The 288,358-nt window shown below is 46.1% G+C and overlaps 14 protein-coding genes and 1 pseudogene across 20 annotated transcripts; 7 read left to right on the top strand and 8 right to left on the bottom strand.

The window, feature by feature from the left end:
* Window positions 1–67,942: 67,942 nt before the first annotated feature.
* On the bottom strand, window positions 67,943–68,746 carry LOC128298337 (outer dense fiber protein 3-like protein 2). The gene is made up of 2 exons (XM_053034087.1): window positions 68,274–68,746; window positions 67,943–68,211 (listed from the first exon to the last, which is right to left on the bottom strand). Exons 1-2 carry the CDS (start codon window positions 68,696–68,698, stop codon window positions 67,944–67,946), a joined length of 693 nt encoding a protein of 230 aa, XP_052890047.1. The 5' UTR covers window positions 68,699–68,746; the 3' UTR covers window position 67,943.
* A 418-nt stretch (window positions 68,747–69,164) lies between these two features.
* Window positions 69,165–71,597, top strand: LOC128297562 (pyridoxal phosphate homeostasis protein). Its single transcript, XM_053033230.1, has 6 exons — window positions 69,165–69,207; window positions 69,278–69,410; window positions 70,341–70,553; window positions 70,633–70,789; window positions 70,869–71,110; window positions 71,223–71,597. Exons 2-6 carry the CDS (start codon window positions 69,318–69,320, stop codon window positions 71,298–71,300), a joined length of 783 nt encoding a protein of 260 aa, XP_052889190.1. The 5' UTR covers window positions 69,165–69,207; window positions 69,278–69,317; the 3' UTR covers window positions 71,301–71,597.
* A 4,535-nt stretch (window positions 71,598–76,132) lies between these two features.
* LOC128303983 (myosin regulatory light chain 2) lies at window positions 76,133–77,845 on the top strand. Its single transcript, XM_053041095.1, has 3 exons — window positions 76,133–76,254; window positions 76,984–77,190; window positions 77,300–77,845. Exons 1-3 carry the CDS (start codon window positions 76,252–76,254, stop codon window positions 77,711–77,713), a joined length of 624 nt encoding a protein of 207 aa, XP_052897055.1. The 5' UTR covers window positions 76,133–76,251; the 3' UTR covers window positions 77,714–77,845.
* Window positions 77,846–78,875: 1,030 nt separating this feature from the next.
* On the bottom strand, window positions 78,876–82,701 carry LOC128299323 (uncharacterized). The gene is made up of 5 exons (XM_053035245.1): window positions 82,617–82,701; window positions 80,528–82,472; window positions 80,278–80,449; window positions 79,604–80,209; window positions 78,876–79,541 (listed from the first exon to the last, which is right to left on the bottom strand). Exons 1-5 carry the CDS (start codon window positions 82,699–82,701, stop codon window positions 78,876–78,878), a joined length of 3,474 nt encoding a protein of 1,157 aa, XP_052891205.1.
* A 1,068-nt stretch (window positions 82,702–83,769) lies between these two features.
* Window positions 83,770–88,151, top strand: LOC128310082 (uncharacterized). The gene is made up of 4 exons (XM_053046628.1): window positions 83,770–84,210; window positions 84,357–84,767; window positions 84,836–85,060; window positions 86,508–88,151. The coding sequence occupies exons 1-4, from the start codon at window positions 83,887–83,889 to the stop codon at window positions 86,715–86,717; spliced, it is 1,170 nt and encodes a 389-aa protein (XP_052902588.1). The 5' UTR covers window positions 83,770–83,886; the 3' UTR covers window positions 86,718–88,151.
* Window positions 88,152–137,840: 49,689 nt separating this feature from the next.
* Window positions 137,841–138,542, bottom strand: LOC128299318 (putative eggshell protein). Its single transcript, XM_053035240.1, has one exon. It carries the CDS (start codon window positions 138,540–138,542, stop codon window positions 137,841–137,843), a length of 702 nt encoding a protein of 233 aa, XP_052891200.1.
* Window positions 138,543–146,044: 7,502 nt separating this feature from the next.
* LOC128298262 (uncharacterized) lies at window positions 146,045–149,849 on the top strand. Its single transcript, XM_053034007.1, has 5 exons — window positions 146,045–146,289; window positions 148,299–149,039; window positions 149,125–149,257; window positions 149,330–149,651; window positions 149,719–149,849. The coding sequence occupies exons 1-5, from the start codon at window positions 146,045–146,047 to the stop codon at window positions 149,847–149,849; spliced, it is 1,572 nt and encodes a 523-aa protein (XP_052889967.1).
* A 73-nt stretch (window positions 149,850–149,922) lies between these two features.
* Window positions 149,923–150,667, bottom strand: LOC128298363 (uncharacterized). Its single transcript, XM_053034113.1, has 2 exons — window positions 150,288–150,667; window positions 149,923–150,213 (listed from the first exon to the last, which is right to left on the bottom strand). The coding sequence occupies exons 1-2, from the start codon at window positions 150,636–150,638 to the stop codon at window positions 149,944–149,946; spliced, it is 621 nt and encodes a 206-aa protein (XP_052890073.1). The 5' UTR covers window positions 150,639–150,667; the 3' UTR covers window positions 149,923–149,943.
* Window positions 150,668–157,871: 7,204 nt separating this feature from the next.
* LOC128303913 (Y+L amino acid transporter 2) lies at window positions 157,872–165,867 on the top strand. 3 transcript variants are annotated; one of them, XM_053041012.1, is made up of 10 exons: window positions 157,872–158,091; window positions 159,566–159,857; window positions 160,191–160,437; window positions 160,855–160,980; window positions 162,149–162,242; window positions 162,511–162,725; window positions 162,887–163,116; window positions 163,205–163,457; window positions 163,770–163,838; window positions 164,317–165,867. In XM_053041012.1, the coding sequence occupies exons 2-9, from the start codon at window positions 159,591–159,593 to the stop codon at window positions 163,826–163,828; spliced, it is 1,491 nt and encodes a 496-aa protein (XP_052896972.1). In that variant the 5' UTR covers window positions 157,872–158,091; window positions 159,566–159,590; the 3' UTR covers window positions 163,829–163,838; window positions 164,317–165,867. The 3 variants fall into 3 exon arrangements, with proteins under 3 accessions (XP_052896972.1, XP_052896963.1, XP_052896980.1); XM_053041003.1 differs by lacking the exon at window positions 157,872–158,091 and adding an exon at window positions 159,194–159,351; XM_053041020.1 differs by lacking the exons at window positions 157,872–158,091; window positions 163,770–163,838 and adding an exon at window positions 159,194–159,351.
* Window positions 165,868–166,132: 265 nt separating this feature from the next.
* Window positions 166,133–169,676, bottom strand: LOC128299311 (cystinosin homolog). The gene is made up of 8 exons (XM_053035232.1): window positions 169,510–169,676; window positions 169,026–169,452; window positions 168,867–168,977; window positions 168,028–168,325; window positions 167,932–167,960; window positions 166,417–166,825; window positions 166,248–166,350; window positions 166,133–166,187 (listed from the first exon to the last, which is right to left on the bottom strand). The coding sequence occupies exons 1-8, from the start codon at window positions 169,674–169,676 to the stop codon at window positions 166,133–166,135; spliced, it is 1,599 nt and encodes a 532-aa protein (XP_052891192.1).
* Window positions 169,677–171,760: 2,084 nt separating this feature from the next.
* On the top strand, window positions 171,761–172,917 carry LOC128303076 (probable transcriptional regulatory protein Teth514_1449). Its single transcript, XM_053039968.1, has 4 exons — window positions 171,761–172,027; window positions 172,088–172,331; window positions 172,394–172,562; window positions 172,628–172,917. The coding sequence occupies exons 1-4, from the start codon at window positions 171,820–171,822 to the stop codon at window positions 172,835–172,837; spliced, it is 831 nt and encodes a 276-aa protein (XP_052895928.1). The 5' UTR covers window positions 171,761–171,819; the 3' UTR covers window positions 172,838–172,917.
* LOC128303179 (triosephosphate isomerase) lies at window positions 172,842–174,010 on the bottom strand. Its single transcript, XM_053040083.1, has one exon. The coding sequence runs from the start codon at window positions 173,799–173,801 to the stop codon at window positions 173,058–173,060; it is 744 nt and encodes a 247-aa protein (XP_052896043.1). The 5' UTR covers window positions 173,802–174,010; the 3' UTR covers window positions 172,842–173,057.
* Window positions 174,011–179,912: 5,902 nt separating this feature from the next.
* On the top strand, window positions 179,913–180,873 carry LOC128299307 (prolyl 4-hydroxylase subunit alpha-1-like). The gene is made up of 2 exons (XM_053035225.1): window positions 179,913–180,551; window positions 180,622–180,873. Exons 1-2 carry the CDS (start codon window positions 179,913–179,915, stop codon window positions 180,871–180,873), a joined length of 891 nt encoding a protein of 296 aa, XP_052891185.1.
* Window positions 180,874–181,540: 667 nt separating this feature from the next.
* On the bottom strand, window positions 181,541–186,871 carry LOC128298228 (pickpocket protein 28-like; annotated as a pseudogene).
* Window positions 186,872–188,712: 1,841 nt separating this feature from the next.
* On the bottom strand, window positions 188,713–280,624 carry LOC128310013 (homeobox protein 5). Of its 5 annotated transcripts, none has more exons than XM_053046541.1 (15): window positions 280,391–280,624; window positions 276,753–277,007; window positions 261,969–262,874; window positions 202,272–202,376; window positions 202,036–202,160; window positions 201,850–201,947; window positions 201,561–201,769; window positions 201,300–201,452; window positions 201,076–201,221; window positions 200,791–200,985; window positions 199,604–200,608; window positions 199,394–199,540; window positions 198,145–199,303; window positions 195,402–195,682; window positions 188,713–190,269 (listed from the first exon to the last, which is right to left on the bottom strand). In XM_053046541.1, the coding sequence occupies exons 3-15, from the start codon at window positions 262,050–262,052 to the stop codon at window positions 190,260–190,262; spliced, it is 3,717 nt and encodes a 1,238-aa protein (XP_052902501.1). In that variant the 5' UTR covers window positions 262,053–262,874; window positions 276,753–277,007; window positions 280,391–280,624; the 3' UTR covers window positions 188,713–190,259. The 5 variants fall into 5 exon arrangements, with proteins under 5 accessions (XP_052902501.1, XP_052902500.1, XP_052902503.1 ...); XM_053046540.1 differs by having other exon boundaries at window positions 280,406–280,624; XM_053046543.1 differs by having other exon boundaries at window positions 195,469–195,682; window positions 280,406–280,624.
* Between the last annotated feature and the right edge of the window lie 7,734 nt (window positions 280,625–288,358).

Genomic DNA, 288,358 nt, shown 5'->3' with positions numbered 1-288,358 from the left:
GCGTTAAGCACGGGTTTTTTTTTTTGGCAAACCAAAGGAGCAGATCGAGATCAGGATTAGGGTCGGAATGTGTGGTTTGTTTATTTGCTTTTTGGTAGCTTATGGTTCGTGCGTGGACGTAGGAAAAAGAGGAGCTTTGCTGATTTCTTCGGATTGTTGTTGAATGCCATTCCGAACGAATGATACTTTTGATTGATCGTGAAAATAAAGCTCCATTATAGTGTGTGCTGCGTGATATGGGAGCTTGAATGAAATTATGAAAGCACGCTTAATCCGCTGTACAAACGGCACTACAATAACGTTTGTATTGCGTATTAACGTTGATGTTTTTGTAAAGGAAGCAAAGAAAATTTAATCATAATTCGGAGAAATTTCATGATTGCAACAGTAAGCCGGTGCGGGAAATATTTTCACCATATTGTAATTAGCTAAACGGGTCTGATTGCTGCATTCAAAGGTGATTTGGCAGCCTGTTTTTTTTTTACGTGAATTTTCTGCTCATTTGCATTGTTTTTTTTTCATTGCTGATCCTGCATCACCACCAGTAAACGGCTTCAGCATAATGAATTCAAATGGATCATTAGCCTGATTTTACCATGACTGGGAAATTCCATCCAACCTTTAAATCGCATTCACAATCGTTTCGATTGTTTCTTTTTATTAGTCTTTTCCCCACTATTCCCAAACCCCCTTGGCCGTGGTTGGCCATCGAACGTGTAACAACTTCATTTTCACTCCGAATTATACCACCTCGCGGGAGTACGCGCCCGATGGTTTGGTGGGGTTTGGTTTGTTGTTTTATTTGGCCGTCTGCGTCTCGTTCAGCTCGTGTTAAATCTCGGCCAGCGCATCGGCCGACCGTGCAAATCTTTCCCGCAGGGTTAAAACGTGCTGAGCCGGTGAAACAAATTCAACACCACGAGCACACAGCCCCCAACGGCATACGTCTAACGAATGCGCAATGCGTACCATTTCAGTCGCGAGAGGGAAATTAATAAAAATGTTGGAAGATTAGTTCAGCGCCATTCAGGAATTAATAAAAATTAATGATCGTGGTGGATCGATGAAGCTTTGCAAAAACCGTGTTCGAGCTGAGAATGGGGTGCTCTCCAAAGCTGGCTGGAATTCCGGTGAAGGAAATGGGGTTGAAAAACAAAAATCCCTCCCGCCTGTTTTGGTCTATGAGCCCGGGTATGGGTTTGGCCTTAACCAAACAAACGGCTATTCCGTTCGTTTCCTTTTGCGCTCAATTAAATCGAGTTTAACGCGATCAGCGGGCGTAAAATCGATAGGAAATTAATAACAATAAATAAATAAACGATCATCAATCAAACGATCATTAGGGTGAGAAAACATTGAGCAAAATGAGTGTAGTATGGCACTGGGTACCCGGGGTGGGGGACAGGAGGGGAACGGGGGATGGGGAAAAGTGACCAACGAGCAAAGACGTTTCAACCTCCGGGCGATCTAAGGTTCAGACAAAAGAAAGAAATAAAATAAACGGCTAGAAAGCACTATTTCGGAGCAGTGATTTGGGCGATCGAACAGACAACGAACCCGGGGCGCGAGCGATCATTAATCTCCTGCCTAGTTTTCCGAAACCCCGAACACGGTGGTGCTATTTTTTCCTAGAGTGTTGAGATCACCTTACGACGGTAAAGGGTTGGCGGTGGCTGCCCTACACCAGCTTTGTTTTAACCATTTTGTTTCGGTCCTGATGGTCTGCGGGCCAAACAGTGTAGCGAGTGGATTTGGGTGGTTTTTGGGAAGGTATTTTTTATTTTTTCTTCAAGGAGAGTATCTTCATTACCGATTCTTTCCCCGTGCTGCCGATCCTTCACTGGATCCCCGTTTCCCCCCGTTGCTTGCGTTACACCCCGTGAAAGGAAATTATGTTGTTAAATGTTGCGTTGCACCCCCTTCCCCAGCGGACCGTCCGTCACGTGCGTTTCACGTCCCGATCATATGGCTCCGGCCATGGGCTTTACCTAAGTCTCACGTTCAATATTAATGATTGTTCAATTTTTCTCCCGCACTGTGGGCTGACACTGCGGCCTGCGGATCTGGTGTGGAGTGGACCACGTTCGCGTTGATGCGGCTCGGTATTTAAGCTAATTTTTATGCCTTCATCCAACGTGCGCCTCAGTTTGATGGTGCTGCCGCTGCCGCTAAATGGTCGAAAAAAGGTAAGGGCATCGGTCGAACAGTTACCGTGGTTCGTGTGTTTGTTTCTCCGTTCAATCAGCTCTTCGTGCACCCGTGCCAGTCCAGCGTCTTCCCTCGCCATCCGGGGTTGATCATTTGCCGAGTTCGGGCTCTGTCGGTTCTGTCTAGATTTCGATACAGCGTGCTAGAACCTTTAGCAGCAAGCGACGAACCTTTTTTCCCTGCTTTTCAGCTGGCCCGTAGGCCGTCTACCGGTAATTAATTATGCTCGGGTCAAATTAGCCACGGTCTCGATTATGACCGTAAGGCAGCCAATGGAGCACCACGAGCAAATACCGCAATTGAGCTGTTTGGGGAAGAATGTTAGGCCCCGGGTAGATGTGGATTTTTCTCTCTCCATTTCAAGTGCTTAATTTGCACTTTCATCTCCTCTTTCACCAGACAGCCAGGGGTCCTAATTGCGTAATCAACGTAAGCAGTGGGCTGAGTTTGTTTTGAACGGGCTGTGCAGGCATGTGCAAAGACATGCCCGGGTAACACATGTGCAGTTGACCCCGGGTGAGCTCAGTCACTGATCGGAATCGAAACACTACCGATGATCGATTGCTGGTTTGTCCGTTTGATTTCTGTATGCTCTTTTTTTTAGTTGTTTCGTTCACATTAACGCATCAATCGATCGTTCTGAATCGTATGCGTGCAAACGTGGAGCGTGAGTTTTGGAGGGATAAAGGCGCACATTTCGATCGTTACCACCGTACCGAGCGAGATAACGTGCTCGAGGGGACGAATCGACGTTCGACAAGGCTTTGACACGGCTCCGAGCGAAGAGTTTGTGATATTTGGATTCCAAAATATTTTGATTAACTGGCGCACGTTGCGGAAACGTTTCGCCTGGTACATGGGTGTTTGTGTATAATAAAGATCGAAAGCGATAGATAAGACGTTAAACGAAATTGATGAACAAATACAAACACACACTAAACCTCCCATCCGGTAAAAAGGGATGATCAGCAATGGGTACCGGGAGCGATCGGCGGATGGTGTCGCGGTGTAGTTTCGACACTATCAAACGGGCAGCATCAGCAGCAAAACAAACGGACGCACAATGGTGATCCGCGGTCTAGGTTTGGAAGGAAAAGTTATGAGGTGCCCGAAATGGTACACCGGAAATTACACGCTCGATTACATCTGTTTCAGAGGTTCGTAAGCGGAGCGGAGGCCTGCTTTTAATGGCGAACGATCGCTGGGTATGTTCCCTGTGAAGCAGCGCGATCGTAAGAGGTGAGAAAGAGCAGCAATTCAGGTGATTGGGAAGTGACCGTGTGAGCTGCCGTGAGCGGATGGATGGAATATGCTAATGAATCGATGCGATCGGACAGATTGATTGTGAGCACGACACGTTCATTCATTCGTTCGCTCATGCTGCTGTTAGCGTTAGGTAAAAGGGCAGAGGAAGTGAATAAATGTTACAGTAAACTTTATGATCCCTGTTCCGGAGGATAGGGTAGTTACGGTGTGATGCATCTGGAGGTTGATATTAAGATATTACTATGAGCGAGCGAGTGATGTTTTTTATGTTGCCTTTTCGTGTATTTTGGGAGCCTTCTTTAAATGTTGGTACATGTTTTCTTTAATTTGTTTTATTAACTTTTTCAATATCAGAAAAACCAGAGCCACTGCCATAGGACGGGACAATAAGTCTTGTCGAGTTTAGCACGGGATAATTCGAATTCCGCTGTACCTAAAGTCCTTAAATTCCTAAATAAGTCATATGAACTTTTTAAGTCTTTCTAGTGTTAATTGAAAGTTTATTTATCACGTTTTATTTTTTTTCGGTCTATATTTGATAGAAATACTGTTTTCGTTTGCGTAAACGATAGAGATTTATTTATTTGTAGAACAAATATCATTTAACACATGGCAGCTTGAGGGAGAATTTAATGGATTTCGCTTAAATTGAAGTTCTTCTTTGCGAAGTAATTTATCTGATACTCATAGCTTTGTTATTACAAGGTACTCAGCAGTTGTAACTAAATAATAATTTTGACTAAATCCTCCTGATGTCGATATAGTTATCAAAAATATTGATTACTTCATTCCGAATGTTACATCAGCACTCTGATTCGCTAAAAAAATCGGAACTATTTAACACCATAAGTTATATCTGACCTGCAGTAATAAATCAACGGAAACTCAATTATATCCATCGATTGTGCAAAACATGGATTAACACAGCAAAGGCTCTCAATAAATTACTGTGTTGGTTTATAAAAAAGATACTGCACTGTCACAAATCGATCTCCTGAGATCAATTCCAAAACCATCAGATAGTTTAAAATAGACTTCGGGTCGTACGGCAGCCACGAAGCAAAAATTCAATCTAAAGCCCGCTATAAAAATCCTATAATGTTGTACCCGAGTAACGATTTCATAATAACAGTAGAACGCTCCATCCTAGCCAATAGGGAAAACGACCGACCACCGTATCGAGGGTAAAGCTGGAGAACGACCTCGAAACAAATGTGGTGCGTACCGTAGGCAATTGATAAACCGCATGTAATCACGGCGAAGGTTGCTTCTCGGTCGAAATTGCGACAGAAATTTGAGTCAAATGTTCGAAATGGTAGGTCCGGGAAGTTTTTTTTGTTGGTCGTATGGGTCTCATCGGAATACAAGCCGTGAACGGTTACACTATAAATTGAACAAATCCAATTCGGTTTTGTGTTTCGTTCCCTGTGGGCTCCCAGCTCTGTTTTGGGGGGGGGGGGGGGGGGGGGGGTAAGTTGAATTGCAGCAAAAAACAAAGCATATTGAAATCCTCGCAAAACGGGTTGGATTCGGGTTGTTTGTTCCATTTGAAGGATAATGCACACATTTCGGATTCATGAGCTCATGTGCGGAATGGGACGGTTTGTAGAAAGCCGTCTAATCGATAGAATCTATTTACATTTTGTGTTGAAAATTTGATCACCAGTCTTGTGAGCTGTGTGTTGTAAGGACAGTAGGCAGGATAGTTCGAAACGAGGCTCGTGTAATTTGATACAAAATTGATTCCTAGCAATCGGTCCCCGGTGAATTGATGGAATCGATCAGGAAGAAGATTGCTCGGCTGGTATTATGTTCGACAAGCCGATAGAGTTTTCTCTTCGTACAAAAATACCAAAACCATTGGAATCCAATGATTATCAACGTTGATGCTCGTGTATTAAGATGTGTCCATTCGTGTCAACATCAACATATATTTCTGCGCCTAATCTGAGACGATTAAAGCAAATACCACGCGAGGGAATGCTTCCAAACATTGGACCGAAACGCCGAATGCGTCCGGTAAATCGAGTTTTAACCATTCGCCCGGTAGGAATCGTACTGGCATCGAGGAACGGGGAACGCACAAAATCACCTCAAATGGATTGGATATAATTAGAAAATGGCGATGATTAACCGTCGTGATAAATGAAGGCAATCAGGCAACAGCGGCGTACGCCCGAATCCCGTATCGAGCGAGGTGTCTTAATAGCTGGAACAATGATAATGGTAGAGATGAAGCAGTTTTGGAAAATATTTGGAAATCTTTAACCGAACTTGCTAACCGCGGACCCGTCGTGCCCCGCACCGCTGTACCTCACCCTCCCAAAAAACGTTCCAATATAATCCTTCTTGTGTTCGGTTTGAAATTAAGGAATATAAATGAGCGGTTTAGGCGAGAGAATCAACCCGAAATGAAAAACGGTCCAATCTGTGGTGGCATGTTGAGACATTCGAGGGTGGCTGATCGGGGTGGGTCATATTTTAACGGCCGCATAAAAGGAACCAGCGCGAGGAGCGGATAGCTTAACTGCCGGATGATAGATATAGTTCATTAAAATTATTTGACTCATCGCTGTATAGTGTGGCCCTTGTTTGTTGACGCAATCGCTCGCGCAGGATTTGTGCATGTGGATGGATAATGTGTGAATAAAACGATGATTAGGAATAGATCGAAGGTATGCGAGCTGTAGATGGGCTTTCTTCCCATTTTTTTTACAGTCGTTGAGTGTGTTTGTCAATCCGCGCTTTAGAAATCACCTGAACAACTGATGAAGAGCGATCGTATGCTAGGCACAGATCGTACGATCGTCCAAGAGCAGCATGCATTTGACACTATCATGTCTCGCGTGAACGGATACACCAATCCGAACGGCATCTTGACGTATTCTCGGGGTTTTTTTTCTTCTTCCACTGCTGTTGTATCGCTGTGCGTATCTTTAAAGCACCAGACGGTAGATGTGACGCGATTTTCACATTGAATAATTCACATTCCCTCGCGTAAGCGATGGCGAATGTATCATGTTGCGGTCTGATCGCTAGTTGACGTGATCATCGCACCTTTTGCTAGGCACCGAACTTAAAACAAGACACGCCACGAAGGATAAATCTATTGGCAGTTACTGACGCTGATCGTCACCATGATGTGCTCCTCCGGCAGCACGTACCGTCTCCGCGATCGAATGCAGTTCCGCTAGTGCGTTGCCGGTGAGCCATGGCATGGTTGCCTCAGACCGGTGCAGATCCGTTTATGGTATCCGAGGCCGGACCGCTGATCAAGTTGCACTTAATGGTGTTGATGATGACGCCCCGTCTCCGATGGCTGAAGATGGGCAAACGGGTCCTCGGCGCGAACGGAGCATCGGTGCATTGCTAGTTTAGCATAATTCGTTCCATTAGGACGATTAACATCTCTGCTCGAGGTTTCCCCGCTACGGTGCACCGGTTGTGCACCGTCGGTCGCCTGCGCGATTGTCTAGCGGACGGGTGACGTTTGGGGAGCGAGAATTGTAGCAGCCTTCCGTTGCACACTTAAGCGTGCTTGGGCTGGTTACAGTTGATGTAGATAGTTTAAATTGCTCCTTCAGGGTGGAGTTGCGATTGCTGACACTGGTGCACTGGTGGGGCTTTGTGCTTCATAAAGCTTTGTTTGAATGGACCATTTAACGAGACGTTTACTCGCCATCACGGGCGACATTATAGTAAAGTTTTATTATAACAACCAGCGTTTTTTGTAATAGAGCTTTTAATCGACGCAACGGGATGTTATGAACAGAATGTCTAAGTACATATTTACAGAAATGATAGATTATAATAATTTGAAGTAAGAAAAAGCTTCGCAATGCAAAATAGATCGTTAAGTCGATCGATGCAGTATCCAAAATGTCTAGATCTTGTTAAAAATGAAACAAATTTTGTCGAAAGATATCTCCCCTTATTCATGTTGTTAAATGTAGAATCTCTCGTTATCCACCTCTGCATATTGCACTTCAAATCGAAAAAAAGGAAACCCAGAAATGAAACAAAACGATTTGCCCTCGGAAAGTTGGTACTATAAACTAAACAACAGCTATTGTTGTTAATGCTATGGAGCACAATGTCCAAAACCGTTGCATTAAAAGAAAATAACAGCAAATGAATTTGGGTTTCCTTCGCCAGCATGCCTTTCCGCACATCGCAACACAATTTAACAAGCGACGAACCGCAAATCCTGACCAAATGTTTTGCCACATCCGGTGCAATCCTTCAATCCGGTGACGGGCTGCCATTGCTGACGGTGATGAAGCGTACCGCGGCGGCTCCGTTGATCGTTGATTCGCTGGACGGTAGCATAAATTTGGGCAACGTAACAATAAAAACTTTGCGACATAACAACAACAACCAAAAAAAATATGGAAGAGATGCTCTCATCACATGTCGCTCGCTCTACGGTGAAGCGTTAAGTGGGCCCTGTCCCCAGCGCGACGAGAAGCGACAAAATGCGAGAAAGCAGCCCCCAACCGAAGGGTAATGAAAAAATCAATAATTTTGAATCCATTAGTACGAGAACAATAGAATTAATGTTAAGAATTTGTTAAACATTTGTTTTTGTCCTTTGTCGTTCGTCCCGAGAGTTTGAACGGAACCGGGGGTTTTGAATGGAGTCGGTTTGTTTTTTTTTTGGGTAAGTGAAAAACGGGTTCACAAAAGAAGCGGGATTGCAAATCACGGTTTTGGACGTGATGCGTGATAGTGACTGATGTTCTGCTGATGATGTAGACAGCGCGGGCCCTTTGTTTTGCCCACACTCGCCAGACACACGGGAGACTGCATGCGCACGGGGCATGCGGGGTTTTCGGAACGGGAGTGAATGGGGTGGGGAGGAGGGGGGTGGGTTTAGAGGTTGGGAAAAGCGGAAAGGGACGTGCTCGGTTGATCGATATATCGCGATCTGTCGGTGTGCCGTGGTTGCAGCAGAAGCGTTTAAATTTATGGCCCCTGGTCAGCAGCAGCTTTGCTGTACGTGGGTGTGATATGGTGGGTCAAGTATATAAAGGGCCCTGTGGTTTGGTTGCTTATTATCTTGCATAAATGTAAAAAAAAAAACAACAATCAATTATTTTTTTTTTTTATTTATTCATGGACGGCCAGGCCGTATTGCTAACAATCAATTATCATTATTTGGAAAATTTTATTGGTTGATGCTGTAACTGTAGAACATCAGAATGATGGCATTAAAAAAACATCGAAATTTATGTTTTGTCTAGCGTGAAGGTCTGCGATGATATGTTCATGATTCAATAATTTCTAGATTCTTTTCATGTTGAAGTAGACTATTCCGATGTGGAATTTTTAGACCTTTTATAAGCTTTTACAAATCAATTCAGTGCGCAGTTTTGAGAAACTTTTGTATGTGTTATACATTTCATTTTAAACAATATGAAGAAAGTGGGAGAGATTCCTTACCAACATCAACGTATTCCTGTTCAACTTGACAATAATCTGGTAAGGATTCCTAATATCTCAATCGAATTCGAAAATTTTCAATTACTGATTACATTTATTATACAATAATTTTATTTCAAGAGACGTAAAATAAACGACTAACGAATTGAGTTCGAATGGAAAACATCATCGTTTCATCTTGCATGCGGAAGTGGTAATGTAGATTGAATTTCCCGCCTGTTACCAATTCTTTGAATCCTCAATTCAACCACTCAATCAGTGTTAAATGTGGCAGTGCTGTTGTTCTGCGACTGCAAATGCATTCTGACAGCACGGAACCCCGCAACGACCGGCTCATGGTTGGCTAAATGGTAATGCAACTGTATGCGTACGGTGAAACATCTGGTGCTAATGCGTTCTAATTAGATCAATTTAAAGTTTTCGTTTGAAAGATGCTGCCACTGAATAGGTAGGCCCAATTCGCACCCGACCCGAAAAGTCGCAGATGCCGTGCGAGTAACGATTGTTCACCGCACAAATTGGGGGGTTCCGGAGTGTTTGTCTGTGTAATCATGTCGGAAGTAATGTAGTTTGTACCCTCTGTTTCCCATACACACATGGAACACATCCGAGAACGATCCATCATGTCGTCGAATGATACATCTTCATTTTTAACTTCCCATCCCGGAAAAAAAACTCCTGCCCGTGAAGCCACCAAATCACGGCCACCTTCGTGCGAACGTGCGTTAACAAGGATGCATTGTTCCATCCGGACGGAAGCTGAAAAGTTAATTTAGTTCCCACTAGGTTGCTGGTGGAAGAGCTGTTTGAAAACAAGATGAAGGTTACTGCTTCACGGGACGATGGACAAAAGGTAAGAACATCGCATTGCCTGGAAACTCTCGTAGTAAAACCGCAGCAGGACATGAAAACCACAACAAAACCCTTGTACGAAATCATTACATAAACACAGGTAACGTTTTCCACCTGCAAATGAGATGTGAGAAAGTGAAGAAAAGATGAAACTTTGTTACGGAACGCTGCTGTTGATACAACAAGCGCACAAAACAAAGAGGCACAGTACAGCGAACAACGGTCGTGTTGTCAGAAATCAGACGTTTGGTTGTGCAGAGCAACGGGAAGGCGAAGGTTCCCGGTGGGAAGGCACACCAGTTGACAGTACGGTTGTGTCCTCGGTCTGGGAGGTCTGAGGATTCAATTCCTGCCGAACCAACAAGACCGAACAAATGTGCATCGAGCGCAGGAGAAAGGCTCCCAGCCGGACCGAAGATCCTTGTAGCGGCTGTAAACGACCCGTATCCTTCGATTGTCTTGAAGCGTTTTTAGTTTACGGCACTCTGCTCAACGGACACGACAGTGCACCGAGGTAATTTATCGGTATGTTCGCATGTCACCGGGCTCATACTAGGTGGGCGTGTGTGATGCCGTGCCATCGTTCCCAACATGTCCTGCACTTCTATGCTGCCCGATGATGGCCGTGGGAACGGCGACGGTGACGACAGGCTTCCAAAAGTTAGGAGCAGTGCTAAAAGCGCTGCTCTGGTGCGTCGATGGTGGTATCATTAGGCTTAATGCTCGTTTGGCGCGATGTTTGTAATGCGCGCGCTAAATAAATTAATCGCGAAGCGTGTATGCAAAGGCGAAGCAAATAAATTCGTTGCCAAAGTTTTTTTGTGTGAGTGTGACACAATTTGAATATTTTTCGGGGACCGGAAAGAAAACGTTTGAAGCAGGGAATTTATTGTGAACGACAAATTTATTGTCATCACTGTATATTGTTGCTTGAAAACGACGACTGGCAATAACAAAGGGGAAATCTTTTGCTATTTTATTTAATTTTCCGATCGGCTGATCGTATTGATCATAAAATTAGATTATTTTATATCATTTAAGCTGCGCCATTTAAAAAGGCAGGCTAAGCTAATAATATAATACAAAATAAACAAATTAAAAACAACGATCGCATGCGTTAGCAACAGTTGTGCCACTCCATGTCCCAGGCAAATGCCAAACAATGGGAAGCGAACATCAACTACAAACCAATCAACCGATCGGAAGCAAACATGACGAACGTGTCTTGCTGTCAACATGACAAGCCGGTGTGCGATGATGTTCTTACGCACTGGGCTTGTTTCTTTTCTTTTCCGTCGCCCTTCACGTAAGCAAACAATCTCAAAGAGGTGCGAAGCAAACTGGACAAAAACTTCCTTCCTTAAAAGCAAAAAAAAAAAAGCCTCACACACCCCGAAACCGACCGGCGAATCGGTGGACATGCGCCCATTTAAATGATTTTACGGATTCCTCAGAACAAAAGCATTCCTTGCATCCTTGCCGGCAGCAATGCGAATCGGGAAATGCGATCGGAAGTTCGTTCGGTGCACCCCGGGAAAGGTGGACGATAATATTCGTTTACAGTTACAAGCCCCGGCCAGCGTTGGAGCTGGAGCGTTCTGCGCGGCCGTGGAGAACAATAAAAGTTTTTATTCAATTATGGTTTCCATGCATCATTCCATTCACTGATTGCCCACGAGACACGGGCACGATCGGTCCCGCCGCGCTGCACGGGGCAGCAAGGACCCGGCAATGCAACGGGCGTATGTCGCGAGGTGTGTAATCCTTCATGCCACCGGCGATTGTCGGTCGATGGGAAACCGCGAAACAGACACGGTTTGATGAGCGAATTTGAAAGTCTATTTGGCAGGGCACATTAGTGCGAAAGAACACATGTCCGACGGGGTTTTGTTCGACGCCCGTGCCCCGGAACACACTTGGCAACGATGGATGGATGGGTTCGTTTGATACGGTGCACGACAGAAAAGAACGTGTCGTTACGAATCCAGTGCAAGATCGCGATCGTTGGCTATCGAATCGGGCGGATCTTCGCTCTTTGACCGAACGGCAAACGACATCGGAACTGGACGAAGGGAACGCGATAAAAACAAAACGATGCTCCATCGTTTCGACTTAATTCGGGTAGTTTTTGAATAGCAGCTTCTACCGAATATACAGATTTGTCGCTTCCTTTGAAAGGCAAATTAAGATTGTGCCATTTTTATTTTGTGCCGCACAAGCGTGTATGTGGTACCATAAAGATCGATTTTAAATGGTTGGTATAAATGTGCGGCTCTATCGGCGTGTAGTTTGATTCGAAGTTTTAGTACCCATTAGAAGTGTTTTAATTTATCGTTCACATGTCGCTTTGTGTGCATCGATTAATTGAAATTTAAAAAAAGTTCATCGCAAATTGATGTGGCAACGTCGATTATGGTGGCAACATAGTATCAGGTTGGTTTATGGTTTGGTAAGCGTATATGAACATGGCTACACCACAGAACAAACCCTAAAGAAATGTAGCTTAAAGATAAAAAAAAGATAACATTAATAATTTATAAAATATACAAGCAATGGATTTTAATATAACTTAACCAATAGAAAAAGACAAATCAAACCATTCAAAAACCAAAAAGAAAGAGCGACATTGATTGCAAATAAATTTGTGTAATTTTCTGATTTTTATTTCGTTAAGAACGGCCTGGTTAATAAATGTTGAAATAAGAAAAGTTTTCCATTGTTTTTCCGTTTTTAAACAAAGTTTTGGCCTACTAGAAAAAAGAAGATGAATGTTTTGGAATAATAAAACATATTTTATTTATTTAACAATTTTTGTATATTTTTCCACTTCGGGGAGAATACCAACAATATTTCAGTCATATCAACATCTTGAATTTTCTCCTTAGCTTTAATATTATAAAACAGGGTTTATCATTACTATAATCATTAATTAAATCACAATGAACGATGCAGGAATTGTTCATTCAAGATTTTTAGCTTTTTAGTTGGTTAGGAAGTAAAGATTTATTTTGATGCTAAGTAGAACTGTTTACTTGTTTAGTTACATTTTTTCATTTCTTCAAGAACGGTCAGGTCGTATTGCTGTTTAGTTTCATTTAGTGAGTAGCAAATAATAAATAAAATTGTACAAGCCAATTTTTATTGTTCATTTTTCATTTTGAATCAGGTTGACTCTAGCACAACGGTAACATAAAACTCGTCTAATTCGAAATGAATTTTAATCATTATCAAAATGTCGACCGTGTTCTGCTTTAATTTCTAATCATTGCGAATAGTTATCACCCCCTACACAAATGAAAAGCTCTGATGATCGATTACACCAATCAAACAGCACATCGGAACTGTGATTAGCAACCATCTGGCCGATATTAAACCAAACTATTACAGCGAAAATTTGATCCCATCCCAAGCAATCAACCAAACGAAGGACATTTCGGCCACGTAGCTTCCGCAACCGATTAGGATCGCTTTTCCCCTCCCGGGACCGGTTTGATGCCGTTTAGTTCAAATGGCATGAATAATGCAAATCACACACACACCATGGCTCACACCGAATAGTAAGCCATGCGGAGTTCGGTGCTGGTGCCCAACGTTAGCAAACTGTGCTAGTGTCGCAGCAAAAATTTGGTTGATTGTTCATGCCACGCCAAAATGCGCATTCCCCTGGGTTCGTTTTGTACCGCTTGTACCAAAGTAGGCTAGGGTGACATTATCGGTTGGGAGATTTTTCTTTCTCTTTGCCACAGTTATGTTCGCATCCATTTTCCTTTTTTTTTTTTGCTTGCTACGCAATCACTGCCCGGGGCGGCCGAAGCAGTTGGTACGGATGCTGGTGCCAAAGTGCTCAGGGGTGGTTATAAAAGAGCATCCTCGTTAAATGGCTTGCGGCAAACTGGTGAAAATGTAGCGCGGAGGAAAACGGGAATTGTAAAAACGACCCCTCGCCGAACCGGATAAACGAAGATGGCAGCCAGGAAATTTGAATTTTACTGCACTACGTGTTCCGGTGCCATCACCCGGCCACGGTGTTGTTGCCGCGCCCGACCGTTAACTGGTGGCGGAAGTTTTCTTTACGTGCTTTTTTTTATTTTCCCTTTCCTATTTGCTGTTGTTTTTATTAAGACGGAAAATATCGATCAATCGGCAGGATGAATCCGGCGCGATACTTAAACCCGCGCGAACAGCCCAGTCGAACACGGGACAGATTATCGACCGGCCGGGTAAAGTGTGGCGCGTTCATCATCATCACCCGGCTTTATCGATTGATGCGAGTTGAAGTATTGAGGTCAGAAAGTGTAATAAAATAAACACCCATCGTTTTATGAGGCCACGAATGCAAATGGAAATGATTACGCTCGAACGGCAATGTTTCACCCGTATAAACTGTCGTCATTCTGGCTCGATCCGTTGGTCGATAAATGACACAGTAAAGTGGTTGTGGAGTGTTGTTCGCGAGAAGTTTAAGAACGATATGCTTTTTTGATAATTTTTTTAAACCTTTTCGCGGAATATTACAACTTAAAAATGGACTTTCTAGAAGGCAATGTTTGTTAATAGAATTTTAAAGTTTTAATCCTTTTCATATTACTACAAAGGTGCCTAAAATTGTTTTTTTTAATAATTTGTATGTAATATACTTTTGTTCATCTGATATACGACATTGCCGATCTACCGATATTCATAAATAAATAAGTTCATCTACTAACTGGTACCTTGTGAAGAAAGTAAGATAAAAAATGTCTAATTTAGATACCTCTATCGAATCGAAGGAAGGAGATTGGCATTATTAGGACTGCTTTATAATTACTAATAATTACTGTTAATTATAATTACTGTTACTCTTCGTACAAAGAACAAAAACAAGAAAGGAAGAATTAATTCCTAATGAATTAAGAATTAATTACAGTCAGTCTGTTCGATAAATTCGAAAAACATGTCACTGCATGTAAACGAAGGTTACGGGTTTAGAAATATCTTTTTGAATAAATGTTGAAATAAACAATCCAACTTATGCCTAACCAAAAACTCATAGACATATGAAAACCCACATTCGCAATGATCCAATACGTTATTTTGGAAACGGAAAGTTAAGTTAATATCTCAATTTTTGTTTTTTTTAATACGATTAATGTTCTACAAAATGAGTATTATTTCCAATGGTAATACTATGTATTCAAAAGATGGGATATTTCCCAAAAATTCTCAACATTCACCTCCCTGACCTGAAGCACTATGAAAGAGTGTTTAAGAAAATTAAGGATATCCATCGCATCCACTTCTTTACTCAGTATAATTTGTCTTGTCTTATATATCATTGCTCGAGTATTACTCATTTAAACATAAAACAAACTCTAAACCTTACCCACTTGAACAAAATCCTTAAATCACATCCATTGCACACGTTTCACCGCTTTGTGCAACCAATTCAGGAGCGAAAACACCAAACAAGCTATCAACCATTACCTTTTCCCCTTCGTGTCCGTCTGTTACCCTAAGCCGCTACCAAATTTGTTCAAGATGGTGTGCAAATAAAGTTATAAATTACATTTTTAGCTACATATTTGTTTTTGCATGATGGATGACAGTTTCACCGAGCCCAAGCATCCGTACCCTCTGTCGGTTCTGTCAGCCGCGCGTAAGGATGGACTTTTACGATTATGAAAAAAGTAATTTATTTTCTACTTAAGCGTAATGCGGTGAGCATCATCCCGACTGGATGGTATTTGCGTTCGTTTGCGTGTGTGTCGTACAGACCACGCGTAGATAAATTGCACTCGGGGTGAAGTGTCGGCCTGTACCGGCAGGGTTGTATTTATCAGCAATAGGTAAATACACACTCGTCGGAAGGGTGCGTATGCGCCCCATTTACCAACACATTGCAGATGAAGGACGAAACTAACAGCACTTCATTATACGCGTGCGTACACGTCGACATGCCAAATCGACCCCAGGAGAAATGAAAATGGTGATTCGTCAATCAGGATAACGGCCGCCGGCCGCTGGTTGGCCATCTTTCTTCGGCTCGGCTGCAGTTGTTTGGTGTGTGGTTTTTTCGTCTGTCACAGCCGTAGTCGCAGTCATTTTGGTTGTCCTTGCGTACACCCCATGGCAAGGGAAATGATGATGAAAATTATGAACCGTTCGTACGTATACGGTCGTCGCTTGGCGGCGCGTAACGGCAGCATTCGTGTCCTTATGGGAGATAATCGTTCAAATTGCGCTTGACGGTTTATGAGGCTACTGCCGATCGTGAAAGCTTCGTTTCGACAAATAATAAGAGGGGAAAACGTATCATGTTTCCCCGCGGTGACAATGTACACGGCAGGCGACGATGCTGGCTGAGATTGTACACGATTTGAATCTAAATGAATTGTAATGAATTGAGTAATGTAATAAAATGGTTGGTTGGTTAGCTTGGTACGGTGGAGATGATGGAACAGATTTAGGGTAAGGTTGAAGCCAGGAAGGAGTCATACGTTAGTTATTACCTTCTCGCTGTTGCGATTCACACTGGAACGAGCGATTGGTAGAATAATGTTGTTTGGCATAAAATATGATTTTATGTCTACGTATTTTTTTTGGCAGTTATGTTGCTTATGGAGATTGAGGGGAAATTGGAATTATGTTTAATTTCTCTGCTGCGTGTAGGAAACAAAGCATTAATTTTGGTACATTAACGAAAAATAATAACGAATTTTACAAGAAAAAGAACCTTAAGAAAAAAATAAAGAAAGACTTAATGAATCTCGCAAGGTTTTCAAAAATAGTTTTTTTTTTACTTATTTGAATCAATACGTTTTTGAAACTTTGAAAAATGAAAAATGTTTCAGAAGATTGTAAAGATTTTACTAACGACAGAACATTGACTGAATCTCGTTCGGACTGGAGTTTAATATGCATGATTGATTATTTTAGCATGGGTAAAGATTGTCAATAAAAGTCAGAAACGGAAAGTCCTTCAAAATTTAAAATAAGTTGCTGAAACTAAGGTTTGTATAATTCATGAACTTTTGAAAATCAATTAATATTTTTTAGATTCTTATTCTATTATTACATTCAATCCCACTGAACTACTCGTATCCACAAATAAACAGCTGGCATATGGTACGGTTGACGTTATAATCCTTGTTAGATTGTGAATTAAAAAAACCCGAAATCCATTGTCTATTGATGTAAAAAGAAAGGATATATAAATGCAGTTTAATTAAAGCAACACACTCGGTCATCTTAAGAACAACTTGAGGTCAATATAAATGCATTGTACGAAGCGATTCCTCGAAAATAAAGAACAGTTCTATGGCCGGTCCCCGATCGACCAGACGCCATCGCTTCTGGTCGATCCAACAAAAGGACGAAGACATCCTGACGCCCTCCACAATTTATCAGCAAATCATCAGACACCCGGACTGCATTGCGTATGCACCGTGCATTTCGATTTCGGGGAAGGTTCACCTTTAGGTGTGCCATAAAACGACGGGTCCGATACATCGGTCGGTGGGTCACCGGGTGTGCTGGCTTCCAGATAGATCCATAAAACGCAGCGGGTGCCCTATCGGCTCGAAGGGAAGAGGTCACCAAACCACAAAACAACATGATCCAGCTGTATGCTTCGTTTCGAACAAGCCTCAGTACATCGGATGGATGATATAGCGATGAGATGCAGCAGCAGACAAATAATGACAATAAAGCAGCGTTTGCTGTGGCAGTGTCAGGACCGAATAAAAGTAAATACAAATTAATTTGAGACCTTCGTGTGCCAAACCTCTGCACCACCTCTGCTCTCGTTGGTAGTTGGTTGTTTTGCGATTTCTGCGTGTATGCATAGTTCGGAAAGGAGGAACCGCTGTTCCGGGAGTTGTGACAATAGGCCAGCACACTATGGCCAGATGAGGTTGTGCCATTGTGCGACAAAAAGGATCTCTCATTTACCCCGTCACCTTTACCTGGCCGGTAGTCGAAGAGTAAAGCAGTATAACCTCGAATGATTAACGATCCTCCATGTCGTTGTTGTTTTTCTAACGTTATTTGTCACGTTCTTTTCTCCATTCGGCAAGGGATTCGAGCTGCGATTGTTAGCGTTTAAGTACATTACAATCGGAACAAAGAACTAACCCCTCTCGAAAAGTGATGTTCTATGGTCAGTGATTGGTGCTGATTTTTTGTTCCTTCTGCTGTTGTTGTTGAGCTTTGGTTTCGCCAAATTCGGCAACAATAAATTAATAAATGATTTTCGGATTTTTCGATTCTCGTTAGTGATGGTTTTATGTTTTCACTAGAAAACGATTTTCTACGCAGATCTAGCAGAATTTCATCCGCCTGGGCTCGTTGCTTGTTAGAATCCCTTCTGGAAATCATTGATCGGTCATTTGGAAGGAGCACTCCGGCCTTTTGTGCCGCTCGCAGAGCATAAACAATTTTTCAATCGATACGGATCAGAGGAAAAAAGGACACATTGGAACAGTTTATTGAAAGTAGCTAACCGAGAAAAAGGATCATCATCGTGCCGGAGGGTTGGAAAATTGGTTTATTGTTGACCCATTGTTGGGTGAACTGCAGCACATGAGCCCGGTTGCGCTATTTTACAGCCAAACAGGGGCTCGGGATGTTTTCGGTTCGAGTGCTTTGATTGCTCACACTGTCGGTTGCATTGTTTGTGCGGAAAATGGCCAGTTAACAGTGAGGCAAACAATGAATGAGAGGGATAGAGCGAGAGAGGATGAGAAGGGAAAATATAGAAGCCGAGGGATATAAAAACAAAACCTACAGCATAATGAAAGTCAGGAAAAGGTGTGAAAAATACGTACCGGCGTTGTTTATGTATATATCCTTTGCCGTCGGCTAACCGAAACGTAATCGAATCCTATTGGCCAGAACACAGGGATTATGGAATTGCAATTGAACGCGAAGGGTCGTGCAAACAACTCATCTTCATGTTCTGTCGTGCGGAGGGAAATAAATATGAAGGGTAGCGGAGGGACGAGGAATACGATAATAGGACAGAGAATTATTGAGTCTTAATCATGGAATTATTATTAGCTGCGATAGAACAAAACCCGGAGCTAGAGCGCATTGAGCTAGGGAGGCAATTCTAGCAGGGACTTCAAATCCCAACCAAGCAATTAAACAATATATAAGACTGTTAGTACTTATTGTTCGCCGAGCACACTGCACGCACATCGGAAGCACTTCAACAAGGGGTCAGCATCATGCCACTCCCGCTTTCATTTTACCGTTTAAACGGCAGGGGTTTGAAAATTAGCGACGCTATTCTTCGTTAAAGTCAGAGTAATGAACAGCGAACCACTCGAACGTGATATGGAATCATTTTCTTCGGTTGCTGAACCGTCGTTGAAAAAGTGGTCGGAAATGTATCCGATTAGATAAATGCATTACACACTGTCTGTCGCACAAACGGTTTGAAAAGCGGGGGGAAATGAATAGACCATCCTCACCGATAAGGAAGCACCGCTTGTTAGCTTGTACCGAAAATCGATATACCGAAATAAAACCAACTGTCAACTCCTCGGAAACTGTGCGCATAAAAACCGGGAAGGTTTTGTGTGATTGTCGCTCTCACATCCCGGAGGACAGTAAAATAATTGCTGCCTTTTAAGATTTTATTGTATCATGGCGACTGGCGGGATGCGCCGCTTTCGCTCATTTGTTCACTCGGTAACCGATGGCTTTCATGTACATGGGAAAACTATTTTAACGAGGATAAATGATGACTTGTTCATTGATGATTGTACTGAACCATTGCCCTCATTGCTATGTGCTGGAGAACGGAGGAGGGTCGGTTGAGATTGTTGCTTTTATGAGGCGCAAATGGTGATTTTTTTTTTCAGCTTCATTTAATGTGTTTTATTTTATTTTGCTAAGCTAAGACACTTTTTGCTAAACTAAAACACAACTGTAACTATAATTATTTCCATATAATAATTTTTATTATTTACCCAGATGCTCAAATTTGCCTTTTTCTAATATATTTGGTGACTAAGAGGTGACACAACGTATCAAAATACGAAGGTATAATTTTATTGTAAGTATGTTGCACAAAGTATTACTTAAATTATTTATACATGCTAAAGAGAATAAATAAAACGTTTCAACTCAATTTATTTCATCATGAAATTGATGAAGCAAAATGTTAAATCAAATAAAAAACCTCACACCTTACTAATGGAGAATATTTTATAGGAATAATCATATTTTTTTAAATAGAACAATTTTCAGGCTACTAAGATCCACTAATTGTTAGAAGATGCTCTTTTTGTTTAAGTTCTTTTTTTTTCATGTAATGCAAGTTATATATGCAAGTTGTGAAGTAAATAGGAATTTCAAACAATGTAATAAAGTAAATAAAACATTTCAACTTGCAAAAAAGCATGTTTATTTTACACTATTCGCACCTACCGAAACCGGATCCGCATAATACGCCTCGCAGCACTATCGAAAGACAATCAAGGCGCTCACTTTCACGGTGGTCTTCTTCGGAACGCTGCTTCGCGTGGATAATAATCGTCAAAAATCATCATGCTCAATGTGCACGGCAGCACATCCACGACATATGCATTCATAAGCGGTGGAGGAGAAAAAAACATACACGCACAAGAAGAGTAACACCCATTATACTAAAAAGCAATAAGACGCACGTACACACGCACACACGCCACAAGTAACAAAACTCCGTCGCTTCGGCAGCAACGGCAGCAACAAGAAAAACAATTTACTGCCGAAAATTTATTAACACCCGTACATTTAACACCCCACGAGCCCAGACCATGCGCAAGAAAGTGCATTAAAATTTCAAACACATTTTATCAATAATTTTACACTCCTTTCTCCATCGTGGCCCCTTTTCCGCGTCCGAAAACCCCTTTCGGCGGTGACCACAAACCGATCCAAACACCAACATGGTGGTTTTGGGTATGACTCCCGTTACGGTGAGTGATGAAGATAGGTGGCGAGAGGTGAGTCCTGGGGAAGACATTAACAAGCCGCCTGTTTGGTGCCAATAGAAATGGTGCTTAATTTTTCCAAAAGTACCCCGAGAGATTGCATTCGTCCGTGGTGAGCTGGTGGCAGTGGCGGTACGTGGCAAGCAAGGGTTCGTAGAAATGCATTTGAGTGGGCTTGTTTGGTACAAATTGAAATGTGTTTTCAAATTAAGTAAGCAATTATTATTCATGATGGGCTAGCATGAAACGGAACATAAAAATGAAAAGAAACCAAAAAAAAAAAACTCGGTGAGATGCGGCGAAAAGTGCATCTTGTTAGAGAAATTTGAAAAACTAGGAGTAAAAAGGGGAAAGAAAGCAAGTACCCATCAGCAACGCAACGAAGTGACGACGATCGTCATCAAATAGCCTGGCGGCGTTACTGGCTTCTCGCTTGCAGCAGATGATGCTGACTTGATGAGTCGTGGTGTGTGATGTTTGTTGTTGTCTCTGTTTTTTTTTGTTGTAGCATCTTTGCACCGATTCGTGGTGCCCGTTTTACACGTCTGTCTGCGGTCGGTGATCCACTTGAGGCGAGCAGATTGTCGTTATATGGTTCTTTCTCCCGGGCAATTTAACTTTCTTTCTTCGGGTGGCGTTCGAAGGTAGAGTGGCGCACAACCCTTATCCTCGAGTTTCCCGAGTGGCCTACGGGTGACGGATGGTGTGAGCGCTTTTATCGCAAGGTGACGATGACATGCACTGACTGCAAATGGATATTTCGTGCCGCCGGGATGCCATTTCCGCCTGTGCCTGTTCTAGGAGAATCTTCAGAAGTTGGACGGCCCCGTTTGCGTTAATAGTGGTACGTATAATCGCTCAGCAGTGCGTCATAATTTGAGCTGCTAGTTAGAGAATGGCTGCAGATGAACATTCCTTTGCAAACGTGCATCAACGATTGATGCATTGCGGCTGGTTCATTTATCCGTTAGGGGTGGGGTAAGGGTTTGGGCGGGATGAAAATAGATGTTGGCGACGAAGAAATTGCAGCTGCACATCCGCAACTGACACAAACGCACACACTTTGCCAAAGTGAAGCGATAAATATACAAATTAACACAGGCGATGACAACTCTGATGAGTGCTGGGAAGAGCGAAATCAATTTTAGTATCGCGTTAAGTGTTCATCGCGTTAAGGTATTTTAAGAAAGCAAAGTACGGTTGTAGTAAAAAATCAATTAAGTTGATCGTTTGTTTGTAGCAAAATGCTAGCGCTAGCGGGATGACGAAGCCTCAGGAGAAGAGATGATTACTGTAATGTGACGCAAAAAATATTATCCACGGGCAAGTAAAGCCGTAAAGTGAAGTTATTTGACGTCCCGAGTTGTGCGGTGCTCGAGTTATGCGGATTTCATAAGCAGACAGTGCGTAAAGTCTGTTTGTAGATTAATATTTTTCAATTGCAATTATACGAAAATACTCCCAAAAAACATTATAGGAAATAGTTGTTTAACAAGAAGATGAAAAATTGTTAATTTATTTCATGACTAAGCTGTGAAATATTGGTGATATAAATTAGAGTCCTTCGAATCGTTTCATAGATATTTTAAGTTTTCAAATCTCATCGTAGTATGCAAGAACTGTATATATTTTTAAACTGTCTTGGATTCACATCAACTTATCGGTGAACAAAAATTCAAATTGGCCTATATTAACAAAGAATAACCTTATATCACTAAAACTTAACCCAATTCATAAGTCTATCCTTATTTACAACGAGCTGGCAGATGCATAACAGGACATTTAAATTAAATTATTTTTCATGTTACGGGGATTTCTCTGAAATGTCCCAAATGGAAATCTGAGCAATACGAAAAGAACCACCCTAGTAGAACCAGCAACTGTTCTTCCATTTTTTCCTCAACAAGACTTCATCTTAAAAAAGCATAATTGACGAAACGCTGTCAAACAAGCATTATATTCCCACCTTTTTAAACGAGCACACACTTGATGCCTACCTTCAACTCCTTTGTCCAAGTGTGTATTACACCGACCGGGAAGAAACGCATAGAACCGTCTAGTTCAAAAGGTTACCTCCGGGGAGTTCATGATCACCTCCGGGGTTGCCGTACAACGCCGAATCACTCTCTCAGGACGAGACAGGGTTTGAAGATAAATGAAGTCAAAAAAGAAAAGAATTCTTCAATCACTCTTTAGCGCGCGGAACAAACAAAAAAACTCTTTCGACGATCATCAATACAGTCCCGCATCACGGGCGGTTTTCTAAAGAATTAAAATCTTCAAACAACAGGCACTCTCCTGGGAGCTGTCGGATGATCGGATTTGTAAAGATGTGTGGGGAAGCCATCTCGAGTGCTCAGCTGAAAGCAGAGGACACAAATATTTACCTTTCAATTTATATTTGAGCGATTATAGCGTTTTTTTATTCTTCCAATCACTCTTTACGCGCGGAGGTTTCTTTTAGCGGGCCGATTTACGTGGCCGACATCGATCCGAAGTATCGTAATGATAATTAATGAAGGTTTAAACGATCGTTTGAATTGATTCTTGCGACTGTTGTCCAGCGACCGGTGTATTCGTCTGGAACGTATAAAACGATGCGTTAGCATCGTTGCAGCTATACAAACTCTCTTGTCTTCTGATTGCAGTTAAAGGTGGCTGTTAATCCTTCAAGTGATTCGCGGATGGAATGGAAGTGCGAGATCTTTGCGGTGTAGAATACCGCACTTTTAATTAACCGTTTTGCAAAATGCTTTATTACATGAAACTAATTTGCGTCTGTAACTGGTGGTGTTGTGATTCGCAGCCGTAGAACGACCTGAAACGGCTGTTAAGTCTGTTGAAACTAATTGCACATTGAATAAGGGAAGTTCATTTCTGATTTTAAAATCATTCATCTAATTTTTCCCATAGTGCTAGATATTTTATTCAACATAGTAAAAGATTATTCTTGCATGTAAATATTCAATAATTCTAAATTAAAAACTTATTTGAACAGTTTGCTTCGAAGCTTTTAAGCTTAATTTCTACTTTGAAAACTAACATACGCACATTTTGTCCTTTCACAGTGTTGCAATGCACAGTGTGAAAAGACCAGCAGCGCCTTGTGGAACCTCTTTTGATGGGGCTTTAAAAGGGTGATACTCCAAATGAGCGGGATGAAAAACGAGCTGCAACTGCAACTGTGACCCAAGCGAAGTCGTTTATCCAAACGCAGCTACGAGAAAATAATTACTCCTTGGAAAGACAGGCAGTCTGGGAACGAGTACAAACGGCCAATCCCCAGACCGTCAGGGGCTTCTCCGGTGAAAGCTTCCCGGACAGGGAAGAATTCATAACGCGGGCTCGTTTGGGATCATTGCGATGCCCGTCCGTGCCCGAACCCATCCGCAAGGTGAATCATTTGCGCAAGAATGTAAATGTCCTACCGTCGTGAAGAAGTATCCGTAATACCGGCGCGGTATGTTTTGACACATCTCCGCGATGCCCATTCTCCCACGGCGTGGCGTTGTCATGTTATGGTAGGGGGCACCGCGTGGCTGTAAAAGGTGCCGCGCTTTTTATCGCGAAACAGCGATAAACGGTGACGGCCCCGGTTTGCGGGCCGGCGTTTTAATCAAATGTCAAACACACCAACAAAACCAAAACAAAAAACTACCTAATTAGATCGCCGGTCAATTTCGTGCAAATTGAGTCGCCGGTTACGCCACAGCCACACCAACGGTTGCGAGCTTACCGCTCGAAAAAAAAACCCTTTGAAGGAAAAAGGTTATCGGGGGCAGTTAATCTCGGGAACCGTGCGGTTGATGTGAGCGAATGTAAATAAGACGAAGCTAAATGGAATGGATAGAGTGTAGATTTTTGCAGGAGGAAAGACTTGAAAAGTTGTTGGGTTTGGTGTTTTTGTTCGGCGTCAACGTGTGACTATTGGCTTGCTAAGAAGACTTTAACAAATGTAAATGATTGCGGTAGCGAGCAGTTGGAACAGTTTGGTAGAATGTTTGCTATTAATATTGTGTTCATCGTCGAACGTGGCGAATTTAATTTTGTATAGCATTAAGAACAGACTTAATGTTTTGTAATATTAGTCACAGTTTTTACGGACTGCTTTAGCATTTTATTGTTTTTCCGAACCGCTCATATTCCACAGCCTAGATCAGCAGCGATAACTACGACGCTTCCACGAGAAAGCACAACGTAATGAGATATGTGCTACATCATTAAAATAATTTTTCATCTTTTTATGTTCCCTCATCGGGAAGCCATAGCTCCTGGACACAAGCGCTTGCCGGTCGGCTGGAACCGATGTCGAGCCCGGTTTTAATTATGATACCTGAGTGAGTAATAAATGAGCGGGAAGGACATGCCGAAAAGCCGCGTACCGTTCAACAGGCCGGTAGTGGCCGCGAACGACCGGTAAATGTTTTTGTATCGTTTCGAAATCAACCGTTCTGTCGACACGGAGGTAACATCCCTTTTCACCTTAAAATCAGATTTTAAATCAGGCGCTTTGTTTTGTGCTGCTTGTCTGTATATCAAGGCACAATCTACCGACAGTGCCAGTATTTTATACACAAAAAAGGTTTTTTGGTTGATATGCATCGTAAAGGATTGAATTCGGACCACTGGAGCTGACTGGGCATGGTGGTGAATCATGCAATTTGGAAAAATGGAACGAAAATTTGGAAAATATACCCGGAGTGGTGTGGTTGAAAAAAACGAAACTAATAATAATAAAAATTTTGGTTTAAGCTTAATTAGAAATCATTATGAACAGAATATCCATATGAGTGAGTAACTCACTTAATTCAAAGCAAAAATTCAAGGAATTGAGCAAATAAACTTTTTTGGACAAATTTCGGATGTGCAATATTGTCTACTTTCACATACATGCAGAATTGTGGAAATGAGATAAGAAAATTAGTTTGTTCCATTTATATTATGACAGACACACCACAGATTCTAGAACAAATCAGGAAGAGAAATCAAAAAAAGTCTCAAAATTCTACTTAAACTGGAATTATTGCTTTAATCAAAACGCATTTCTCAAGTGAAATTTTCTTAAATTTGTTTCATAAATTATTTGATACATTGATGCCTAACGACACCAAAGTTATTGTTATAATATATTTCTCTGGGCTCTACGATACATAAAATCAGTTAGCAAATAGAACCCCTTGAAAAAATGCTAAATAATGAAATTATTTTTTTTTTGATAACCATCCAGACTTTTGTTGAGGAATATGCATAAGAAGAATTTCATTTAAGCGGAGATCATTGGTATTCATGAGCATGTCAGTAGTCAAAAGTACCCAAATTTGTTTAAAACATACTTTACACTGCCTTTCGTTGATTAGGCGATTTTATATGAAGAATTTTGCTTAAACACCAGGCAGCCCAAGAGTTTCTCACCTGTGTTACACAGTATTAACGTAAAATGTAAAGGATTCAGTTATTTTCTTTGTAAATAAAGTCTAAATAAGTTTTGATATTGGCAGACACAATTAATATAAAAGGGAAAACAATTACCCTCCTCGATTTTGCTCCTCACGTTCACGGCAATCTTCTGCCTGATTTTTAATAATACAACATGAATCAAAGAACCACTTCTGCACTCATGTGCACACGTGATCAATTATATACTTCCGGTGGACGAATGCAACCATACACGGTACCGCCACTTCCTATAGTATGTGTTCCACTTCCCAGCAGCCCCGCATTGCTTAGCAGCGTTTGTTTCTGCTAATCCTTCTCAAACCCAAATGGAATGAAAAACATACTCTCCCAAACACACATACACGGACATAACCCGAGGCGGTTAGTGATTATCTTTTCCGCACTTCTTAAATTATTAGTCGCGCAGTTTTTCTGCACTAATTTCGCCGGGCACTGAGCGAGAGCGTTCGTAGCACCCGTTGTCGATCCTGTTCGCTGGGGATCGCTACACCGTCCTGCCACCCCAAAAGCAACTATCTTCATTCAATTCAAATCGAAAATAAGGATAAACATGCCATTATTTGTACGAAGAAAATGGCACAAAACCCCTCCTCTTTGGCCATTCCGCCTTTATGAAGTTCGCTACCAGGCGCACCAGCAGTATGTGAAGCAAGCCAGCATAGTGAGGAGCGCAAAAAGGTAAATAAAATTTATGCAATTAATTTCTGTTATTGGAAAACACACGTTGTTCGCGGTTGTGTGCGCGGGATCTGTTCCATCGGCTATCCGCGTGTACGGTAAGTGCGGTGTGTTTCGGTACGAACGTCCAAGCCAACAGCCCGGTGCACCCATTCATTCGATTCATTCACGAACTCGGACGGTCTCGGTGCAACATGTCGGGATGCACCCTGTCCGAAACTACAAACTTCCAATGAGGCAAAAAACGCAAAAACAACATCGCAACACTGTGTACACCAGAAGACACTGGCGAAATGAAGAATCAGCAAGCAAAAAAAGCAGAGGAGCGAAATAAAACACAATCCGCGCATATATCGATTATGATATCTCTCTTGCGCAATCTTCGACATACGACCGGACGGATACCGAAAACGGGCGGACAAACATGTAAGGGACCTTCCATTCGCTTCCCTTGCACGTCCGGAATGCTTACGCCGTCTGCGAGCGGCATTCACCGGGAGTTTCGAGATCTTCGGGTCGAAGTTTTTTAATAGGCTGACACACACAGCCGTGATTGGAACGCATCCCTGCGGCTGCTGGATCGGGTGGTCAACATGGGCTATTTGTTTTAAATCTTCCCCACCTCAGTGACGACACCCCTGGTTTCCTCCTGGGTTCGGGTGCTATCGTTCGTCCCAGACGATACGGCTGCTCCTTACCAGTGGGAAGTATAATTGCAAACCGGAATTGAGCGAACGTGTATGATCGTTACGATCACACAAGGCAAAACTGCAACTAATGCTTTCCGACCGTCGTAGACAGAGCGTCTGTTGCAGTGTGGAGATGGCGACGGATCGTTCGATATCGCCGTCATCATGCGTTCCCATTGTGTTTCCTCTCCCTCCTAAGTTTTATTTTTTTTAAACGGACCATCCATACGAGCGGGTTTAATTAGTAAATGAACTCCTATAAAACTCCAATCAATTAGCGATCGAGCGACTTTCGGCGTTCCTACCTTACCTATATCCACCTTGGGAATGGGTTGGCAAAGCTTGGAGCTTCACTGATTTATTCAAACTATTCTCATTTTCTCACATTTAAAACTTGTTAAATTAAGATAAATTCCGATAAAAGCAAACATTTGACGAGGCACGCCGGTTTGTGCTGATGCGCGATTAAGAAAACGTGTGTGCTTGCCAGCAAAATAAAACAGACCAGTAAGGATAACGCAGCGAGCAAAACGTGCCGCATGAAATAAATCAAGTAAAATAAGAAACGGAAAAACAAATTCCCACATCGTTGCAGTGGGTGAGAGATAGAGAGAGAACCGGGTGGTAGGATAAACAACAAACGTAACAAAACTGACTTCTCATCGGTTTGGTGTCCCGGGCAACTGCCGATCGGTTCGGCGATCGGTTGGGTCGCAATCGAAATCGTCCAAAAAAGGTGTCGAAACAACATTTCAATTCAACACCAAATAGTGATTCGGGGATCGGAATCGTATCGGGAAACGCATTCCTTCCCGCACGCCCTTGCCCTTACCCTGCGCACCCTGTCTCTGGCAGGGTGGCACGGTTCGGATTCCAATTAGCACCCCGACTGTGCCAGCAGGCAGACAAAGAACCCGGTTCGCAAGGTTCACCTGGGGCAGCAGGATAAAGACGAGAGCTGGATTTTTGTCCACTCGCCGTTGTCGCATTTAATGGAGTGCAATTTTGTCTGTTTTGTTTTCCCCTGCTCGTTCGAAACCTGGCCACAGTCCACCGGCAGGCCAATATGCTGGCACGATCCGCTGACTTATCGATCACTTTCTCGAAAGCTCATTTGAATATTTGTGGCATTAAAGATGTGCCAGAAGGTGAGTGGTAAAGAATGTGCTGTTTGGCCAAAGTCTTTGCGAGTGTGTGTGTGTGTTTTTTTTAAACCACCCTAGAGAGAAGGTGCGATAAGCAAACAACGTTGATCATACCGAAAACCGATCATTTTGACAGGAAATTAAATACATTAATCGTGAGATAAAAAAAATCAATAATCCGCTACATACTTTATCCACGGTTTGAACACGCGTTGAAATCTCTCATAGCCCTAGCCGAACAAGCTACGATCACTGCACGGGAGATAAATATCGCTCAATACAACGATAGAATACAGTTCATTTCTTCAATCTCACACAAAACGGGCCAAGCACGGCGTGGCTCGTTATCAGGTGAAAAATTAGTTTTCCACTAACAATTATGTTAATTCATCGCTCCGTAATCAAATAATCAACTTAATTTAATGAGTTTTTATGTTTCTTTCACGTCCGTTTGGACCCCGCAGTGGCAACCTTTGTATGATTGAGCCAGTACCAAAACAAAATAATACGTCCACATTCCGCGTTCGTGTGGAAGGAAACAAAAAATGTATAAAAATACGGAATTGATCAATCATGATCAAAATGAGCAACCAAAGCTCCATTATCGGGGGAAAGAAAAACACGCACACACACACACAAACATTGTTAAAATGCTAAGAATGGAAATTATTGGTGGTCACACGTACGAAACACGATAGCTCATCGTGATGTGATCGTAGTTTGGATGTAGTTCCTTTGCTTAATATTCTAAACCAGTGGTCGGCAAGTTTGCCAGAGGTATTTTATATTAGACATTTATTTACTTCCCACAATGTCTTTCATTACATACGTTTACCATTATATTTCATATGGATACCAAATTTAAATTGTTTGACAATACTTTACAAACATTCAAACTCAATTTATTCTAGGCTATCATTTGAGTAAAAGAATAAAATATTTTGAATGAGGCTGAATTGTGTCATATGAAGCGAAATTTGAACTAGTTAATAAGGGACGAATGATTTTTTGACTAAGACCCACACTAAAGGTACCAAAAAGCTGCGCTTTGCGGACCACTGATTGGTTCCATCATTCAAGTTTTTCCTTTTCTTTGTTCTGAGCTATCTTACCTTTCTAGCAGGAAGCTTCAAACTTTCCAACACAATTGTCAAACGAAATAGGATAATCAATTGTGAGCGGGTGTAAGCATAGACATTTCCTTTGGCCATCTTGAAAACGGGGAACGCACCCGGTAGAATGGAGGCATAGCCACGCGGTGGAAGATGATTCGATGCGCAGTCAAAATGTTGACCAAACAAACAAGTCAACGAAACGAAGTCGGTTTCGAATTTTTAATATGACATAACATGTCAACAAGCGTAAAACAATCGACAACAACACGTACGGGGGGTTCATACTGACAGCCGAGTACCACGCACGGTGCCGGGTGAAATGTCTCAGCGATGGAGCTCATCAATCGATCATCATCGTGAGGATGGAAACGCGGAAAGGTTGATGGTTAAGAAAAAAAGCGAATAAAGCCAAGCACAGTGTGTAGAATTTGGATGGTTTCGATAGATGGGCCCTTGGTAAAGGTGATTTCATCCCAAACAAGCTCTGTGCGGTTAACCATAGCTGACAGAATGTGATTCACGTTCGATGATAGATTTTCCTAAACTCACCAGTACCGGGCGTTTGAGCGAAAACGATACGGATCGAATTACGGAGTTCGAACGCTCGGCTTGCGCGACGGTGCAGAGAATTACGGGCGGAAATTGATACTTACCCGGGCGCACATATGCTATGGCTGACATGCTCTGGAACATCGTTGCCTTTCACCCACCCACTCAGGATGCAGCAATCAGCATCAATCACGAGCCTGGGAGCTTGTCCAATTTCCAAGTTTGATTTGGTCAGCGTAAACCAGCACACCGATCACCCGTCAGTGGGGCGAATCGGACGAAAAAAAAGTGCTGTCTTCATTAGGGCACCATAAAGTGGAATGAATTTTATGTTTTATGATCTGCGAGTGGAAAGTAGCATAACAAATAAAAAAAAAACAGGAACGAAGTCTGAAGTGCACTTGTCGGTAGTGCAGTACAGCACTGGCAACATAATTAGCGTGGTAAGCCATTTAAAAGACCGGTATAGAGAAAGAGAGAAAATGTGAATATGCAACAGTGTTTTTAAACAGGGGTGATTTTTTGCTTTTTTTTACCTTTAAAGAGATTTGTTGATGCAGTAAAGCAATCATATAATTTACTCATTTGTTTAAATAAGATCTCTTGTTTGCGTCGAGCTGCGTACTTTGTACGCACTTGAAAATTATGATGAGACGTAAGTTTTTCATGTGATAAGGTTTCTTGGAAAGTTGTGGTCTGTTTCATAAAGTGATACTTTGTATCTCAGGGGAATATTTTAAATGACGTTGGCAATTATGAATATTATTAGTGATGAAATTCATTAACTTTTTCATATGCTGTATGCGTTACTGGTTTTATTTTTTTAACATGTGTCGATAGAAAACTTAAACATGCATCAAAATAATAAAATAAACAGATAGTCTAGGTTTATCATTCTAAAATATATGGTGACCTTATCCAATTGTACGGATCGATACTCCTTAGTAGTACAGTAGTAAAAACAGATAATTTTCAAGAGATTTTTTTTAAGCACAAACAAACTCAAATAATAAATTTTCTTCAACTAACTTAACAGCACGTGTATCATTTATAACGTTATGGAAGCAATAATTATTAATTAAACCAATTATCAAGTATCAATTATTGTAAATATTATTTTATAGTAAAAATGGCAATAACTTCAAAATGATGATGATTAACTAAATGGTACAAATTTGGCAAGAAAATAAAAACAAATCATCATCTGAGATAGTGTCGTGAAAACTAATAAAAATTTATAGTAAGAACTTGTTTCAGATTTCATTTTCAAGATGTTGTTTTGTAATATGTTGTATAAAATATAACGTTATTTGCACTAGAAGTACCAAGCGTATTAAACTTGTGTGCGTATTAAAGCAATAAGAAATAACTATAAACGGTTTATATTTTGGTGTTAGATTAATCTTTGAACTGTAATTTCGTTTTTTAATGTTATATTTCTTTGCCCTTTTTTAGCCAAATACTATTATAACCGTGACCTTCGAGAAAATGCATTTTTGAATATACTTACTATGTATCTAAAAAATCATATTTTTTATTACGCTTCCCAAACACGTTGGAATTAGATGGAACTTCCACAAATCGAATGTGAAATATCGTCACATTAAGTGCCCAACTTTTTGGTAAACCCAATATATTCATTAGCCCTTACTCCGATGAAGCTGTCTAAACATTAAAGCATGTTAGGAAGCCATTTATGTTAGGCAGAAGCTAACACTTACATTGTCGACGCGTCCTAATCGAAACCCAGTCGCAGCACCACTTTCGAAATAAAAGCACCAGGCCACGGAATGGATGCGTAAATGAATGTTGATTATTGTGTCCCATTCTCCCCGCCGTACCGTTTAACCGAACCGTGCAACAAGTCGTGAGGTCAGTTCGTTTGCGCAAACGCGGCACCCCAACTTCACCTATTTGCAAACTCACAAACCACAGCTATGGCTGAGAAAGCATCCGCTGCAAAATGGCGAATTACATGGTGCGATTAGTAGATCGGTTTAATTGAGGTAGTAAAACAAAGTAGCCAAAGCATTCCGCCGCGATCGTGAGCGCCCGAACAATGTTGCAAAACGGTTTGCGGGCCCGGTTTTGCTGCTGCAACCGAATTGCACACCCCGATAGTACAATCTCACCAATTTTACCGTGGATGCAAATCGTGCAAATGTAAACGGTTTTTACCGCAATTCTGTTGGCGGTGAAGCTTAGTGGCACCGAAAAGAAAAGAAAAAAAAACGGGCAAGCAAACATTTTTTTTTCCCGCGGGACAACGAACCAATAATCGTTGCATGTCCGTGCGGACGGATCAGTGTTTTTGATCGAGCGCTGACGTTGCACCTTGAAACGTGCCGTCGGTTGCAAAACTGTTCCAGGTCCCAGGTTGTGAAGGGGATTTTCTCTCCATCCCTGCGTTGAAAAATGATCGACAAACGATGATCGGGCAAGCGTGAACGTTTAATAATGTGATAATTGAATGGTACCGATGGTGATCGATGATCGGTTGCGGATTCCTGCGTTCCGGTGCCTGTTACAGGAATCCATGCTAAACGGGGCAATGCTTTGTTCGGGATGAGGGTGGGGAAGGCAAGCGCCAACCGAGACCGTGTGCGACCGGTGCGGACGTGACCGTCTCCCTCCTCTCCCTCATCCCGGGAAGCCACGAGGCAAGCAAACGGAGCGGAAGCAATCGCAGGGCTGGAATCGCAAGCTCTTTTGCTTGCCAGGGGGATATCTTTATCATGACTTCAAATTATGCTTGTAATAGCACGAAAAGCTATTAATCTATTACCTAGAGCCTGCATTAATGTGCATAAATAAATAAAGTAAGCACTATCGCGGACGGCAAACGCCGCCTAGATTGTTGTCCGTAATGGTATACCCGCGCACTGACCGGGGAACCGGGGTTTGTTGCGGTGCAAAGAATAGGAATTCTCGTTTCGTTTGTCATGCGAGCAGTTTGGTATGGGAAAATGGTATTAGAGAAAAGTATTGTGGCGTACTTGGTGCAATATTGCACGAGAAAAAGTTTGTTAGACGTTGGAGCTCTATTAGAAAATTTTCGTTTTAATTTTTAGATAGTTAAATAACATTAATTTTGATTTTTATGAAAACTCTTGCATACAAATTTAAAATATTTACAAGCAGTTACATCATTCTATTACATTTCGAAAAAAGCCAGAACAATTAGTTTTAAATATAATAAAGTAAAATATATGTAATACGATCAAGTCATTTGATATCAAAAAACAAATATTATTAAAGACAAAGAACTCCAGTTAATCAACAATCGGGTTAATTTTTTGTCATTGTAATCAAAATTATTTTCTGAGGCCCTATTCGTGACAACAAATAGGATAAGGATGTTTTTATTGCATTTAACACTATAAAACATTAGAAAATGTACCATAAGTAGAGTAATTTAATACAGGTAATTGTTATTCTTTGAATGCGTTGTTGGTAACTGACTTTTTATATTACCACAATATATCACAAAAGCTTATAGCGATTTATCATGAATCACAAAAGAATCATTGGTTGCTTAAAGAATAAAATTATTGGAAAATGAGTTGTATAAAGAATATTAGTTTTTATTGAAAATTGTGATACGTTAGCCAAGCAAGATGAATTATTTATCTTAAGCGATTTCAAATGAAAAAACACGTATTCTGTGAGAATGACATCAGTTCCAAAATTTATGCAGGTTAGTTTGAACAACTCTTGCTAGATTATGCAAAAATGCAATTATTTTGTGTATTATTAAGGTTCCGAAGAAAACCGCTCCTGGAATAAAAATGTTTATCCACCTCTTGCTGCTGATACAATTTCACTATAATTGTAAAACGGTTTTGGTCGACTCCTAGGGGAATAGAAATCTATTGCAAATTAGCACCTAGCGTAGACCAGCAACCACATCACGATTTATACTGCAAACCGTCCTCTGTCCCCATCCTCCATCCCATGCCCCGCTCCCTTCATCAGCTCCTACCATACGTGGAGCAGCAAGAACATGTGTACCAGTGTAGTGGTTTGATCCAGTCCCGCCAACCTTAACCGTATCGCAATCCCTTTGCATTATCATTAAATCGTTGCCACAACCCCGAACGAATGCAACGGGTAAGGAATCGGAGTGACCCGTCCACCCCACGGGACGATACAGGCTGAGGGCATATTTATCGGTCCATTATCACGCCGTAATCTATAGCGCTCGATCACGGCGAGTGCGTTCTAGCGTGGCGTCCTCGGGAGCGAGCTCACGCTTCGGGAACCACCGTCATTGTCGCTTCCGCGACCTCCGGTTGCCCATGCGAGGTCCGCGAGGAGTCTCGAGCTGGAAACATCTCTATTTACCCATTCCGTGAGGATACATTTCGCCACGTTTTCCACACTCGCCCAGCACGGTGGGGGAACGGCTTGTGAAAAGCTCTGGTTGGTGGAATAATTTACACTACCGTGCATGGCAGTACAGTTACACTATAGCAAAACACTAATTTACCTTTTCGTGTCGTGCTCTTCTTGTGAACTTCCACACGACGGCCACACGACGGCCATCGATCCATTGGGAGGGGAGGTGAGTACTTCGCAAGGGGTGATTTTCACCGTGTATCATTTTTCAATCGCGATCGCGAATGGCTAATGGCATGGAAAGCTACAATCGTGGTGCCAGCAGGCAAGCGATGGAAGCGTCAGCAAGGGCAATAATTTTCAATCGAGCACCATAATGGATGACAATAATAACAAACATATATCTCAGTCCCGGCCACACTGTTGGACCCGGGTTGGATGGTGCTGTTGAACGAACGTAAAAGGAGACGTCGAGCGACTGTTGAAAACCCATTCCGAATCCACCACATCGCGTCGCTACTTACCAGTATTGGCGTAATTGTATTGGAATTACTGCAGTGCATTATTTCTCCGCGTAGTTTTTACAATGCCTCGCTGATGCCGCGCTCCCAAACCAAACCGGCCAGAGTGATTTTAAGTGCGTGTCTATGTACCAATGGTGCCAAAGTGACCAATCAGTGTGGATTTTTCTTCCCTCCATAATGCAGCATGACAAACGCACCGGTTGGAGAGGAAAAAAAAACAAATCGCATTTTGCAACTCAACGCCTTCAGTGACAGTGTGCGCAAGCAGTGGTGGCGAGCAGCTTGGTGGAGCTGGGCGGGCTGGAGTAAGTGAGCCTATTGATTAAATTAAATCGTGCATAAAGCTGGAAGTTATTGATTTCTGATTTCCTTTTCTGTGCTGTAGCGCCCGCCAAGCAAACCCCTTTTATGTGTGGACCGACCGACGCGGGACCCGATTTTGCATTCACGATCGATTAAGCAGCGGCAACAGCGACGCGCCGCTCTGAAGGGATGGTGCCGAAAACAAATGTACTGAGCAGATTGATCGACTCCGGTTGGTGGGCATTTGTGTTTTTTTTCCTGCTTCCCCCTTATGTTCAACCCCGTCTTCCTTTCCCTCCCTCCCATTTTCCTCCACTGGTAGCACCGTTGAATAAGTGGCTGTGAAAATAGCTTCACATGCCGGTGGTGCATGCGTTCGACATCAAGGCTCGTTATGTGCCGCGCTCCATTTGGAAGTGGCGCATTAAAGAGCCGGAATTGAATAGCATGATTTGGAAGCTTTGCAAAACTGCGAAATGTAAAAGACATTCGTCGCTAGCAATTACATTAAATGGAAATTAAATGGTTCTTGTGCTATAGTCGTGCCGAGCGTTGTGCAACGTTGAACAGGATTGAGTGAAATCTTGTGTGAAAAGCGAATGCTGTATGAGAAGCAAATTTATTTTAGATATATTAAACAAGTTTTTCCATCTTTCTATATGTTTTGTGATGCATATATACTTCAATCCACGACTGCTACCAGAGCTTGTCTAATACAAGCTTACTTTACTGATACAAAATGCGATATGGTCGATTTAAATTTCAAGTTCGCAAGACTTAAAATGTTACTGTGCATGCCAGGAATAAAGGCAAAATGTGAAGAGGAAATTCATTCAGAAGGGCTGACAATACACAGGGCTGTTTAAAAGCAATCTTATTAAAGTAAATAATAAATAAAATAATTCTTCAAATAATAGTGCTTTTTTGATAAATCTTTCCGAAACAGTAAGCCCCATGTGGATGAATCTACACAAAATATTAGCAAAAAGAAAATTTAATATGAAGTAGTTAATTAATGTAACATTCATTATGTAGTCAAGGAGATTGCTTGAACGACTAGAGCAGTGTGAAGTGAAGCTTTTTAATTTAGTTGTTCTTATAAATCTTCAGAGATTAGTTGTTACAATCATTAGCTTATTCTCCGAACATGCCTCTAAATAATTCATTGTACGTTTAAAATTTATGATACAATTTTTATATTAAATTTTGAATTTTTGAACTATTTGTATCAAAGAAATATTTGAAGCATTTAATATACAATCTCAACAGAGTCTATTATTTATAAATTTCAGCAAAATTCGTTTCAGCAGTTTCAGCAAAATGGGAATTTTGGGGTAAAACAATTCTGTCTTAGTTGACACATATCATTTATATATCTTTTCTGCAGTATGACCGCCAAACTCCTTTAAAACATGATCCAGGTCTTTAAAATGACCATCAACGAAAAAATATTTAAACCGCTTGGTAGTTCCAGTGTAAAATTCTGAAATTGATGCAATGAAAATGAAGCGCTCTAATCAAACTGATGGGAGTGTTTAAATGTTAACTAAAACACATGATGCTAATGATAAGCGCACTGGGTACACAAAAATCACTTAATGGTTAAACCTTCACATCTTTCGCCCCTAACAGTAAAACAGTTACCTACGGTCATAAAGAACCCAAATTTGGACAACAAATAAAAATATGTTCCTAATCAAACCCGAAATGATTTCAACATTCCACTGTCCCGCAAGCAAAGCTTGACAGTGTACACTGACAGTGAACCGGCGACGAGCGACGGGGCGACAACGCGTGAAATGCGGCCCAAGAACCGAAACAAATAAATTATCTTCCTGCTTTGCCGCTCAGCATGGCGTAAGTTTGATGCGTCCCAAAACGTGAAGAATGTGTTGCCGGAGGTAAAACAAAAACTGCTCCGTTTCGGGAGCGACCAACACACGTTCCCAGCCCAGCCGTTGTCCTTCTGCTTCGTTATGTGCTTTTTTTTATAGATTTTATTATTATGTTGTTTAATTTGATTTCTTTCCTTCAGCCTCAATCCCGGGGCAAGGCGCTCAGCTGTCTAGGTCCCGCGGGGTTCGAGGCGATAACAATTGGTCGGTTGGTCCAGCTGGAATGTCCTTCGATTCGGTCAAATTTCACTCGGCACGCAGTAAAGCGCACTCACTGCTCGCCCAATTAAGATGTTATTTCAACGTTCGGTGAACACGCCCGTTCGCTTCCCGAGCGATTGGGAAATGGTTTCACGGCCTTAATCAGATTAGACACACACGCGAGATCGCATCGATTTGCCCGCGGGTACGGATTCGTCCTGCAAGTGTCTATTTCATCAGATCCGCTGCCGTCAGTGTCATTGCTGCTTATGACACTATCTCGAAAAGCGATTCAAATATGGCAATCATCGATAAATCATCTGTTACACATTCGTTGGTGCAGGAAAGAAGGTAAGCGAAGCGAGGTGTGTGCGTGTGTAGTTGGTAAATTAAAACCTTCCCCAAAACAGACCTAACCCTCGAACGAAATTGTTTGCCGAAAGTGATAAATCATACTACCATTTTGGACCTTCGTCCCATTTATTGAAACTCGTATGATGGCCATCGGTTGGAAAGCGTGATGCAATTAAAATTTTCTAATTGATTTAATTAAATTAAGCACTCTGTTGGAATAGAAATAAAGCAACAAAAAAACAACAACCAAACGGTATTTACCTAGCGGTTAGGGGCTGTAACGCGCAAACGAGGACACACACGATTTTCGGCCAACGAACGATTCGGCAAACTGTTCGCATCGAAATAATCAAACTTAAATGCAAATAGCCACCATCTTCCATTAGGCAGGCGTACGCAAATGCGCGTTCCGTTTCGCGATAACGACCTAATGAGACGCCGCTGCTAGAGGACGCTTCGGGTGATGGCAATAATGCTGCTGCTGATGATGATGACGATTGAAGGAAAAGCATGATTCGATTAACGGTAATGGAAAAGGGCCGAGGGAAGGGACCGGGGCACTCACTGTGGTATGTTTGCTAATGGATAATTGCAAACAATTTTGCAGCTGTCCGAAAATGAAACACAATTTCGTAAATTATATTTTGTCATGCAAAACAAAAAAAAAAAACAAACCAACATGGACACGGTATATGGTTTGCCTGAAGCTATTACCGAGCGACAACAATGTGTCTCCTTGTCATTGCACGGGAGGACACATCAACTAATCGTAGGCAATTGGGACAATTCAATATTTGCAATCCGCCCTTTTCGGGCTGGCTCGACAATCACGAAATGTGGGGACCGTGTGGGGCTCGTTGCCTAAGGGTGTGGGGTCTATCGGACCAATCGGCAAACGATAAACTCAATTAAAATCTTAATCACTGGGAAAATATTTACTCTGCCATTGCTCTCGAATGTGGTTAGCTACCGCGCTTTGGAATTGGAGATGGGTGGTAGCCACCAAGCACGCTAGGCGAGGGACAATAATTGAATTGGAATGTCGGTTGTGCGGTGGGAAATGGTAAATGGTTTATAAGTTATTTGTGGAGAGAGCGCACAAATTGGATCGGGTAGCCGGTGAGACGGGAAAACTCGGGTTCTCCTTCCTCATTCCGGTACAGATCATTGCACGGTGCACAGCGTTAGCCTGGGAAAGTCTTTTTTGAAGCACACGATGGAATGTGTTTACTCATCACTATTCAGGTCTCTGAATCAACTTAACTGTTTTGAATGATGTGAGTCGATTGGTTCATTATAATTATTTAAAGGTAATTGTAACGGCTTTGGTTAAAAAAATTGAACATGAAATGTTATAGAAAGCGGGAAATTGCGAAAGGATCAGAAATGATCCAAGAATTTGCTAAAGAGGCTTTAACCCAATTTCAAGATCCTGTTTTGATTTGTTGCAAATAAAAAAAATTAAAAGTACTCGAAAAGTAATTTTGTGAAAATTTCTTGCTCAATTTTACACTCAATATTTACACATGAATTTTCATAAGCTGGGATGTAATAGATTAGAAGAACCAGTTGAAAACTACGTTCACTTAAGGATTGTGTACAAATATTACATTTTAAATTTAATTTTTAATTTTGACACAAGTCATGATTGGCATCAAGTAATATACAAATATAAAAATATATAAGTTTAAACCGCTTTCCTTGAAACAAAATAAATAACATCAAATATTAAATCATACCACAACTATGATTTGTTTCCGATCTTATTTTCCCTTATAACAATAATGTTACATACAATTTAATGCCACAAGATTGTTTTATTTCATGGTGTTGTATTTTGGGCTGCAACGGGTTCAGAATTCTCTTGCATGAAGCAGAAGCTTACATCTGAAACAACCTTTTCTTATCCAGTCTGTTTTATTACGTTTACCGGGGGAAACTTTCTTCACATATCTACCTTTCACCTATTAAAAACTTGTTTCAGTACTGTTCGTTCAATGGACGCATGGATTTTATTAGCGTCTGTAGCATCTGCTCGTAATAGAACGAAAAAAACCCGAATGGACTATGAAGGCATAGAAAAGCCCCATATCACCGTTCTGATCTCTTTGACGGTTTTTGTTCCGAATGGAGATAAACCGTTTCTGGAAAACAAAACGATTGCTATCCTGCTATCAAGAAGCACTGGCATGATAATAAAATTAAACACCTTTCCGGGATCTCTTTGTCTTAAGGACGGAAAAGAGGCAGCTAAAGACGGTAGTCAAAAGATTTCGAAATGAATAATAAAATAATTGCTAGAAGCTGCATCGGAGAGGAGTTTTATCGATTTTTCCTTCCACCGTCTTTAGGAGAGAAAGGAAAATAAAGGAACTGTTTTACTTAATGAGCATTAGTTTTGAAACGATTTGAGATGATCTTCATGATTTATAGATTATTTTCCTAGAAATACTTAAATCTTTCTAACTTACTCAATTTCTTTTTTGTTGTTGTCAATTTGTGGCTCTGTATTCCTACTTTTACTCTCCAAATTCCAGCATGTTCTCTGCAGGAACACATCACTAAAACCACAGTATCTAATTTTCCCGCTCCGCTTATCAGTAGATTCCAGACTGCGCTCCGCTTTGCGTTGGCAAACGGGTCGGAAAGAATTAGTCGACAATCAACGTCTGTTATCTAGCCCATTTGCGTTGCTGGTTTTCTCGTGAAAAGGGAGCGAGTGCAACAATTTCCCACTTATTACCCACCGAACATTCTAAACGGTTGTGTATGGTTTCGCCTGGTTAGAAGAACCCCAGTACGAAACCCAAACCCAGATACACCAGGAGCTGATTTCCTTTTGCAGGCCAGCGTCTGTAGACCAGCTAGCGCCCCTAAAATTCTGTAGGGTAATTGCTAAGTGCCCTAACAAGATGTTAATTTATTCGGAAAAATGAAAAAGAACATAAATAACCCTAATTATTTTGTGAAACGAAAATTGCTTCCCATAATCTCGACGGGGTTTGGGGATGGCATAGGGGGTAGCGGATAGGCAGGGATTATGCTATGAGACGGAGCCTTGGCCGGGCAGATGAGCAATGCGCCGACGTGAGGTCACCCGGAGGTGAAAACCTTTTCGGTACTTTCCTAGCCCGAAAATTCCCACTTTTCCCCGGGAGCTCGGAATGGAGTCGAGAAGAAAGCTGTTTATGTGCAAATGTATGTAATGGGGCACGATGCAAGTGTCTGTGTGTGTGTGAGTGTGTTGGGGGAAAATTTATATACTATCGTTCCAACAAAACCTGAATACCTCTTGCGAAGGGAAAAGCTCGAGATAGAGGCTGAGGCACTAAACGAGCACAGCGTGAAATTGATCACGAAATTACGCTTCTGCTCCTGTGTGTAACGATGTGAAACGGCTCACCTTTGAACGGGAACGGTTGCGTTCGTTTTAGCTGGACGGGCTGAAAAGGATGTCCTGCCAGCAAGGAAGTGTGTTTGGTAAAATGGTTTCAAATTGTAATGTTATTACATTGGCCCGTTTGTAGATAGTGAAGCAGAAGAAAATGGGGTCCTTACACCCATTTATCAAGCTGATAATGATTACACGAGTTTGGCATAGTTAAAATATTATAATTTGTAATACTCCACACCACCTATGAGAATACTTAAGACAACACATTTCCCCAAGATATTTCCTTCCTCGAAGTGACAATCTTTGCTCAAATCTCTCTTTGCTCTAAAATCTAATCAACCGAGAAAAACCTTAGTAATCAAAACTCATCACGTATTGTGTCGATTGTGTTGAGGTCCGTTTTGCGCCCAGTGTCGCAAACACATCTTACCGCGGCAATAAAGCTAAGCATTAAGTAATGACAGATAAACGAAAGACGTCACGTTTTGGAACAGTGCTCTGCTTCTGCTGAGGCAATATTTTCTTCACCTCGTTGCATCTCTCTGACAGCGTTTTGTTACACCTTCCGCGTACATAGCGGTTAGGTTTTATGTTTCAATTTTCATCCCCTTATGTAAAACGGCGCACGCGGCTGTGGTGGTAAGCATTTTCTTCATCTCTGTTTCAAAAAAGTAGGCGTAACCGTGTACATCTTGCGAAGTGCACACGCACACACCTCCGAGGAAAAATGAATGTTCCCCTTCCGTACGGCGCCGTCGCAAGTAAATAAGCGCTACACTGTAAACAAGGGTGAACGCCGTGCGTGCCAAGGTGCGAATTATGCTAGCACGGAGTGTGTAAATGCGGTGTGTAAATTGATCTGTTTGGGGTTCGACAAGCCACGCCTCGCCGGATGCTGGGAAACGGGGAAAACTTCAGGGTAGGAGATGGACCTCGCCCGGTTGTGGAGACAGAGGGGTTTAGTAAATGCACGCATCACTAGCTGCTAAACGGGTATCAGATCCACTTTGGCAAACACCATTTATTTGGCCGCTTCGAATTAATTGCGTGGCGTGGTTGAGCCAGACCGAGTAAAAACAAAAACGACAAAAATACACAAGTTACGCCATGGACTGCCTGGATGGCCGAAACTTTCCACACGTTTCGAATCGATTTCGAGGGTTCGCGTGCACGAAAAGCACCATTGGTTCCGATGCTGGAGTAGTGTGTTTTAAAACCGGTCAGGAATATGTACCAACTTATGTAAAAGATAAGAAACGGAGAGAAGAAAAGCCAGGGAAACCTTATCAAGTTCTTTAAGGGCCAACGAAAGCTGTGGAAATAGAAAAAGAAGCCAAAATTATGTACGACAAGAAATAATAACAAGCGACGACAAAGGAAGCGAGACAGCGACCGGTATAGCTTTTGTACGGGGTTTTATTACCACGGTATTAAAGTTTAATTGAAAAGGATTCAATGAAGAAGCAATCACTTCCACCATCACGGTGGTGTGTCTGAAGGATCTCCATCCGTCCTTTACACGCTTGTTTGATCTCTTTCTCTGTCCTTCTGCCGGCTTCCAAAAAAAATAAAATAATTCGATTAATGCGCGACAATCGACTGCCCCTTCGACCATTGTGAACGCGCTTCATTTAATGTGAAAATTGTCGCATTTTATTGATATCATTTATCGTTATTATCGATCTCTTTTCCACTTCCCAGCAATTGCAACCTCCCAAGCGCGTTAAAGCGAGGCAAGAAAGCGTAATGCCGTCCCAGGATCAACACTGTGCTGAATCGTTTAAAAAGGGGTTGAAAGATGGCGAACGAACAAACACCCCACTGGATCGATGGGATGTTATTAATTTCTTTTAGTGTTTGTACAGCCCGGATAGAATTGTGAGTTGCGGTTGCAATTCGTTAAGCGAAAAACCACAACGCAGTTCAGTGCTTGCAGAGAAATTAACTGAACCGACAGGGTTAATGAGTTTAATGTATAGCTTGGAATTGGTATTGAAATGGGGATGGTATTAGTGTGCAAAAAGCTGGAAGCAGATGGTTTTGCAGATGTGTTTTCTTGAAGTTTGATTAAACTAGAGAAAATGACGGCATGTGGTTTTCTGGTTAAAGTTCGAATATTTGCCGTGTTCGGTAATAATAAGTTTACAGTATATAATTAACAAAGTGCAAAGAAAACTTTGCAAAAACCGAGTGACAATCAAGATGTCTAACAACAATAAGTATGCAATTTTAACTTTTGATGTTGTATCTTTATTTATTTTAATCCTAAGGTTTTTGCTTTAGCACTATAATTATTGAATCTGACGTTTTGAATGGGTCCTTGCAAAGTTTTCTAGTTAAATAATCCTAGTGCAATTAATGCACGACGGACGATGTCAAATGGTTAGTCTAGAATCTTTGGAGAGTAGACGGGACCGTTCTTAAGAAATTTTTATGGACAGGCTGCTTCTGGGTGTCATTGATGTGCCTTTACTCCTTTCTCGGGTCCCTATTTATGTTCCCTTCCACGCACTATGACCATGTTATTTTCTCTTTGATTCTGCGAGGCGCACTAGATACGGTTCTAATGACCCGTTTCTTGTTTGTCTTAGACGCTTCAACAGCCTGTATCACCTTTTTGATTTCATCCTTTCCTTAAACCGCTTTCCTCTGCCGCGTTTTGCTCTAAATAAAATATTCTTATCATTTACACAACGTTTGATTCCAAAAATCAATTTCTAGAATGGAAACTCACAATTAAACACAGTCCGGTCTCCATCGCCCATACGGCACTGGGTGAAATTTTATTTTTGTCTACCGCACCATCATAAAACAACATCGATTTCCAAAGACCTTCTTGCGCGAAAGCTTCCGTACTCCGTTCGCCACGGACTGGCCGGGATGGGTTAACGGCTACAGAACCGCACCGTACCGTGCTAAATGCAGAAGTTCGCTTTACGATTTCCAGCAAACGATAAAATTCAAGCGAACGAAACGGCGGGTTGCTTTCCCATCTCAAGGAAAACAAATCTTGGCTTCCTAAAAAAAAAACTACCCCCAAATGCCCCCTAAAGCCAAATCGATCGTTTGCCGACCGTTCTTGACCGCCCCGTCATCAACATCATCATCAGTTGTGGCGTAATCAGCAACCATGGACAGGAAGTTGCCTTCCTGCGATTGGGACGGCTCGATCTGGCGGGACGACCGGCGACGTATAGTGACTTATCTGAAATTGCTTAGGAGCAATCTGTATCGGTTAATTAAGAAGCCTCCCATAAAAGCTGCTTCACCATCGCGAGGGAACGTCATAATTGCAAAACGGTTGCAAGCTGCTGACCTAAAGAAATGTATGTCCGTTTTGGAAGACGACGGCGGACGGTGAGGTTGGCGTCTCGGAACAGAATGGAGAGTGGCTTAATGATTGAGAGATTAAAGTCAAATGCAGCCCATAGCGGATGATGGCGGGCTGTGGCTCGCACCTCCACACGGTACGGTGTTTCCACCGTGTTTTCTTTCGCTCAATCGCGTACGCGCCATAAGCTGGACGTTGAAGACGTTTGAAAAGCGATAAAATTTGTGTGTAAATTTCATCATAAATGCATATCTGTTTACTTTAAGCCTCCCGTCGTTCGGTAGAACCGTGCGGTGAAGGTTAGTCTTGTCCTTAAAGGAGCGAACGGTATTGGCACATTTGGTAATGTGGTGCCGAGTAGCCGAGTGTGCGCCAGACCATGCGCGCCATTTTGGTTAAAGATGTGGAGTAAAGATACACTTTATCTGGGCCTCCTAAAACTGTCAGCTGTAATTGGGCAAGAGTTATGGGCAAATGAAAACGTGGTCGTGTGAAAGAAGAAACGTTCGGATCCGTTGCAGTACGTGTTGCACCCGGTGGGAAACGGGTGTTGAACATGCATGTGTCCATGATTGACGGTGCATCGTGGCGAAAAACAAACCAACAACAAACACACAATAGAATAACACCAGGGCAAACAAAAGCCATCACCAGCTTGCAACATACTTGTGCCGAGCGAATCTTTATTCAATAATATGAGTCATTGTAGGTGTTTTTCCTTGTTCTTTTGCCTTCCTTGATGAGCTACCACGTTACTTTGTATTTTGTGTCATAAACACGTCACCTGACCATGGTTAAAACGCTAAGGCACGTTGAAACGGAACGACAACCAAATACATGTGTTTGGTTAATTTTGTTTGGAATAAAATTAAATAGCATTAGCAACGGGGGTAAAACAACTTGCCTGTCTACCCCAAAAAAAACCAACCGCTCATAATTGGCTTGCGTGAAGTTCACCTAACACCGTGCGAGCGCCTCGAAATGTCAATCAACGTGTCGACGTCTTCCGAACCAAGGAGGCAGCTGAACAGTGTCACATAATTTTTCTCGTGCGCATTACACCTCTCATTATAAGCATGCGCTTGCACATTTAAGCCCATTTTCATTACGCTTTTTATCCGAGTCCTTCACGTTGCTGTCAGTGGCCGTCAGTGAGGGGAAAGATTTTTACACGGTGATCGTAAGGGAGCCACCTGTAGCTCAAAGGGTGATGGTGGCGATGACACGCGTGATCAGTCGATCAGCACGCAAACAGTCAGACAGGGTGCACTACCCCAATAATAACGGACCGTGTTTTATTAGATACGCTTGCACTAATAAGTGCATCATTTGCATTGAAGACGGGCGACTTGATAGTGGAGCACTGATCATTGTTGAAGGACAAAAAGGAATAGAATGTAACCCTTGTGTGAGGATTAAATTTCTCATCAATTTCCTTGTGTAATTTTGGGCCTGTTTTTGTTGCTTATGACACAGTGATGATATATTTGATTTAGTTTTCTGTAATTAAGAGCTGTAATAAACATTGTGGTAAATCTAGCTTGTCAGCTAATTAGAGAGTTACTTAATTTATTGTTAGTTTTATTGTTAGTATGCAATGATTAAACACTAACTTTTCGATGGGTCGAGAAAAATTTCTTCGAAAACTACCAGTTTTTTGAATATATAATACCAGGAGAGCATCCACGGAAGAGGTAGCACCTAGTACTGTGCCGAAAGGTATGCAATGTTACACAAGTTGTACAAGTTGGTTGCAAAGTTAGTGTTTAAACATTGCATACCTTTCGGCGCAGTACTAGGTGCTACCTCTTCCGTGGATGCTCTCCTGGTACTATACATTCAAAACATGGTAGTTTTCGAAGAAATTTTTCTCGACCCACCGGAAAGTTTGTGTTTAAACATTGCATACCTTTCGGCGCAATACTAGGTGCTACCTACCGCAGTACTAGGAACATTTTTTTGTTAAAATTGAATCTTTTTTCCAGTTCGTAAGTTCGCAAACTTTTCAAATGTGAATTTTCAATTACAGCGTGAAAGTAATAAATGGATAAACCATCGATTATTCTACTTAGAAACCCGGTGTATAAGAATAGGAAATAAAGGAGTATGATTTTAATAAAACTTATAAAATTGTTATCCCTGTAACCAACTCGAAATACTGTTCGATAGCTTATTACTCCTAAAATAATGCTTACATCCAGTAATTGAATTGAAACCCAAAGGTTAAAACGGCTCATCCGTATCAACTGTAACGACCGCTAACAATGAAAGCAATTCCCCACAGTTAACCTCGCTAGAAGCCGAGTTTTCACCTTGCCGGCACCTTTCGGTGCAGCAGCTTTGAAAGCCGTGCTGTCTGTCCGGCTGGTGACGCACCAACATTGACTCAACAATAATCACAATTGACAATCGGGGTGAAACATGCGTCAGCTCGAGTCGAATCCTTGCGAAAACAAACAACCATCCACAAAGTGCACGCAAACGAATTACCGCACTGCAGCAGTACGAGGTTCGGGAAGCATGCAAACCAAACCTGACACAAGACCGTCAGTGGGACACCGGCACGTTGCCGTCAAGCAACGACACGGTTCGTACATCATGTCCCTGTCACATTCGCATCATTGCGACGCTAAATTGCTGCAACCGAAGGAAACTGCCTGCAAAACTAGCAAACGACCCATCGAGCTGACAGCGAGACACCGTGGGGACATTGCGCGTCGACTTGTACGCGGCAGGACTTTTAGGCGCACCGTCGGTCCGTACCGAATGCTCACTCGCTGGTTAGCAGTCGCTGCGAACAGAAATGGACAGTGAAAAAGGTGGAAAATTATGAAACGTACGCCTTATCACCGTATCAAAACTAATTTGATCGTATTACGGTGGTTCGGTGGTACGGTGTGATTCCTGTGGCTGCCAAACCGCACAAAAGCGTTCGCATCTCATCTTACCGTCTTTTTTTTCCGTCCCCAAAGGTACCAGCGCACTCAGATGATCGGGGCGGAGAGATATGCAAAGAATGGAACCGTTTCGATCGTTCTTCTACTCGTCCAGCACATCAGCTCGCACGGCGAACAACACAATGTCCCACACCAGCTGGGACTGATTAGTGGGGCTGAAACGGTGTGGTTTGACGCCCGATATCGCGTGGATACCCATCATAACTAAACTATGTCCCATGACGGTGTTGTCCCCCATGGGACCGCGCCACCAAATCAAACCTATCGCCCGCAAAGGCAGCGCCCCCCGATCCAAAGCCGACGATCACGATTTGTGCGAACCGGCTGGTACGCTTCAGCTGACTCCTTCTCGGAAGATGTTATTAAGAGATTACTATCCAACATATTAATTTCCACATCATTATTAAGCATCGTGTTAAATGGAGTCTATGTTTGACTGTTTATTTTATTTCTCGTTCTTTCCAATGTGTTGGCCATATCGCTACCACTTCTCTTCCTGTCCCATCTTGCTTTGCTCTCCGGTCCGATCCCTTGCAGTACGTAGCGTCAAAATTGGAAGCGAAAAGCGTATGGAAAATATAAGAAATACTCCCCATTTAGCTTTTGTGAGCATCCATTCGTTGGCACCTATTAGGGGTGCTATTTGTCCGCCCGCGTGAAGCGAGCGAGCGGGTTTGAGGTGTAAAATATGATGTCATGATATGACTACAATGTCATAAGCATGTTACAAAACGAAAATCAACATCATGCGATCATGGGTGCGATGATGTTCCGGCACAAAGCACTCGGGTTGAGCGGTTTTTTATTCCCTGCGCGACTTGGGCCACCGACCATCGTCTTGGGCCCCGCTCTTCCCCGGTGCTGCTGCTGTGCTTTTGGTATCCCGTGGTGTGGTATCATTGGTACATCGGGACGGAGTTCACCACGATCGAGATGCATACAGATCACACGGGGCACTAACTAAGAAGCGCTAGGGAAAAAAAGGAAAGAGAAAGAAGGACAGCTTTACTTTATTAATATTTTATTGCCTTATTATAATAATTTTAAATTTTTAACGTTAATTTTAATTTATTCACAATTTTCACCTTTGTGGGAAACGCACTTATTCTTAGTCTTGTAAAAATGGAAAGAATTTACCAGTGCACACAAACACCCAACATCCGCAAAATAAAAGATAATAAAACATTAATATCTGTGCGGAATGATTCACGATCCCGGTTCGGGGCACACACGGGATGCATGTTCAACACCCATTCGAGTGTTCGGTGTTTTACATGGTTGGAAGTTTTTTCATTCGGGTGTTACCAGTTGGCTTCCACCAGGCGGATCGACCCCGGCAAATGGGAAGCTACGGGTGAAGCGAAGAAAATGTATGTTTTACCACATCGAGCAATCGACGAACCCGACGATTCGTCCGTGGAACCGATGCTGACCAAACGATTAGAACACATTCCAGAACCTGCGGGAGACCGTGGAAGTTTTGGGCAGCTTTTTCGGTTGTGTTCGCTCGGTGCCTTCTCGGTGTCCCCGGGAGGCGAGGGGGGCCACACGCTGGTTTTAAGACGTCTTTATCCTTTTAATATTTCAATAAGATAGATATTAAGATAATGTCCAAATAGGCGTCTTCATAATGGGGCTCGTACCCTCGGTTCCTTCCTTTCCCGGGCATGCCACCCTACAACTTCAATGCGCGCTGGTAAGTCTCGCCTCTCGAGAGTGGTTTACCCCTTGGTGAGCAGCAACCATTTCACACTTCGCACGACGCGAACCTGAACGCCGTGTAATCTCAGCCCAGTCCAGGGCTCATGCGAATGGCATGGGGTGTGGGCAGGAAAGGAAAGGAACGGAGAAGTAAAAACACATTTCGTGGCGAGATCTCCTTTTTTTTTGGGGTTGGGGAGGTGAGTAAATGATATTTTCTTTCGGTTTTGTTTGATTTTCGATTCGATTTACCACTTTTTCCCGGTGGATAGATTGCGAGCAGCGGGTTATTATGCTTTCGCTTCGGGTACGGGAATGAAAAAAGGCACACTTCGAACAACTCGGGCGCGCTCGTGGCTCGTGGGTGAAGATCAATAACTATAGCATTTTTTTTCTCCTCCTTCTTTGATTAATGATCAATGCATCACGATCGTTGAGCTGGAGGCAGGTTCGAGTTTATGGTGGCTGTGCGACCCTAAGTGGACTACGCCGTAAGCGAAACGAACCGCGTAACCTTACGGTGTCAAAGCAATAAATTGAATTGGAAAATGGTTTTAAACGATTGGCCACGATTCCATATTTTCGTTTCCATTCGGTCGCTCGCGGGACTGGTGAGGTTAAGTTTGTTTGCTTGGTTATTGGCGTAATACAACGATTTTCTGTTGCACTGTGTCCATTCGAGTCCGCGATGCAGTCACTGACTTATGCCTGCGCGTGCCCCAACACTTGTTTCGGTGCAGTTTGCTTCGCGCTTCCATTCACCAATTAAAAGGTGCCACTAGTAAGCCAAGCTGCCGATAAACAATGCCCAAACAATGAACGAAACATCCGTGCACGCCGTTCGGTAATTTTGGAGGGATGGATTTTCGGGGTGTCATACAAAACATAAAATGGACACGATCGTAAATTTGGCTACCGAATGCGTTGGGTGCCGCCGTGCATGTACAAGTGCGCCCGGCAAAGATCGGCCCTCCGAATGTTCAATGAATCGAACAATGAGCCATAAAATGGAAAAATTTCATTAAAACAACGAAACCAGACTGAGGGACTTTTTTTTCTCGGGTGTAAGAACAAATAATTGGTGGCTCGTGCCGGCATTAAATGGGCCGTTCCCGATGCGTCTTTTGAATTTTACAACATTAACCATCGGCCAACAATCGGACGTGGGTGTATGAGACGGGGTCCGGAAAGAAGCGAGAGTCGGAGGTTTAAAATTACATACAAAACGGTCCCGACACAATGAATCAAGAGGAAATGTTTTACAACGATTCCGGAACACGCAGGTTCGGTTTCGGGTGCGCATAATAGTTGATGAGCATAAAATTATTGACAGCTCTTTGTGAGTGCTAACAAACGTTAAACAGTCCAATTATGATTTGGAAGTATTCATATTCCGGTAAGGCCGAAAACATAATGGACCGTAGGTGGCCTTTTAGGACGGATTTAATCGAAGAGGATTTGGATTTCAATAATTCGTTAACTCTTAAATTTGGCATTAGTACCTACCATTGCGCTATAGCAGTAGTTTTCATGAAAGGGAAGAGCAACTAGGAAGTAAATTTGAAAGTATGCTCTCAAAACAATTTGTTAAAATATGTTTCAAACCTAAGTAAAAAAATTCTTCAGAGTATTGATTGATCGATCGCACCTTAGTTCAATGAACATGGAAATAACAATGGGTTCCCAATGATAGGAGGGAATCCTCGACAACGGCAGCAATGAAAATCAAGCCCGTATATTTGTTATCAAGGTTTTAATCGTAATTGATGTTTTAGGTTGTGATAAATTTTCGAAAATGTTTTGTTTATTTTAAAAAAATGTTAAGAAATTGACAATCATCGAAAAAACCGCCATTAACTTTTTGCAGTAAAAGGTACTCGACAGGAGGTAATCTCTTTTCCGGATGCTTGAAGAATGAGTATTTTTTGTGCATTTCAACAACAATAATTTTCGATCTTGCTTGTTACTTTTTGTTTATTTAATGACTTCAACGATTGCACTGTAGCAAAATATTAGCACTATTGTCTATTATTATTAAAGAATGATCTGTACCTTTCGTGTGTCTTGCTATCATTAGATAAAATAAATGAATAAATAAATGAGTAATAAAATAACTGATCTCTGCTTGGCGTTTATTATTTGTACAAAAAACTGCTCCATTATGTTGGTATTCAAAAATGTTCTAAATGAACCGTCAAAATGTAATAATAAATAAATAAATAAATAAATAACCTACCAGGCTTCAAAACATAATGCCGAAGAAGTATTTTTGTTGCAAAAAAAGTCACATCATTATTTGCAAGTTATCATTCCTACACGTTAGTGAAATGTCCCTGGTGTATTCCACATCGTTTTAGCATAATCAAAACCATTCATGAGCGCTATAACAATCCAACATCCTGCACATTGTTTAACACATCAGTAAAGACCATCATCAATACGGCTCATCATCGCTGCTGCAATTAGGAATACAAGGATTCGACAAAATTGACCAACCAGCTCGCGTGACCAGAATATTCATGAGTCCACAGTTCGCCCGTGACTTTTCATCCCCTCATCCACCCGATGCATTGATCACCACTCAATTCATATCCGATCCATAATCACCCTCGCTGGATGGCGCAGGTCTGTACAAAAACAAACAGTTCAATGCAACACCGGTCCTATTTGGTTAAGCTGTGTTTCCTGTTTCGAATCACCACCTTCATCCCACTTTCAGGGTGCAATCTGCCTCCTGCCTAGCGCATTAAAGCTGCGCAGAAATGCCTGGCCACTTTTTTACGACACATTCACAGCCGCTTTAGGGAGGGAGACGTTCAGGCGTTAGGTTGGTAGCGCTGAATGGATGGCAACACCGTGAAGCCACTATACTTCCGCTCGGGTAAGGTCCGAAGCTTTCCACGGTTTCGCACTTAAATTGGGGAAATCCCCTCTTCCTGGTTGAGTTGGTCACTTCTCTTCTTACGCCCTCCTTTCTTGGAGGTTAACACATGAGGGGCACGCAGAAGAAGCCAGGGTTGGCGCACGGTTGGCAAACTTGTTCGGTTGCTGGCCTCGGTAGAGTATAGATTTTCAAATGCGATTATAATCACACTCATTAATCTTCCTTTGCTGATTGTATCCGTTTCGGTTTTCTCTTCTCCATTTCACTTCCTCTCGAGCGCTAGCAGCGGCCGTAGTGCAGCGGTCAACGGATCGGAAACGATCGTAGACGGTGGCGCAACTAGCAACTAATTCGCTTAGTGTATTTACTGTCAGCCAGCGAGGCGAAAGCTGGAGGACGAAGCTGGCGAACGGGAAAAGCATCATGCGTGCGATTGCTAATGATCGCTTACGTCCGCTAATACATACAGCTTAATTATTGTACTTATGAAGTATAAATATTAAATTTGAATTAGCAATCCATCCACAGCGCGGTTGGTGCATTCGATAGGCGCACAGTGCGAGCTGGTAGTCGTCGCCCATTGCCCGCCAGTATACGTGCGATGGAAACTTACATTAGCGAACCGTGGTGAGAAGCGCAAGCCAAAAGATAGTTACGAACATTTTACATTTAATTATGACGCGACCACAGCGCTCACCATTGCACCGTTGGCCAAGCAGCATGTGTGCACCGTACCAGTTCTGCATCGCCCCGGTACTAATCAACGGAAACGCAGGGTTAAGTTGTGAAGCTGTGAACCTCCTTCTTAAAACACTCGGCAGTGGGCAGTAGTTGATATTCATCGGTCCCGTTTAGTCGGATCGGACCAAATGAGCAAATCAGCCCGGCACCGAAACAAAACGAAACACATTAAGGAAGAATTTGCTGAAGAGCTTTATTTTGCACCACCAGTTGGACGGTGTACACTGCATCGGCTAACAAGCGCCGGCCAGAGAAAACACCGTGCAATGAAGCTGAAGTTAATGATGCATGTGTGTAGTGAGACCGATCGCTACCGTACCCCGGGTAACGAGGTAGATTATTATGATTGTACGCAGCGAACGTGGATGGCAATATGACACACGAGCCGTTTGCCAACCTGCTGTTTCTTTATGGCCAGTTATTCAATCATCAACTGTAGTGACATCCAATTTGTTGATTAATTGTGCTGTGTGAGTATGATTGGTCTGCCGTCGGGCAGTAGTCTACAATCAGGGAACTCATCAGAAAAAAGGTAAGCGGATTTTTTTACGATATGATGCTTTGTAATGAGCATCCATAATGGTAAATGTTACTTGAGACAGTTTATGATAATTATGAGTGCCGTGTTGTGAAGGGTTGTCTTTTTTTTTTTTTGAAGATTACTATTTCAGCGATTGAACATGTTTACAGAATATCTTGGAACTATTTATGGATACATTGGGAACATTTTGCGTATGTCCTCTTTATATACACATCGATTTTATTGCGAAATAGATGAATTCACATCATCCCAGTCCCGTAGCCCTGTGCCTGGGTGCTTAGTCTAATACACTGGATAACTCAAGGTTCGAATCTCATCTAGGTCTTTGCGGGTCAATAGGTCATTGCAAGTAAGAACTTTTCGAAGTCGTTACATTTTTGGAGCACAATATTGATCTCAGTAGATCCGGAAGGGGATAAATATCGGAATAGGTGATTAATTTATTCTGAATCCTTCTTTACATACGTAAAAGGATTCATTCAAACCAAATTTTGGATGATTGTCGTTTCTTTTATAAAACATTCGCCCTTTCTCTTCCTGCAAAGATATAAATAAAGGAAAATGTTTTGGCTGACATTTTGAAATCCACCATGATTAAAACTCATCCAACACTATTTGCAAAGGATAAAGCAAGGATAAGTAACAGCATCCATTAAATATCAACTAAAGGCATCTGCATACGATCTCCGGTGCTTCTTAAACGCATCCCATGCCCGAACCATCCATGCTGTTGTCACCCTGGCGGAATGGCTTTCATCTTGCGGCAGGCAGCGCACAGATAGCGCCAACAACTACTTCTGACACTTTTGCTGCGCGTAGCAGCCAAATGACAGACGAACTAGCACCCGCGATCGCCATACAAAGGGCAAGTCGACAGTGTTACCTGTCGGGTCGGCAACGCAGAAAGTAAGCGAACCGGACCCAGAACAATCCCCGGTGCCATTTGTTCTGACTGTTAACTTGTTAAAAGACATGAAATTACACACATTTGGACGGTTATTTATGGCGAACAATAATCGCGAACGCGCCAGCGCCTTCAATGTGGCCCAATTTGGCGATGTCGCTCGGCGCGCTCGGAGTTTTGCTGCTGCGCTGGAGGTCATAAATCGGAACGGACGCTGCGCCTCGCACCACCCTTCGGGATGAGATGGCCGGGGAATTGTTTAATGGTATTTTTCTACCGGTGGACACGGTAAATTCGACGACGACGACGACGACGGCGGTGCCGAGTAGCACCGCTTCCAATTTAAGTCATAATACAATGCATAATTTGTTGCATAAATGTAATCGCTGCGGCTGGATCTGCTGGTGCCCTCTACCCAGGGTTCTTTTGTAAATCGAGAGGCGCTGTTTTTCGGTGCGCTTTTTTCCTTGTTTTTGTGCCCAGTTGATCCAGTTAGTGGATACGAAAGATTTAGAAAGGAAACCCGTCAGCTTGGCTTGATCAAGAATTCTTGTGTGTTTTTAGCTTTTTTTTGCGACGTTTTGCGTGTGGTACAAACATTGAAAAAAAAAAATTACACAAATGTTGTGTATTCCAAACTAAAAGTGTCCAAGGAATTCTCATATGTTGGAATATTTAATACAACAGGGTAAGCATTATTTTTAAATAAACCTAAAAAATACAAATAAACACAAACACATCTCTTGAAATCCCTAATCCATCCATTCTAATGGTCGGATCTCTATTTAATGCGAATGGGAACCGCCGAAAACAAAACACAACAAAACCCCGAAAGAGCTCACCTCAATTCCTTCGCTTCAGAACCCGCCTTAAATCCTTGAGTGTTTTCCCTTCGTCTCGATCGATTGTTCCAAATTTATGATTCCATTTCGCCCATGTTCGCGACGCTTTTGCGCCACCGGCTTCGACTTCCTTTGTTCCCATTCAATGGTGGCAGCCTCATTTATTGATATTTGCAGTAACGCTTTCCCGACCTTACAGCGCCAACTTTCGGCCCACGCCCGCCCCACCAGGTCGAGAAAACAAAAAACCAAAATCCAATTTGAAATGAATGGGAGTACAAATTTGATTGTGAAAATTCTAAATTGCCTCCGGTGGATTTTTGCAGCCGGCCACGGTCTCCCAAACGGTACGGCAGCCTATAAAAGCGACAAAAAAATAACCCTCGGCATCTCATTTGTATTTGAAGAACGTGAAGGTTAACGAGGCGATGGCGACAACACGAGGAAACGACCAGAGAGGCATTAAAAACGGATCTCCCTCCCCGAAAGAAGCAGGAATCAATGTATATTTTTTGTGCGTTTGTGCAAAAACGCTTCTTCGCATTGTGCGCTGACCAGCCAACGGACAAGAAAGCGCATTCCCGATCTTGCAAATGACGTCATAAATCATGGTATAATTTATTTGATCATGAATTTATTTCGAAATGTCCCTGTTAAGCGATCACACATTAGAAACCGAAGGCGATCACGGCACGGATCGGAATCGGGATCCCTGAAACGCCAAGCGAAGCGATGAATTATTTTATGACATTCGGTGTGGGGTTTATTTTTTTCTGCCTTCACTATACCTTTGTTAAATTATTTTTTTCCAAAGGGAAGATTTCGCATAAGCAAAATGGGATGTTCGATCGATAAATTTCTAAATCACAAATGTTAGTTTTTGTTCGAAAAATAAAATCGTGTCAACTGTGCCGATTGATGAAACGAAGAGAGTATTTATGAAGAAGGCATTAATTAAAACAAGATGCTTTTTTGAGAGTAGGTTTTGTTTAAGAGTGTAATTGAGTTGGAAAATAAAAACAAATTAAACTAATTTATATACGGTTTCACGTTATCCGTCGATTACCTTAGACATTAAAAATCTAAACTCACGAAGACCACATGATGCACCTTTATGCTGTCTATGCCCCTTGTCAAAAGCACCCCAACAGAACGGCAATCCAATAATCTTCAGCGTGATCTGAAACGTATTAAATTTTCCAACATCTATCTCTTTTCGCTTGTCCTACCCCACCGGCAAGTTCCCTTCTCCCGACAACCGGGGATTGCCGAATTGCTTCCGATCCGCGAAACGGGAAAACACACAGTTTATCACATTTCCTGCGGAAAGGAGGCGTATCGAGCCGAAAACTAAAGTTCGATAATTTCAAGCTGTTGTTAGGGTAATAAATTATTTTTTTCGCTCCCCCCCAGCCCCCTTTTTTCCAAACCCCACCGGTGCACCTTGTTATTTTGCGATTACCAATTTTGCTCGATATCACGACCAGCACACGCAGTATGGCCGAAAAGTTTTACTCTCGCATTTAAAAACCTACTTTGGCATAAATGGACTCACCACGGATGGGCGGCAAAAATGAGTTTTCTCGCAAGTTCTTCCCGCTGCAACCTGTTCCCCAAAGCTCCAGTCCGGTTGGTGTTCTGTGGCCGTACCGGGTGTACCTTAAGGGCAGTTTGCAGTGCAGAAAATGGAGGAAGAGAAAAAAACCACCCTTCAAGAGGGATAAAAACCCTTTCGGGACCATTCCACACTTTCGGCCACGCGGCGCTGGCGAGGGGATCAATTTGGAAGGTTATTTATTTTTCGCTTATTGCACAATCTATATTTTGTACGTAATAAATTACGCTGGTAAATTTGTTTGAAGTTATAAATATTAAATAATTGATACGTGGCAAAAGGAGTCATATTATAATAAGTTCCTCTCGCCTCGCTATTTAAAACCCAGAAAGGGAGCAGAAGTGATGCGCGTTCGAGCGGAATGAAGTGAAATTTATGAAAAAAAAAACATTGAAAATTTTCAAAATTGTTGAATGCTATTTGCTGTACCCCATAAAAGTGTTTTTTGGTGTTCTCTTTTATTCTTGAGTGATTTTACTGTTGATAGTTTTAGTTTATACCATGCAAAACATGGCCTTTTTGGAGGCAGAAATTACCCATCAATCGATCGTGTCCCTTAGCAATTTGGGCATATTTTTCATCCCAACCCATTCAAATGTACGATAAGTTCACCGGCAGAAGGAAATAAATCTCATTTCCATCAATAACGTTCCTCCTACACACAAGCCACACAAACAAACGGCCGAATGTGCTCCAACCGAACGGTGTGCCACTCGCACATAACGCGATAAAGATGGGGCTAAAATCAATATATTTACTTAATTATAATTTTGCACATGATGATAAATTGTGCGATGATAAACGCTACGTGTTGCCCCGACCGGGAATGTAGAGGAGAGACACAAAAACAAGAACAGGGACGAAACGGAGGATGCGATCGCTGGAAGAAGCTCCGTGTAAACGAGCGAACCGATTAACGATGCATTTAAGGGAGCGAAAGGGAACGAAGAGATGGTGGAGTGTTGGGTGAGGCATTAAATGTTTCTGATATCGAAATGTTAAAATAATATACGAAATAAATTACCCTGCTAAAAATTACCCGGGGGTCAACGAGGCACAGCAACGTCATCTCCTTGGATGGATGCTTCATTCCACCGGGTTTTGGGTGGAATTTTTTATCCCCCTTGATGTTGGAGTCCTGGGTGTTAATGGAATTTTTCCACGAAAAAAACAAAATTTTCCAATGTTTGTTGACCAATTTAACTTTAGATTTAAATTCCTAAAAAGTATAATTTAAAGATATTTTGTAAATTAAATGGTTCAATTAGTCGACTAAACAGGCAAATTCCAAAACAACAATCTGTAATGCCAATTGCATACTTTTTTGCATCACACTAACAAATACCCCTAAAATTATGCAATCATCCGAACAAAATCACTTTTATATTCATCCACCATTTTTGATGAATAAAACTGCAATAAAACTATAAAGCTAATAACACATTTCAAAAACATTCACCATAAGAAGGGTGCATCAATTGCCCGTCACACACGCACTCAACTTTGTGCTACCTGCCCATCGATAATCACACTCAAGGTGAAGAACCCACAGGTGATTTGCTGCAGTCACGAAACCGGTCCCACTGTTTCAGCGATTGTGGAATCATTTCGGCAATAAACTTTCGTATTATGATTTGAGTGTAAAGTAATCACTTTGCTTTCGCGTCCGTTTGCGGGAACGACCGCCAGACACGCAATACGGTACGCCAACGTGTTGCGGACATGGCACGGGACCCGTCAATCGGTAAGTGAGCGAGAAGATCGGCACGGTGGAAGTGTGCACTTTCTTTTGGCGAACTTGCAGCCGTGGCTGCAAAACAACAAAACAAATTAATTAACGATGAGCATGAGCATCCGTCGTGGTACTGTGGGTCTGCTGGGTTAAGGAACCACACCTTAATTTAAAATACCACAACGGGACGGCGTGTAATGTCGCTGAAATTCAATCCCGCGCGTGAGTGCTAATGGGGCGGCCAACTGCCAACTGGCCAAGTGTTGGTCGTCTTTTACAGGACAATTTGCGGTGCGGCATTTGCGATCGATGCCGATACCATGGTGTGGAGGCGATACATTGTCACTCGGTGTTAGCAGGACGATTCAATTAGTTTTCTCGCTGTGCCTGTACGAATGCCGGTTGATGCCGGGCTCTGGTGGTTAATCTTTCCAACGGAGTCGAACGGGTTTTTATCGCTCATTTCGGGGCAACGGTCGAGACCAGCCGATCATATTACTACTATCGTAAGCTTCTCTTAATTACGGGTATAAGCGATATTCCCCTCAAGGGGAGAATACGTTATTGCTCAACGTTTTAAGATGATTATATTAACTCTGCTTATTTTTCCGGATTGTAAAATGCAAATGGGTTATTAAAGAAGTGCTTTAATTTGCAAGAGGAGGAATTGATCAAGAGGAAAATTTGATGAAAAAGGCTAAGCTACATAACTAACATAATGTTGCTTTAAACTCAAATTACTGATAGATCAGGAATTAACAAAATGAAATTAAATGCTTATATTGAATATAGCCAAATAATAAATCTAAACTTTAGCAATAATACATTACACAAAAGTCTGATGTAAGAAATTGGCAAACAAGTTTCCGATGCTTGCTCTAATAACAAATGCCGTTAGAATGCTGCATCGTACATTGTTTTAATGCATTGTAAATATTTATCTATGCAAATATTCTACCATTTGACCGATTTCTGTCGCATGTTTCAGCTCGTCTATAAATCAAACCGAAACACAGACCCTCTTCCTGCACACGATCGCCACTGTCAGCTTCTTTTATTGGCACGGCAATAAAATCAACGCTTTCGCCCGGCGGGCTTAGCGAAATGTTCGGAATAAATCATTATAAACACATCCGTTCACATTTTGCCGAGTGTAAAACGGATGCTTCTGTCCGTGTGCGCACGGAGCCGATATGGGCGCCATCGGTTGCATTTCATGCAACAACAACGAAAAAAAAAAATTATGCACCCCGCCGTAAGGGATCGTTTAGGGGATGCGACCACACTGCACAACCCGAAACGTCAATCATCTGCCGAACGGTTTACTTGCAGCAGCATCAGCTCGAAGTGCTGGAATTAGGCTAAAGAGCGTCGTTTTGTTGACTTTAAGTAGTGAACCGGTGACGATTCCGGTACCATCGCCAACTCGGCTCCTGTCCTTCCTGGTGTGTTCTGTCAGCGTACTTCTGCACCTCGTTAACTGACACCAGAGTTTTCCTCCCAATTTGCCTGTCCCTTGTACCGCGCTGGGAGCACAATTTCCCCCTCCGTCCTGGCCGGGCTCTTCCGATCTTGTCCCCGCTGATCGACATTTCATCGGTGCTAACAATCCCATACCCGGGGGGCATCCGAACCAAAAGGAAAAAAAAGGGGGGCAACCAAATCTCGCCACCGTTGGTCCCCGCTGGTGCTTCGGTTTTTGCTGCACATGTATTTATCGCGGTTTGGCGAAAGATTTCACCTTAAATCGACTGTTAAAAATAATGGCCAAACCGATTTTCGCACCGGCTCACCGGCTTCGACAAGCAATTTATATTTTAATTTATGCTAATTTAGTTTACTGCCTGGCTTAGTACGCTTTAGGTTTATTCCGTTTGCTGCTTCCTTTCCGTTTTATGCAACTGCTTGCCAGTCTCTCTGGCCAGTCACACACATACCAAAGGGTCTTACAAACGAGCTGTGTTGTGTCGAGTTTTTGCGCTTCTGTATTTCTGTGTGCCCATTCTGCCATTACCGGAGGCTGTTGTTTTTGGCCGTTCGCACTTGCGCACTGTTCCACCCATGTGTGCCAGTCCTGTTCAGTACCTATTTTTCGCGCGCATCGGTAATATGATCCCAATCCTGTCGCCCATTATCATCCAGTCCCTGAGACCCGTTCACAAGGGACGTGGGTTACCATGTTGGGAAGTGTTTAATTTAAAACAGCAACATCAATGGACTTAGATAAATTCAATTTCACACTCAATTAAACCTCACACCGATAGCCCTCTACTGTGGGTAAAATAGTAACACAACAAAAAACATCACAAAGTCAACGGGCTGATCGGGGGTAAGGATCGTGTGACACACACATCGGCCAAAGGTGTTAAATCAACATGCTTAAGAGGGTATCAGTTTCTCGCATTGCCAAAAGCGGAAACCACAAAGAATACGAAAACCACGGCTCAGGCTGATGATTGAGTGTGACTTTTGTTATGGAAATGCATTGCCAAAACTGCCTCTTGACTGCTTAATCCGGTCCCCGGGGTCGGTGGGTTATTAGACACCGGGGTCCTGCTCAGCATTGGCAAGGTGTGAAAACACTTCAGCAAAGATTAGTTCGTCTGCCAGCTGGAACTCGTTGAAAGGATGAGAGCTTACTTATTAAAATGAAGCATTTGTGAGCTGTCCCCGAACATCCTCCAGATGCTGTAAGTATTTCATCGAAACTCGCACCGGGTCGCAGCGGATTTCTCGCTACAACCATGGTTCCAATATCAGCGGAACGGATCGGAGTCCAAAATTGGAATTAATTTCCAAAACTGATTGGAGTGTAATTTTTTATCTTCCTGCATTGATCACCGGCACCGTCTAGGAATCTGCAGCTTCACAGCGCCATAAAGCGAAGCGAGTGACTGATTTGTGGCAAATGACGTGGTGATGGTTCCGTTTCCAGCGCAGCGTCGTTGATTAGCTGACCGAGGGTGAAAGAGTCGCTCCCCCGCTGGTGTCTCAGCATCAGCTGCTGGCGAAAACGTTCATCACGCGTCCCACCCGACTTCGCACTCGCTCCTTAAACCCAGCCAAGCATTTAGGCATTCATCTGCTTATCTCACGATGCACACGGACGATTGTTATTGGCGAACGTAAGATATCTTAATGGAGTGGTCATTTAACACGATGGTCTGTTATCGAACAGGTCGCACAGCTAGGATTGATTTTGATGAGTGAATGGAAAACAACGAACAAAAACATAACTGGAAGAGTGTTGCCGTAACTTGTGGCCGGAATGGCTAGTAAAGTGCTGTTCATTTAGAAATCGGTCACTCATCACAAGCTGTAAATGGGCCATTCTTTAACGTACAAGTACAATTATCACATCCAATGAAAGGTTTTTTAATATGATTTTTTACTAAAATAAGCAAATAATTATAATTTTGGTGGACGGACGAAAACACGGACTTTTCTTTTGATGCTTCCCATCAGCTGCCGCACAACCGATTTAGCAACTTTAGCAGCTATGTTTCCCCAATAATATGCCAGTTGTGAGGCTGTTTTAGTGGTTTTGCATGTGGTTTTCAATTTTCTTTTCATTTTCACTCAAAAATGTTCTATCGGCCGGAATTCTGGACAGTTCGGTGGGTTCAAATTTTTGCCGATGACGTCTACGTTGTTATTGGTGTACCGTTTTACTACATCCCGACTGTAGTGACAGCTTGCCAAATCTGGCCAAAACTTTAGGCAGTAAGCCAAACAAACTGGTCATTTTTTTCGCGTTTTCTGTCTCGGTTGACGCGGAAAAAGCATCCTCCGGCGTTGGATGCTCTCCTGGTATCAGAGCTTGACAAACAGGTCATTTTTGGCGAGTTTTCTGTCTCGATCGACACGGAAAAAGCATCCTCCTGCATTGGATGCTCTCCTGGTATCAGGAGCTTGAAAACCTGGAAAACCTGGCAAAAAGCATCCTACTGCGTTGGATGCTCTCTTGGTATCAGGTGCTTGAAAAACTGGTCATTTTTGGCGCGTTTTCTGGCTCGGTTGACACGGAAAAAACATCCTCCGGCGTTGGATGCTCTCCTGGTATCAGGAGCTTGAAAAACTGGTCATTTTTGGCTCGTTGTCTGGCTCGATCGACACGGAAAAAGCATCCACCTGCGTTGGATGATCTCCTGGTATCAGGAGCTTGAAAAACTGGTCATTTTTGGCTCGTTTTCTGGCTCGATCGACACGGCAAAAGCATCCTCCTGCGTTGGATGCTCTCCTGGTATCAGGAGCTTGAAAAACTGGTAATTTTTTATGCGTTTTCTGGCTCGATCGACACGGCAAAAGCATCCTCCTGCGTTGGATGCTCTCCTGGTATCAGGAGCTTGGAAAACTGGTCATTTTTGGCGCGTTTTCTGGCTCGATTGACACGGAAAAAGCATCCTCCTGCGTTGGATGCTCTCCTGGTATCAGGAGCTTGAAAAACTGGTCATTTTTGGGGCATTTTCTGGCTCGATTGACGCGGAAAAAGCATCCTCCTGAGTTGGATGATCTCCTGGTATCAGGAGCTTGAAAAACTGGTCATTTTTGGCGCGTTTTCTGGCTCGATTGACGCGGAAAAAGCATCCTCCTGAGTTGGATGATCTCCTGATATCAGGAGCTTGACAAACTGGTCATTTTTGGCGAGTTTTTTGGCTCGATTGACACGGAAAAAGCATCCTCCTGCGTTGGATGCTCTTCTGGTATCGGAAATCTGAAAACAATCTTGTGTGCGGCAACGGTATAGTAGTGTTTCGCAGTTGATCAGCTAATTTTGTCAATTGACAAATTTGTCGGCATTTTGTCAACTCTCGTGGCCTTGCACCTAATGGATCGAAGAATGCTATAAAACATGGTCAATTGTAGAAAAAGTTCAGTAAGTAAAAGCTCACCACAGAAATCAACCGTTTTTTTGTGCATCGCCTAAAACATCAACATGAGCAAAACAGGTTGCTAAGAAATTTCGCTGATTGTTACCGAAAAAGTAAACCAATTGGAAACTGTACCTTGGGCGGAAAATCGTAGAAGGCGTTGGACGAATCAGGAATCGTAAATGTACGTAAATCGCAGAAAATGTGATCCAATCCCCTTTATAATCATACGATATCACCCGATGATCGTATTAAACCCTCATTTTTAGCCCTTCATACGTTTACCATTACCACTTCAGCACAATTGACCTCATCCGTCCGGATTTGTTCACAGCATCGTCCTGTTATCAACGCCAACACTTCGCCTCATCCCTTTTAATTCCACCCTGCTCAAAATGATCGTTAATTAACAACCTGACGCCACAAAACGAGCAGGCGCTGATGCAGGTTTTTTTCTGTAGGGTGATCTGTAAACCTTCTCGCGTGCATCCATCATCGATCCGTGCGGTGTGCATTGTTTGCGCGAATGCACCAAACACCAAGCTAATGAACGTATCGGCACGATCGTGAACCACTGTGCCCTGGCCGATAAGTGGCTCGTTGAACCGCTGAATAAGGGTGTAAAGCCGTGAAGATGGAAAGAATTTCAAAAGAAAAACCACACCATCGGCCAGCCGCTGAGTGAGTAACACTCGCTCCAGCATAAGGGCATTCGTGCTGCGTGTTTGTGGAATTGACCGGTGGACAATGTGCACAAGCGAGGGGAAAGAAAAACAACGGCAACCGTGCAACTGCAATAAGAAAATCCATTATGCAAATGAACCACCCCGGTTCTGTAGCGGTGGTGGTAATTTGTTGGCGCTTAGCCCATGAGTGTTCCATTGTTCGGAGTGTCTGATTGTTTGGCGCGGTTCGAAATTTTGAAGCAGGGAAACCACTTTGCTGTCGATGCCCGGCAATGATCTAATGACCGGTACAGTGCAATGCGCATTGCATTAGGTGGATCATCATCATGCAAGCCACGAAAAGAAGGATTTCAGCTGCCGAAAGGGCTGATCTTTCGGACGTTCGGTGCAATCATATCCCGCATCTGAAGGGCGGGCAACAGATAAGGGGAGGGTGTAAGGAAATAATTAAGATAAATATTAGTGTTCCTACCGCTAACCGGGTGTACCGATGCAAAAGTGGGAAACCGGCACAAACATGCCGGGTAACGAGCACAATGGCTACGGCACGACATCTATCCCCGCCAAAGCGAGTAAGTTGTCAGATCGATGTTATGAGCACAAGAACAGCGGCCCGGTGTAACTCCCTATCGATCGTGTAATTAATCATAATTTCGTGCTTGCTGTGTGCTTGCAGTTGAACTTTTATTGTACGTTCCGTTGTGTGCCAACGTGGCCAATTTGGCGTACACATTTTGGACCTCTCGGCTGCAGCACCATTCGGAGCTAAGTTAATTGCATTTATGCTGTGTTAGTGGCGTACCGGGCGTACCGGAGATCGCTGCAAATCGAGTGATGATTGATTCCGGCTAACGATGCGTTTACACTATGGTCAACTGCAGTGGGTAATGTTGGTTGAAAATTGTGGAAAATTCGTTTCAAAATTTTGTTGTTGAAAGTAGTATGCGTATGCACTCGAATGTCGTTGATTTCCTCAATAACAATGCAAAAAGTATCGGATGCCTTTGGATAATGTTCAAAATTTGATGCTTAATTAAATTTAATTCTAGAAAAACTTCATTGAATAATAACATCGTTTAGCATATAATCAAGATTCCTATCACCAAATTGACCTTTCCCGAGTGACATCTTTCACCGATGTGTTCTGTTCACCACACCTGCACACGTGACAAAGTACACCACCCAAAAAACACCAACCAAAACCGGAAAGACATCTTCGCGCTGACATGTAATTGTTATGCAAAATTGTGCCTCCGTTTTCGGTTACCATTTGTTTCGTCGCTTCGTTTCCTTCAGCTCCACTGCTTATCAACGACGATAATGATGACGGTGTGGTGCGAGCATCAAAACCCCAATAAAAAAAACCCCATCCCGACAAAAAAGCACGAGCAACGTTCAATGCGAGAACAATAAAATATGAATTAATTATATGGTCATTAAAAACATACACAACATGCACAAAAATGCGTATAATTAAATTTTGAGGCAAAAACCAACACGGGTACCTCGTACCGCTGACCCAACTGCTGCAGAGTCAGTCTCGTTCGTTTGCTAAATTAGCCGTGACGGAAATGTGGTCCACTGCAACAACAGGTACTGCCCGGTTAATGGATGATGTAAGTACAGTGCAAGCTACAAAACAAGGGACGAATCCTGACCGTGCTCCCAGGTTCTGTGTGTGTTGCTTAGACTGGAAACGATCGAATCGATGCCGCAGCATGTACGCTCATTAAGACTTATAACAGCAGCAAAACTCACTTGTCGATGGTAAACATGTTGTAAAAGATGGAGGGGAAGAAAAAAAATATAGCAAACAGGGAGTAATCTTCAATTACTTGCGCTATTCTTCTGCGCCGGAAAGATTGCAGACTGATCTTGTGTGAAGCTCATTGTGTTGAACGTTTATGAGTCGATTAACAGTAATGATGTGTGTAAGGGTTTGGATAAATCAAACGGTTGATTTAAATTCAATTTGCAAAATTACCCAAAGCAAATGTGCAAACACAATCTGTTTACTTCTGGGCTAATGTGTTGACTTTCTTAAATATTACTATTTGTCTGACAATTGCATACCTTCAGGCGTTTTGTGTTGACAACTTCGAGTTACAGACTTTCTGCATTACAGGTGTTGCTTAGTACGATTCTTTTAAGCTAATATTTTATGCACCAACACCATTTAAATTCCCACACTAAAAATGCTGCCTAAACCGATTCTTATCTATTATTGATCACAGCTTGTATATCAACTTTAGCAAACAAATGGCTCAAAATCCCAGCGATGGTTATCTGCTCAAGACATTTGGACGAAACAGATATCTCACCCTTGGTGTGTCATTAATTGAGACATTACGCCGGTGGTTTGTGTGAAGCAGCAAACGCAAACGCGCACCACAACAGGTACGACCGCGATGTGGCTCAAACGCCAAAAGCGCGCCAACCTACGCAACTTACCGAACAGGCCGGACAAACGTGCGCATTCGGGTGAGATCGGCTTATATAAATATCTAATCAAATTAACTTTTTATTGCATCTAATCGACTGCGCCTTATGCTACCCCCGGATCGGCCTGGCGAAGAACGGACACGCAAGCGGGAAAAGCCATAAAGTGGTCCCATCCGCCGCACTCGTGAAGCCATCCCCAATGGTATGAAGCAGGCCGTGTGTAGGCCCCATCCTAGACATCCGTCCATACGTAGCATCTTTTATAGGCCGCTCAAAGCTGTGTGTGTGTGTGTGTACCGCTCTTTTACATTTCGGTTCCGTGGCGGTGACGGAAATGATCACCATCATCATCAACCTTCCAACGCGCACACTCGGCCCCATTGGGAAGGATATGGGAGGATTGAGTGAAAATGGGGTGTTTCCTTTCATCCTAACCTGTCTTTCCGGTCCTGGCTTTTTATTTCACCCTCCGCCACCGCCATTGCGCACAAGATCCACAATTTCGGGCGAATGAGAAGAGCAAGAGATTTTATTGCTTTATTGATATGCTCATGACATTTTTCATCCGGTGCGACAAGATCAATTCAGTGAATAACAAATGAGTGTGGCTTTGGAGAGTAATTTGATCCTCGTTATGCCGGTTAATTGGTGTAGAGGTCTTCTCGTTCTTTGTGTGCTTTTGTTCCCGTTTTTACTCTGTCTCTCTCTCTCTTTTCGATTGGATTCTGGAGGCCAAGTTTGTGGGCTTTAGTTTTGGACGTTTCGGAGGCTTCTTGGTCGTTTCCGCCAGGCGAAGCCATTTTACCAACGGAGATGACTGTTGATCGAATTCCGTGGGACGGTTCGGGAGTGATCTAATCGAAACAGAATCGAGGCAACGTGTGTGTGTTTCAAAAAACGGAACGTAAAGAAAGGCATCCGTAAGGCGAAGGGATATGAAACGCGAACCAGTACCATTTGAGCTTCAAGCTTACGTTCTTGGCGCATGTTAATCTGAGGATCATTACACTGTGGAGCGAAGTTTTATTTCACCTCCTATTCTATATTGTGTTTGCAGCAGGTAATTCGAGCTGATGACATTTTTGCATCCGCTTAGTGGCGTTATTCGCGTTGGGTGCAGTTGTAACAGTAAAACAAAAGGAACCTTCAATTTCTAAGATGACGCGTCGTGATTATATTGTTATGATATGATTATATATTATAGGAATGATTTAATAAATTCTAAGAACGATTTTTGAATTTTTTGAATAGAGTACATTCATGTACGAAAAAGGTTGCATTTTTATATGGCCATCCCGTATACACATCACACAATTCGCACGCTGTTACTAGCAATTATCACCAGGAATAATCATAGGATCTTTCCAATTGGGGTATTGGATACCAAAGCTGTAACTTGGAGCCGTTGAACCGACGCGTAGATTCATGAGACCGTAACAGTTCGGAGCAGGGTGAGGCAATTGACTCTTGATATCCTTATGTGCTTCGCGCATTCCGTAGCAGGGAGCACGCCTATGGGTGACATCGCGAGATGTAGCGCCGTACCTATTAGGGCCCGGTCCCTCCAATCCTTGGATCTCCTTCGTTTTTATCCCCCTATGAAGTGAACACATTTTTGTTAAGAATCTGCCAACAATTACTCATGAAACCATACTCACAAAGAATAGCATGGTGCCTTCAAACGGGTCATGTAGATCAACCCATTGTATCGATTCGGTGCCGGTATGATCTCGTTATTTTTAACATCGAAACGCTGTCCAAAACTGTGCAAAGGTGGCCGTTTGCATTTCATTGTCGGTACGAGATGGTTATTGTGTGCCCCCGGTCCGGGGATAAGATCCTCTTTCATTGGCTTGATCGAAGAACCCAGCGAATACTTTGGTCCTCGTGGTCCACCTACGCGTGTTTGCTTCTTGAGATCGTAAGTAGCGGGGCCGGGACCGGTTGTTTCGTAGCATTTTTTAAATGTCGGCCGCATCGAGTACATCGGTTTTCGATCCTTTCGTGGATCATGTTGATTGTAGCCGACTTCCGTTGGTAGGGCGTACGCCGCAGGACCTGGGCCTTTGTTCTTCATACTCATTTTTGTAAGGGATTTTGCTTAATGAACTTTTAAACTTGACACTAAGAATTTAACAACCTTCCACGTCCAAATACAATTTGATACTGGTGTATAGCTAGTATTCCTTAAAGCGAGTAATCTGCTGCATACGTTACTTTGATTACATAAAATGTGTCTTTGTAGCTTAGCAGTCAATTTTTTTTAATTTTTGGCTTTAATCATCAATATTCAATTAAAGCCAGCATCTGATGAGAGCCGTTCTAATATATTAGCCTCATTTTTTTAATTGTTACATATTCTACTGCAATGTATGTTAAATTACATCCCTCAACGGTTATTTTGAAACCAAATGAAACGTTGCATGTGCTACCAATGGTGAAATGTTTCATGTGCATTCAATCTACATTTCGACCTGGTGTTATAAACTCGTACCAAATGTCATGCGTTTGGAGATTTTTTTGTTACATTGTTTACATTTTTTTCATCGCAGCTGATAACGAAAAACAATCTGCATCTTCATTGTAGCAAGAGTAAATATAGCACAATAATTCCGCGAGATAGCAAGCGCAACATTGTATTACGATTGTCCTTACATTACAGAGCATCTAGAAAAGTGCATGTGATATTCACGCACCAACCAATGATACGTAAAGTGATGGCTGAGATAGACGTGAAATTGGGCATCCGACAAACGTTGCAGAAAATCGAGGAAACCTACAGCAAAAGAGCAGCGGTAAGTAATCTGAAGTGTGATTTGTATTGTTTGGCAAAAGACTCGGAAGTTGTAATGCTAAAATAATCAAGCCGTGATGAAATTATCATAGTTGGGATTGTGGTGGAAAGAGATCACGCGTAAGCGAAGTGATTGCTGAATGTGATTTGAAGCAAAGCAATTACAGGGGTATTACAAGTTACGTAGGATGAGACAACGAAGAGTTAATTTATTGTAAAACTCCTTGACAGTATGACGAAACACATATTTGATAACATTCTCTTACATACTTTGATTACTTTACAATCGATGTTGAGCCTCTCGATGTTGATAGTCTCAAATAACTATTTATTACTGGAAGTAGCAGGAGATCTGGGAGGATTAAACCAGTATTAATATTAAAATATCACACTTCCAACGGAACTCTCGGAATAAAATGTCTTTTCACTGTTTGGAGTAGGAAATGTCTCCCAAGTAATGTGAATTTTACTTTAGATTATGACGCCAATAGTTGTAAGCAATACGGCCTTATATCTTCGGCTATAGAATATCATTTGAGCAATCATAATTACACTATATACGACACCAGTTTATGCTACAGTATTAATAGTTACTGAAGAATACTACTTATGAATGTTCAAATGATTACACATAAACTTACAGTATCCATCAATCTATTCTCTGAATTGTTCTAGGGAGTTTTTCAAATACCTCGACGTATTTTTACCGTTACCTTTATCATAAATTAATTTGTTAACACATTTTGGAGAAAGAATCTTTCGCTTACGATTGTGCCGTGACCAATGTGGAATACTTGTATGATATGATGGCATGCAAGTAGTCCGAGGCTGCATGCAACTTGCTCTTTAGAATTTCAAATCTCGCACGTGTCAAGCGATGAACAAACAGTTTGCTTAACTTACTTTTCACTTTCTCAATCTTTCTCAACAGCTGAGCAATGCCCCTAAACCTTTACTAGTGGCAGTTAGTAAAACCAAACCGATCGAACTGATTCTGGATGCCTATTCCGTGGGTCAACGTGACTTCGGCGAAAATTATGTGCAGGAGCTGGTGGATAAAGCATGCGATGCTAGAATCCTGGAACACTGTCAGGACATTCGGTGGCACTTTATCGGCCATTTGCAGAGCAACAAAATCAATAAGGTATGAGAAATCGTTTGGAGCTTGGAAATAATTCTATGTTTCATTGATTTGTTTGGATGCCAATTCTACAATGAAACAGGTGCTGAATCTCCCCAACTTGCATATGATCCAAACGGTGCACAGCATCAAGCTAGCGGAAGGTTTAAACAAGGCGTGGGAAAAGCTGAAGGCGGATAATGCAGAAAGACAACCGAAGCTAAATGTACTGGTACAAATAAACACCAGCGGCGAAGATGGTGCGTAACGCATGACTAATTGAGCAGGAATGAGCAAATAATTCTGTGGTGGGTTTGATTGTTTTTCCTCTCTTTGTAGAAAAAAACGGTGTCCAGCCAGAAGATGCGGTGGGTCTGTTTCGGTTCGTACTGGACAAGTGTCCTAACTTGAACTGCGAAGGTGTGATGACGATCGGTCGATTTGGACACGACTACACGGCCGGCCCGAATCCGGACTTTGGCACGCTGATGAAATGCCATCAAGATATCTGCAGTACGTTCGAGCGAGACCCAGCCGACCTGCAGGTGTCAATGGGCATGTCGGATGATTTCGTGCAAGCGGTACGTAATTATTATGTACTCATGAGGACGTGCTGTAAATCTGACTCAAATCACTGGGTATGTGTTGGTGTAACATGGCTCATTTGGGTGTTTTTCTTCCGACTCTTTGCAGATTGAAGCGGGCAGCACCATTGTGCGCGTGGGTAGTTCTATTTTCGGGGCTAGGGCCAAGAAACCAACTGATGCGTGAGTGAAACGCATGGCAAACCATAGCCCGAAGCGCTGTAGGGTTGGGAGAGGCCTATCGGCTACTGCCATGTGAATTTCTCTCAATCCGATAGAACACACGCCATTCACACCGCCGTGTTAATTTGTGTTTGTGAAAACCGACGAGATTTTCCCTAGCTTTGTTTTTTTTTCTTCGAAACACCAAATACCATCGGGGGCGATTTTGTAAAAATCGGAAGATGGTTGAATGTAAAAGCAAAAACAGATAATACCACGAATAAACATTATATGATGCATACGATGCCCGAGGATTGACGCCACCGGCTGTTAAGTAACATCGTCCTTGTGTAATACAAAATGTGTTGAATGAATTGTTGCAATAGTGAACAATTATTTGACGAAACCCTTCCGAGCGCTATATCACAGCTGGCCAATGCAGCAGCAAAAAAGGGCGAAATTATTCACCCCAAAATGTCGATGATTCATCATCTACCAAACTGCTTAGCTGCACTACCAAACGGCGTACCGGTCGGTGAAAATGGAAGCCCAGGGTGTATGCACGTGGGAAGAGAGGACCGGTCGTAGGTAAAAATATTATTGGCAGTATTTTTAGCGCAGGAATGTCTGCCCCCATATGTGTGCACCGGTATCTTCGCCGAGCATCAACGCTAGTTGGCAGAGTTTGGCCGCGCGTACGAAATGAATTCGCCATTTGGTTTCGGTGGCTGAACGGCTCATCCTACATTGCCCCATCGTTGCGTACTGCTGTGGGATAGGCGATGTCGATGTTTTGCTCGCTATTTCAACCGGCTTGCTGTCGAATTTTCACCAATTAATTCCAATCAGTACCGGCGGTGGTTCGTTGGATGCTCTCCAGATGCGATAGTTCCGTACCATTACCGTCTCGTTGGATACGATCCGATACAGATAATGGTTTGGTTGTATGTCAACGGCCTAGTAGTACGTGGGGAAACGATCGATGCCGATGCTGATACGATGGATGGTGCGATTTAGAATAATAATTTTAGATAGATAGAACGTCCGTCGCAGATAGATTTCCACCTCTGGTCGTTAGTCTTTGTATTCTCGTGTCTTAAATATGTTCGCCTTCTCGATTCATACATACAGCTGCTTCGAATACAGCCGCAATGATAGGACATTTGCTAAAATTATCTCAAACCGGATTCTATCTCGCTCTTCCCTCAACCGGTCCTTCTGGCAAATGTGATGTATTAATGTTCCAAGTTTTACTGCCTGCCCGAGGTATGTTGTTTACAGCCAATTGAATTCAAACCAATTCTAGAGATTATCTTCGCGTTTTTTCATTCAATAGGCAAGGAGAAAAATCATCGAACAAATGAATCCTTGTTCTGGAAGGATAAATCTTATCTTTTTTCTTTGGGAAAGCGAATTATGAGACGTCTCAGTTTACTTCAATGACCTGGATTTCCACCCAGCTTTGAAACATATTTACGCGTTGGACAGTTTGACCAACGTCATGCCAAGGTCGAAGGCAAAAATACACACCACAACTAAAAATGGAATTCATAACAGCGGTGTTTTGCGTAAAAAAAGTATAAAGTAACAAAAAAGTACGTAAGATGGGGAAAAATTAAACAAAAATATGCTAAATGAAAGCAGAAGTCTGTAAACTTGTTACTTATAAAATGTTATTGTTACTTATACCACATGTTGTAATGAGGATCTGTTCAGATCGATGCTAATTACCTACAAAATATTCTTTTTTCCTTTATTTCCGAGAGAAAGGCCAGTTTGTTAATCTTACAACTACAGTTAACATATGAACGATGAATTTTCAGAAGAGGGAAATCAAAATGTATCTCCTTGTCGTGTAAAGCTGCATGCCGTTGCATTGCATTGCATGCCGTGCAATCGTTTTTATTGCCATCAAGCTAAGCGCCTAGTATTTCAATATTTCATTGTTAGTAGTAGTGGAAACCACGTCATCATCATTTTATTACTTGTGTGTTGTTTATTAGTATTCTAAGGGGTGAATTTTCTCTATTTTCTTCCCATGTATTCATTAATTGACAGATCGTGATCAGACCTTGGCCATGACTCTGTTTACGCGAAGCTGGATAGTGAAAGAACCTCACGAATCTGATATGGGAACAGTCTTGTTGTGCCTTCACCACCATTACTCAACACGCCACAATTAAAGACCATTCCACTATAAGAAAAACCATTTTCTAAACTAGTAAAAAAATTAATGGCTTGAACTTTTAAAACCCCTAATTATTGTGCAATTAATTTTAGCTTGTTTCAACAATTTTCTATCTAAGCAAAAGATTTGATTCGGTGAATTCTGCGCATTTGCGAGTTTAATGTTTTGATTGGGTTTCACTATTTTTAATTTCTTTGTTTACTATTTTTAATGTTTCTACATTTTTATTCTACATTATCCAAAAATTTAACATTGTAGCAATTGAGAAGAGTTTCTTAAAATGCATTTTTTATATTTTTTATATAGCCATACATTTAGTTGATTATAGTTATTTAGTTAGGTAATTTAACTAAAAACACTACCACCACCACCAACCACCACCATACAACAAATACCACCACCAGCATCAGCATCACCACCGCCACCATCATCGCCATCACCACAAAGCCTCAACCGCCACCACAAAAAGACCACATCACCATCCGCCACTGCATTCCATAGTTTTAAGTTAGTTTTTAAAAACAACCGAGCAAGCCCGGGATAAGGCTCATAACTGGGAGGAAATGCCCAAAGTCATGTAATTTCGACAAAATATGTCGATCATACGGCCCTTGGCCGTCATAATGGAACAATAAAATAAAAATAATTTAACTTATAAGAACAAATAGTATAGAATGCAATGTAGAACAATATAGAAACAAACAACAAAAGGCGGCGAATTTCTTCATGATGATGATGTTGAAGTCCCACCTCCTACCCCAACACAGGCATCGACAAAATGTTCACGAAGTTCGTTCTAATAACGCCCCGCGGTACTAACGCTCAAAGCTTTATGGCTCAAACCTCGGCGATTCATCCAATTTTCGTCTTAGTTCGATTTTATAATGTCTCTGTTCCAATTTAAAAACTCATTGCGTTTAATGTAAGTTCTAGCGTCTTTGTCATTGTATGAGTTGTAGTTGTAACACCCTCTTTTAGCCGATCCTGGGGGACGAATTAAATAATATGCTATGAACAACGTTCTAGTGAATCAGTATAGTATATTGGCGTCTTTAATGAATCTCTGAGAATAATCGTTTATATGATACTTAACTGGAGAATCGAATCAATCATGAGTCGAGTTTCAACAAAAATTTGAAATTTAAAATTTAAGTTGTACTGTAACCTAAGGGCATAAGCGACCGATTCAACTGAAGTATTGAGCAAATATTTTAGTTTTTAATACGATGCTATTGCAAAAAAGCTAGAATTACAGGTAACCCAAAATTTCATTTCAGAAACTTCAAAGTGATATGTGAATTCATGAATTTTATAGAGATTTAAAATCGTTCAATAATGTTCAACAGTTTCTGAGAGTCTTCAACTTAAATAATTTTCAAACACTACACTTCTTACACTAGGAAAATATATTCGTTAACTTAGCAATTCAATTGCATTTTAAAGTAGGACAACCGAATACATAACGAAGTGGAAAAAAATCAATGAAAAATATACATTACAAGAAACAAAAAGGAGCAACAACTGGTAGAAAATAATAAAAAAAAACAAAAGAACTGCAAAACAAAACAAAAACAACAAGGACAAAACGGAAACGAAACAACCTAAACCAAAAACAAAAAAAAACAGCAGTAAATAGCTTCGTATTAATGTGTGCGATACGAAAGAATGGTACTATGAATATGCTCATTAAGAAGGCAACGCAAGCAAAAAAAAGAATGGACATTATTGGAGGAGTTTTCTCCGTAACAAAACCTTAGTTTTTTTTCTCTTTGGATTTTCTTACGTTACACCTTACAGCCGGGATGGGTTGCGGCTTCAGTAAATCTAGTTCATACGTTACCCAGTCCTGCTAGGTGAGGGATCACTCCCCCTCACCCTTACCCAGGTCGCTGTGGGTTCCCTTCCTTGCCGAGGTTGTGGTGTGGTGCAAAGCCGTGAAAATTCTTCGCAGGTTCGTCCAATTCCACCGCAAATTTGCCGTCGCTTACGCACATACGTGTCGGTTACGTGTCAACTGTAGCCAGTGAAGGGAGCGCCAACCACTACGGAAGCCGGTCACGGTGCTGGCGGAGGAATGGAAGAAAATTCGGACATCGAACGGGCACACGTCCACGCAGCACGGCACGGTGGGAAGTTGGTTTAAAAATAAATCCTCCGAATGTGAACCAGAGAGTCTGTGCAAAGTGTGTCGGGTCTAGATCCAGCTCACGCGTACAACCACTAGTCCCGTCGCGACTGCACCGTGCCTGTGATATTGTGCTGAAACACTAGGAAGGAACAGTGGGAAAAAAAAGGAACAGACCACAACCGACACAAAGACCCCCAACGAGCACACCTATACAGTGATGGCTTAGAACCGTTCGGACACGGTCGCTGGCCTGGCTGCGTTCGATGCGTGCGGGTGTGTGTATTGTGCAACCACTAGTTCACCACTAGAGTTCGGGAGGCCGGAACGCACCGGACCGGAGGGGGGCGGGAATGCAAAGTGGCCATGCCCGGGGTGGGCGGTTGGTACGGAGTGCGCAAACGCATCCGCCACCTTTAGCCAGGGAGTTTCGGCCGAATGTGAGCCCGTGCACTAGCCGCGTTCGCCTAATAATAGGCCTGCGCATACCGCGACGCGCAGTACGAATTATAAAAGACTGGTTTGTCGGTCGCCGAATAAGGCGAATAAGACCCGCCTGAAGGAAGGAAGCAACCGTAGTTATCAGCGACGGTGCTTCTTTAAAATCAGTCGCTCACGAGCTGTAATCGAGTAGAGTCGTTCTAATCTAACCAGCTAAGCACCATGGTAAGGACCAGTTCTTGCGGCCAGCGACAAAGATCCGGCCCGTTGCGACACTTGGCAAAACCCGTCCCGAGCCAACCAACCTCTCTGTTCATCCAAAGTGGAAAGCGTATCAACTGCAATCGTTGCAATTGGTGTTAGAATATAGTGAATGCAGTTTCATTTCTACATATTCGTAACATCTTCTCAAGAAGCGTAGCGAATCGTTTAGACACAAGTGCCCGAAAGTGGTGGACTGCGGACTGTGGCAAAGTTTAACTTGTACCAATCTGTCTGGTGGAATGGTTGCCGCTGAAACAAACCGAATTTCCAAAGATGTTAGATATTGTGTGTGATTTTCCATGGCTGATTAAACTTGAAGCTTAACGAACCATCCAGGTGAAGATGAGCAAAATCGATATGTAGTGTGATGAAATCGCTGCTCGTTGCGCAACCGTGTGTGATTGCGATCGCTACTCACGCAACGTGAACTGAAACGTGAATTTTCCAAGATTCGTTTCTAAAAATAGTTCGACCGTTGGACGAATTCTATTCGCGCATTGCTATCCCTTCGGAACGGGAGGAAGATGTACCTTTTGCAACAGCACTGCTGTTGGATACGTGTTTCAAGGATGAACAGAGCATTGAAGATGGAACCGTGTTTTGCCGAGATCTTACCGCGTTTACCTGTTGCCTGAATTGCCGTTTTCCTAATGGTTGTTTCCCACCACCTTCCATCTCTCACCCTTATAGTCTGAGAAGGAGAAGAAGGTCAAGAAGAAGAAGGCGTCGTCCAAGGATGAAACTCCGGCCGACACCCCTGCAGATACCCCAGCGGCACCGACTCCCTCGGACTCCCAGCGCGGATCGACCCGCGGCTCGTCGTCCCGTAAGGCAAAGAAGGCCCCATCTTCGGTCTTCGTGCTTTTCTCCCAGAAGCAGATCGCCGAATTCAAAGAGGTGTGTATGATCGACGATCCGGATCGTTGAGATATCGACAGGTGGCCGATTACGATCATCCAACATATCGCTAACGTTTTGCCACTATCATATCATCCCTTCTGCTCAGGCTTTCGCGCTAATGGACAACGACAAGGATGGTGTCATTGGCAAGAACGATCTCCGCTCCACCTTCGACGCTCTGGGCAAGCTGGTGTCCGACAAGGAGTTGGACGAGATGCTCGGTGAGGCTACGGGACCGCTCAACTTCACCCAGCTGCTGACGCTGTTCGCCAACCGCATGTCGGGTGGTGGTACCGATGACGACGATGTCGTCATCAACGCGTTCAAGGCCTTCGACACCAACGGCAAGATCGATGGCGAGAAGTTCCGCTTCGCTCTGACCCACTGGGGCCAGGACAAGTTCACCGAGGACGAGTGTGACGATGCATTCGATCAGATGGTCATTGACGATAAGGGCTACATCGACACTGCTGCTCTGATCGCCATGCTCACCGGATCCGAGGAGGAGGCGGAAGAATAAATTTTATAATTAAAGCCAAAAAACAAAACCAAAAAACTAACCAAAAAAAAATCTAAACAATGAATTCTGTTTATTTTGTATAATTACCTTCGTTTCGAAGTTCGTCTTTTTTCTATACACACTGTCATTCGATTTTCTATTGATTTTTTTGCTTGTGTTCGTAGTTATGCTTGTTTTGTATTTGTAACACGCCACCCAACATCAACACCCACGCTGGCCACAAAAATGTTTGCCGGTCGCCACGAGAGTGCAACAAAACCCAGAAACACCCGATTTACCAACATCGTCATCATCACCACCGTCACCGTTTGGGTGACGGGCAGTGAGGTTGCCAATGCTGCAGCGTGTGCCCAAAACAGAGCAAATGAAAACAACACCATCAACAACAACATTAACAACAACAACAACATGATAGAAACAACATCAAACTTAAGATCGCGAAGCAAGAACATTTAAGAAAAGAAAAGCCTAACTAACAGAAGATTGATGATGGGAAGGGAGAAGTTGAAGAAAAGATTTAATTAAAGAACAACGGGGAAAAAAGCTACAAAACCAAACAACCAAACCAAGGCCAGTTTATTTCTTTCACCAGATTGTGCTCCATCTGCTCAGCTCAGTCTATTTTAAGAGCTATCCATAGTTGCACAGTTGGCAATGCCCTACTATGATTAGCGACACTGCCTTAGACATTTGTGTTGGAAGTTCTCGTCATTTCTTCAACGGTACGGATTTTAAGAAAAGGGTCTTTTAAAAATATTCAACACGAGCGATAGATACAGCGAAACAAATAATCATATCTGATTGGAGCAGGATGCAGGTCTTTCTTATCCTTATTCGAAAACAAGTAACATTTTTCCAAAGTTACTATAATTAGTTTTGTCTGGCACGCATTTGGTGATTTAAGCGCGGCTAAAGCTCAGAAAAAGCTTTCCGCAAAGTATACATTTAGGCTGCAATCAGAACTCTTCGTCTACGTCTCGAGCAACTGAAAATGCAGCAGTTTCAACTCGACTATAGTTAATTCAAATAATTACGGAATACTTTACTTACAATCCTTCCTTAACGGTCAAAGAATTTATTTACTCAATGTCATTCATTTTAATACTTCTGATTGAATTTTCAAAACTTAAAGGAACTTATACGGCTGGTGGAGATCACAAGTCTAAAGCAAACATGGTTGAAATAATCTCATTAATGGTAACAACATCGTTATAACTACCGGTATTGGTAAATTGCGCATCGTTCCGCTACTGCCAAAAAACACCTTCGCACTCTTTTCGTTCGGATCGCGCACCCCACACGTCCGGTAGGACAGCGTCCGCTTGCGCTTGCTGTTGTCGTACCCCGGGATGTAGATGCTCGGCGCATCGAGCCGCCCGACTGCGAGCAGCCGCGAGAAATCTTGCTCGATTTTGTGTGCGCTCGGCCCTTTAAAGTGCACGATCATCTGAATGCAGGCATCGTTGTGCAGCGCTTTCGTGCTGCGCGAATCGATCGCGAGCATCCATTCGGGCAGCCCCATCACGTGGCGCACATCCTCGAGAAACTGTGCCACCACAAACCGGGGCGGTTTCTTCAGATTAATGTACTTCACAATGTCGTGATCAGGTTCAATATTGGCACAGGCGAACCGAAAGCCCGAAAAATCCGCACCAAATATTACGATCGAGCGTCCGAGCGCACTGACGGTACCTTCCAGGGGGAAATTGCTGTCACTAAATACCTGTCGGCGGCTTCCGATTGAGATGGGTCCGAGGCGTGCCGATACATCACCCACGTAGCAGCGTAGTGGATTGTCCGGTCCACACTCTTGCTTGTACAGCTCTTGCTAAAATATCCGTCAAAAAGGGGTGTCACAAATGGCGAGAACGAAACAAAGTCCATACTTACGTTTAATGGATCGGCAAGTTGTGTGTAGTAAGGATTCCACACGTACCCTGCAGCAACACAGCGCGTTTCCACCTGCTTGACGGTCGCATCGACCCCGACTGGGTTCACCCAAATGTTCCAGTTGTGATTATGTGTCACATTGCGATCATGCTTCCCGGGGTATCGCAGCTTCACCTCGATGATTGTGTCGCTCTGACTGTTGTCGTTACCGATCAGCTGCGTTAGACGAATGTAACCGTAAGCGTAGCCCGTCGGGTGGTGGAACGATGCGATGGCTCTTATTTCACGGGCCTCATTTGGGCTATATCCACGCTCCAGGGTACTGCAGGCCCATCGGAGATTCTTCTCCTTTTTGTGCACCACGATCGAACGACCAATGATGCTCTCGTACCCGAACAACGGTAACCGTGTATCGTTGTACGTCTGCTCGTACATCGTTGCCCCATCAAGCGTACCAAACTTGCCACTCAGATCGCCCACTTCATACTCATCGGTACTGCCCAACGTGGGTGGAGGTGATCGTTTGGGATCGACATCCCGCGGGTTCCAATGGCCGTACACGGTGGAATCTTCACACGGGAACTCTAGATCGCCCTCCACAGGTGCCTGTTGTTAGACGAAAAGAAGTACCAGATTGAGTGGGACGTTCTGACATTGATTAGTTTGCCACTTACAATATGGACATGATAGCCACTGGTTTTGTCCAGACCCTTGAAGTCCACCTCTGCGTTCGTAAGATCGTACTCCGATTGCTGCACCATCTCTAGCTTGCCCTTGATTGTCAGCGGATCACCGTTCGAGTACCAATCTCTTGCAACAACCTTTCGTCGGTGATATCCTCCAATACTACCGGACCGGAAAAAGGAGAATAGCTTTGCGTTAATGAAATTCGCCACTCTGGAGGCATAACTCTTGCTAACTTACACTGAACAGGCTAACCGTTCACCGCGCGCCTTCGGCCCATTATCGTCGAAGATCACTAACGATCGCCCAATAATGCTTGCATGGCCACCCAAGGGAAGGTTCAGATCGATATACATTTTACGGCTAATCATTGCCGCTTCACGCTTATGTCCCGCAATTGCCAAACCGCCCAATCTGTTCGAAAGATCGCCCACGCGACATAACTCTACCGAACTGCCGGTGCACACATCCTCCCAAGCTTTACCCATCAAGGGAGCAGCTTTAAAGGGATTGTACACCCCGCCAGCACTAACGCACCGGTTCTGCCAATCGTAAAAGTCCTTGCCCGGTGCATCATCCGTGATAGCCCACCGGTGATCGGCCGTTTTGTTAAGCGTCGACCCATCCGCATGGATCAAATACTCGAAGATGACGGCCGTTTCGGTCCAGTGCTCTTCCTTCACCTGTCGGAACAATATGCGGCCTACGATCGGATAGCGGAACAGCACCTGTGCCGTCAGGATGGGCACCTGATAAGGACGGTTGAATTCGTAGAGTGCGACGGTACCGCAGGCCCACGGTGCCTCGGTGATGTTGGTCGGCTGTGTACGGTTGTAGCGCTGCACCGAGAAGCTGCGGAATACGATCGCGTTCGATCCCTGCAGCGGCAGAAACGTGTCCCAGTACGATCCGGCCAGTTCGGCACTCGAGCCAGGCAAATAATACGAATGGGACTCCTTTTTGTTTCTGTTCTGTAACTTCCCACTCAAATCACCCACCGGATACTGATCCTGCGTACCGTAACCAGGTGGCGGTATGTCTTTCGCTACAATGCCCGTCGGGTTGAAGGTGCCACCACCCGTCAAACAGTACCGTTCCTCCGGACCAGCATATGCCTCCAGTGGGAGCTGATTGATGCGGAAGCTGGACACATCTTTGGCGTAGTCAACGTTGGCATCCGACTCGTTACCGGTGGCCCCAAAGTTTGCCTGAATCCACGTCGGTTCGAACCGCGAACGCTGCGTGAATCGCATATCACCTCGCATTCCACCTCCATCGACGAGTACGCGCGCCGTTCTTGGTTTCTGATGGCGAATCTTCGCACAGGCTAGGAACGTATCCGGATGGTTAGGGTCGAACACGACCACGTACAGCTTGCGCGAGGGCCCGTAAAGATCGCTGGGCAGCAGCACGAGCTGATGATCGTGGAATAGCTGCGGGTACTGGTTCTGTCGGGCATTCGTCGTAATGCGTAGCGCACCTACCCGTCCATCGATGTCTCCGATGGCATTGCCCGTGCCCCGGTTCTGTGGATCGAACACCAGCTGCAGCTTGTTGCAATTTTCCTCCGCATTCTGGGCCTCACTTTCGAAGATGTCCGTCACGTATATCTTCCACATGTGCTCGGTGTACGCCGGATTGCCCATCTTTCGCGACTGATCACGCGTGTGGAACAGGTTCGAGTAAATTAACGTATCGGAGTGGTTCGATTCCTTCGCTGCCAGCCACCGGAAATAGATCGATCCCGTAATGGGGGTGGAAAAGCGTGCCTCCGCCAAATGATCCTGCGAACCATCGCGCGTCACTATCGTGGCGCAGATGCGTACGTTTACGTCCGGATCGAACAGCACAAGTGATTTCCCCCAAAGCCCCTTCTCGCCGGTCAGCGAGATGTCGTTTAGCCAGGTCGTCGATTCATTGCCCGGCAGCATCAGATAGCCCAAATCATCGTCGAATGACCACAGTTGTTCGCCTAGCCGCGAGATTTGGCAACGCTCTTGCGGATCGACGATTGTGTAGTCCACCGGAAGTTGATAGATTCCCCAGCTCCACGCTTGTTCCGGATATTGCAGCGTCGTCTCCAGCTCCGATGCGATCAGCACCTGCCGGTCGTTGTGCTGCGAGAAGGAAATCTCTCCATGCAAACCCCGCTGAGAAATATGCGCCACTAGGTTTAGCGCACGAGCTGGAGTCGAAAAGCGACAGGGAGGAAAATCAGAACAGTGGAATTCCACAGACAGCTCATGCGAAACGAGATGAAAGGGAGGAACACGGAAACAGCTAACGTGGCACCGACGTCATAACGCGGAACTCTTGACCATTCACTTACCTTCCTCCACAGCAAGCACCAGTAAAGACAGCAACACCAACGAACGCGTTGAAGCCCGCGACACATATTGGATCGTGTTCTTCATATCTATCGCACTATGCTCTCTTTGTTTTGTCTTGTAAAAACTCGGCCTCGTTTCACATTTATGTAATCGATAGCGAGCACACACCGCGATGCACTGAATTGCACCAACTTCACTATTGTTTTGCCCGAAGAAACTCGGACCTGAGGCCAGACCGTTCGTCACACGATCCGCCTTTCATGAAGCTTATTTTGATTCTCAGACACCCCAAGTCTGAGTCACCCCTGCGTGGTCAGATTCCAATCGAATAGGCTCTCTTGCTGGTTGCCAACTTCTCTCTGTTTCTCGCGGTTGTTTGGTGCCGGGTTTAGGGTGCGTGACTTTCTCTCCGTCTTGGGAAGCTTCTTTTCGCGCCGATCGCACTTGATCGTGGCTTGAGCGCGTGCTTTTTCGTGCGTAAAAACCGGTTCTTTAGGTATGCTGAAGGGTAGAAGGAGGAACAATTGGAAACGAATGGGGCAGGCATGGTTTGTTTTGATTCGTAAGACTTTATTACGTATATTCTGCTTTGTGCACTGTTTCCATTTTTCTTCTGCAACGCCAAAAGCGTTACATGGCGTTAGCTGATGTCAGTTTTGTAACGGTCATTTTAAAATCACGCCACGTGCTTTTCAAATTTTTCCGTTATTGACTGAAGCATTTTATGCGTAAAATAATCCAAAAAAATCATATCAAATCGAATCGTAGCAACGTAAATCTCTTTATTACTCTGCAACAACAGCAACTCTCATCAGCTTCACATCAACCAATATAAATACTTTCATTACCTATTGAAATGCTTGAAATGCCCTTATGGCAATAAAAAAATAAAACAGTGCACAATTTCATGGTTCTTGTCTTCCATTCTTGACGCGTTTTTCTTATTTTGTTTGTAAACAAGAGCACGTGGTGCGGCCAATATAACCCTTACCACCCACAGGTCCCCTTTTGCACGTACATAGTTTCGCGCATGCGTTCCCAAACTCTGCTAACCGCTCTCAGGAAACCACACAAAATGGAGAGTAAAATATCGATCCGCTCCTGTCATTGTTAGCTGTTCAGAATTTTCTGTCCCATCAGTTTCGCAAACTTCTGCTGGTGGTGCACGAACGAAATTCAGTCGCGTTAGAATTGCGTGATTCCATTCGGCCATCAATTAGCCCCACGAGGACGTATCAATTGTGTGCGGTTAACGTAAAGCGACGGCAAATGTTTCTGCGTGTGCAGCTGCTAGCGCTGGCCGTGACGCTGGTGCAAAGTTCGAGTGCATACTACAGCGGACCGTTCCTATTTTGGGGGCTGGATGATCTGAAGGACCTGCAAACCCCAGCGCTGACCGAGCTGGATGATAAGATGCTGCGGGATCTCTACTCGAACGCGGCGGCTGTGGTCGTTTTCCTACGCAACGGAACGACCAAGCTGTCGGCGGACAGTTTCCCCACGTTCAAGCGCATCGTGGAAAAGTACGAATTTATGTACAGCCCGCAGCAAATGTTGAGCTCCAATCCGCTCGATTATAACGTGAATGCTGAGGTAAGCGAAAAGAGTCACACACCATTCGCACACCGAGCAGCGCTCTGAGAGGGAGAGCGCGCGAGTGATTCCGGCTTTTTCCGCATAGATGGCGCTAGTATACTTTGTTGAGAAACTGATTGATGAATGTGGTTTTCCATGCCCAGGTTATCAACCTCGTTGGATCCCCGTCCCAGCAGGATGTAGAGCTGTCGGCGCTGTTCCGCGACTCGACGGAAAACTATGGCGAGCGCAAGGTGCTGGGAATTCTGGCCAACCAATGGGAGGAACCGCACGTGCTGCACAAGCGCGAAGCCAAGGGTGGCGACGATGTCTACTCGACCAGCAGTACCACACCCGGCAGTCCGACGGATGAGCCGGAAATAGCCGACTCCATCTACAACGTGCCGGGAAAGGCGATCCTTTACGTGACGGGTCCGCCGGTACTGAAGATGTTGAACGATTCGGATGAGGGTGAAACTACGCACGTCCTGGACAAACATACGCTCGCCACATACGATGCACGGGAGCGCGAAAGTAAAATGATTGTCACGTTTAAGGTGGACGATTCGACGAAGGTAGGTGGTAGGCATGCAGAACGCTCTGGAATATGATCGAACACTTACATAACGGTGGTTGTTTTCAGCTTACACTGAAGTTCCGATTCGACATGGATGCTGGGTACTGGTCGATGTCCAAGGTGGATGTGTTTGTGATGGACACGAAGAGCAAGGACGGTGCGAAGTCTCTCGATACGACCCTCGAACTGGAGGGTAAGGCCCCGTACGCACCGCTGGGCGCATCTTACTCTTGCGCCCGTCAGCTAGTATTCCGCAATGGCACCACCGTCCTGACGTTGGAGAACATTCAGGTAAGAAGCAGCGCCTCAATCGGATGCCCTTTCGACGCGATGTGTACCAATCGATCACACGTTCACCCTTAATTGTACAAAGATGATGATGATGATAGGACTTTAATCAGACAACAATCGGGCGTCTAAATCGGCATGCTGGGAATCGTTACTGCTCGAATGAGCCGAACCGAACCGTACCGCCGCTTTACCCTACTTGTAAGTAGGTGATTGAATTTACGTACAAAATTAAATGATTGCACACCCCTTAACCGAACCCGCCACGTGGGGTTCGATATGAAAATGTAAACAAAAAAGACGCCACTGTCTAGGCTTCGGGAGGCATTGCGCCCGACAGCTGCACGTAATGTAGTAACAACATTATGAGAAACTGCCACCATCCAGAGCAGATGAGCGAAAGCGCCGATAAAGATGAAGCACCCCTCGGTCAGGTGGGAAAAGAAAACTGGAGCAGCCCACAACACGGGCCGGCAGTGGAGTGGGTCGCTGGTGAAATAATTGTGCACGCCAGGCTAGGAATGCAGAGGTAATTCATAATGGTGATGAACGGTGTTGAATGGGCCGGTGGTGCCGTGAGTACGATCATGCGGTGTACAATGTAAACATTATTATTTATTACCGCCCTGGCAGAATGTATGTGACGCACATGGAGAACCCATCACCTTTGGCTTTGCGGTGCGTGAGTGTATTTTTTTTAATTCTCACTGGGGCATGGTGCAGAGCTTATGATTAGGCAATACGCCAATGGATGGTGTCCGTACTGCAGTAAATCTTTAATTGAAGTGTATGTTTAAACGAATTACTGTGCAACGGCACAATGCCACCAATTACATCAATGTGATATGATGAAATTTACTTTCAACAACTTATCAACCACTTTGCCAACCGCCATCGCACACTTAATGCTCGTGTAGAAAGCATTTCCCTACGTCGTAAAGCATGGTTTCGTGAAAGAGACTTCGACTGTTTTATTGTCCCGAAAAGCGAGCTTTCTACCGCATTGCGTTAATCCGAATACTTTAAACGGCCTAACAAGAGTTGTAAAATCAATCAAAACTGCTTTCCGTTCACATTGTGCGAATGTTTTTCCCGTATTATAAAAAAAAAACAAACGGACAGTTTAGCATGGGGGATTTTTTTCTTTCTTTTGCGTAACGAAGAAAAGACACCACCGAAAACAAACCAAACAGTGTGCTTCATTAGCCCGGCTGCTCAAAATGCTCAAAATTAAAGTCATAATAAAACGCCCCGCCCCGGTTACTCTATGCGCCAGCGCGAGCACGCACCACGAAAGCACCAAAAATCGCAACGCATTACGCAATTTTCCGGACCAGGAACGTAAAATTGGCCGATGTTTTCGGTTTGTTTGTGCGTTGGGCTGTTTTCCCTCTTGCAGAATGTAATAACCTTTCTTTCCCTCTCTCCCTCGCGCTCTCTTTGTTTACAGGTACAGCCAGCTCTGGATGGGAAGACCAAGTTTGACAGTGCCTGGGACTGTGTCGGGTTCACCACGGCCCCGATCCTGTCCGGCATCTTCGTGACGTCCTTCATGCTGATCGGGCTGACCATCGCGATCATCGCAATACTGGACATCAAAACACCGAACCGGTTCGAATCCCGCACCGGAAAGCAGTTGACATTCACGGTTCAGGAGTAAGTCACCGGGTACGACACCGGGTGGCCGCGCGAAGAAAGTGTTCGCGCGCGATTGTAAGCCGTGTGCAAGTGTTAACCTTTAACATGCTGGCAGGCTGGTGCAGTGAAGGATGAAAGCCCCGTTTTGAGAAACCGGGACAGTAGGTATGTGGCCGAGGCCAGTTTGGCCACACAATAACGTGAGCTGTGGTGTTGCGTGTTGAAATGAGAGAAAGATGCGAACAAAACAGGTATTGCACCGTGCAGTTCCAACCGGGGAAGGCGAACATCATCATTGTCACGAACAGACAGTCGGCAGCTAGATTAAGTTTCCGGTTCCTCTCATCCACCTGCGATGTATAGTGTAAATGGCTCTATCCTACCTACTTTTCCGTTTAATCTTTTACTAGTTTCGAGCAAAGTTGACGTTCCACGTACGATCGTTTGATTGAGTTGTAAGGTTATGATTCTTGCTTACTGATATTAGGAGTGAACCCGCTCCATCTTGAATAAAAAAAACAGGGTCAATCGTTTGGAATGTACAATGTTTAGACTCTTACACCGATATTAGGAGCATAATGACCGTACCGAATAAGAGATTACATCCTACACGCGGCAAAAGCTTCGTGTTGCTTCACAGCAGCGGCGGATCAAACGGTAGGCGGAGTAGGCGGTCGCCTAGGGCCTCGCCGTGTTGGGGGCCCCAAACAATTTGTGCCGATTGTGCGTTTTTTGGAAATTTAGCAGCAGAGTTAATTTATAGCATAAAATCTAATTAAAAAGGTAGAAAATTGGTTATCCTTGGTAGATAATTTTGTTTTGTTTGATTAGCTATATCGGCCCGGTTACACGGCTACACAAGAGAAGTATGCAGTGTATTCAAACTCCTTCTTCTTTATCGGCACGACATCTTCAGGATGTTTAAGCCTGCCATTTCTATTTTTATTTTTACTTTATTTACCCGTAGGATAGTCAGTGCTGCGTACGGAGGTTTGGTGGTCCAAATGAAATTTTTCCGTGGTTCTATCTTGTACAGACCGACTGCGCTACCAATACACCATCTGGCCGCCCCGTGAACCCTTATATATCCTTTTACTTCAACCTATTCATGTATTCTATTTCTTGAACGGGATTTTTTCATCTGTTCGTAAATGATCCTACCGTTAGATGCTAGAATATAAACCATGCTTGTTTTCACTTCCGCAATATTCGCAAGCAATTGCCATTGCAATACTCGTGGTGTGGTATTGTTTTCTCTCACCGATTGAACCGTGAAAATGTCCAGCCTACGTGTTTCGAAACAGTATTGTGGTGGAGTGTTGTGTTTATTATTTCGATTGTCACAATTTCTGCAAGTTTGCAAGCCGGTAATGATGTTATATCCGACACAATCTGTCAGTGTACTACGACATAGCTAGCATTGTCATAGAATATGAATAAAATCATATTGCAATCATTAGAACTCTCTTTTCTGTTTGATATTTCATACCTCATGGTTCTTGGAATACCATTTCTGTCTTTCTTGATTATTACTTAATCGAAGCTGGATTGTAGGTCCAGCTTATGTCCACCTTTCCCAAATACTTCATCAAATCCCCTTGTATAATACTGTTCAAACTACATTGTTGTAATCTTGGTAACATTTGCATCGTTGTTAGACTGAAATTGTTTTTAAATTTCCAATTCTAAACCCATACGGTTTAAGATCATCACTGCGAAATCGTTGATCTAAATTAAAAAAAGAACACGAAAAAAGATACTTGAAGAAATCAAGTATGCATTGATATAAAAACGATGTGTTCAGTGAAGAACCTATCATAATAGTCTTGCTAAAACATTGTCGTGCGTGCTGAAGTGCTGTCTCGTTTTTTTGCATTGAAAACTCAGTTTGTTTGAGAAAAATTAGTGAGTGCTTTGTGGTGTTGTATCCCTATAATTTGCTACTGACTATCAAATTGTGCCTGAGGAGCACATAGTGTGTTTCATACTGATGTAAATGTGCAAGTGTAAATGTGACGAAATGATCGCAAGTGTCTTCACAATGACCGAAGAGATCAGCCCAGAAATTCTTGGATTTTTTGACGCACGGACAACCGACCTAAAATTGGAGCATCAAACTTAATACGCGAATCAAGCGAACGATCGAAATTCACATTAATATGTGCCACTAGAGTTGACAAAATGCTTACAAATTTGCCCAATGACAGAATCAGCTGGGCAACTGTGAAAACCACTATGCCGTTGCCGCGCACACAATTGTTTTCAGATTTCCGATACCAGGAGAGCATGGTTTCCCAGAGGTGACATCTGCAGCTTGGGACAAATTTGCCCATTACAATTGCTATTGCATACTATCAGACACGTGAGAACGATCGCTAATAAGTAATATCAATAAAACGGAAAGCATCCCACATCTCGCTTAAACTTTCCGTCGGTTGGTACGAAATTCCATACAAAACCAGCTGTTTTCCAATTTTCGATACCAGGAAAGCATCCACGGAAGAGGTAGCACCTTGTACAGCAATTTTGGTCGAAAACCGCCGAAAGGTATGCAATATTTAAACACTAACTTTCCCGTTGGTCGAGTAAAATTTTGCAGCAATTTTGCTCAAAAACCGCCGAATATAGTACCAGGAGAGCATCCACGGAAGAGGTAGCTCCTGGTACTGCACCGTAAAGTATGCAATGCGTATACACTAAATTTACAACCAATTTTCCGCCGTAAGGTATGCAATGTGTATACACTAAATTTGCAACCAATTTTCCGCCGTAAGGTATGCAATGTTTATACACTAACTTTTCATACAAACCAGCTGTTTTCAGATTTCCGATACCAGGAGAGCATGTTGTTCAAGAGGTAACATCTTCCATCCCCCTCCCCCCCTTCCCCTCAAAAATGGCGACCAAAATGGCGGTCAAGATGGCGGTTAAGATGGCGGCCAAGATGGCGGACACAAGATGGCGGACAAGATGGCGGACAAGATGGCGGACAAGATGGCGGCCAAGATGGCGGCCAAGATGGCGGACAAGATGGCGGACAAGATGGCGGCCAAGATGGCGGACAAGATGGTGGACAAGATGGCGGACAAGATGGCGGACAAGATGGCGGACAAGATGGCGGACAAGATGGCGGCCAAGATGGCGGACAAGATGGCGGCCAAGATGGCGGACAAGATGGCGGACAAGATGGCGGACAAGATGGCGGCCAAGATGGCGGACAAGATGGCGGACAAGATGGTGGACAAGATGGCGGACAAGATGGCGGACAAGATGGCGGACAAGATGGCGGACAAGATGGTGGACAAGATGGCGGACAAGATGGCGGACAAGATGGCGGACAAGATGGCGGCCAAGATGGCGGACAAGATGGCGGCCAAGATGGCGGACAAGATGGCGGACAAGATGGCGGCCAAGATGGCGGACACAAGATGGCGGACAAGATGGCGGACAAGATGGCGGACAAGATGGCGGACAAGATGGCGGCCAAGATGGCGGCCAAGATGGCGGCCAAGATGGCGGCCAAGATGGCGGACAAGATGGTTGACACAAGATGGTTGACACAAGATGGCGGACAAGATGGCGGACAAGATGGCGGCCAAAATGGCGGACAAGATGGCGGACAAGATGGCGTACAAGATGGCGGCCAAGATGGCGGACAAGATGGCGGACACAAGATGGCGGCCAAGATGGCGGACAAGATGGCGGACACAAGATGGCGGCCAAGATGGCGGACACAAGATGGCGGACAAGATGGCGGACAAGATGGCGGACAAGATGGCGGACAAGATGGCGGACAAGATGGCGGACAAGATGGCGGACACAAGATGGCGGACAAGATGGCGGCCAAGATGGCGGACAAGATGGCGGACAAGATGGTGGACAAGATGGCGGACAAGATGGCGGACAAGATGGCGGACACAAGATGGCGGACAAGATGGCGGCCAAGATGGCGGACAAGATGGCGGACAAGATGGCGGCCAAGATGGCGGACACAAGATGGCGAACAAGATGGCGGACACAAGATGGCGAACAAGATGGCGGACACAAGATGGCGGACAAGCTGGCGGACAAGATGGCGGCCAAGATGGCGGACAAAATGGCGGACAAAATGACGGACAAGATGGCGGACAAGATGGCGGACAAGATGGCGGACAAGATGGCGGACACAAGATGGCGGCCAAGATGGCGGACACAAGATGGCGGACAAGATGGCGGACAAGATGGCGGACAAGATGGCGGACAAGATGGCGGACAAGATGGCGGACAAGATGGCGGACACAAGATGGCGGACAAGATGGCGGCCAAGATGGCGGACAAGATGGCGGACAAGATGGCGGACAAGATGGCGGACAAGATGGCGGACAAGATGGCGGCCAAGATGGCGGACACAAAATGGCGGACAAGATGGCGGACAAGATGGCGGACAAGATGGCGGCCAAGATGGTGGACAAGATGGCGGACAAGATGGCGGCCAAGATGGCGGCCAAGATGGCGGACACAAGATGGCGGACAAAATGGCGGACAAGATGGCGGACAAGATGGCGGCCAAGATGGCGGCCAAGATGGCGGACAAGATGGCGGACACAAGATGGTGGACAAGATGGCGGACAAAATGGCGGACAAGATGGCGGACAAGATGGCGGACAAGATGGCGGCCAAGATGGCGGACAAGATGGCGGACAAGATGGCGGCCAAGATGGCGGACACAAGATGGCGGACAAGATGGCGGACAAGATGGCGGACAAGATGGCGGACACAAGATGGTGGACAAGATGGCGTACAAAATGGCGGACAAGATGGCGGACAAGATGGCGGCCAAGATGGCGGACAAGATGGCGGACAAGATGGCGGACAAGATGGCGGACACAAGATGGTGGACAAGATGGCGGACAAAATGGCGGACAAGATGGCGGACAAGATGGCGGACAAGATGGCGGACAAGATGGCGGACACAAGATGGTGGACAAGATGGCGGCCAAAATGGCGGACAAGATGGCGGACAAGATGGCGGCCAAGATGGCGGACAAGATGGCGGACAAGATGGCGGACAAGATGGTGGACAAGATGGCGGACAAAATGGCGGACAAGATGGCGGACAAGATGGCGGACAAGATGGCGGACAAGATGGCGGACAAGATGGCGGACAAGATGGCGGACAAGATGGCAGCCAAGATGGCGGACACAAGATGGCGGACAAGATGGCGGACACAAGATGGCGGACAAGATGGTGGACAAGATGGCGGACACAAGATGGCGGACAAGATGGCAGACAAGATGGCGGACAAGATGGCGGACAAGATGGCGGACAAGATGGCGGACAAGATGGCGGACAAGATGGCGGCCAAGATGGCGGACAAGATGGCGGCCAAGATGGTGGACAAGATGGCGGACACAAGATGGCGGACAAGATGGTGGACAAGATGGCGGACAAGATGGCGGCCAAGATGGTGGACAAGATGGCGGCCAAGATGGCGGACAAGATGGCGGACAAGATGGCGGACAAGATGGCGGACACAAGATGGCGGACAAGATGGCGGACAAGATGGCGGCCAAGATGGCGGACAAGATGGCGGACAAGATGGCGGACAAGATGGCGGACAAGATGGCGGCCAAGATGGCGGACACAAGATGGCGGACAAGATGGCGGACACAAGATGGCGGGCAAGATGGCGGACAAGATGGCGGACACAAGCTGGCGGACAAGATGGCGGACAAGATGGCGGCCAAGATGGCGGCCAAGATGGCGGACAAGATGGCGGACAAGATGGCGGACAAGATGGCGTACAAGATGGCGGACAAGATGGCGGACAAGATGGCGGACACAAGATGGCGGCCAAGATGGCGGACACAAGATGGCGGACAAGATGGCGGACAAGATGGCGGACAAGATGGCGGACAAGATGGCGGACAAGATGGCGGACACAAGATTGCGGACAAGATGGCGGACAAGATGGCGGCCAAGATGGCGGACAAGATGGCGGACAAGATGGTGGACAAGATGGCGGACAAGATGGCGGACAAGATGGCGGACAAGATGGCGGACAAGATGGCGGACAAGATGGCGGACACAAGATGGCGGACAAGATGGCGGCCAAGATGGCGGACAAGATGGCGGACAAGATGGTGGACAAGATGGCGGACAAGATGGCGGACAAGATGGCGGACACAATATGGCGGACAAGATGGCGGACAAGATGGCGGACAAGATGGCGGCCAAGATGGCGGACACAAGATGGCGAACAAGATGGCGGACACAAGATGGCGAACAAGATGGCGGACACAAGATGGCGGACAAGCTGGCGGACAAGATGGCGGCCAAGATGGCGGACAAAATGGCGGACAAGATGGCGGACAAGATGGCGGACAAGATGGCGGACAAGATGGCGGACAAGATGGCGGACACAAGATGGCGGCCAAGATGGCGGACACAAGATGGCGGACAAGATGGCGGACAAGATGGCGGACAAGATGGCGGACAAGATGGCGGACAAGATGGCGGACAAGATGGCGGACAAGATGGCGGACACAAGATGGCGGACAAGATGGCGGCCAAGATGGCGGACAAGATGGCGGACAAGATGGCGGACAAGATGGCGGACAAGATGGCGGACACAAGATGGCGGACAAGATGGCGGACAAAATGGCGGACAAGATGGCGGACAAGATGGCGTACAAGATGGCGGCCAAGATGGCGGACAAGATGGCGGACACAAGATGGCGGCCAAGATGGCGGACACAAGATGGCGGACAAGATGGCGGACAAGATGGCGGACAAGATGGCGGACAAGATGGCGGACAAGATGGCGGCCAAGATGGCGGACACAAGATGGCGGACAAGATGGCGGACAAGATGGCGGACAAGATGGCGGCCAAGATGGCGGACAAGATGGCGGACAAGATGGCGGCCAAGATGGCGGCCAAGATGGCGGACACAAGATGGCGGACAAGATGGTGGACAAGATGGCGGACAAGATGGCGGACAAGATGGCGGCCAAGATGGCGGACACAAGATGGCGGACAAGATGGCGGACAAGATGGCGGACAAGATGGCGGACAAGATGGCGGACACAAGATGGTGGACAAGATGGCGGACAAGATGGCGGCCAAGATGGCGGACAAAATGGCGGACAAAATGACGGACAAGATGGCGGACAAGATGGCGGACAAGATGGCGGACAAGATGGCGGACAAGATGGCGGACACAAGATGGCGGCCAAGATGGCGGACACAAGATGGCGGACAAGATGGCGGACAAGATGGCGGACAAGATGGCGGACAAGATGGCGGACAAGATGGCGGCCAAGATGGCGGACACAAGATGGCGGACAAGATGGCGGACAAGATGGCGGCCAAGATGGCGGACACAAGATGGCGAACAAGATGGCGGACACAAGATGGCGAACAAGATGGCGGACACAAGATGGCGGACAAGCTGGCGGACAAGATGGCGGCCAAGATGGCGGACAAGATGGCGGACAAGATGGCGGACAAGATGGCGGACAAGATGGCGGACACAAGATGGCGGCCAAGATGGCGGACACAAGATGGCGGACAAGATGGCGGACAAGATGGCGGACAAGATGGCGGACAAGATGGCGGACAAGATGGCGGACAAGATGGCGGACAAGATGGCGGACACAAGATGGCGGACAAGATGGCGGACAAGATGGCGGACAAGATGGCGGACAAGATGGCGGACAAGATGGCGGCCAAGATGGCGGACACAAGATGGCGAACAAGATGGCGGACACAAGATGGCGAACAAGATGGCGGACACAAGATGGCGGACAAGCTGGCGGACAAGATGGCGGCCAAGATGGCGGACAAAATGGCGGACAAAATGACGGACAAGATGGCGGACAAGATGGCGGACAAGATGGCGGACAAGATGGCGGACAAGATGGCGGACACAAGATGGCGGCCAAGATGGCGGACACAAGATGGCGGACAAGATGGCGGACAAGATGGCGGACAAGATGGCGGACAAGATGGCGGACAAGATGGCGGCCAAGATGGCGGACACAAGATGGCGAACAAGATGGCGGACACAAGATGGCGAACAAGATGGCGGACACAAGATGGCGGACAAGCTGGCGGACCAGATGGCGGCCAAGATGGCGGACAAAATGGCGGACAAAATGACGGACAAGATGGCGGACAAGATGGCGGACAAGATGGCGGACAAGATGGCGGACAAGATGGCGGACACAAGATGGCGGCCAAGATGGCGGACACAAGATGGCGGACAAGATGGCGGACAAGATGGCGGACAAGATGGCGGACAAGATGGCGGACAAGATGGCGGACAAGATGGCGGACACAAGATGGCGGACAAGATGGCGGCCAAGATGGCGGACAAGATGGCGGACAAGATGGCGGACAAGATGGCGGACAAGATGGCGGACAAGATGGCGGACAAGATGGCGGCCAAGATGGCGGACACAAAATGGCGGACAAGATGGCGGACAAGATGGCGGACAAGATGGCGGCCAAGATGGTGGACAAGATGGCGGACAAGATGGCGGCCAAGATGGCGGACACAAGATGGCGGACAAAATGGCGGACAAGATGGCGGACAAGATGGCGGCCAAGATGGCGGCCAAGATGGCGGACAAGATGGCGGACAAGATGGCGGCCAAGATGGCGGACACAAGATGGCGAACAAGATGGCGGACACAAGATGGCGAACAAGATGGCGGACACAAGATGGCGGACAAGCTGGCGGACAAGATGGCGGCCAAGATGGCGGACAAAATGGCGGACAAAATGGCGGACAAGATGGCGGACAAGATGGCGGACAAGATGGCGGACAAGATGGCGGCCAAGATGGCGGACAAGATGGCGGACAAGATGGCGGCCAAGATGGCGGACACAAGATGGCGAACAAGATGGCGGACACAAGATGGCGAACAAGATGGCGGACACAAGATGGCGGACAAGCTGGCGGACAAGATGGCGGCCAAGATGGCGGACAAAATGGCGGACAAAATGGCGGACAAGATGGCGGACAAGATGGCGGACAAGATGGCGGACAAGATGGCGGACAAGATGGCGGACAAGATGGCGGCCAAGATGGCGGACACAAGATGGCGAACAAGATGGCGGACACAAGATGGCGAACAAGATGGCGGACACAAGATGGCGGACAAGCTGGCGGACAAGATGGCGGCCAAGATGGCGGACAAAATGGCGGACAAAATGACGGACAAGATGGCGGACAAGATGGCGGACAAGATGGCGGACAAGATGGCGGACACAAGATGGCGGCCAAGATGGCGGACACAAGATGGCGGACAAGATGGCGGACAAGATGGCGGACAAGATGGCGGACAAGATGGCGGACAAGATGGCGGCCAAGATGGCGGACACAAGATGGCGAACAAGATGGCGGACACAAGATGGCGAACAAGATGGCGGACACAAGATGGCGGACAAGCTGGCGGACAAGATGGCGGCCAAGATGGCGGACAAAATGGCGGACAAAATGACGGACAAGATGGCGGACAAGATGGCGGACAAGATGGCGGACAAGATGGCGGACAAGATGGCGGACACAAGATGGCGGCCAAGATGGCGGACACAAGATGGCGGACAAGATGGCGGACAAGATGGCGGACAAGATGGCGGACAAGATGGCGGACAAGATGGCGGACACAAGATGGCGGACAAGATGGCGGCCAAGATGGCGGACAAGATGGCGGACAAGATGGCGGACAAGATGGCGGACAAGATGGCGGACAAGATGGCGGCCAAGATGGCGGACACAAAATGGCGGACAAGATGGCGGACAAGATGGCGGACAAGATGGCGGCCAAGATGGTGGACAAGATGGCGGACAAGATGGCGGCCAAGATGGCGGCCAAGATGGCGGACACAAGATGGCGGACAAAATGGCGGACAAGATGGCGGACAAGATGGCGGCCAAGATGGCGGACAAGATGGCGGACAAGATGGCGGCCAAGATGGCGGACACAAGATGGCGAACAAGATGGCGGACACAAGATGGCGAACAAGATGGCGGACACAAGATGGCGGACAAGCTGGCGGACAAGATGGCGGCCAAGATGGCGGACAAAATGGCGGACAAAATGGCGGACAAGATGGCGGACAAGATGGCGGACAAGATGGCGGACAAGATGGCGGACAAGATGGCGGACAAGATGGCGGACAAGATGGCGGCCAAGATGGCGGACACAAGATGGCGAACAAGATGGCGGACACAAGATGGCGAACAAGATGGCGGACACAAGATGGCGGACAAGCTGGCGGACAAGATGGCGGCCAAGATGGCGGACAAAATGGCGGACAAAATGACGGACAAGATGGCGGACAAGATGGCGGACAAGATGGCGGACAAGATGGCGGACAAGATGGCGGACAAGATGGCGGACACAAGATGGCGGCCAAGATGGCGGACACAAGATGGCGGACAAGATGGCGGACAAGATGGCGGACAAGATGGCGGACAAGATGGCGGACAAGATGGCGGCCAAGATGGCGGACACAAGATGGCGAACAAGATGGCGGACACAAGATGGCGAACAAGATGGCGGACACAAGATGGCGGACAAGCTGGCGGACAAGATGGCGGCCAAGATGGCGGACAAAATGGCGGACAAAATGACGGACAAGATGGCGGACAAGATGGCGGACAAGATGGCGGACAAGATGGCGGACAAGATGGCGGACACAAGATGGCGGCCAAGATGGCGGACACAAGATGGCGGACAAGATGGCGGACAAGATGGCGGACACAAGATGGCGGACAAGATGGCGGCCAAGATGGCGGACAAGATGGCGGACAAAATGGCGGACAAAATGGCGGACAAGATGGCGGACAAGATGGCGGCCAAGATGGCGGACAAGATGGCGGACAAGATGGCGGCCAAGATGGCGGACACAAAATGGCGGACAAGATGGCGGACAAGATGGCGGACAAGATGGCGGCCAAGATGGTGGACAAGATGGCGGACAAGATGGCGGCCAAGATGGCGGCAAAGATGGCGGACACAAGATGGCGGACAAAATGGCGGACAAGATGGCGGACACAAGATGGCGGACAAGATGGCGGACAAAATGGCGGACAAGATGGCGGACAAGATGGCGTACAAGATGGCGGCCAAGATGGCGGACAAGATGGCGAACAAGATGGCGGACACAAGATGGCGAACAAGATGGCGGACACAAGCTGGCGGACAAGATGGCGGCCAAGATGGCGGACAAAATGGCGGACAAAATGACGGACAAGATGGCGGACAAGATGGCGGACAAGATGGCGGACAAGATGGCGGCCAAGATGGCGGACACAAGATGGCGAACAAGATGGCGGACACAAGATGGCGAACAAGATGGCGGACACAAGATGGCGAACAAGATGGCGGACACAAGATGGCGAACAAGATGGCGGACACAAGATGGCGGACAAGATGGCGGACAAGATGGCGGACAAGATGGCGGACAAGATGGCGGACAAGATGGCGGACACAAAATGGCGGACAAGATGGCGGACAAGATGGCGGACAAGATGGCGGACACAAGATGGCGGACAAGATGGCGGCCAAGATGGCGGACAAGATGGCGGACAAGATGGCGGACAAGATGGCGGACAAGATGGCGGACAAGATGGCGGACAAGATGGCGGACAAGATGGCGGACACAAGATGGCGGACAAGATGGCGGCCAAAATGGCGGACAAGATGGCGGACAAGATGGCGTACAAGATGGCGGCCAAGATGGCGGACAAGATGGCGGCCAAGATGGCGGACAAGATGGCGGACACAAGATGGTGGACAAGATGGCGGACAAAATGGCGGACAAGATGGCGGACAAGATGGCGGACAAGATGGCGGCCAAGATGGCGGACAAGATGGCGGACAAGATGGCGGCCAAGATGGCGGACACAAGATGGCGGACAAGATGGCGGACAAGATGGCGGACACAAGATGGTGGACAAGATGGCGTACAAAATGGCGGACAAGATGGCGGACAAGATGGCGGCCAAGATGGCGGACAAGATGGCGGACAAGATGGCGGACAAGATGGCGGACACAAGATGGTGGACAAGATGGCGGACAAAATGGCGGACAAGATGGCGGACAAGATGGCGGACAAGATGGCGGACAAGATGGCAGACACAAGATGGTGGACAAGATGGCAGCCAAAATGGCGGACAAGATGGCGGACAAGATGGCGGCCAAGATGGCGGACAAGATGGCGGACAAGATGGCGGACAAGATGGCGGACACAAGATGGTGGACAAGATGGCGGACAAAATGGCGGACAAGATGGCGGACAAGATGGCGGACAAGATGGCGGCCAAGATGGCGGACAAGATGGCGGACAAGATGGCGGCCAAGATGGCGGACACAAGATGGCGGACAAGATGGCGGACACAAGATGGCGGACAAGATGGTGGACAAGATGGCGGACACAAGATGGCGGACAAGATGGCAGACAAGATGGCGGACAAGATGGCGGACAAGATGGCGGACAAGATGGCGGACAAGATGGCGGACAAGATGGCGGCCAAGATGGCGGACAAGATGGCGGCCAAGATGGTGGACAAGATGGCGGACACAAGATGGCGGACAAGATGGTGGACAAGATGGCGGACAAGATGGCGGCCAAGATGGTGGACAAGATGGCGGACAAGATGGCGGACAAGATGGCGGACAAGATGGCGGACAAGATGGCGGACACAAGATGGCGGACAAGATGGCGGACAAGGTGGCGGCCAAGATGGCGGACAAGATGGCGGACAAGATGGCGGACAAGATGGCGGACAAGATGGCGGCCAGGATGGCGGACAAGATGGCGGACAAGATGGCGGACACAAGATGGCGGGCAAGATGGCGGACAAGATGGCGGACACAAGCTGGCGGACAAGATGGCGGACAAGATGGCGGCCAAGATGGCGGCCAAGATGGCGGACAAGATGGCGGACAAGATGGCGGACAAGATGGCGGACAAGATGGCGGACAAGATGGCGGTCAAGATGGCGGACACAAGATGGCGGACAAGATGGCGGCCAAGATGGCGGACAAGATGGCGGACAAGATGGCGTACAAGATGGCGGACAAGATGGCGGACAAGATGGCGGACACAAGATGGCGGCCAAGATGGCGGACACAAGATGGCGGACAAGATGGCGGACAAGATGGCGGACAAGATGGCGGACAAGATGGCGGACAAGATGGCGGACACAAGATGGCGGACAAGATGGCGGCCAAGATGGCGGACAAGATGGCGGACAAGATGGTGGACAAGATGGCGGACAAGATGGCGGACAAGATGGCGGACACAAGATGGCGGACAAGATGGCGGCCAAGATGGCGGACAAGATGGCGGACAAGATGGCGGCCAAGATGGCGGACACAAGATGGCGAACAAGATGGCGGACACAAGATGGCGAACAAGATGGCGGACACAAGATGGCGGACAAGCTGGCGGACAAGATGGCGGCCAAGATGGCGGACAAAATGGCGGACAAAATGGCGGACAAGATGGCGGACAAGATGGCGGACAAGATGGCGGACACAAGATGGCGGACAAGATGGCGGCCAAAATGGCGGACAAGATGGCGGACAAGATGGCGTACAAGATGGCGGCCAAGATGGCGGACAAGATGGCGGACACAAGATGGCGGCCAAGATGGCGGACACAAGATGGCGGACAAGATGGCGGACAAGATGGCGGACAAGATGGCGGACAAGATGGCGGACAAGATGGCGGACAAGATGGCGGACACAAGATGGCGGACAAGATGGCGGCCAAGATGGCGGACAAGATGGCGGACAAGATGGTGGACAAGATGGCGGACAAGATGGCGGACAAGATGGCGGACACAAGATGGCGGACAAGATGGCGGCCAAGATGGCGGACAAGATGGCGGACAAGATGGCGGCCAAGATGGCGGACACAAGATGGCGAACAAGATGGCGGACACAAGATGGCGAACAAGATGGCGGACACAAGATGGCGGACAAGCTGGCGGACAAGATGGCGGCCAAGATGGCGGACAAAATGGCGGACAAAATGGCGGACAAGATGGCGGACAAGATGGCGGACAAGATGGCGGACAAGATGGCGGACAAGATGGCGGACACAAGATGGCGGCCAAGATGGCGGACACAAGATGGCGGACAAGATGGCGGACAAGATGGCGGACAAGATGGCGGACAAGATGGCGGACAAGATGGCGGACACAAGATGGCGGACAAGATGGCGGCCAAGATGGCGGACAAGATGGCGGACAAGATGGCGGACAAGATGGCGGACAAGATGGCGGACAAGATGGCGGCCAAGATGGCGGACACAAGATGGCGGACAAGATGGCGGACAAGATGGCGGACAAGATGGCGGCCAAGATGGCGGACACAAGATGGCGGACAAGATGGCGGACACAAGATGGCGGACAAGATGGCGGACAAGATGGCGGACACAAGATGGCGGACAAGATGGCGGACAAGATGGCGGACAAGATGGCGGACAAGATGGCGGACAAGATGGGGGCCAAGATGGCGGACAAGATGGCGGCCAAGATGGCGGACAAGATGGCGGACACAAGATGGTGGACAAGATGGCGGACAAGATGGCGGACAAGATGGCGGCCAAGATGGCGGACAAGATGGCGGACAAGATGGCGGACACAAGATGGCGGACAAGATGGCGGCCAAGATGGCGGACAAGATGGTTGACACAAGATGGTTGACACAAGATGGCGGACAAGATGGCGGACAAGATGGCGGACACAAGATGGCGGACAAGATGGCGGCCAAGATGGCGGACAAGATGGCGGACAAGATGGCGGCCAAGATGGCGGACACAAGATGGCGATCAAGATGGCGGACACAAGATGGCGAACAAGATGGCGGACACAAGATGGCGGACAAGCTGGCGGACAAGATGGCGGCCAAGATGGCGGACAAAATGGCGGACAAAATGGCGGACAAAATGGCGGACAAGATGGCGGACAAGATGGCGGACAAGATGGCGGACAAGATGGCTGACACAAGATGGCGGCCAAGATGGCGGACAAGATGGCGGACAAGATGGCGGACACAAGATGGCGGACAAGATGGCGGCCAAGAAGGCGGACAAGATGGCGGACAAGATGGCGGACAAGATGGCGGACAAGATGGCGGACAAGATGGCGGACAAGATGGCGGACAAGATGGCGGACAAGATGGCGGACAAGATGGCGGACAAGATGGCGGCCAAGATGGCGGACAAGATGGCGGCCAAGATGGCGGACAAGATGGCGGACAAGATGGCGGCCAAGATGGCGGCCAAGATGGTGGACAAGATGGCGGCCAAGATGGCGGACAAGATGGCGGACAAGATGGCGGCCAAGATGGCGGCCAAGATGGTGGACAAGATGGCGGCCAAGATGGCGGACAAGATGGCGGACAAGATGGCGGACACAAGATGGCGGCCAAGATGGTGGACAAGATGGCGGCCAAGATGGCGGACAAGATGGCGGCCAAGATGGCGGACAAGATGGCGGACAAGATGGCGGACAAGATGGCGGACACAAGATGGTGGACAAGATGGCGGACAAGATGGCGGACAAGATGGCGGACAAGATGGCGGCCAAGATGGCGGACAAGATGGCGGACACAAGATGGTGGACAAGATGGCGGACAAAATGGCGGACAAGATGGCGGACAAGATGGCGGCCAAGATGGCGGACAAGATGGCGGACAAGATGGCGGACAAGATGGCGGACAAGATGGCGGACAAGATGGCGGACAAGATGGTGGACAAGATGGCGGACAAGATGGCGGACAAGATGGCGGCCAAGATGGCGGCCAAGATGGCGGACAAGATGGCGGACAAGATGGCGGACAAGATGGCGGACACAAGATGGTGGACAAGATGGCGGACAAAATGGCGGACAAGATGGCGGACAAGATGGCAGACAAGATGGCGGACAAGATGGCGGACAAGATGGCGGACAAGATGGCGGACAAGATGGCGGCCAAGATAGCGGCCAAGATGGCGGACAAGATGGCGGACAAGATGGCGGCCAAGATGGCGGACAAGATGGCGGACAAGATGGCGGCCAAGATGGCGGACACAAGATGGCGGACAAGATGGTGGACAAGATGGCGGACAAGATGGCGGACAAGATGGCGGACAAGATGGCGGACAAGATGGCGGACACAAGATGGTGGACAAGATGGCGGACAAAATGGCGGACAAGATGGCGGACAAGATGGCGGCCAAGATGGCGGACAAGATGGCGGACAAGATGGCGGACAAGATGGCGGACACAAGATGGTGGACAAGATGGCGGACAAAATGGCGGACAAGATGGCGGACAAGATGGCGGACAAGATGGCGGCCAAGAAGGCGGACACAAGATGGTGGACAAGATGGCAGACACAAGATGGCGGACAAGATGGCGGACAAGATGGCGGACACAAGATGGTGGACAAGATGGCGGACAAAATGGCGGACAAGATGGCGGACAAGATGGCGGACAAGATGGCGGACAAGATGGCGGACACAAGATGGCGGACAAGATGGCGGACAAAATGGCGGACAAGATGGCGGACAAGATGGCGGACAAGATGGCGGACAAGATGGCGGACAAGATGGCGGCCAAGATGGCGGACAAGATGGCGGACAAAATGGCGGACAAAATGGCGGACAAGATGGCGGACAAGATGGCGGACAAGATGGCGGACAAGATGGCGGACACAAGATGGCGGCCAAGATGGCGGACACAAGATGGCGGACAAGATGGCGGACAAGATGGCGGACAAGATGGCGGCCAAGATGGCGGACACAAGATGGCGGACAAGATGGCGGACAAGATGGCGGACAAGATGGCGGACAAGATGGCGGACAAGATGGCGGACAAGATGGCGGACAAGATGGCGGACAAGATGGCGGACAAGATGGCGGACACAAGATGGTGGACAAGATGGCGGACAAAATGGCGGACAAGATGGCGGACAAGATGGCGGACAAGATGACGGACAAGATGGCGGACAAGATGGCGGCCAAGATGGTTGACACAAGATGGCGGACAAGATGGCGGACACAAGATGGCGGACAAGATGGCGGACACAAGCTGGCGGACAAGATGGCGGACAAGATGGCGGCCAAGATGGCGGCCAAGATGGCGGACAAGATGGCGGACAAGATGGCGGACAAGATGGCGGACAAGATGGCGGACAAGATGGCGGACAAGATGGCGGACACAAGATGGCGGACAAGATGGCGGCCAAGATGGCGGCCAAGATGGCGGACAAGATGGCGGCCAAGATGGCGGACAAGATGGCGGACAAGATGGCGGACAAGATGGCGGACAAGATGGCGGTCAAGATGGCGGACACAAGATGGCGGACAAGATGGCGGCCAAGATGGCGGCCAAGATGGTGGACAAGATGGCGGACAAGATGGCGGACAAGATGGCGGACAAGATGGCGGCCAAGATGGCGGACAAGATGGCGGACAAGATGGCGGACAAGATGGCGGCCAAGATGGCGGCCAAGATGGCGGACAAGATGGCGGACAAGATGGCGGACAAGATGGCGGACAAGATGGCGGACAAGATGGCGGACAAGATGGCGGACACAAGATGGCGGACAAGATGGCGGCCAAGATGGCGGCCAAGATGGCGGCCAAGATGGCGGCCAAGATGGCGGACAAGATGGCGGACAAGATGGCGGACAAGATGGCGGACAAGATGGCGGACAAGATGGCGGACAAGATGGCGGACACAAGATGGCGGACAAGATGGCGGCCAAGATGGCGGCCAAGATGGTGGACAAGATGGCGGACAAGATGGCGGACAAGATGGCGGACAAGATGGCGGCCAAGATGGCGGACAAGATGGCGGCCAAGATGGTGGACAAGATGGCGGCCAAGATGGCGGACAAGATGGCGGACAAGATGGCGGACAAGATGGCGGACACAAGATGGTGGACAAGATGGCGGACAAAATGGCGGACAAGATGGCGGACAAGATGGCGGACAAGATGGCGGACAAGATGGCGGCCAAGATGGCGGACACAAGATGGCGGACAAGATGGCGGACACAAGATGGCGGACAAGATGGCGGACACAAGCTGGCGGACAAGATGGCGGACAAGATGGCGGCCAAGATGGCGGCCAAGATGGCGGCCAAGATGGCGGACAAGATGGCGGACAAGATGGCGGACAAGATGGCGGACAAGATGGCGGACACAAGATGGCAGACAAGATGGCGGACAAGATGGCGGCCAAGATGGCGGACAAGATGGCGGACAAGATGGCGGCCAAGATGGCGGCCAAGATGGTGGACAAGATGGCGGCCAAGATGGCGGACAAGATGGCGGACAAGATGGCGGCCAAGATGGCGGCCAAGATGGTGGACAAGATGGCGGCCAAGATGGCGGACAAGATGGCGGACAAAATGGCGGACAAAATGGCGGACAAGATGGCGGACAAGATGGCGGACAAGATGGCGGACAAGATGGCGGACACAAGATGGCGGCCAAGATGGCGGACACAAGATGGCGGACAAGATGGCGGACACAAGATGGCGGACAAGATGGCGGACACAAGCTGGCGGACAAGATGGCGGACAAGATGGCGGCCAAGATGGCGGACAAGATGGCGGACAAGATGGCGGACAAGATGGCGGACAAGATGGCGGACACAAGATGGTGGACAAGATGGCGGACAAAATGGCGGACAAGATGGCGGACAAGATGGCGGACAAGATGGCGGCCAAGATGGCGGACAAGATGGCGGACAAGATGGCGGCCAAGATGGCGGACACAAGATGGCGGACAAGATGGCGGACACAAGATGGCGGACAAGATGGTGGACAAGATGGCGGACACAAGATGGCGGACAAGATGGCAGACAAGATGGCGGACAAGATGGCGGACAAGATGGCGGACAAGATGGCGGACAAGATGGCGGACAAGATGGCGGCCAAGATGGCGGACAAGATGGCGGCCAAGATGGTGGACAAGATGGCGGACACAAGATGGCGGACAAGATGGTGGACAAGATGGCGGACAAGATGGCGGCCAAGATGGTGGACAAGATGGCGGCCAAGATGGCGGACAAGATGGCGGACAAGATGGCGGACAAGATGGCGGACACAAGATGGCGGACAAGATGGCGGACAAGGTGGCGGCCAAGATGGCGGACAAGATGGCGGACAAGATGGCGGACAAGATGGCGGACAAGATGGCGGCCAGGATGGCGGACAAGATGGCGGACAAGATGGCGGACACAAGATGGCGGGCAAGATGGCGGACAAGATGGCGGACACAAGCTGGCGGACAAGATGGCGGACAAGATGGCGGCCAAGATGGCGGCCAAGATGGCGGACAAGATGGCGGACAAGATGGCGGACAAGATGGCGGACAAGATGGCGGACAAGATGGCGGTCAAGATGGCGGACACAAGATGGCGGACAAGATGGCGGCCAAGATGGCGGACAAGATGGCGGACAAGATGGCGTACAAGATGGCGGACAAGATGGCGGACAAGATGGCGGACACAAGATGGCGGCCAAGATGGCGGACACAAGATGGCGGACAAGATGGCGGACAAGATGGCGGACAAGATGGCGGACAAGATGGCGGACAAGATGGCGGACACAAGATGGCGGACAAGATGGCGGCCAAGATGGCGGACAAGATGGCGGACAAGATGGTGGACAAGATGGCGGACAAGATGGCGGACAAGATGGCGGACACAAGATGGCGGACAAGATGGCGGCCAAGATGGCGGACAAGATGGCGGACAAGATGGCGGCCAAGATGGCGGACACAAGATGGCGAACAAGATGGCGGACACAAGATGGCGAACAAGATGGCGGACACAAGATGGCGGACAAGCTGGCGGACAAGATGGCGGCCAAGATGGCGGACAAAATGGCGGACAAAATGGCGGACAAGATGGCGGACAAGATGGCGGACAAGATGGCGGACACAAGATGGCGGACAAGATGGCGGCCAAAATGGCGGACAAGATGGCGGACAAGATGGCGTACAAGATGGCGGCCAAGATGGCGGACAAGATGGCGGACACAAGATGGCGGCCAAGATGGCGGACACAAGATGGCGGACAAGATGGCGGACAAGATGGCGGACAAGATGGCGGACAAGATGGCGGACAAGATGGCGGACAAGATGGCGGACACAAGATGGCGGACAAGATGGCGGCCAAGATGGCGGACAAGATGGCGGACAAGATGGTGGACAAGATGGCGGACAAGATGGCGGACAAGATGGCGGACACAAGATGGCGGACAAGATGGCGGCCAAGATGGCGGACAAGATGGCGGACAAGATGGCGGCCAAGATGGCGGACACAAGATGGCGAACAAGATGGCGGACACAAGATGGCGAACAAGATGGCGGACACAAGATGGCGGACAAGCTGGCGGACAAGATGGCGGCCAAGATGGCGGACAAAATGGCGGACAAAATGGCGGACAAGATGGCGGACAAGATGGCGGACAAGATGGCGGACAAGATGGCGGACAAGATGGCGGACACAAGATGGCGGCCAAGATGGCGGACACAAGATGGCGGACAAGATGGCGGACAAGATGGCGGACAAGATGGCGGACAAGATGGCGGACAAGATGGCGGACAAGATGGCGGACACAAGATGGCGGACAAGATGGCGGCCAAGATGGCGGACAAGATGGCGGACAAGATGGCGGACAAGATGGCGGACAAGATGGCGGACAAGATGGCGGCCAAGATGGCGGACACAAGATGGCGGACAAGATGGCGGACAAGATGGCGGACAAGATGGCGGCCAAGATGGCGGACACAAGATGGCGGACAAGATGGCGGACACAAGATGGCGGACAAGATGGCGGACAAGATGGCGGACACAAGATGGCGGACAAGATGGCGGACAAGATGGCGGACAAGATGGCGGACAAGATGGCGGACAAGATGGGGGCCAAGATGGCGGACAAGATGGCGGCCAAGATGGCGGACAAGATGGCGGACACAAGATGGTGGACAAGATGGCGGACAAGATGGCGGACAAGATGGCGGCCAAGATGGCGGACAAGATGGCGGACAAGATGGCGGACACAAGATGGCGGACAAGATGGCGGCCAAGATGGCGGACAAGATGGTTGACACAAGATGGTTGACACAAGATGGCGGACAAGATGGCGGACAAGATGGCGGACACAAGATGGCGGACAAGATGGCGGCCAAGATGGCGGACAAGATGGCGGACAAGATGGCGGCCAAGATGGCGGACACAAGATGGCGATCAAGATGGCGGACACAAGATGGCGAACAAGATGGCGGACACAAGATGGCGGACAAGCTGGCGGACAAGATGGCGGCCAAGATGGCGGACAAAATGGCGGACAAAATGGCGGACAAAATGGCGGACAAGATGGCGGACAAGATGGCGGACAAGATGGCGGACAAGATGGCTGACACAAGATGGCGGCCAAGATGGCGGACAAGATGGCGGACAAGATGGCGGACACAAGATGGCGGACAAGATGGCGGCCAAGAAGGCGGACAAGATGGCGGACAAGATGGCGGACAAGATGGCGGACAAGATGGCGGACAAGATGGCGGACAAGATGGCGGACAAGATGGCGGACAAGATGGCGGACAAGATGGCGGACAAGATGGCGGCCAAGATGGCGGACAAGATGGCGGCCAAGATGGCGGACAAGATGGCGGACAAGATGGCGGCCAAGATGGCGGCCAAGATGGTGGACAAGATGGCGGCCAAGATGGCGGACAAGATGGCGGACAAGATGGCGGCCAAGATGGCGGCCAAGATGGTGGACAAGATGGCGGCCAAGATGGCGGACAAGATGGCGGACAAGATGGCGGACACAAGATGGCGGCCAAGATGGTGGACAAGATGGCGGCCAAGATGGCGGACAAGATGGCGGCCAAGATGGCGGACAAGATGGCGGACAAGATGGCGGACAAGATGGCGGACACAAGATGGTGGACAAGATGGCGGACAAGATGGCGGACAAGATGGCGGACAAGATGGCGGCCAAGATGGCGGACAAGATGGCGGACACAAGATGGTGGACAAGATGGCGGACAAAATGGCGGACAAGATGGCGGACAAGATGGCGGCCAAGATGGCGGACAAGATGGCGGACAAGATGGCGGACAAGATGGCGGACAAGATGGCGGACAAGATGGCGGACAAGATGGTGGACAAGATGGCGGACAAGATGGCGGACAAGATGGCGGCCAAGATGGCGGCCAAGATGGCGGACAAGATGGCGGACAAGATGGCGGACAAGATGGCGGACACAAGATGGTGGACAAGATGGCGGACAAAATGGCGGACAAGATGGCGGACAAGATGGCAGACAAGATGGCGGACAAGATGGCGGACAAGATGGCGGACAAGATGGCGGACAAGATGGCGGCCAAGATAGCGGCCAAGATGGCGGACAAGATGGCGGACAAGATGGCGGCCAAGATGGCGGACAAGATGGCGGACAAGATGGCGGCCAAGATGGCGGACACAAGATGGCGGACAAGATGGTGGACAAGATGGCGGACAAGATGGCGGACAAGATGGCGGACAAGATGGCGGACAAGATGGCGGACACAAGATGGTGGACAAGATGGCGGACAAAATGGCGGACAAGATGGCGGACAAGATGGCGGCCAAGATGGCGGACAAGATGGCGGACAAGATGGCGGACAAGATGGCGGACACAAGATGGTGGACAAGATGGCGGACAAAATGGCGGACAAGATGGCGGACAAGATGGCGGACAAGATGGCGGCCAAGAAGGCGGACACAAGATGGTGGACAAGATGGCAGACACAAGATGGCGGACAAGATGGCGGACAAGATGGCGGACACAAGATGGTGGACAAGATGGCGGACAAAATGGCGGACAAGATGGCGGACAAGATGGCGGACAAGATGGCGGACAAGATGGCGGACACAAGATGGCGGACAAGATGGCGGACAAAATGGCGGACAAGATGGCGGACAAGATGGCGGACAAGATGGCGGACAAGATGGCGGACAAGATGGCGGCCAAGATGGCGGACAAGATGGCGGACAAAATGGCGGACAAAATGGCGGACAAGATGGCGGACAAGATGGCGGACAAGATGGCGGACAAGATGGCGGACACAAGATGGCGGCCAAGATGGCGGACACAAGATGGCGGACAAGATGGCGGACAAGATGGCGGACAAGATGGCGGCCAAGATGGCGGACACAAGATGGCGGACAAGATGGCGGACAAGATGGCGGACAAGATGGCGGACAAGATGGCGGACAAGATGGCGGACAAGATGGCGGACAAGATGGCGGACAAGATGGCGGACAAGATGGCGGACACAAGATGGTGGACAAGATGGCGGACAAAATGGCGGACAAGATGGCGGACAAGATGGCGGACAAGATGACGGACAAGATGGCGGACAAGATGGCGGCCAAGATGGTTGACACAAGATGGCGGACAAGATGGCGGACACAAGATGGCGGACAAGATGGCGGACACAAGCTGGCGGACAAGATGGCGGACAAGATGGCGGCCAAGATGGCGGCCAAGATGGCGGACAAGATGGCGGACAAGATGGCGGACAAGATGGCGGACAAGATGGCGGACAAGATGGCGGACAAGATGGCGGACACAAGATGGCGGACAAGATGGCGGCCAAGATGGCGGCCAAGATGGCGGACAAGATGGCGGCCAAGATGGCGGACAAGATGGCGGACAAGATGGCGGACAAGATGGCGGACAAGATGGCGGTCAAGATGGCGGACACAAGATGGCGGACAAGATGGCGGCCAAGATGGCGGCCAAGATGGTGGACAAGATGGCGGACAAGATGGCGGACAAGATGGCGGACAAGATGGCGGCCAAGATGGCGGACAAGATGGCGGACAAGATGGCGGACAAGATGGCGGCCAAGATGGCGGCCAAGATGGCGGACAAGATGGCGGACAAGATGGCGGACAAGATGGCGGACAAGATGGCGGACAAGATGGCGGACAAGATGGCGGACACAAGATGGCGGACAAGATGGCGGCCAAGATGGCGGCCAAGATGGCGGCCAAGATGGCGGCCAAGATGGCGGACAAGATGGCGGACAAGATGGCGGACAAGATGGCGGACAAGATGGCGGACAAGATGGCGGACAAGATGGCGGACACAAGATGGCGGACAAGATGGCGGCCAAGATGGCGGCCAAGATGGTGGACAAGATGGCGGACAAGATGGCGGACAAGATGGCGGACAAGATGGCGGCCAAGATGGCGGACAAGATGGCGGCCAAGATGGTGGACAAGATGGCGGCCAAGATGGCGGACAAGATGGCGGACAAGATGGCGGACAAGATGGCGGACACAAGATGGTGGACAAGATGGCGGACAAAATGGCGGACAAGATGGCGGACAAGATGGCGGACAAGATGGCGGACAAGATGGCGGCCAAGATGGCGGACACAAGATGGCGGACAAGATGGCGGACACAAGATGGCGGACAAGATGGCGGACACAAGCTGGCGGACAAGATGGCGGACAAGATGGCGGCCAAGATGGCGGCCAAGATGGCGGCCAAGATGGCGGACAAGATGGCGGACAAGATGGCGGACAAGATGGCGGACAAGATGGCGGACACAAGATGGCAGACAAGATGGCGGACAAGATGGCAGACAAGATGGCGGACAAGATGGCGGCCAAGATGGCGGACAAGATGGCGGACAAGATGGCGGCCAAGATGGCGGCCAAGATGGTGGACAAGATGGCGGCCAAGATGGCGGACAAGATGGCGGACAAGATGGCGGCCAAGATGGCGGCCAAGATGGTGGACAAGATGGCGGCCAAGATGGCGGACAAGATGGCGGACAAGATGGCGGACACAAGATGGCGGCCAAGATGGTGGACAAGATGGCGGCCAAGATGGCGGACAAGATGGCGGACAAGATGGCGGACAAGATGGCGAACACAAGATGGTGGACAAGATGGCGGACAAAATGGCGGACAAGATGGCGGACAAGATGGCGGACAAGATGGCGGCCAAGATGGCGGACAAGATGGCGGACAAGATGGCGGCCAAGATGGCGGACACAAGATGGCGGACAAGATGGCGGACACAAGATGGCGGACAAGATGGCGGACAAGATGGCGGACAAGATGGCGGACAAGATGGCGGACAAGATGGCGGACAAGATGGCGGCCAAGATGGCGGACAAGATGGCGGACAAGATGGCGGACAAGATGGCGGACACAAGATGGCGGACAAGATGGCGGACAAGATGGCGGCCAAGATGGCGGACAAGATGGCGGACAAGATGGCGGCCAAGATGGTGGCCAAGATGGTGGACAAGATGGCGGCCAAGATGGCGGACAAGATGGCGGACAAGATGGCGGACAAGATGGCGGACACAATATGGTGGACAAGATGGCGGACAAAATGGCGGACAAGATGGCGGACAAGATGGCGGACAAGATGGCGGACAAGATGGCGGACAAGATGGCGGACAAGATGGCGGCCAAGATGGCGGACACAAGATGGCGGACAAGATGGCGGACACAAGATGGCGGACAAGATGGCGGACACAAGATGGCGGACAAGATGGCGGACAAGATGGCGGCCAAGATGGCGGACAAGATGGCGGACAAGATGGCGGCCAAGATGGCGGACACAAGATGGCGGACAAGATGGTGGACAAGATGGCGGACAAGATGGCGGCCAAGATGGCGGACACAAGATGGCGGACAAGATGGCGGACAAGATGGCGGACAAGATGGCGGACACAAGATGGCGGACAAGATGGCGGACAAGATGGCGGACAAAATGGCGGACAAGATGGCAGACAAGATGGCGGCCAAGATGGCGGACAAGATGGCGGACAAGATGGCGGACAAGATGGCGGACACAAGATGGTGGACAAGATGGCGGACAAAATGGCGGACAAGATGGCGGACAAGATGGCGGACAAGATGGCGGCCAAGATGGCGGACAAGATGGCGGCCAAGATGGCGGACACAAGATGGCGGACAAGATGGCGGACACAAGATGGCGGACAAGATGGCGGAAAAGATGGCGGACACAAGATGGCGGACAAGATGGCAGACAAGATGGCGGACAAGATGGCGGACAAGATGGCGGACAAGATGGCGGACAAGATGGCGAACAAGATGGCGGACAAGATGGCGGCCAAGATGGCGGACAAGATGGCGGCCAAGATGGTGGACAAGATGGCGGACACAAGATGGCGGACAAGATGGTGGACAAGATGGCGGACAAGATGGCGGCCAAGATGGTGGACAAGATGGCGGCCAAGATGGCGGACAAGATGGCGGACAAGATGGCGGACAAGATGGCGGACACAAGATGGTGGACAAGATGGCGGACAAAATGGCGGACAAGATGGCGGACAAGATGGCGGACAAGATGACGGACAAGATGGCGGACAAGATGGCGGCCAAGATGGTTGACACAAGATGGCGGACAAGATGGCGGACACAAGATGGCGGACAAGATGGCGGACACAAGCTGGCGGACAAGATGGCGGACAAGATGGCGGCCAAGATGGCGGCCAAGATGGCGGACAAGATGGCGGACAAGATGGCGGACAAGATGGCGGACAAGATGGCGGACAAGATGGCGGACACAAGATGGCGGACAAGATGGCGGCCAAGATGGCGGCCAAGATGGCGGACAAGATGGCGGACACAAGATGGCGGCCAAGATGGCGGCCAAGATGGTGGACAAGATGGCGGCCAAGATGGCGGACAAGATGGCGGACAAGATGGCGGCCAAGATGGCGGACAAGATGGTGGACAAGATGGCGGCCAAGATGGCGGACAAGATGGCGGACAAGATGGCGGACAAGATGGCGGACACAAGATGGCGGCCAAGATGGTGGACAAGATGGCGGCCAAGATGGCGGACAAGATGGCGGACAAGATGGCGGACAAGATGGCGGACACAAGATGGTGGACAAGATGGCGGACAAAATGGCGGACAAGATGGCGGACAAGATGGCGGACAAGATGGCGGCCAAGATGGCGGACAAGATGGCGGACAAGATGGCGGCCAAGATGGCGGACACAAGATGGCGGACAAGATGGCGGACACAAGATGGCGGACAAGATGGCGGACAAGATGGCGGACACAAGATGGCGGACAAGATGGCGGACAAGATGGCGGCCAAGATGGCGGACAAGATGGCGGACAAGATGGCGGCCAAGATGGCGGACACAAGATGGCGGACAAGATGGTGGACAAGATGGCGGACAAGATGGCGGACAAGATGGCGGCCAAGATGGCGGACACAAGATGGCGGACAAGATGGCGGACAAGATGGCGGACAAGATGGCGGACAAGATGGCGGACACAAGATGGTGGACAAGATGGCGGACAAAATGGCGGACAAGATGGCAGACAAGATGGCGGCCAAGATGGCGGACAAGATGGCGGACAAGATGGCGGACAAGATGGCGGACACAAGATGGTGGACAAGATGGCGGACAAAATGGCGGACAAGATGGCGGACAAGATGGCGGACAAGATGGCGGCCAAGATGGCGGCCAAGATGGCGGACAAGATGGCGGCCAAGATGGCGGACACAAGATGGCGGACAAGATGGCGGACACAAGATGGCGGACAAGATGGCGGACAAGATGGCGGACACAAGATGGCGGACAAGATGGCGGACAAGATGGCGGACAAGATGGCGGACAAGATGGCGGACAAGATGGCGGACAAGATGGGGGCCAAGATGGCGGACAAGATGGCGGCCAAGATGGCGGCCAAGATGGTGGACAAGATGGCGGACACAAGATGGCGGACAAGATGGTGGACAAGATGGCGGCCAAGATGGCGGCCAAGATGGTGGACAAGATGGCGGCCAAGATGGCGGCCAAGATGGCGGACAAGATGGCGGACAAGATGGCGGACACAAGATGGCGGACAAGATGGCGGACAAAATGGCGGACAAGATGGCGGACAAGATGGCGGCCAAGATGGCGGCCAAGATGGCGGCCAAGATGGCGGCCAAGATGGTGGACAAGATGGCGGCCAAGATGGCGGACAAGATGGCGGACAAGATGGCGGACAAGATGGCGGACACAAGATGGTGGACAAGATGGCGGACAAAATGGCGGACAAGATGGCGGACAAGATGGCGGACAAGATGGCGGCCAAGATGGCGGACAAGATGGCGGACAAGATGGCGGACAAGATGGTGGACAAGATGGCGGACACAAGATGGCGGACAAGATGGTGGACAAGATGGTGGACAAGATGGCGGACAAGATGGCGGACAAGATGGCGGCCAAGATGGCGGACACAAGATGGCGGACAAGATGGCGGACAAGATGGCGGACAAGATGGCGGACAAGATGGCGGACACAAGATGGCGGACAAGATGGCGGACAAGATGGCGGCCAAGATGGCGGACACAAGATGGCGGACAAGATGGCGGAAACAAAATGGCGGACAAGATGGCGGACAAGATGGCGGACACAAGATGGCGGACAAGATGGCGGACAAGATGGCGGACAAGATGGCGGACAAGATGGCGGACAAGATGGCGGACAAGATGGCGGACAAGATGGCGGCCAAGATGGCGGACAAGATGGTGGACAAGATGGCGGACACAAGATGGCGGACAAGATGGCGGACAAGATGGCGGCCAAGATGGCGGCCAAGATGGCGGACAAGATGGCGGCCAAGATGGCGGACAAGAAGGCGGACAAGATGGCGGACAAGATGGCGGACAAGATGGTGGACAAGATGGCGGACAAAATGGCGGACAAGATGGCGGACAAGATGGCGGACAAGATGGCGGCCAAGATGGCGGACACAAGATGGCGGACAAGATGGCGGACAAGATGGCGGACAAGATGGCGGACAAGATGGCGGACACAAGATGGTGGACAAGATGGCGGACAAAATGGCGGACAAGATGGCGGACAAGACGGCGGCCAAGATGGCGGACAAGATGGCGGACAAGATGGCGGACAAGATGGCGGACACAAGATGGTGGACAAGATGGCGGACAAAATGGCGGACAAGATGGCGGACAAAATGGCGGACAAGATGGCGGCCAAGATGGCGGACAAGATGGCGGACAAGATGGCGGACAAGATGGCGGACACAAGATGGCGGCCAAGATGGCGGACAAGATGGCGGACAAGATGGCGGACAAGATGGCGGCCAAGATGGCGGACAAGATGGCGGACAAGATGGCGGACAAGATGGCGGCCAAGATGGCGGACAAGATGGCGGACAAGATGGCGGACAAGATGGCGGACAAGATGGCGGCCAAGATGGCGGACACAAGATGGCGGACAAGATGGCGGACACAAGATGGCGGACAAGATGGCGGACAAGATGGCGGACAAGATGGCGGACACAAGATGGCGGACAAGATGGCGGACAAGATGGCGGACACAAGATGGCGGACAAGATGGCGGACAAGATGGTGGACAAGATGGCGGACAAGATGGCGGCCAAGATGGCGGCCAAGATGGCGGCCAAGATGGCGGCCAAGATGACGGACAAGATGGCGGACAAGATGGCGGCCAAGATGGCGGACACAAGATGGCGGCAAAGATGGCGGACAAGATGGCGGACAAGATGGTGGACAAGATGGCGGACAAGATGGTGGCCAAGATGGCGGACAAGATGGCGGCCAAGATGGCGGACAAGATGGCGGCCAAGTTGGCGGACAAGATAGCGGACAAGATGGCGGACAAGATGGCGGCCAAGATGGCGGCCAAGATGGCGGACAAGATGGTGGCCAATATGCCGGACAAGATGGTGAACAAGATGGAAACTATACCTTGGACAAAAAAATCATAGAAGGCGTTGGACTTATCAGGAATCATAAATGTACGTAAATTGTAGAAAATGTGATCCAAGTAGTGGCGTTATGGTTCTTCTTAGCTCATACAAACGTTTATATATAGTCTAGCTTAACGGCCCGGTTTCAGGGCTACGCAATAGAACTCTGAGTTGTACGCAAGGGAACTTTGTTTTCGATACTTTGCTGATGTTTGTTTGATCATGGAGGTAGTCTTTCAACACAAAAACTTGACTTGATTTTAGTTTTCAAATGCTAAAAGCAAAAACAAATTACTATTATTATTATTATTATTATTATTATTATTATTATTATTAATAAAATTATTATTATTTATTAGTTTGTCCGCACAAGCTTCACAAACATAACTTTAACTAAGCGCCTTAATGAAAAACTAACATAGAGGCAAAGATAAGATAAGTACTTACTAAGAGTAAAGGTCTAAACTAGAAATAAATTTAAATTAAGGCTACTAAGGCAAGGGAAAGGAGGAATGAAGGTATCAAAAAGAGGAAAGGAGACGAGCACGATAGGAAGAAAGAGATTGGTGAAACTCAAAAGGTGACAGGAGGAGTTAAACAAATGCATTGCTCGCAACAAAGGGTTTTTGCGGCTAAAAGGAGTTCGCAAGGTGGGGGTATTTAAAAGAGGGCGAGGACGGAGGGAGATTATTAAATAAAATTTGCGTTGTTTGCTTAATGGGACACAATGTTAAACAATCCACTAAATAACAAATAAATAAAAGAATCGAAATTCACAACTTAGTAACTCGTTCATTCTGTATTGCAAATCGTACTGGACTATATTCCTGATATCAAGACTCGGATTACAAGTCACGGTGATGAACAGATCTGGTTTACCCAAAAGCACAAACAATGATCATTGAATTTCGATACTGTGCCCTCATGTATCCGCTGCAACTGAGTGTTGCATGGCGAATATCCCGGAAGCACTGCAAGCGAACCAATTCGATGGCAAAGTGCTCCTTGGATGCTGTAGTTGTAAATTCCACCACGTGCTGCTTCTCGAAATTGGCGCACGTATGATTGTAGCTCCATTTAGAAGAGTACAGATACAGTGGTAACTGGTGTTGGTGGTGATATAGCCGGTTCCGTTATTGTATTCGAAGATGGTGATGGCCTTGGCGGAAGAAGATGATTAGGGGTGACCCAGGGGCGGATCAAACGATAGGCGGAGTAGGCCCTTTCTTACTGCGCCTTGTCGCCTTTGTGCCTTGTCTCATTTCAAGTCCCCTTAATGTTCCCCTTCCCTCCTGCATCGTTTTTAAAATTAGAGGCCCCAACTATAATTCCGCCCTGGGCCTCCAAGGGGATTGATCCTCCACTGCTTCACAGCACGGAAGATGGGAAGAAATGTTACTGTAACGTCCAGGTAGGCTTAGGCGTATGCAATAAATATCTTCTCTGACCGTACAACACGCCCAACAAGGTGTTGCTGTTTTAAGATTGCAAAACGAACAACAGCGGGCCGGAAAGAAACAAACACTTTCTCTTTCAGGATTTTCTTTCGGCAAGGAAAACTACCCATAACTCTTATTTGAACAAAACACACACACACACACATCTACGCCTGTCTTGGTTGCTCGCGATCGCTATTGCTATATGCCGATCGATTCGCCATCCCACACAAGACGCCGGGCACATCAATATCGGAAACGGGTTCAGGGTGGACAGAAAGTGAAAACTCGTCTATTTTGTCAGCTAGCGCGGGGAAAAACACGTCACAGATGGCGCTGACCAGATCCCCGTTTCCGAGTCACTCGTTTCCCCCCGATGTGTGATAAAGATCATCGCGTCGACATCGATGGTGGTCATCAAATGGAGATTAAAGCGGATCCCTTTCATGCGCACGCTAGCCCGTCAAGTGTGCCAACCGAACGGTCGGCTGCGATCGGTTCCTTTTGCGGAGGCCGTGTTTGTCGTCTCATAAGGGCACTCGAGATGAAGCATCCGATGAGGTTATGAATATGGATTTTCAAAGGTGGTTTGCCTGACGATCGTTGCTATAATGATGTGTGTAGCATTCGGAAAGCCACGCTGGAGGAGTTATTATCATTGCACTCAGTGGAGGATCAATCCCCTTGGAGGCCCAGGGTGGAATTATAGTTGGGGCCTCTAATTTTAAAAACGATGCAGGAGGGAAGGGGAACATTGAGGGGACTTGAAATGAGATAAGGCGAAAAGCGCAGTAAGAAAGGGCCTACTCCGCCTATCGTTTGATCCGCCCCTGGGTCACCCCTAATCATCTTCTTCCGCCAAGGCCATCACCATCTTCGAATACAATAACGGAACCGGCTATATCACCACCAACACCAGTTACCACTGTATCTGTACTCTTCTAAATGGAGCTACAATCATACGTGCGCCAATTTCGAGAAGCAGCACGTGGTGGAATTTACAACTACAGCATCCAAGGAGCACTTTGCCATCGAATTGGTTCGCTCGCAGTGCTTCCGGGATATTCGCCATGCAACACTCAGTTGCAGCGGATACATGAGGGCACAGTATCGAAATTCAATGATCATTGTTTGTGCTTTTGGGTAAACCAGATCTGTTCATCACCGTGACTTGTAATCCGAGTCTTGATAACAGGAATATAGTCCAGTACGATTTGCAATACAGAATGAACGAGTTACTAAGTTGTGAATTTCGATTCTTTTATTTATTTGTTATTTAGTGGATTGTTTAACATTGTGTCCCATTAAGCAAACAACGCAAATTTTATTTAATAATAATAGTAATTTGTGTTATGCACAGCCGGTTAGATTTGCATAGCTTTTAGCGTTCCAAAACTAAAATCAAGTCAAGTTTTTGTGTTGAAAGACTACCTCCATGATCAAACAAACATCAGCAAAGTATCGAAAACAAAGTTCCCTTGCGTACATATTTTCTACGATTTACGTACAGTTATGATTCCTTATTAGTCCAACGCCTTCTACGATTTTTTCGTCCAAGGTACAGTTTCCATCTTGTTCACCATCTTGTCCGGCATATTGTGTCCGCCATCTTTTGTTTGGCATTTTGTAGGTCATCTTGTCCGCCATCTTGTCCGCCATCTTGTGTCCGCCATCTTGTGTTCGCCATCTTGGCCGCCATCTTGTACGCCATCTTGTGTCCGCCATCTTGGCCGCCATCTTGTCCGCCATCTTGTCCGCCATCTTGTCCGCCATCTTCGCCACCATCTTGTCCGCCATCTTGCGTCCGCCATCTTGTCCGCCATCTTGTCCGCCATCTTGTCCGTCATTTTGGCCGCCATCTTGGCCGCCATCTTGGCCGCCATCTTGGCCGCCATCTTGGCCGCCATCTTGGCCGCCATCTTGTGTCCGCCATCTTGGCCGCCATCTTGTGTCCGCCATCTTGTCCACCATCTTGGCCGCCATCTTGTGCCCGGCATATTGGCCGCCATCTTGTCCGCCATCTTGTCCGCCTTCTTGGCCGCCATCTTGTGTTCGCCATCTTGTCCGCCATCTTGTGTCCGCCATCTTGTCCGCCATCTTGGCCGCCATTTTGTGTCCGCCATCTTGTCCGCCATCTTGTCCGCCATCTTGTCCGCCATCTTGTCCACCATCTTGTCCGCCATCTTGTGTCCGCCATCTTGGCCGCCATCTTGGCCGCCATCTTGTCCGCCATCTTGTCCGCCATCTTGGCCGCCATCTTGTCCGCCATCTTGTCCGCCATCTTGTCCGCCATCTTGTGTCCGCCATCTTGTCCGCCATCTTGTCCGCCATCTTGTGTCCGCCATCTTGTCCGCCATCTTGTGTCCGCCATCTTGGCCGCCATCTTGTCCGCCATCTTGTCCGCCATCTTGGCCGCCATCTTGTCCGCCATCTTGTCCGCCATCTTGTCCGCCATTTTGTCCGCCATCTTGTCCACCATCTTGTGTCCGCCATCTTGTCCGCCATCTTGTCCGCCATCTTGTCCGCCATCTTGGCCGCCATCTTGTCCACCATCTTGGCCGCCATCTTGGCCGCCATCTTGTCCGCCATCTTGTCCGCCATCTTGGCCGCCATCTTGTCCGCCATCTTGTCCGCCATCTTGTGTCCGCCATCTTGTCCGCCATCTTGTCCGCCATCTTGTCCGCCATCTTGTCCGCCATCTTGTCCGCCATCTTGGCCGCCATCTTGTCCGCCATCTTGTCCGCCATCTTGTCCGCCATCTTGTCCGCCATCTTGTCCGCCATCTTGTGTCCGCCATCTTGTCCGCCATCTTGTGTCCGCCATCTTGGCCGCCATCTTGTCCGCCATCTTGTCCGCCATCTTGGCCGCCATCTTGTCCGCCATCTTGTCCGCCATCTTGTCCGCCATTTTGTCCGCCATCTTGTCCATCATCTTGTGTCCGCCATCTTGTCCGCCATCTTGTCCGCCATCTTGTCCGCCATCTTGTCCGCCATCTTGGCCGCCATCTTGTCCACCATCTTGGCCGCCATCTTGTGTCCGCCATCTTGTCCGCCATCTTGTCCGCCATCTTGTCCGCCATCTTGTGTCCGCCATCTTGTCCGCCATCTTGTCCGCCATCTTGTCCGCCATCTTGTCCGCCATCTTGGCCGCCATCTTGTGTCCGCCATCTTGTCCGCCATCTTGTCCGCCATCTTGTCCGCCATCTTGTCCGCCATCTTGTGTCAACCATCTTGGCCGCCATCTTGTCCGCCATCTTGTGTCCGCCATCTTGTCCGCCATCTTGGCCGCCATCTTGTCCGCTATCTTGGCCGCCATCTTGGCCGCCATCTTGTGTCCGCCATCTTGTCCGCCATCTTGTCCGCCATCTTGTCCGCCATCTTGTCCACCATCTTGTCCGCCATCTTGGCCGCCATCTTGTCCGCCATCTTGTCCGCCATCTTGTCCGCCATCTTGTCCGCCATCTTGTCCGAAATCCTGGCCGCCATCTTGTCCGCCATCTTGTCCGCCATCTTGTCCGCCATCTTGTCCGCCATCTTGTCCGCCATCTTGTCCGCCATCTTGTCCGCCATCTTGGCCGCCATCTTGTGTCCGCCATCTTGTCCGCCATCTTGTCCGCCATCTTGTCCGAAATCCTGGCCGCCATCTTGTCCGCCATCTTGTCCGCCATCTTGTCCGCCATCTTGTCCGCCATCTTGTCCGCCATCTTGTGTCCGCCATCTTGGCCGCCATCTTGTGTCCGCCATCTTGTCCGCCATCTTGTCCGCCATCTTGTGTCCGCCATCTTGTCCGCCATCTTGTGTCCGCCATCTTGTCCGCCATCTTGTCCGCCATCTTGTCCGCCATCTTGTCCGCCAACTTGGCCGCCATCTTGTCCGCCATCTTGTCCGCCATCTTGTGTCCGCCATCTTGTCCGCCATCTTGTGTCTCCCATCTTGTCCGCCATCTTGTGTCCGCTATCTTGGCCGCCATCTTGTCCGCCATCTTGTCCGCCATCTTGGCCACCATCTTGTCCGCCATCTTGTCCACCATCTTGTCCGCCATCTTGTCCGCCATCTTGTCCGCCATTTTGTCCGCCATCTTGTCCGCCATCTTGGACGACATCTTGGACGCCATCTTGTCCGCCATCTTGTCCGCCATCTTGTCCGCCATCTTGTCCGCCATCTTGTCCGCCATTTTGTCCGCCATCTTGGCCGCCATCTTGTGTCCGCCATCTTGTCCGCCATCTTGTCCGCCATCTTGTCCGCCATCTTGGACGCCATCTTGGACGCCATCTTGTGTCCGCCATCTTGTCCGCCATCTTGTCCGCCATCTTGGCCGCCATCTTGTCCGCCATCTTGTCCGCCATCTTGTCCGCCATCTTGTCCGCCATCTTGGACGCCATCTTGTCCGCCATCTTGTCCGCCATCTTGTCCGCCATCTTGTCCGCCATCTTGTCCGCCATTTTGTCCGCCATCTTGGCCGCCATCTTGTGTACGCCATCTTGGCCGACATCTTGTCCGCCATCTTGTCCGCCATCTTGGCCGCCATCTTGTCCGCCATCTTGTCCGCCATCTTGTCCGCCATCTTGTCCGCCATCTTGTCCGCCATCTTCACCGCCATCTTCGCCGCCATCTTGTCCGCCATCTTGGCCGCCATCTTGGCCGCCATCTTGGCCGCCATCTTGGCCGCCATCTTGGCCGCCATCTTGGCCGCCATCTTGGCCGCCATCTTGGCCGCCATCTTGTGTCCGCCATCTTGTCCGCTACCTTGGCCGCCATCTTGTGTCCGGCATCTTGTCCACCATCTTGGCCGCCATCTTGGCCGCCATCTTGTCCGCCATCTTGTCCGCCATCTTGTCCGCCATTTTGTCCGCCATCTTGTCCACCATCTTGTGTCCGCCATCTTGTCCGCCATCTTGTCCGCCATTTTGTCCGCCATCTTGGCCGCCATCTTGTCCGCCATCTTGGCCGCCATCTTGGCCGCCATCTTGTCCGCCATCTTGTCCGCCATCTTGTGTCCGCCATCTTGTCCACCATCTTGGCCGCCATCTTGGCCGCCATCTTGTTCTCCATCTTGTCCGCCATCTTGTCCGCCATCTTGTCCGCCATCTTGTCCGCCATCTTGTCCGCCATCTTGTCCGCCATCTTGGCCGCCATCTTGTGTCCGCCATCTTGTCCGCCATCTTGTCCGCCATCTTGTGTCCGCCATCTTGTCCGCCATCTTGTGTCCGCCATCTTGGCCGCCATCTTGTCCGCCATCTTGTCCGCCATCTTGTCCGCCATCTTGGCCGCCATCTTGTCCGCCATCTTGTCCGCCATTTTGTCCGCCATCTTGTCCACCATCTTGTGTCCGCCATCTTGTCCGCCATCTTGTCCGCCATCTTGTCCGCCATCTTGTGTCCGCCATCTTGTCCGCCATCTTGTGTCCGCCATCTTGGCCGCCATCTTGTCCGCCATCTTGTCCGCCATCTTGGCCGCCATCTTGTCCGCCATCTTGTCCGCCATTTTGTCCGCCATCTTGTCCGCCATTTTGTCCGCCATCTTGTCCGCCATCTTGTCCGCCATTTTGTCCGCCATCTTGGCCGCCATCTTGTCCGCCATCTTGTCCGCCATCTTGTCCGCCATCTTGTCCGCCATCTTGTCTGCCATCTTGTCCGCCATCTTGGCCGCCATCTTGTCCGCCATCTTGGCCGCCATCTTGGCCGCCATCTTGTCCGCCATCTTGTCCGCCATCTTGTCCGCCATCTTGGCCGCCATCTTGTGTCCGCCATCTTGTCCGCCATCTTGGCCGCCATCTTGTCCGCCATCTTGTCCGCCATCTTGTCCGCCATCTTGTCCGCCATCTTGTGTCCGCCATCTTGTGTCCGCCATCTTGTCCGCCATCTTGTCCGCCATCTTGTCCGCCATCTTGTCCGCCATCTTGGCCGCCATCTTGTGTCCGCCATCTTGGCCGCCATCTTGTGTTCGCCATCTTGTCCGCCATCTTGTCCGCCATCTTGGCCGCCATCTTGGCCGCCATCTTGGCCGCCATCTTGTCCGCCATCTTGTCCGCCATCTTGTCCGCCATCTTGTCCGCCATCTTGGCCGCCATCTTGGCCGCCATCTTGTCCGCCATCTTGTCCGCCATCTTGGCCGCCATCTTGGCCGCCATCTTGGCCGTCATCTTGGCCGCCATCTTGTCCGCCATCTTGTGTCCGCCATCTTGTCCGCCATCTTGTCCGCCATCTTGGCCGCCATCTTGTCCGCCATCTTGTGTCCGCCATCTTGTCCGCCATCTTGTCCGCCATCTTGTCCGCCATCTTGGCCGCCATCTTGTCCGCCATCTTGGCCGCCATCTTTTCCGCCATCTTGGCCGCCATTTTTGACGGGAAGGGGGGAGGGGGATGGAAAATGTTACCTCTTGAACAACATGCTCTCCTGGTATCGGAAATCTGAAAACAGCTGGTTTGTATGAAAAGTTAGTGTATAAACATTGCATACCTTACGGCGGAAAATTGGTTGCAAATTTAGTGTATACACATTGCATACCTTACGGCGGAAAATTGGTTGTAAATTTAGTGTATACGCATTGCATACTTTACGGCGCAGTACCAGGAGCTACCTCTTCCGTGGATGCTCCCCTGGTACTATACATTCGGAAACTGGTAGTTTTCGAAGAAATTTTTCTCGACCAACGGGAAAGTTGGTGTTTAAACATTGCATACCTTTCGGCGGTTTTCGAGCAAAATTGCTGTACTAGGTGCTACCTCTTCCGTGGATGCTTTCCTGGTATCGGAAATCGGAAAACAGCTGGTTTTGTATGGAATTGCGTACCAGCCGACGGAAAGTGAGCGAGATGACAGCTGATTCTGTCATTAGGCAAATTTGTAAGCATTTTGTCATCTCTAGTGGCACATATTAATGTGAATTTCGATCGTTCGCTTGATTCGCGTATTAAGTTTGATGCTCCAATTTTAGGTCGGTTGTCCGTGCGTCAAAAAATCCAAGAATTTCTGGGCTGATCTCTTCGGTCATTGTGAAGACACTTGCGATCATTTCGTCACATTTACACTTGCACATTTACATCAGTATGAAACACACTATGTGCTCCTCAGGCACAATTTGATAGTCAGTAGCAAATTATAGGGATACAACACCACAAAGCACTCACTAATTTTTCTCAAACAAACTGAGTTTTCAATGCAAAAAAACGAGACCGCACTTCAGCACGCACGACAATGCTTTAGCAAGACTATTATGATAGGTTCTTCACTGAACACATCGTTTTTATATCAATGCATACTTGATTTCTTCAAGTATCTTTTTTCGTGTTCTTTTTTTAATGTAGATCAACGATTTCGCAGTGATGATCTTAAACCGTATGGATTCAAAATTGAAAATTTAAAATCAATTTCAGTCTAACAACGATGCAAATGTTACCGAGTTTACAACAATGTAGTTTGAACAGTATTATACAAGGGGATTTGATGAAGTGTTTGGGATAGGTGGACATAAGCTGGACCTACAATCCAGCTTCGATTAAGTAATAATCAAGAAAGACAGAAATGGTATTCCAAGAACCATGAGGCATGAAATATCAAACAGAAAAGAGAGTTCTAATGATTGCAATATGATTTTATTCATATTCTATGACAATGCTAGCTATGTCGTAGTACACTGACAGATTGTGTCGGATATAACATCATTACCGGCTAGCAAACTTGCAGAAATTGTGACAATCGAAATAATAAACACAACACTCCACCACAATACTGTTTCGAAACACGTAGGCTGGACATTTTCACGGTTCAATCGGTGAGAGAAAACAATACCACACCACGAGTATCGCAATGGCAATAGCTTGCCAATATTGCGGAAGTGAAAACAAGCATGGTTTATATTCTAGCATCTAACGGTAGGATCATTTACGAACAGAAGAAAAAATCCCGTTCAAGAAATAGAATACGTGAATACGTTGAAGTAAAAGGGCATATAAGGGTTCACGGGGCGGCCAGATGGTGTATTGGTAGCGCAGTCGGTCTGCACAAGACAGGACCACGGAAAAATTTCATTTGGACCACCAAACCTCCGTCCGCAGCACTGACTATCTTACGGGTAAATAAAGTAAAAATAAAAATAGAAATAGCAGGCTTAAACATCCTGAAGATGTCGTGCCGATAAAGAAGAAGGAGTTTGAATACACTGCATACTTCTCTTGCGTAGCCGTGTAACCGGGCCGATATAGCTAATCAAACAAAACAAAATTATCTACCAAGGATAACCAATTTTCTACCTTTTTAATTAGATTTTGTGCTATAAATTAACTCTGCTGCTAAATTTCCAAAAAACGCACAATCGGCACAAGTTGTTTGGGGCCCCCAACACGGCGAGCGCCTACTCCGCCTACCGTTTGATCCGCCGCATATTGCACTAGTGTTGTTGGGTTCAGCAACATGAATGGATTATTAACTGAGGATATCTTCTATGATTACGACTTGGATTTGGATTTTTTTCCAACTATCCAACAATCATGAAAAGCTTTACATAGCAATGAAGCTTTACATACTTCTTGTAAGTTGAAACATAATTTGCAAGGAGTAAATTAAACATACAATTAATGGGATTCCAATACACCATACAAAAGTAGTTGAAGAAAGAATATACTGATTCAATTCACTCTTCTTATACATAGCTTCTCAGCTTTTTAAGACCTTCGAGGCTCTTTGAGACATTAATGATTTACAATATAGATACATTTTTTTTGTTGGTAATAGATATTGGTCCTTTGCGTAACAGATTTATGTAATAACTAGTGATGTCCACACTGATTCAGAATTAAGGTTTAGTTTATGTTAATTTAAATCTTCGAGGTGATTTATTAACTCCTTTGAGAGTTAACTCATTCACAGCAAATAATATTATACAAAAGTTATAATAAATCATGGCTGAGTTAACTGAGAATCCGCGACGACAATCAATTCAGGTGCCCCAGATCGTTAGCTAAAGGTTTGATGAGTGAGTTCAAGAGGTAAATCTTTGTTATAACTCACTCAAATTTAAATCCTGGGAGTGAGTAGCATTTTATCATTTTAGTGGCCTCTTCTATTTATTTTTGTGAAATACTGCCTTGATCAGAAACCATTTCTGCTATTGATTATCACTGAAATTTCTTTCACTAGATCTCAGGTAGCTTTCAAAAGCGCAAGTTTGAAGAGAAGATAGACGACCTCAACTGCTGATGGTGATCATTGCACACACAAAACATTCTGTGATCTTCACATACCGGAAAATTTCCATCAGAAATCGATACAGCATTGATACGAGCCTAGCCATACAACATATCTTTTACTCTCTTGGTCGATTTATAACGATTCTTCGAGCTGATCAAATGAAGATCACCACTGTACCACTGTATCTTGACCTGATCCGACCATCAGAAGCTCAGACCATATGGCTCATCTGCGTAGTCTAACCTAATGTCTGAGATCTTTACTTCCCAATAAGACATACTTTGCAAGCGAAGTAGCTCCGAGCAAGAGTTTTACCACCATTGATTCCGGAGTACCTCTGCTAATAAGATAATCATACACCGCAGGACCTTTCTGTGAAGATAAACGGCTTAACTGACACCATGTTTACGGACAACATTAGAGAGGTTATGCAAAGTGCGTCTCATTAGCGCCGGAATCTCCCATTGCTCTTCCGTCGATGTCAGGCGGTGCCTCACTTGAGTTCAACACCCCAGACGATTCCCTTCCGAGTTATTAACTGCATTCCGGCACACGATCGTCCACGAGCAACACGAGCTACCGCGTTGCATCCCCTTTCGCTTTCTACCAGCGCAAATCTGCCATGCCGGTGCATCGCTTCACCAACGGCGACGGTGCAAAAACAAGTGGCCGTGAGGTGCGAAAGGTCGCCCTAAGACAGGATGAGCGGTTGCGTTAGCGGGCCAACGTCGTCATGTGAAAGTGATTTAATTACCGTCGCTCCCGTACCATGGCCCGTCCCTTCGGTCAGCCCATATCGAAAAGCAGGCTTCCGTTCGGTGCCGCTGGATCGTTTTGTACTGCCGGTGATAAAGTGCAGCCTCCGCGATCGATAAATTTAATTTACTCCATCCTCCAACTGCAACATCGAAACGGTCGGATGTCGACCGATGCAGAGCAGAAGTTTCGAACCCGTACGGTGGAATGGCACAAGCTGTGCGTGAATTCATGCAAATTCCTGCACGCGCTGCAGCGTACGGACAACCGGTGCTGGACAGCATCTTCATTAGAAGCGTCATGTTTACAAGCAGTCATCGGTGCACACGCACTTGTTTTTGGTTTTTTTTTTTTGCTTGTGCGCAGATAAACACGCAAATGCCCCCGGGTCAGTAGCCGGTGTGACTCGTTTGTAGTTGCGGCTAGCGCGGCGTTGCATCCCAAAAACCGGCCACTGCTTTCCCTACCGGTGCATTCAAATTTCCCTCTCAAACTCGAGGATCTAGCGAGATCGGGCGAGGAAAGGCGATTATTAGACGACAGGAACTAATGTTATCGGCAGAGGCAATTAAATTCAATCAATCTCGTGCGTTGCCTTTCGCTGCCTCGTTACCTTTGCGCTTTGTGTCACCGGATGCGAAAATCCCAACCCAACTGGATCTGTGACCCTGTGTTGGAGAAACCGTTTCGGCTGCCGGCTCGATCCGATTTCCTCCGGGGGATCAAATATTGAAGAGGGTTAACATCGCGATCGGTACGGGATGGGGGTTTTGAAGTGTTGCAAGCGATGAAATTAGGGTTAGTAGGGTTGTGGATCCACCCGTACGTTATTGTGGAGGCTGAAAAAGGTTATAAAACTAATTTGAATCACTGATCGGAGATGGTTTGGGGTTGATTGATGTAGACGATAAACACACGGAACCCGGGATGGAAGTCGCTGCTAGCCGGTTAATTAGGAGCGAAAAATCCGAAACCGTTGGCAGATGAGTTTAACCGGAAGGGAAAGGTGGCATCAGCCCTGATGCATCTGCGGTAGGAGGTTTTTTTTGTCTTCAACTCGGACGAGAAGCGTGAAATATCAGACGAATGTTGATGAATGAGCTAATCGCGTCTAATGAGTTGGCGAATTTAGCAAAGTTGGTTAATGGATGTTCTAATCTAAATTATGTCTAAAAATGCCCAACGATTACTGATGTTTCTGATTTGGAATTCGTTTTGAAGCTTCAATTAAAATTTGATTACACGAGCCTACATTATTCTGCATTCATGCTCGATTTCACACTTCCACCAGTTGACCTCCATTCGGTGGAATTCGAAGCATTGACACTAATTTCTCCATTTCGTGTCAGTCACTCCGGTAGGTGTAGGTTCCTGTTTGTCGCAGAGCGAGGCCAGGGCTGTAATCATCCGTGCTCGTTCCACACGGTGAGGATGCAGCGGGAGCTAATCATCTTCGCCCAGTGTGGGGTTTAACATATGCTGAAAGGTGTGCAAAGCTCATCATTCCCACCCATCCGTACGGGCCGGCGCAGACCGGCTCGACCTCTGCCCAACGACTCGAACGAAATGATCATCGCAGTGATCGCAAACAAAGCATAAACACACATACAACTCGCCTACAAAAAAAAAATAAAGAAACGTAACCCCTTGCCCAGCACGATCGGCAATGAAAGTGACAAGAAAGGAAAAGTTTTTCTCGGCTGGCTCTCCACTCGACAGCTCATCCTTGCCAAAGCATTCCAAAACCGTCCGCGCAGACGCTCTCCCGTACGATACGCGGGATGCAAGATTAAGGAAACCGAACGCTCGTACGTGGCCGGCCAGCCACGACCGGTGGACGATGAAAGTGGCCAGGGATGAAAGCGTATTTTCGCAAAAGTTCCTGTGCCGTGTCAAGCAGCCTGCTCAATGTGCCATTGCCTTTTTGCCCGGTTCGGTTCGGAAATTAACCCTGCGGGCATGGTGAGTGACCTATTTCCCGGCATCGTATCGTATCGTTTTGCGCGTATCATCGAGTTTTGGGGGATGGTTTTGCTTACCCCATCGCGTCGTCTGGCGTATGGAGACGCCTTTTCACCGTTGTGCGGACGTTCGTCACGGCGAATCGATTGTAAAGTTATGCGGTTTTGTTGTTTTTTTTTATGTGTGTGTTGTTTTAGCAATGCACAGCGTCAGGGCGGTGGTAAAGTCGACGTTTCCTTACCGGTTTTTCGTTGGGGCGGTTTCGATTTTTGCTGCTGCTGCTGCTGCTGCTGCTGTTACCATCAACAGGCGGCGTTCACCGGTGATAACTGAAAGTTTTTGGCAATGTGGACGAAAGTTCAATGATCTGGTGTCGCCCTTTTTAGCATATCGGGACATTCCGCAGCATGATCGGGACGTTTTGTGGATTTAAGAAAAAAATTAAGTGGACGAAGATAAAAGAAACTTGTTTATCAGTATGAAAGAAAGGTTTATGACATGGTACAATTAATTACATAAAAAGGATAATATTTTCAACAGTTGTATTGCATAGCGAGGTAATTAAAATATATGATATAAGTAACAGGCAGGACAAAAGTCCATAATTGAAAGTAATGCTCTGAAAAACACAATAATTTGTGCATTAAGCAAATGGACAAATTTCATCGATTTTTCATACGAGTTCCCTGCAGCCTATAGGAGAACTCGGCACTGTTTTACGTTTTATAGCTATCGTACTATTCAGTGCCAAAATTTGACAACGTTATCACTGAATTTGTAAAGGCAACTATCAAAATAGTAAAGGCCACTACCAACTCCTTTTGAATATTTATTCAAACACCAAGTGTCACGATGAATCGAAGAAAATTATCATAGTAAAACTTTTCGTATTTATTGACCAAATTATCTGATTTCTGGTTTACATTTCATTAACTTAGGAGAGTGTCAAGTATTAGTCTTCAGTGATCATCACGGCCATCAGAGCGTAGCGGATTTGAAACGAGGAAGATCGAAGGCATAGTGATCAATGCGTTCTCTCTGCAAGTTGACAAACTATCGAAGAAATACCTGGAAGAAATACCTTTTCTTAATGCTTATTTCGCACAGGATTCAAGCTTACTTTATTGCAATCTTGAATACATTTTATTTTGTCGTCATACAATGTTTATCTAAATTTTTTTCTTAAAGCATACATTAAACCCGCCAACTTCTATGAAATCCAAACGCACTTTCCCTGCTCGTCTATCACACTCTTTAGCACGATTCAGCTACCTATGGCTAACGTCTCTATTAGAGCGTACAAGCGCAAATCTTGGATCATAAATTGACATGTAAATCGTCATCTGGCGCACCGCGATCAGGGATGCAGCGATAAAAAATCAGTTCACCGACCTGCCGCCCAAGCGATCATCCGTAAGCTAATAGCCTTCGCAGCGGAAAACCAATCATTTGTCGAGCGGTGAGTATCGTCGCTTCGGGTGATGTTGCACTGTTGCATTACGCGGGTGCGCCCCGTTTTGCATCATCGCGGGGTGAAACTACCAATCGTTGATCCTTCGCTAACTCGGGGTGCTAACAGATGAGACACCCCCATCCCCATCCAGAATAGCGATCGGAGAGAAAGCCTTAAAGGGCGTCCATCGGTACGCGATAAGAGAGAGAGAGAGAGAGAGAGAGAGAGAGAGAGAGAGAGAGAGAGAGAGACGGGGGGTGGAAAGAAGCCGTATGCTACGATGGGTGCTCAATAAATACGTCGAAACCGAGTGTGATACGGTCGGAGGAGTCGGCCTGGGATAACAACTTTCACCAGCAACGCAACGGGGCAGTGGCCACCCGATCCGAGCCGGGCGCATAAAGCAGATAAAATTATTTATTGATCTGCTGCTGGTGCGGATGGTGAACGGGCCGAGGAGACACCCGATGGAAGTCCTGCCGGTACCGGGGCAATGGCGAAGGTGATGCGTTTCTCGCGTGGATTATGGTGCCGATTGAATCGCTACTTTGAACAATCTTCAATGTGCACATTGGCATCCATCAATCCAAATTTCTCCCTCACCAACAGGTTCGTCGTCTGTTTCCGTTTGTGTAATGTATTTTCCAGTCCCTTCCAGTGAAGCAAAGACCACATCCCTCATCATAAGCTGGGTAAACGCCATGAAATTGATCGGCAAGCGTTGAAACCGAGGGAACAAACGAAGCTATGTGGAAAATATTTGAAATGTCTTCCCTGTTGCCCTTTCCGTCCCCCCTGTACACCACGCGTTCTTCGCTCCCATAATCAGATCGGGCCGCGTCGGTGTCGAAGGCCGCGCATATGTAAAAGGGCACATGCCGTTCCGGCGGCATGAGGAGCGTGGAGAAAATAAAACATCTTCCCAGGCGGGCTTATCGGTGTCGATTACCCAATGCATCATATCTGCATTATGCAGCCGCCAAACCGTACAGATGCACACGGGATGGGATGCGGTCTGAGATCGTGCCAGTTTGATCGCGTAGCCAAACACGAGATCGGTGACGAAACGATGGTAGCACGAGCTGCACGGTGTTCGGTTTAGGCTGCCGGCCAACACCGTGTTCCGTCTTCCGTCCGCGGTCTGTCAGACCTTTTGGCGTCGGTGCTTTGAGTTTCCCCGTCGTACGAGTGTAGCCTCGTGCTTTCGTAATCAGTTTCCCATTATTAGCGCGGAAGGTATCATCACGAGCCCATCCCGTCCGCCACACGGGATATTTGTCATACAGCGTGTGTGCATTTATCCCCATCCTCTCCATCCCACCAGAGCAGGAAGATAGTTCCACACCGAGCCAAAGGGTGTTTGGAGGCATTTGCATAGCTGACGGAGTAACAAAACCACGCCACACTGAAGCATTCCCTTTGGCACAGTAATCGCAATGCGTTCGACGGTTCCAAACCAATATCCAAATAACCGTTCGTATCACGGAAATAGGCATAAATTAGTAGCTGCAATCCGAGTACGTGCGGATCGACCGGGAATGGAACCGGGAACGCAGCACATCGATGGGTCCAAAGCCACCCATCCACGCTCCACTGGCACAGGGCACAGACTACGGTCGAAATGCTAAACGCCGGAGGTGCGATGCTTTTTCCGCTTGAATTGGAATGCGATTTTGAAGAAAGCGTCCCATTAAAATAGGTGGACAGACCGCGTGAAGGTGTGCCAGCAGTTTGATGGAATGGAATGGTCTCCGCCGGTTTGGAGTGGCGAAGGTGGACAGATGTAAAAATTGAAAGTTTTGTCTCATCACAAGACAAACATCGCTTAGCATCGAGACAATGATGGTGTACGGAAGGGTTGAAAGCGAGCGGAAGCGATTACAAATAAACAATCGAGTGAGATGATACGGCCAACTCTGGGGCAGGGCCATCGAGCGCCACGGTCGGCGAGGATATTAAAATTTATGAGCAGATTTTAAATACGTTTTTAAACAGTTGACTAGTTGCTTAACCACTTTAGGCGATTAAAGCACATACGTATTTATGTTTACCTTTAGATAAACATTTTGTGGCCCATCTGGAACGCATGCCTGTGTGTGTGTGGTGATAAGTGGTGAAGATACTTTTCGGTGCGTTAAATTTAAATTGAATTGCGCTCCCTACGCAACTTTCCACACTAATCGTGCCGAAATCAAGTCGGTCAATACCAAAGGAATGCACCGAAACCGATATGCATGCATCGGTGTGCATCGTGGTTGCACCTTCGCCGAAAAATAAGGCGTCCCTTCTGCTCGTACTGGCAACGCAAAAACCCCTTAGGGCATACGGCGCGCCTTTTGTACTGCAATTTTACACATTTACTTTCTGCGTTTCTGCCGGGAAACGGCGGAACGCACGCATTTATCAAGCTGCATCCTGATGCTGATGCAGTTTAATTTTAAACACGCTCATTACGCTGCCAACCCGACCCGTAAGGGGTCAGAATGCATCGGTGTGGTTTAATGAACGAACCGCTATCGCAAACCGCCGGGAATGGAAAGTGAGAATCGTACGAAATTGGGTTTCTCTTTGCAGGAGGCCATTTTGAAATCGAGGCGTTGATGGTTGATATCAGTGACGAGACCGCATGATACCATCAGGAGACAACCCAAAAACGGTTCCAAAACGACGATCGATTGTCTTCGAGGCACGATCGCTGGACAATTGCTAATGGGGAAGTTCTGTGAGCTCATAAATCCCGTCCGGAGAAGCTATAAATTCGAGTTGAGCTCTGGTGCTTTACGAAACCGTCTCACCACACATCATCGCGCGAGGGAAATCATCACAGGAATTAGGGAAATTAGAAGACGACCTAGATAACGCGGTCGCATTCGTGTGAGAGTGTGTGTGACCCGCTCGAGTAAACCCTTCATCGACAACAAACTGTCCCAAAAGCGTACAGGAAGCTTAGGAGATCAATTAAAGTCGCGCCCTCCATACATCCGACAGCAGAACAACAGCTAAAACAGCAAAAAAGGGCAACCATAAAACTAAAAAGCCACCACCACCACCAAAGTACAGCAAACAAATCCAAATTAATCTCCTGCGTGGTTCCTCGTGCTTCTTACCATTCACTTCCCCCGGCCCTGGTCGCATTTCGACAAACGGGGAAAAACACCGTCCAAGACACATGTTTTGTCAAATGAGCCACTCTCCCGGTCCGCCGTGCCCGAATGTAATAGGGTTTCGTTTGCAACCACTTCCTAAGGAAGTGACTTAGTGGCTGGAGCCGGAATTTCTTTAATTCATTCGTATTTAAGAAAAGCCCCCATTTAAATTAAGCCGTTACCTCTTCCGTCAGAGCACGGCGAGTGCTCGGTGCGGTGATATTCGGAGAAGGCTACTGTCTTTAAGATTCCCACCAAGTCTTTATTCCAGTCCACCATTTGGACAATATGGAACCGGCAGGGTTTCGTTTCAAATGCAAAGCGCTTCAAACGCATAGCAATTATTGTTGCACCGCGATGTTTATCATTTGCTGAGGTAACATTGACTAGCGGCGGCGAGCGGCCGACAATGGATGGATCCCTCCACGCGGAGCGCCGAGGAGTTCGACAGGTTGCATGTTTGTTTGCGCTTTGTAGCATCATCCAGTTCCCACGTGGTACGTACTACATCCACACGACGAAGAGGCACAACAACAGCAAAAAAAATAATGCCAAAGGTAGCATTTATGCGTTTTTAATCATAGCTTTTATAGAGCGATGGACCACCTGGGCGGATGGCGAGTGTAGTCCAGAAAGTGAAACACAATGGGGGTGTTTTGGGGTTGTGCCGTAGTGTGTCTCTTCCTGTGCGCACAGCTGCGTGATATTGAATTAATCCCGTGGTGATTTCACGGCACGCACAATTTGTGCCACTAACTTCGTATTAATAGGTGGCTTTCCTGAGGGCTCTGTTCGGGACGGGCGACACTTAGTAAGCAGTTGCGTTTCGGGGGCTTCGGCACTGGCGTAGCGAAGACGCAGCGCAAAACGGATGAAAGATCGCGTGAAACAACTCCGTGCGCGGTTTGTACCATTGAGCATCATCGATGAACGTCGATGCCGTAGACGCACGAAGCGATCCAGATAGGGTGAGTTGGGATTGGGAGACGATCGTCATTACAAAGATGACGCTAATGTGACGACAATTACTTAATGATGAACGATCAGCCCTAGGGGATCGAAGTTTAGGATGATGTTCGGTTTTATGTAGCCATTCAGACGGAAAAATACTCACTTCAATATTCACTTCAAGATATGAGATATGTTGGACAAAATAAGGTCTCTCTAGAGGACACCTGTTGTATGGCAAGTTATTGTATTGAAACAATATCCAAACGGGTTTAAAAACGATCGATTAAAGTACTTCTTAAACTTGTATTAAAGCTTTGTAAACTTAAAGTCATTTAATACATCCAACAGATAAGTCCCATTCAAACGACTGTCAAAAACCTCAGACGTTTGACATTTCTGTATATTGGACCCAGACCGGGAATATGATTGATATAGTATATTGAGACGAACCTATTCTTAGTGTTTCAATTTGACAATTATGCGCATGTTAGACAAAAAAGAAAAGCAATTTAAATCTTAACTAAACCCTATCAACCCTTATTGACCGTAACATCACAAAACTTACTACCCCATTACCATAAAAGTAAGTGGCATTTAAAATTAAACTTCATAAGAAATTAATGAATATCTTAAACATTGGTCTCACACCAAGTATATGCACCATCGTACCAAATTATATAATTTACAGATGTAAATGAAGAAAAATGCCAACTAAATACCATTACATATTACAACTAACGTCGTTAACATTCCATTTCTGCTGCAAAGGTGTAAAACAATGAATTTGTGTAAGCAATTCATGAAATTATCATCCACTCCACTTTTCCTCCATCTTCTATTGCTTCCAAATCCGAACACACACACAACGTTTAAGACCCCCAAACACGAAGAGTCAAGATGTCACCGATGGCTGCACACACCGTTCCACCACTCGCACGGTGCGCACTCTTTCCGGAAGGTTTCAGCTCTTCACCATGCAGGGTTGAGTTTCCTTCCACCCTGTTGGGTTCGCTTCCCCAGTAACCTACGGCATTCAACCTGTTCCTCTTTCTACCATTGGGGGGGTAGATTATTGTGTTTGCTGTGTATGTGCGTTGTTTTACTTCTGTTCATTTCTTTCTCTCCATCTCTCGCATTTCAAGCTGCTCCGCCGTTGAGACTTTCTTTCCGCGACGAGCGAACACACAACGCAACTCGCCGCACATCTCCGCATCTCGCAAACGCGCACGTTCATCTTCAGCGCATGCTGGCGGTTACCGTGGGGAGCAGTTCGTGATTCGTCGTCGTACCGAGCGGATGTAAGCTCGCGAGCCAACGTGCTCCAACCGTTTCGCTTCGCTGAGCAGCAGCAACGTGCAGTGTGTGGTCTGGTGGTTGTTTTTTGAGATTGATATTGTGTCAGGTGGGCAAATTGAAGGTGGAACGAAGGTGCATAACAGTTCACCTTTTTCCCCGTGCGGTTGCGTGCGTGGAGAGCAATTGGAAAATCCTGATGGTGCAATCGTGACCAGATCGGTGTGACAGAAGCAAAAAGGCATGATATAGGCGATAAATGTAATTGGACGAGGGAGGTACGCACAGTGAAGGTGATTACAAACATAGTGCAGTGATGCGTGCAACGTTCGTGAGTAAGAGGTGAAGGGCGAAAAAACCAGTGCGAGCAAAAGAACCGATCCAGAAGGGCGCTGTGAAAGTGAACATTCAACAGCCAGGGTTCAACGAAAGTGTCTGGAAGGCAAGTCTGGAGTGCTGTTTATTTTGCTTCCTCAAACATCAAACAGTTGGATGCATTTCTTGAGCATAAGCTGGCACAGATAAACAAATGCACAAACAAGCTTGTTTAGTGTGGAGGGCCAGCGAACAAGCAAACGAACAAATATTTGCCGAACCCCTCAATTTGAGTCGCACTTAGGCATGTGAGTATAGCTTGATCTTGGGTGTCACTACTGCAAATATGCAAAGCTCGACGGGAAAGCTTTTCATACATCGCTATAGCAAACCGATTTCCGATCAAGCATTTCAAGCATGAAATTAATATTCTACGCATCTCGTGAACCGTTACCGGGCATCATCTCCGACGCTGGCCTCCATAACGGTGTAGAACCAATTTCTTACCACGCTGGTTGTTGGTGCGGGATCTTTAATTTGAAAATTCTGCGCGTTCTGTTGAGTCAGGGCGAACCAATTATGAAACCATTGATCCGTACCTTCCGATGCAATCGATGTTTTCAGATGTTTTCTAAATAATGGTTTACGAGAAGGCAAGAAAGAGAAATCGCGAGAACACCCTATGAATGGTTAACGATACTGTTTCTGATTTCGGTTCTATTTTCGCTCATTTTCAAACGGTTCTAAACACATAACACATAACAATGATCGTTGGCGCTTGATACACTACCGCAACGACGAAGCCTCTCGAAGGACACACTGGCACACAGCAACCGAATCCTTTACCGCCTAGTGGCCACCCTTCTTGTGGCCCCACTTCTTGTGATGATCCTTGCCGCCCTTCTTGCCAAAGTCTTCCTTGTGGCTCCAGTGCTTATCGTGGCCGTGCTCCTCCTTGTGGCCCTTGTGATCGTGATGGTGCGAACCCTTCTTCTTGTGGCCCTTCTTGCCGTAATGGTCATGGTGCTTGCCCGCCTTCTTGTGGCCGCCCTTCTCCGAGCCACCCTTCTTGTATCCGTGCTCCTCGTGGAAATCGCCGTGCTTCTCATCGAACCCTTCGTCGTGATCCTCGTCGAAGAACTTTTTCTCCTTCTTAAACTCATCCTTCTTGTGGATCTCGTGGTGGCCCTTGGTCGAGTGTCCCTTCTTGAAGTGACCGCTCTCCTCGAACTTGTGCCCCTTCTCGCCCTTCTCGCCCTTCTTGCTTTCGTGGTGATAACCACCCTCGTCGTGGTGCTTCTTCTTGTGGCCACCCTCGTCGTGGTACTCCTTCTTGTGGCCCTCCTTATCATGGTGGCCCTTCTTGCCCTCGTCGTGTTCCTCCTTTTTCTTGTACCCCTTTTCGCCCTTTTCACCGTGCGACGAATGTTCCTCCGAGTGGTGATCCTTGCCACCACCGTGCTTCCACTCCTTGCCGTGCGGTCGGGCCTGTGCCACCAGCACCGCACAGCCTACCACCAACAGCAGGCACAACGTCACTTTGCGCACCATTTTGTATCCCGTGTGCAGCACGCTTTATCAGCTTGCACCAAACACCACCAAACAGCGATCGTTCGCTGGCACTGAGCTACTGACACATTGCCGCCCACAAGTGTCTTTTATACGCAGTGCGTTTGACAAAACGGGGCCCATTCCAGCAGGAGGAGTGCAAGCCCTTTTTCGGTGGGCGACATGCAGAATTCGGGGAGAGTTTTTTTTTCTCATTTGGACAACCACCACAATTTTGGGGGGTTTTTAACCAAAACATTTGCGTAATTTTTTGCGGCCCATTTTGCACGATGTACTTGCCGCGCACGGCGGTCCTGAAACCGGCCACCTACGCCCGGTGACTTCAACGCCGCACAGACGACAAAACCTATCTGGCACAATGTGTTCAATCAACCGATGCATGGAAATTGTTGCAATCGTAAATCGATTTCGTTGCGCTGTTGCAGCGCTTCGCCGCCTGACCGATTCGCTCTCACATCCTCTGAAACGTGAAGCTAGAGTAAGGCGAGAGAAAAGCAACCCCCAAACACATTGAATCACGCTGGCTCGGAATTGTCTTGGGGGATTGATTTCTTCCAATCCAATTGCACAAGAAGCACGGCCGAAGGTGGATTCCACACCTTGAAAGTCTGATGAAAAATGCCACAAAACGGTGCAGCGCGCGCGAATGTGTACGGACGGGTTTGATTGAATACAGTGAGAAAATTAGTACCCAACCAACGCCGACAGCAAATTGGCCACAAAACCGCGTGAGAAACATTCTAACGGTGCAGAACGGCACGGTGCAGAAACGCTACGTTATTCATATCGCCAGTTAGCAGCAGCTTGATGTGCCATTTTTGCATCACAAAAGCAAATGCCATTACTAATGCTGGCGGGCGCACACTTATCGGACAATGGCACCGGGCCACACACACATCCATCCATCATCATCTTTCATGAGCCGTTCGCAAAATACGAACTTCTGGGGTCCGTGATGAGCAGAACCATCTTCAAACCCTTGCGCGTGACACACACCCCGAAACCCTTCCGGTAGAACCCAGCCATTAGCTGGGCAACCGTGTGACGTTCCCGCAGGCAATCGGGAACAATGACACCGGACGTTAGAACGCCAACCGGAGGGTGGACTGAAGCAAAGAGAACTCCGGAGAGATGGGGTGGAAAAAGATGTTTTATTTGCTCGCACAATCCCCAAAACTGTGGCGGGGGATAAAACCGCGGCCAAAAAACAGCGTAAAAGACAATAGAACGTTGGGGCTTAGATTTTTCCGAGTGTGTCTTTGTAACCTCCCGCCAAAAGCGAAAGATTCTTTCCGTGCTGATAGGTGTGGAAGAATTAGTGGGAAGGTAACAGGAAAGCCGAGAGATTAGCTTTAGGTGATATCCACCAGTCCGGGAAGGGGAGGTCATTTACCGCTTACACACTAATGAGCTCACCGGAGAGATTTAGCTACCCGTGAAAATGCATAACATTTGTAGTACGGAACACAACACAGTCCGTAACATAACTAGAGCACCGCTCGGTTAGACAACGGTTTTGGAGAAAATATTGTACAATGCGCAAAAGATTTTCTATTACTAAATTTTACTTAAAAGTATGATCTCGCGTAGCTAGAGAATATGTCACTCATCTATGTCTCCATGGAACCCCAACTCAAAAATATTATGATTCTCAGGGATCGAATACCTACTAGATCGTCTCTAGCAGCAAATATAAGTCTGTTATGTTGTCATTTTTGACAGATATTAAGTCATCACAGCATGCCATGATACGCTAAAATACTTCTTTAAAATGACTTATTTCTATCAAATTGAAGTGTCCATGTGCAATAAAATGATACATACAGACATCCGTAAGAATATTGTTTTACACAAAAATCGGACAATATAACAAAAATCTAAAAATGTTTATGGAAACAAATCAATTTTTCTGCTTTAGACATCTCGACTTCTAAAGATGTTTAAATGAAAATAGTGCCAGAGTCCGATATTTTAGGATATTCTTGGAAGGACTACAAAGTTGCTTTCTATTTGGATGAAGACTTCGAACATCTGTAATATAATTGGTTAAATAATTCATTAAACCAAAAAAACACAAGAAGAAAAGCTTAGGCTTCTGAGAAATATCTGGCCAAAGAATTGGTTCGATGCTTGAAATACCTCAGTAAATGTATCTTAACTTTCAATACTAGAACTACACAGCTCGCTCTCACGGCGAAGAAAATTAGGTGCCCAACCTTACAATGCTTTTCTCAATATTGTGTACCAGGCAGAATAAATTCTTGATGCTATCATCTAAAACTCGAAAGTAATGTAAACGCTGCTGCTGTTACGACATGCACTGTGGCAAGAATTTCTTACAAATTTAACCACTCTAAACCCACTTCGCATAACGCCTCACTCACTTCATTCTCTGGAAGATGTTCCAAATGTTCGGTGGATGGTTCCACCTGGTCTGATGCAAGAAACTACTAAACCTGTTCTACCGTATATCGGATGAGTTTCAAGCTTGTTTTCCGCCTCTTTGGGAAAGCTCTATTCTTACAGCTCTCACCGGAACCGACTCGGTAGAATCACCTCAAAACATGCCTTGTCAATCATGATGTGTGAATAAATGAAGCTTTAAAATCTCATTACAATCAATTTGCCCGCACCAACGTTGGCTCGATAACGGAGCAAGAATGCTTTCGCTCGGCTTGCGCCGACAATGCGTGGCCTCTCCGCAGTGGTGGTAGAAGTTACGCTTGGTTAAGCAACAGGACAGATGGAAAATCAATCAATCGTCCAATAACCGTTTTACTATTTCCGGCGACTCCTTTCCCATCTGGTAGTATGCTGCTCCGTCGTCGTAGCGCTCGTGTTTAGTTTTAATCTATTCTTTCGTAACTCCTTGTTGCCCGTGTTGTCCATTAGCCCCGGTAAATCTTCGCGTCATCTCCCCCAATAGCCGAATGGGGTATAACCTCACCCGGAATGGGGTGGTAATTATACCTCCCCCTCTCAGCTGTCGATCTAGCATCATCTCCACGCTTCACCTTCAGTTCAGTGATCTTGGTCACGCACAATAAACTCTATTTAGTTGGGGGGCTTTTTTTTTGGAGGGTTCAAACCATGGCGAATGCAAAATGTGCCCGTGCTTCACATATTATGCGGCCCATCTCGCGTATGCCGCCGTCACGCCAATGTGCCAAGGGCCTTCTTCGGCGCGACCGGCAAAGCAGGAGGTCTCACCATCCGATTAATGTTGCACAATTTGCAGCTAAAGTGATGGCGGGTGGTGGTGGTGGTCGCAACCGTTTAGACGCTTTTGTATCGATTTACCTTTTTGGAAGAAATTGTTTGGCCAAATTTACCCTTTTGAAAGGCAGGGCGGGGGGGAGGGGATGGGGTTAGGGGAGGTCCAGTTTAAGGGGGTTCGGTTGCCCTCCACATCAGTTGCATCATAACCGAACGCGCCGTGAACCTCGCGCAGAGCGTAACACTCTGCTAATTACTGCCTCCGCAAAGGTAGCCGGCCCGGTGAAGCCTTCGATTTGCAAGCCTCTGCCCCGGGATTTTGCAGCCTCCCCGTAATGGTAATCGGTGGTGTATCGAAATTTAAAATGCAAAGCAACATCGCACATTTTGCACACCTCATTCACACGGGGCCCCCATATACCCAGTGATCGCGCACGGAAATTAAACCGAATCGATCACCACCATTTTACGCTGCCATAAACGATAAGTCCAAATTTTGCTTCCGAAGATTAATGATCTAGTGAGAAAGAGGAGAGAGGGGAGGAAGTAAAAATGAGGGGCAAAGAAATTGGGCGAGCCGGTGGAAAATTTGGCGCCGTTTAAAAACGCATCTACACCGGGTTCGGGCATTAACAAAAAAAAAAACCTTATCTTCTGAGCTGCGTGTGATCGGTTTATTGCATTCGTAAATCAATAACCGTGGGTTTCACGCACCCAACACACTTTACAACATCAAGCTCCCATTCCCACCCCGGGACAGGATGAATGATGGCGAGAACCTAATCGGGTACCGATTGTTTTTTTTTCCCTCACCTTGTTCGCCATCCCGCCAACGATGGATGCTAATGAAGCCTATCAATTTCTGAACGAGGTGAAAGAAGGGCACTCATCACCACTTTCCACGCACCGGTGCACGGGGTGCGCTTTCTTTTGCAACTGCTCTGAAACGATTTGTGATAGGCAGGCAGGGCGGGAGTTTGCAGTCGTTTTGTGGGTCAGTGGGCCTGGTTTGTGTCTCGATAATTTAATTAAGGTGCTTTGAGCTACAGTGCGTGCACGACCGGGAGCAGATTGTTGCTCGTGAGGTTAATTTCTCTTGCAGAGCAAGTACTGCACAATTGTGAACTGCTGGATGTCTTCTGGGGGTTGCTAAAAGAAACAGCAGCATCTAAAGATGTCTACTTTATTGTGTCGATTTTGTACTCGAATCTTCAGCTATTGAGTGTGTGTATGTGAGTGAGTCATACCATGGCACTCATAAAACTCATAAAATTCTTGCTTCTCCCAACCAAACCGGACGACGAGATACGAGATTCCGTTAGCGAGATATGATCTGCAGCAGATTTGTCCTCGTTCCCATCTTGTCCGGTATGGCGTTTTTTCTTTAATTTGTGTACGGTTGCTGTTGTCTGCGGTAATTGTAATTGATGTAACGAGCTTCGGTACGAGAAGGGTGGATGCTGCAGCACTGTACGGTAAAGCTAAGAGATGCCCCATCCGCAAACCGTGATGATGCGGCGACGATGAAGAACACCCTTACATAACCCGACTCGTCATGTTTTGCTGCTCGTCGCCCTTTTGATGTGTACATTCCCTTAACGCCGCCCATGCCACAGTTCTCAAGCGGTGTTTTTTTTCTTCACTTCACTCATCGAGTGTTTGTTTTGGGGAGAGAGAAGCCCTTTGTTCAACACACCGATATGGTTGGGGTATAACCAACCGACCGACAAGTGACTTCTTATCATACCACCATCGACCCCGGTGGGTGGTGTTGTGGGCGTGTGAATACTATCGGGCCCTTGCCGGGGCCCAATCTCACGCTGGAGATGCTTTTCCGATGTCGCACACACTGCCGAGTATGCTAAACATCCCGGCGTCTGATCGTCGATTAAACAACACGACATCGAGTTCCAGCTAACGGATTAACGTCTTCGATGATGATTGCTGTTGGAAAATGTGCCCTATGCCTCGTTTTAAACGTTCCCATTTCCCTGTTGTTACTAAACCACCAACACTCATCAATTAACCGTTACCGGTAGCACGTTGCTGTGATGCGATCGATTTACTTCCGCTACGTTATGGCACGGTTGTGTGTGTTTGCGGGTTATGATTGTTTCATTTATTGTCTTGACACCTGGCTGCGAATCTTTCCGGTACGGTGGCAAAACTATCGCGCTTTCCCATGGAATTTTCTCCGCCCCATTCTGTATGGCAGGAAAGTGGGACAAACTTCGATCTGCGGAGCTGGGAAGCGTGTTCTATCTAATGACCGGTGCACCAAAGTCCACACACTCCAAACACGGCAGGATTGCAGTAATTGAAGGCTGCCTAATGAAAGCATTACCAGTGCCGGTTACGATGTAACACACTCGCGTTCTCGGTCGGGTTCCCCGCTTGGGAACTGGTTCAAGATCGTCTGGAACGGTTCGATCAGTCCTACCACGGTTCGATCGCAATCCGATCAATCGTAAAGATCATTCAACCTAAGATCGTTCGTTCGTTGGACTCCTTCTTTGTGACCTGTTCGCAACGAAATAAAGTCACTTAACTCTTCGGTCACGACCACTCGACCGCGGCGTAAATAATGGATGTGTTTAGTGGCGTAAAGAGCGTCGGAGACAAATCGATCGTCCGTTTGGCGCGTGTTGCCAAAGTTCGTGTCCCACGGACGACCGTGGACGACCGTTCGTCTCGATAGTGGAATGCGAGAATGACAACTGACTACAGACGTTGTTAGAGTGGTTGGAGATGATGAAGACTTTTGCACTGTTGAACTTGATGTATTTCAGGATCTCGCATCTAGAGTCTCCAAATTGATTTAACTTCTGAGATACAATGCTTCAACACTAGAGCTTTCCTGCCAGGCATATGCTACAGTAAATAGTCCATAAAAACTGGAAAACTTTTCTTCAAAACTGAATATAAAGTAATCATTACAGATAAATAGCTTAAAGAGCTTAATAGGTGCAGTGACTTCTTCCAACCTAAGCCAAGCGTATAGTTAAGTAATGATTAACCGATTGTTCAATTAAGGAAGCCCATCATTTACCGTTTTACAGGATATTTTTCTGTTATATTTGTAAAAATGATCCCTTAGAGTCACTTTTATAAGCAAATACGTGCAATTCTTCTCCAGTACAGCAATAGTAGGAAGATTAAAGTTACAATGTTTGTGCCTTCTGAGATGAAACCGTCTTATTGTATCTCACCAGCGACGATCACTTCAATCCAACGTAACATCCCTCATGACCCAATTTTTCTTGCTGTAGCCCATTATTAACAATTGAACTGCTCTGCATTTTCTGGCCCATCCGTTAGCGAACAATTTTCCGACCACGCCCTCCCCCCATCGGTGTCAAACCAAACTAAAGCTTTTCTTTCCATTTTCCAACTGCCCGTCTCTTTGCAGATTAATGCAGCTCCCCAACCGTAGTGACTTTGGACCACCCGAACATCGCGGAGCAGCACATCGCGACATCCACACCCTTTCCCAACGTCTGCACGAAATCGATTTTCCGTCCATTACCGGTGGTGCGGTGGCCGTCGCTCGGGCAGTGGGGAACGGAACGGAAAGCACGTCCGCTTGATGACATGTTCGCGCGGTCCAGCGTCACGGCGAAGGCAGGTGCCGTTACCGTAACGTGCCGTGTTTATCCGTGCGGCGATTGTTTGTGCGGCGATTGGGTGGAGCTGTGAAAATTTGCCACCCAAGGCAAGGCCTTACGGGGGAAAATAGTGCTCCACAAACGCGGCGCACCGGCGGTTGCAGATGCACCGCGAACAGAGGACAGTGAAGCAAGTGATGTAATATTGTCGGTGAATTGTGTTAGCATAACGCTGGGCCCGGAGTCCGTGGACCTCCTTTCGATTCTGCGAACCGTGAATTTTCTGCGCGTGAGAACCACCTTCGTGCGGTGGAAGGTTTGGTGGAAAGTTTGACAGGAAGTTACAGATTTGGTGGTGAACTGTAGTGATAAAGCATAAGCTTGGAGCGCATACAACATACAACACCGAAGATCGATGTGTAGCACCCAGCCGTGGTGAGTTGAGTGTAACGTGACGAATCGTTCGTTCGGTTGCGTTAACCTTCACCTCGATGCAAGTGTAAACAACGACGGGCGAACTCTCCGGGCCAAGATTCGGATGTAACGCACCATCCGTTCCGGCTGAACAACCTGCGAAAAAGACTCCAATAAACTTGCGAGATAAAGCGAGAAAGCCACGACCGCTAGTGACAGCTTTATCGGGCGAAAACCTTCGGTCCCCTGATGGCGGACAGTCGTGAAAGAATTCGCGCCCCACCACGGGACGGGCGCGAAGGGTTCACCAGCCCACGGCAGGTGCTCCGCCGGTTGATGCTACTGTCGGAGGGCAGACAGTACCGTGAAGCGGCCACCGTCGTGGGTCGCCTTGGACCGTCCGTACTGCGTTCGGTCGTAGCCGAGCTTCCGATGGATATCCTGATCGAGGCGCTACCCCACAGTACCTACCTGCTCGAGTCCTTCTTCAATCGGTAAGTAAGCGTAAGCGGGGGCCCAAAAGTCCTTTCGTACGACTGCACACCGAGCACGTCCGTGAACCTGTTTTCCAGCCCATCACCGACAGGGGCCGACTTTCACATTCATTCTGGCAACCCTGAACCTGATTCCTTGATTTGGCATCTCGCAAACAGTGATATGTTTGCATTCCCTTCGCGCAACTCGAGTGCCGCAGTGTTCCACACAGCAGCGTCCAACGGGCAGACAATAGGCAAACTGATCTACTGATCTTTGGGCCCAACGGTGTAGCTTCCCTTCTCCCGTTCGTACTCATCATCCCGCAGAATGGTCAATTTCGCCAATTTATTATCGATCGGACATTTGATTAATGGAGGTGAAATGAAAAGTTGTATCTCTGCGGCGTGTGTGCGTGTGCGGTAAGGTCAAACCAGTTCTGCGGCAGAGTTCGGCGATGGCGAACCCGACGGAAATGAATTAAGCAGAAAGAAAGTGTCCATTCGGGAGACAGCCGGTCAGTTTCGCATTCCGTGAAGATTTTATGATTTTTGTCCGTCGAAAGGACTCCGCGAAATGACAGCATACGAGTTTTATTTTATTTTTCTGTCGTTCGCCTTCTTGCCTCACCCCGTGTTTGGTGTGGCGAGATGATGGCGCTGTGCGTACATCGACGTTCCTTCTGCGCATTGGAACCAAGCGACGAATTTCTCCTCCGGCATAAGCCGCGGGACTATCCCGAAATAGCGTCAACCAACAGGAGAAAAAAAAACAGTTTATGTTCCAAAACGCTTTACATGTTGACCGACTGCTTTCACTTGTCACGATCTTGCCACCCATTTAAACGAATCCGCTCGAAACGGGCAAAAAAGGTGCGATGCGATTGTTTAGCAAATTTTGGCACCTGATTTTATTGAACCACCGGCTTGATCGCTTTAAGCAGCCTGTCGAAGTTGACGGGCTAGCGACAACAGTTCCAATGAGTAGCGAATCATTAAATCCCCCTACCAAGTGGGTGACTCTGCTGCTGCCTTCGGGAAAGTGGCAAGAAGAATGTGGTGACACAGAGAAGAAAAAACAAACTAACCAAATAACATAAAGCGGAATGTTAACGGTAAGGCTCGGAATGGCTGTGGAAACAGCCAATACTTAATGCCATACAGCATCGCTGCACACAATCGATCGATCGTTAAGCAAAGATCAGCATACGGGAATGATCACCGTCCGCTCGTAGGTTGCGTTGTCGATTGTGTTTCGATTTTTTGGGGGAAATTTGTATCTGGACCAAGAAATGCGTTTCCCAATGACCTGTATTCGTTCGAATTCGAATTGATCTACGTTGGTCCACCGATAGGAGGGAAACTACGATGCACTTGTTTGGAGGCATTCAAAAAAGGAAATAAAAAACTAGGCTACAAACAAAATAAATGCACAATGCTTGCTGATCGCTTTGTTACGTACGCCCGATTTGAATTTCGTCGGCTTATTGCTATTTAAGTAAATCAGATCAGAGTACGTGGATAGCCGCGGCTACCTATGGCTGGCCTTAATTACTGATCGAACTTGAAGTGTTTTTGTTCTTCTATTGGAAAGGTTCCTGCTTTGCTGTACGTACAACGTAACATCGTGAGCAACAAAAAAAAAACAGGCCAAAGTTTAATAATGGAAGCGTTACACGCAGCTCGTTACCACCATGACTAAGATACAACGGGATATTTTATCAGTGGAAGAACATTGTAGATTTTGTTTTTCTTCTTTCGCCTTTCCATTAGCAGTGTAAGAAACAATTCACAGACAGCCGAAATACTGTTAATTGACCTGCGTAGGAAACCCTTTTTAGACTCGCAAAAGCATTAATCATTTCTAGCCTCCAAACATCGAGGGCGGTGTTAAAGGTGAAGCTCTCAATCAGTAATGTAGATCATCACTCACTTACGCCCAAGAACATTCCACTAAACTAATCTGCAAATCGCGCCCAACAGTAACAGCGGAAACTAATACGGCACGGGGTTTTCTTCTCTTCGTACAGGCTAAATGCGGTTGTTGCCACCCCACGCCCGGACGTGCCGTGCGAAGCGATCATGTGGCATCTGGTGAAGTTGTTCAGCAACCCACACGAGACGGGACTGCGGCAGCGATGCATGAAGCTGGCCCAATCCATCGGCATTTGGCAACCATCGCTGAGGGAATCGCTTCTCGCGCGCCGCAAACAACTCGACCAAGCCATCCAAGGGCTCGGCGTGCACGGGCTTACAGCCGACCAGACCGGGAGTCTCATATCGCTGCACGTGGCGCTCAAGAATGAGCTGCAGCGGCACATCGACACGTACAAGACGGCCATCCACAAGCTGGAGGAGCTGAGTCCGGTTACCGCCCATCAAGATCCCGCCCAGTCTTCCCACCAGCGGCTGCTGGCGATCGGGTACGGTGACATCCAGCAGCGGCTGATCGACAACAAAACCCTGCTGACCATGCTGGACAAACCGGCGCTCAAGCAGCTAGCCCAGCTGGTGGAAAACCTCTCCCAGCGGGTGCAGAACGACAAGGAGGTGCTGTTCTGCGTTGGCCAGATCCGGCGCACCGATGCGACGGCCAACACCGAGGAACGGCCCGCCGCCGGGTTGCTGATGAACTATTCGCGCGGCTGCGACACGGTGCTGGGGTTGATGGGACCGATCGCAACACTGCCCCCGAGCAGCCCGACCAGCAACGGCTGCAGCAGCGGTGGAAGTGACGGCTACCATTCCGATTCTGACATCGACGAAACGAAGTATGTTGGTTAGCCGGTGGAAAACTGGTGGAAAGCGCATGGTGATAATAATACTCTTTCTTCTATTGTTTCACGTGCTACCTAGCTCGGAGCTGGTGCGACAGTACAGCGTAACGTACAGCAAAAACCGCATCGACACCCTGGACTCGCTCAACTTGCTGCCACAGCTCAAACACGCCCACCAGCTAAAGGCGAAGATACTGTTCTCAATCATTGTGGTAAGTTTTGCGACCACTGTGCCGTCATGCCCAGGACGTTACGATCACTCCGTAATCACCCCGTCCTTTTAGCTTGCCTTCCGTGCCTGCCATGGGCTGAAGGAGCGCAAGGTGCTGGAGGTGCGCCGCACACTGTACGTGCTGGATGCGAACGACGAGTCGACGGCTGCACTGGATCGGGCCGTGCGGCAACAGCTGAAGGAGACGGCCGACCGATTCCCGATGGGTGACGTTGAGCGGCAGGTTGCCAACCAGGTCCTGTCCACGCTGCACGAGTACCCCTGCCTCGAGGCTTGCATACCGCTCATCCACTACATCAGCGACTGTGTGCGATTAGCGTGGCGCATGGTAAATCAAACCAACCCATACTACCTCGATACGGACTTTACGCTCGGTAAGTGATGCTGGATGCTGGATGCGATGCGTACGTCCACCACTCACACCGCCCAACTCTTCCACAGGTCTTCTGCAGCCGGAGAAGCACGAACGGTACCCGATATCGGAGAAGCGGTCCGACATTATCCGTGCGTTTCTGTGGCCAGCACTGATGCAGAATGGACACTGCGTGTACAAAGCGGTCGTCGCCACTTAACACACGCGCACCAACACCACCAGCACTGTACATAAGAAGCTCCATTTTTTGGGTGTATTTTTACTGTGGAAATAAAATTTTATTTGCATACTTTTTAAGTCACCTCCGCTGTGGTGGAGCCTGCCTTTGCCACATCCGAAATCGGCAGTGGTTGCAGTTGCAGCGTCGTCGACTCCTTCGCTCGCGTACACTCGAGCAGATGTATCTGGTAGTAGCGCACGATGTCGGTGGGAAATTTGAATCGCTTTTCCTGCTCCTTTTCCAACCCGAGTGCGTACATGCCATTCTGGCCAGCATGTCGGATGAACAGATGGAAGTAAGTGTTCTGCGCACGGATGGACAGGATGTACCGTATCGTCGCGTGCTGGTTGTAATAAATAATGCGTTATAAACTGTTCTGCAGTGAAACGAGATATGTGCACAGCTCATTTCACTCACTTTTAGCTTGAACGGTCGCACTATGCAGGTGCCAACGGGACGATCGCGAAGCAGCAACTCACTGTACCGTCGATCGACGTCGTAATAGAACGGTTCAAGCTCGACCGTATCATTGATCACAACGTAGCGTGGTCTGTTTGTCAACACACCCCCGTGTTCTGTCGTCGATCCACCAGCTACTTCGCACTGGTTGGCCGATTGTTCCGATAAATCGTCACCCTTGCCCCTGCAGCGGCAGTACACCATATCCCGGAGCGTTTCCGAAAAACGATCCACTAAATTCACGATCAAATGGTAGGAAACGACCAGACAGCAGCAACTCATCGCACCAGCGCATCCAGCGTGCACCATCGACCACAAGGAACTGGCGCTGGCCGGGACAATCCACACACGCCGATCCCGGAATCACAACTGCTTTCGTTGGCAATTGTTAGGCGTGATCAGTTACAAGGCAAGGGCAAATGGTGCTGCTCATCTGGTGGTTTAGCCGTTCTTTGCCAGGCAAGCGTAACCAAGCGACGGTGCACATGTGCGTTTGGTAGATTTTTTTGTTTGCTACGAAGATCATTGTCATTTATTACCGATTCTGAGCGAATGAAGAAAGTGAGTGTGCGTGACGAGTGGGAAGATGGGAAAGAATGTAGAGCCGAACCATAGGAGATGGGACGATGTGTGTACAAAGGGCGAGCTAGTATGTGATTTATCGGTAGATGTTAGTTGAATGCGCTTTCTAAATAAATTTAGTGCCAAATGATGAGCAAATGAGAGTACTATACAAACACGTGGCAAACCAACGTGCGCTGTAAGCAAAAAAAAAATGCTTAATACGATTGTTATGAAACTGAAAACTGAAAAGTTTTTTAATTTTTTTTTTACTAAAGTTTATTTTACTTTAGAAATAATGTTCATAAGTCTAACAATCACGCTCAAACATATTGTCGAAAACAAAACCATAAGAAACTAAATGGGTAATATCCGATGGTGTGTTTTCTTTCCAAGCGCTAGTAATTACATTTTAAACAATCTAAAGCTATCAAAGTTTTACATCAAATCAAGTCCTTTTAGTGATTTTATTAAATAGTAAATATTGAATTTAAAAAACACAATGCTACGATCTGCCTTTGTTGCCGAAACACTATTTATGATTAGTCTGACTAAATATTTAATTTTATTTATTTTTACTTTCATGACAAAACAGCTTCTCAACACTAATCCAAACCATCCGTGGAAAACCACACTACCATTGGCGTAGAATTCTTAATAAGGCATTGTTAAGGGCCGATTACATACGATTTTATTGCCTGGGAATTTTGAAATAAGCTGGTGAAATATTTCATCGACGAAACTGAAATTGTTGGGTTGAAATATTTCAGTAACGCTGTTTTCAAATTTCCTTCGGTGTAGTGAAGGTGAAGGACAAGGTATTCAAAACATTTATTTGTTGTTTAAAACTAAATAAAAAAAACATATTACTCAATTATTAATGGTTCATTTATTAAAAATTTGATATTGAAGAACAATTTGAATTTAAATTTTAGAGAATGATGAAGCAAACGTTAAACGGTATTACTCAGCCGAAACTGGTTCAACGGGAGGAAAAAAAATCACATTTCATGTAAATTACTTCTAATCCCACAACAGCGTTCTCTCTCTCTCTATAGCAAACGACTACAAACGCGTTAGCAGTTTATCACCGACTACTGGTTCGCTTGCAAAGTAGCAACTTTAATTGGAAGCGTAATTTGCACCACAATTACAGCAGATAATTATGTTCTGGTCGCGTACTTTTCGCTCTTCGCTGTTGACATAGAAGACCACTGTGGCATGGTACGGCGCCATGTGCATCTACCTAACCCCCAGCAGAACCACCAGCGATATATGGCCAGCTGATAAGCACCGGCCGAGTCCAGTATCAGCTGTCGATGGTCGGCGATTTAATGGTACGCCAAACCGTACCACCTTCCACCGTTGCGGCCCGGGCAATGGATGAAAGTGAAAAGCTCAGTGCTGGTGGCAACCGTCACCACACAATGATCTTGAGCTTTCGATCAAGAAACGGTCAATGTCGGGTTAATAACCACTAATAAGCTATTGTGGGGTCTTTGCGCAATAGGGTACAACGCACACCCGAGGCAAGAAGTGTTCTCAATACGACAATTTTGCGCACAAAGCGCTCACTGTGACGGTTCTGGCTCTGGTATTGATCAGCAAATTTATTGTTCGGTATTGATTGATAAATTGATAAAACTCTTTTGCCTTTCCCATTCATGAAATCACTTAAACAAGAATTTGAATACCGTTAATGTCGTGCACATCGAATGTGTGCTTACGGCAGCTTCCGACTCGAGCAGCTGGCGGTGATGCAATTCCTCAGTTCCGTGACCATTAATCGTGTCATAACAACGTGCGGATGGCAATAAATCGATTCTTGCCGGCTGGTAATGAATGAATTGTTATAACCATAACGTATCCCATTACGGTACTTACATACTCTGACGTACGTTCCAACCAAACCGATTACTAGCATGACGGATGAGTACATCAACTAAGTGAATCAAACGACTTCAACATGATTACCTTAGCGCATGCTGTTTACTCCTTTAAGTACGTTCAGGTAATTCAAAGTGGTGCAGTTTTGCAATCACAGCCAATTATTCATCATGTTCGCATGCAAGGAAAATACGTCCGTAAGTAAACAGAGAACTTGAGGGGGGGAAAAACGTTGGAAACCGCAACCGTTTCCCATTCCGAAGCCAGTTGATGACCGCAGGCGACACTGACAATCCACAACAATCTCTCGTTCGCTTTCTACGCCCTCTTCAGCACCCTGCTGGTGCGATAGTTACGGTTTGCGTTCGGTACTGATGCAAGCCACGGGATGAGTTTCATCAGCCATTAAAACCCCCCCGTTCGAATCGGTGCATCGATCGATAAGGGTGACTAGCATAATCCCACACGGACACACTGCGCATCCATTTGTGCATCCCAATCCATCGCACATCATTAAACGAACTGTCACCGGCAAACAACGGATAAAGTGGGTTCGTTCCGAAATGCGAAATTCAAAACTGCAAGACAGGGCGGCGCCAGACCGAAGATGACGCACGAGCCAAAGTGCAACCCGCAGTAACGTCTCCGCGCTGACCGGATTGTGGCGGATTCCTGCACATTCTTGTCCAATTACGACGCTGTAAATACTGATAATTGGTGCTCGCTTTACAAAAACGAAAAAAAAAACCGTATTTTGATAGTGAACACAAAAATAAGCGCACGGATGTGAACAAACTAATCCAGGGTTGGCTGAACCAGGGAAGCGTTCTAACGTCACAAGGTCACGTTGGCGGACGAACTCGGTCGGGCGGTGAGTTACCGAGGGTTACTGAGGGCAACGCATTCTCGTGACGCTATCAATTCAAACTGGCCGTTCGACGATGGATTCCCGGCCGCGGTTGGCAAATACCGTAACGCATTCCTGTTGTTGGAGGTTATATGCCTTTTGGTAGGGCCGGCACTTCGCAAGGAGGAATGGTCCGGTCTGGGGTGACATGTGACTATCGTCACTTTCCCACGGGGAACGCTTTCCAGCTTCCACGGAGCATGCGCCCTTTTCATATCCTGTTTATAGGTGTGTGAGTGTGTGTGTGGTTCGTTGCTTTAGACGTCATGGCAATGCACAGATGTGGGGAAAGGTATTTACCATCCTACCCGGTCTTCGGTGACTCGCGTACAGCAAGGATAACGCCCCTCAACAACCGCGCATCCACCGAGAGACACATTCATCCACGGATCGTCTTCGGTGTACGACAGAAAAGTGTCCCTCGCACAGTAGCCTTCGGTCGCTCGGAAGAAAAAACGCAAGCGGTAAGCATTTTTGTGCGTTTGATTTACATTAATGTCAGTCAGTCGTACATTAACGTGAACATTGTGCGTAAAATAGACAGTGCTATTGTGATACATTCACGAAAACCACGAAATCTAATCTGCGGAAGAACTCTTTAATAATAAGTTCGCAGTTAAAGTACACAAGTGGCTCCACTGTGCAAAACCAGAGCATGGAGGAAACGGATCAATTATATTTCCATCAGCTCAAGTGTGCTCAAGATCCATCAATTATGGACGGTGTTTGAACGTGACGTGATGTGGTAACTGGTACGAGGACATTCCATCAGAAAAAGGAGGCTGTGAAGCAATATTAGCAAAACTTCAAGCGCATTGCGAACTGTCATCACGTGACGAACCCTGGCGGTGATGGTGGTGGGGTTCCGGGGAGCGGAAGCACAAATAATCAGAGTGACGTCCGAAGGAAAGCAAACAAAAAATCGATCGACATCCAGCACGAATGAGATGCTGCGGCACGGATGCCGCTAATGTCGCAGTAATCGCACGGTGTAAAAGATAATTTGTGCAACAGTTAGTACTGCTTGTTTGATTAAACGCTGGCTTTTGTGGTTCACAGGTGCGGTTTATCAGCGTGCTATATGGATGTCCATAAAGTGCTGTCTCCTGGAGGAGAGCTTTTCGGTTCCATTAAGTGAGCATGCAAATTAGTCTGTTGGTGGGGTAGTTTTGTAAGATAAGAGCCTCACGGTGTTTAAAACACACACCCCAGCGCACGCCCGTGTGTCTAATGATGTATCAAGGTTAACGGACAAGAATTCCCTCCGATATAGAATGCCACAGCACACAAGAAGTGTTAATTATTTGGGCTTTTTTTCTGCGTTCTGTTTTTAAGCAAAACTAGCTCCAGTGGGATGTTATATGATCTCGATACGTGCGTTAACGCACGTTTTCTGCACGACACAAGGAAAAAATCTCATGCTAGCCACACAGCGGTGAATCAAACGATAGGCGGAGTAGGCTGTCGCCTAGGGCCTCGCCGTGTTGGGGGCCCCAACAAATTTGTGCCGATTGTGCGTTGTGAAATCGTTGATCTAAACTAAAAAAAAAACATGAAAAAAGATACTTGAAGAAATCAAGTATGCATCGATACAAAAACGATGTATTCAGTGAAGAACCTATCATAGTAGTCTTGTTAAAGCATTGTTGGCGATATCGTGCGTGCTTTGTGGGACACATCAGTTTGCTACTGACTATCAAATTGTGCCTATGGAGCACGTAGTGTGTTTCATACTGATGTAAATGGGCAAGAGTAAATGTGACGAAATGATCGCAAGTGTCTTCACAATGACCGAAGAGATCAGCCCAGAAATTCTTGGATTTTTTGACGCACGGACAACCGACCTAAAATTGGAACATCAAACTTGATACGCGAAAATCAAGCGAACGATAGAAATTCACATTGATAGGTGCAAGGCCACGAGAGTTGACAAAATGCTGACAAATACTATCAAACCCTTGAGATCGATCGCTAGTGTAAGGAAGATCGATAAAACGGAAAGCATCCTTCATCTCGCTCAAACTTTCCGTCGGTTGGTACGAAATTCCATATAAACCATGATTTCAGATTTCCGATACCAAGAGAGCATCCACGGAAGAGGTAGCACCTAGTACAGCAATTTTGCTCCAAAAACCGCCGAAAGGTATGCAATGTTTAAACACTAATTTTCCTGTTAGTCCAGAAAAAATTCTTCGCAAACTACCAGTTTTTGAATGTATAATACCAGGAGAGCATCCACGGAAGAGGTAGCACCTAGTACTGCGCCGAAAGGTATGCAATGTTTAAACGCTAATTTTCCGGTGGGTCGTGAAAAATTTCTTCGAAAACTACCAGTTTCCGAATGTATAGTACCAGGAGAGCATCCACGGAAGAGGTAGCATCTGGTAATTTTGCCCGCCTAAAGGTATGCAATGTTTAAACACTAACTTTCCATAAAAACCAGCTGTTTTAAGATTTCCTGTACCAGGAGAGCATGTTTTTCAAGAGGTAACACCTGGTACCAGCCGAGCAAGCAGAAATCACGCGCTTCCCGGTAGTTGCAATCCCAAGTTGTTGCATGTAAGATGTTGCATGCCAGATGTTGCGCAACATATGTTGCGCGACATATGTTGCATGCCAGGTGCTGTGCAACATATGTTGTGCAACATGTGTTGTGCAACATCCTGGTACTCGGCTGGTACCAGGTGTTACCTCTTGAAAAACATGCTCTCCTGGTATCGGAAATCTGAAAACAGCTGGTTTGTATGGATAGTTAGTGTATAAACATTGCATACCTTACGGCGCAGTACCAGGAGCTACCTCTTCCGTGGATGCTCTCCTGGTATTATACATTCAAAAACCGGTAGTTTTCGAAGAAATTTTTCTGGACTAACAGGAAAATTAGTGTTTAAACATTGCATACCTTTCGGCGGTTTTTGGAGCAAAATTGCTGTAAAAGGTGCGACCTCTTCCGTGGATGCTCTCTTGGTATGGAATCATCTGGTTTGTATGGAATTTCATACCAGTCGACGGAAAGTTTGAGCGAGATGAATGATGCTTTCCGTTTCATCGATCTTCCTTACACTAGCGATCGCTCTCGAAAAATCGTAGAAGGCGTTTGACTAATCAGGAATCGTAAATGTACTTAAATCGTAGAAAATGTGATCCAAGTAGTGTCGGTATGGTTCTCCTTAGCGCATACAAACATCTATATATAGACTAGGCTAACGGCCCGGTTGCAGGGCTACGCAACAGAACTTTGAGGTGAATGCAAGACTTCTTTCTTTCCAAGACTTTGCTGGTGTTTGTTCGATCATGGAGGTAATCTTTCAACACAAAATCTTTATCTAGCATTTTAGTTTTCAAATGCTAAAAGCTATGCAAATCTAACCGGCTGTGCATAACACAAATTATTATTATTATATAAAATTTGCGTTGTTTGCTATTAAATGCGTTGTTTTGTTATGCGTTGTTTTTAAAAATAAAGAGGCACCAACTACAATTCCGCCCTGGGCCTCCAAGGGGATTGATCCTCCACTGTAGCCACAACAAAATAAACATTGTGTCCGGTACCCACCTAGAGGTCATACGATCAGCCGAGCGAGTGCGTAAGGGGAAAAAACCCCGTAAACGTGACTCAACACGTTTCCGCAGAGCGGTCAAGCTTTGATTACCCGAAAACACATCCATCTGCTCATGCCGTCGTGTCAAGCTTTCGCCCCATCCCGCGATAAAGTTCACCCTAAACAAAACTTGTTCTCCTAAACGTATTCAAAGCCTGTCCTCAGGTGATACAATCGAGTGACGAAGAAACAGCAAAAAAACCGCCAGATTCCTAAACCCTTTCCTCTGAACCTCTTAGAATCCGTAGAACGTAGAACTCACCCCACACGCCTCCCTTGTTTCACTTGCGGAGCGGTAAAGAAACAAACACGCACCTCTTTCGATCGAAAACAGTGGCCAGCGAAGAAGCTGTGCTTGTTATCACCGGATCATCCGGTTCCCCGTGGTCGATCAGCGGCAGGAAGGCGAAACGGTGCGCCAACGTACGGTCGCTCCGTATAGGTGAGTGCCTCGCACGAAACGTCTGAACCGTTTGGTGAGTGACCGTTGAAACGTTTGAATTGCGTTTGAGGAAGGCATGCCGCTGGCCGGTCAGACCGTTGGAAACATTCGAACGTCGACACTCGACCGGTGTGGAAGGAAAAGCCCGCCAAGTCCTGCGCCGTGAACTGTGTGTGTGTGCATGTGGTTGTTGGGGTTAGAACGATTCTGCCACGACACTAGTGATCGGATGTGATCGGTGATCGGTGAATAACAGTTTGTATGATCAGTGGTTTATATTAAACCAATCCGATATCGTGGTATATTAAAGCTGCTAAAAAGTGTAATTCTGTGCATTAGAAACACACACCCTAGTGACGAAAGGTATGTGCGGCCGGCAGTATGGAAGGATGTGTATAAAATTACGTTCTCTATTCCCTTCATTGTTTGTGAACCGCTCGAACCCTTTTCTTTCGCAAACGGACTGACCTTGAAAGTTCCCTTCAGCTAGGATTCTCTTTTGTGTTGCTAAACCCTCCCTTTGTGTTCCACGACGCAGCAGAAAGGATTCATTCAAAAGCATTTCCCCAACCGGAAGCGGCCGCTTCGTTCACGATAGGTTGCACATCGCGTACCCTTCTCGCAAGCGTAATTTACATACGTGAGCCAAACTTATAATTCGTGCGATCCGATGCATTACGCACCGGGTTTCCTCCGGTGTGACGTTAATCGGTGTTTCGTTTACGCCTGTGTGTGTGTGTATGTGACGGCTTTTCCCGGTACCCGGTGTGGTCGGTGAGTCCCCGAAACCACCGTACCACACTTTAAAGCGGAAAATAACGTCAAGGAATAAATGGAGGTCATTTAACGCACTCACGGATGCAAAGCTGTTTAAACACGGAGCCAAAAGTTCTTCGTCCACGTGCCAGGTATTGTGCCGGTGTACACCAACGGTTCGGCAGCAAGCTGTCGAATTTGCCCTTCGCTTTAGGTGTGTGTGCGTGTGTGTGTGCGTGTGTGGCCCGGTTGGGCAATGGTATGAGAAGGTGTTTCGTCACGTTTCGATTGGCTCGATGTCTCTTCAATTGACGAAGTTTTCTCATCGGAACCTCAATTGAGCCGGGATGGGATGCGAAGATACCGACGGAACGCCCGGCTTAACGCGCTGCTGTCGTTGCCGTTGATTAGTGGAACGTGTGTCTGGTGACGGTTAACCGAACGTACTGTGTGCACAATGCGGCAATACATGCAGGTGTTGATGTGTGAAGCGGAGTTTTATGAACATGTTTGCGGTGTGATAAAAATGAAGGGTTCGGAAAATTGCAAATAGTTCAATTAACTTCTAACATAATTAATAAATAAAAAATTAACTGAACACCCTGTGCTGGACCATTCGAATCAGCCTCCTGCAACACGCACACCTTAAGCAGCATTAGTTCTCCTAATGAGACGCCATCACACCACATCGGCGGCCACGGCGGCCAGTGCGACTCCATTGTCGAAAGTGCAAGGATCGGCGTTGTTTACAATTCCGATTGTTGTTGCTATTTCGGCAGTGGCTCGACTGGTTGTAATCGTTTAACAAATTGCACCTATATTACACCGGGTCACCACGATCCCATCCTGGCCCTCTCCTTGTCAACAGTGTGTAGTACATCTTATTTGATCAGTGGACGTAAATTATAGTCCCGTATCGCATCGAGATAATCAGTGTACAATAGCATTAGTCGCGCCGTAATGATATGTGATTTGTGCGGTGATTGTGATACGCCGGGAGCAATAATGTGATACGTCCGCTCGTAAACAGCTCGTCTCCTTACATCTCCTTCCCGTTCGCTCTTTCATCCCGTCCCCTTAGATTGTGGTATTGACTCCGCTCAACCATGGAGGACGATGCGCTCAACAAGGACGAGAAGCAGCAGCGAAAGGACTCGCTGAAAAGTGCGAAGGATGAAGCGAACGGCGGCGGAGGCGGTGATGGTGGCGACATCGTGCTCAAGCCCAAAATGACACTCGTCAACGGTATCACTGTGATCGTCGGTTCGATTATTGGATCCGGCATCTTCGTCTCGCCGACCGGTGTCCTCATCAACACCGGCAGCGTCAACATGTCGCTGATCGTGTGGATCATTTCGGGCCTGTTTTCGATGGTAAGTAGTAACCCGGCCGATCGAAACCGTCAACTGGATGCTTCGGTGGCGGGATGCAAAACAACTTTTTTTTTTAACGATCAGCTCAACCGGTTTCACCGGCGATCCCCCAAGAATAGAAATACACACACGCGATGCGGAATGGAGTTATTCGTAGTGCGAAACTGGGCGACAGGCAAATCCATTAGCAGACGAATTGAATAATGAGCCGAAATTGGGTGCTATCGGGCAGGATAACCGAATTGCCATCGCGATGAGTTTTGGGGACCCTTCCGAATGGGAGCCGCACAACGGTTAATGAAAGATCTTTCTTCCAACATCCTTCTTTTGCAGGTCGGTGCGTACTGTTACGCCGAGCTCGGCACGATGATCAAAAAGTCCGGTGCCGATTATGCGTACATTATGGAAACGTTCGGTCCATTCCTGGCCTTCATCCGGCTCTGGATCGAATGTATGATAGTGCGGCCCTGTTCGCAAGCCATCGTTGCGCTCACGTTCAGCGTGTACGTACTGAAACCATTCTTCCCCGAATGCCAACCGCCAGAAGATGCGGCCCGTCTCCTTGCCGTCTGCTGTATCCGTAAGTATTTCCCGGATCCTTTGTATCCTTTTACTATCCGTTTCGACATTGACAAACGCCGCAAACTGAAAGACGAATGGACGAAATCATTTTCCTTCTAACGTTACGATCTCGGATTCACGCAACCCATTTTTTTTACAACAAACAAAGACCCCCGTGCTGCTGCAGGGAGCCTGCAGCTTTATGGACCACATTGAATTTAGATCGTTTATGCAAATCAGCCTCCAGAGCGGACAAGATATTGCCCAGCATCTTGGGTGCTGTGCATTTTCCCGAGCTTAATGTTCAGCGTTTTATTTTTGATCCCGATGCCGTAATGTTGTGTTGTTTTGTTTTAAAAGTCCTGTTTATCCACCCACTAAATCTTCCCTTTCCATACCTTCTCGTTGCATATCACACCCACCACAACACCCACAGTGGTGCTGACGTTCATCAACTGCTGGGACGTAAAATGGGCTACGGCCGTACAGGATATCTTCACCTACGCCAAGCTGCTCGCCCTGTTCATCATCATCGGTGCCGGTGCCTACTATCTGTTCCGCGGTAAGTGTGTTAGGAACGTGTGCGCACCCGGTTCCTGTTACGCAATGCGTGACCGTGTGTACGACTATGGTTAGCATAAATCAGTAGCGCCAGGTGCATCTGGGTAACGATGCAAAAACAAGCTCACCGTCGTGGCGTGTTCTTGACGGGAAGGGTTGATGCGGCTACAACAGGTAACGCGCGTTGACGACAACACTGTGGGCTGTGCTGTGCTGTTTGTTGTACTTCGCGTACTTTCACTGCCACGCCACGTGGAAACAGTTGCCCGCGTCGGGAGGGATGTGCGAGATTTATTTGTTTGTTTTGATGCTCGCGGTAGGTGCGGCTTAGTGTCGTCGAGGCGAGCAGGATTTTAAAATTGTAAACCGTGTACTACTAAGGAGGGAGGGGGTTGCTTAGCGAGTATTGTGTTGATGTATTATCGGCGCTCTGTCCGGACCGGAAATATTGTAATGTAGAGCCAGTGACAATGTAACGCATCGCTAGCTGCATTGCGGCTTAGCAACAAGTGTTGGTCAGGTATGGACAAGCATTCTGGAGATGCTGTTAAGCAACCATTTGGGGACATTCATTCATGTGGCATGAATTTAATGCAGCCATTCAGTAGAAATTGCCAAAATTGTTCCAACAAATCTGGACATGGTGGATGATCGTCTTCTGACGATTATGTCAGCCCGAACCCACCCCCAGCCACAAGTGCATGCCAGCCGACATTAACCGATCATCAACCGCTGTTCGGTAGCAGCCGGGATTGTCGTACCAGAGCGATTGTCAGCCCACATTCAATTAAGCTGAGTTAGCGTATGCTTCTGTTGCGACTTTTGACGGTCCGCGGCCGGCATTGTTCACTGACCCGATGTATTGTGCACGGTAAATTTGATAATAGCAGTCTCGAAATCTAGAACCGACCAGGGGAGTTAGAGATCGCCGGTGCCCGTATTACCGGTCGTCTCAGATGTCTTTCATTTCGCAAAGCCGTAACCAGCATCTGCTGGTCGGTTTTACTTTTCAAATAATTGTTATTGTTTTTTTTTTTTGCTTTTTGCACAATCAGCTTTGCTTTCCTTTCTATATGCGCTTTACCGGTAAAGCACATCTGTCCTTGCATGCTACGTACCTCGTGTTTTGTGCCACAGTGTTGCATTATGTTTCTTTCGTTCTCCCGCAGGCAACACGGAATACTTCACGTTCGATAACACCAAAACGGAGGTAACATCGCTCGCATTGTCCTTCTACTCGGGTTTGTTTGCCTACAACGGTTGGTAAGTTTATGCTTCTGGTTTATTTCTGTTTTTCCCTTTGTGTTTGGTCCTTCCCAATAGGGTTGTCGTATTGTTATTACCGCTTTCTCTAATGATGTCCACCGAGGGGCTCAACATAGACATGGAGATGTAATGATGTATAGATTCCTGTACCCCGGGGTGCCTCTGTACCATCTCAGACAGTCAGGCTGACACACTAATCCTCTTATTGCGTTTGCGTTCCGGCTGTTTTTTTTTCTTCTGTGTCTTCCTAAATAAATCCTTCCAGGAACTATTTGAACTTCATCATCGAGGAGTTGAAGGACCCGGTAAAGAATTTGCCCCGTGCCATCGCAATTTCCTGCACGCTGGTGACGGTCGTGTACGTGTTTACCAACGTGTCCTTCTACACCATCCTGTCGCCGGAAGAGGTGCTCGGTTCGGAAGCGGTGGCAGTCACATTTGCCGATCGGGTGTTTGGCATGTTTGCGTGGACGATACCGGGTAAGTTTTTACGCCGCATCATGCTGGATCGAATTTTCGAATCATTGCTCGGCGGTTAAGACCGCCTAACCAGGCAGCTTGTACCACGACGGGGCCGGGGAGTTATCGTCTACGATTATTTTATTTCCGTGCTGTTATGTGTTCATGCTCATTTCTTCCAGTGTTTGTCGCGCTGTCAACGTTTGGCGCAGTGAATGGCATTTTGCTTACCTCATCCCGGCTGTTCTATGCCGGTGCGTGCGAAGGTCAGATGCCGGAAATTCTTACCATGATCCAAATACAGCGCCTCACACCGACGCCCGCCGTACTGATAATGGCCCTGCTGTCCATGCTCTATTTGACGGTGTCGGACATATTCGCACTAATTAACTACGTCGGGTTTGCCACTTGGGTGAGTGATTTTTCGCTTCCTTTCTTCACTTAGCAAGCCTCGCTCATATGCATGATTTTGAATACTTTCCGCCCTGTCCGTTCCGTAGCTAAGTATCGGTGCCGCTGTGCTGTGTCTGCCGTGGCTTCGGTGGAAGCAACCGAAACTGAACCGTCCGATCAAGGTGAATCTCATCTTCCCCATCCTGTATCTCATCGCCACCGTGTTCGTCACCGTCGTCCCAATGATTGCCAGTCCGGTGGAGACGGGCTATGGGTGTCTTATGATTCTTTCCAGCATTCCTGTCTACTGCATATTTATCGCGTGGCGAAACAAACCGAAATGGTTCAACCGTACGATGGGTAAGCGCAAGGTGGTGGCCGCTTTGGCAGCACCGTTGAGTTTGATGAAAAATTGCCCCGCAACTCATCCCTCACCCCTTCCCACCCTTAAGCCCGATCCCTTAACCCAAACAAGCTTTTAGTAGAAGCTTCTTTGAAACGATTCCCATCCCCGGCAGTCACAGTTTAATATAATTGGCACTGAAATTATTGTGTACTCGTAGTCCAAATCGATTATTTTTCTAATTTGCTAAAAACCAAAACCTATACCTATCTCGTTCTATCGATTCTTTTTTTCTCTCTTTCTCTTCCTACTTGGAAACGTCTTCACAGGTGGATTTACGCAGAGTTTACAAAAGTTAATGATGGTGGTGCGGCCAAAACAGAAATAAACGCGAAAAGGTTTTTATCATTTTTAGTTTTATCGTTTGGGTTTACGTTTGTACGTATTGGGTTTCGTTTGTTTGCGAACGTTTCACTATCAGCTAACACGTGTGTGTGTTTGGGCGTATATTTTAACGACTTGTTTAAACTTTCTTATTTAATTTTCTTCCTGATTAGTTTGCATGCACTGAGGGAGTGGAAGATTACGCTAAAGAGTTAAAATTAATGTTTGTAATGATTATAACCCTTCTCAACACGTGTGCTCTTCATTTCCCTCGCCAATGTCTATTGAATCTATTCACCTATTTCGAAATCATTTTAGTATGCGCACAAAATTATCAATTACATAGCAGAAACACAAACTGAGAATCCAAAAATGTACGCACCATGATCAGCACTTCGCTACAACACTATTTAGCACCATATCAATTACTTCCACCAGGGAACATGAACTAATTCGTTTACTTATTTTTATTCCAATTTACTCCCTTTCCAGTGGGTTTAACACGGTTCCTGCAGAAAATGCTCATGGTCGTAGGAAAGACCAAACCAGCTCAGGTTTAAACAATTTACGCATCATACACGAACAGTTTAACCATCCGTTTTCTTTGAACCCGACCCAAAAGAAACGCTACATTCCAAGGAACGAGTGCAGCCGAGGGAGTAACGTGAGAGGATTTGAATGATCCTTAGAGTTGTTTTAAAGTTTAATGTTTCTTTTTTTATTTTATACCATCCTTTCTGAAGGCTGTTATAAGTTGTGTTATGTTTATGTTACTATTTTTACTGTACTATGATGTAATTGTTTGACGTCAGTTTTAAATTGATTTCTTTAGCGAAACTATCGCGTGTCATAAGTGAGATATATGTATGGAAACAAATTGCGTGTACTAAGCCATGGAGCGCCACATTCCCATTAATATTGTTTTATTCGACGTGCGAAATAGTGTCCCCTTTTGTGTGCGATCACATCTCAATAGACGATAATGCATCCATGTTGCAGGCGTGTGCGGGGGTTAACACCCAGTACAGAAACCATTTACAAGAAGAATTCAACAAAACAGGTCCAGACACCGCAAACAGTGTTCAAATTTTAAGCAAAATGCAAACACTTTTTTTATTTTTTTACTATTTCCTTATTACTTATTTTCCCTTGCAAGGCATAACAACGAGTTTCAATCATTTCCATTTCGGTCAACGAAAAGCGACATATCAATATTTTAATCAAAGCAAAATATGTTCTGTCGATAAAAGATCGTTGCTTGCTTGCAAATTTATTATCAATTTCATTTTGCACCATCATTATATCAGCAATTGTTGCTAAAAAAAAAGCTTCATGTGCTTGGAAAATTTTAGCAAAAAACGTAACATAAATTTCATAAAATTGCTAAAGTATAAAAAATTGAAAGCAAACCCCTAACATTTGCACGAAACGTATTCAAATTATAGCGAAAAGACTTTGTCGTTTAAAGAATTAATAAAAAGAAACAAAAACATTATTTTAAACGGAGCTTCCATAAGCCTGATTTCTATTGGCTGGTTGATCGGCAGCGTTAGATCGAAAGGCAGTAGTAGTAATTAGTAGCGAACAACGTGACGGCGTTATGTTGCGAGAAATGGAAGAGGCAAATGCATACACGTGTAGCTCAAGGGTTCTGCAAAGTGCGCTAAATAAAAGGAAAACAGAGAAAACCAAACAGGAGCTATGTTGTTGACAATAATAGTAGAACACACAAGTAGACGCACAAAAGCAGTAGACGAACGGGATGCAGTGTGACCGCTGTCGAATAAATGTATTATTCATAATCAACCATCATGCTCGAATAGAGAATATACCGTTAGGTGTCATATAGTTCTACATGTATATAGCATATATGAATGCATTAAAAAGGATGTGCCGCATCATAGATCCTTGGAAATATTTATCGAACCCGATTGGGAGCAGTGGGATGAGAATGAAGCAAGGAGTGGAAGGAAAGTTTAGGAAGGGCAAATGCATGAATATAGCCAGCGATGTATCAATGTATTGTAAAGTATTGTCAAATATACCATGAAAGAAAAAAACAACAGATCATATAGTATGTTGTATTTGTTTAGTATTAAGCAAAACCTTCTTCCTTTAAGAGCTGGGATCTGCAAAGTTCGTGACTTGGCTTGCATAAAGTCTGGTTGGATAACTAAATGACATAATATCAGTTAAATTAGATACATGTGAGAGGACGTTCTTAGTCAAACTTCGGGTCAAATTGAGCAATCCAAACTATATCGAATGATTTGTGTTAAAACTGTACATTACTCACAGCGACAAGCCATCAAGAACCTTTGGGTAGCATAGGAAACTCCACCGGTGTTTTTATATTCCTTTTCCTGAAATGATTAAGACTTCGTTTCAGAACGCTACAGTGGATAGTAGATATTGATACGCACCTGTACAGAATATAATGCTGGAACATAAACACAAGGTCGAATAAAATCGAAAAGATGCCCAAACCAAACTTGACGGGGTCTCCTCCGATGGATCGCCAATCGTCTGAAAATAACACGCGAAAAATCAATAGTTTATTTACAAACCTCGCCAAGCACCATGCCCACTTACCAAAATTCCATGCATTTAATACCATCTGAAGTATGCTAAATAGACCTCCGGCCAGATCCAGCAGCCGATTCATGATCTCGAACCCTTCCGTACTTTTGCGACGGTAATTCATGTAGGCTTGCGGGAAGTATTTGATCATAGTTGTGGACAGTTTGATGTAGCTTAAGATGTACAAAAAATCTAACCAGTGCAACACATCCATCATGGCACAGCTCATTGTAGCGATAATGATGATGAGGTAGGTGGCAATGATCGCTTTCGCCGGTTTCGAGACACTGTTGCCTCCTGTTTCGTATATGCGACATTGAAAAATGGTAAATCCGGTACCAAATACGGCGTGTGCCGCAAATCCAATATCGTTCCCGATTACCGGATTCAATCCAAAGGGATGCCTTCGATAATACTCATCCTGCATGTGAGATACCAGAGAATGCAATTAAGTTGTAAGGGATGTAAAGGGAAACGTCGTTACCTTACCTCAACAAAGCTGTTCCAATACAGAAAGGCATTGAACAGTACGTAGCTTATGTGTCCTACAATGTTTATGTATAGGAAGTCAAAACTCAAACCAACCACACTTTTTCGGCGATAGTTTAACCATATCTGTGGATAATATCCGGCTGACCAGCAGGCAGTGTAGGCCCATCCAACCAACAGTGAGATGATCATCAGCGGCTTATACAAAGCCACCTTGATCAACAGGAACAGTCTAGTGTCGTCCACTGAGCCCCGAGGTTCTATGTACGGTTGCACAATGAAGCGTCCCTGTTTTGTTGGTTCTATTAGCAGCGGAACTGTGTGATTGTTCCAACCCACCCTGAATGGGATCGTTTGGTTGGATGGTATCTGCATCGCTTCATCTTCGGGCCAGAACAATTGCAAGTCAAAGGACGATGATGCATAACCGCTGAGGAAAAGAAGATGAGAAAATTAGAAACCACCTCATCAAAGTTGATCGGTGGTACTTACTTGGCCTCAATACTAAAGCTTGCAGTTTCACCAAACGTTACTACCACAGATTGAGGCACGAATGATAAGGACAAATTTTGCGCACTTGTCCCAACAGTCACCACTCCCAACACACACCACCACAGGAAGTTCATTGGTGAAGCTGTGGAACTCCAGCTATCTTGCCGGAGTATCAGTTTATCACTGAACGCTGTACCAGTGAGCAGCTTCCGTCAACCATTCCAGATGCAGGCCGTTAAGCAGATCTATTGTTACGAATAAATCGCGCCGGATGAGATTAGTGAGTGCGAGCATCAGCGACGCAGTCTCGACAAATATGTATTATGCGATAAAACAAACCAATGTGATAAGAGAATGGGAGCGTAGCATTCTGTACTACGAGCATCGCTAAAAATCTTTCACCTCGTTTCGAATAAGACATGCTGATTGTTGTTTTTTAAAGATGACTTATTTTTGCTCTGCTTTTCGACTGTTGTAACAAACATAATGCTGTACCATGAAGATTATATCAAAAAAGATGGAGACGAATCCCAGACCAAACTTTACCGGACTTCCAACGATGGATTGCCAGTCATCTGGCGGAAAAAGGAAACATAAACATTAGAATATGATTGTGTAGTACACACGATTCGGTATTCTTACCGTAATTCCATCCGTTAAGTACCATCTGCAGCAAGCTTAGCAGGCCGCCAGTAATATCCAACAATCGGTTCGAGATGGCGAAACCTTCCGTGCTCTTACGTTGATAGTTCATCAGCACTTGGGGAATGTATTTGATCAGGTTCGTAGACAGCTTCACGTAGCTTAGTATGTACAGAAAGTCCAGCCAGTGCATCTGTTGTTCAACCGTCAAGATACAGAACACGCTCACCATCATGACATATCCGGATATGAGCAGCTTCACAACGGTTGACAAACCAGTTCCACCACTGTGATAGATGTAACCAAAGTGGGTAAAGAGACTAGGTGGGCTCATAGCTCTTTTCAGCAGGCCATTTTTAAATACCCATTTGACGTTTCGCGTTACGGTATCCGTGCACAGCTGTTTTTGTTTTGATTGTGTTGCCTGAAGCTCTTCCTGCAAATTTGAATCGATAATTTCTGTTTCTGTATTCAATATTCTGCTCCTTCCCTACTCTTTGCGAGTTTATTTATCAGTTCAATAAAGGTGTCCAGCTTCCTGAGCCGTGTGTGATCAACGGGCAGCCAACTTCGAAGAAATTTAAGACCGACAACTGATTGGCATAGTTCCTAATCAGCCGTATTGAGAGCTTGGATTTGGTACAGTTCTTGAATTTGAACAACACTGAAAATATACTCTCTGCACGCAATATCATTCAGAACGATAACACACACACACACACACACACACTCTCAAGTGACCGTACCGCGAACTGTCAAACCATTTCTACTTTTTTTTCATAGCGCGGTTGTCAAATCGTTAGGGATGAGCCCACCTAGTCTCTTTACCCACTTTGGATGTAACACTGGGTAATAAGGACAAGATTGCCAAACACGGCGTGCACTGCATATCCAACATCATTCACCACCACAGGATTGAGGCCGAACGGATGACGTCTAAAATACTCTGCCTAAACAAACATTAGCCTTTGAAGAGGAAATCATTTCAGCAAACATACCTCAATAAATTCACTCGAGAACAGAACCACATTGAACGTTGCATAGCAACAATTGCCAACAATGTTTAAGAACAGGAAGTCGATGCTCAATCCAACGACGCTTTTGCGTCTGTAACTGGTCCAAGCTTGAAAGTAATCTCCTATTGTCCAGCATACGGTGTAAGTCCATCCAATGAGCATCGATATGATTATCAGTGGGCGATATTTAGCTACCTTAAGCTGCACAAACAGGCGACCATTGTCGTAGAATGGGCTACTCGAAATGATTACGGGTTGGATGATAAATTGTCCCTGCTTTGTGGCTGCAACTTTCACACTGAACCTCGAATCGTTACATCCATTTCGCATGATGAAGGAAGGACTAACTTCGATATATTCTTCAACATCCCATGTTATTGTGAGGTTATGTTCAGCATCACTACAATCCCTACAAGTGATCAAATCTTTAATAGACTTCATTAATCTCTTAACACAGAATACTTACTGAATAAATAATACAAACTCTGCAGTTTGTGTCAGACTGATTGTGAGTGCTTGAGGTTCTATGCTCATCTTTAGAGAACTGTTCGTATTTCCATGATCTTCGGAAGCTGATATGTTTCGTAGAAATAAACTTACAAGAGTTAGGATGCAAGATTTGCTCAAACGCATTGTAAAGCGCGAATTGACCATCGGACACCTTTGCGTTGGCTCTTCAAATCACAGTTTAACTATCGCCTGCACCAAGCTCGAATGATAAGCGTAATCACTGTCTATTGTCTATGGTAGTCTTGACTTTCAATTTGTGTTTTTGTGATAAAACAAAGGAATCTTTCAGGGCTGTTTCTTATGTTTCCTTCTTAACTATTGTTTGTTATACCATACTTTATAATTAACAATAAAATATTTTTTATGTTTCGGTACTATGTTCCCAATATCATGGGTTCCACAAAAAATATATTCTACTACCACTTAAGTCGCGTAAGTATGTAACTATATATTTTAAAATAACTTATAATGACTTAGGACGCGTGCGCACACCGAACGATCGCACCAAGCAGGATTGCGCCATTCCCTTTTCTCGTGCTGGGCCCTTTGACCTGCCGAGCTGGCCCTTCACCTACACATGGACACGTTGACAGCTTGACTGTCAACGGCGAGCAACTAATCTAATCAGCTCGCCAGGCTGGATCACAACAATAATGATTAACCGTTGTGTCAATAACCAAATCTACACCTTAACCGTAGTGTCAATAACCAAATCTACACCTTAATCTCTACGACCGGCATACCCGGGTATCCCATACATTTTGTATGGGGAACGCAAAGATTTCGTCTTTAAACTTAAAAATCTTTTTTTGTATTGGAAATTAAAATTTCAAATTTGGAACACAAAAGCGGGCATTAGTATTCTATACAATCGTGAAAAAACAGAATTTTAAAAGTTCATGTAGAATTTTTTAATGGTGTTTTTATGTATGAAAACCCAACTTTTTGACATGTAGCATTCAATAACCTACTGTGATATATGAACTTTGCCTAGTAAAATTTTGTAATAAATCAATTTGTCGGCATATAATATTAACAAAAATGCATATTTCAATCATATAATTTGTGTATGTTGAAGATTGTGAATGTTTATTGTACTTGTATGATATTTATTAGATATTATGCATGGAATTTAGAGTTCAACAACTGTTACATTTGGGCATGTTTGTTGAATCCTGAGCACATACGGGTTTCTTGCCTTGAACGCCTGATCCTTTGTATTGTTTTATATACAATATATATGCTATTGTATATATACTATGCTATATACGTATTATATACAATATATATACAAATTATATGTTTGAAATATGCATTTTTGTTAATATTAAATGCTGACAAATTGATTTATTACAGAATTTTACTAGGCAAAGTTCATATATCACAGTAAGTTATTGAATGCTACATGTCAAAAAGTTGGGTTTTCATACACAAAAACACCATTAAAATGAACTACATGAACTTTTAAAATTCTGTTTTTTCACGATTGTATAGAATACTAATGCCCGCTTTTGTGTTCCAAATTTGAAATTTTAATTTCCAATACAAAAAAAGATTTTTAAGTTTAAAGACGAAAAATTTTGGTTCCCCATACAAAATGTATGGGATACCCGGGTATGCCGGTCGTAGAGATGAGGGGTATAAAAAGAAATTTGCGAAAAAATAATGTTTCCAGTTATCCAAATGCCACATATTGGATATTTTCTGAAAGAGAACTAAATTTCCTAAAGATACATTAAAAAAAATCAGGTAGCTATCATATTTCAATAAAAAGTTATTTAAGTTTGAAAACGAAAATCATACCCGGGTATCCGGTCGTAGAGTTGACGGTTAATCTCTACGACCGGATACACCTCTTGAAAAGCATGCTCTCCTGGTATCGGAAATCTGAAAACAGCTGGTTTGTATGGAATTTCGTACCAGCTGATCATCGCATTTGACAACCGACACGGACCAAGCTGAGCCGAGCCGAAGTTCGGTATCAACAACGAAAGTTATACGCATTTTCCGCGGTACCGCGGGGAGGGGGGTTGACTACACAAATTTTGTACCCATTTTTCAACTTTGCCAAACATTCAAATGGCGCAATTTCACCTTTTTTGAAGCGCACTATAGCTCCAACGTGTTGTCAAAGAACTGTCAAGCTGCCGTCAATGTCACGTTTGTAAACAATAACATTTCAGTTCATTTGCCGGAAAGAACTCGTGATTTATGTAACTGAGAGCATACATTTAAGGGCCAGAAGCAAGCATTTACGCTTTTTTGGATGATGCTTTCCACTTCCGGACGATTGACACGGACCGTGAAGACATCGCTCCAAACGTACCATAACCTACGGTGTATCCATCACGGGTCTAGTTTGTTTGCCGGCCACTCCAAATGGCAAAACATTCGGCACGTGAAGGCGTTAAACGATGGACGAAAGGCGGTATTATTCATTAAACTAGCTAGACAAATTCGGCTTGCTGTGCAAGGTAAGGAATGATAATAAAACGATGTTGGACTAGCGTTTTTAAAGATGTGTTGTATTTTAGCTGGAGGTCCCAATCCCGCCGTTAACAACGTGCTACGATCATCGATTGATGAGGCGCTGAAGAAAAACATGCCCAACGCTACTATTCAGGGCATCTTGAAGAAGTGTACTACACAGTCGCTAGAACTGAAGAAATATACGCTCGAGATTAAGGCACTCGATCAGGTGAATGTAATCTGCGTTCTGTACACCGACCGATTCGCTCAGCTGAAGATGGAGATGGCAACAATTTTAAGGAAAAATTTGTAAGTATCCGTATCCTGGTCCAAAATGGTTTTCTATATGCTGATTTAAAATTCATTTCCAGTGCCCTTTTCTTCGATACCATGCACGCATTTGACGAAAGAGGATTTGTTGAAGCGATTGCTCCGCCTGATGTGAAAGGTGACAATCTGCTTTCCGTGTGTACCGATCATGCTATCGAAACTGGTGCCGAAGATATCGAAGTGATGGATGAAAACAGTCGACTGATAAGGGTAACGATTGAAGAATGAAACGTAACTTAGGTGTAGATATAATATAATCCTTTAAACTATTGCAGTTTTTATGCGATCCGCGAGACTTAGATAAGGTGAAAAAAGAGCTTGAAAAATTGAGCTATACCGTGGAACACAGCGAACACGCTTTTTTCCCCAAATCCATCATCAAACTAAATCCCGACGCGCTGGAAGCGTACGAAAAGTTAAAAGAAAAGCTGAAAGCAATGGAAGGTGTAGAGGACATCTACGACAATGTGGAAATGAACGAGTAGAACATTCGCACACGACTACAGGTGCATTTTCACTGAGACACGTTTTTATTGAATAGAATCTTCTTTGTCTGGATGCTTAAACGTAACAACCTGTTCAGTGCGTGTGTACAACGAGCATAATGAGAAACTTAAAATAAGACGAAACATGACGACACCGGGCCGATGGCAATTGCGTGCATCTTCCCGCTAAACTACTAACGGGTTCGAGAGACTAGTTGCTTCACTGTCTAGCGTTGACGATCTGGATAAACTCAGGCTTCAACGAGGCACCGCCCACAAGGAATCCATCGATGTCGGGCTTAGCGGCGAGCTCACGACAGTTGGCCGCCGTTACCGAACCTCCGTACTGGATGCGGATACCATTCGACACGTCGGCAGAAACGTTGTCGGTGAACCACTTGCGCAGAGCGGCGTGCACTTCCTGTGCCTGTTCTGGGGTGGCCGTCTTGCCGGTACCGATGGCCCACACCGGCTCGTAAGCGACCACCACGTTGCTCCAGTCCTTTACCTGGGCGGCAATGGCTTTCGTCTGCCGGAAGCAAACCGCCTCGGTTTGGCCGGCTTCGCGTTCCTGCAGCGTCTCGCCGATACAGGCGATGACCTTCAACCCTTCGGCAAGGGCATGAGCCACCTTCTCCGCAATCAGCTCATCAGTTTCACCAAAGATGGCACGTCGCTCCGAGTGTCCCAGAATAACCCAACCAAGTCCCAGATCTTTCAACATGGCCGGGGAAATTTCACCGGTGAATGCACCCTTGGCCACCTTGTAGCAGTTCTGGGCCGCAACACCGATCGTTTCCGGCAGCAGCGAGCGGGCCAGCGACAGGTAGGGCGCGGGACATCCGACCACTACTTCGGTGTTAGGATCGAGCGGTCCAGCAGACAGCGTTTTGCACAACTCGGTGACGCTGGCCTTGTCGCCATTCATCTTCCAGTTGCCTCCAACGCAGAACTTACGACCCATGGTGTTAATGTGGAGCGGTAAGTATTTGCTTGTAGTAACGCACTAGACTTCCTCACAGCAATGCGTGGCAACGGTTCGTGAATCGGATTGCAACTTAATTCCCAAATTTGGCTAGAAACTGTTATCAGCAGGCAGCGAACGGAAAAACAATACTAATAGAAACAGCTCAATTGCATAAAGCAAGCACTTCGGCAGATTTCGGCATTTGCTTGTGAGCAAAGGATAGAGCGAGATGGGACGAGATGTGCTGTTTCTTTCTTGGTTTATGCTGTCATTCAACTGACCTTGGCACTATGGTACAAATGAAGCAGTTTTGAAATTTAAAATGATGTTGGGGAATGTTTTATAAAACAAATATTTACAGCAATCTTGTTCTTATAAAGCAGTGTTCTTTTTCTTTCGGAATACATCGGACTGTTACTTAAAAATCGTGAATAATGAAAATATTGTATGAAGTAATCATACAATCACTACAGAGTAAAACTGAACTTGGATGATTTTGAATGACTGCCAATTTAAAATCATGACGAGGAAGCCTTCGTTTTCGTAGCGGGAATATAATTGTGAAACACTTTATAACACGTTTGCACTTTTGGCATTAAAATTCGCATAATTTAACCAGCGTGCGTACTATTTTTACCTTGAGGGGTAGGAATGTATTACTTTTCCGTATGCATTTCTTCGTTCACTATGGGTAATTGAAATACAGCAACAGAAAATTTAAATATTTTTTTACCGATTTTGGTTAAATGTAGAGTTTTTAAACAAATTTACACAAGTAAGTTGACAACCGGGCATACCCTGGTTTTTCCATACGTTTTGACGTATACAATTAACGGTTCAGGTAGCTAAACAATGCTTTCTATCTATTCTTGCAAATCTTTGTAAATCGGAATGTTAAATGAATATAGAACTATAAGGCAAAATTATATACATTATATCACATATAATGGTACGAAATTCCATACAAACCAGCTGGTTTCAGATTTCCGATACCAGGAGAGCATGTTTTTCAAGAGGTGACACCTGGCAGCGTGAAATGGGCAAATTTATTCCACGCCTAGTTTACACTAGCGATCGCTCTCACGGGTTTGATAGTGTGCAATGCAATAGTGATGGGCAAATTTATTCCACGCTGCAGGTGTGCAACAAAAAGTCAAGAAATATTAATAAATTATAAATAAATACATTACATAAAAGTAAAAGAAAGTCTTTTCACGTTGCAATTGTTTATTCTGAATTTTTTCATCTACGAGCATCATGCAGCAAAGTACCCTACACGATAAGCTCCATCGAACATTCGTCAAAACCTTGTGAAGAGTACATTAAATTCCATTTTCACTCTTCTAACTCAGAGGCAAACCATACGTCCATAATAATTGGTTATTTCTTCAAGCAATATGTTGTTGCGAATAAATTTGAATACATTTTTTATATTTACATTTTATTTTTTCATTAATTACGAATGATCCCCGAATGATCACTTGTTTCGAATGTTATTACTTGTTTCTTTTTTATATTACAGTATGTGTCATATAAAAAAATGTATATAATTTTGCATTATAGTTCTATATTCATTTAACATTCCGATTTACAATGATTTGCAAGAATAGATAGAAAGCATTGTTTAGCTACCTGAACCGTTAATTGTATACGTCAAAACGTTTGGAATACCCGGGTATGCCGGATTTCAACTTACGTGGTAAAGTTTAAAATAAATCAAAATAAAATACTTACTGCTTGTTGAAAAGGACAATGTATACACCAAACCAATACAAGCAATAAATCAAAAGTAATTGTAGTTTAAAGTTTAAAAAAATATCCGGGTTGCCTACTTGAAGGTTGAAAGACAAAAATTATATAAATTTTTGAAAAGTCATCAACAACCAACTTTTTTAGTCTTATTTATCATTTGTTTATATTATTATATTCTCTTTAATAAATAAAATTAAAAAGAAAACAAACACAAGGAGTAAATACCTTGAGAAAAATGTACTCTTCAGCCTGGATGCGGCTGATAATACAGATAATAATGGGTCGTTTGGAAAACGAAAAGCATTTAGAAGGGGAAGTATTATTTACTAGACTAGAATACGATAAACTAGTAGTACAGGCAGTCCCCGGGGGCTATAGTGTTGAACGTTGTAAGGTGGGATGTCCCTACTTTGCCCGTAATAAATTCAGCAGTTCAGGCGACTTTTTGAAAGTACACAGAACTTAAAATAATTTCATTGCGCCAAATTGGCATGCATAATCAATCTTTTTTTTACTTGCATTGTTGTAAAATTTGAAATACCGCGAATCTCTGAATTATTTACACTTACTTTGATACAGACTACAACGAGCTTGAAGAATCGTTTCGGAATAATCATAATCCAAACCCGCGGTTTATTTTGAAAACTTTCGACAAGCGTTTGTATTATGCAACAAGTAAGTCTCTTTGATACGAAACTATAACTTCCTGTTGAAATATTTGTTTCAACCCTTGCTAACGCCACTACACTCGAAGCACTACAGCACAACCACCAGCTTACCACCCTTTACTGGTTAATGGTCTGTAGCATGCAGCCGGAAATCACACACCGGAAACGTAATCCTTTCGTTGCTTCCGGATGGGCGGCAACACCCATGTTTTCCAGCAGCAATTCGCTCATCATCCGAAATCTGAAGGAGTTTACACGCTTGCACGGCAGCGCCAGCTAACCGGATGGAGTACGCGAGAGAAATTTCGCTTGTTTGTACGCCACCCCCCGAACAGCAGAGTTCATTCGTCAGCATGTACAACTTACTGCTGCTGCTGTTGCGTTGGATGGTTGGATGAAAAATGTTTTGCTACATAGGTAATATTTTATTCATCACCCTCTCTATCTCGCCACACGTGGAACTGACGACGGTACGACGAGGGAACACGGGGGAATTATGAAACATTTCTATCCTGTACGTCTGCGTGTGGTTAATCCGAGGACCACGAGATAGTACTACCTTCAACACGTACAATTCGCACACACCACTCCATGTATCTTGATCTCTCAAGCACAACACATCGAATTTGAATGCTTCCTTTCATCTGTGCAGGTTGACGAGGAAAAGGTGATAAATGGAGCTGCAAAACGGGTAGAAAATCGCTCCCGCCGGATAAATACAAACGTTTCGTCCAGAAATATGAAGGTGGATGATTTTTCAAAGCACCAAAATACACCTGCCACCGTACCCATGACAATCCGGACAGGATGGAGGATGGCGTTTGGGAAATCGGATCTCTCGGTTGGCTTTTCGAGGACACTTTGATTTTGGTGCGGTAAAGTGTAAGGTAAAAATGTCAACACATCTCCTTCACGGCATGAATGTTGCTATCGTGGTCACATTTTGCTACGCTGAACAGTGAAGGAATCACAACCAAAGCGTTACCAACCAAGCGAGGATGTCTGCACTGAGCTTCTTTGGAGCTCTTTGTGGCGATGATGGAAACAGAATGATATCTTCCGTAGAGTTAATTGATCGAATGAAATGTTTAATGCTTGGCCCAGGGATGGAATTTCTCGGAGTATCTCCCGGACAAGGAATCAAAACAATACAATGTAAACTTGCATCCAGATTAAGTATTGGATGCGTTTAGTGCGTATGTAATATTAAATTTGTGCTACGTTCCGACGAGCGGTTTAGCCAAAGCGAACATATTTACGCAAACTGCCTACTGTGATCGGTTGCCATTGCTCTCACTGCTCATGCAACCGGAAGCAGTGCAAGTGTTGTGTTGTCATCGTCTAGAGTGAGTGCATCGAAGCAACCGGTACGTCCAGCAAAGTCCACAATCTTCACCAAATGCGGAAATTTGCCAACGGACGTATTGATACTCCGGAACCGGCTCGAATCCTGCCTGCTCTGGTTCATCGTCTGCCATGTCCGGGGATTTGAATCGGGTAACATGTGAACATTGTCCAGCAGTAGCGTCGGTACGTTCGATTCAATCTAACAATCCATCAACCAGAGTGTGGGGGGCAAGGGTTCCCCGGCTACCGGGTGATATTATCTATTCACCGATACACTGTTGATCGACTGTAGTGAGGCGTAAATGAAGTGATCCGGCACACCGGCCCGACCGTTACGACATCTGTGCACTATTTTTGACCACTCTCTGGCCGGTTGTTGATATTGAACAAAACCAATAAAGATTCCTGTGCCAGGGTTAGCCAAAGACACGGGGCTCGATAGATGCGTGGAATGTTTGCCTTACGGTGCACATACCGTCATGAAGACGTTGTATGTTGAGATTAGGCCGATGTTATGTCTTGATTAGGAGCTGCACTTAAGCGTGTATCGGTGACCGTTTGAGGTCCGGTCGTCCAATGATTTATTTCCAATCGAGCTGGAATCGTTTGTACAGAAATTTAACCTTTTTTCTTGCCGTTAAAATTGAAGTTCTACTTTATAGGGTTAGGGACAACCTTTAACCCACCGGGTAGTTTTTGCTGACAGAAGGGTTACCGCGATAGAAAAATTCGATTAGAAAAACAATGCACACTGACCCTTTGGGGAGTTTTTTTTTTGTGCTCATTCATGTTCACTCCCATTCTCCTCATCCTTTCTTGAATGTCCTGACATTATAGAAAACGCTATGGACGCGCGCACACACGCTGGTAAATATTTGCCCAAAAAGCCCCGAAGCGAAACGCAAACATACACACAAAACGCACGCAAGGCCCAGTTCGTCCCGTAGGTTGTTACATCGCTCGGATCGCTTCAAGTTCGGTGGGTGATGTATAGGAAAAAATACAGAGGGGAGAGAAGGAAAGACATATTAGATTTCAGTGTTTGGCGTTTGGGTGGAAAATTTTCCTTCCGATCATCTGTCTGATGGCGGGGTCAGCTCTCAACCAGCTGGAATGTACTTTGAACTGGAACTCCGTCGAGGAAGGGCAAATACACACACAGTCGACGCACTGCACTGCACATCCTCCCCGGCATTGAGGCTGGGAAAACAATTTATCCGAGGGTACATTTATCGTTATGATTGGATTTCATAACAACTAAATATTTCATGCATTTCGTATCGTTTCATTCCACTTGCTGTAGATAAAAAAACAACAACCCTTTAGTCGGTGCAGGAGATTCATTTCATTGGCCGTTTGATATTGGGGTCCATCACACCCACCGGAGTGGAGTTGGCGGCTTTTGTTCTTGCCATTGCCGTTGGTGTTCAAACAAAACGGCCATGCCAGCCGTGAGAGTGCGGGACGAGCTTAAAATTGCAGCAACAATATTCACCCGGTTCCCGCAATCGTCCGGATAGGGCTGTGGGAGTTTTCATCGTCCGAACAATTTGCACACCGGTGTGCTCGCGAATGAATGCCAAATGCACTACGTGAAATCGATCAATTCCGAATGGCGGATCGGATCGGTGGCAAACAAGGCAAAAAATCCTTGGAGGGTGCATATGAAATGAAGCGGTGAGATGGCATTCTTCCTTTTTTATATATATATCGAACGCAGCACCCATTGATATGTATGTATCATCCAGCAGCGTCGAATCTCATTCCAAGCTTTGGAAAGGATTTTGAGTTCATTCACAGGTTGGAAACCGAGTGGAATTTATATTGATTCGAACGTACGGCAGGATGTTGGGAGTTTCTACCACCGGGAACAGGAGGGAAAGGTACGACAATTGTTCCAGGTGGCGAATTGAGAAGGTTCCCTTTGTTTGGTTGGGGTGGAAAATCGCCACCAACGTATAATGGTTGGGTTTCATCACCTTGGCACCACCACCGTGGAAAGAATTGGAACCGGGGCGTACGGTTAGAGCTCTCTCCACAAGATTGTTTGTGTGTTCCATGCAGAGATGCGGGACAAGAGTTTGTGTTTCACTGTAATTACAGGATTATTGAGGTATTTGAGGTAGACGAATCTTCAAACGAACTCAGGGGTTGACAAAAGCGAAGATATGAGCGCTGACAATACCTTCCCCAGCGCGGGTATTGGTGTGATGTTTGAACAACTGTCCACACAATGGCACGCGACGACACGTTGGTCGTATTCTTCAGGCACCGGATCCCTATCCGGTGCGACGGTGCGCTCAGTCGGATTTCAGACATCTTACCCCCCTGAAGCGCGCAAATGGATCGCAAGATTCGCTCTGGTCAGTGGCTTCTGCCACTGTTGGCGTTGGTAGTGTTTGTGATCGTACGCATCGGTGCACAAGTGGACGGATATGGTGGGGCTGAAGTTAAAATGCTCGATGGTGAGAAGGTGGTCACGATCAAGTTCGAGCCGTACATGGAGCTCTGCCGGGGCACGTACATACAGTCGCCCGCCGTGCTGAGTCAACTGTTCTGCTTTTACGATGTGCGTAACATGCACAGCATCATCATCCCCAGCAAGGTGGAAGTCATCAGTAACGACCCGTTCGTGGCACTGTTCCACGGCATAGTGCACGATGGTGAGATTGCCCAGTTGCAGTCGCTGGGCGGTACACACATTAAGCAGTCCGGACCGACGAATGATAGCTGGCTGCCGGTGTTTTACGAAAACCATCAAACATTCACACTGCACGATCGGGACCATCCGCTGGTGGAGCGGTTGACCCAGCGCATCGAAAAAGTGACCGGGCTGAGCTGCGAATCGGCCGAAGATCTGAAGGTGATCTACAACGAGGTCGGTTCGTTTAAGACGAGCGCAATAGATGCGATCCAGACGAAGGAGGAATACCATCGTTTCGCCTATGCCGGTGATCGAATGGCCACAGTGCTGTTCTTCGTGAGTATCTTATCGCCCGATGTCTATCATGGCTTAATAAATAATTAATCCTTCCCCCTTTCTTCGGCAGCTGAACGACGTCTCTAAAGGAGGTAACATCATTTTCCCTAAGCTCCACATCGCTATACCTCCTCGGAAAGGGACGGTAGCTTTCTGGTACAACCTGAAGGACACTGGCGAAGCGAATCCGCTTATGAAGTACAGCATCTGTCCACTGCTGGAAGACACCAAATGGACGGCAAAGAAAGTGCTTCACACGCGTGGGAACGAGCTTCGTCAACCATGCCGTCCAGAATCAGCACCAGTGCCGGAGACGAAGTAGTCCGTGGACACTGGCGCACAACAAATGCAACGTTGTATCGGATGGGATACGAGTAAACTGCAATTCGAGAATAAACTGAGAAACAAATAAGAACATCGGAACGGTTGCAATAAGTGTCAGGTGTGCTGGTCTGAACATATCCACACAGTCCAATTCCCTGTACTGCAAGAACTAACTATCCGGCTACGAGGTTTAATAAGGCTAGTAGGTCGGGAAGGCCAGGGATGACTTAATAGATCGTTACGTCAAGACGATCAACTACGGGAGTTCGATTTCTCGTATGATGCCCAAGATTGCTAGGGAAGTTGGAAACAGCTATACGACAGAGTTACGAGTAGTTGTCCCAGAGCTCCAGAAGCAAATTATAATTATAAGTTGCTTTCATCAAAGTTGCAGATTATTATTCTATTTGCCAGTGAGGAATTTATTCCATGTGCACTAGGTACTTGCTATAATTTGAAGCTTTTCTTTATAGCAAACTGCCATTGCGTGCTGCTGTGTGTTCGCTGTTTACCATGTTCTTAAAAGAGCTTGTTTGCATAAATTTAGCCACGGTAAAATCAGCATCGTCTAAGCATTCGTGACACAGCAGCTAGCTAGCGAGTTAAACCGTCGGTTGGTTCGTACAACTAGAGGACAACTTCACAGTGCTCTTCCGTGTGTTTATGATGTTAAGTGGCGCTCGTTGCCGTACGTAGTGGTGTTAATTGGTGTGGTACAAAACAATGGCTGTAACTAACAGCAGTTGGGAGAGTGTTGTTGACCAAAGCATTTTTTGCCAAAAAACGTACAGTTCATGGCTAGACACACACGCACATAAACACATTACCTCACTGCAGCAGTTCCAGTTTCGTCGGTTTGCGGGCACGAAGCCGGGCACTCCAGGAGCGGGTCGCAAACACCAGCACCAGCTGCCGGCCGACAAAGTAAACAACCTCCATTAGGGTTATCAGCGACATGCCGGCCATGATGCCGAACATCCCACCGAAGTTGCTAAATATCTCGAACCAGTAGTAGGCCACATCCTGCTTGTACATCCACGTTTCCGGCTGGCCGAAGAATATCCGCACCACCGCGACGTCCTCCACGTGGTCGATGCCGGCCGTTATGCTGAACCCATCGCGCCGGGAACGTATCAGCGGCAGCTCCGAGGCGGTGATCTGATACTTGCTGGCCGAGCACGAGGGCAAACATTCCGGACAGTAGAGCGATTCTTCCATCTCCTTCTCCAGGCCCGGTATCCGCACGATGTCCGTTATCACGGTTGACCACTTGACTGTGTGTCGAGATGGGAATGGGGGTGCAATTACAATTGCGAACAGACCCCGGGGGAAGGGGGAGAGAAGATATCAAAAACATTATCATCACCACCCTCGAAAAACCAGTGCCCCGGTCAGCATTCCAAGCTATTAATTCTGTTAAGGATAATTTTAGCGGTCATAGCTGTGCCGTAGCATCCTGGCCCTCCCCCCCGCGCTCTACTTACTCTTGTACTTGTTCAGGCAGGCGATATGTTGGAGATTGCAGGTCGTTATGGATTTGCTGCTGGCCGTTGCTCCAGCCGTCGGCATGTAGAACGGTACACACTCACACAGTGCCATCACGCTACGGAGACGACAGGCGGCCACGCAGTTACTACGGCCGTAGTTGGCACCGTACTTTAGCAGCTCGCTACGGAACACGCACTGGCGCTGAAAATCGGCAAACAATCGGCAGGTTAGTGTTCAACTCCCCCACATTTGAGCGGGGTGTCCGCAGTGCATAAATTATCGTGTAAGGGGGTAGTACGAGATGGACCCGTTTGTACGGTGCGGGGTGGGAGGTGATAATGGTTCTTCACCTCCACAACTACCACGTGGCCAATTTCGAGCGGCAGCTGGAGATGGGGGCTTCAAATTGCCTCCTTTATCCAACGCCGCTCGCCCAAGTAGCGTAGCGTGGGAACCGTCGAACTCTCGGCAGCATCTGTCGTGAAGCGTTCACTTTCAAGCGCGATACCGATGCTGCCAACGGACGGCATGTATGCAAAGTTGCACGGTACATAAATATTGTTCTGCGGTTGGTCTGGTCGCTGAAACATGTTGTCTCGCCGAAAACCGGGGGTTCGGTCCGAATGCGAAACATCTCCGTAACGATGTGGTTTCTACAATCCTTTGGAGGATGGTTCCGGCAAAAAGATGCCACAAAACATGTTGTTCTTGTCGGTTAAAGGCCAGTATGTTGTTGTGTAAAACGTAGCCTGCATTGCTGAGGCTCAACGATTAGTATTAAGGATAGCATTTAAAGCTGAAGCCGTTGAATTAATGACGTAAACGAATATGTTAGTATTAGGTGTATAACCTTAGTCTTTTTGAAATTTGAATTATGTTAAAAACCACAACGAATATCTTCTAAAAAAATATAGAAAATGCTCAGAACGGTTTTTGGTCCCGTATGTGTGAAAGGACAACGAAGGAGCCGCTACAGTGACGGGCCCTCTACGATCTTACTATCGTACAGCGCATTAGACTCGTCAGGCTCCAGTGGGCTGGTCACGTCATAAGTATGACACCGAACTACCCAGCCCGTAAAGTCATTTTAGATTGTCCACATGGATGAGATGGAGTGATGGCGTTGATGCATCCGCCATATGTGAATTTAAAGGAAGACTGTGAAGTGGTTGTAACGCCTGATAAGTAAGTAAATAATTCGAGATCCGAGGCTATTTGAGCCTATTGTATATTATATTCTTCTATGAATTCCGAGCAAGTTTTGCCTCTTAAAAGTTTCCAAAATTTGAGTGAATGGAACTAGATTGGAGGTTGGTTACACTTGTGATCACTTTCCTATTCTTTAGTGGCACTACAATTTAAAGCGGTTTTGGCTTGCTTATGGGTTTCTTTGACTTAACTTACCCATAGCTAGATACTCAGGTGCAAGCTATTGCACTATTTTAACAATTACTAACCCTAAACACTATGTAACGAATAGAGAAAAAAGATCACGAGCATGCTTTGTCTTCCCATTCATAATTTAAATGATAAAAATGCCTGAAAATTAGAATCATCGCTACAAAGCTCATCATTACGAAACCATTTTCAGTCGTCCATCCGTAGTATGTCCGCTGTGTTTTTTTACTGGCCGATCCTAGTACTCAACCAGTTCCACGTCAAATGACTGTAAAATTGGGAATCGCTGCCATTGGTTTGTAAGTTTTCGGGTGCAGTATTTTACAACAATCCCCTTAACCAACCCCGATCCTTTTCCGCAGTGCTCCGTAATTGGATTATGAGCAAACTAGCTGTTTTTATATGCCCAGACCCTTCTCCCCAGCATACGATCTACTAGAGCACTCTCGAATGCAATTCCGATACAGCCTCTCCTTGCGCTCGTCGATATGCGACCGAGTTGCCCCGTATCGATGGCAGATTGCGATGTTCTCCCGCATGCTTGGTGTGCCCAGCGGATCAGATTCCATGCGAATGGGAATGCGACTGCAACTACAAATTCCGCCTCGCTACGATGAAAACAGACACAGGAACACAGCAGAATTACCCATTGAATAGCGAATGCATCGCTGTTTCCCGGTTTCATCCAAAGTGCATCCCGTTGCGATGGAGTTGCTGCGAAATAAATTAATTACCTTCCATCTGCTTCATGTGGCATCTCCCACGGCCGCACGGGGCTGTGGTGGTACAACCACAGCGGCCCACATTAGCCGAGTCCAGTGTAGTTTCGGCTACCGGTACATTTCGTAGCCATTTTTTTCTTTGCGAGGAAGAAAAACAACGAGCGGCACCGGATCGGACATATAACCCTTGCGTGCAGGTGAGTGCAGTTCATCGGTGCAGTCTGGTGCAGTGGCTTACCTTCTGTCTCGAGTAGCGCAGCACATCCGGCTCACTGTTGATGGTGATGGCATCAATTCGTATGAACGTTTCCGTACCGAGGTGGACGAATTGCTCGTTTACCCCGCCGGCAGTACTGTCCGGGACTTCGTTGGGGTTGAAAATTTGAAGCTACCGTTCGACCGGGGACGGAAACAACCAGGAATAAAAAATAAACGACACGTTACACGAGCTTGTCGTGCGGGCGACAACAGTGATGAGGATCACTACCGGCTACTAGACATAAAAGACAGGGGAGTGCAGGGGGTTCACTATTAGAAAAGGGGGGAGGGGGTGACTAGAGACAAGAGGTAGACATTGCTAAGGAAAAGGGAAGACCCGTACGTTGAAGCCAATGTTGTTGAACAAGTTGTAGAAATAGTCATTAGAGGATCCATTCAGCAGAAGCACCAATCCCATTTCCGGTCCAGTTACGTCCAAAAAGTACGGCGGCGGATGAATTCTGGTGGTAGAAGATGGGTAGAAGAACATAGCAAAAAAAAAACAACGGATGGTAGCAGAATGGAAAGCTTGCATCAGCGGAAGGATTTCAATTTTATGGCACGAGCTAATACGTGTGGCTTGATTATGTGTGCATGTGTATGATGGAGTTTTAGGTTTTACTAATACGAAAGTAGCCTCTTAGAGTTATGCTGGAAAATTGCTACGTGTTTTGTAAGTTAATTAGCAGCGTTTTTTTTATCAATCAATATACAGATTTTGGTTGATGCGAAGTAATTAGTTCTGGAATTCGTAAGTACTACGCATCTCGACAAGGTCAGTTCTACTAGTGCAAAGAAAATTATAAAGAAGAAATAGTACTACGAACAAGCAATAATTTTTTCCAGTACTATACGCCATCTTCTTTAATACACTTCGTTGTACTGCGAATTGCATACCTTAAGGCGATTAATTTAGAACAACTCATTCATTTCAACATTTTATCTGACTGCTGCTTTCACATGCTAGCTTACGGAACCATCTGAAGCTCAAGTTCAACTATAATAAGCGTAATTGTGGTTTTTGTTCCTACACAGTTTGAAAATACAAACCCTTCTCCACTTCCAACTCACTCCAGAATGTGCGCCAGAAAGTTAAAAATTGCATCGAAACATCTCTTCACTTCAAAAAGTTTTCCACATCGGTTGTCTTGTAGCGAGAAAATTCTCTAGAACTCCATCAAGTGCATGTGAGTGATGTGTGTAAAATTATCGAACAAAACTTAAGATGTACATCTTGCTTTCCCTTGCATTAAGGGGGTCTTACTCGCTATCTTCGTTGTGTCCGATAAAGTTGAACGTGCAGCAAAATCCGTACTGCGTGCGACGCACCTCGATCATATCGTTCCGCAGCATGCACGGTAGTTCGATACTTTTCCAAAAGCAACGCAACAGCATATCCTCGCAACGGGGCGATAGCTGGGAAAATGGAGTGCCGCTTGGGTTAAAATCCTTCCATCCTTGCGCCCCCGTTTCGACACAGTGGTCCACTCAACTGCATTACTTACCTTGGCAAGCGTTTCCAGCGCATTGTACATCCCGGTACCATTGCTCACGTCGTGCAAATCGAGATACTCCTGGAACTTGGTCATCTGGTGCAAATTCTCATAGTCAAAGTCGTACAGCTTGCCGAGCAGCGCGATCTGGTCAAGAAAGTAGCTCACATTCCGACGGTCGGTCGTGTCCCTTGCCGCCAGCAGACGGGCGTATCGTAGTGCGGCCGTGCGTGAGATGCGGTTGTTGTTGCAGAGCGAGATCGCCGGAAAGGGTACCAGCTCGATCGGGTAGATCGTATCGTGCAGTGTCGTTATCAGCGGATTGGCGGTGAATTTCCCCCAGGCGGAAATGATGATCGCCACGAGCGTGGCCGCCTCCAGGATTAGCATCAGCAGCCAGAACAATCGCTCCCAGACGGAACGATCCTTTTGGGCGAGCTGGCGGTAACAGTGGGCGGTAATGCTGCCGAACAGCTGGAACAGTTCCTCCGTGAAGCGATATCGCTCCCGCAGGTTGCCACGCGTTTGGGGCAGTTCGTCTCGTTCGTGTACAGTGGCAACAGTCCCACTGGAGATGGTGGATAATTTCCTACGCTTCTGTGCGTTCGCTTTCATCGCTATGGGGCGTAGGGGGCGTGATAGTGGTGTGTTTTATTTAAATATCGATTTCAAAAGACACTTCACTCAAACCAATCCAGCACGGCATCCAACGGGACACGGGAGCGAGATGCAATCCTTTTAATAGCAGACAACACAGTCATCAGTGATTCTTTTACGTACCGTTAGTCCCGGAGACTGTGTCTGGGTCCTGCTCGCCCTGCCCGTACCGTACCGAGATCAAAGTCACACTGCGGGAGACTGCTCCAGGACCTCGGTTAGTGATGAATCGACGAATGTCAATAGCATAGGGCAGCCATAGGTGGTTGATTGTTTTTTTACCATCTCTCCTTCACCGTGGACACCCCCTGCTTTGCTGCTTTGACTGTGTTCTCCTGATCGGTGTTTGGTTTTGGGTATGCAATATTTATTTTACCCCGAGAGCGTGCGACGCTCATCATCCCAGCCATATGAAACTGCAACCAAACTGTAAGGAAAAACAGACACGATTAGAACGATGAGGATGGCGGGGAAAAAATCATTACGAATGATTTGTGTGGAAAGAAGTCAACGCTTACTGAGAGGGTTTTCCTGAGTTCCTGTTCAATGAGCTAGAATGTCGACATCCGTTTCCGGTAATGACACGTTCACTCATCGTACGGTTATGTCATGTAGCACTGTCATTAATATTCATTCCACCATTACCACCGACCGTAGTCAATTTCATACCATAATCGTAGCGAACTTCACAGAAAAGTGGGAAGAAATCACCATCGTTTTGAATTTTAGTATCGATTTAGTTCGCCATCCCATTTGTTTCCTTCTGCCTATAGAGGTGGTTGAAATTATTATTTCCATATTTTATCACTCAATAAAGTGCAGAAACAACCGCAGCCAATGTAAATCGGGTCGAGTATGTCGTTTGGGACGCGAACATGTTGCTGTAATAATGGAAGTTATTGTTGGGAAAAGTTGTAGCAAAGTAATTAGCTTTAATGGATGGCATCGTAAGCAGTTTATTACCGCTTGAACATTATAGAAATTGCCTATTTACAACCGATTCGGTCACCGTATTGCTGGAAGTAGTATATATTGTAGAGGTAGGACTTTTTGTAAATCAGGTGAGCTAACGAATCAGTTTACGAAAAGTTTATAGCGTACGAACAGAGAGACTCAGAGTGCAAACGTAGTACAATGGACGTAAAACGGACAGATAAACAGACATTGTGCAACCACTTTTCTTAGTCTAATCTCCGATATTTGAAGTCTCGTATTTGATACCAAGAGGACATCTACAGCCACTACTGTGAAATACACCTGTTGTTATCGTTGATCATGACTGGTGATCTTCTACTAAAACCTATTAGTATCAGAGTTCCATCAATGCGAAGGTGAGATTGAGAAAACTTCTTGGTCAAGAATAAAACTTCAAACTCTCCAACAATAGACACAATAGAAATAAGAAAAAAAGTAATTATATCTCAAATAATTGGCCAAATGTTAGATACGTCTTTCATTCACGAATGTGTCGAAAATAAATTAAGTCATTAAATATAAAAAATGTGATAGTACTTCTGTTATGTTTTGCAGCAATTTGTTGCCTGGAATTATAAATGCCTTTGAATGTCAGATGTAACTTTGAAGTTTAAACGATTTAACTGCCGGCTTCGGCCCTCACAGAAATGCGAGATACGCGGATTTTTCCCAGGTTATAGCAGTACGTTGCAATTGCGGGAACTCGGCAACTATGTGTATATGAATGATTTGAAATTTCTCAATATTATTTATACTCTTCAAGATTTTGTTTGATACACACAGGACTATCACTTCAAAACATTGAATATTATGTTCACAATCCAATTGTTTAAATTTATTTTGTTTCAGGGGCATGAGAAGAGGGGTTTTTTGTTGCATTCGTGTATGGATCAATGTTAATGAACTTACATACATGCAATGAATTTCTTTTGATTTTAACGACTATTACAAAAAACCAGGAAGATTCTGACAGCAAGAGCACTTCGTATTCCGTTCCAGTGGAAGACGTTTGATCTTCCTTGATTGGTTGTTGGGCTATGATGGGTCTTCCGGATGCATGCAGTGTCTTTAAATGGAAACACCGAACGGATGGGTACTGAGATACTGATGAAAACGGGTGTCGAAACAGAGAGAGAGAGAGAGAGAGAGAGAGAGATAGTGAAACCGCTTTATTGCAGGCTCTGCAAAGTCTGCTTTCGCGTGGAAAGGGGCTTGAGAAACGGAACAGATTAAACACATTGGAGCACACTGTTCGAATCGTCCAAAAACACCTAACAGTAAGAGATTTAAGCGTGGCTAAACCAGACGCAACACACCGTCCAAGCTGCTACCGGAAAAATACATAGTACGTACACCGAAAACTTAGCCACTAGCGATTGTGGATAATAAATGATGGATATCCAAACACTTCACCCTCAGTCAACGTAGCATCAGACGAACGACACTGGCACTGGCGAGTGTTGGCAGTGGTTTTCGTTGCCGTCGTTACGGGCGGGATGTTTCGACAAATACACTCCTTACATCTAAGCACACATACACATCGAGAATGCATCTCACTCTTCGTTAGTTCATACGCCAGTTAGTGTCTAGCTTACCTTCCTAGTGTACGGGTCGGGTTCCCTTCTTATTTTGATTTAAGTGTCGTTTGACGTTTCGCTTCGTTTTTTGGTTCTGGATTGCATTTAGTGGTACTGCATTATTTTTTTTTTGTTACTTTTTCGTTAAAACATACCTAACACTATCGTGTAATGACCGCTGCACTGTCCCTGGCAGCCGTCACACACCGTGCCCCCGCCCGGGGTTAATACATTGATAAGTGAATGAAGAGTGAATTAAAAAAAACAACTGCTCATCTTCGCCTGCATTATACACCATTGAGGAAACTCTTTCCACTTCTATGCTAGTTAATATCGCTCCGACTCATCATTCTATCTAGCATTCGATTGCACTGGTACAAAAAATTCACTGCTCGCTTACACACCCAACCTGCTGTTCGCAGTGAATGCGTGTATGTGTATTCATAATTTTAACCTTTTCTCATCGTGGCACTTGCACATCAATACGGTACAGTTTTGTACAGAGCCAGATCATTGTGGGTGATGTATTAAATTTTGATAATAACCTTTAAATATTAAACAATTAAAAGAACTGTGGTGCGGAAAAATGGGGGAAAAAGAACATCTACGAGCGTTTTTGCTTCATTCGACACACATAAATGAATCAAATTGTATCCAAACATCGATGGTTTTTCTCTTTTATAGCGAGTAGTAGAGAGGTTTCTCTTTGCCACGTTGACAGTTCAATTTGACAGCGGTGGTTCCTAAGGCTATGGGATGGATGAATGAAGCCGTGTTCGATTTGCCATTATAATTCCGTGCTCATTTCACCCATTATTACTGGGCCCTGCGAAGGGAGAAAGAATAGGAACTAATTAGGAACGTTCGGTATTTAATAGCATGCATCCATAAACAATGGATTCAGATCGTTCAATAGTCGACTAGTGACTGGTGATGTTCTCATCCACAGTGATCATCGTGGATGATCGTGTCTTGTTTGTGTGTGTAGGTGTCTGTGTGTTGGTTCCTGTGTTAAAGCTTTCCTAAGGCTATAAGCTTTACAATACAGGGGTTTTTATCTTTAGTGAGTGGTATATTTGTTTATAGCAGCAAGCATGTAGAAATTACTTATGGTATGGTCGGCCGTCTTGATAGTGCTACTCATAACCGAAATCATTAAATATTACTACAATATGACATTGTTGACAATATGACATTGACAATAAGAATCACCATCTTATTTAATGTTAATAGAAGCGCTTTTATGGGGCACAATATTATCAGTAGATTCAATTATGGCAAATACTAATAGCTGTACTAAAATTTCTGCATGCTGCTATAACCTGATTTCAGCTATTTTGAAGCCTAATAATTAACTACAATATACACCTGTACGTATACCTTTTTAAACAGCTGTGTTTTTTATCTATCCAGTATATGAATATGCGTCGCATACACTACATCAGACCAGTCAGTGGATGGGTTAGTAATCCTCTAACGGGTCGAATAAAAGTAGGGTGAAAAACTCACCACACCGCACACGGACTAATGATGGATTTTCCACCGTGCCGGTGTTTGCCTTTGATGCGAAAACATGCCATCGGTTGTTCGCGGCGCTCCGAAGAGTCTTCCCGACCCCAGACGCGTTAGCGAGATTACACCGTTAGGTTGCGTTATCATTTATTCATTGCGCAAAAAAAAGAAAGGGAAATGATGATGTACTGCACCGGGCAGGGCCACGTGTGGAGAGTACATTTTACAACAATTTATTTTACAACCACCCGATTTGGAAGCGAGAACAAAAGGGACCAACGGGGGTGTTGCAGAGCGCAGGGCGCATTTAAATGGAGTGGTGATGGAGCAGGGATTAAATTAAATTTGTTCAACTAATTTGAACTGAGTTTGTGCTTGTTGGCAGGTGCGTGATGGTGATGATGGTGGTGGTGGTGCGAACACTAAGTGAATAATGATTCACATTCACGCCCAGCCTATTCTCCGAGCCTGATGTGGATAGGGGATGCGTTTGATAAATAAGTGAGTAATGTGTTCGCTTTTCGGCACCGAGTCCATGGGTGCGAGGATCGTTGGATTTTGTCAGGAAACAATGAACAAAAAAACACACGCACACATCATCGATATACTGTGATGGTATTGTTGTATCCCGGTGGCATGGATTTCGTTGTGAAGGAACGTGCACCAGCACGGTCGGAAACTTGTGCTACACGTTGTTCATCCGACACCGAACACGCGAGCATAAAGGATGGGGTGTCTGGTGGTCTGAATAATTAATCATAGTTTTAAATAGCAAATAGATTGCTCTATTAGTTGGTTGTCATGTTGCCATGGTTCCCTCTCGCCGGGAGTTTCAGGCAGCGGGGCGAATTGATTTCGAAATAATTGTTTACGTTTGCCCATTTGCTATCACGTGAGGTTTGATACCAGCGCGTGTAAGCCTAATCCTTTGTCGTTGGGCCGCTTTCAAATGGCTCGAGGATGATGTGGTGTGTGGCATTTTCACGTTTAAACTTTCCCATCAGCCCGGTTTGGTTGGGTGTTTGGTACGGATCATTTCCCAAAAGCTAACTCCCACACAGCGAGTTGCGGTGCGGCGGCACACAAATGGCGAATGTGAATCAATATCGTATTACGACCGAGAGCTCAAATAAACAGCATGTGTAGGCTGGTGTCTTGTAGCTACGCCCTGCCACAAGAACGTTCGACCGGGGGCCGGAATCGAGTTGCATCGGGTGAAGCTTATTTGTTTGAAATATAATCTATGCCTGTTGCTGTTTGCTGTGTGCCGGGCTTTATTCCTTTGTTCGAAAGCGTTGCCTTGGAGTGCGTTACATGATTAGCGAAGGGCATTAATTGTAACTAATGTTAAATAAACGATGACATAGACAGGTCGATGAAGTTGCAGTTGCGTTGTAACTTTACGCACACACAGCAAACGGTAATTCAACGATACATAATTAACACAACCGACGTCAATATCGGTAGATCAAATGATTATTTTTCAAATCAGTTTTTTTGTAAACAATTTATGTGTTTGTTAATTGGATACACGAATTTCATCATTCTCCCACCGCTCCCTGTTTAATCACCACCATTTGCACACCGTGACTGCGAGCATCGCAATGAGCAGATACACTAATAAAACTCATTTAGAATTCAACTACATACAAAATATTTGTCGAGAAGCTGGGAAAAGTTTAACTTGAACAAGTTTTTTCTATAATACCTAACTATTTTGACGGAGCATAAAACCGCTAGCAGCTGTCAACCGCTATAATAGCTTTATGGTGAAAGTCGACATAGTCGACTTATTTTGAAAATAATAGTATATTTGATGCTTGTTTCAAAAATTAAATTAAAACAAACATCTAAAGTGATGTTTTGGTTTCTTCAACTGATTACAGTTTTATATTTTCGTTGCTTTCAACAACGCATTTGTCATTGTTTGTTAATTCTTTAAAGTTTCCGCACTCAACGTCATTATGTCCTTTGCATAGAGAATAAACGAGCATGACTGTTCATTTTGTTTGTTACAAGCAGCTACGGGTACATTTGATGTGTAAAGCACAATCGTACGGCCAGTTCCTGACGGTCATGTTTCGAACCGAAATTTGAGCCTCTGTCTTCCACTGTCAGACTGATTAATCGTGTTCGTTGCGTAGCACAACATTAGTGTACTCGATGGAAATTCATCCCACGTGGAAATGCGTGTGAACCGTCTGGCCAGAGCATTTCAACCATTAGAGCTACTTGTCAAGAAGGTGGAAAGCAAACCGACAGCCTTTGTGGTTTCAAACATCCTTGAGGTGAGCATTTTTTTTTCTTTTGCTGAGAAGTACTTGTTGTTGTATGCTCCAATCTCGCCAAACGAATCCCCGGCTAAAGCAAAGTGTGAATCGTTTGCGGTACATCCTTATTCCACGAGCGGAACATTCATCCGTTGGCATCACTGCCAATCAGCTCATGCTCACGGTAGCGCGAGTATTGCAGTACGAACTGTTAATTTTTTCAAGTGCCCGTACAAGCCGTCCCTTGAAGCGAATTCTACCTTTTTCAGCGGTTGTAGTGTACGCCCTGCTTGAACCCTTTTCACTGTTAGAGATGATGATGATGATGATGTTCAGGCTAGGAGGAACAGTGAGCGTTGATATACCTTCGCCATGCCATGTGGTTGAAGTTCGTTTCGTCCTTTTTCGCGCGGTTCCGTGCGATGTGGGACGATTACCTCGAGCATCGTTATGTTTTTGTTAGGAGAAATTTTTGAAATATCAACTTTCGGGCTAAAGTTGAATTAAGGGGGAGAAAAACCAACCACCTCGGCGGCTGGTAGGCGGTAGTCGGCAGCACAAACTCGCACAATAAAACAGCTAACCTGAAGCACTTGCTCCTGTTAGTCTTATTTGCACGAAAGTGCAGTTCTAAGGTTGCAAAGGTTGCTATTCTGTTTTTTTTCGCGTAGCTATATCAAGGGAGAAAAATGGAGACCAATCTGAAAAAAACCGTTTCAATCCTCCGAATTTTGCTCAGTTTGGTATTATCCTTCACGTGTATTATAGCTCACTGTCTGCCTAATGAGCTATAATTTCAATAGAGCGAGTCACTGACAGTGAAGCATAGCCGGCCGCTGTGTCCCGGTATTTTGGGGCAGTGGAATGTTTGATGAGCTTTTTTTAAATAACAACCTTTCCGCAAGGACGCAACGCCAACGGTTCCGTAGGTTTTTGGGCCGGAGAGATGTACGATGTCTAGGCTAGAATGAGGTGTGCTTATAACACATTCTGCGAAAATAGAGGAATATGCTGGAAGAGAAGAATGGTTTTTTTGCACTACTGTATGCTAACCCAGCAGGATGTTTTCCAACTTTTTTAATGCCATCGTCGACACCGACTCGTCGTTGCGTGGTCCCGGTGTTACAGAACTGAGTCTATTTGTGTGGTGCTTCCAAGAACATCGGCTATCGTCATAACTGCCATCCCGGAGCGCAAAGATATAATCAACACCCGTGTGCCTTTCTGCACACAGGCAGAAAGAAAGTGCCTTATGGCAGGCAGAAAGTTCAAAGCGTCCCGATCGAGATTGTGCGCAACGGAGAGTAAGTCGTCGGATGGAATTTGCTTTCAACTTTCAACCATCACCAATGTCAATCTCGACCCCATCTCGAGAATTTGTTACCAAGGGAGATGGTTTCAACCACCTCTCGCATGCCGTTATGATAAGCTTGCCAACTTGGGACAAAAAAAAGGGAGCTACATTTGGCGAGCGGTGCTATACAATTTTCGAAAGAGTTCATGTACATCAGTACTAAAAAAAAAAGAGACAGGATACCGTTTTCCCGTGATCGTGACAGTAATAGCTGAGGGATTAATTAAGAGCACTTGTGAGAACATACGGAAAAACGATTCCGCTTCTTAATGATGTGCTTTTATCACCCGTGCTTCAAGGACCGTTGTAAGAAGCAGGATGGGAATGGGAAGTTGGGATGTTATCTTCTCTGGCATTTAAAGTTCCTAACGTTATGACGCATGAAAACGGTGTTTGTTTTCGATGAACAATATCCATCCGATAAAAGCAGGATTGCAAAAACATCGTTTCTATTGGGGGAATTACCAAGAAATTGTGTTCGATAATGTAGCCATTTTGAATAGACGCAAGACATTTGATAATCTGGTATAATTTTACCCTCTGCCTTGGGAGAGTAAGACGGAATTAATATATACAGCTGAAATACCAATATTTTCCTAACGGTGTACGTTATTTTAAGTAAATGATCAAATTAACCAATACGTGAAATCGTGTGATAGTGAATCAATCAGCTACTAATTTTACTAAGCTTCTTAAGTTACTCATCCAGCTCAACCGAATCAATGCAACCTAAAGCACCCCATAAAACTTAGCTACATCCGGATCGTGTGCCGGACATTGAAAAATGCAACGCAAAATATCCCAACACCCGGTGCTACTTACCGTCGGCTCTGTATTATAGGTGTTAGTATCAGTTCTAAGCTGGACGAACGATGGTTGCTGTTCTTACCGAGACCGAACCGTGCCGGGCTGGACCCGACCTGGGACCTGGGCTTGGTCAACTGCACCGATTCGGTGCTGGCTTTGGTCGGACTGTTACGCCTACCCTGTGCACCCGGACCCCCACTGTTGGCCGGCTGTTGGCCGGTGGGTGAGCTGGTACCCACCTCGGTTTGCACGTTTCCATTTTCGCCACTGATCGGACCAACAGTACGGGTGGCATTCTGGTGTTTTGTTTGTTGCGTGGATGCCACCAACGCCGAACGAAGGGAAAGAAAACAAGCGCAAACGCTTTATTAGACGCAAATTGTCGGGCGGATTGTTCCGGATAGGCAAAATGGCCCAACCGAATGAAAAACGATAACACAAAGAGGACATGCAGTGTTAGAACGATTGGACATTGTGCAGGGTCGGTGGGGGTAGCGTTAACAAACACAAACAACAAACAACAGTGGAACGAAATAATAAATTTGCCAACTGATACACACAGACAATTAAATTCATGCAGCATTTATACGAGTTTGGACATGCAAAAGTTAGAACTAGGATATTGGGGGGGACTAGTTTTTAGATAAGTATAATCGAATTTAAACCCCACTTTTGGTAATTACTAGCAAAATTAAATGACAATCTAATTGTGCGGAAAGCACACATAACATTGTGGCGCTTTGTATTGCACATTGCATACTTTTAGGCACTTTAGCCATTGCAACCCCTACAGTTATGCAATTGTCGTAGAAAATTGGCGTATTAGAAATTTGTTTACAACATAGCACAAGTCTTTAAGTAGATTTACTTCCTTTTCTGTATAAAAATAAGAAAATTATGTATTTAAACCCCCAAACCAGAACAACACTCTTGGGTATGGTTTCGTTAGCCTTCGCTGTTTACTGTTTGTCCCATTTGTTTCAGCACTGTTTATAAAGCTTTTAAAACACCAACAATTTAGGGAAACAACCAATCGATTGGGCATTCAGATCCTGGCTTGATCCAATTTATGGCCAACCCAAAATACCATAAAAATTGTACAAGCAAACTAGGGCAGTTATTGGTTTCGACTCGATGAACTCCAAAAGAAAAAAAGCTATTGCATAAGGAGTGAAAGGAGAAAGCAAAAAAAAACAAAGCTTTTCTCCGGTACGAATGTTCTAGAATATTACCAGGACTACGAACACGCTGCATGCATTTTAGTCATGGAAAGTCGAAAAGCTTTCCAGGAAAAAAAAAATCACGTTAAAAGGGGAATGCAACTGTGAAACGGAAAAGGAAAACTTTTACATCGTTTACTTATCCCACAAAACAAACGAACTGTTACCGTACCCGGTTTGCCAGGATGCCGGGAGTTAGAAAGAAGTGAACAAAATACACACAACAACAAAAAAACGCATTCACAACTTTCACTCCCGCCGCTGGCTGACACGGCGGGTTGGTTCTCCTTCACTGTCATGCTTTGTTCTGTTCGTGCAAGCAACACGTGCTGTACCTGGGGACGGGCAGGGGGAAAAAAGAAGGAACCGGAACATTGAAGAATGCTTATGAAAAGCCAAGAACCGGTGGAAAAAATGCACAACCGAACCAAACCACTGGGAACCAGCCACGCGTCCGGTACCGTGATAATACAGCCGCACACAAGTTGCATCCAAATTCTGTGCTCATTTTTCTCGCCCACATTCCTTTCTGATTGCCAGGTTTTTCCAGGTTCTCATTACACAGCACACACACACACACTTGCACGAGCGTTGTGTGAGTTGCTGACGGTGGAAATTGAGGTGGAAAACCGGGGACGCTAGTAGCTCGAAGCGAAAGAGCAGAAGAGCAATGCGAATACTTCCTTTGTTCGCCGAAGCATTGCATCAAATGCATCAAACGGTTCATGGAGTGCCGACAAAGGCAGGGCAAAGATGTGGGACAGCTCTCGGGAAAGGATCAATAATAAGTGCAACATGTCTAACCTGGGGTACAGTGTGGCGGAGAAACGAAACGAATGCACTCAGCGGGGCCGGATGTGGAAACATGTTTTGCTTTACCGTACAGTTAAGCTTCCGTGTATTTTCTACTCCTCAGTCAGGTGGGAGGTGGGTTAGGAAGTTGAGCTGAACTTATTTTTTGTTTTGTCCTGTGTGCTTTTACTCCTTCATTCCAACCTCCCTCAGCGGGACTTTTTATTGCTTTGTTTTCACCTACTTTGTTGCTGCGTTGTAAGCAGCAACAAGGGAGCTAAGCGAAACTTTCACGCTGGAATGCCAAACTAGAACAAAACCGGTGCAAAAGTAGCGCTGAGTGAAAATGTTCCTACAAGCTCTTGTGTTAAGGATGTCACATTTCATGCATTTTGGTGTGGTGGGTGGAAAAAGCTGGAAACATTGATAAAAAAGCACTGAAAACAAGTAATATCGAAGAAATAACCTGGCGAATATAAAAAAAACGCATGAAACAAAGATGTGCATACACTCCAGGGGGTTTTGCAAGTGCTCGAGCACCACCTAGAGAAGGTAAATGGGTAACGCAGTGGGATGTTTCGTGCAAACATAATTCGAGGAAAGAACAACAAAACACATGCAAATCGTTGCGAATCATTACGGAGCGAAAAAGGGCGAATGGTATGGTTCACCGCATTCTTCATGCATAGATAGGTCACACTAAGGACAAGCGACACATGCAAGCGAAACAAAGTTCTGCTACTTACACTGCCCTCACTCGGTTTGGTTACGGTTTGTTCCAGGTTCGACCGTGCCCCATCCTGATTTCGGTTCGTATCGAAACAAATCAGCGGACCAACATGATCGCCCCCATCACCCTTGGTACCGTTGATCACCTCCCACGGTCCATTGCTCATCGGTTGGGTGTTGTTGTTGTTGTTCAGTACATTCTGACTGCCGGTAACACCCATACCGAGCAGCCCGGTGAAACTTTCCGGATTGTTATTGTTTAAGCTACTGCTGCCCTGGTTAAGTCTTTCCACACCAGTCTTATAGTTTTCCAGATAGTCGATTGACTTGTTGAATGATGGCGACTGTGCCATCGGGTTCCGCTGCTTCCGGTCTGTGCCGGTGACAATGGATGAGCGGCTAAAATTGTGCACACTGGTGATGTTGTACTGGTGTGCCTGTTGCTGCTGCTGCTGCTGCTGATGGTGGTGTTGATAGTGCCGCTTCGGGCGTATCGGTACACCGATGTCGGACTTAGTGCCGCGGGTACCGCCAGTGCCCGGGCCCAACCCACCCAGCGCATGGATACCGGCACCGGACGGGCCAACGTTCGACCGGAAACCGGCCCCATCGAAGTAGTAGTGGTAGGGCGCGGCGGATGACGACAGCGTTGCCACCGTGTCCAGGTATGTGCTAGTGCTTAACCCACTGCCAATACTACCGACACCACCGACCGGATGAACGCGGCCACCAATATTGTTAGTAAAATTGTGCCGATACTGATGATGCTGTTGCGGTTGTTGCTGCTGATGATGCTGAAGGTGATGGTTCTGGTGAGGGTTTCGGGTTAGACTGAAGGTGTAGTGATTGTTTTGATAGTGTGTGTTGTTAGTATTAATCAAGCGACTGTTACTGCCGTTGGCACTATGTACACCAGGTACCGAGGAAAATTTGCTCTGAAGATGTGTTTGCTGTTGCTGTGATGGTGGTTGTTGCTGTGACTGTGGTTGTTGAGTTATAGCTGACGGTTGGTTGGTTTGCAAGAGCCCGGTACGACCCGGACAGAGCGGAGGTTTCCTACTACTCACTGTGTGATGGTGCGGCTTCATCGTGTTGGACGAGGAGGACTTCGTGTGGCCCGACGTCACGGATGCTCCGGAAGATTTGTTCGTACCGTACTTGGCACTGTCACTGGATCTGTAATGTACATGGCAAAATCGTCATCGAAACAGACAATCAGGAAACAGTTTCACTACGAACCATCGCACCACTATCGCATCTACTTACCTTTCCGATGAGTACGCATAGTCTTGATCGGCCCCAAGACCGGAATCAGTGTGTTCGTGGGACACACGCAACCCTGAACTGTCCAACGGACTAAGACTCGATCCAGTGGGCGAAATGAAGTCTCCCATACTCATGCTAGACATCATTCTGTGGAGAAATAGATCGATCAGTGCACAGCTCGTCACAACTACCGCGCGCATTCCGGCGTACCTTATAAGCCCCGAGTTACGGTCGTAGTCCCTTGACGAACTGATCGTACTAGCCGATCGTATCGAACCGCCGTTGATGCCATTCTCCACCAAACTGCCGTCGACACCCTTGGAGTATGGGTCCCGTATCCGATCGATACGATTGTTGCTCGCCTGGTGCGGTTGGTGATGGTGATGATGGTGCGATAACGAGGTCGACGATTGATGACTAGTCTTGTGCACCTTCAGTGTGTTCGGTTTTTTGGCGGCATGATTCGTCTCCACGACCGTGTACGGTATCTCGCGCAGCTGATCCTCCGTCATCCCGGTCGTATCGACCAGATCGAACTGCAGATGCTTCGTCAACTCGCTGGACCAGATCTTTTCCGACGGCGAACGGTGTTTGCGATGTCGCCGGCTGCGATGATGGTGCTGTATAATGCCAGAATCGGGATGCGAACCCTTCATCACCTGGCTGCTCTTGATGACGGCCGCCTTCGGTACCGCATCGGAGTGCTGTTTGCGCTGTACCTCCAGCCACTGCTCACCGGAATCGACCAGCTCGATCGAGTCCGTCGATCGCCGGTGCCCGGAGTAGCTACGATCACGGCTCTCCGTGTCCGAACGGTTGCGTCGATTCTTCGAACGATGGCGCCGATGCTTGCGGTGCGAGTTATGCGAACGTCCCGAGCGTCCCGAACCGCGGCTCATTTCACTCTCGTTGTCCGACACCCGGCGACTCCTGTGCCGGCGTCGACGCCCCGACCGCGATTCGTTCGACGAATGGCTCTCAACGGAGCTGGATCGCATTCGGCTATTATTGGCCGGTGCACTCATACGCGTCGATGCGGACCGTACCGACTTCGGGCTCGAGTTAATCCCGAACAAACCACGCTGCTGCGACCGCATCCAGGGCGCACTGCGGGTACTTCGCGGGGAGTCTGGTGGGGCAGGGCCCTGCGCTTTACTACCGCTACCATTCAATGCAGCCGGTATGCTGCAAGTAGAACGATAAGGGCTCTCAAAGCTGTACGGCGCGAAATGCATCGCGCAACAAATCACACACACACATACGAAACAGACGACAAAATGGCGCATAGGAGTGCAGGAAATGTTGGAGTGCGCGATGAGAGAGGGCAAAGAAAGAAACATCATGAGATGGGATGTGTCAAAATGCGTGGAAAATGGTATGCGAGCGGGGAAACTTACGACTGTGCCGGTTGAGGTATTGAAACGGATTTGATTTCCTGCTGAATGTATTTCGGTGCATCGAACATCTTGTCCTCGGGCGGTGGTTCGTTTATCACGCGTCGCGGCTGTCGGCGGGACGGTGTCCTGGTGAACGCGGGTGGAACACGCTGTTGCGTCGAGAGGTCCTTCATCGATTGACGCTCCGAACGGGCACTGAAAAGTGAGCGCAAATGTACACGACGCTTAGCTGTGTCGGTGCTGTGAAGTGTTTCCGAGTGGAAAACAGAATTCAACACGGCATACCTGTACTTGCTGGCAAGGGTACCGGTGGCCTGCATCGGCGCTACCCGCACCAGGCGGAAGAACGAATGATGCTCGACGCAACATTTCCACAGATGCTTGCAGGCGCTCTTTTTTGGTGTCTCGAAACCGTAAGTACTAACTTCATTCTGGGTAGAGAGTGGGGTGAAAAACAAAACGGCATAAAACGCGATACACGGAGGTGCCAGCATCTCATCGATACGTACGTTTTTATCACAGACGCGAAGCATAAAGTATCGTCCTTTGTAGTAGACCTTCGCTATCCGAGGCCAGTAGTAGTGTGCGACGGTTGTTTTATTACGCAGCACCACAATTCCACCCGGCGTTAGGCCGAGAAAATATTCCACACTGTCTTCACCCTAACGGTTACGATGGAAGCGAGACAAACATTCGTAAGGGATTAACGTTTGGACGGTTTGGACGGATACATAATAATAAAGATGAGGATATCCATCCATCGCACATACCAGAACCGGATGCAGATCCACACCGTACATGTCATGCCATTTGACTTTGTCCAGATAGTTAAACTCGGCCTGCGACGGAGACATTCCTTCCAGCTGGATGTGCAGCTCATGGATACGGCTTTCGATTTCCTTCGTTTGGTTGTTGAGCAACCGGAACTCGGACACGTATCCGGGCGGATGTTTACGCGGATCATAGTTACCGAGCTCGGCTGTAGGAAAAGAAAGGAAGCAGAAGGTGGAGGGGCTTTACTGTAAGCTCAATGGTTGAACAAAAGTTTGCGCTGCGTACCCTGTATGACATACGCTCCCAGTTCGGCGGCAAGCTCAAACGAAACGGGCAACCGTCCTTGCAGAATGTCCTGCTTCACCTGCAAATACAGCTGATACCTGGAACGGGCGGGTTGAACAATTAATTCCAATATTTATTGCCTTCTATAGGCGGGACGTTAGGCCGACGGATCGTCGTTACACTTACCTCGTAATTTCTTCGACAAGCTTGCAGGGATCGCAGGCGTAGAACTTTACACCGAAGTACAGATCGTACGGCACTTTGCCAGCTTTCAACTGGCGCGAAAGTCTGGCACCCGGATCCAACCAATGCTAAAAGAAAAGGTAACAAGAGAAGAAAGGGCACCAGTCAAGACGCGTCAGTACAGGCAGCACTAACGTTGTACGTCCCTCAGCTGGAGCTACAAACCGCACTCTACTTACCGTCTGATTGTCCTGATCGATGTACCGGATCCCAAAGTAGGCAGTCTCTATCAGGTTGAGGCGCGCAAAAACCACATCCAGCAGGGCTTGGCCGGGTAAATCGTCCTACCGCGAGTTGACCACATGCAATGGAAGGAAAAGATGAAAAATAAATATTTAACAATCAAAATCACCCGACAGCCGACCGGGATGCGGCGCCCGGAACCCCAGTCACTGTAAGTCAGAAATTAATGATTTGTTAGCGGACGGATCACAACAGGCAGATTTCATTCCATTCGCGTCGGGCCCGGAGGATGCTGTAATGTCATTCTAGCATTCGCATTCCCCACAGCGCGCGTTGTTGCGCATTGTGAAATTGAAGTTCATTTCGCAAACATTTGCGCGGCCGCGGCCCCCAACATTGGCCGGGGACACGGCACCGGGTCAGGAGTATTTGCGTTTCATCATTTCGGCTTTGGCTAAAGGTGGCTTGCTTTGCTGTTTACGTTGCGTACAAGCGGGCCCGTACCGTTTGTTTGCTGGATAATGGTTCCGGTGGCATTGTTATGATGATAAATGTTTGGCTGACCCTGACTTGACGCCGGCATAAAAGGATTCGAATACGTCAGCAGTCCTCTTTTTGGAAAATATAAAATAAACAAAATGGTTCCAATGGCCGCCATTTTTGGGAAACGATGATTGAGCTCCAGAACTCAGGCAGGGGGGTCAAATTGCAAAACAATGCAAAAGTTCAATTAATAACAGATTCGCAACGTGGATTGACCGGTACTTGGGGGTGGGTTGGTTTTTGGATACCAATTTTTGCTGGGAAATGTTGTCCAATGCTGGCGTACGTGTACACAGGGCACTAATTTGATTGTACCCGTCCCCCCGCCGGATCACTTTCGGGACAAACGAGCTTGGCCGAGCTTTGTGTTCTACCCGGAAATGAGATCAATAATAAGGGTTGCACCACCGCGTGACAGCCATGCACAGGACGCATGACGGATGCAACACATGCAACAACGGTGGTTGCATACACTGCCCCATTCAACACGATGATAGATGGTGAGACTGACCCAGCGGCAAAAGACACGGACACGGATCTCGGGTAGGTTTCTTTGATTTATACTTCCTGATCGTTTGGGCTGGTGCGCGCGATGCCGTTTTCTTTTCCGTATTCTTTCGTCGCAAAAATAATTCTCCCTCCGATGGCGGGGTGTCCGCATTCGTACTACGCGCGTAGCTGTCATTAAAGAACCATTGGAAGGATTTGCAGCGTCACGCTACAGACCCACGCGTTCTGACAACTTGAGGTCCGGAGTGGGCCAATGTGTGTACGCAGGTCCCCGGTAGGGGTGTAATGCACCATTGACCGATGTACGATACCTTCCAATTAGCACCAAGCCGGCCACGGAAGCGGGGGGGCGGGGGCGGGATCTCAACCATCTGGAAGTATCCGCTACAAATAGGAATCTTATTGCGCTCAAGCAAAACCGTGCACTATCGCATGCCAATCGGGCAAGAGTGATGGTGGCTATTGGCACAATACGAGCGCGCGCGTACGGTGAGAACTAGGACTTCCTGCTGTGCACCCGAGCCCTCTTCAACCGTACGTCCATCAGCTCACCATGAGTCAGCGAAGCACTCCAAACCGTCGTACAAAGCAGTACGGAGCAACAGCAACAAGGAATGATAAATTGTCTGCTGGAGCTGGTGATAGGATTCATGTTGGTGGGAATTTTGCATTTGTTGGCTAGCGTATATGCTGTCCACGAGTGGCTCGTTAGCGCTGAGGAGATGCATCTACACGCGCGACGTGCTCCGAAGCGTTATTTGAATAGCGGGTCAGTTATGCGTGATTCTTTTATTAACGTTTGGTGTGTACAACATATAAAGAACCGAGAGAGTTAATCCAAGCACCTAATTTGGGTAATTCTATGCGGCGAGAAAGTCAGTGGCTCATTTTCAAGTGTACGCTCCATTTTGAATCCATTTTTTTTTTTTTGAGGCGGAAAATTCGATAGTACCTTCGGCGTAGTAGTATCCTCAATGGCAGTAGAACAGTGAAGTGGCTCGTGTTGCTACGCGCTTGCACAAGCTCCGAAAAGCACAACTTTTTCGTTATCAGTGCAAATTAACTTTTCTGCACCTCGTACAAAGCCAAACGACGGTGAGAAGCGGACGATCTTGGCCAATGAAAAGCGCTCCGGATATACTCGCCCCGACGGTTACACGTTGGTTGGCGGATGCTGCTTGGTGTGCATGTTCGCCTTGTTTTCCACCGCTCGGTAGCAGTGCGTGCGTCCCGCGTGTACCCGCGTGTGGCGTTGGTTTATGATGTCGTTAATCTTATTACAAGACTTATTGTGCACTCATTTTTCACCGCCACCGAACGGATCGAGCTATGATAGAGGCTGCATAGTAGAAGCAGGAGAGAGTTTTGCTTTGCATTTTCATCCAAAACTTGGGATTGCTTGGGGGAGGTGGAATCGACCGTACGGCTGGGGCATGCTTGGCACCTTGAATTGGTACGGTAACACTCTAAGGGTCTAAGAGATTGTATTTTACCCGATACGATTTGTGACAGCGTCTGCTATGAGTGCACTAAGCCTGAGTTGAGGAGTCGAAGCCGCACTAAGAGACTACAATTAATTAATTTGCTATTCTTGCCTTCCATCATCCCATTAAGAGTAACTGCAACATATTTCTTATTTTACTTAATTTTGTACTGCTTTAACGCCTTTATGTGTTATGTGTCACAAATTTCCCTAACGTATTCAAAAATGCGATAACGAAACTAGTCAAAACAACAAGCTTGATCATTATTAATAATATTTGTTGCATAATGTTCGCTAAAAACATTTCTCTTTGCAGTTCGATAACTGTGTTTGGTAACGAATTAAAAAAATAATAATAATTGTTTCAGGAGTAAAGTGACAATGTGGTCGCTTTAGTGTTTATTTCAATCTATCGCTCCGAACCGAGTTAGAAGAGCTTCACGCAATTTTCTGAACGTCAAAGAATAACTTGTATAATTTCTACATTTTATCTTACCTCGTGCAAAGAGTGAACGGTGGCTTCTTTATTAATTTTCCCCAATTTGGCTGTCTAGTTTCGTTCACATTCGTGATGAACTGTTGCAGAGCTTTCCCGGCGTAAGCTCATTAATTTCGCACACAGCTTTCAATTCACTGCTGCACTGTACGCATTGTGACGCTGTATTTCGTGTATTACATGGAGTATTTCGAAGAAATTGTTTAATCCCATTCATGTTCTAACAGATGTCGCTTTCATAAACATTCCATTCGCATGATCAGCATTACATTTGTGCATTGCTCTTATGAAACATTCGATATGTAACATCGGCAGAGCGCTCCATTCAGTGCTTGTCATACGGCAAAATGCCGCTAGCATAAGCATGCTTATTGTTCTACAAAACCCACGACAAATGATGGCGTGCCAGAGCACAAACATGGCGAAAAGTTGTTGGGACTTCCGCAGAGGGCAGATCATTAATATGCATCCGCTGTAGACGCGCTCGCACACAGGCGGCATTGATAAGACGCAGTGAATTCTTCCCGTTCGGCTTTTCAATTGCCGATCGGTGGCAGACAAACTGACTGCCACCCGGTGGCCTTGCATTAATATTGATGGGATTTAAATTACGTCCCGAGCACCGCGGACCAATCTGTCCGGTAACAACAATAGTGTCTTGCAGGCACGTCGTTCAGCTGAGCAGTTTCAAAATTGGAGTGGTGGAGTGCGCACCGTTGCACCGGTTTCGGCATCAGTTGCGCGCAATGTTGTAAGTGATGGATGCAGCGCGATTCATCGATCATTCGCCAGAGGGATCGCACCCGGGTCACAATCGATTACTGTCCCTGTCGGAACTAATCGGTCTCCTCTCATCCGCAACCTTCGCAGTGACTGTTGACCCGCATGTAAATAAATCAAACCCAGTGGACTCTAAATTCTCATACACGAGCTGCCGTACGTACGTTTTACCTTTCTTTAGGTTTTACGTTAATTTGCTAAGTTCTCACCGGCTATAAACTGCAACACTTTATTGTGATTGATTTTCCCTTGAACAGCAAAGGTTAGGGGGAAAAATCGATCGACCAAGAGCGCAATGCACTTCCTCACCTGCAAAATGAACCGGGTTTCTACCGGGTGCTGCACTGTCGACGAAACCGTCCAAACCATTCATCGCTTTGATGTGTCATTTAATCTTCGCCCAAAGATCGTACAGATAATTGAAAACGTGACGTTTTCCCTTGCAGCGAAAGAGTTCCGTCTGTGACCGAAATTTTCTCGAAAAAAGGGAGCCAAAGGGAACCGAAGCGAAATGTGAACCTGAACTGCCACATTGCTCACTCACCACCACGTCGCACCATTCCCGGTGGATAGCTCACCGTTAACAGGTGGTTTGAAAATGGTGACTTTCTGTTCATCTTTTTCCCCTCCCGGCGCAATCTACCAGGATCTCCCATTCCCGGTTCGGGGGAACTCCCTGGCAGAACCTCCGTCAAGACTCTGTCATCATCTGTTTAAGTGAACTTTTGTGCTCCATTTTCCGGCTGGATTGTGTGCCCTTTGGCTGTCTTTTGACTCTAGGGTTTGCAGGGAGGTTTTTCCTATTTTTTGTGCGAGTTTAATGGGAATTAAAACTGGGTGTGGGCCGGAAGGTTTTTCAACGAGAAAATGAGTAGCAAGAAAAAGAAAGAAAACAAATCAGTTTTTGAGCACCAGAATAAAGGGAACACGCAAATGCGCACACCTTTTGGGAAAGAATGTCTGCGAGCAAAATGGTGTGCAGTATATAAAATGGTCTTCCATTTTGTCAGCTGGTCCATTGTTCTTGCAAAGTGTTTGCGGCCGGAATCGGTGGCTCCGGGGGGGTGGTGACTTTTAAGAACCTTATTACAATTCATTAATAATAGAGATATCAGCTTAACAATTCTCCTCTCCCTCTCTTCATCAGTTCGGTTGCCGTTGCACCGCCCCATCCACCCTGTGGTCACGAATTATGCGTGAGAAGTTCGCAACCTCGTAGTGAGGTCATGTTTTATTCAATGCCATAAACATTCAAACAAAGGCTACACACATACACACAAAATATGGTTTTTTATTCCGGGTTTGGAGTTCCTCTTCCGCTTTACTTGCCAACGTGTACCGGCGAATCCCGATCATGGGTTCCGGCTGTCGCGTCACGCAGCGAGAAATAATTATAAATGCTCCACAAAAGGTAAACATTTTATCTAATTTGTTGACGCCACTTTGCATTGAATAGAATTTTCCCAAGTGGGGCGAGCATATGGTAGTGGAGTTTGGTCGTGAAAATCAGAACAATTTAAAAGCGCCTCTCATGATGATGTCCATTCCGAAGCGTACAATCTTCTGCCAAGCAGCGGGTCTTCTCTCGGCACCGTCCGCATTAGTTCTCACGCGCGCTAATGAAGTCGTTTCGTATACATCCGCTTTGAAGCTGCTGGCCCACGGATGCCCGGGTGCTTCGTTGTTCGAATAGTCACGATGACACCCGGACCGACGAGACCCCAAAAGTGAAAGATAAATACCCACAATCATTGCAGCTCATTGCACACGATTAGTTAGGAGCAGCGTGCGAACGTTTTGCCGATTGCATACTGTTCAGGCGCAATCATCGTGCCGCTACGAAAAGCGTGTCCGCGGAGACGAACGGTTGATGCCGAAAAGGCAAAGGAAACATAATTTGTATAAACGCATCAATCACGCAAACCCGATGCAAGTCCGCTGGATTTCCTGCAAGGACGACGCATTCAGACGACGACGATCATTAAAGTGACCAATGCGATGGGCTATTACACACTCGTGGGACTAGCAGCAGCAGCAGCATCGACCTTCGAACCATGGCGCGTGTTTGCTGCCCGGGGAAATCTTTTCGGTAGTTGAGAAGGAAATGGGATTGAGCTAGCATTTTTTTGTGGTCTTCTGTGCTTCATTAGCAGTGGGAATGCGCGTTGAATTATAATTTGTTCGCCAATGGCAACTGTCCATTGACTGAGGTTGCGGTATATGCAAGAGAGGCACAGGGCAGATGATGTGTCCTTGGCCCAAACGATGACCTTGATGTGGCCCATTTCTCAGGATGAACCCCGGTGGGATGTGGACGTAATTTGCTTACCCATCGATTGTGTCTGTCCCCCTCCCCACCATCCCACCCATATTTGACTTAATTATGTGCCCCTGCGCTTCAATTGAACTGCAAAAAGCGAATAGGTACAATAATCTGCTTCGTCCGGAATGGTCGGAATCCGCCACAATGACTGTCATTAATCAATGTACCCTCCCCCCCTCGGCTCACAAGTGCGCACTGTGCCGTTGGGTGAGGCGGAAAACGGTAAGAAACGATCATTGGGACAATTTCAAACTCAATCAACCTGGCGGTTCCGGCCCGACACCTCGGGTGGGAGCTACTTTGGGATGGATTAAATCCACCATCTCCCACCCACCAAAACGCTCAGACGATCGGTGATTTTCCATGCCATGAGTCCGTGACATAGGTCGCACTCATACGCCACCACCAGGCTAATGATTCTTAATTCAATTTCGAAGAGTTTAAAAAAAAAAGAAGCTCATTATAACCCGTCAGCGTACGATCGGTTGTACGATCGCCCTTATGCGACCATCCGATGGGAGAAGAATGGCGTAATGCACACTTTGCGAATCGTTTGTGACGGCGGGGGAAATTAAGCATTAATCACACAGGCTCAACTCTGCAATCGTCTTGGGGTTGGGCTCAATGGCCGTACCATGTCGCAGCCGTAGTACGCCTCCGATGCCGATCGACCACAACGCTTAGCAAAAACCACTCACTCGCACCAAACACACCAAAGCCAATCGTGCAGCGTTTCGAGGCATCGGGTGTGAGACGGTGTCGCTGATTTTACCCTTTCATCGACGCTAATTGATCGCTTCGGCTAAACACCGACAGACCTGTCAGCTTCACTGACATGCCATGTGGAATGGATTTCTTCGCTCAAAACGGCTTCGCGAGCGCGACGACTGTGAGGCCGGGGAGCAGTTGCAACTCGGTTGCATCGAATGAAACGTTACGGAATGTGTGAGAAGAAGTAATCGGGCAACCGTGGAACGATCAAACTCAACACCTGCCCAAACAAGATCCATTTCGGTGGAAGGTGTTAGCATTCATTCGATACGTGCTGCATACTGGTCCCATTTGTCAAGATCTTCACCGTGGACAGCAACAACAAAAAAAAACAAATAAATAATAATCAAACGGCGTACCAAATCAATTAAACAATGATCGATTTCGCCATTTAACCATCGCTTGCCTTGGTGTAGGTGGGGTAAAATGGATTCGAATCACCGCTTTTTATTGCCCATTCCCGTCACGCGTATTTATTTATGTGACCTATTTAAAAAAAAAAGCTCCACAGCCACATACACACGCTTCCTGCTCAATGAGCACATTAAACGATGTGCTGAGAGGAAACTCTACGGTGTATGTGTATGCGAATAAATAACATTGGTTTTGCAATGCATTTAATTACCATAAAATGGCTTCATTTGATAAGCGGCTTTTCGTTAGCGCAGGAGCGGGAATAACAGAATCAATCGCTGTCGCTGTGGAGCGAATCGTTAAACGACGCGAAACAATTGGATATGAAATGATGGTTTTGATAATATTGTTTGAATAATACAGTTCACATACTATTGGCGGTGCTTACGTACTGCTATGCCACCCTGTTAAACGTACCAAAGGAAGGAACGTTATCAACGGGAGAGCCGAATCATAAATTGCATACCTTTAGGGGTGTGCAGCTAAGACATATCTCACCAGCACTTCACCATTGGGAAGTAATGCACTTGTAGACAAAAACGTTAAATTAAGTAACAGTGCTATCCGAATTGCATACAGAGCGCTACAAATAAAGGTAGACAGAGCGTTGTATGCGAATGAGCCTAAATGTATGCAATCCGCTTCACGAAAGTCTGTTATTAGAAGATTATTTTCGATTGACAGAGACTAGGTGTTGGATTAGTCGATTGATTCGAGCTAAAAAACTGCGATGTGTTCTAGGGTATAAATTATATTTATTATTTGTAATTATACGTTTAAATACCAAGAAATAAATCCCTCGCCGGGTGCAAGTTTCACCACTATGCTATCGTCAATTCTCATCTCCTTTTCCAATACAGATTGTGCAGCGACAGCCGTTATCAGGACGATTAACGGAGAAGCTAAGCTTATATCTGTCACCATATTGACTGCACAGGGCAGCAAAGTGTACCATGGCAAAACATCAACACAAAACCCACCCACCATAATCAACTACTGCTACCACGACTTCATCCCGGGACGGACACTTGACAACAATGACGGGTGGTAACTGAGATCCGGTTATCTTTCGCCTAACACCGGTAATCTTGCAAGGATGGAACTTTCTCACGACCTCTGGCGTAAGAGGAATCCCCGTTGTAAAACAAATAGAAAAACAAAAACTTTAACCCCTCACCCAGCAGAGTGCATGAAAGTGGAAACTAAACCAACCATAAATAGACACCACCATAAATTGCATTAATTAAAACTGGCGCAACCGGATAGTGAAGCGTTACGTTGCCTTGTGGACAGTTTTTGTAACAGCATGCTCTTTGAAAAGTTGTACCAGCAGCAGCAACATCATTCAGCAATGATGCATTCCACACAACAAAAAAAACCTAAAACATATAAAATAATGTAACATTAACCGTTTTAATTTTTTTTGCGCCCGAGTTCCTTGAAGTGCATGTGCAGCGAATGCGCAATCAAAATTAAAAAGCAGCCACGAGCTTTTACCTATGGGTTTGTATTAATTGGCAGATTTTTATCAAGTAATTTTCATAAATTTCTGCACAACAGCTTACGATTGTGGCTCGGGAGAATAATGATTTTATAAGGTGGCCGGATATTAAACGAAAGGGAAACAATGGCACATTCGGCTATTTTGTTCCCGCTGTACCGGGCAGTGGCGGGGAATGAAGAAGAAAAACAACCGCACCTATGATCGTTTTATGTGACATTAATGATCGTACTGTGATGAAAAATTGTCTTGAAACCACCCATCGCATACATCTCTCCTGGGGGCTTGATGATTCACTTCAGGCTTTCGATAAGTTTTAATTAAAACCCATTCATAACCGCACGAAGGAAAGCGATAGTGCAGAGTGTGACCGAACCCAAACGGCACGTTGCACCGCTGCATCGTCGTGCATCTTAGCCGATGTGTGTTTTTTTTTTGTATTTTGCGAATATTTCTTCAGTTCTGTCCTTTCTTAGCCTCTTCTCATTCCCACTGTCGCAGGTTGAATACGGTTCCCAATCCAAACCATCCAACGATCGCGCCTCCCACGAGCACAAATCCACGGCTTCTTCCCCAGCATCGACATAATTATGGTCATTGTGCATCGCGCTGTATCGCGCACTGGTAATCTTCTTTATTTACCACTTTTTAATAGGATTGCTTGCGATTTTTTTTGTTTGCTTCCCTCTACGCTCTTTTAATGGAATCGTTTACAGCGGTCGTTCGATTCACACCACCACCGGAATACGACGGTTGCTTTGCTGGGCGTTTGTGCGGACGCGCTGCATTCGGACGCCACACCGAACACCAGCTGCAATTGCTGTAGCGCACCCGAGATGAGATGGGCGAGTACATCAATTGGCACACGGCGGCATTGGTACAGTACTTCCGCGCTTGATTTATGGAGCCGTGTACCGGGGCGCCCTAGTACAGCCCGTGTAACAGCCCTAACAGAGCTTTTTGTACGGCAACACAGCAGCAAGCAGTGTTGTGTGCCTTCGAGTTTTTTTTTATCGCTTTCGATTCACTCGATTAAGTTAAGGTACGAACGAGAGGGCGAGAGGACTTTAAAGATACGAGCATCCGTACCGGAACGTAGGCGACGTAACGAATCGCATTCGTATCATATAAATCGAACCACATTTGCAGCCGCGCTGAGCGGGCTATCTTTATTTAATACGATCGATAAATCACATCGCCGCTGGCTGGCTGCAAGCGAAAATTGACAATATTTACTCAAATACAATGGTCGTTTATCACAATGGTTCGTGTAAGGGTCGGGCGGCGGTTCCTTTTTTCCGATGTTCACTTTGTCGTGGTGAAATGATCGTGTAATGTGATAAAATTATCATCCCAGTAAGGGCTGCTGGGGTGGCAAAGCAATATGCTGCGGTTGATTTGTGCTTGACCACTGTGCTGTGTTGGGGAGTGAGCGAAAGGTTTAGAGAAGGCGGGAAGCAGAGGGAAGAGGGGGGGGGGGGGGGGGGGAGCGGATCAAAGGCGAGGCCCAATCATGATTGCCTGAGTGAACTCATTAATAATTCACGAGTTCCATTTCGGGGGAGCGTAATTGCCAAGGATTCGACAGTGGAACTCGCCTGTCCAGAACTCGAACCCACACTGTAAACACAGTAAGAGTACAAACTTTGGATGTCAAAAAAGGTACAAAGAGGTACAAAAAAAAAATCATTTACTAACAGATCGTGCCGCTCTATTGATTAGCCATCTTAGTAAAGACTGGTAGCTGGGTCCCCAAGTGTCTGCACGAGTTCCCATCGGCGACATGATAAATTTATGTACATTTACCCATAGAAGAAAAAGCACACGCTAATATCAATTGAGATATTCCATTCTTGTTGCAATTGCACTGGACGCGTAGTGGGGCGTGCTGTTTTTCGCTTCCCTCGCTAGTTACCCCCACGGTAACTGCAACGTTGGGACAGTATTGGGACGGGCTGGGTATGAACGTGTTGAAAAATTAATCGTGACTTGCAATTCGACTCCACCGCATAAGGGCAATGGAAATGGAGTATTGCGCGGGCGTGTATGACCACGAAGGACTGTCACATTGGAGGGGGGAATGGAGAACGGGGTTAGGGTATTTTAGTGAGCGTTCCCGAACCAAGTGCAGCAGTAGCCTGGTGACTAATTTGACACATGTCACGTTAGTTTAGTGTCTCCGTCGGCAAAAAGAAAAGCAAAAAAACAACGGCGCTCGGCACCGAAATCAATTCGCTGCAAATGTCGCTCGGTTCCCAAGAAATGTTCAATTTGCCCTGCGGTTCCCTCCCGTTTCCAAACCCGCTGCAACATGATAATAATTACGGTAAAATATGATTTCCTTGAACTTATGGTGTGCTTCAAAGTCCGCCTTCCATCTTCGAGCAGCAAAGGATTCATCAATGCGCCTATACAAGCAATGCAGGCCATCATCATCATTCAATCGTTCGTTAAACTCTGCTCTGCTCTCGGTAGAATGCAGTGCAACGCGGTTTAAGTTGCATTTTCGCTACTATAACAAGGGTGGCTGCCATCATTTATCTTGCACTCCCTGCGGTACTCCAAACGGTGTGTATGTGTGTACCGTTAGAGCATCCCATTCATTGTTACGCATTACGCATCCGGACTCAAGCAGACCGAAAGCAAGAACCCGGGAAAGGGGGGGGGGGGGGGGGGGGGCAGTGCATCATCATCACGGAGTCTCTTCCTTCCTCGGGCGTCACTGCACTCCCTTTCTGACGGAGTAGGAAAAACGGTTTCTAGTTTATTAAAAACCTACAAACGACGCCGGTTAATTGCACACCGCGTATCGATTAATCATCTCCGAGGGCCCTTATTTATCCGTGCCCCCTGCACTGTGCAGGATAGTTTGCCGGTACCGCTGATAGCATCGAAAGTCAATAGACAATTTCCCTTCGGGCCGCGGTTGGTTGGTTGCTCCACCAGCCTGAAAGACGTGTGCATCCGTGGTGCGGTCGTTTTGATAAGTATCTTATTTTGCCGCCCGATCGATAACGCGATGGACGGTGCTTCTCGCACCATCGCAGGATTCTCGTCTCGCTAAACCGTTTTGCGGCTTCTACCAGACGTGAGAGCCGTACTTTGCAGGTGGGACGATGGCGGATCGTTCGCAGATACGTTTTCCCACCGATTCCCACCGGCCGGGCCGAGAGGTGGGGATGATCGCGTGCAGTGCAGACGATGGTGCGAGGAATTTATATCAATTTAATAATCTATTAATTTGAATGTTTCGATCATGTTCACGTTACCGAGTGTGCGGCCCGATTACGCTACGGTAGCCAGGCGTGCAGGAGAACCATCGCCACCGAAACCACTAAACGACACTGCGATGCGGTAACGGTACGATATGGCCACATAGGTTATGCAATCCCTGCCAACATGGGGTGGTAATGGGTGCTTTCTCAGGCCTGTTTTATGATAAAACCGTCGTATCATTTCGCTGATTGCTTTCCGTTGCTGCTCAAGGTTGGATAAGCATCAGCTCGAGATGAGCGCGGCAGCAGCAACATACTAAAGTAGTCGTAAGTGGATATCGATATTAAAGTCATCCATATCGGGACATATGGTATCTTGCCGGTACTTATGATGAAATGTTCCAATTTAAACCATTCACTTCCTCCCCTGATAAGCTGCTGCTGTGCCATGCATGGGGGGGGGGGGGGGTTATTCCCTGATCCATTCACCATACCTGCAAGAGATGGAAAAGAAACGCGAATCAGCAAAAAGTGAAAAAAAGTTCCTCATTACAATGAACGTTCATCATCCGGCCGGTGACAGTAATTACAGTGACCTTCCAGTTCCCGCTTGCGCTACCGAACCGGATTACAAATGTTGTGTTTGTCATTTGTCAACGACATCGGTTAGTATCCAGCTGTGTCTACTGCTTCGGCCTGGTAAGGGTGTGAGTCAATTAGAACTAAACGGGTAGTGACGGTTCTAATTAAGAGGGTGGATAGAAGAGGAGAGCAAGTGTTTGTGCGCCGGGTTGTCTTTTCTGCCATGTTGCTAAGCATAAAATGTTTATCCAGCTGGCGCCGACAGGTAAGGATCGGTATTTATCGTGATTGGTTGGGCAAGCACGGAATGGACGTGGTTTAGATGCGTTGCCCATGATTATCACGTGGAGTTTATTTTCCTTCTGCACTATGACACGGGGGTTTACGGAATTTTCCATCGTGATAAACATCGAGTGATGTAAAGGACAGTATTTTCACAGAAAACACTTTGGAAAAGCATGTGTTGATAAGCGTGACAGTTCTTAGTATTAGATAAAAAAGGGAACTTCTCGCAATTGCAGATTTTTCATTTAAATTAACCATTAACTTTTGACAAATTTATCGCTTCATACATGTAGCAAATCTGCAATCAGCCTACTATGTCGACTAAGTCGACATCCATCAGCTATTGCTGTTGTAGGGTTCCTCCAACATGTCCCAAAGCATTAAACGAAATATTCCAAAGATTGAAACAGGTATCAACACCAAATTGACTTGAATTTCCTGATAAAGACACTTGTTTTCATGTTTCACTGCACATACACAACAATCGGTTCGTGTTCGGCAATCACAGCCAGCAACTATCCAACTACTATCGTTTTGGACACTAATCACCCCCCGCCAAAAACCGCTTAGCAATCTCGTACCGTTTATAATACCCCGGCACAGTTCGCAGTGCAGATATTCTTTTGTTCTCAGTGCAATTCAATTCTTAATCGGAAAACTCGTCCAGAGTTCACAAATCAAGACGAATGTATCGAGAACTCGGCAAACTTTTACGCCAAAGGATTGAACCAACCCCGTTCCGGCGTGTGTGTGTGTGTGTGTGTGTGTGTCGGAGATGTGAGAAGTGTGCGAACAATGCTGGCCAGAACAACAGACCGCTCTCGGCAAACAGACCTGATGATGAGTTCGTTGTGTTGTGCGGAAATGGTTGCTTTTCTATAACGAAAAATCGCTGCCCAGCTGGTCTCAAGCGGCGGGGCAAGTTCCAATACACACCCGAGCGGACGGATTTGCGGTTATCGCTTTCATTTTCCCCGATCATACCTCCCCCTATGCAGCCATATTACACCGAGAAGCCGAGAAGCCAACTAACAATGGGAACGTTTTGGAAGATTTCGGTACACGAGGATGCTTGTACGTGTTGGCTTGGTCTTTGATTCCATTACATCGAGAGTTAGGTTCCAATCATGGACAACATCATTTCAAAGGGAGGACATACACACACACCGCAAACCGGTGGAGGGGGGAAATTCAAACGGGGGTGTAATTTATTTGTCTCAATTTAATGCGATACTTCCGATGCTTGGCGTGTGTGCGCTCGAATGTCGCATAGTAAACGCTTCACACCGGTCCTCTGTGTGTACGTGTGTGTGTGATTCTTTGGGAACTCTGGTTTGGCAATTGACCAGTATGAATGGTACCGGAGTCTTTATCCCCTGGAACCCCCTAATCCTTATTTCCCTGGTCGTGCTTTTGTATGACATCGGTTTGCCGGTCGGGTAGCTTCAATGCCGTGGTCATACAGGTCGAATGTCATGTATCGATAGTGTACAGTGGATTCGGTGGCATCAAGAAAGCCAACATCAAGCAACCGGATCCAACCGGGACATCCCCTACCCTACCCCTCCGCTGCCGGGAGGTTGGGCTCTGCACTGTTCGGGCATAAATTCCGGAACTGCGCCATCCGGTGCCATCGTGCTCCGGGTGTTTTACCCGGAACCATTGCCAACTGTGTCCCGGTGCGTCTTTATGGTCGAATTTATGGTAATGTGAGCATGGGCTCCTTCCAACAATTCTTCTTCGGTGTGTCACCGGTGTGTTCGCATGTGCTATTGTGTTTGTGTACAACAATTCCCCAACGGTTCGTGTTCTTGGCCGGAGAGCTTTTTCCGGTGGTTTCTCTGGTGCTGTTTCGCAAAAATTTATCCACTTCCGGCAACATGATACACTACCGTTACGCTTCGGTGGGTAGTGCGAATACATTTCGGACCCTGGCCCGCAGTAATGATCCGATTGCTGTCGGGGTTTGGGACATTTTGTGTAAAGAAAAAAAAACCCAGGAAAACTCCTGTGAAAAATCTCCGGATCAATATTTTCAATGTAATTTGTTTCGTCTTTGAGGTTGAAATACATTGCTATTTGAATAACGTTGAGGTCGGGGGCACAACCGTCACAGGAAAGTTCTTTCATTGTAGCGTTAATACACCATTGCCGTTGCCTCAGGACGATTCACTGCAATGGTGAATCGGAATGCATTCCGCAAAGGGATCCGTAGTACACAGCGTGCTGCTCACAGCCATCCGCCGTGAAGACAGCATAAATTGCCTCCGGTTGGATGGTAAAATAGACATCTCACACTTCCGCATCCGTAATACGGTTTACCAAGGTTGGTCTCCGCATCATCCACCTGCCCATTGTGTGGCGCACAAAATGTAAGGGAAAACAAAACTCGAACAAATGGATGTGTGAGTGAACAAGGCAAGCTGCGCCCATGAGTAGCGGCTTGGGCGGCTTTGGCAAGAATGAGTGGCACTTGCATTCTTCGGTCTGCTGACTTGCGTACCGACGTGTGGATGCTGTTCTTTTTTTATAGCGTTGACTTTTAAAATCATTTTTCACATTTTCCCGCTCCCGCTTCCATTGCTTTCGGCTGGCCTTATCCTATCCCATTAGCCCGTCATCGGGCGGCTGGCGGCTGTCAACTCTCTTATCTCATCTATTTCTCACAGCCACCACCCACCGCCGTCCCTGGCTCCGTCAGATTCGCACCTTTCGCTGTAGTGGAAAATCGTTGGAAAATTCCGCTTTTATCTGCGTACATTTTTATACTCCTCGTTCTTGCTCGTTCTCTCTCCCTCGCTCTCCGAAACGATACGGGAAAACTGAATTTAAAAAAAATACACTCTTCCCGTCATACATCCTACTACTTCCGGCACCAGGTTGAGTGTACTTTTGTTTGCGTGCAAATATTTGTTTTGTTTCTCGCAGGGTGTGTCCCAGCCAGCAGGGTGATGGCCAAGCGGTGGATGGGCACAGATTTTTAAAGCTATGATTAAATTAATTTACCCAACTCTGTTCATTTTTTCTGTGTGTTCCTTTGCCTTCTTCTGTTGTACCATCCAACGCATCCTTCTATGGTCTCTTGTAGTGTGTCTGTACACAACCGTGACAAATGGAGTGGCAAAATCGCGAACTTACCTTGCTATCGTAGTAATAAAAAGTTACCCAATGTTGGGTTCGACGGGGGGCTGGCAAACAAAAAGAAGTGCAAGTATCTTGCTCAGTTTGGGCTCTCTTGTTTTTCGGTTGTTGCCTCTTTTCTACTCGTCTCACCACATTTTCCACCTATTACACACCCTCAAGCACCGGACGAAGCATAAAGTGGCTTTTGTTATGAAAACAAAACCGCGTATGTATTATGCCTTTTATTTTTGCATCGCGTTTTTCTTTCACTGCTGCAACCATTTTCCATGTCCTCTCGGCTTTTCACTTAGCAACTCCCCCTTCCAACCCCAGCCAATCCTCGCCTCGCCCACCCTACCCTGTCTACCAGTTGCACAGATTGGATAGAATTACAATTTAGATTATAATATTTAATTGGAAAATGTGTTTTCATCCTCCGGCTGGCTCAAGAAACACGAGCGGCGAGTGGCGCTTTCCACCTTTTTTTTACACGGTGCTTGCGGAGTTCACCGGTAATGTAGTTGAGTTTTTCGTTTTTTTAGTTTTTTTTTGTTTCGTTCTTTTGTTTTGCTATTGCTTTTCCAAACGCTTTTCCTACCTGCAGGCTAGCAGCACAGCACACCGAGTTACATCCTTCTCTACCGGTCGAGTGCTCTTCGTTTTGTTAGTCTCGCTTTCTTTGCATCTCTTTATCCCCCCGTTACGGTGAAGTGTGTGTGTGTGTGTTTTTTTTCCTTCTCTATTACGAAGCAGAATAAAAACAGATTTTTCAAGCACTTTTTCCAAACCACCCGCAACAAGAGCAATGGGGTACTGGGAAATGGTAGAGAAAAGCTAGCATACCGCACACCGGTACGATTTCTTCCCGGGTCCCAGGCGATGTTTCTTTAATGTTGTTAATTTACAGAAAATGAGCAATTCCCCCATGGATGAGTGTGGGTTCCTCCGGATGGGGAGAAACTGTAGGGAAAATGCAACGCCTAGCAAAGCTGGAAAATGTATTGAAAGTATCCTATACCATTGCGTTCCGGAAAAAGCCGGTTACTTTTTTGTTTTTGGTTTGAGAAACATTTCTTTGCCCTGTTCGGGGCACGAGTAAAGACGATCCTTTTTCTTCTGCAAAGGATCAGACCGTCAGACACTCAGGGCGTCTCAGGGGGTGATACAGATACAGGGGAGAGAGCAGAATGGAGCAAAAAAAAACTCCAACGAAGCAACAGTAAAGCTCGGTTTTCCTTGGAGAGGCTCAAAGTAAATGTACGTGGCAAATGGGCGTAACCTTATGCCCCCCCCCTCCCCTATTCGTTTTTCCCACAACCTCCCACCTCCCACACCCTTGTGGAGCAAGGGTGTAAGTCGATCCTCTTAGGCAATGGAGTAGCGCGCAAAAAGGTTGAGCCATTTTCTTTCCACCGATGCGTGGTACCGTATGATTGGTTAGCATGCGAGAAGCATATTTATGGTTTGTTTAAGAAATGAAACATGTTTAAATTTACCGCTTCGTGAAGTTATTCAACGTGACTTAAGGGGTACCTTCGCTTATTGCTTTCTGAAGAAGCTGCATTACACATTTTCTCCCTCATTATTGCTGCAACCTTACGGGGTATGTGAGTGCTTCGTATGCTGGGATGATTGATCCCTAGCTCCCCATCCCGGGTTTGACGAAGAGTTTGACGAACAGTGCTGCAACATTCATCAAAGCTTGCACCGAGCACCGTTTGGGGCGGCCCCATACACAACAAACCACACACCCACACAGGGAGAGACAACCCAGTATGCTGCGGTTCAGCCCTAGCACGTAAAATCTCATTTACAAATTCAAAATCCGAATCAAAGCCAACAAACTGCGACCCGCCGCTTTGTGATGCAGAGAGACCCTGTGTGTCCCAGCTCCGGACGAATGGGTCCGGAGACAATGTGCACACGAGACTCGGCGGCCCCGGGGTTGTTGTATGTACCACCACGCGGCAAGTGAGTAGTATTTAATGTGGTTTACCACGCCGTACGTTGTAACCGCAACCGCATCCCGAGCATCCTATTCCTAGGGACGCTGGCGCAGAATTACTTTCATCCTAAAGGTTTTGCTGCTCCACGCACTCACTATGGGGCGATAGGGTGTGTGAAAGGGAACTACGCACCGCGTACACCGTACAGTGTTTGTGTGCGTATCCATCATGTTGTTTGCACGGTGGGAAGCAAATAATTAATTCTTGAATTACCAACGCAACGGTTTTGGTATTTGATGTTTCTTCCACCCGGGCATGTGATTGACATCGGCGTCCTACTGTTCGGTAACCAGCACACCAGCAGCCCCCGGTTTGCAAAACTCCAACTCATTTCACTACAAATATGTCCTTCAATATTAATACGCTTGTGCATTTTGAAGCCCGTCATCTTCAATATCTGCCCGCTCGGAATGAAGATGGCCATTAGATGAAGGGAAGTGCACAGAATGCACCGGTGCTGCAGAGAACACTTCAGAGGATTTCGCGTTGTTTGCTCATTACTTCCAATTGTACTGTAAAGCAGGCATAACGGTTTGTTGAGCATTAAAAAGTGGAATTTTATTTATGTTTCTGTTGTCCTTTTGTGGACGAGTTGATTTTCCAGTTCGCTTTAGTACCAGCAGTGCGCGTAATAATAATCCTCACATCCTGCGCCCATTATCCTTCAGCATCAACACCGGGGAGCACCTTGGGGTTTAACGATACGGTCGTAAATTTCACTTCGATCGTGGTATAAAATGTGTGAAAGGAAAAGTGATGCCTTCGGACTTGGCAGTTCATAAAAACGGCTTCGGGATCAATTCCACAACCGTCCACGGGGTGGGATTGTTTGGTCAAACAAGGTTAATTGTGATCGAAATTCGACACATTATGACCATCCTTTGAAGGCGGGGGGGAGCAGACAACCAGGGACACAGCCAGCATACACCCCCGGAACGTGTTCTTGCTAGGTGTTGACGGGCAGGTGAGAAATTTATAGCTTTCTGTTGTTGCCATAATACTTTTATTGTAATAAACGTGTTTGGAACGATATTTTTTTTTTCGTTTTGTTGGCGAGGAAGCACATGAGCGAATACGAACTCGGTGCAATATGTTTGATCCGAATTCAGTTACGCTTCCCTTTCCCGCACGGTGTCTTTTGGTTGGATGGCATTTGCATCTTCGACTCCGACGGCAAGGGGTTGGACGGCATGTTGGACAAGTGCTAGTTATTGCGAACCGTCCCATGGAGCCGTCGCTGTACAATGCAACGTTACCTTGCTTGGACATGACATTCGCTACCCAACTGTCCACCTTTTACAACCCCCATCGGCGTTACTGGAACTGGTGCTGGAACTATTTACGACCCGTACGCGCACTGGTTCGCTGTGTCATTCCTGGTCGAGTGTACGATCGGCCTACAACGCCTGAGCCATGTTTTATACGGTAAACGATCGATATATTGCTAGTACCAGACCGAGGTGTGCATAAATTCATCTCAATAATATGAAAAAACAATTACAATCAATTTTAATGGAAACGGGTATTACCGCCATTATTTAGTGAGGAACTTCGTAACAAACATTGAAGGTGTCATCTCATTTTTACCATTCCCTATATTTCCTTTTTTGTTTTATTTTTTGCCGAAATAAGAGCCTTTATATTATTCTAATAAAGTGTTTTAGCTTTTAAAGTTATTGGATAAGTTGTTACATTACAGTACTACACCTACATCGCTCTTTCGCATGCCCTTTTCAATCACATTTCCCCAGTATTCACATCCATAGCTCGCTCCATACCAACTAACGAAACCTTCTCATAATTCTTGCTAGATCAAACCCCAAATTATCTTACATCTTCCACATCCGAGTCGGAGAATTTCTAATCGAAAGTGAACGTTTCGTTTTGTTTGATTCAACCTCCCACACACACACACACATCCCACACGGTACCGCCGCCGCTTGCCCCGCGTTTTCCCAACGTACAATCAACCCCGCGCACGGGGCAAGGAAGTTTGTTGGCGAAAAGTTGGCGACTAGTTAATTGGAAAGCTTTTCAACCAGTTTAAGGACACCATTTCATTTTCCCATTCCCCACACGGGACGTAAAATCGCCCAAAACTATGGTGGTATTTCATCTGGGTTGCGCTGTACTGTGCGATCACTGAAGCGCGCGCTAACGGTGGGGCTGCTTCTGATAACAAACTTTTCCACCCCTATTCGAAATCGTCCCGGTACACGCATGCTTTCTTTACTACCACAAAAACGGATTTGATAAAAGGATTCCGATCGAATGAGTTTTGTGTGTTATACACTGTTTTTTTTTTTTGGTTGTTAGCTTGTGTGGTGGTAGTTTTTACTCCATCAATTTCCGCTTCATCCATTGCAAACTCCATCAAACCGGAGTGCGAGCGTTCTCAAGACACATCAACTTGCCCGAAAGTTGACCGCAATAACTTTCAATTTGTTGCAAGATAACGCAGCTCCACACAAAACGGACCACTGTTTGGGCTTACCGTTTAGCGGACACCACAAACGAGCGACAACCGTCATCGACGAGAGGACGAAAAGCCAGGATGATGGCCCGGCAGTGCGTATGCCTGCTGCCGTGGTTTGGCTCTTGCTGGTGTGCGATAAGGAAATACACTTCGCCTTTCCACATAAGGAAATTTTATGGCCACTCCCGGGTGGTGGTAACGGTTATCCCCATCCACAGGACGCACCCTTTTTTCTTTGCCTCCCGTTTCCCGTGCGACGCACAGCCAGAGAAAAACGACACACCGTCTTTTCACGTGATCGGTCTACGCAAGGCAAACGAAAACACATTACGAACACGAACTCCTTGGGGAAAGATTTTCTTTTCCGATGCTCCTTTTGCCTGCCCGCTCGCTTGCCATTTTTCCCATTGACACGCTGTGTTTGTCCTGTTGCGGGGTGTTCTGGTTTGGCTCTGTGTTCTTTCGTCTGGTTTTCTGTGAAGTTTCCTGCCGTTCCGGGAAACTCTGGCCAGGCAGCAGTCGGGAGCAGTCGGGTGAGCCGTGTGTAGCCGTTTCCCCCCCCCCCCCCCCCCCCCCCCCGGTTACTCAATTACTTTGCACGTGTATGCGCAGGAAATGCTACTGCTACAACACGGAGGGACGAAGGGACGGTGGAATGGGGGTTTCCCAACCCGCCCGCCCGCCCGGCATTCGACCCAGTTTTTCCTCTCGTGCGTTTCGCAGTGCGCAAGATACAGCTTACAAATTATTTATTAAAGAAGATTTTACTGCTCCGGCACATTTTATTACAGGCAGTCGGAATGGAACACCTTTGCTCTTGGTTTCTATTTCCCATTTGCTACGGTTTCCATTGCAATCCCTTGATCCTGCATGTACTATACTTTGCTATTTCACAGTAATGGAACAACTATTCGTGGATGGAGGTGCATTGGTGTACGCGGACGAAGTATTACTAACTTTGATGATTTTTTAGTATACATGAATGTTTACCGTAAGTTTAGGTATTTAATTTAAGTATTTTAGTTTTCAAGTAACAACACAAAAAAAATAAAACTGTGTTTAATTTTTTAAATATCCAACTCGATTGTGTTCTGAAATATTTCAAAGCCTTGATAACTACACTTTGACACATCTGAATCTGACAGTTTGCGACATTTGTAAGGTTCTGATTACTAAGAATATTGACAACGCTGCAAACAAAATTTTAAAAAAATAATTATTTATACTGTTTTTATTTGGACACACTGCGTATAAACTAATTGTCAGCACAACACTGTTTACCTGCTGAAATAACCCCTCCTGAGGTTGGAGTTAACGCCCCCTTAATAAACCCGCCGGCTGTACGGTACGATTATGCGACTAAAAGCCAAGGAGCTGTCGTGTAGTGAAGGTGCCGGTCTGTCCGTCACGCGAGAACCGGACAACGGCCATAGTGTTCCATAACCAAGGTGTGGCCGGTTCTTGATTAAAGCACCTCGCTACCACCTATCGATTGAGCTAACGCATTAGACGCAAGGCTGATGCCTGCTGGTGTTGCTCACTTTAATACAATTCCACTCCGATGGACGGCCGGATGGGGTCGAACCAACGTGCATGCATCAGCGCCACAATCCGACCGTACGAAGCCAAACCGATCGAAACCGATAATGATCGTGCAGGACACACTTAACCTGCAGCGGAAAAAACTGGAGCAAAGCACGTAAACGTTTGGTGGCGTCGTACCTGGCCCCCCTAAAACGAACCCGGTGGTGTTCAAACGCTGGCCAGCTGGTTATCCCTTTCGATCAACGCAACGCAAAGCGAAACGTACAGCCGATAAGCGGTGGGCGTACTAAACAGCAAAACAGCAAAAACGAACGAAACCCTGCACCACCAACCATCTAATCAAATCGTTCCAAAAGCGCCGGAATCATTTCTGGATGCTAGTACACCCCCTCCTGTGCAGCGTTGGGGAAGAAAATTAAACTTAACGATTATGGCCCAAGCGAAAGTACACCCCACGTGGTGGCGGGTTTATGCTTTCGAGCGCACCGACAACCTAAATGCTGCCGACTCTTACACCGCTGTGTGTCTGTTGTTTTACGCTGCCCCGCTTGGTTGGAGGAAAAGAATTGCCGATGGAAGTGTTTCGGGAGTGTTTTGTTTTGTTGCCGTTTCTTGGCAGGAAGTTATTGTTATTTGGAGTTTCTTTCCGGCCACCAAACCGATAACCCACCCAGCGCCCAGGCACCGCGTTGTTGTGTGAGCATAAAATAATTCATGAATTTTTATTGCGACATTTTCGCTCTGTTATTTCGGTGCAATCGCCGGTGAGGGAAGCATTTTCCGAACGTTGGGGGGAGGAGGGAGAACACGGAGCGAGGAGCAAGCAAAAATCGCCAGAGATGCGTTATAAATTTGGATTTGTGGATTTGCCCAAGAAACAGATCGTCCAAACGGGGTCGCCCCGCGCTGGGTGGAGATGGGCGAGATTGTGTAGTGGGCGGTAAACTTTCCAACGCCTATAAAGTAAGGAATTTTCCCCGTTAAATATGATCGGGCGCATGAATGTAAAGTAGCTATAAAGTGGATTAAACCCCATATCGTTAATAGAAATGTGAATTGCTGCTCGCAAACTTGGCACCACCAGGACTTTACCGGGAAAGGCAGACGAAGTTTCTGTTGCTGTTGCGAATGTGTCTGCCGAATGTATTGATTTTAAGGTCAGGGGATATATTTGCATGAGGGATTTGGGTAGAAGTTTCCTTCGGATGGAATACCTTTACCGCTTAAATAGTCCTTTCGGGAAATAAATCTACCACATCCAACAAAAGGGAATTTATTCTACAGCGTTTCCAGTGAATTTAAACTTCTGCTAGGGCGGACTATGATACGGAAAAGCGCTGTATGATTTTTCCAAAGCTCACTCATCCTCTGGCTCCCCTCCAGAGCGGGGGAGATCTTTCCGCACAATTATGAACATCGTTTACGATCGATATCGAAAAGCTCGGTCCGCGGATCCACACAAAAAAAAACATTGAAAGGGAAAAAACACCCCGCCGTCCGTACTCGGAAAGCCTTTTACATTTTAATCACATGTACGAAATAATCCCAGCCCGTTCGTTCCAAACCTGAGTGAGGCAGGGCAAAAAAACCCCGTACAGCACACAACACTGGGCGCATCCTAGCGAACGGCAAGTGAATGGAGCACATTATTAAAATGCACTTCGTGCGCGGTAAAATGGTGGAGCGGCCAGAGGCAGCTGCCGATAAATAGCAAATCGGTAAACTTCCCGCAGCAGTCCAACGCGTGGATGCGTGGCTGTGCATCCTTTTAAAACAATTTTGCTGTAACGGAAATTGGGGCGGGAATTGGAAAAACAAAAAAGAACACACACACACACCGACACACCGCCACACATCATTTTGCATTTACTTTCAATCGATCAAATGCAGACCCTTTTAATGGACGGTGCGAACGGAGCGCTGAAGGTGGAAAACGCTTTTCCAACACACTGCGAGCACGCAAATAACGCGCAACAGTGAAAGGGAAACGAAAATATATCGACAAACGAAACAAAAAACACAAAACAAAAAACCGAACTATAAACTGCATCTGATTGAACGGCTCCCACCTGTTTCCCATCTGTTATGAATTTTTCGAACTCATTATCAGTTCGATGAATTGAATGAATGTTATTGCACACGCACGCACGCACGGGTAAGGGTGGTTATGTTGTGGTTATGGGGTTTCGGTCTTTTGTGTTTGTGTATGATGCACCGAAACCGTGGCTGTGGATTTGTAAGGAAAATTGTAATGCACTCTTGTTTTTTTTCTTTTTATGGAATTTTAATTACTTTTACGCGACCAGCGTTTGGGCGATCATGATAATGAGATAATTATGCATAAAATTAATTTTGTTAATGGATGCTTGTTTTACCCCCACCTTTATAAATTGGTTAATAGATAAGCAACGAAATTGAAGGAGTTTAAGGAAATTCTATTAAAACCTGTAGACAACACAGCTATTTCACACTGGTGGGCAATTCTACCAAAAGGCTTCATTGGTTCCCAAACATCAACATCTTTGGACACGGGAAGGTAACACGGAAGCTCAGGAGAGACAAAACACAAATCCTGCCCGGGAATACATACACACAGCGCAGTCCAGGCAAGGTTACGCCCCATCGGTGCATCCTCCATGCACCGGAGGCGGTGTATTAATTAAAACTATTTAAACCATTTTATCATAAATTGAAAAAGACTGGAAGCCAAACGCGTCGCCCCGCACGAAGTCCGACACAAAAGGGCGGATGAATTCCCCCGGCCGGGATCTCCTGTTACACCACCGCTGTGGCGCTGGTTTCGTTTTATCTGCGTTTGATTTTCTGGCCCTGTCTGCTGTGTGTTTGCTGTGATGGTTAATTGTGTTGAGCGCTGCACGGAAGCTCTGTGCAGAAGCGCATGTTCTGCGAGATGCAAATATCGGCACAGATTCATCCTATCTCCGCTGTGACTATTTCACCGACCATCCACTGCCCACCCCAAAAGGCTACAACGGGCTGGAGAGTGAGTATTAATTATACTATCGCCGCCGACTGTTAAGACCCCCGGGTGAGGGAGGGCAATAAGCTTTTTTGTTTATCAAACTAAACTCTTGCATGCCGTGCTTGAGTTGAGGCACTTGCGCGCGAGAGTCCACGGTTCCAAAAACCGCGCACGGTGCCGGTGCTCAGTCACTTGCTATCGTAAATCACGCTTTTAAAGGTTGTAATGAATTCGTTACTTTTCCACCGACCGGTGGAGGAACACCAAAGTGGCAGGAAAGGAAGGAAGGAAGTGGAAGGATTTTTTTAAGTTGCCCCTTTTACGGACAGCTTGCTGCTGCGCGTACTGGGCGGACTTTGAACAATTACTCCAATTTGCAATTATAAGTCAAATTGATTAGCGTAATAAGATAATAAAGTCAAAGCCATTCACCGGTTGCACCCCGCCGAACAGCAAACGAACCCCCGATGGTCATCTTTTACCAAGCCGTGTGCAGGAGTCACGGTGAAATAAGACACCACGCAGCCATTGAGAACGAACACACTGGATCCACACTTCAAACCGTGGAGTGTAAACCCGTGAGACCCCGCCGTCGGGGTGCGAAAGGCGAAATGCAGCATTATTCCAAAACACTAACGCCGGTGACGGTGGACGGACGGGTGGGGAGTTTCGGGCGAGCAAATGCCGCCACTTATTGGCCCATAAATCCTTCGCAAGACTCACCTCATCGAAACACAGAAACACAACCGGCGAAAATGGATGGAGTGAAACTAGTTTTTACCTTTCCCCCTGCCTACTGCTCTTTCTTATTCTTCGTTGGCCTAGGAAGTGGACGGAGACCGAACAATCGGCCCGATGGAAGGATAAATATGCCGATGGACATCCTTATCCTCCCGCTTCGGCAGCGCGGGAAGATGGAGGCAGATGCATTCAAATGCACGGCGCGGTCGGGTGAGCAATGAGGGTAGTGTGTGAGATTATTGCAGGATTTATTAATGGAAAATAATAAGAAGCAAGTAAAGTATCGCTTATATTGCTTTTATTTACAAACAGCGAGACGGAAAACAATAAATCACGATAGCTCGCGGTACTGTGGGCCGTCTCGAACCGCTGGAACGGACCACCACGCGGATGGGGGACCATCGTGTGCAGTAACAGTTGTCCAGCTTGGATGCTGCACCAATACTGCAGTTCGCCCTTGATTGGATAGTCAATGATTGTGGGTTTTTCCAGTGACAGACAATAAAACAATGTCCTTCTCCATGAAATGGAGCTGGGCAGTGATACGCGTGATGGAAGGTTCAATCTATTCTCCGTTGGTGGTTATGCTGCGAAAATCAATTAAACTGCGATTCGTTCGGACCACATTCGAGATGAGAGTAAATACACTTTTAACTAGAATTCATAGACGACGCACGGTGGTTTAGTGATAGGAGCGTCAGTTTTCATACGATAGGTTGAGTACAAATTCCCCATTCGTTCGCCGTTCAATCGTTCGCCTACTGTGCACATTGCTTTCTAGCGTTGAGTGAATCTGACTCAGGTTCATGAGACTGAACGAGCTTTCAATTGAAAGTATGAATCTAAGTCTCTAATATTCATTCAGCGATGAGTTCTAATGGATTCTCCCGAGACATGGTTTTGTTTGATTTTAAAATAAGAAGTTTCTTACAGATGAGATAAGTTCAAGCAATGCTGAATTCAAATGCATAAGGTAAAAGAATTTATTTTTGTGTTGCCTTTAGAGCATTATCAACGTGTTGTTTTGGAAAATATAAAATTTTGAATACACCCCGTAACTTAAATTTTGAAATATTTATTTTCTAAGAGTAAGAAAGAAAAAAAGTTCTGCACAATTGTACAGAAGAAACGTATTTCTATGTGATTGGGTTATGGAGTAGCTGCAAGTTATGTAAAAAAGCTTTTAATTATTTTTAATATTCTAGTATCTACCTGATTTTTTTCATAAATTTTCGATTGTTTTCGAAAAGAGATTTCTGTAGCAAAAAAGCCTCAATTCATGTATCTATAAAGATTCATAAATCCTTGAGGAATTCATAAATCTTCAAGGATTCATGAATCTCTGAGTATCCTCAGAGTTTCAGAAATCTTTTAAGGGTCAGTTTCTGATTTGAATGACTCTTCGGTAAAGATTCAGATGAATGACTCTTCTCAAAAGATTCATTAAGTACTACACTCTTACTGACTTTATCTAGATTTGTGAGTCAATTACCTTCATGAATGCCAGAAGAAGCAGGCGAAGACCTAAGGATAATAGTGCTCCAATAGAGGAAGAATAGTTCGTATGCCTTTCCGACGCAGTACTGCAGTACTGATCTGTTTCTGTGGAGCAATGTCCCTTCAGATTCAATGCTCGCGTTTGGTACCCACTCACACCTGCGTGCCGATGTACAAAAATAGAACGCAAAATAAAAACAGAACCACCTCCAACACAAAACGTTAATAAACTTGTCCATGTTCCATTATCTACCGACTTCGATAAGCCCGACTTCGTTGGTTAGGTACGGTCAAGTATAGAGCCGAACCTTCTGTTCGAACATCTCATGCCTCCCTCTTTCTCTCTTCACAAAGCCCGCGATCTTATCGCACACAATAAGTGCAACGAGACCTGGGACCACGCCGCGAATGCGCATTGGGTATCGCGATGCACCGGGTGCGATTATTACGGTGGAAAAGCGAATGTGGATTTTTCATCCCACCGACACACGCACCCCACACACCACCAACCTCCATCATCGCCGTTCCGAACGTGGCGGGCAAAAAAGAAAGAAAAGGCGTTGCGTAGCCCGAACATTCCAGCTAGGAATTCCACCCCGCGAATGGTCAGAACATGAGCAAAAGGGCGTGAGATAGACCGGTGTAGCTGAGGGACTTAAAAGGTTTGACCATAAATTATGCATCGCCAGTGTACCGCCGGGACCACGGGACCTCGACAGATTGATAAAACATTGTAAACAAAGCCTGCGGGGCCGGCCAAGCGTCTAGAAGAACGGATGCAATACCCATCTCGGGTGTGTTTGTTGCGTTGTCCGCGTTGAGTAGAATATAGGATAGAATTGTAATTTTGTATCACTTTGTTGCTCGAAGGGGCGCAAAGAGCGTGGGGCGTGAGAAGCATTCAACACGTTTATGCAGCAAACACAATCCGGTCAGAGGTGCGACTGATTATAGGCAAATCCCGCACCGGACAATCAATGCCGCGCGCGCGTCTTACTGCTGCTGCTGCTGCTGCTCGGTATGGTCGAGGCGTTTGCATACCGGCAGCCGGCCAAAAATGCTAATGAGTATTTATGACCACCTGTCACTGCTGATTCCGGTGCGTATCGATCTCGCGCAGAAACGCGTTGTCGCTGCCACGTTCGCGGTTCGCGACTTTGACAAGCTTGTCCAACAACCTACCCGAATCTTGTAACCCTTTCCGCTGTCATATGTACGTATACACCCCCGGTTTCTTCCTCACTGGACAAGCCACCTTCATCGGTACACACCGAAATCGATCCGTGTGGGTTGTCCGTGGTGTGTGAGAGCTTTTGCCGTGTTTCTTGGTACCGCCGCGTTCGTCGTCGGTTTCACTGCTCGGGTTTGATCTTAACAACAGATCGAACATCACCGATAAGACGCATTCGCGACGGTACAGGCTGTCCGGCCACCTGCCAAAAAATGGACCTTCCATACTGGGGCCCGCACCGAAGTTCGACCGAAAATGGAGGCTGATTAATGGTGTAATTAATTTCGTTACCAGCAGCAAATTATCGGAATCCTGGTTGCATCCCGCTATCGTAGGTGACCCACACGGCGAACCAGGATGATGATGATGATGATGACGATGATCCTCGCACTGGAACATCGTGTGTCCAGAAGTTCACCATCGTCCACCCCGAAGACCCATACATTACCACGCACATCGGACATCGGACCGACAAAACAGGGAATGGTACGACATTTGTCTTACAATCGGAGAGCGACGAATGGGCCGAATGCCGCTACTAGTGGCCCGGGTTAATGTGTCTCAGGTGGGAGGAACACTCATTTCTTACTTACTTATATCGAGAGAAATGGGTGGGACTCCGTAGATGGAGGTTTTGGCGCATCCGACCCAAGCCGCATTAACGTACCTGCAAATGGAGCGAAAGAAGGAAGGGAAGAGTATGTTAAATTAATGATCCTCGTTCCGTCTTCTGGTTGACTAATTTCGTTAAGACTGTGCTTGGGGAAGATGATCTTTTTCTTACAATTTTTTTATTTCATTGTTGCTGCTATTTATGTGTGATGTAAAGTTAACTCTACCCGAAAGGCCAAACAGTGTGGTGAACGTGCGTGTGTGTGTGTGTGAAACCCTGCACACTAATTTTTCGATATTGGTTTTCTGCATATAAACAAACCGACCTGCACCCCATTAAAAGTGAAGCCAGACCATAAATATAGGCTTGCCCGTGGTTTGGAGGTCCATCCTCAGCTTCGCCACGCTACAAAACCGGCCAGCACTAAAATGCTTTGCTATCCTTGAAATGAGTTTATGATGTTGAGTTGCCGGTTTCGATTCTGTTTTTTTTTTTTGTACCAAACCCAACCCTACCTTTTCGCTAAATCACTCACAACAAATCAATAAAAATCATAATGGTTAACCGAAAATGGCCGTCGTGCTGGAGGATCGCCTGCACTATGCTTAACGGCGCGGCATTATAAAACATAAAAACTCACTCAAACCTATCAATCTTGCAAACTCTCGGCTACCGAAAATGGGTTTGAATTCGTCCGAATCGGTCCATGCACGGTTAAAGACACCGGAGAGCACGAGCGCTGGTTTTTTTTGGGGGGGAGGCTAATAAAACAGTGCCAAAAATTATAATTAACTCTCAAGGTAGGCAATGCGCGTGGCGAAATGTTGTCCACGGCTTAGGCTTATGGGCATTTCGGCCATTTCCTCTATAAAGCCGTACAGCGTGCTGTAAAATGTTATCCTTAGCTAGCCGTCCGGAGCCTGGATGAGTTGCTATAAACGCGAGTCCTCTTGAGGCGACCTTGAGGCGTTTCATCTGCAGCGAATCCGCTCGCTGTACACCTTCGCTCAATGTACAACTAAATAACGTTCCGATCTTGATCTTGAGCGTTCGTACCCTCCAGCGTCTCTGCTCTGCGCGGCTCCACGCTAGTCATAATTAATTCAACAACTGTTCTCACAAATGCTAGGCATCAATCAAGTCACCATGGGGTCCACCACACCGGACTAGATCACGGCGGGTAGATAAGGCGTGCGCGCAGCACAGAGCTGACACGACTGCGTAGGTATCTAATCTTGTTCTGTTCCGTTTAGCTCGTTCTTCCTGCCCGTACACCGCTCCGTGTATGTCATGATTCAATGCTGATCGTGCTGTTCGCTCTAAACGCCGAAACCCCGCTTGTGATGGGACCCTTGCAGCCACATCGCGATAGTCGCTATTGAGCGCTAGGTGTTGTGCACTTAACGAAGCCTCCCGGTTCGCGCCAAACTAGCGTGATTCGATCGTCCGCTAATTTGTGCCCGACGGCTAATCCGATCCGATCGCACCGAACGCGCGTCCCTTCCGATCAATGCGGAAAAGAGCGCGTCAGAAATCCGTCATCCGCCAATCGCTAGCGTCGTGAGTGCCGATCGTACCCGTGATCGGTCCTTTGGCTCGCGCGGTGGAGCAATAAATTGTGCGACCATTTTGTTGCTTTGTTTTAAAGGGTTTAATGGGGGGGGGGGGGGGGGGTGTTGTACTGGGGTGCTTGAAAATCTGCGCCGCGAATGGGTCGCATATCTAAGGGTGATCTACGAGACAGGCGCACGCGAATCCTCCAAGCAACAACAAAAAAACCTTGAACCATTTGTGTGTTTGCGTACAGTTTGGATGGTCGATGGTGTGCCGGTGGGGTGGTGCACCCGGTACGGAGGGTGGGAGGAGGGGGCATAATTTTCCAAACGATGAAAGTGAAGGTGAAACTGCGACGCATTTGGGCCGCGGTGCCAGATCATGCTACGCTGTCATAAAGTGATGTGAGTGATCGAACTCGTTTCCCGACCTGACAGGTTGGAATAATCGAACCGGCGGTAATGTGCGTTTTACTAGCCCCGGCTGAGGTGTGCGCGGCCGCATATTCCACTCACTCTCTCGGTCACTGGGTTCGGGGCTCGTTATTATCGGGCGAGCTTTGGAAGTTGTTTGCACACTTTATATGGGCACCGCTGACATGATCACCGCCGGATTGATCCGACCGATATCTAGACCCGCATTACAAACTACCCCCAAAATATGTTAACGTCTCAAGCTGACCCCGAAAGGCTAACTTAAGTAACGCTTAATGCCTATCGGCTATTAACGTGGCTGCCAACATTTGCCCATTGAAAACTGCGGCACACCCGGTAGTTGCGGGCGGGTTGGAAGATTAAGAAAACAGACATTTTATTGAGCCTAAACAGCACTAAACTGTAGCGTTTCGGCGCGGCATTAAGATTTAATCAAGAAGTGATGTTTTCTTTCTTATTATTGATACTGTTTTTTTTTTCGGCAGGCGCTGCCCAAGTCCTCGGGAGATTTTAGACATGTTCATCGGGCGATGTTTTGCTACCATTGCTGCCACTTCTCGTTCACCGTTCCCATCACGGTACTCAACCAAACAAAAAAAAGTAAAGTGCAAAAATAAAGAATGTCAGTAGCAGCGCTAAAGACAGCAGCTTTATCAAGGCTCCTCCGTACACCCGGGACTCGGTACGGTGCTGCATGCACGGAAGCATTTAATTACGTGCAGGAAAACAGAGCATAAAACACATAATTTAATTGTAAATTCACACTCCACTACATTGCCCTCGCTGGAGGTTTCCCGGTAGACCATAAAGTCTCCTTTATGGCACAGCACAATGTGGGTTGATGCTCACCCAACGAATGCGCAACTACAGGCGCTCCATCATACGCCAACCAGTCGGCGGAAAGTCGGCAAGAAGTCAACGCGGAACATTACGAACTGCCAGCACCGTGAAATAGGGTTGGCCAGCGCACAGAACGTATTCAAATAATAATGCTCCACACCACGGTGAAGGAACGTCGGCGCAAGCAAAATATGAAACGACAAACAGAACGGCAACAAGCGAAAAAAAAAACGAGGGCAGGAAACTGCCTCATGTAGCAGAGATCTTCAAGGATGGTGGCGGGGATCGGAAGGTGTGAAAAACGCGCCACTCCGGATGCGGAATCTGGGCCCTTGACGTGCGCGCACGTGAAAGGTGCTGGAGCACATTGATTCGTGAACAAAAAAAAACGGATCGCGGAAAGCCGTCGGAATGACGCGCGGTGTGTTCAATGGGCAATCCGCCGAGCGAGATGCAATTCTTCATTTGCATGCCCCAAACGCGCCACCGGGCGTCGCGCGCCATCAGCAGCACATGATGGTATTATTTTTTGTTGTTGTTGTTGAGTATGTGTATTCAATCTCACCACTTCCAACACTCACCGCTCACTTGAAGTTGGCTTGGAGTATTTCATTTTTTTCTGATGCCCTTTCTGTCCAATCCTGGGGTAGGAAGGCAAAATATAAAGTAGCATGAAATTACGTGAAGCCTATACGATTGCCAATCCGGCCCGGACGAACGATGCAACAACAGGCGGTGGGAGACAAACGACAGGTACCCCGGGTGCAATTCCATAATTAAGACATCACGGCAGTGGCATTCGCGAGGGGCAATGCAACAAAAGCCCATCGCTGGTTTCGTTGAGGAATCGTTGCCCGGGTGAGCCCTGACAGCGGCCCAAGCGAAATAACGACCCCGGAAACCCACCACGGTGCAATGGCTGGGATGATGGTCGTGAGAGTTGAGCTCGAAAAACCACCGCCCCCAATGTCAGACTCCGCGTCGTCCACGTCACGGCACCCGCAACTGTGGTTGGCACTGTGTCGGACATCAAACGGAAAAAAGCGCGGCGAACTGTGACGATCCCGTGACCTTCAACATTCCGGCTGGTTATAAATGGTAGCCAGCGCGTTAGAGATAAGGCCGAGTGGAGAGCGGAGTTTGGGCGGCGCTAGTGAGTCATGCGTGGTGGGGATTCTCTGGCGACTCTCGTGGAATACATGCCTTCTATCTCGATCCTAATAAAGGGAAAGGTTTACAGCTGTCAGCACATTAGTTTTGCGCCATTACGGTACATTAAATGAAACTGTGCACAGCAAACGAGCTTTGGAGTTGAGCGAGATTTAGAAAGTAGACATTTAGGCGCTAGAGCACCGCGGTGCGATTGTGAACCCATGGCAACGCGAAGAACCCAACCCGAAAATTGGAGCACTCGTCCTTCTTCCGTCCCTACACTACTCACCTCGCCAGCGTGGCGCTATTGTGTGCATAAACTTAATTAAACACTTCTTCTCCAATGAACTTTGACGCACTCGAGCCACAACACCTTCGCGCTAATGCTTATCCCATTCCACGAGCGACACCAATTCTGCCGTCAATAATAATGCGATTTTCTTCATCCACTTCAATTAACCGTACGCTCGAACCCGGGGAGGAGGGCGGTTGGCAGAGGCCGAAAAACCGCAGCACATCAAATACACGTCCCGCGGCAACACCCGGCGGCGCGTCTTGGCGTGGCGTAAAACCCACCCGGTGGAATGTAACTAGCCGGCGGAGAACCCGGGTGCGCTACAGAACACGGTTCTGTTTGCCCCGCCACGGAGACGTAATTATAGCTCATTAACCGAACTTTATTCAATGATTGTGGTCGCCGTGATTACTGGTGTCGCCGGGGCGCGAAGAAACGCTTCTTGTGTCTCGCGTTTAATATGCAGCGCCTGCAGCATGCTAAATTGCGCTTTTGCATTTTGAATCAACACAGTTTGCATGCGCGCGAGGATTCTGATTCTGCGGTGCCTGTCGGGGAGGGAGGGGGGTTAAAATTCTAGCAAAAGGGAAAATGGTCCGATAGTCGAGACGTTCTACTAGCGCTACCGTGGGTCGTATCCGGTTCCGGCCACATGTGTGTGTGCGCGCGTGGCAGTGCGGTTTGTGTTCCGTACCATAATTACGAATGATAATTGCCGATATTAAGTTATACGAAATCGCTTATAATCGACAGCTATTATCGCTGTTTATACCATTTTATTACGACTCTCCGTCCGCCGACCAGTGACCAAGACGCCAGGGCGACCGCCACCGAAGCCACCGCGAGCACAGAGCTGGTTCTGCTGCTGCTGCTCGCGATGGTACCATTTATTTTCCCCTCGTTAACCCGAGGCTGCAGCGAGGGTTGCAGAGCTCGAGGATACTTGGCGGAATAAATGCGAATGGATTATATTATATGCCTGGTGTTGTGATCGTGGTCGACACGGATTAAGTGCTGTCGGCGGGAGGTCCTGAAGTGTTCATGAGCCGCAATTCATCCTCTCCCATATGCCCACACGGTCGATTACAGGTGGATATATGATCCGGGATCGGATGGAAGCTGGGTATAGATAATTTTTGTTGATAAATTGCACAGAAGTTAAACGTGCGCTTTTCTTGCCATTTTTCCGTAATCTAATATATGCACGGTTGTTAGTTGTTTCGTTCTGCATTAATCTCACAATTGCTTCACACTTGCTCTTCCTTTTGGTGACCTTTCTGATCCGTTTATACAATTATTTCAGCACTATCAATTTAATGGAGTTTAAAGTAGATGGTAAACACTTAAACCGAACGTGTTAAATCATAAACTGTAAAGAGCTACGTTTAACCATCTTCTTACATCGGGGTAGATCATACTTAAAGATAGCATAATTCTTAACACGACAGCTGTCAAATAGTCCAGGTACTAGGGCTGTATCATTTTGAAGAGATGGTGACTATGGGACATTTTGACATAAGGAATGACATTAGATATCACTTTACTAATAAACAAAATAAAATCCAAAAAAGTGTAAAGGATGAAAAATATTCAGTTTAAATATTATGCCATGGTTAACGTCAAACAAAGAATCCAATCTGGAGCAGAAAAAATGACACATCACATCGAAAGAAAAACAGACCAATGTTGTAGCATATTTAAACAACAAGTGACATTCCATGAAAAAATAATTTTAATACAAATTAAACATTATAGTGTATGTTACTTGAAATATTGATAAATGCTACAATTAAGAAATTTCATTCCCTAAATTTTTGTTTACAGTTTTTGCATCCGATTAATTAAGCCTAACCTGATTCAGATCTGCTATAAAAATGGTTCCTTTTTTACTAGGCTGGCTGGGTTGGAAAATTTGTAAGTGAAACCGATGAGGAATAATCCTCTAAACATCCAAAAACATATTAAAAAAAACTAGTGTAGCGTATGATCTAGCCCGTTTGCTAGAATGTGTGTAATGGATGCATAGCCCCGGAATAGCTGCAATATATTGTTGATATTCATGAATATTCCTAATTTTATTTACATAAATTTTAAAACAATTTCATATGTAATTTCCATAGTAATAAAATTCAGACAAAATTATTAACAAATCTGCCATGTCACAACTCGTGTTCCATAAAAAACAGATCCAACAGGTAAGTCAAACATTGCCTACATTCAGACACAATCCAATTGTAAACTGTCAAGGATAGTAATGAACTTAAAATAGAAGATTTCATAAACTAATTTTGCGCCACCTCAAGTAGATTGCAACGTGGGACACGGTCCAAAGCTGTCAAGAGGAAATTAAAAAAATGTCAGTCTCATAGTGTAACATGAGTTGTAAGCTGGGTTTAGGGCCATTTGGAGAGTGCACTGAACCCCGCACGAAAACTCTGTCCCACTTAACCCAGCTTAGTTGGGATGTGTCTCCTATACAAAAAAAAATCATATTCTCGCCACTACGCAGCTACGCTCAACTGTGAACTGAAGTCCCATTATCGTTATCTGACCAGCAAAACAAAATTCGCTAGCAAAGCCCTCCACCAGTTGTGCGCTTGCTGAATTTTTGAAAATGTTTTCATGTCATTATGCTACGCCGGGGCTGGGCCTAGGGGTTCTTGGGCCCGCTTTTAGGCTTACGGCGTAACGTAAGTGGTTGTTGCTATCATGCTAGAAAAAGGGGTCGCGCATTGTACCGCCGTCGTTGTGTGTGCTGTGAGAGCACTAACTGTTTTGCTTGCGCTGATGCTCGCCACTTTTGCCCGCGAAAGCGGATGCAGATGGTACGCCAAACCACCCCCAGCACTCTAGCAAGTGGGTCTCTAGGGATGCAACCGGGGGGTGGTTGCATGCATTCGGTTGTGCCTTCTGTTGTTGGTTTTGTTTTTTCGGCACTCAACACACCGAACGGTAAAAACCTGCATTTCATTCCAGACAATCAGGGCTAATGGAGTCCCATCATCCCGGGGGTTCGGGCAAAAATAGCGCTTTACACGTCGCGTGTCTCGTCGTTTCTGGGTTGAGTGTTTGCATGTCAACAACCGAAATAAAAACGCATTCAAAGGTAAGCTTCCGTAGCATTCCTCGCACTATTACAGTCAACAATCGCAACCAAGGCAACCCGTCGCTTCGTGCACATCTCTGGTGCACATGTGTGCTATCGCCCGTACCGGCGCGGGTTGTCATTTTTGCGATATAATTTATGTAGTTGTTTTGAATTGTTAATGATTGCTTATGAAAAGAATGGGTTGAACAAAACAAACGCCAAACAACAGCGGCCAAAAGGCAAAATCACCGCGTCTGCCGGCTGTACGATGTCTGGTGTTCGGTGAGCCATTCTGTTCCTACGGTCAGTCATTTGCTTCCTACGCGCATCCCCGGGAGCTGAGCGCACCGGCACGCGGAAAACGATCCCACGGTAGCACGCCGTCGGTGCATAGGTTTGATTCACGCCGATGAGTGCCACTGCCTTACAGCTGGCGGTGTAGTTGGCTGTGACGCTGTTATAACCACCCGCAGTGTGGTGTGGTGTGGACCCTTGTTTGCTTCCAACTGTAGGACGCACACTGGTTTGCGGTTGTCCGAGGTTGTTGTTGTGGGAATGTGACATGTTTTGTCATAATGATTAACGTTGCACTATCGAAAATCTAACTGACGGGTATTGCATGCTGTATGACTTAATTCAAATTAGTTTTTATTTATTACACGTACTCTGTAGTCGCGAAACTAAAGGGGGGGTACGATAGGGTATCAGAATAAATCTACTATTATGTGATATAATTATTGGTTCCATGATGAAGTGCTGGAACTATATAATTTATAACAAGTATTTAGTTCATTTAACTTTTTATTTAATATTTAGTTTTAATCAACATTATTAATTAAAGTGATTGTCATCCGAATTCGATCGAGATGGTGGGCAATGATATACGGATCGTATGAAGGATCCGATCAATCCCACATATGGGTGACACGATCACCTAAATATGGGTGACAGTCTAGTGAATTTGGTATACAATTTTAAATGAACAAAAATATTAATTTTAAACTTCTAAGCATAAGAAAAGTATTTTCTAATGAAAACATTATAGCTTTCTTGTCGCACGATGTAATTTGTCGTGGTTTTCGACTCGAAGAAATTTTAATAAAATCATGTTTTTTTATGTAATAATTGCGAAAGTATTTTTTCCCGAAGATTTGTTTTTGCGATTCCGCATGTTATGAGAGACCATTATTAGCGCATGTTTCACGTAGAATACTTTAATTGTCTTAAGCAATAAAGGCAAAATAAATCAAAAAATTTGTTACTTTTCTGCGCATTTTTTTTTTTGAATTTTTGATTGTGGAATTCCGCAGGAAACTTAATTGATTTCGCGTCGGAACGTGTTAAATCTAGGATTGTCGGGATCACGAGTCCGGATTTGGGATTGTAATTCATTACAAATGTCCGCGTTCGGAGCAGGATATGGATTTTTCATGATTTAAATCCGGAATAAGGACCAACATTATTTATAATTTCAACCACAACATATTTAGAGTTAAAAACTGATTCTTTATCTTTTACGATGAAATTTTGAATTGAAATCAAATACATATTGACACAATATTACATATTGTGCCGTAGATCTAAAATCGCACCTGGAATAGGCGACCTTCTGCAGCAAGGATTTAACTAGGTTCGTCTATATGTTAAAAATGAAACTAGTAATAATGTTATGTCGAGCAAATATAGCTTAGACAGCTGGACTTTACGTCGAACTGAAGTATAAAACTATCTTTTCAATAGTAAAAATAGCTGGTTTCAGCAGTCTGACTAGATACGAACTCCATTACACCTACTGGAGCGACAGTGTTCGGATGTATGCAAAAAGATTTCTTCTTACAGTGGTTCATCAACATCTCCCTCATATATGCCGGCACCATGAAAAGAAACCTACCGTCTAAGGTGGATAATAATTATTTCCTAAGCAAACCGTACCACTTGCTTAGCACAATGATACAATAAGCGATACTGATCAGCAGTAAAGTAAATATGCAACGTTTTAGCATACTGCACACCATCGGCATCGGGTATCCTGCAGCATCCGAAAAGGGATGAGCGGTCGGTAATAATTGGATCGGATGCTTACCGAGTCGTAAATATTCCATCATCGGCACTTTTCACGCACGGGTAAGTTTTGATAAATTATTTATATTCAATATATTCTCGGAGCACACCCGGGCCGGGGGGGTTGGAAAACGCTTTCCACACTTAACTTCGTAACTTCCCTCATATGCTCAGAAATGGGTGGCTTCGTTCGTCGTAGCTATAAGGAGCGCCGAACGAGTGCCCCGAGTCAATAAACAGAGGAAGAAATTAAATAATCATTAGGCTTTATCTTGCCTGGCCCTATTGTTTCAGCCCGGTTACTTCCCAGCGGATGGGTATCCTCCCTGTTGGGTTGGGGGAAACAAATTTAATGAAAAGAAGAAAAAAAAAGCCAACAGAAAAGAGTGGGCTCCAACATCAACATACTCTCTAACAGCCCAACAGCAGAGGCACACGTTATCAACCATGAATATGGAACAAGAGCTGCATACGGACCCGAAGGGGAGGCCCATAGTAGCAAAGGCCAGCAGAGCAAGTGAGCTGAGTGTTGATGGTTTTATTTTTGCCTGCCAGTGAGTGTGGTTGGGCTCGGAACAGATAGGGAAAAACCTATGGCAACAATGAATTAGCATTGTGTTCTTATGCCCGGCTTTTTTTGTTGCATTTTTTTTTTGCCTTTCTTATCCGCAGAATGGTTCCACTGCATCGAGATTGCGGAGGTTCACAACTGCTGGCGCCGATACGCCGCAAAACGCCGGGCGGAGATTGCAATCTCGGTACCCAAAGTATCTTCCCAGCATCGAAACCCGTGAACCCGTGGCGACCGAGGCAATGGCCGTAACAAGAGTTCACAAGAGTCGCCGGACTGGCTTCACACCAATCGGTCCTCGTGTGACCTCGGGAAGGGGGCGGGGTGGAGCGAGGGGATACACGGATAAAACATCATTCCGATATGGGATGTGTATGGTAGCCATGGGCTGCGGTAAGCGCAGCGAATGGTCGGGGACATTCCTGCCCGGCCGGGAATACATTCGTCCGGCCTGACCCAAGGCCATTTTTTGGCCAGATTCCCAAGACCACATCCGAGGCACTCATCATGCGAGCAGCAAGATGCAGAACCACCCAACTCCGTACCGGCCAGGGGGGTTGGGAGCGGGTAAAACACTCGCATCCCAGTCAGTGCCATAGCGTCACAGACTTCACTTTGAACTTTTGAGCGTTGTTGCGGAATCTGGCCGCACGATGTCGGATGTGGGATGCCAACGTGCAGATGCAGATGCAACTGACAGGACATGGCATAGTGCGCGCGCACACACACACTGAACGTGGTTCGCCCTTCGGTTTTTCGGTGAGTCAGGGCGACACACGCCGACACAGGCTGGTGGCAATTGCAACGTTGGTGCAGCGCCGTTGGTCGGAAACCGGAGGAAATAAAAATAACGATAAAAGTTGCAACCATAACATGAAGCCACGGCGTGCAAAACACATAACGAGCTTGACCTATGCGATGGTGCCCCCCCCCCCCCCCCCCCTCCCTCTCCTCCTCATGCATGCGACTGCGACGACCAACTTGATTGAGGTGGCCGGATGGTAAACTTTTGTTTGTGCCTTTCCTTTTTATTGGCTTTTATGGCTGTACCGACCCCGGGGTGTGCTGGCAGGTTTGCGCCGATCGCGCCTGCATTCGACTGTTGGAGCGTTTTCTAAATGCATTTTTTTCCCATCTTCTTCTTGTTGACGTTTGCTGGGAGCGGGGTGAAATTGAATCAAATTTTTATTCACATAATTTAATTAGTTGAAATTGAAAAGCGTGTCGCGCAGAACAGGACACACCGGGGTCTGTAGTAGAACCTGTTGCTGTTATTTTAATTTTCTCTCTGTGCATGCAGAAGTTTTGCCGTGTTGAATATTTTAATGGCTTTCTAAAGCAAACAAACCATTTATGAAAATACGGCATTGCCGTCATAATAGAAATTAAATAAATAAAACATTTATAAATCATAGCTCTAAATTATAGCGTATGAATATTTGATAAATTGTTTCTAAGTTCTAAAAATAAAATGAATGAAATTCAAAAGCGTTTAAAAAAAAGGAGCTTGCAGTCCAGGGTCCGATTCAGGATGGGAAAAATGGCAGATGCGGGAACTTTCAATTCTAAGACGGACACGAAATAAAATTTCCTTATAGTAGGTCCTTATAACTCAAGATCGACTGAGCGTAATAGTTACAGATGTAGATAAAAGCTATCAGCTAAGACGCTGCAATTATCAGTCAATCAATGAGCAGTAGAGCAGAAGTAGAGCTGCAGCTACTTTCTTACTAGTATATCTTCATAAGTTTGAAGACGAATTGCAATTGCTTCCAAGGCTTTGTTCAAAGTGCATGCGTCACACTGAATCGAAGAAGTTGTACAAACTAAAATCTCTTCGAGTTCGGCCGTCATGGTCGATCTGAATTCTTTGATGTCTTCTCCTCTCTTCAGAAAGGCCAGAATGTCAAGTAGTATTTCCCTGACCACCACTTCAGAGAGCGTTGCGATAGTATACTGTACATCTCCGTATCGTGCAGAATCATCTAAAGATGAAGCTGGCGATGAAAACTAAACATGAAGCTCTAACTTGGACTAGATGAACTTTGTTGTGTGGAAATGTTTGTCAAGAACACTTGAATCACCCAGAACGACCGACATTTAAAAATTACTTCGAAAATGGTTAATTGTATCGTTTTAAAGAGATCATCAACTCATGGAACTCGGAACCGTTTTTGAACAAATCTCAGTCAAAGAGTCAAATTCAATAACTTCCAAAAACTAGCACGAAGGGACATTTTAGAGTGAATTTTTCATTTGAAGAGAAGTCAGCTAAGGGTTTCTCATTTGGCAGTATGGTCGCCAGATAGCTGATGCTGATGATGCTAAATAGCAGCATTTTTACTTATAAATGCTTAATAAACATTCAAGCGATCTTTATTGTATTCAAATATTTTTAATAGTTTTTTTTAGCTTCGTTCAACATTTGCCATTTTTAATAAATTCATTATAAAAAGATGTACTCGTCAAAGTTTTGTTTACCTTCGTGATAACGGAGATCGTTCAAGATCATTTCGACAGAAGCTTAATAATATTTGCAAATCTCTTATATAAAAGAAGCTATAATATTATAATATAATATTTACAAATCTCTTATATAAAAGAAGCTAAGATATACGGCATGGCCGTCCTTCCGTTAAATAAAAAAAATATATATATATATATATATAATTATAATGTAACATCATCATCATCATTATCAACACCGCTAGTACACAACTAGACTTTATAAACTGCAATAGAATAAACACTACAGGTTGGCAGCACGGCTGCGTTGAGGGGTCAACGCATAACGTGAAGCGAACCGCTCTCTTTGTGCCTAACCTTTGTCGCGTACACATGTGCTTACTTTATTTATGCATAATTGGCGCAGCCGGTAGTCGTTTGGTTTTAAAACGGAAGTAAAACAGTGCAAGTGAAGAGAAGTGAAAATCTCACAATAAGTGTATCCGGAATTTGTTCCGTCTCCTAGCGATTTTTCAAAACTAGGGCGATTTGTGATACCGCCGCTCCGTATCCAGACGTCAACGACCTCACGCACATATTACAAGTGTACCACGAGGTAAGGTGAACTTTTATTAACGCTTTTTATGAGCGTACAAAAGTGAACAAAGAGCCGAACAGATCAACTGTTCGCTCCTTATGTGGAGAAAAAACAAGTCAGAAGCGACTATTTCCGACAATTCTTCAGAAGAATTATCTCTGGGATCATTGTCATACGAGCCAATTACTCTACTCTTCGAAAACCTTACGCTAGATAGCAAAATGGCAGATGTAAAAGAGCTTACCGAACAGATAAAAAACCTGACTGGTGTGATTTGCCAGATAGGTGAAAAATTAGAACAACATGAGGTGTTGTTAAATAACATCACACCTGCTCTAAATACAGACCCCCCTAGGACAAATTCAGCACAATTTAGTGATTTCGGAAACATGTTTAAAATTCCAGATCCTATTAAAATGCTGCCTGTATTCAATGGTAATAAAAAACAATTACCTTGTTGGTTAAATACAGCAGAAGAAACGCTTGGCATTTTTGAAAATGTTGTGCCACCACACATTTTTCGAATGTATTTCACCGCTGTAGTTAATAAAATAGAAGGATACGCGAAGGACATATTGTGCGTGAATAGAAACCCCTCGAACTTTAGCGAAATTCGAGAAATACTGACCGAAGCATTGGGTGATAAGAAAGAACTTTCATCATACAATTGTCAATTGTGGCATAATCGCATGGAAGGTAGTATTGAGGAACACTATAAAAAAACAAAGCAAATTGTGTTCAATATAAAATCCTTAGCAAAACAAAATGCAAAGTACAACGCTCACTGGGACACAATTAATGAGTTTATAGACGAATACAGTCTAGCGGCGTACATAAGTGGATTAAAAACTCCGTATTTTGGGTACGCACAAGCTGCTCGCCCTAAAAGTATTGAGGAAGCACATGCTTTCCTCTGTAAGTTTACTTCTAAAGAAAGTAATAGGAATTTTCATACAACTACAGGTCCAATCAGGGCCAATAACACTTCAAGTGATAAAACGATAAAAGCACATGGTTTACCAAACTTCAAATCTAGAATGGATACAAACAAAACAGAACCAATGGAAGTTGAATCAACTAAGAGTAGATTAACTCGTAACAAAGGAATACTTCATAACAATGAAATAATTTCCAACTCAGAAGATGAAGAACTGTTAGTAAATTTTTGGGAGGGTCACGAGAATCCCGAACCAAATTAGTTAATTACATTCCATACATCGAGTGCAAAAATACGATATCTGGTAAAATTATAAAATTACTGATAGATTCAGGTGCAAACAAAAACCTCTTGAGACCAGGTATCATTAAAATGCACCTAAAATCATATACATCAGAGATAAACAACATCAATGGTTCATTCAAAATCAATAAGGAGGGTAAAGCAAACTTACTAGGAAATAACTTACCTACACAGACATATCACGAATTACAGTTCCATAAATTTTTTGATGGACTTATTGGGGCCGAATACATGGCAGAAACAGGAGCAAAAATTGATTTTAAAAATGAGAAAATTTTTTTCAGAGATTGTGCTTTCTCGTTTCATAAATACCATCCTCCAGATCATGTGTACCACCACATTGTAACCATTAATACACTATGTAATGGTGATTGGTTCGTTCCATGCCATCAAAAGCTGACTGATGGAATAATAATTGAACCAGGATTATATCGTTCAAGTAAAAATAAATCGGTTATTAGAATAATCAGCAAATCATCAAAACCCCCCCATGATTTAGGTCGCTTTGGTTTGAACGTCAACAATTTCGAAACGATATCTGCAATCCCTCTGAGTTCAAAGGAAAAACTTGAATTGAAGGATATTAGAAAAATTATACGCTCTGATCACTTATCAGAGCTTGAAATAGTCGAACTTTTGAAAATAATACATGAAAATCAAGAAGTATTGTTACGAACAAATGAAAACTTAACAGCATCTAATGTAGTAAAACATAAAATCATAACAAAAGATGGAGAACCCACATACACAAAGAGCTATAGATACCCACATCATTTGAAACCCGATGTAGAAGAACAAATTAAAGAAATGTTAGATAGTGGCATAATTTCCCCATCTTGTAGTCCATACTCATCCCCCATATGGGTGGTGCCCAAAAAAATGGATGCCTCAGGAATAAAAAAAGTTAGAGTAGTAATAGACTACCGTAAATTGAACGATAAAACGATTAACGACAAATATCCCATGCCGCAAATTGAAGAAATTTTAGACAACCTGGGAAAATCGACGTATTTTTCCACTTTAGATTTAAAATCAGGGTTTCATCAAATCGAGATGGACCCTGCACATCGGGAAAAAACAGCCTTCAGTACCACGAATGGACATTATGAATTTAATAGAATGCCATTCGGGCTTAAAAACGCTCCAGCTACCTTTCAGCGAGCAATGAATAGCGTGCTGAACGAACTAATAGGGAATATTTGCTTCGTTTACTTAGATGACATAATTGTAATTGGTAAAGACCTACCGACTCATTTGAAAAATTTATCGAAAGTCCTACAACGTTTAGCTAAGTTCAACCTAAAAATTCAGTTAGACAAATGCGAATTTTTACGAAGGGAAACAGAATTTCTAGGGCATGTAATAACATGCGAAGGTATCAAACCAAACCCGGATAAGATAAAAAAAATACTGGATTGGAAAATTCCAACAACTAAAAAGGAAATTAAACAATTCCTCGGTTTAGCAGGGTACTACCGAAGATTTATTAGGGACTTTTCTAAAATCACCAAACCTCTAGCCAGGTATTTGAAAAAGGAATCAATAGTAGATTTTGAAAATGAAGAATATAAAAAATGTTTCGAAGAGCTTAAAATGATTATTTCATCAGACCAAGTATTAGCATACCCGGATTTCACACAAGCATTCATTTTGACGACAGATGCTAGTAATTTTGCCCTAGGAGCAGTTCTGTCTCAAATACAAGATGGAAAAGAAAAACCAATAGCATTCGGCAGTAGAACTCTAAACGAAACAGAAACAAGATACTCAACCACAGAGAAAGAAGCGTTGGCCATTGTATGGGCCGTGGAAAAGTACAAGCCTTACCTATACGGCAGTAAATTTACACTGATTACCGATCACAAACCACTAATATTCATTAAATCGTCCAATAAGAATTCTAAAATATTGCGTTGGCGATTGGAATTAGAAAATTACGAGTACGATGTTAAATACAGAGAGGGGAAAACGAATGTCGTAGCTGATGCGCTTAGTAGAAAACAACCAGAACAAATTCAGTTCAATTACTTTGTTCACATTACAAAAAAGCCGATCAACTACTACCGAAATCAAATTATTTTCAAAATCTCAAATAACACAACACAGAACAACGCAACAGTTGTGAAGGAAAAGCCGTTCGCAAATTTCAATAGAGTTACTGTAACTCAATGCGGCTTTAACGAGATTGACATAGTGAGACATTTAGAAAACTTTCACAACGGCAGACAAACTGCAATTAAGGCCCCAGAACCACTTACGCAAATGTTACAAGATGTGCTAAAAAACAATTTCGCGGTTAAAGGTCACTTCGTAATGACAAAAACGGTAGTTGAGGATGTAATAGATCAAGAAAGACAAGACCTTCTGATATCGATCGAACACAATAGAGCTCATCGTGGGATTTCGGAAGTTGAACAGAAGCTCAGGCGTGCTTATTTTTTCCCAAACATGCAAAAGCAAGTAAAGCAATTTATTAATGGTTGTGAAACATGTAACGTGCATAAATATGAACGCAAACCATACAACATAAAAATATCTCCCCGACCAGTGACAAGTAAACCGTTGGAAAGAATACACATGGACATTTATATAATTAATAATCACAGTTTTTTGTCACTAATTGACTCTTTCTCAAAACATTTACAAATGCTGCACATCAAAAACAAAAACATAATACAAGTTCAGAGAAAGCTAAGTCATTATTTCGCTCAGTATGGTATACCAAAAGAAATAATCACCGATCAGGAAACAACCTTTCGATCCGCGCAACTAAGAAACTATTTAGCATCGATGAGTATCGCATTGAAATACGCCTCATGCTCAGAATCTAACGGTCAAATAGAGAAGACACATTGTACAATAACGGAAATCTACAACACGAACAAACACAAATATGAACGATGCGATACAAAATCAATTGTAAGAATAGCAGTTGCATTATATAACGATACTATTTATTCAGCTACTAAGTTTACACCTAACGAGCTAACGTTTAATCAGATAAACCATAACCCGGCACAAATATTGGAAAATTCAAACGAACTCTTTTTGGAGGCAAAAAGAAATTTAGACACCACGGTAAAACGACAGTTAATTGAAAATGTGAATAAAAAAGCAGCTCCAGCTTTAAACGAAGAAACAGAAGTTTTCGTAATCCCAAATATCAGGACGAAAACACAACCACGGGCAAATAAAACAAAAGCAAAAAACATTAAGGAAAAGACATTTGAAAATATAAGAGGAATCAAGCGTCATAAATGCAAAATCAAAAGATTAAAAGGCTGATGGAAACAAGTGAATTTTGGTGAATTTTCTTATTTTTTTTAGTTAGGGTATAGATAGGATTAATATTAAGATTTAAATATTGTAACGTTATATGAAAAAAAAGAAGAAAAAAAAAAACAAAAACGCACATAAGAGACGACCGAGGACGTTCGTCTTCTCCCCCGGTGGAGAAATTATAATGTAACATCATCATCATCATTATCAACACCGCTAGTACACAACTAGACTTTATAAACTGCAATAGAATAAACACTACAGGTTGGCAGCACGGCTGCGTTGAGGGGTCAACGCATAACGTGAAGCGAACCGCTCTCTTTGTGCCTAACCTTTGTCGCGTACACATGTGCTTACTTTATTTATGCATAATTGGCGCAGCCGGTAGTCGTTTGGTTTTAAAACGGAAGTAAAACAGTGCAAGTGAAGAGAAGTGAAAATCTCACAATAAGTGTATCCGGAATTTGTTCCGTCTCCTAGCGATTTTTCAAAACTAGGGCGATTTGTGATACCGCCGCTCCGTATCCAGACGTCAACGACCTCACGCACATATTACAAGTGTACCACGAGGTAAGGTGAACTTTTATTAACGCTTTTTATGAGCGTACAAAAGTGAACAAAGAGCCGAACAGATCAACTGTTCGCTCCTTATGTGGAGAAAAAACAAGTCAGAAGCGACTATTTCCGACAATTCTTCAGAAGAATTATCTCTGGGATCATTGTCATACGAGCCAATTACTCTACTCTTCGAAAACCTTACGCTAGATAGCAAAATGGCAGATGTAAAAGAGCTTACCGAACAGATAAAAAACCTGACTGGTGTGATTTGCCAGATAGGTGAAAAATTAGAACAACATGAGGTGTTGTTAAATAACATCACACCTGCTCTAAATACAGACCCCCCTAGGACAAATTCAGCACAATTTAGTGATTTCGGAAACATGTTTAAAATTCCAGATCCTATTAAAATGCTGCCTGTATTCAATGGTAATAAAAAACAATTACCTTGTTGGTTAAATACAGCAGAAGAAACGCTTGGCATTTTTGAAAATGTTGTGCCACCACACATTTTTCGAATGTATTTCACCGCTGTAGTTAATAAAATAGAAGGATACGCGAAGGACATATTGTGCGTGAATAGAAACCCCTCGAACTTTAGCGAAATTCGAGAAATACTGACCGAAGCATTGGGTGATAAGAAAGAACTTTCATCATACAATTGTCAATTGTGGCATAATCGCATGGAAGGTAGTATTGAGGAACACTATAAAAAAACAAAGCAAATTGTGTTCAATATAAAATCCTTAGCAAAACAAAATGCAAAGTACAACGCTCACTGGGACACAATTAATGAGTTTATAGACGAATACAGTCTAGCGGCGTACATAAGTGGATTAAAAACTCCGTATTTTGGGTACGCACAAGCTGCTCGCCCTAAAAGTATTGAGGAAGCACATGCTTTCCTCTGTAAGTTTACTTCTAAAGAAAGTAATAGGAATTTTCATACAACTACAGGTCCAATCAGGGCCAATAACACTTCAAGTGATAAAACGATAAAAGCACATGGTTTACCAAACTTCAAATCTAGAATGGATACAAACAAAACAGAACCAATGGAAGTTGAATCAACTAAGAGTAGATTAACTCGTAACAAAGGAATACTTCATAACAATGAAATAATTTCCAACTCAGAAGATGAAGAACTGTTAGTAAATTTTTGGGAGGGTCACGAGAATCCCGAACCAAATTAGTTAATTACATTCCATACATCGAGTGCAAAAATACGATATCTGGTAAAATTATAAAATTACTGATAGATTCAGGTGCAAACAAAAACCTCTTGAGACCAGGTATCATTAAAATGCACCTAAAATCATATACATCAGAGATAAACAACATCAATGGTTCATTCAAAATCAATAAGGAGGGTAAAGCAAACTTACTAGGAAATAACTTACCTACACAGACATATCACGAATTACAGTTCCATAAATTTTTTGATGGACTTATTGGGGCCGAATACATGGCAGAAACAGGAGCAAAAATTGATTTTAAAAATGAGAAAATTTTTTTCAGAGATTGTGCTTTCTCGTTTCATAAATACCATCCTCCAGATCATGTGTACCACCACATTGTAACCATTAATACACTATGTAATGGTGATTGGTTCGTTCCATGCCATCAAAAGCTGACTGATGGAATAATAATTGAACCAGGATTATATCGTTCAAGTAAAAATAAATCGGTTATTAGAATAATCAGCAAATCATCAAAACCCCCCCATGATTTAGGTCGCTTTGGTTTGAACGTCAACAATTTCGAAACGATATCTGCAATCCCTCTGAGTTCAAAGGAAAAACTTGAATTGAAGGATATTAGAAAAATTATACGCTCTGATCACTTATCAGAGCTTGAAATAGTCGAACTTTTGAAAATAATACATGAAAATCAAGAAGTATTGTTACGAACAAATGAAAACTTAACAGCATCTAATGTAGTAAAACATAAAATCATAACAAAAGATGGAGAACCCACATACACAAAGAGCTATAGATACCCACATCATTTGAAACCCGATGTAGAAGAACAAATTAAAGAAATGTTAGATAGTGGCATAATTTCCCCATCTTGTAGTCCATACTCATCCCCCATATGGGTGGTGCCCAAAAAAATGGATGCCTCAGGAATAAAAAAAGTTAGAGTAGTAATAGACTACCGTAAATTGAACGATAAAACGATTAACGACAAATATCCCATGCCGCAAATTGAAGAAATTTTAGACAACCTGGGAAAATCGACGTATTTTTCCACTTTAGATTTAAAATCAGGGTTTCATCAAATCGAGATGGACCCTGCACATCGGGAAAAAACAGCCTTCAGTACCACGAATGGACATTATGAATTTAATAGAATGCCATTCGGGCTTAAAAACGCTCCAGCTACCTTTCAGCGAGCAATGAATAGCGTGCTGAACGAACTAATAGGGAATATTTGCTTCGTTTACTTAGATGACATAATTGTAATTGGTAAAGACCTACCGACTCATTTGAAAAATTTATCGAAAGTCCTACAACGTTTAGCTAAGTTCAACCTAAAAATTCAGTTAGACAAATGCGAATTTTTACGAAGGGAAACAGAATTTCTAGGGCATGTAATAACATGCGAAGGTATCAAACCAAACCCGGATAAGATAAAAAAAATACTGGATTGGAAAATTCCAACAACTAAAAAGGAAATTAAACAATTCCTCGGTTTAGCAGGGTACTACCGAAGATTTATTAGGGACTTTTCTAAAATCACCAAACCTCTAGCCAGGTATTTGAAAAAGGAATCAATAGTAGATTTTGAAAATGAAGAATATAAAAAATGTTTCGAAGAGCTTAAAATGATTATTTCATCAGACCAAGTATTAGCATACCCGGATTTCACACAAGCATTCATTTTGACGACAGATGCTAGTAATTTTGCCCTAGGAGCAGTTCTGTCTCAAATACAAGATGGAAAAGAAAAACCAATAGCATTCGGCAGTAGAACTCTAAACGAAACAGAAACAAGATACTCAACCACAGAGAAAGAAGCGTTGGCCATTGTATGGGCCGTGGAAAAGTACAAGCCTTACCTATACGGCAGTAAATTTACACTGATTACCGATCACAAACCACTAATATTCATTAAATCGTCCAATAAGAATTCTAAAATATTGCGTTGGCGATTGGAATTAGAAAATTACGAGTACGATGTTAAATACAGAGAGGGGAAAACGAATGTCGTAGCTGATGCGCTTAGTAGAAAACAACCAGAACAAATTCAGTTCAATTACTTTGTTCACATTACAAAAAAGCCGATCAACTACTACCGAAATCAAATTATTTTCAAAATCTCAAATAACACAACACAGAACAACGCAACAGTTGTGAAGGAAAAGCCGTTCGCAAATTTCAATAGAGTTACTGTAACTCAATGCGGCTTTAACGAGATTGACATAGTGAGACATTTAGAAAACTTTCACAACGGCAGACAAACTGCAATTAAGGCCCCAGAACCACTTACGCAAATGTTACAAGATGTGCTAAAAAACAATTTCGCGGTTAAAGGTCACTTCGTAATGACAAAAACGGTAGTTGAGGATGTAATAGATCAAGAAAGACAAGACCTTCTGATATCGATCGAACACAATAGAGCTCATCGTGGGATTTCGGAAGTTGAACAGAAGCTCAGGCGTGCTTATTTTTTCCCAAACATGCAAAAGCAAGTAAAGCAATTTATTAATGGTTGTGAAACATGTAACGTGCATAAATATGAACGCAAACCATACAACATAAAAATATCTCCCCGACCAGTGACAAGTAAACCGTTGGAAAGAATACACATGGACATTTATATAATTAATAATCACAGTTTTTTGTCACTAATTGACTCTTTCTCAAAACATTTACAAATGCTGCACATCAAAAACAAAAACATAATACAAGTTCAGAGAAAGCTAAGTCATTATTTCGCTCAGTATGGTATACCAAAAGAAATAATCACCGATCAGGAAACAACCTTTCGATCCGCGCAACTAAGAAACTATTTAGCATCGATGAGTATCGCATTGAAATACGCCTCATGCTCAGAATCTAACGGTCAAATAGAGAAGACACATTGTACAATAACGGAAATCTACAACACGAACAAACACAAATATGAACGATGCGATACAAAATCAATTGTAAGAATAGCAGTTGCATTATATAACGATACTATTTATTCAGCTACTAAGTTTACACCTAACGAGCTAACGTTTAATCAGATAAACCATAACCCGGCACAAATATTGGAAAATTCAAACGAACTCTTTTTGGAGGCAAAAAGAAATTTAGACACCACGGTAAAACGACAGTTAATTGAAAATGTGAATAAAAAAGCAGCTCCAGCTTTAAACGAAGAAACAGAAGTTTTCGTAATCCCAAATATCAGGACGAAAACACAACCACGGGCAAATAAAACAAAAGCAAAAAACATTAAGGAAAAGACATTTGAAAATATAAGAGGAATCAAGCGTCATAAATGCAAAATCAAAAGATTAAAAGGCTGATGGAAACAAGTGAATTTTGGTGAATTTTCTTATTTTTTTTAGTTAGGGTATAGATAGGATTAATATTAAGATTTAAATATTGTAACGTTATATGAAAAAAAAGAAGAAAAAAAAAAACAAAAACGCACATAAGAGACGACCGAGGACGTTCGTCTTCTCCCCCGGTGGAGAAATTATAATGTAACATCATCATCATCATTATCAACACCGCTAGTACACAACTAGACTTTATAAACTGCAATAGAATAAACACTACAGGTTGGCAGCACGGCTGCGTTGAGGGGTCAACGCATAACGTGAAGCGAACCGCTCTCTTTGTGCCTAACCTTTGTCGCGTACACATGTGCTTACTTTATTTATGCATAATTATATATTAAAGAAGCTCATCAAACTATCGATCAGAACCCAAAAAATGTTTCTCAAAGAGTTAATCAAAAGCTTATGAAGCTTATGACGCCTTTTAGCTACATTCGTGTGTAGGATGCTCAGTAAAATTTTTGGCCCCTCGTTCCTAGCAGAAGAATGAAGAGGGCGCCATGAAGATCTCACAATACTATTTACAGCAAATTAGATGCCAAAAATTCTACTGAACATGGCACTAAATTGACACAGACGAACATTCTCTCGTAAAGTGTACGTGACCAGGTAAAGGATATACGATTAATGTTTTTTTTCACACAGACCAAAGCGTCCCCCAAACGCATCCCCTTAAAAGCGTCACCGAATCTCATGAAAGTGAGATTCACCTTCACTATTATGGGCAAACACGCGATTAGATACGATTAAAGGCACACAGCGCGAAAAGGAATGAAAAACGCTTTTGTGTGCTATAAAAGCAATACAAAAAAAACGAAACAAACAAACAGAGAAAAAACACAACCAGAAACAAAAAACCTTTAAATTCTATCCAGGGATGGAGCACTACTCCCCCCTCGTGAAACAAAACAAAAAACAACCGTGGTGTGGTGGTATAAAGGCACGCAAAGAAAAGTGCAAGTCAGAAAACAGAACACTTAAGACAAAAAAACCGACCCTGACAACCAGAGGGTGGACGGCATTTATCTAAATGTACGCAAATAAGCACAGCCCGCAGATGGGTAGTTTTATTGGTGGTTAAAAGAAAATAAAGCAAACGCTTTTAAAAGATGAGTTTTCGGAAGAATGGACGATGGGAATGGAGTGTCAATAAAATGGGGATTTTGTTGTTGATTTTTTTCGCCCTCTCTCTCTGGTTGTGCTCTGTTGTGTTGTATGATTGATAGGAAGATATTTTTTTGCACGATTTTAAAAAATAAACGCTACGTTGGGCCAGTGTGTGCGTTCGTGTTTTTGTTTCACAGTGTAACCTATTTGTTTGATGTGACGTGTGGATAGTACAGTGAAGACCTTGAATGGAGCTTCATAAAAATGTGCAATTTGGTACTGGGTATCGTCTATTGTGTTGAAGTTTGGTTTGGTTTCGATGGCTCTAGCGCTGACTACAAACTTCAATACTATCGGCCAAACACTCATCTTTATCTCGCTGATCGACATTTTCGGTTTTTCACCATCCCCCGAAGGCATTCGGGTTGGTCGTTCCTAGCAAGTTCGATGCAAGAAATAGTAAAGGTAGCTTTATTTAACTTTATACTTCGTATTATCGTTGCTTACTGTTGCTTCCCATCCACTGGCAACGCCACCTTCCTACTGGCCACCGGTTCTTTGTGTGCGCGCTCTCCATACTCCACTATCGTCCGGTTGGAATCTTTTTTCAACCCCGTTCCGGAAAGAAGAATCGATTACCTTTTGGAACACTTTCGGCACAGGAACAAGTTCGATTTCGAGCTTAAACAAATCCGAGATGGGTGATGAAGGTGAAGCATGGCGAGCATCGCGGGCGTACAACTGGCCAGTGCTTGCGGCGGAAGGTGATGCTTCTCGACCTTCCACAGCCAGCCGGCAGACCGGTTAAAGATCGAAAGGAGAATGGTAGAGCGAACAGCGAAAACAAAAAAAAACACTGCTGGCCGCACACCAGTCCCAAAGCAATCGAGCAGCGGGTTAACGTACCTCGCGCCATATTGCCATACTCACGGATGACTTATTCAGTCGCGCAAGATGCTGCCTAAGAACGCAAACCCACGGACCCGGCGCACTGATTGATGAGTGAAGGTCGAAACGAGGGCACGATAAAATATTCAAATTCCTTTGCCGGCCGGACTGCTTGCGCGATTTGGAGCGGTCTCGTTGGCTGATCACCGTCGTTCCAGTGACACCCGGGGCGCGGTGGTGAATCTATTTTGCGTTGGATCATTGCGCCTATGGTGGTTTCTTTTTTGCTAAACAGACTAATAGAGCAATTCGGTTCTTACCCTTGACAACCCCAAGCACATGGAACGTTCGTGCGTCACACTCCATTTAACCAGGGAGCTGCTGCCCTATTTAAACGCTAAATAATGCCCCTAACGTTCGAGCTGCGCACAATAGCTGCCCGATACCGCAGCAAATATGATTTAATTATTTGTATCACAAACTATTATTTCCCATCAAAAGCCCGGTCAGCTCATCAAATAAAATCAACCGCAGCATCCAACACCTAAATAGCGGCGACCACGGTGACCATAACCATTCTGATCCTCCCACCCAACCCACCGACCACCACCACAGCAATGCAATTTAGTGCACCCCAGGACTTTGGGATCAAAAATTAAATGTGCATTATAAACGAGGTAATGATTTTTAAAATAATGTTTACCCGTTCATTTCCATTCCACCCAGCCCCAATTCTCCCCAATCCAACATACATATGGTTCCTCTACGGTCGATAAGCGGAATGCGTTTCGGATGCAATTATTGAAAATCGAACTATTTATCTGCACCAAAGAGGGCACTCAACCCCGTCCTCCGTTCACCCCTCCCCTTGGGGGTGAACCGATTGGGTGGAGTGCATAATAAAAGCTCGGTGCTTAAAGCTGCAACAAGCCACTCGAGAACAACGGAACCCAATGAGGCCTATAAATCGGTTCACCAGGAATGGCGATAATTTCCAAATGGCGCTGATGGGAAGCTTCAAGGCACTTGAACATTGCCCATGTTTGAAGTCGTTTGAGCCCGTACCGGGCTCGTACGTGCATAATTAACTTTTTTTGGGATGAATCTGGTCACCGGTATCGATGCAACGGGGTAGCAAAGGGTGTGTGTGTGTGTGTGATGGTAAGCCACCATCTTTTGCCGGCGAAACCCTTCGCTGGGCGTTGGAACAAAGTGGAAAACTGATTTATATCCGCGATCCGATTCCGCTCCAGCAGCGGATCACCCCCTTACTTGTGACGGGTGAGAAAATGCTCCCACAAAAAAAGGGAAAATCAAATGCGATACATTAAACATTAAACCGTGCATATCTGTGAAAACTCCCCCCCTCAACCCCCATCGCGAGACCGATCATACCTTTGCCGATAACGATCGAGCTAATTGGATCGAGGAGTGTTTTCGATGCGTCGTGAAAAACGGTATGATCGAGGTACTGCGAACGGGACGGGGTTGGTTCGTGTGTTGGTGTTGGAGGGTCTTCACTAGACGGGGGCCTGTTTTCACCCCAAAAGCGATTACGATTTCTTTGTGCCTGAACTGGAATCATCCAACCGGTAGCGTATGGTACTTCGGCTGCTTCGGTGCAGTGGAGCGGAATGCAGTTACCAAGCCGCACACACACACATATACTATATCTGCCATATAAGTCATGCAGGCCAGGGGGTGGGCTTGGGTGTCCTCTCACTTTTAACGCGAATAGTGCACATTCACGCACGTGTGGTAGTTAATTATATCGTAGAAAGCGTATGTGATTGGAAACTGGAACCTTCCTGGCTGGCTGAAGCGCAAACAATATACCGGTTTCGATAGCCTATACTATACCTATCAGGTTAACTAGGTCCAGAGGGGAGTTTTTTTTTAAATAGAAAAGGATAAAATTGATAAAATGATTATATTTCTTCCATTGTATATTAAATTATATAAACCATGTTGGTCAACCTTGGGTGCGGGGAGTCCATCGAGAATCAAACTCTAAACGCACAAGACTAATTGTCAATAGTTTTAGCTACTGCATCGGTTAGAACGGATTAGATATCTTCAACTGAACTAAATAAACTGATTGCGATTGATACTGTTCTAATTTTACTTATTTAACATTTAATAATTTTAATTTTAATAATTAACATTTATTCGAGCTGTACGATGAGCTCACTCAGGATCCAATTGATGGTCAACCCACCTTCATTAGAATGGCACGAGCGGCAAAGTCTGTTTTGGTCGTCTAATTCAAAGGTCTCCAAACTTTTCAGTCTACGGAACTCATTGGTTAAAAACTACCCTAGTTGAGAGCCAATTACGCAGAGGCTGGAGGCTTCCCAGGTATATCTAGATCTAGAACATACACCTGGTCTAAATGGATAGAAGAGCGACGGTACTCCAACATTGGGATGGAGTTAGGATGTTTATGCTCCAAAGACCAGAAACCGTAATCGTTTTACAGGACTTCTGCATCAGGCCACGACAAAAAAGTCTCACAGACCTAATCAAGCAACTAGTTTTATCAATAAAGAGTATAATTGAGTGTGATATAGATCTACTTCTATAAAGTTTATGGAGAATCACTGAATCACCGAAGAATTGTTTTGTGTTCCTTATCGAAACATCGCCCTATTTCGCATCAAACTTATTTTGATCGCATCATATTCATGTTGCCCTATATTTGTCCAATTTCTAGTCCATAACCTTCACCGAAATGGGAAGATACTGTAAGCCAGCCACCAACTAAACCATTGTCATTCTTAGCGAGTTGACCCATTTCCCGTGCCACTACCGAGCTCTTCGCATTGTTTTTTTTCCTTTCGGGAAAATACTGAGTACTGCTTCTTGCCCGATATATCCCACCGTTACTGTAGCCATACGGTTCATGTTTCGCTTCCCGTGCCGTGTGAACGGGGCGCGGTGTGCTTCTTAGTTTCACCAGCGGTAAATAACATGCCAAACCCATAATCCAGCAGTTAATTAGCGGCGTTGGTCGACTTGCCGACTTAACCAAGAATAAACTGGAACACTAAGCTCGAAGCATCGTTACTTTATGGCGGCGGCATGGTGGAAACAGTTTGCCCACCTACATGGTACAACATGGGCGCTATATTGAAGCAACGTATTCTTCCTATTTCGAGCAGATCCGATTATGCGATTTCTTGCTTCGCTTTTTTTTATGAGGTTGTTATGTTCCGTATAATCTCCATCTAGATTAATGAATAGAATATGAGTAAATTTAAGGCGAAATACTACGATTTGCTGCCAGTGGTTTAACGTTGTCCTCTCGTAATCTGCGTTCATCTGCGTGATAAGAACAAGCACCCACCCGAGCTTTATACAGTTCGGCAGTCGGCAAGATCATCCGGCTTATTTAGAGCGTGAAATCGAACCAAGCTTTCATCGCACCGAACGACACCAAAACATTAACCAATGGGCAACTCCATAAAACTCGTGAATTATTGAAGCAGCAAAAGGGCTTCATAATTCATTCCCATTGCCAACATTTTTCGGTAGCAACGCCGGCCATATTTTGCATGGATGGGAAGCAAACACCAACCCTACTGGGACCATTCATCTTAAAGACATACAACCGATGCTGTCTCCTGATGCGGGCCTACGGGTTACTCGGTGGTTTTGGTAAAAGTTTCAGCTCGTATCATACGAAAAGGAAATAGGTCTATAATTGTTGCAAGGCATTCGAATGTGGAGGCTGGGTGGGGTATTGCTGGACCCCCAAAACATAAATAAGAACGCTAAAGCAAAGGAACACCGACACTGTTCCGTTCTGCTCCGAAAGCTGTTTCCTTTTTCCAGATGGACTAATGAATCAGTAAATAGTGTTCTTGCACCATCCGGTAGGTGTGAAACGATTATCCTCCATCCGTCTGTTTGACAAAGGATGTCGAGGATGGTCCAAACGGGCGGACCAGCATCCAGTGTGTCTGCTGCGGTTTATTATCTGGAACGTACCCTTTACGGGCTGATTGGATTTTGAGTAGGTTTTGAGCAACATAACTTTTGACAGACTCCCCGGCATCCAACACTACGGATTGCAACATCAATAGTGGAAGTTTTATAGCTTGCGAGTTATCTGCTGGTTGAAACTCGCACGGCCATGCTTCCCCGTGAACGTAAGCCAGGTTTAATTTCATGCTTAAATGATACACATGAAGATAACGACCCGTTACAACTTTACGATTTACAATTAGCATTCTTGTTCATTTCCCCTGGCGCTGAAACGATCATCCACATTGGGAAACACTCCCGCGTACGCGCACTTTACAATCGCACTAGCAATGTTTGCCCCCGTTCGCTAACCAGTGCCTGCAGGATACAAACAAATAAAGTAGACAAAGTCCTGGGTAAAACAACACCCGACACGGCAACGCTTGTTAACGAATCCATTTCCAGGGTCAGAATTTAAGGCACATAATTTTCACTCTCCCACACTCGTCCGCTGGCCACACGTCCCAATCGAAAACGGCACCCGGAGGGGACAGCCGGACTTAGGGGACATCATGTTTTACTTTTTGCAATTGTAAATTGCACATCGCTGTGCCGGTGCAGTGGCTTATCGAGGTGAAATGATAGCACCGAGCGAAGCGTCCCTTTGTGTCAAGGACTCGGAGGACTTGAAGCAGCGCGTACGGGCAAAGACTTAAGACGGGTTGGAAACGATTTGATTTTAATTGGCATTTCGCTTCGTTCGGTGTTGTGCTGGGTGATAAAAAAAAGAAGGTACGACGAAGGAAATAATGAGTTTTACCCTGGTGGACTCAAACACTGCCGATGTATGTGTGCATCATTATAAAAGTGTGTAATTGGTGTGTAAAAACTGGGCAAAGATCATGGAGTTTCGTCACGGTTTCCTTCCAATTCTTTTGCACAAAAACACAGCTAAGTTACCTAATTCCGTTTAAAACTTTCGGAATATTTTAACCAAATAATGGAACATTTTTATATATGCAGCAACATTAAAAAACGGGCAAAGCACTTCCAAGCTTCCAGGTAGATTCTTTTAATATTCTGCGACGCGTAAACCCTACGCCGTACAGCGTTTATCGTACCGTTCGATCAACTCGATAGCGTTCTACAATTGAATTCAAGAGACCGCACCGCACCGACCTTACCGTGCGCTTGGTCAGCGCGCTAGTGTGCCGGAATATTGATTCCAACCCGGTCCGGTGGAACGAAACATTCCAAACCGAAGCCATAAATGCAGAAACGACACATTCCCGCCCGGGGGGGGGGGGGGGGGGGGGAGCGAGGCTAGCAAAAATTACGATCGAACCACAAGCGCGCACCACCGTCTTGAGGCTAGAACAATGAGGCGATAATATAACTATTGTATGGAATTGAATAAATTTGATTTTCAATTCGAATAAATTTCATCTGATCCGGTGGGCCGCAGGTGCGCCACACCAGCGGGCGTAGCCACCCCGGTTTTGCGGAACAACAAAGATGGCGCGATTACGGGCAGCCGTTTGGGGATCCGCAAGAGCGCACCAAAGCCGATGTCCAGAGCCAGTGACTTTTGCACCCAAGGCCGTTTTCCAAGTGGCGGGAAGCAATGGACGGCGGGTACCGGTTGGACAGTACTGCCAACGGCACGGCACAGGTGCCGATTGTTAACGAGCTCAATTTCCATTCAATTTTCCATTCGTCTTACGCGGCCGGGCTTGGGTGGGATTGCTTGAGCATGCTCGAACGCTGCTGCTGGCTAGCTTTCCTTCGCCTTTCTAGCATCTTTCCGTGGTATTACTAAGAATTATCTTAACTTCCGGGCACCGGCGATGGAAGATTACCAATCCGAAAGATGCAGAGAGAATTGGGGGAGAGGGGAGTGGAGGTTTTTGAAGAAATTAATGAAATCCAACCGTTCCAACCTACCTGCAGTTCGTGTAGAAAATCCGTCTCGTCCAACAGCACGATCCGCACGGTGATGGTTTTCGACGATCGGCAAAGGCAATACATTTTGCTGATGCGTTTCTCGTTGTCCTTTGGAAGATAAACACACCAACTGTTAAACTATTCACTACACTATTCACCTTGTGTGTGGTTGTGTGTGAGGAGGGGGAAGGGAGGGGGCTTTAAATCGGGTACGAGTCCGTCACTCTAAGCTCACTGGACGCAACAACTTCCACGATGGGCGAAACACTTTGAACTCATCGTACACCGCGCACCATACGATCCACTCGCACTCGGTATAAACGCACACTCGGAACTCATCACACCACATCAGCGAACGTCAAAAATGTATTTCTTCGATCGGTCGACATTCTTCGGTAGGCAGCACACTTGTCGACGGCTCAGGCACTGGTATCAACGGTCAAGGTTCTTGGCAGCCATTTAACGCAACCCCCAATCTCACCTGTGCGTGAATGTCTGAGTCTTCTGCCAGAGGTCTTCCTTTCACTGTTCCACCTTACACACCGATACCTCACTTGGGATTGTATTGATTTTATTGAAGTCTGTTATTTTTGCACTTCGACATCACGGGGAGTACTTAAGACACGGCACATATGGACACCTCTCCTCGGCGCAGGTTAAGGCTGTACGCTCTGCCCTGTTTTTTCCCAGAGACTTTGCAGCAAGTTCAGCATATGATCCCGATATCCCTGAGCGACCTCTATCAAACGATCGGGTGGTTTGATTGATTGATTGATTGGTTTCAGGTTTCGGTTCGGAGTCTTGATAAATTACACACCGGAATGCGCGCTCCGCAGCCACTGCGCGTTATTGTTTGTTTGCGATTAAACCCCGAAGTCTCGCAACACAATTATCCCAGCACAGCAGCTGTAACGAGAATGAGAAGCAGAGAATACATGTCAGTTGGGTTGTAGAATCAAACGTGCAAGCTTATTATCACTTTCCCTCCTTCTTCGTCTGAAGGGGGAAGGTGAGTGGGAAATGCTTCTGGAAAGCCTTCTTCAGCTCGTGTTGTTGGTGGATGGTTTTCAATGCCAATGGCAGCTTCTGGAGTTATTGGGCAGTCTCGCGGGACCGTCGATAGATTGACGTGCTCACGTTAACATATGTGCGTTGAAAGGTTCAATAATGAGGATGAAGATAAACTGGACGAGATCCTGCTGGTTGCTGGTGTGGGAAAGATCCGGGTTCTTCAAAATTATTCCCTCCCGAAACCATGTGCTGCAACCAAATCTCGCGAGATTTTCTTTGCCTTCAAATGCAAAATGATGAAAGAAACATTAAATAAGACGTACGGTGGTTACTGGTGAGGGAAGAAGTTACGTCAGCCACAGGTACTCCAGACATTCCCCAAAGCACTTCATTTCGGTCCCAAGTAACAAGTTCTAATTTGCGCACCAGATTTTAATAGACAAAATAAAAGGCATGTCTAGCGCATCATACTCCACTGAACGGCAATTATTTCGTCCGCAGCAGGGAAGGGATCTTGCAGCTGCAAGTGTTCCATTTCCCCGCAACAGCAAATCTTGGAAGCATCTGCACGTTCGGCAACAGTTAGCCCTGGAGCCTTGCTATATGGGTCCAATGCCAGAGAGGCTCCAAGACTGGCGCAAATAACGAGTTCGTGTCCCTAGCTTATAAGCGGCAGATGTCGTCCGCCTCACCTCGGTGGTTCATAACTTATCCGCCATCAGTAAAAGGGGGACCACCTTCTGCTCAAAACCTTTTCGCCGCCACGGTGGCTAGCAATGGACGATGGTGTCATCGGAGTTGCTATCAAGCGCAAACGTCGCTGTCAACGATTTCAAACGAACGATATAATCAGCAATTACGGGCAAGGACTCTACGGATGGTTTACTGCGGTGAGGTTCAAAACTCGCCAACCACCCTCAGCGAGGTGTTTTATCTCCCGGTGTGCATCGTAACGTTGTGGCATAAAAAGGTGCACCGAGGCGATGATTCAATTGCGATGCCATCATACATCGATACCGGTGGCCGGAACCCCAGGACAGAAACCGATGCGATTGTTGCGGCGTTTGCGATACGTTCCACGTACGGGCGAAAGTGAGAAAACCCCGTGAAGAGTAATTGAAATAAATTATCAACACCGGGGTCTCCCCAGGTTCCCCACCCACTGCCTGATGCTTGTCGCCTGATATGCCGTATTTGCGCGCGGACCAAGCGTACGAAGAGTGTCACGCTCTGATTTCAAAGGAAACTGCGGCCACAGTTTTCCCCGGTGCTGCTGAGGTTCTCTGCTGAGCAAGTAGAATGGTTAGAAAATTTAGACTTCCACTTGTTCAATCGAGTTCATGGCAACACCATTTTGGAATCCTTGGGAAGTAACGACCTCAACGAGTACGGACACTATTCCCTTCCTCTCTTTATTTCTCTCTTTCGACACCTAGCCATCATTGTGTGCTGCGGGTCATTGTTGAACCGAAGCGGTGCTCAAGTGGCGCTCGAAAACTATTCTACGCCTTTCCGACACCGGAATAACCTGACGGAAGCGTTTTACCGGCTGTACCTTATGCAGCTCATGTTCAAGTGGACGGTCTCTTGAAGGTGTCATTGGCAGCGATTGAACTACCCAATCCTCCCCCGGGGACACGAATGAAGCTTCCCGATCGCCCAACTGCACCTGGAGATCTGGTGCGAGTTTTGCTGAGATCCTCCAACGAACGCCCACCATCATCATCTTCCGCGCACGGACAACGGACGGAGAGTTTTTTCGGGGCAACTATTTCAATTACAATCTCCAGTCGTTAAGGTGGATTCGGGAGGGATTGGGTTTTTTTTTGCTTCTTTTTGTCTAACATTTACTGGTACCGCAAAGAGCCATCCGGCCAGTCGGCCGGCAGATTGGTCGAGGAGCTCTCGTCGGTGACTCTTTGCGCGAAGAAATAATATCCTGATTTATTTTTATGCCCTACCACCACCATGGCCATCTTCATCCCGAGGTTCAGGTGGTGGTCCATGGCCACCCAGGCCACCGCACACGTACCGTACAATGGCGTGGCGCTACAAAGGTAACAATGACACCGTCCAAAACCCCTAATTCAGTGCGTCTTCAAATTGGCTATCGTTTTGTCTGCCAGGTGGTTCGTGGTTTCGGAGTGGATTCCCTTCTTCACTTTTTTTTTCGACCGTACCCCTTCACAGTTCAATTTTGTTTCAAGTTCATCCACCGGCAGGGGCGTCCTAAAGTGGAGTTTCATTGAGTTTCGGAGCAGCAGTACACGATCGGCATACTACCACATTGAAGGCACCTTGAAACGACCCAAAATTAAGACCTAGCCGTAATGTATGAAGTGCTAGTGAAGTGCCATAAATACGAACGGTTGGAGACCACCAAAAACCGCGCGTGTGTGTGTGTGTCGAGGGTGATTATGAAACTTTTCCAACACTTGTTTCACACACTAAATGTGCCCGTAATGGCGACGCATGTTTTCATTCCCCACCCAAAGCGAATGGTTCTTCTCAACCACCATTAATTAGGCCTTCGTACTGTCCAGGTTTTTATCGTCCTGGTTGCAAAGGAAACATCTCTGCAATATCAAAGAGCGAACCGGGTTACCCAAAAAAAAAAAAACAAAACATCTTCCAAACAGTATGGAAAAAGTAAAGAAATGAAAAGCAAAAAAAGGCAAAGGCGGGCGTTTAAAATCCGCTTAACATGCATCCCTCGATGCTCGCCAATGCTCGGGCGGGCGCAAAACATTGGTCCCCCGGTGCTTATCACCAACTGTGGCTTCACGACACGCCATCGAATCGGTGTGAACACGGGCAGTCAGCGAAGAAAGAACGGAAAGCACAACCGTAAACCGGGCCGTTCCCGCCATGCCGGGTGTGATCCCAAATCACGCTAATAACACATTCGCGTGTCCCATGATACTTCCATCCAATCAATGATTACGATCCACCCGATCCGAAAACCCCACCCCACACCTTCTTTTCTCCCTTCCCCATCTGTCTGCGGTGCTCGGACCGGCGAAGGTTTGTGTAGGTGAAAAAGGCGCGCGCGCGCCGAGAATGTATATCTCTATACGCCTTGCGCCTCATATCATCAACGGGTGTGCGGGGACACATCATTAACGGTATACGGTGCAGTCGGTGTTACGGCTCATTCACTTCTGCCCGGGTGACGCAACGGGCGCATGCCTGGCAAGAACTTCAAACTCTTTCCCCGTCCTCCCCAGGCCAAAGTTCTTGTGTCGCTGCCCGAAAGACAAACAGTACATATTCACCCCGCTCGGTACCGAAAAAGTGGAACAAATCTAGCAAAACGGATGGGAAGGAGGGGGAGGGATGAAGAGGATGATAAAAATGGTGGCCCACTGGATGGACCTGCCCGGGGACAGCACAGGAGGGCGGTGGATAAATATCGAGGTAACCAAACAAGTTGGCAATTATCGTCGATCTCCTTTCACTCGAATGACAACAACGGTAACATAACAACTGCCACACACACCCGCAGCGGACACCGTCCTCCCCGTGGCACTCGCTCGAGAATGCACTCGGATGGTTGGTTGCGAAGGTGGATTATGCTTGCCATGCTGCAGCATCCGTTGCCATGGTGTTGCTTGCCCTATAATTCGTCGTCCGCTTGTGCTCGCCAAAGTCGCCATAGTACACCGTCTATGCGCCTGGACAGTCTTCTCCGGCAGCCAGAACAAACCCCCGCATGGGCTGTAAGAGGTGCGAATATCATTAAACTAAAACGCACCAGTGAGTTGAGCTGCATTAGCTACAGTTCAGCGACAGGGATCACGGTATTTCCCAGTACCGGGCGTGAGGGATGGTAGAAAATTACTCAAGTGTCCCTAGTTACGGACAACAGAAGAGCTCGAGAGTTTCATTCAACCATTTTTGTTTTCTAAACAACGCGTAAATTATTGTCACTTAAACATATCTTAAATAGCTTTACAACTACCAGAATTCATCGTCCCACTATCGAAAAGCTGTAACATTCCCTTTCCAAAGTTAGACAACTTTCTATCGAAACGGTACCGAGAACTTTCTCACCTTCCTCACACCTTCCAAACTGTCGCCGACCATCACGTGGCAATTTGTTCGTCAAAAACGGCAGCCATCAAACAGGCGAAGCGTAATTATATGATCACACAGCGTCCTTGCCATAACATTCCAAAAATTCGCTTCACCGCGCTTCACCGAAAGGTGCGGAAGAAATTCTATGCCCCTTCGTTTTCGGAAGGATGGCGCACAACGCGCTTCGACAAACACTCCCGCAAGAAAGATGAAACGGTTTTCTCCGGTGAACTTTACTGCTGCTTGGCTCCTGTATCAGGGGTATCGGGGGTGCATTCTTTTCCTTGTGGACGTGGTGCGTGGTGCTGCAAGGAATCGTCTTACATATTTCATCCCTTACACCTTTTCCTGAAGGCCGAGATGGTTGTCGGGTGGTAAACAACAGGCAACGCGGTTAGAGAATGGTTACCGAATACGCTCGGAAGCGAAAATTAATTCGAGTGGAACGTGTGCTATCTCAATCTTTTCTGCCGCTTGGAAAGCTTTGGGAAATTTCTTGTCGACATCTCCTCAAGGGGGCGGGATTTAAATGTTACGTTTTGCTTTCTTGTACAACAACACGCAGGTACGGTTATTTCTAACTTTGAATGCTAAATTTAGCTTCAGAAAAAAAAATTGCATTCTGCCGTGGGCTTTTTTTTTGTCAAGTTGGGACACTCCATTTTTAGGACGCACTGTCGCGCTGGTTATGCTGCAGTTGATGTTAATCTCACGACTACGCAATCACTTGCGTTGTATGATCATTTTTCAACTCGCCTATACCACCCCCGTTGGATCGACCGAACTGACCCGAACGGTATCTGGAGCACGACGGTTAGGCAGGCACGTCTAGAACGTAATGCATTCCATCGCCGAACCGGCAATTCGTGGGTGAGATGTCCAGTCACCATCACCGTGCAAAACCTACGCCGCGAATAAGTCATTCTACATCACAATTGGCTTTAATTAATGCTCCTGCCATGGAGCTGAGGTGAAGCGAGATCAATGGAAACAATGTCCAAGTGTAGTACTTTCGCTTTCCGCAAGTGCGCCGTTCGCGTCCGTCTTAACCCGGGGCCGAGCTTACGTCAACCTTTTACGCTAGCAAGAACACCGCACACCTCGTTGGCTGTCTTGCCCTAGCGGGTATGCGGGTATGACATTCGAACAGTCAAAGACTGCGTCCGATGTCCACTGCCACTCCGAGTACAGTGCACCCCGGGAGAAGAAGGATATCGGCGAGGTTTTACCTAATTTGGTTATTGTTAATTGTTTTGCTGCCTACTTTGTCACAACGAATTACTGTCCAGTACGTCTCTGTTCGGTGGTACTGGTACTGGACATTGGGCGCTATGCAGCTCTAATTGAGTCACCATTTATCCTTTCATTTCCATCGCGTTCAAGTCGTGCGGCGGGTTGGAATTTGAGACCCGAGGCCGGGAACGCATAAATTCCGGATCATGTAGCGTAAAATGTGAGCTCAGGCAAAAATGTCACGCTCATGTTTCATGCTACGGGACGGGGACCAGAAGGTGATCAGACGCTATCTTAATCCAGCAGATCAGTCAATGGCCGGAATGTGTACCACTGATTGTTTAAGCGCGTATGCCAATGAACTGTCCCCACACCACCAGGCGGTTACGGGTAGATCCCGAATCAGCAGATGGTGATGATCACCGGCCAAGGAAACCACTGATCGGTACAGCTTTCCCAGAACGCGAACCTTTCCCGGGAAGTACATAAAGATGCTATCATCTTCATTAAGGATGAGCGTCACGTCACACCGGCACATACGTTCTACCCTTGCAAGCACCGATTCGTAAAGCAGCGTCAACTTATCGCGATGAAGCAAATCATGGTGTCATAATATAACTACTTATTGTTAGCATTTCTAGCCCTCCGGTCAACACGGTGTAGGTCAACCGTCATCCATGGTTCCTTCAACAGCTCTTCGGTTCAGTCATCACACACTTGCTGCACCGCTTTCTTCTACGGCGGCGAACAAGAGGACAGTGAAATGGGAAAGATCTGATGATATTAAAGTGTGTCGATCGTATTCCAGCTCGTCCAGGCCTTGGCTAACTTCACGTTTATATACAGCGGATTTTCAAAAAGTTTCCACAGATCGTCTACCTCTGCTCAATGTGGTCGGCGTAATTAAACTGATCGCATGTTGATGAGCAAATTCCTTTTTTTTAAAATATCACTCTCTTAAAAAAAAAAGAGCTAACTAACTACGCGAACACGTTCACGATCGTCCATAGATCACCGCCCGTGCCCATAAAGGCGCCTCTGCGTTCTGCCGCCACTTCCGGTTGGCGAAAAGAAGCAAAACGAACCACAGTACGGTACCGCCCGATTTGCTGCTGAATTTAGTGCATTTAGTCCATAATTTACCGGGCGGAAGAGAGACCACACTAAATACGCTGGTACGCTCCCCTACGTAACGCATCGTCCAGACCCAGGTCTCGGAAAAGTGCTGCGGAAGTCCCGGTCGGTGTGGTGGATTCATTTCAATTACGGTTTCTTCAACCGGGCGGCCAATTATCGTATTATGTGCTTCATCATCTCCTTCTGGCCAATACCCGGCCAAGTTGACCGAGAAGTCGGTCGGCGCAAAGTGCATCGTTAGTGGCGGTTGCTGTTCTGTTCTCCTGATGTGATCAAGTGATCGAATTACGCCGCCCGGCCCTTGTGTTGGGATCACGCGGCCGCAAAATTGTGCGCCCAGCACTGCTACCGACACCTTCACTCCCGTTTCCGTTTCCGTACTACGGGGGTGACGTTTTTATTAGTACATTCATCTCGACGGTTCGCTTCTCTTCGTGGCGAATTTTGCAGCGCACAGTTTTTTTTGTGTGTTTCTGTCGTAATGTTGTCTCGATGCGGAGCATTCAGCGCGTGAGGTGACCACGTTTCACCATGTTCTTTCGCCACTCGGTAGGCAGGCAGGCATCGACGGTCACTGACCACCCTGGCGCTGCGATGGGTTGGGTGACGCTGGAGGCACAAATTGCGAATGCATCGTCGTCTCCGAGGGCTACCGGGATTTAATGGAGTGGCACGCACCGCATCGCACTCGTACGCCATCGGAGCAGGGGAGGGAAAATGATGGATCTCATTTAAGCACCTTTCGCCAAGACCCCGTTAGCAAAACACGAAATGGGTTTCAGTTTTATATGGTCCCCGTGTGCAGCGTGCAGTAGCGCTGTGTGGTTTTTCTTTTTAGTCGTGATCCACTTGCGATCATTTCGCGTGCTACCATCCTTCCGGGCTCGAAGCAGCCAGACCCGACCAGCCAGCTGGTGATTTAATAGTTTTCCTTCCGTCACACACTGCACACAGTGAAGCGCGTCCGGAGCAAGGAAAACAAAACGAACACAGCACCGGCTCTGGCCCCAACGCTACAACAAAAAAAAACCTTGTTAAGAAACCATCGAACAAGCTGCTCACTTGCCGATCGTAACCACACACATGTCGGACGGGGGCCCGTGCAACCGGACAGACATCGACCAAGTTCGAGGCTGTCCGACGCGAGCTTAAGTAGCAGGAATGCGCACACCAATCACGTCACCGAATACCTTTGACCCAGTAGACGCGGGCAAACTTCGTTCGCAACGGCAACACAGCTAGACCAGATCCACCAGCGCCGTGTAGCACGCGATCGTTGCACACTTACCGGTGCTGACCGGACACTCCCCCCCGATGCAAAACCCGATCGAGTTCTACCTGAAGGCACAACAATGTCGACAGCGGGAATGCCCATAAACGGTTACTCAGCCGACTTACGCATTACGTCAGCCATCGTTTCTCCCTGTTGTGCGTCAACCTCCAGGATTCTTCCTTGCCGGAGTAACGGGAGTTCCAGGCAGTTCTTGCGAGCTAATTAATTCCACTTATCACTTGCCCTTGGTTCATTGGCCCTGCCGGGTGAGAAAATAGCCCGGAGGACGAATGCGCACCGACGATACGATGGTTCTCTATGATTATGCTGCCCGTAACGAGATAACTGGTAGGATCGAGTGAACGATAAACCATCAATGCGATCGATACGATCGACTCGATCGATCGAGAAGTCGTGATTGTTTACGTGCTTTTTTATTACATCTCGGACAGAAATGTGAAGATTACCAATCAAGAGGTTGGTTCAAACATTAAAGAGACTTTGAAGCATTCAAGTTTCTTGCGTCTCTAATCAAGAGATAACCTCATGTTTACAATAATGCTAGGCAACATCACATCACCGTCGCTACAAATTTGTCCGCCTAGGCTCAGACGTTGTCCCACTGTGAAGCGACTCCATCACGTGCGACACCGGCTAGTTGCACTGTAGAATTTCTACCAGGCGGAAAATTAATGCCACCCAGTAACGGCAAACGACACGTCGGATCATGGGTGCGGGTTGATGACATCCAAAGCACACACACAGCGACACGCACACCGTGTGTGTCTACCAGAGATCAAACACAGGTTTTGCGGTTTGTGTTCTCAGGCGTGGTCTCCAACACAGCGGCCCCTGGCGGCTCGAAACAAACCATGATGGATGCGCGTACAATAAATCATTGCATAACTGGAACGAGCGCACACGCTTCTTAAACTTCGCAGCGGAGCTAGAGAGTTGGTACTCTGCACACTTTACCTTCCGTCACAAGGCAGCTCCACGAATCCCATTCCCTCGGGGATCGGAGAAACCTGACCGTTGACTGAAGATGGTCATTCGGCTTGTCACCTTTGTTTGTCACAAATGTGATCAGCAAGCCTCCTCTCCCCCGCTCTGCGTACGCACCGGGGTCAAACGAGACGGAACGGTAGCGACGTGATGATGAAAAGCCCACGTCTTCAAGTAATCCTCCCGCTGCGGTTGTCCGCTCGTCGGCAACACACACAACGAGCGAAAAAAAAAGCCCAACGAAAAAGGGAAACCTGGAGCGGACAAAGTGTGCAAAAGCTAACGAACAAATTTCGGACCAGTCATTATCTGGAACAGCCAGGAGGATGGCCACCACAGCTGGGTGGGGTATGACCGCACGGCTCGTCTTATTAATAAGATTCACCGTAAAAGCCGACTGCGCGGCAAAGTGGTATGACATAAAATTAAAGAAACGCACACACCGGTCGAAAGCGGAACAAGTGACAACAAACCCATTCATCTTGGTGCTGGCACTACGTTTTGGGCGATTGCTTGTCTGGGGAAGAACAAATGCTCTCTTCGACATCCAGCACAGTCGCAGAACCCACCCACCCGCGTCGGTGATGCTGGTGACAATCCGGTGTCTGACATTGAATTTATCTGAGGCTACTAATAACGCATCAGAGTTGGTGCGTGTCTTACCAATCTAGGTGAGACCCTATCGTAAGGAATTAACTAACAGGGGAGTTCTGATCTTGTGCTATATACGTTAAGCTCATATATCACTTTTAACAGGGTTGTCACACCGAAAGCGAACGCACCGGGGGAGCACGAGAATAATGAAATACGATCGAAAAGTATCATTTGGCCATCGCACGCAAATAAAGGGAACGGTCCAAAAGTGGCATTTAGCGATTCCGGGCGATCCCACCAACGCGATGCACGTGCACTGGAGGGCACGTTGCCGTATGGCCCCAAAACAGCTCGCGAGACGTTTTAGTACACCCTATTTCTGTCGTCGGTTCAAAGCGATGGCAATAAAATGTACCATTTTGTGAGTTCGTGATTACTTCTGTCGGAGTTCTTGTTCCCCTTCCCACTGCCTAACCATTTTCAATCGCTCAAGATCCAAATCGTTCTTCCTGATGCCGGTGTGTATGTGTGTCTGCAGTTTTACAAGCTTGAAGTCTTCCGGAGTCACGGATTGGTACCGTTTTTTTTTTCTCCTCCTTGGATTATATGCACTATGGACGGATGGAAATTCGGAACCAATTCCAGGATAGTCGTTTCGATACCCTACAGCTAGTCCCCTCCTCTTTTAGTTGACGGTTTATCCGGTAATTTGAGGAGCCGGGTAACCATTGGCAACCAGAGGAACGGAACGGAACGTCACGATTGCAATAATGGCCATCGTCAGCATCGGGTGAAACCTTCTTTGCCCGGCTTCAACGGTCCAGATTGAAACCCGTCCGTCCGGGCACCAGCGGGCAGCTGTTCCTTTGGTCTGTGCTGTGCTGTGCTGCCACAGCAGGGGGTATTCTTCGTGCCCATTGTAAGCAGGAAAGCCACACGGGTGAAATAATAAAAACACACAAAGCGGGAGGGTGGACGAACACACAAATGGACGGTGTGATTTATAATGCAATTGGGAATTGCAAAATTCCTTGCCATACCGTGTCGCCCTCGGTTAGCTGTCGTCAGCCACAATCACACACACACATACCCCCGATGCGCCATCCGTCAGTTTCGATTGGCTGGGTCCGAAGACGGTTCGGACCCCGGGTACCATATGGTTACAATGGTGCAATCCGGCACTCACGCGCCTCGCATGGCCACGGGTGGTAATGGTGGGGGAGGAGAGCAACGAAAAAAAGGGCCACCCCGACGGAAAAGTGAAGCTCCCGTGAACGGCAAAAAGGTTACATAAAAAAAGAAGGTAAAGTTTTGTTTTCCGACTCCCCCACAGTGAGCACCCGAGCGTACTGTACATGCCTCGAATGCACTTTTCTTTACCACGATAACTCTGTGTGTGTGTGTGTTTAGATGCGTTTTTTTCTTTCTAAAAGCCGCGACTTACGCCTTGGATCTAGTGCAACCTCTCACGGTCGTTCACGGGGATGACACAACTGGACCGGTGGCGCCACGTCTACGCCACGCCTGGCAGAAACACAAGACGGTAGATATATAATTCTGCCGCAGTGTCTAGCTGCAAGATAGCAGCGAGAAGATGGAAAACTTTTCTCATATCGCTTTCAAAGCCATTACTTTCAAGTCCGGTAAATGTAAGTGCCGGTCGGTTTCAATAAGGTTGCTGGTTCGTCCTTCCATCCCGCACACTGTTGATGCTGTTGACCGGGCGTTTGACCAACTTTTTGCACCCTTATAGCCTGCCGTTATCCGGTTATGATGCGTTCGCTTTTTTTTGCCATGCTTTTGCCCATGCTGTGAGTCATCGTTTCCGGAAGTGCATGGCAAAAATGTGGGACGAGGTGGGAGACAAGTGTGTCAAAAGCGGAAGACAAGATGTGTACTTCATTCTGGGCGAACTTTACGTTATTAAAAACTACCTTCACGCTCAATGAAATCTGGCAAAAAGTTTGCTGTCTTAAAGCCCTGGCTCATAGTCATTTCGGTTGGCCGTCTTTTCCACTTCAGAGTGCAATTCTTGCTGTCTCTTAGTAAGAGGAGGTGAAAAATAACGACGTATTCCAACTGCACACACCAAGATAAGTCAAACACTTTCCTTAGCGTTCGGACGCCAGGCCCAGAGAGAGAGAGTCTCCGGTAAACAAGCAGCGCCCCGATCCACATCCGGAGGTGATGCATGAACTATAAACAGTTGAGCATCTTTCTTCATTCCTTCTGCGTACAGCGCAACATTCCTATGTTGCACCTCTGCACTACTCTTTCGCCGCGTGTTTTGCCCTCGCCATGGCAAACCATAGCATCTCCCAATCCATCCATCCGTCAAGATCGTTTTTATGCGACCCGGGGCATGTCTCGGTGCAACGTGCTCTCTCCGGGGTCCGTGGTTCCGTACCGGTGGAAAACAAAACTGAAGAAAAGGAAAAAAATTCATTCAACTTCAATAAAATCATAAATAACGGGAAAAATATTTACTGTCTGACGGCGGAGTTGTTACTCTCCTTTTTGCTTCCTCCACCCAGTTCTTCTTGCATCTCGTGCTTCATCTCGTCTACTGGTTCCAGCGTTTCTCTCCCTTCCAGCCCAACGTTCCACTCGCCCGCCCCTCCTGTCTGGCTGTCCGGCCGCCTGTCTATATTCCATCATCGCGAACACTTTTTCCCGAACTTCTGGACTTTGTTGTTCTTTCCCGGCCCTTGCCTGGCCTGTGCACTTCCCCCCGTTCCCACCCTACCGAACGGGTGCCCGTACCGGCAAATGATCGAGAAAGAACGCATTTGGGAGTAATTTACATTCACCTCTTGTTCGGTGTGTGCACGATCGATCCCCTGACGCTGGGTACTTTTGCTTGCGTTGCTTACGAAAGAGTAACTAAAACTATACACATCCTACGCTTCGGTCAATCTACTGCTGGTTCACACCACAACTGACCCATGGTACAACAGTGCGTTCTAAGCCTGCGTGCCCTGCGTAGCTGCCACCCCGTACCCGGGGCGCGCGTTCTTGCACGCGCGTCTGATGTTATTTTAGGATTTTCCAATCCCTTTTTTCTCGCCGTTTCGGGGAAAATTAAATATTCAAGACATCGCCTGCAAGAGAGACCCCTCGTTTCGTTCGGCCAGTTTTGGAGAAGTACCAGCGACTGCGTAACACCCGACGATGACTACACCATAACTACACGTTGACTGACCGCATCCGCACAAATCCCTCGCTGCGCATCGCTGACTTTACAACCCCTGCGTTCGACACCCCCTTGCGCCATCCACCCGTCGCGTACCGTCCCACCAGCGAAAAGCTGACGTCCACAAGGCGCGCGCTCAGGCTAATTCTCCTGGTCCCGGTCAGCCGGCCGGTGCTATGATTGTAATTTGATTTGATTTGGAAACCGAAAGAAGATTAAAATCTCACTCCCCGAACCGAACGAACCAGTGCGCGCGCACAACAAGCGTATAATGCCATAAACTCCACACCTGGCTTTATGGTGTCCTCCGCGTGGCCGCTGCCCCATTCCGGCGGTTCCTCGCCAGCACCGCCAGCAAGCTTTTACGGTCCGGTTGCTCTTGCGCAACGGATGAAAGAATCGCAACGACAAGCGAATCGTCGCAAAAGTTTCCACCAAAAGCCCACACGAACGCTAACCCAAGTGAATTTTATTAACAACAATTTAGTACGCACCGTGGACAGTGGATGGTTCGTGAGAAATACCCGCAGCTCATCAGTCGCATCGGCATGGTGGAAGAAGTTTCCACCGCCAACCACAAACAGTGCTGCGAGCCCGTCCGCTGCCAAAAAGTGCCGGTGCTCCGCCACATTTGAAGGTGATTCATTAATCTTCCCACAAACGATCGCACGCTTCTTCGGTACCGAGCTGATGCAATGGTTTCGGTTCGGAGGTCAACCGCTGGGATGGGAGTCTGCTGGTTGGCCGAAATAAAATAATCTCCCAATCAAACCGAACCGATTCGCTCATCCTTTTTGAAGGGAATGGACGATGATCTGCGGCGTTACAAAGGGGAGTGAGGGGGGAGGCATAAATGGGCTTCAAAAAGATTGTGGTCTTTGCAAAGTAGATCGTCAACATTGCAGCAATAGCCCCCGCCAGCTGTGCTGTATCAATTCGGTCACGGTTTTTAAATCGGACAAAGATGCAGCTGACGGCAGATTGATTTCGATTGCAATTTCAACAGCAACAATGTTGAAGTTTTTTTGTGTGTGCAATGAGGATGAGATGCAAATTCAATTCCAAAGTGCAAAACACTCCGCCGGAAAGACAAAATGTTTGTACCAACGCCGCTGGAGTGTGGTATGTGCATGTCATTAGTTGACTGACAAAAAATGTACTAATTCAAGCTGTTGAAACTTACAGAAAACGGTTTAGGTGACACGTTATGATCAATTAACACGACTATTGGATTCGTGTGTCGATATTTGGTTTAACATACCTTAGACTGGCCGTTCGTAGCAATGTCTTCTGTTCTGGATAACGTGGTATAAATAAAGCTGATTCATTATCATATGACCAAACTTGGCTTATTAGATGCAGATAAACGTGGCAGATAATTATCCAATCTTGAAACAATGCAGAAGTGTAGCCGAATCAGTTGTTATTCGAGTTTAAACTGCTGTATAGAAGTTCGCCTAATCAAAGGCAAAGCAGAATTTATGACTTTTCACCAGGTCGGAACCTTTTAGTAAACCTAAAATGAAACAAAAAACAAATAAAATTAGCGTAACGTAAATGAAACACAAGTATATAAAATATTGGCATTACGAAACCAACATAAAGTTAGTGCTATAAATGAAGCTATATACATGTACAGAACCAACCGGTAATATTACCGGTCTTCACCACATTAATCGTTTTATGAACAAAGATCAAAAGTCCACCCTTCAAAGCCTAGCTTCATAAACATCAATAAACAACGCAAGTGGTCGGAACGTCCTTTATGGCCACGACTTCGACTGCTCGGGGGGCCGACGGCATTTCGCGCGTACACAATCATTTACCAGCGACACGAGAGGTTCATCCACCGGATGATGTACCTTCCAACATCCCTTTCTTTTTTTTTATGCTCCTTTACTTCCAATCGAACACACGACGCGCCATTGATTGTGATTGCAGATGTTCTGCCGGCGTTCTGCCGGGACACTTTTACGATCGGCGTACAGACGGGCATCGTTCGGGGCGAAGTGAGCGTTTCCTGCACTAAAGAAAATCAACTGTGCAAGCATAAATGTCTTTTTCCGTCTCACATTGGGTGTAAACGGGTTGCCCGGCACTTTTACCCTGCGGGAACACATGTGGCTAGAGGGGGAAACATTCGAGGTCGTGAAGCACTAAGCCAGCGGTTAGATGATCCATTCGCCCCAAATAATCTCGCACACACCCTTTGCCATGATGCGGTGCACGGTGGTGACCGACTGTACCGAACGGTAGTAGTAATAGGGTTCGTAAGTGTAATTTCCAGTCTGGCACATCTTGACCGTATTTTCTTTCAATTACGCGCGGCGAAAAGATTCAGCGGGAGCGCTGAAGCTGCCGTGGAATGAGGTACGCAACCATTCGCAGATGTTTATTACGCGAAGAAAGCATCAAGCCGGTGGGTGTGCTCATTTCTCGGCGCGCTCCACAACCCGCAGGAACCCTTTTTCGCACCGGTTGCTTTACGTTACGTAAAATTTGAATAGAATAGAGCGTGGTGAAGTGTGGCCAGCTTCATCACCATCATCATCATCATCATCACCAATGATGGTCGGTCGGTGGTGGAAGCAGTGGGCAAAACGGAGATAGCTGGCATATACCCGGTTCTGTCCCGTTCCCTGTTGGACCCATTCCCATCAATTCTGCCGCTTAATCTGTACCGTGCTACCGCGAACACCCCGAGATCCGTTCCCAGCGCCGAAAGAATGAACGACAGGCCGATGAATGAGGACAACAGCGTCCCGAAACCCGTCGCCCCAATGTAGGGGTGGGGAAAATTTATGAATTTCTTCCATTAAGGGTATAAATTTTATGATTCAATTTCCTCTTTCAATGCAAATTTCTACCTTCACTTCAGGTACGCTAGCCAATGCGACGGAACTGCGACCGTCTTCGAACCAGCATCGGTGCTACTTGCGGTTTTTGGGGCCATCGCACCAGAGCAGTTGCTTGTCCCGAAAAAGAAGACACGGATAAGGTACATCTGCTCGTACCCGGCGCGGTGAGATTATTCGCGGCAAAAACACACGTACCACTACAAAGTGCAACCCGTTCCGCCGTCAGAACCGAAGCAGTCACGTACCACGTCACTTGCCAACTTTGCAGGATAACAACATCCGTCTGGATTGGATCGGAAGGGATGGGAACGATGTCGTGCGCTCTTATCCACTTCACGGCCGGCGAAAGGCGAACGGATAATTTGTGGTTTCCGGTGGGGATTATGCCACTCCGGACAGAACCCCCCCCGGGCCGGGATCACGCCTTTCCAAACAAAAAAGGAACACATCTTGCGACGCTCATCGTTCACCGGGGCAAATAAAAAGTAGCCGGCCCGGATGCGTTTGCGAATGAAGCGAAAGGAAACGAGCGCAAGTGCATCCGGGACCAGATACGCTGCCCCGTTATCGTATTAACCTCGGGCGGGTTGGGATTCTGACGGGTCAAACTTGTTCTCTCCGCCGACACCGACGCTTGCGGTCAGTGGTTGGTGGTCTAGCTGCTCGGTTGTGGTTACGGTACTGCTCATCTTAGCACCAGCTCCGCTCTAGATCGAGCTACGTGCCTGTCGAAGAATGGCTACAGGTATCAACATGGGTGAAATTTGCTCTAATATTTCGCCCACCCTTTTCTTAACGTTTGCTCCTCTGCTTTTGCGCCACCAACACAAGACCCCGAGACCGCTTCGGCAACGGCAATCAAGGCAACTGTACTAAACATAAGGTAATTAATTATCGCTAATAACACCGAACCTCGACCCTCGAGCGATTGCACAAACGGAAGGCAATTCGTGTTGATTTATCGAAATAGTTAAACCACCGGTAAGGAAAGAGTAGCGCGTTCGACATAATTAGCGCCGAAGCACTTGGACGCTCCACACAAAAAAAATGGCACGGAACCCGCAGCATCCAACTCCAACTGCCAGCTATTTCATCTCGTTAACGGCTATTTGTCAATGGTAAATTTATTTTCCACTTCCCGTTTACCAGTGCGCTTTGTCTCGATGAAGCCTCATTTGCAAACAGCGAACGATTAACGGAAATATCGTTAATTCACCACCCAACGGATCGTACGGGTGGCTCGGGAGCGTGATGAGATATATACATGTATACATTTTTTTTGCGGTAGTGCGATTTTTCTTCACCCGGAGTCTTCCTTACCTCCAGCCACTTTTGGAACTGGAAGGAAAATAACAGGTGCATCAGAGTGAAGATGTACAGAATTCGGAGCTACTCTTGCTGATCTGATGCTTACACGACAGGCCGACGCCGTTCGAGTCACTGACCAGAAGCGTTAAGCAAAATTAAAAAAAACATCATCCAACCACTGGAGACGGGAGAATAAAAAGCACAGACTAATATATGTTTTGCTTGATGAGGATTTCCACCAACCGGAGGTTGCGGTTTTCCATCATACATCGACACAAAGCGAATTCACCAGGTTCGGTAGTTGCCGGAATGGGAGTAACATGTTTGGAAGCTAATCAAAGATGAAGAAAAGATGGAAGATACAGCGGTAACAACCTTTCCCGCGTAATAACATATCTCAATCAGAAGTGATGGACACCGAAAACGTAACGAAACGTAACGAACGTTGACCAGCACCGACCCCAGCAGCAAGTGACTACTTCCAAATGCGTGGAGGAAAAGCATTCCGCAAAAAGGTGGATTCGATTGCTAGCTTTGCCTCCAATGTTATAGGAAAGCTTAGAGTCACTTTCGATGCCCCTCAACATCATGCTCCCTGTTTTGCTTAGTAGTGGGAGATGTTCTCTCATTAGATGATTGATATCTTTTCCGGTAGGTCTTGGCAGTCTTCCCTAATGCTTCTACGGGGTAAGAAAAGGCAGGTGAAACGATTCTAGCGCAGGAAAAACGATACCTAGTTATTACTGACCAGCGTTCCGATGCCCGTCTCCATTTGAGTCTTTCGGTAGGTGATGGTTCCACGTTTGAGTTAACTGTGTGGATGTTCGCGATACAGTAGCACTTCACGTAAACACTTTTGTACACATTAATAAACACAAACATTATATAATACAGACCAACAATGTCACAATATGGACTTTATATCACATCTATTTTCATAATTGCACAGCAAATTCTTATTTTCTAAACACTTCTTACACCACGTGTGAGCTACAATAGTAAACAAACATTTCTGACTGAACTGTCAAACTGATCGTTTACTTTTGTTTTTCTAGCCAAAGTGTTTGACCAGAAGATTACCCAGTGTGTGCGTCTGGCAGCTGCTATGTCAGGGCAGAATTGTAAATACTGTGGCACTTAGTGGACGCTGAAGGCAGAAAAGTGTTTCGTCTGAGCAAGTCGCCTTCTGTTAGAAGAAGAACCGCGAGTGAAGCTGTTCCAGCCTCAGCATACGCATCCAACCGTTCTACCGTTTGCTCCGCGTTCGGTGAAAGGTTCTTTAATTATAAATATTTGATCTACGATTCACTTTCCGGCACTTCTCGTGGGCCGAGGTCATTTGCCCGGATGAACCGATACATTAAAACCAATGACTTGTGAAAGAGTTCGCAGCAACTGCTTGCGCCCAGGAAGACGCATTCCGTCGATGTGCGTGTCGCCGCAAACCGAGATACTTGGAATTCGCTACACAACATCTATTCGCCGGCTTCTGGTTGTGTGACCGTTTCGCCTGTCTGTCGCTTGCTACCGTACACACGCAGGACCATACTGTTCGGCACTGCCAATGCACCGGAACTAATGTCGCTAGCAACGTTGACAACGCCCTTTCCTCACTGGTGAGAACACATTCGCTGTCCAGATGGTTGCCATTTACTACTTTCCGTGTCTTGTCTTTCTTCTTATTGTAGCTAAGCGCCAACACTGGCCAAGAGTGACGGTTGGGATAGTTAATGGGATGTATTTTTATACCGCAAACACACAAACACACCCGCTGGGTTAGGCCTGGTGTGTGCGGGAAGAATCGAAACCAAATGTTACGCTTCAGGAAAGTTTACGCTTAGTTCCAGGCCATGAGTTACCACAAAATCCAAACCTGAAATGAGTCAGCTCGAAGAAGGATGGCAAATACAACACGGAACGATGACATGCAGCTGGAGTAGAGTTCCAGAATCAAAGCAGGTGACAAGATTTCCCCACACTCGCTTCCCCGTAAGTGCTCTCTTTCCAAACACAATTAACTATGATCGCGTAAGGAGGTTAATGAAATGAAGTCAATGAGACGTTTCATATCTCCTCTAGACCACAAATGCGGTCGAGCAACAGTTGAGGCAAAAAAAACGGCACTCCACGCTCATTTGTAGTTTCGCCGAACAAATGCCTCCCACTGCGCGCATTGTCACGGTAGAAAACGATCAACTAAAGCAACTCCGCGGTGTTTACACCACACGCACATTTCGCACATGTGAAGGAAGATGATGAGTAAGTGATCCTCAATCGAAAGAGAAAATTAAACACAAACATCATCTTTAAGCACGCGCGCTCACGTGTCCCGCTAGCCCGTTAGGGGTCCTACTTTTGTACGTTGCTACCCATTCCATGTTGACCGATTGTTCATGCCGTTCCTCTCCACGCTGAGGATGCGGCATCGTACTACAGCGCAGCACGCAAAAAGACGAGATTAAACGTTACGCTTTATTACGGGCTGGAATGTGTGAGCGATATGTAAGATCCGCGTGCTGTCACTCGGAAATGTCAGGCCAAGCTGCCGTTGCTCGTGGCTGACATTCAGCGTTGCAAAGCGGGGTGGCAGCAAAGAATGGCTGGAGACCGTTTGACCTGTTTTTGATTGAAAACCGTCCCAGGTTACGATGCCACCCCGGAGGGGGAAAAGAGGTCAGCTCGCTCACAGAAGGGATCTGAAGGCTTATTGTTTTCCATGCTGGAGGTTGATGGATCGTAGATTACAGTATAAATTCAAATGAACCATAAAACAGGTCTTACGGGGTGAAGATGAGACGCTTTCAGATGTATTGGAGACCCAACGGGGTTGGATTTCGGTTCCCAGGAAGTGGTTCAAGTTGTTCCCGGCCTCGTTGGGAACCCGTATTCGCTTGGGAGTACAGCGTTACAGAATCGAGCCAGCAGCAGTACACACCATGGCTTCTCACACGCTTGCCCTAGCGCGTGTGCCGAACCAACCCCGTCCAATGCTAATACTGCTCAAATTCCTTCCAACACACCCGTAACTCAGATAGCCCGGGCAAGCCAGCCTCAAAACGGGCCAAACAAAACGTGCTAAAACGAAAACATCTTGGCACTGCTGCTCGAAGCGAAGAAGAACCGTTGGAGTAGCGCTCAACCGGAACCATCCGGTTGGTGAAGTTTACCACTCAGCTCTCCCTAGCTCACACATACTCATCCCCAACAGAGTGGTCAGAGGGAACTTTTAGTGTCTTGTTTTTTAAAATCGTTGCCCGGTGTGATCTTCCCGGAGGAAAAGGGGGAAAATACATTCTATTCCTCTCCTTGGCGAATGATTTCTTCCGCCTGTTTTTGTCCCGCAACACACACAACACACGCGCTTTCTTTCTCCAGCATGGACACCACCCGAGGGATAGCTTTGGTTCTTGTGCTTTCCAGATGTACGGAGTGGTGTTTATCTTTCTTTAATTAATTAATTAAACGCTTCACTCGAACGCACCGAACAGAACGCCGAGTGGACCAGATCCAGGAAGTTCGGTTGTTGAATGGCTCGTCGCAAAACGTGCGTTCAAAAGCGAACTCGAACGTAATTCGAGCCAGCCGCAGCCACCCGGATGGACCGTTTTTGGGGTGGAACGGCAGGCAGAACCCTAAGAACTAAATGGAAGCTGTTTGTCTTTCGACCGCAAACCGATGCGATGATACTCCCTTTCCCCGTGGGTTTCGTTCCCGGGTATCGGAGCAACTTTGCACACATTTGAACAAAGCGTCGCAAAAAAAAAGACGACGATGGCCACGAGAACTCATCTACTTTGCTTTCCTTCTTCGCTTAGCAAGCAGCTTTTTTTTGCGTTCTTCACTGGTAAGCCGGACAACTTTGGATGGGTTTGAAATTACTTTGTCATCAGCTCTTCGCAGTTTGGTGCAACCACCGCCCTTTGCAATCTACACCCTTAAATCACTTTTTGTCTCCAGTGCTTGCAGTGGTGCTACTGCTCAAATTTGCACAAAGCAGTACTCGAAGGCGACGGCGACGACAATTACCGGGACAGGGCGCACACATACCTAAACGAAGCCAAGACGATTTTGCGCTTCTGGCGCCCTCCTTGGGAAGCGTGTGGGAGCCACGTGCTAATGAAGATACACTTTGCTGTCAATTAACACATTATCGCTTCTTTAGGACGGCCTTGCGGCCTTTGCATGAATGCATTCATTAAAGGGAGGGGGATCGTCTGGTTTTTGTTTCGAAAGAGTCCACCCGTCCATTTTTTTAAACACAAAGATACTTAAAAATACTGTTTGAACAGCATTATCACGTTTTGTTAAAAATGATGCAGCAGCGCAAGACAAACCCGACCCGATCGCTATCTTGCGGAGTCAGCCGGGGTCATCAAAAAGGGACTAGATTCAATTTTTATGTGCAAACATAAAACATAACCGTACCAAGATGTTATAGATTGGTTGCCGCACATTTTCATCGTTTCCCATTGGCCGAGGCAGCAACAAAAAAAAAGGTCCATTAAACGCCCGTTACGTTCGTGGATCTTCGTTCGCTGAGATGACGCCCGAAAGGAAAACCCGTTAAACCCCGAAAACCTTCACAACAATCATAACAGTTTAGGGAAACCGATTCGCCTCACCAAACAACCGATCGATTGCGACCGTATAAAGCACCCATCATAATAATAATCATCATCATCGTCGTCGACGTCGTCGTCGTTGCCGCGCAGTTCCATTCTTCCAGCCACCTGGGTCCTGCACGCTCCGTGCCGGTATCCCGCGGCCCTAAAATGAAAATGGGTCATTCGTTCAAATTCTTTCGCTCGATTGCGAATCGCGCCTGTCCCGTGAGGTCACCTGGGACGTGAAGTGTGGAGTTATGACGGAGGAAGCGGGTTTCGCCCGAGCGCGAGCATACAATCCAGATGAACGCGATAGCAACGGGCCAACCTTTACGTAACAGTCTGTTGCATGTAAACACACACAGAACGGTGCCAATGCTGATCGTCTCCCTGTGTGTGCGACTCCTATGCTCCACCGGTGGGGACAGATAAAGAGTCAAGCTGGAACTGGAAATTGATGCTGCTTCATGCGATTGGGTGAGTAGATCGAGAGAAAGAGAGAGCGCACGCGGGAAATCAATCCAATTTAAATGATAAAAGAAAACGATTTTCAAGCATATCAGCGATAAAGCCGTCCGCTGAATGGGTCAACCTCTCCCCGCACTCCGGGCCGGAACAAGAACTTGTCCGAAAAAGGGGTAGAGGGAGAAAGACCAGACGAGTAACGAGGAAATGAGGCGAGAAATAAAGCGAACATAAAACAGACCTTTCCAGCGGATTAGGGAAGGAAACGGCACAAAACTATTTAAAAGAAGCGTCTCGCAACGAACGGTTCTTTTCGTTTCGTTTCCCTTCGCTTTCTACGCCCCAATGCTAACTCGCTCTCGGTCAGTACGCTTCATGGCTGGACGGGTTTGAGGATGATTTTTTTTGTGCTTTTTTATATACACGTGCAGTCCGCTAATGCCTCTCGTTTATTCTCTTCCGTTCTACGGATTCGTTAAAGAACTTTCCAGCCTCGTCTCCCCGTTCCAGCATGATTAACGTTGTGATTTTCTGTTTCTTTTTTTGCCGCTTTTTCCATCCAAATCTCCGGCCGAAAAATCGAATCGAACCGATGAAGCATAAGACCATCATAAAGAGATGGATGCGGGAGGCTAGTGGTGCTAGTGTTTCTGGGGGGTGCGAACACCGAGATGCGTCATCGCAGATTATCATCGGTAGATTGTTTCCGCCCCGAAGTTCCCGATAGCTTCGCGATATCATTAGAATAATTTCGACGCGCTCCCTCCCCCCGGATGAAAGTGCCGGCCGGTGTTTGACCGGAAAGCCCAATGCTCCATCTCCTCCATTTGCTGCGCGGGGTGCCCACCTGCAACACGCAACGGCCACAAAAGGTCTTCATTAGGACTTCAGAACGAAACTTCAATCTCTTGACAGCTAGCAAACAGGATCAAGAAAGTCAGCGAAAGCATATGGGATGACCCGGCACGGGACAATAGGGCAAAAAAAAGACATCATCCTTACGCTGACATGCTGATCAAAGGGCAAACTATGAACGGGAGTACGTGTTTCTTTGCCCAGCACTACCTTCAAAGAGCATACTCAATAGCGACAGCCTCATGCAACGAATCGGAGGGCGAAAAAAGAACGGAATCATATTTCTACGCTGGGAAGCTTGAAAAAGACATAACTTCATCCACGTTTGTACCCCCGTATGTTGGGATTCGGGATGGTGTGCACTTGACGTACCCCCGTTGACGGCTAACGAGTAGTGCTTCGCTTGCAGTGCCACGAATATGTGCCACACGACCCAGAAGGATGCCACACGAACCGAAGAAAAGGCTATCATTTTCACCTCCAAACACTCCAACCCAAACGGTGACACTCGTTCGTCAGCTCTGGATCAATATTTGCGATGGTATGGGGTATGACGCTCACATATGGTGGAGACGCACCGGGGTGTAGGATACTGTAACGATGGTGTCATCCTGAAACGACTATTACCGGTACGGACGCGTCGTCACTCGGCAACGATATGATGCACACACACACATATCGTTATCGCCCGTAAGATGTCTTGTCATCTTCAAATCGATTACGGTGCTACGGCAGCTATTTGCATAACAAGTTCAACAAGTGCACACCAGAGCATGACGCTCCGGCCACGGTTCGGTGTGATGCAGAATGGAAAAGAAAACCAGTCCTCCAAACGACGGCAAACGCCGCGACACCGACAAACTAGCGGAAGTTGCTTTTTTTTTGCACAGTGCGCGGGTACACGGTGCCGTTGCTTCGTTCGCTGACAGCCGCACGAGTGTGTGGCTTCGGAGCGTTCGACATCGAACAAACTGCTGATTAGGGGATTGAAGTGTTACAATGTCACACCCCACGTCCACGGGCCTGTCATTACGGGGGCGCACCGTCCAGACCCCGTTGTGTTTCACGGTTCGATCGATAAGAGACCATTTCCTTCACCATAGCAACCGTAGCATGACAAGTATAGTCCCGTGTCCTTGCACCGAGGGAAATAATTAGTCGCCAATTTTTGCCGCATTTTCTCGCCGCAACACAACCCACCACCCACGTGTACGCATAACCGCAAAGCAAACAGGCCGCACCACCACACCCGTTGCGAGGCAATGGGATTTTCTTCCCGCCCCTTAAGACGCGACCGGACATGGTGGTAGTGATTGGAGGAAAAATTGCTAATTTATTCATTAAGCCAACCATCCCTGGAGTTCGGATCAAGAAAGTCTCCCTTCGGCTGGAACGGTCACTTCATCACCTCACCTTCCGGGTTGTCGGTGGGACAGATTTTCGTTTATTCATTTGATTTTCCTCACCATAGCCACCCCAACGTGTCTCCGCTGCCCCCTTTTTGTTGCACAGGAAAGATGTGTTATGTAGGGGATGATTGGACGATGTTTTTATCATTCCCCCGAACATACTTTTCCTTGCGGAGTTTTCTCATCAACCCTCGTCGAAGGGGAGGGAAGCAGTAAATTCATCCCGTAGTGAACAATTTAGCCGGAACGTTTGGGAGTGAAAAACAAGAAGAAAGTCTCAAACAAGCTTGATGGACATCCCAGTATTCCCGGCCGTTTGGTTTTTCGGTAACGTACCGTCCACCCTAGACGGAACCAGCTCATCGGTCCCAGTCCGGTCGTTTGCCAGTGGAATAGAAAGCAAACGAGAAGCAAATTTCATTTTCCCGCATGCTCTGGTTTGGGAAAATCTTTATCTTTATCCAACCGACACATGACGTTCGTTCTCATCTCCCCAACGCTGCCGCTTCGGCCTCCTTTTCTCTCCCACCTCCCGCATAAAGCGCATGTTTGCTTGGTCCTGGAATTTACCGCAAACATAAACCCACCCCGGGAAATAGGAAATGGCTTTCAACACGCGTACGAGGCGCAACAGTTTGGTGTTCCAATATCAAAGAGGATTGACAGGATGTGTAACACCACCCACACTCCCGGCAAGTTGGAGTAGGACGGAAGGCTTTCACGTCGAGAATGTAACCAGTTATGGTTGAAAACTGGACTACTTCTCCGGTACCCATCAATCGCATCGTACCACAATGCTAATATCATGTAATAAGCATTTCCACTAGCTAAAGCTAATGTTCTACAACCTTCCCTTTTTCTTATCAAACAGTGTCAATTTGCATCATACAATGTAGCATACGCGCATCAGATCGAATTATGTACCAGCCGGCGTGGCGTTCGATCCCATTCGTAATCCGATACCCGGGACCAGCAAACATCCGGATGCTCACATGCGAATTTGATTTGCGGCACATCGAAACCATCGGAAACAGGGCTTGTCAGCGTATATCCTTTGTACATTTCCCAATTCCCCTCGACGCTCGCCACGTTTCATCCCCGATCGGCAAGCGTACAGTGTATAGGGCATTAAATAACAGCTTCATACACATTAAGCGCACGTTCAAAGCCCGCGTTGGCCCGAACACCGAAAACGCTCAAACGCCCTCCCAGGGCACAGTCGGTGGAGAGGAGCAAAATATGAAATATCCTTGCCTGCCTGCGCTTGCCTTCGCCCGACCGGAAGGGCACGTAAATCTTCGCTATCGCTTTCCTGTCAGCGTCATGCTTCGAGCGAAGGAAACAACCCGGAACATACAGCAACCACCC

The sequence above is a fragment of the Anopheles moucheti genome, chromosome 2 (genome assembly GCF_943734755.1).
Source record: "Anopheles moucheti chromosome 2, idAnoMoucSN_F20_07, whole genome shotgun sequence".
Taxonomy (NCBI): domain Eukaryota; kingdom Metazoa; phylum Arthropoda; class Insecta; order Diptera; family Culicidae; genus Anopheles; species Anopheles moucheti.
This window is presented reverse-complemented; position numbering and strand designations above follow the sequence as displayed.

Coding starts and splice junctions, on each gene's coding strand:
- LOC128299318 (XM_053035240.1), bottom strand. CDS start 138,542: ATGGTGCGCAAAGTGACGTTGTGCCTGCTGTTGGTGGTAGGCTGTGCG.
- LOC128303076 (XM_053039968.1), top strand. CDS start 171,820: ATGATGCTTTCCACTTCCGGACGATTGACACGGACCGTGAAGACATCG. Junction 172,332..172,393: donor ACAATTTTAAGGAAAAATTT/GTAAGTATCCGT, acceptor ATTCATTTCCAG/TGCCCTTTTCTTCGATACCA. Junction 172,563..172,627: donor AAAACAGTCGACTGATAAGG/GTAACGATTGAA, acceptor AAACTATTGCAG/TTTTTATGCGATCCGCGAGA.
- LOC128299311 (XM_053035232.1), bottom strand. CDS start 169,676: ATGCGTTTGAGCAAATCTTGCATCCTAACTCTTGTAAGTTTATTTCTA. Junction 168,978..169,025: donor TCTCGAGTGAATTTATTGAG/GTATGTTTGCTG, acceptor ATGTTTGTTTAG/GCAGAGTATTTTAGACGTCA. Junction 166,826..167,931: donor AATCCATCGTTGGAAGTCCG/GTAAAGTTTGGT, acceptor TCTCACATGCAG/GATGAGTATTATCGAAGGCA.
- LOC128303983 (XM_053041095.1), top strand. Junction 77,191..77,299: donor AGATCGCCGAATTCAAAGAG/GTGTGTATGATC, acceptor CCTTCTGCTCAG/GCTTTCGCGCTAATGGACAA.
- LOC128310013 (XM_053046541.1), bottom strand. CDS start 262,052: ATGTATTGCCTTTGCCGATCGTCGAAAACCATCACCGTGCGGATCGTG. Junction 202,377..261,968: donor ATTTTCTACACGAACTGCAG/GTAGGTTGGAAC, acceptor AACTCGCGGTAG/GACGATTTACCCGGCCAAGC. Junction 200,609..200,790: donor ATACCTCAACCGGCACAGTC/GTAAGTTTCCCC, acceptor CGCGCCGTACAG/CTTTGAGAGCCCTTATCGTT.
- LOC128299307 (XM_053035225.1), top strand. CDS start 179,913: ATGGATCGCAAGATTCGCTCTGGTCAGTGGCTTCTGCCACTGTTGGCG. Junction 180,552..180,621: donor TGGCCACAGTGCTGTTCTTC/GTGAGTATCTTA, acceptor TTTCTTCGGCAG/CTGAACGACGTCTCTAAAGG.
- LOC128310082 (XM_053046628.1), top strand. CDS start 83,887: ATGTTTCTGCGTGTGCAGCTGCTAGCGCTGGCCGTGACGCTGGTGCAA. Junction 84,768..84,835: donor AGGTGGACGATTCGACGAAG/GTAGGTGGTAGG, acceptor GGTTGTTTTCAG/CTTACACTGAAGTTCCGATT. Junction 85,061..86,507: donor TGACGTTGGAGAACATTCAG/GTAAGAAGCAGC, acceptor CTTTGTTTACAG/GTACAGCCAGCTCTGGATGG.
- LOC128303179 (XM_053040083.1), bottom strand. CDS start 173,801: ATGGGTCGTAAGTTCTGCGTTGGAGGCAACTGGAAGATGAATGGCGAC.
- LOC128299323 (XM_053035245.1), bottom strand. CDS start 82,701: ATGAAGAACACGATCCAATATGTGTCGCGGGCTTCAACGCGTTCGTTG. Junction 80,450..80,527: donor GAACGGTTAGCCTGTTCAGT/GTAAGTTAGCAA, acceptor CCGGTCCGGTAG/TATTGGAGGATATCACCGAC. Junction 79,542..79,603: donor AACTTGCCGATCCATTAAAC/GTAAGTATGGAC, acceptor CGGATATTTTAG/CAAGAGCTGTACAAGCAAGA.
- LOC128298337 (XM_053034087.1), bottom strand. CDS start 68,698: ATGAGTATGAAGAACAAAGGCCCAGGTCCTGCGGCGTACGCCCTACCA. Junction 68,212..68,273: donor AAGGCACCATGCTATTCTTT/GTGAGTATGGTT, acceptor TTCACTTCATAG/GGGGATAAAAACGAAGGAGA.
- LOC128303913 (XM_053041020.1), top strand. CDS start 159,591: ATGGAGGACGATGCGCTCAACAAGGACGAGAAGCAGCAGCGAAAGGAC. Junction 162,243..162,510: donor TTGTTTGCCTACAACGGTTG/GTAAGTTTATGC, acceptor AAATCCTTCCAG/GAACTATTTGAACTTCATCA. Junction 163,117..163,204: donor ACGTCGGGTTTGCCACTTGG/GTGAGTGATTTT, acceptor TCCGTTCCGTAG/CTAAGTATCGGTGCCGCTGT.
- LOC128298262 (XM_053034007.1), top strand. CDS start 146,045: ATGGCGGACAGTCGTGAAAGAATTCGCGCCCCACCACGGGACGGGCGC. Junction 146,290..148,298: donor CTCGAGTCCTTCTTCAATCG/GTAAGTAAGCGT, acceptor CTCTTCGTACAG/GCTAAATGCGGTTGTTGCCA. Junction 149,258..149,329: donor TACTGTTCTCAATCATTGTG/GTAAGTTTTGCG, acceptor CCGTCCTTTTAG/CTTGCCTTCCGTGCCTGCCA.
- LOC128298363 (XM_053034113.1), bottom strand. CDS start 150,638: ATGGTGCACGCTGGATGCGCTGGTGCGATGAGTTGCTGCTGTCTGGTC. Junction 150,214..150,287: donor TGCGACCGTTCAAGCTAAAA/GTGAGTGAAATG, acceptor TATTACAACCAG/CACGCGACGATACGGTACAT.
- LOC128297562 (XM_053033230.1), top strand. CDS start 69,318: ATGATACGTAAAGTGATGGCTGAGATAGACGTGAAATTGGGCATCCGA. Junction 70,790..70,868: donor AAACACCAGCGGCGAAGATG/GTGCGTAACGCA, acceptor CTCTCTTTGTAG/AAAAAAACGGTGTCCAGCCA. Junction 71,111..71,222: donor CGGATGATTTCGTGCAAGCG/GTACGTAATTAT, acceptor GACTCTTTGCAG/ATTGAAGCGGGCAGCACCAT.